The sequence below is a fragment of the Anabas testudineus genome, chromosome 6 (assembly GCF_900324465.2).
Source record: "Anabas testudineus chromosome 6, fAnaTes1.2, whole genome shotgun sequence".
Classification (NCBI taxonomy): Eukaryota; Metazoa; Chordata; class Actinopteri; order Anabantiformes; family Anabantidae; genus Anabas; species Anabas testudineus.
This window is the reverse complement of record NC_046615.1, coordinates 6,025,623-6,261,843: the sequence shown is the minus strand read 5'-3', so window position 1 is coordinate 6,261,843 and position 236,221 is coordinate 6,025,623. Positions and strand designations below refer to the sequence as shown.

Genomic DNA, 236,221 nt, shown 5'->3' with positions numbered 1-236,221 from the left:
GAACCCTCCCACAGGACCATGTGTATTGAAAACTACATTACAGAGCAGTGTGGGACTGCAAAGGGTCCATGCCCCTGACAGTGCTCGTTTCTGTGCTACAGAGTGTTTGTTGTCAGCATGTAGAGCATGTAGAGTCAGATCCAGACAGACATTACAGATACTGGCACTGTAGAGCTCTGCTCCCTGTATCTTGGTCCAGAGCAGATGGCCACAGATCCATTCAGCCAAGGCCTTAATAGAGCCACAGCTGCTGGCAGACAAAGTGAATCTCCCTCCATATGCACTTCCTTGGAAAACACTGCACTGCTCTGTTTGCTCTGCCGTGGGAGTGTAGCACAGTCCACAAGCTGTGACTCAGACCACTGATACATCTCCAATCATACCAGTCCATGCAGGCCAATTTGTTCAGATTTAACAAAGGCTGACAGTGGACAGGTTCAGCTGTGTCTCCTGCTCACATTTGGCCATAAAGCTCACATTTACAGTGAGTTCAATATTTTTACCTACAGCCAGTACATCTATTAAAATTTCCACCTGTGCTAAATGCAGTTGTGCTGTGTGAGTTCCAGCTGCCCTTATTGAACTCCTTATTAAAAAAGCCTGTACAACTCTCATACTGTATATGGAAGTGCAAGCATCCTGTGTAATTTATAGTGCTATTAAAATGTTACTACAGTATAACATTTTAATCTGTCGTTGTTGTTATTCTGGTACACAACTTTGCGCTTTTGTATTTACAAAAGCACTTATTGCAGTGATAATACTAAATTATAATAAGAGCACTTGTCAAATTTCAATTAGAGCAAAGCATTAGTCTCGACAGGAGACGCTTTGATTTAATCCTGCTGCAATTTGAATGATCATCATGGATACATTAGCAAACAAAAAGGCAGTTTTTTCTCTTCCGAAATTCTGTCATTTCCGTTTTCTATTTCTGATGTGCAATCTGTGCTCTTTTGGAACTACCATGTTATCCCTTTATTTGCATAGGTTTCTAGACATATTTCTAAGTCTGTGTCCAAAAAAAAAGTCCCATCTGCTGCACAGCTGAACTGTGAATTGTCTATATAGTTTGGAATATGAAAGAGTGTGTCATAGCCCTAGGATAGACCATGCACTGTGCCTCTCTGCCCTGTGCCCAGTGTGTGCTGGCATAAGCTTCTGGCTCCCTTATGACCCTGACAAGGATTAAGCAAGTGCAGAAAATGAATGAGTGTGCTTGAGCAGTCCAATTCTTGCAATTCTATGTTAGGAATATGAAGTGTGACTGCCATTATCGCCATCCTGACACAGGGGAGTGGTGAATCTACAGGACAGGTGTTAAGAGGGTGAAAGTACTGGCAAGAGCAAAAATCGCAGTCAGAAAAAGGATCTGTCAATTAAAAAGCAGACTATCTTGGGAAATGCAAAGGCAGGTCAACCAAGGAATGATGGTAAACACAAGAGATTTTCACTCAGGTGAAGGACAATAGACATTAAGGAACTGGGACAGGAAAGGGCTTGACATTTCTAATTATTAGTAATTAAATCACTTGAGTGCTCTGTTTACTGAGTGAGAGCGTTCACGGATCAACAATTCGACTTGCTGCGAGGGCGCAATCACAAACATCTCAAACACAAAAAGAAGTTCTTATGTGCACTCAGAAACACTAAAATCTTTGCACACTTGTATTGATGTACTGAGATTTCATTAAAAGTTACTATCTCGTATTTGTGGGAAAGTGTAGAAAGAAACGTATAGCCAAACCTCAGTGTCTATATCAGCGTCCGAACAATCCATAAAATGCTAATCTCTTTTGGCACTCAGCAGCCGCAACCAAGAGAGTGCCTACACTCAGAGACACTCACACACTTCAAAGTTTGGTGTGCTACTGCTATAAATTCTTATCTGGCTTTCTGCAGCAGACTCATCCCAGGTGTCTCGTGGTGCATGATGGTCCACTAATGGCTACAGTCCCTCAAAGTCCCTGCTCTCGTGAGTTTCTGGGAGACTTAGTGCTCAGAAACATCTGTGCAGTTGGAGAGAGGTGAGTGATCTGAGGATGTTGTGTCAGAAAACATTGAAGTAAAATAGAAAATAAAAAAACTGAGAAAATCAAAGTTTGAAAGCAACTGAAGAAATGTGCTGTGGGTGGTACAGAGTACAGAACCAACGGAGGGAAGGGATATGCAGTCTGTGCAGTGTTACAAGTTTGACATTAACAATTTTGTCATGTAACGTTTGATGATTTTCTGTTCTTTTCAAATCAATGTGTTATTGTTGTAAAATATATAATGCAGGGAAGAACGAAGTTAAAGCTATTTTTTAAAATGGAGTCAAAAGGAGCAGAGAGAAGCATGATGTTCTGAGAAAAAGTTGGTAAACTGCAGTGAAATGGCAGGGTAGAGGTGAGAGGAGGTGTGTCTGACTGAGAAACATTCAAGTGAATGGTTTGGCATTTACTGAGCATCACGGTCGGTAGGTGAGGATGATCTTATCTACAATGGATAGCTGCAGTGCAAAAAGATGCACTGGATGAGAAGGCGTGAGGAAAACCAGAGAATGCTTAAAATTAATAAAGTGGATGTGAGGAGTGGGGATGTCAGCAGGAGCAGAATGGGGAGGGGAGCGCATAAAGGACAGATGGTGTTTTAAACACCCTCAATGCTGAGAGACCTGGGTAGTGTGTAAAAAAAAATCAACAGGGAAGCTATTGGTGTCCAACTTCAGCCATGGTACATACTCATGCCAACTGGAGTGTGGCAGTACCCCGTGGCACTGGTCTGGATAGTCTACACTATCTGAACATGAGCAATGTGACTATTAATCTACGCACACTAGAAAAAAAACACAGGAACACACCTTGTGTGCATTTGTTGAAGTAGTGCTTCAATTGTGAAGGGACATTGTCATGTTACTCTACTTTAAGCCACTAAACAAAGCCTGAACAGTCTATTTTGCCCTTTAAAAGAGAACAGACCAAAAAATTACATGACCTATTGTTCAGTCAATTTGCTGAGCACCCAAACACGACAAACAGAGACAGAAGATGCAAAAGCAAAACTAGGACACTCACACTCCCTTGTCAGTCCCTCATTCAGTCACACCTTCAAGTCATTCCCACATCAGCCAACCAGCAGGACCCTCTGCAGTGACAACAATGATTATCGACCTCTTTGACAGAGACATGCATCAACAGTGCACCAGTTCTTGAAGCTCACTGGTACTGAACTGTCTTTCAAACAATACAAATTACAACAGTAGACAGACTCTGTGGTCTGCACATTTTTCTGTTACTGTCTGTTTTTATGTTCAAACTACTTGAATCTTATTTTTGCAGTTTGGAACCATCATTTCTTTAATTATAACACTATTGGCATAAGCTAATTAGAGACGTAGAAAAGGCAGAAATATTATCCAGAAGTTTCAAGTTAGGTCAGTAAATCTGGCTAAACTTTTAATTGGTTAACCACCTGTTTTTTGTCTTGTTGCACTCGCTAGACGACCAACATAAGTGAATAAGTGCAAAATAAGTGAAAATAAAAATGTATTTTCATTAAAGGTAAAGATTTTGAGTAATACAAACTGCCCAGCACAAAATGACACTGATATCTGAACTGTTTATGCAAACTGTTTTGTATGAACCAAGAATCGAGACTGTAAATGCAAGGACTTAGCATTTCATCAAATTATCTATTTTACTTCAGGCAACCAAGCATGGACCATTCCTCTAAACAACCCGTTGGAGGAGGAGGGTTTACCCTCTGATCAAGGTCTCTCACCTGGGAAGCCTCAGAGCACATCAGGCTGACTGAATTGAATATAGATATGGGTAAATGAATTATGAATTATGAATGGGCATCAATCCAAAATCTGAAAATGCAATAGCTTCTCAAATTAAAATGGATTTTCTAACCATCAGAGAAAGTGACAGTCCTTGGAAACTTTACACACAGGGGTGGCTGGTCAAGCAGATGGTCAGACATACAGAGAGGCTGATGGAAAAGCATTATTGCACATGTCATAGGTGCTGCATTTTGTGAGTCTACTTGAGTCTACAAACTGATAACTTAAAAAAATTCTTAATGCTTAAAATGCTTGGTACTGCTTTAAAGCAAATTAGGATTACCTGTATTAAACAGGAACAGACAAACATTCACTAGCCTATTACCCAAACCTCAGACATCCCGACTAAATGCTTATCTCCAACCCTTAGCCTAACGTAAACCTAATTCTAACGTTGATCCTGAAATCAAACCTTCTATGGTTGTGAAAACCAGCCAAAACGTCCCCATGACAAAGGTATTGAACAAAAACCACAGACACAGACACACACAGCCCAACAGTTCCGCTATCTGTCAAAGCTATCCCCGTGCAGGGACGGCTGAAGTTGATCTCATTAACTTGCCCTTCATTCAAACAGCTAATTACACACAGACACACAATCACAGCCTTCACAGCACAATCAACTCCTGATGAGGGAGAGAAAGGAAGACAGAGGGGGGTAAGAGTGGGACAGCAAGACTGCAGCAAGCACAAAGAAATAAGGAGAGCAGAGGACATACTGAGAAAGAAAGGGGAGCACTGGAAACAAAGTTAAAGAGAAAGATGGAAAGAGAGTGGAGGCTTCATTACGTCTAAGCCTTGGACAAGTATTTTACTTGAGTGTAAGCTGACTTTCCCTTTCACGTACAGCAGTGGATTGGCTCCGAGTCAGAATCTGTCTGAAAAGCTATTTGTTTCTGGTATCCCTAATAAAGGAATTAATGTTATGTTAATGACTTTTCAGCCTATTACTGCACTCCTGATGGATCCATCTGTACTTGAAAATGTCTTTTCCTCCAGAACCCTGCCGCATGGTTATTTGTGTCACAGTCTTTGTCAGGTAATTTATGAGAGGACATTAAGCCGTTAATACATTGTGTTACAAAAAAGACGACAGTTTAATGGCATTGCGTAGATGAGCAAACTTGTCATCAATAATGCCGTATAATGAAGCCTGTTGAAGGCCTGTTGGGATTGGAAAACAGAGGCTGCCAAAACTTAAAAGAGAATAGTAAGAATTTGTTATCAGTGAATGTGTGTGTACTCATGCATGAAAATACTGCTTTCTGTGTACAATATGTGTGTGCAAAAACAACTGAATGAAGCTGGAGCAGGAAGAAGTTGGTGAAAGTACAGTGAGGGGCTTAAGAGAGCAGGGTCAGCATCTGGACAGCCCACAGGAATCTGCGGTCAATCCCCAGATGTTAATGTAACCCCCTCGTTCTGCACACCCGGCGTGGGTTGTACCCTGTCCACTCACCCCTGAATGTCTGCATTGTGTTGGCTGTTGTGAAGTTGATGTAGTGGGGAAATCATTTGGAGCAAACACACCAGACGCTGGGGTTCCAGATTGCGGTAGGGACCTTGGCAGCACTTTAATGAATCCCAGAATCCCAGTGGTCTGTCACAACACTTCCACTTCTACAGCTTTCAAAACCCCCAAAAAACAAAAGCACAGGAATAATCCTGCATTTAAAACAAGACTTCCTGTAAAGCTAAACTGAATTTACTGTGCAACTAAACTACTAAACTAATCCTTACCCCTGATACGGATGCCGCAATTTAGTTTAACATCTTAAGCAACAAGAGAAATAACACATGCGTCATATGGATGGAAAAACCTAAATACTTTAGGATAATATTGGATGCTCTCACAACAGCTTACCTCCCATAAGAAGCAAATAAAAACAAAAAAACATGGCACCCAGAATGCAATGGGCTCTGGAACTACGGTGTCTGTTAAGGGACAATCATCAACATTTTTAGCACTACTACTGTATGCTTAGCACCACGGCAACAAAATTACTGCCCTACATTAACATAATGGTTCGGGATCCAGTGGTTTACCTCAGAGGTAATAAAACTGATTGAGTTTCAGCTGATGCAGCCAGTTCGTGTAGCTCTGTAAATAATCCACATCTTTTTCTCTCTGTAAGCAAGTACTCACAGGTAAAATAAAACTTTATTATTGTCCTGTTAACATGCTTCCTGCCTACTGAAGTTACTTTAAGAAGCTAAACTAAATGGCATTGATAAAAAATGAAATGATTCTGATTCTGGGGAGACATTACAAGCCAAGTATTATTCAAGAGCTGATTCCAGTAACCGACTGTACACTGCTTCCATCATTCAGACAGCCCTGCAGCTTGTTGTTGTCGTATCTTCCTACTGCTCACCGTCTTCTCCCTTCCCTCTCTCCTTTTGTCCTGTTTTGAAACACTTTATGCTGTAGACTTCAAATTTGAGAATCTGCAGTGAATAAAGTTTCAGCTTTCTTCTTCATTATTTTCTGTGCTTGTCTTTCAGTTTTTTCATTTCAGCCACACGTTACTATTTCAGGCATGGTTTCAACACATGCGCTATCCATTCAAGGGCCCACACATAAATCAAGACTTATATATGACTTATATATTCTATATCATATATACTTCCAGCTGCAGAGCACAACATAGCTTAAACAGCATGAAGCTTTATCACAAGATGATTTTATTTTGATCATCTTATTTGACATTTCAATAGACCAGAGGAAGGAGGATTTAATCCCTATACAGGACTGTTATACTACAGAGCAGAGCTCCTCGACAGCAGCCTCAGCTGCCCTGCAGTCATTCAGACAACTGGGAATAAAATGAGCTAAGTAGCAGAAGATTAAGACGGATTATAGCTGGTGTAGTAAACCATCCGAATGCTGTCACATCATTATGGAGAAGAAGGCTTAAGACGGTATGTATGCTACTGTATGCCAAGTGAATATGCATTCATCATGGAAACTACATATATTGTACATTTGATACATCATGTGTATCAATATATATAAATAACACCCAGTTACCACATGCAATCGAAGTATACTACAATGGTTTCTTTCTTTTAGATGCACGTGTAGGTTGTCTGGACATGTTTTTGGCTTGTGAGTGCCTCAACAGCTGCTACTCATGGCTGACCGCTGTGAACTTTATGAAAATGTATAAAGGCATATTACAGTATATAAATGTTGCTAGAGGAATTTAAAACAACATGTAACAATTTGTTACTGAATTAAGTGCACTGGGACCAAGCCTTTGTGTTATATGCGAAACATCAGTGTTCCTTCACGCTACTTGAAAGCCGTTGGTGTAAATTAGCTTGCCAGCTGTTTATTCAAATGTAACTTGAAACCTATCTTTTTATTCTTTTTAAAGTTTTTCTCTTCCTGTGTGTCTTGTTTTCTCGCGTTCTCTCTGTCTTCAGTTCTCTGCTTCTCATTCATCATGTTCTGTGGGTGACAAGGATCCTGTACGAAGGTATTGGAATAAATGGCCTACTGCCCTGCTATCGACAGGCTCTACTCAATTGAATTTAATGCTTGGCTGCCCTTGTGTTTTCTTTCGCAGATTCACAAACAAACTCATTTATTCTAATTTTTTGATGTCTCCCTTTGCATCTGCAAGCTCTAACATAAACTCCACCTTCTTGTGGGGCTGTGCTCAACTAAGGTGGCATCCATTAATTAACCACTTAATCAGACCCAATTAACGTAATAATGTATGGCTTGATTAACAAAATTGCTATAGGCGTTCTACAACAAGCTACCCAATATCTAACACAAACAGGTTGGGAAATGGCAGGTAATTATTCTCTGCCATGTTAACTGAATATCGATGGATAACAATGTGGCAATGTGGCTATACTGAGCTTGAGTAGGAGACAATTATTTTGTCAGCACAACTGCGAGTGATGACAAGTGCTGACTGTAGGGTGTTAACAGAAAATGAGTCAAAGCTAGAACAACTGCATGACCATCTGAAGAGATGTGATTCGCATTTAGGCAAAACTGACAGCTTTTTCACTCTCAGAATTAAGAGCAGATAATAAAATAAGAGCAGATATCAAAAGCCTTGAGCATTCATACAGCGCTCTCCTCTTTGACACACATAAGAACAAAAGAAGAAATGTAGGGCAGGGTGACATCTCTGTTTCTGTCCTCTTTAATGGCCCAGCAACAAGAGGTACTATTTTTCACACAAAACAATCATAGAAAGTAAAAGGCTTTCTCAGCTAATAGTTAAAGTAACGGTTAGGATAAGGCATCCTTACAGCCTGAGCGCATCTGTGGCTGATCACTTTTTGTCTCCTTCCTTCCTGTGGAGTTCTGCAGTCTGCCCCACGGGAACAATAGAGGATCTACCAAACATCCATCTCTGTGTGGGTCACCAGCAAGATGGTTCGGACTAATTTGGAGTAACACACACGAGTACATGCTAGCACTCCTTCTACAGTGGAAGTTAAGACTTTCCATCCCAATCTCCCCCACAACACTGCACCCAATAACGGCAAAACCAGATCTCCAGAACAGAGCACAAACAAGCAAAAGAAAATCCCCAAATCTGAGAACTCGTGTGCTGTCACACATTTTCTGCTTTCCTGGATCAACACGTCTAGGCGTTCAGTCGGACGGCTTCAAAACATACACACAGAAGCATTGCTTGCACACACAAATACAGGAGAGGACGCACAGAGCACACACCCACAAAACAGCCGCCAGTCATTGAGCTGAGCTCAGATACTTGGAGCGAGCAGCCGTTCAACCAAAGTTAAAAAACTTGTTAGTATCACCTACCCTCAAAGGAGGTTGAGGCGCTGAGTTTGAAACTACCTTGGAACATATGAGTTATTGATCTGATCAATCCAAGCAGTGATGTAGACACACAAACACATTTTATTTGTCCCACGGAGGACGGTGATGGAACAGGGACAATACCTGAGTTATCCTGGCATTTGTCTGCAGCAGCAAACTATTATTAAGACAGTAATACGCAAAAACGTTTACTGACAATCTTTTGAACCTGGGGAAGCTTTATTCAGAATAGACTATGCTAGAGTTGATCAGCGTATATATTAATTAGATTTTTCTTCAATATCCAGTTAACATATTAAATGTTTCATCGTTTATGAGTTTTATGAATATAAAACAAATATTATTTTTTCAACAAGTCTCAAGTTTACATCAACAAAATCATGATCTGTTTATTTGACCTCTGCTTATTTTGTTTTACTTTATTAATTCAAAGCCATTCTACTGTGTAATTGTGTAGTCTGAACGACTTGCTAATGTAATCATAAAACAGGGCTTTTTGATTAGCTCGTGAAAACAAGACGGTCACAAGACATGGTAATTTAAATCACAAGACCAAAAAAAAATAATAATGATGCCACTCTTCTGCAGTTCAGGTGGGAAATACTGCAGATTGCTTTTTTACAGGATTAAACATACTTGCAGTTTGGGTGTTTCTCTTATGTTTAATTTCTGCTGGAACAACACAGAGGACTCTCTACTTGTGCTTCCTGATTAATAATTATTCCACATACAGTATAAACAAAAACAAACTGTGGGGCATTAAAGTAAAATATATATTCCAAGACAATAAAACTGCCAGAGAAGTACAGTGCATCTCAGCTAATGATAAACACTCTGCATCTACATCCTGTATGCAATGGTTGACTGTCAGAGCCAATCAGAACACTAACTGTAAACCTAAACAAATCACAGACCAACAACACACCTGATGCTGTTGCCATGATTTCTGGTGTTGTTATAGTTGCACATCCTCCTCAACCTTTGTTATGACTCATGGAGTAGCTCATTTCACCTTATGAGCAAGAAACCTCCAGGCCTTGCAAGCACATCCTGCAATGCATGAAACAATACGACACTGGGGAGGACTTGTTAAAAATATATAATCTCAGGAGGCGCAGGACTTACTGAAGAATACATAAGCAGGAGTGTTTGCCATTGGCGCCTGTTTTCACGAATGCATGTGTGTATGGATATTTTCTTGCCGTATTTTGGAGGCATTGCTGTTCTAGCTTTACTCCTCTGCAGGTGCACGCTACAAATACAGTCCATGCCAGATACAGTAAATCATAACAGTGAAGGGGCCAGATAACGATGCAGGTCCCGTCATGTTTCATGCATTCTGATAAGGCAGTCAACACAGTGAGAAAAGCTACGAACAAGGTGAGCAGCCTACAGGGATGACAGGCTGCAACTACCAGTGAAACATGTTGGTACACAGCTTTCCTCTTAACATATTCACCGTACCCTGGTGCAACTCACAGCTCATGATGTAGGAACAGCGATAAGACAGGTGAACATTCTGAGTGCGGAGGACACACATTCAGTGTCCCAGCTGCTATATACTGAAGCAGGGATTTGTGGAAATATACTGTATTGGCTAGATGGGAGCACATCCTGAAACAAGTGGAGGCCAAAAAGTAAAATTTCCTGGTAAAAAGCTTCTCATAAGTAGCTGCGTATGTCACTGTTGAATAAAATGCATTTGTATTATGCCATTGTATTATTCCAATTCTAAACACACACACACACACACACACACACACACACATATATTATATATAGTATTAGAAGTTGTTATTAGGAATAAAGCCAAACTTTGGGTCAGCACCTCTGCTCTGACAGATAGCACTACTCAGTGATGCAGCCCACTGAACCATCAATTTGTCCATCTGTTTCTTGCACTGGAGTTTTGCCTCGAGACCCATGCACTCTTTCAGATAATCCCAGTTTTCAATTGCATTTCTCTTCTGATGTGGCTCTTATCTTGTCTCTCAGATCCCTGAATGATATTTCTATTTCTCAATCATAAAGAGTAAGAAATCATGCATAAATATCCACTAATAAAAATGAGGGCTTGTGTAGGAACAGTGGGCCTCAATGAAAAAGTGTCCTCAAAAATCAAGGATTGAAATTGCAATCTTTTTTAAAATATTAATCACATTTTTAAATCATTTATTTCATTATTTGGCTTTTACTATTAATTTATGTCTATTAAAGTAAATTGTAAATAATGCAACACTGTGTTCCTCTAAATTAAGCAGCGATATTTCATTTTATGCATTTTGTAATGATTTTATTTTTAAAACAATTTTCTCGAGAATAAGCTGATTTTGGCCCATTGTGTTGTTGAAGAAGCCATGACCTAAACTGAGACTGAGCCCTCTGATGCTTATCAGTGTGCACTTTATTAAACTAATCAGAATATTATCTCTGCCTTATTTCCTCATAAAACCCTTCTATTCTTTCTGTAGTCCATGTTCAGTGTGGTGCACACAGTGATACCAAACAATTGAAAAAAGACTGACAGATTATAGGATTGAGGATACCTAAAGAACATAATAGTCTGCTTGAAATATCACTACAATGTAATTTATCAGCACTTTGAAGTGGTACAAACATTTTTTTTAGAATAAGTGCAAATTCCGCTCTTTTCACACCTCTTGTTTTATTCTATGTCATGTAAGTCATCAATATAAACTTTTTCAGGAGGAGGCTTAGTTTCAAATAGGTTTGTCACCAAATATTCTAAATGTAATTATATAATCAAATAGTAAAAAAAGAAACATTTGAATGTGAAAATCATTATTCGAGTTTGAAATAAGCAGCACTGCCACTGCTGTCTCGCGTGGGCTCATATGAACATGGACCTCCTCACTGTGTGAATGACAGAAATCACACAAAATCATCATCACTGATTAAAAATGAAATGCAGGTCCAACTGCAAGGAGCAAAAAAAAAAATGTGGTAATAACAGCAGGCAGTTCCAAACTCTGCTTGGCTGCACAGTAATTTGCACTATGAGCAACCCAAAGATACCCGTTTGGACTTTGGTGAGTAGACGGCAAAACTGTGGAACCTTGAGATAAAGCAGTAAATAAGCTAATAAACTGTAAGATACTGTTTGCTACCATCCCAGCACTAAAACCCTGAAGGCACATGCTGAAAACAACAATATTTCATGGTCATGTTGTGATGTTCGCATCAAAAGTATTTCCTTGTATCTTTTTGCCCTTTTATGGACATAATATGCAGAAATACACGTGTGCTGATGATATTTGAATAGTTGGATTCAGTGTGTTTTTTAGGTGCTAATACTCTGCAAATACTGACAGTCCTATTTTCAGTAAGGTGTAATTTTTGCTAAGCGTAATGCTCTTAGCAAAAGTACTATATATGGTAGTGTAAACGTGAATGTCTGCAATATTACTGCTGTCTGTCTCCTGTACAGTACTGTGTTCCCCTTTCATCTCCTTACCCCCTACCTCTAAGCCATGCAGCGGCCCAGCTTGGCAAAGCCAGACCTCTCGTTAATCACGTAGTGTCAGGCCTTTAATAAGTCCTTGACGGGGGTTTTGCCATGAACGACACTCTTTATCAAAGGTTTACACTGCCAATGTGTCATGGAGAATGATTGATCCCACAACGCTCAGGTCTGCCCTTCATGCTGACTGACGGAGAGACACCCACAGAGCCAGTGGTGGACCACGAGGCAGAGGTGCACACGTTCAAAAAGTGTGAGGACGAAAGTAAGCTAGGGTGGCAGCAGCACTGTGCTGGCACCAAGCGGTTAGGCACGGGTGATGGATACTTCTGCTTGTTCCATTTCTCTATACCAACCCTACATGATCCTGCATCTCCAAATGCAAACCGCTCCCATATGTGCTGCTTTAAAGTGATGTTTTAACCTTGCCTGACTCTGCCTGGAAAGGAAGCAGTCTATTCTCTTTACAAATGAAGTACTATCAGCAATCCTCTGGCCTTGTCGCTTCACTTATGGACATTACAATGTACGCATGTGAAGCATTATCAGAGCTCTGCCGGCCTTGTTATAAGGGAGGTGGAAATCTGAACGTCTTTAATAAGGAATACATCAAATCCAAACTAAGCCTGACCCCAGATAAGACATACAACAGATACTATAGACTAGAAAATCTGTATGCTGTACTTCCCTTGCTGCCTTTCCTGGGCATTACATTAAACCTAACCGAGTTTTGATTTTCATGTCACTGCAGAATCAAATCAGATTAGCATAACATTAAGGATAACAAATTAGAGTAATGCAATTCTGACAAGAATAAGAATGTTAAAGACAACAATATGTATTATAAGTCACAACTTCAATCTTACTGTACATTTCATTTAGATAAACCAGGAAAACAGGAAGATGTTTTATTACTTTTACAAATGACAAACACAACACAGCACAAATGTTCCTGTCAAAATATTTGTAAATAACCTGACGAATGTGCTTGTAGATCACCCGAACTAATCACAGGTATTGTTGAGTAACATGCAGATTTTAAAGGTTCAGTAATCCAGGAAGATGCACACACACCATACACAGGAAACCATCATAACAGACACAAGCTGACCTACAAGATCAAGGTTGGTTTGCTGTGTCTGGCACAGGGGGCCTATAATGTGTTCAAGACACAATAAAATGAGGCATTTATTAAGGCATTCTGGAGCAAGTCATGGTTCAGGATAATAGATGACACCAAAGACACACCTAAAGACCTGAGCCCTGACATAAACACCTGTGGCAGGAGTTAAAACCCAAACAAGATACCCATGAAAACTGGGGCAAGGTTCTCAGGAAGAATGGGCCACTGAAAATTAAGGGCATGACACAGAATATTAAGATAAGGGCTCCTATATTTTTGTACTTGCCGTTTTCATATGTTGCATTACTTAAAAGGATATTTTTAAAACAACATGTCAGGTTTATTCAAATATGGAACAGAGAACTGTGAACTATTAAATGGTTACAGAAAAACTCACAAAAACAAAAAGAGCACAAAAACCTTTGAGTATGAAGACGCCAGCATTAGTCTGAGGCTGTGAAAAGAGAAATCATTTAATGACTGAGGATATCGGTGCCAATTGTACAAGCAGACCTGTTTGTAAATGGCAATGCAGGGACATGAATTGCACTGGGAAGTTCTTTGAATGAAGTCTAAAGAGAACAATTTGGTCTTCTCTGGGAAGACGCCACAGGCAACACAGCGATTAGGAGACCGACTGTGAGGGGCTACAATCTGACTCTTCTTTTCAAACCTGCAGTCGTTCTCTCTGCTACACACAGACAGTACCCACACACAGACCTCTGCCATGGGGTGGTAGATTCACCATCTGGTAGAACAGGCAGGGAGGCAAACAGAGCGATTGAGAAGGATGGACATTAAACAAGTGTGTAATGGTCCAATATTTGCCTGCTCTGTCCATGTGTGGCTGTTTTTTTTTTTTTTGTCAACCTCTCTCTTGGCTGTGAAGTCTGTCCACGTTCCCAGCAGTGTGACCTCCCTCAGGCTCTACAGGTCACTGCCACCTAGTCTCCAAAGAGACTCTACCGAGATAGCTGTGCTTTTTGTTACAAGGAACAAAAAACAGCACCTGTTCACAGAGGCCTTTCATATTGTAACAACAGACCTTTTAGCAAAGATGCACCCCTGTAATCATCTCAGTAACAATAGAGGGCTATAGTATATTTTGTTCCCTCGACCAATGCTGCAGGCATTGGCTCTAGGAGAAATATGGGCGCAAGAAAATAACTAATACTAAATTAATGTTAGGTGTGCCTCTGCCCACCACAGCAGCAAAAGCAACACAAGTAGAGATGCAGCGCTAGGAAACGTTTCATTCTCCTAGAAATTGAACAACGTCTGATCAGACAACTGCCATCATAACTTTTCAACCAAATGAACACAAATGCTGAGTTCAGTCTATTCTGAGCAGGAGGTAGAAGATAGACTGAGAAATGCACTCAGTGGAAAAGGAAAGAACAGTGATGATTTTGTGAGGATGTGTGGGATGGACACTTTTGAAGAGCAGAGCTACTATATCTACGATATTAGATTAGTTTGACTTTGTTTTCTTTCACCTTTTTTTGTAAAATAGAAGTACAGATGCTGAATAAATTGGAATAAAAGAGTGCAAATATGTTATTTGCAGTTTTAATGCTCCCAGGTTATATGGCACACGTCTTCCATTTCTGCTATCCTCATGGTTTTGGTTGATTTGTGTCCAGATTTTGATACTGGAAGTACAACACATGGGAAGAAGGGATTCAGCTTTTCTATATATAAAGACTGGGCTTTTCTACAACACATCCTTCAACTTGAGAAGAAACACTAAGAAACACGCTTTGATTATATGGAAGAATCTGCCCTGGGGGATGCAGGCTACACAGTGAACATTCATGTGTGAGGTCACACACAACTATCCATTCAACGAACAGCCAAAAATCCCTAACTTCCCGTTTCAAGGAACAGTGCTTCTGTTTTCTGGGGTAACTGTACTTGAATAACCCCATGTTTGTGCCTAAAGGCAAATTCCAGCTTGAATTCCAACTCATTTGTCTCTGTCACACACACATGGACACACACACACACTGATCTTTCTGTGCTGTTTTTCCTCCAGTATGCTGTCATATCCTCTCCTTGCAGTCACTTGTCAGGCATTCTCTCATTCGCAGGGACACCTTGCTTAAAATGGAGCAGTCCTGCTGCCCTGTCGTCTCCTGTTGTTTCTCTTAATCTCATTTTTCTAAAGCACATTCAAAGCAGTCACTTGTACATGAACTGACACCTGTGACTCATGCACACCGGCCTTCCTGCTGAGATTTACCAAGCCCTTGCTTTATGAGTAAATCTAGTTTTCAGAATACAGCACAAGCTACAGTAAGTGTGTTTTATCAAGTTAGGGGCAGCACAATGCAGATGAATGACATAGTTTTCCTAAATATTGAACAGGAATAGTTACTTAAGAATACACTTTTTACTTTTACACAGCCTTACAATAAGATCTAATTTACTTCATATTGACTTTTTTTTATGTGTTTTTTTTTTTTTTTTTGCTTGTGCATTAGAATCAAGCATTGTAACCTCAACTCGAACCTCCCCTGCACTGACTCAATTTCACAGACAAATTCCTCCCACTGATTGTGCTCCTCCATCGGCTGAACAAACATCTTCCACGTACTATATTCAAGGCCAATATGCAACTAGAACCTGGTGTGAAGGGTATCTCTCTCTCCATGATTTACACTATGACCTGTAAAGCCATCACCCCAACAATCTGTCACCCACATCAACCTGAAGCCCCTTTTCTGACAGCACCTTTTTTTTTACAGGAGATAGTAACAACTAATCATAGGCCTCGGGTACTTGTCAAGCAATAAAGATCAATGGCCACCCTTCACACAGGTTCACTGAAATAATGGACAAGAATGATGGTTGCTCGTTAGCATAAAACAAGCCGTTAGCCACAGTGACATTTCCTTTCACACCGTTAATCTAAGGCTTGACCTAGTCATCAGTTAGCTCATGTATGTAGAGACTGTTAATTGATGTTCCTGAGATCCTAGCATGTCAAACGCCAATCGTTCGCAGAGCCGTGGGTTGTCACACTGCCACTTGTCAAAACCCTTGATGTACGAGCCAATTTCTCTCTGCTTTAATGCATTTAAATGGAGCTGTGAGTCCAGCAGGACCAGCCCAATTTCAGAACCAGCGGTAAGGGCTCAATCTCATCTACTGCCCTGGTGGAAGGAGAGTGTACATAGGAAATGAAATTGAAAATCCATCAGGCGCACCCACACGTACACACAGACACACACAGGCACACACACACACACGGCTCTTCCTTTCACAAACTCTCTGTTACACACACAGAATCACACACAGAGGGTCATATCTCACATTTCAAAGCATTGTAATAATAACGGATGTGTGATGAGCTGGTGCCTGATGTAGAAAGCTAATCCAAGTAAAAAATAGATTTGCTAGAGTAATTGAACTACAGTCAAAGAATTATGAGAATGAAAGATCTAAAGACTGCACTCAGAATAAAGGTATTCTAACCTTGAATTTAATTAAAATTATTTTTTTTACCCTCTTGTAGGCTCCTCTAATCACGTGTCCCTTAAATCACAAAATCAGCCTTACTGACTTAACTTACAAAGTTTGTTGTTGTTGTTGTTGATTATGAGGTCCTTATCTGAAAATCACCAATTCTATGCATTACAACAGAAATGGTACAGCCATCCAGTAACAGATGTTCTACTAATAGAGTGACTACATTTATTGTGCACTTTATTGTGTTGTCAGTTTCATTCTAAATGGATAATGTTGCTTTTTTTGGCCCTGTAACCTATAATGACAATGCAATTCTTTTTTAGAAATTAATTTAAAAAGGAAAGAAAACTCGCTTATAATATATGCTTTAAATATGCTTTATAATATTCTTCACAAAAGTACTTGCTTTCCCCTCCAAATGGTGGTTTATATTTTTTTTTTATACTGTGAACTATTTTAATTATCCCTGAGATATGTGAATATAATGGGAGACTGTGGCAAACTGAATAGGACATTTTACAAAGGCACAACTCTGTGTACACAAGGTAACAACTCACACTGCATTTGTGGACAAAAACCAAACCATGAAGTTTAAAGGAATCTCAGTGGACTCCACAATAAAATTGTAACAAAGAATGGATGAAAGCTAGGGAAAAAATGTTTATACAGCCTTGCATGTTTTTAGGAGAACAGTAGAACCACCAGGACTCTTCCTAGAGTTGGCTGTCCAGCCAAACTGAACAACCAGGCCGGAAGAGCCAGTCACCACAGACTTTCAGAGTTCCTCTGCAGAGATGGGAAAAGTTGCTGAAAAGGCAACCAACTCACAGCAGCACTCTGTCAATCAGGCGTTTCTGGCAGACTGGTCAGACAGAAGCCACTTTGAGTAAAATGCATATTTTCATAATAGAATTTTGTCTAATTAAATCTACAATACAAAGCTGGCATCAAGTTAATGGGTACAGCTGTACCTGAAACCTGTACAGCAGTATCTGAAACCTGTACAGCAAAGGCAGATCACTATAGTATGTTAATGGGACACTGATACTATAACTACTTACTATAACTAAAACACAAGGTTTTCAGAATTTTGACTTAAACAAAACAGAGCAAAAAGCAAGATGATTTACATTTCCTTTATGATTCAAAGAATCCCTCTGGGCCCATGTGCAGATCCGGTACCATTCTTAAGCAAAAAAGATTGAACTAGAAGACAGCTTACCAACACCAGCTATCAACTTCACCCATAAGGGTTGGAACAAGACCCAGGAACAAAACCTCTGATTTTAAATGCGTAAAGACACTTCAAACTAATTATTTCACCCTTGCTGTTTTCAGCTGATAGCAAACAACAGCCAACCGAACAGTGGGCAAACTCCCCAGGCGCTGCATTGCCATAATACACTTACAGTATGCACGCACGAGTGTGTGCGCATGTGAATGCACAGTGTGAACATCTGCTTTCACTGAAAGAGCACAAAGATTTGAGAACCTGTCCCCTTCCTGCCAACACCTGCCTTCCTGAGTGAAGCTATAGACACATCCACAATAGATGGGAAAGGAGAGAGGGCAATATCAAGAGCCAATGACATATTCGTTTGGCTCACTGTCACTGAGAAAATGTCACCACTGGTTCCCAGTTAGACAAATGTCTTTTTGGCAAGGAGAATCTTAAAAATGTTTGGCTGGTTGGATGACCCTGCCTCTGTAAGCTGTGCCCAAGAATGTCATTTCTGGTGTAGTGCACGGACTAGAGGCCGAGGTTAGGGCCGATTCTACTGACTTAATCCAGATGTTCAAATGGAAGGTCTATTTCTATACAGTTAACATGTTTGTGCTGCAGAAGGATGTGTTTGCTTTCTCCTTAGGTACACCTAGGGCAATGCTCCAGTACAGAAAAACTCTGTAAACATACAATACAAATCCACCTCATAAAAAGTTCCTTTTCTTTTTAATATGAAAACAACAAAACACAAAGATATTGTTATCATGTAGCAGGTGTGCTGCTAAATATAAGCTGACACGTCATATTTTCCTGTCAAATCAGATCAGATCCAATAGACAACATCCACCGCACTACACCCAGTCAGAGTCAGAGCTTCAGGATCTCCACTTTACAGCATGTGTTTAAATAATGTTAGTGTGTGGAGTCTGGTCGGGATTTGATTTACGTAGATGGTAGAAGGTATGCAGGTAACAAGTTGGTCTGGTACTGAGCTTTGCAAAGCTGGACTCATTCAACCTTTCTACCCAGTTGATTTTGTGAGCTACAAATGTCACAAAGCATCCAAGAAGTCAGTAAAGGCTGTAGGATTTCCATTTTAGAAAACAATGCATTAAAACCCAGAATGTAAAATGGTAGTTTAAGTTTTTACTGTTTTAATTATACTGTCTGACTTTTTAACAATAAAATACAGATTTGTCTAAAAAGAAAACAAAGTCAAAGTTCATTTTAAGAGATTTGTTTTGTTTTCTCATTTGTATATTTACTGTTGCTCTTTAACAAAGCAAATGTATTTGTTAATAAATCATAGAATACTTAGTGACTAAATAAATTAGTTACTAAACTAAAACTAAAGGGGGGCTGCAGCACTAGTCTTTACATTATCTACCATATTATGCACCATGAACTTCCAGTAACATGAGTTTCAAAACAAACCATAAACATCCAAAAACAAACCTTTGGTGAGTCGAGAAGGTTTCAGACGCCTTTTTTTTTTTTTTAAAGGTCGAGACCAAAACCTCCAGCAATGATGAAAACAAACAACTCACGCTTAAAGATGAGGCTATTTCTTTGATGCAGAAGATCAGACACCTGACCTCTGGATGAGGATCAACATTAAAATTCTTAACTGCAATCTTAGAAACCAGTTCTCATAAAGGAAGCCATAAATTGGATGTTTACAAAGAATTTTTCAATCAAGTGATGAAGGTCTACATAAAAAAAAAAAAAGTGCCTGCTTGAGACAAGAGGATTTTCTACAGAAAATGTTTGACATGTTCAAGTCCACACGTACTTATTAACTTTTCAGGGTTTCTGGGTTCTGGTACTGTGAATGCCAGCGTGGCTTACTGCACACACAGATCCATCTAAAATGTTATTCGACACACCTGTGCTTCTCCAGCTAAACTAAGTCAAAATATCTGGAAGGATAAAAGCCTGTTTAAGATGTCTTAATCCTAACCCTGACAAACCCATAGTTTAAGGTTCACGCAGACACCTGTTCCCATTTTACATCCTGTTCCAAGGTGCTAAGTACTCAAATTCGACATGCTCAGAGTCAACAAGCTGTCAAATCTTCTCCTTTGTGGTTTCTTATTCAAAGAGAAACATACAAAAAAAAAAAAAACAAGCTCAGGTGGCAGGATTCCCATTTTTAGCTGGAAACTGGCGTTTTCACGGGAGACATTCTCACATTTCACAGGTGTAGAATAGTAAAATGTACTGTATGTTGTCTGAATTCAATTGAACTGCTCTGGGTTCACATCCAACTACGCTGTGAGCACTACCACACCACTGTGACACTTCACTGGGATAAAGAGTATTTAATGTTATTAGCAACACCTGTTCTTCTTGCACAAGATTAACTGTCTTGTAGATGATCCAACCAACTACTAAGCTGTAAGTTAGCTAGTTAAATCCCACTGCAGCAACAACAACTAAATGAACATTAAGAACATTTTTAAACCATGTACTCACCCGCCACTCAAACACACTAACTAGCCATCTTCATCATTATACTCCAAGTTGTAAGTTAAAGACGAATAAGTTTTAAAACACATAGAATGAGCAAGACGAAAATTAAACTAGCTAACTAACTAAAATAAAACAGGCTTGACTGGTGTTAACTGATTAGCTTAGCAACAGTCACCCTACATGCAGCATTCTCTTAAAGTGACGGCGTCCTCTTTGTAAAATGAACCAGCGACCGTTTATCAACGAACATGTTTGTTTGGTTGTTTACACAAACATACTAAAACTGGACTTAATTGTCTGTAGTTGAATCCTCTATGTGAAAAGTTAAGATGAGGTTTATAACCCAGTAGTTTTTACCCATGCAATCATTTGAGTTGCCCAAGTTTCTGATATCTGTTAGATTTTTACAACCGCTCTAATACAATAAATGTAAGTGTTTGATGTGACACATAAAAGAACTAAGAAATATACTTTACTTACTTTTAGAATCAAACCAGCAAGTACCTGACTGAGCAAATATGAACTCTATTGTCAAAAGTAATAAGTCAATGCTGCACACACACAACTGTGCACTACATGTTACTACGCTATGGTACAATGAAAGGGGATCAGCTCCAGCAGCTGTTGTTTGATTTGATCTGCTCCGGGAATAATACTGTGTATCGATCATAGTATGACTGCTGTGAATGCAATCGTGGTTCCACATTGGCCATTCAAGTGCACTGCCTCAACCTTAAAGGGACAGATCTCTCGATGCAGTTGTTGACCACTGACCAAAGCTGACGAGACCACATCTTGTGCTCTCTAAACTTTTCTAAGCAAGCCTTCACTTCCTTAAACAGGGAGGATTGAATTGGTATATTCTAGCAGCTGGCATGTGTGAAATTGAGTTGAAGTGCACCCCGAGGTTAGGCATGTGAGATGCAGGATTTAAACACTCTGATAGGACGGGACAGGATCAAGCTTTGTCTGCGAGCTGAATTCTAAACAAGCAACAAGAAGAAAGATAACGGACAGCTGGAGCGCACTCACAGTTAGGGCAGTAAGGAGGTTTATGGTCGCATGTGGGTGGGTGCGCACGCGGGAGTGCAAGTGTGCGCTCAAGTGTGCACATGTTTGTCGATGTGCACTGGGATTATATCACCACAGGGACAATAAACTCAGTCGAGTGATATGCAAGCTATCTGGAGAGAATTTCCCAGCAGAAGCCTTAATCACATTCCTGTTGCAGCTTAAAGTGCCTAAAAACACAAAATCTCAGTCTCAGCTGTGGAGAAAAGCGCAAACATGGAGCGAAACGATAACATACTCTGTTGGCCTGTGTTGTTTTTTTTTTTATTTTATCACAAACAGACAGGGTATTCATCTGTCAGTCAAAGCTAATGCACCCTGTTTGTTCAATTCAGCTTGTCTGTTTCACTCAAACCAAACTAGATGTATGCACAAATCTAGAGGCTTCAAGGTGAAAAAAAAAAAAAAACCCAAAGAAGCTGCAGGAAATCTAAAACAATGCTACCGATAATACCAAACTCGGTGAATTAGGTAGAGAACTGTGCTTGTGCCTGCTGAGCTGGTGCTTGGCTGCAGAAAACCATAAAAATGTTTGGCTGTTTCCCAGTGTACATTCTACTAAATATTTCTTTCTGCTGTCATTCACATGTATGAGGCATAGAAATCTATCCATCTAAATGAACAGGAGAATTTTGCATCCATCCATCCACTGTGTGGTCTAAATCATCTGCGTGAATGTGCCCTGACCTCGCACAATGCTGCTATCCGTCACAGCACTGCTGTGGCCTTCCTCTGCAAATCATAACACTGCATGCAAACGTCCTCTAAAGCCTGCAGCAACTTCCATCTCCAGCTCGCCGCCTTCCTTTTCCATTTAACTTTCACCACTCTTCCTTTTTGCCTTTCCTCTCTCCTCCTCTCCCTATACTCATTTTTTTTCTTTTCATTCTCAAACTTTTCTTTGCCCATCACTTTGTTTGTCTTTTCCTTGTTTTTCCAACCATCAAACCGTTTTGTTTCGCTCTTTCCCTTTGACCCTGCAGCAGGCATTCGTTCTTGCCATCTCTCACTATTATGTGCAGCCTTGATGCCAAGTGTTTCCCTTATCAATCACATATTCTCATCCATTCTTTCCCCTCTGGCAACGGACCGTTCCATCAGTCACTGCTCAACACCCACATTCAACCCTCTCACCCTGTCGTTGTGATGGTTAATTCCATCAGTCACACACCTCTCACACACCCTCACCCAGCCCAGCCACTTGCACTGAGGTGTTGCAAATCAATTTAGCAGAAAGAGTGACTTCCTTCTCTGCTGTTTGACTGCACGGCGAGACCACAGGGAGTGAGGGGAGGAGAGAACAAGAGAGACTTCATCATATACAGAGATAAATGCTGTGCCACAAAGCAAGGACAACAATTAATATTGTCAGGTTGGATGGAGCACGGACTGAAACTGACCTGAAAGTCAGTCTGGAACCAGAGTTTGGGACTGGACCATCAGTTGTGCAGGCAGGCAGGGATGGCGCTCGAGGCGCAGTGTTTATGAACAGCTGAAGGCCTTGGGCAAAGTAAGCAATGTTTGGGCCAAGTCGTGATTAAAGCTAGAAGTGCACTGCTAGTTTAAAATGTCAAAAATGATGTTATTGTAACTTCTTGAGTTATTCTTAGCACCCCCCACCCACCCCCCCCCACCCCCCCACCTAAAAACAAAAAAAAATACTCAACTAAAAAGCTTTTATAGCTTTTATATGTTAAAATCATCTAACAGGCTTACGATGACAACACTACCGTGCAGATGTTGGCAAGCATTGCATTCACCATGTTCACTATTCACTGTTTTCTTCGTCTAAATTTAGTTTGGCAGCATGCTGACATTTTCGACGCAGTCCTGAACTTCAGATATTTCAGGACCGAAGTCATCAACAGACTGACACCAACTGACATAGCGACTACAGTACGGTGGCACATTAAAAAAGGCATGCTCTGCTGTTGCCACTTTGTTGATGAACTCTGACGCTGCCCTTTTAATGTGACAGATTCATTGATTTAACCAAGCTTGTACAGGTCTTTTAATTTCTCTGAATAATTAAGGCATTGACGTTTCACACTGATTCAACACACGCACACGCACACTGCCAAATGCACCTAAAAGATATTGGAAATCTGCTTGATGTATATCGATTTAACCCCTTTATGGGTCATTGTACATTGTAAATGCTGCACTACATAACTGCTAACTATGATAAAAGTGGTAACACTCCAAAAAAATGCTGAAAGAAAGCAAAAACAAGCAACAGTCTATCTTTAAATGGTCCATGCAAAATATCTTGCAGTCATCTCCTCTATGCTAGTTGGTATAAGGCCAGTTTTACATAGCAATGTATTTGAAGAAGAAACACTGGCTCTGCCAATAAATCATAGTATCTGGGATATTAAAGTGTAATTGCTATCTTTTGCATCTCAGCATCAGCACTCTGCTTACTACATCGCTTATTCTAATGACATATCCATGCAAAATATCTTCAAATTGCATCTCACTCTCTAAAACAAAGTATTATTACACTTTGTGGTATTAAATATACATGATGTTGGAATACTGAGGTGCAAATACTGACATTAACAACTGCAAAATAGTGTGGAGATAGGGCACAGCTGAAACCATAGTTTGTCCCGCTGGACAGATGAATGCGTAAAGAGAAGATATGGAGCTGAGGTGGAATGATGAGGTTTCCAAAATCTATAGCTTTATTTCAGCCCTGCTTTATTTTTCAGCGTAGCCTCATGTAGTCTCATCATCTCTGGAGGCCCCTGTGGAGGAAGGAAAGGCTCACCGGTCTCCACTGTTGGGGACCTACAGGACATGGGGAAAATAATAATTACGATGGAGAGATGGCGATGAAAGGGGATGGAGAGAGAGATGAAACGAAGACCAGAGATAATGAACAGGAAGTGGGAGTGAAAGACATTTTTTTCATTAGCTAAAAAACGAGTAAGAGTTATTTGCCATCATTTCGTTCTCAGCCTTCATCATCTCTGATGCAGTGTAGTCATTTTGCTTTAATTCTCCTTTAATCTGATCAGCAGCTGTTCTGCTGTTGTTCTCCCTCTACTTCATTATAGGCTTTCCATCATTACCGTGCTCTCATTATCTTCCCTACATGAGTGTTGATTCTGCCATTGCTATTGCAAGTTTCCAAATACTGCTGGAAGGTGACGTTGTGTGCCAGATCTAGTGAGTTGTGTACCTTAAAACAATCTAAAATATTCTCTTTTATATATTTGCTATTCACTCTGCCTTGTTTTTTTCTGCTTTTCATCTCTCTGGTTCTCCTGTGATTTTCTGACAGCATCCATCTTGTTTCATTTTGCTTTCCGTCGCTCACAGTCTTGCCCCCGCCAGTCAAACTCTGCAGCAGCCTTAGGTTTCACACATTATTTAACGTCCTATTAGCCTGTCTCTTTCTTTTTTTGCCAACCCTTTCTATGTGGTATTTAATCATCCCCCCCTATCATCCACTGCTCTCTATTTCTCCTCTCTGCTTTTCATATCAACTTCCTGTCTCTGCCATACACACTGGGCAGTTTCTCCTCACCTCACTTGACTTTTTCAGAGAAAGACGGGGGAAAAAAAAAGACAGAAAAAGCAACACCATTGGCCATTATGAAGTTCCTTTCTGCCACCTGTTATTCCTCAGTATTCTACTCATGTGTCTGAAATCGCATCACCCCTCTGAGAGTCCAAGTGTGTGTGTGTGTGTGTGTGTGTGTGTGTGTGTGTGTGTGTAATTTCCACAAGCTGAGAGTCACTCTCAAGCGGCTGGCCTAGGGGCTGATGATCAGTAGCACTTCCATCCTCCCTCTGTTGGCAGCCTCAGGGGGACCACACAAACACACATGCATATAAAGACATAAAGACCACACACACACACACACACATGCACACAAGTCACAGTGAGATGCCTGTAGACGCCTGCGCATCACTGCTCCTGGGACCTTAAGTGCCTCAGGCTTGTCTCTGTCTTGCTTCCTGTTAGTCAGTCTGAGGCTTCATAAGCTAGATTTCTCTCTCTGTCAGCAAGCGCTTCATTCTGACAGCATGCAGCCTGAGAAAAGCCACGAGACAAAGTTGAGCCGCTCGATGAAAACAAATATACAGCAACGCAACACAAATCAAAACATGTTTCTTTTTTTTTCTTTTTTCTTTCCAAAGGCTGACAAAAATGTGGATACTGAGACGAAACACTGATTCTTCTGTCATTTAGAGCTCTCTGCTGCACCAGATAGACATCCCAACAGTAGAATGAAGACACATGCACACCAAACCAAAGCTTTGTTCCGGTATTCTGCCTTATTCCCAACTGCGACCTATTACACCCAACCTTGTGAATGCTCCATCAACCTCCCTCCTCCTTTCCTTCGCCTTTTTCTTCCTCTATCTGCTCCGGTCTTGTGGATGCTGCTGTAAAACAAGTGTGATTTGTTATTCCCTGTGGCGTGGCCTGCTATCAGGCAGCCTCTGTTGTTGTGATAAAACTCAGAGCAGGGAGAACAATATCAAAAGACGGGACGGGGGAAACTTTAATCTCTTGCTCTCCAAAAAGACCGACAATAAACAAAAGGACTTGTCCGTCCTCCTCTTGCTCCACCTTTTTTTATTTCGCCATTATATTATAAAATACCATGATTTCAGAATTTCACTGGATTTAGCATGTTATATGTCAGACGGCTGTATCGTTTTAAGCTTATCGAGGTATGTGGAGGCTGGACTAAGAGTTAAATCCCTCTGAGAAGGAAAAAATACAACAAGTGGCTCTGCAGTCAGTGATACTGCCTCCCATTTCAACTGTGCTGGATTCTTCTTTTGCTTTGTGCTCTCCACCTCGAGCCTTAGAAGTAGGGCTGTGGCTATCACATGCTGCACTTCACATTCACATTTACATTTAGCTATTTGGCAGACTTTAACAACTGATTAAATCCGTTTTCGAAACAGACCAAAAAAAAACTTTATTCAAGTAAAATGACAACCATGTGATATGATCAGAAGCTGCAAATACCTCTTATTGAACAGAATGTAATAATATCTGAAATATTTCAAGGAGAACTGTGGGAACTGCAGTCTTTTCAGTGCACTTAGTTATCAGTGGGCCAAGGTGAAAGAAAAAGGGCAGCCTGGAGGAGATGCTGAATGATGTGCCATGATGTGAGTTAATCTCTCCCTGTCTTTCTCTTACTGCACTCAGACACACACACACACCAGTTACAGGCTCAACCTGTTTCCCAGTTGTCTGCTATTGCCAGTTACCAAAGGCAGGTCTTAATTCCCTCCAATCACAACTACAAAGCCCAATCTCTCCACCCAGAGAGAGATCCAGCAGGATAAAAAAAAAAAAAAAAAAGACTGCCTCAAACCATTCTCCTTCCGCACTCACCACAATAGCACACATACAGCCACGTGTAAAGCCGACCAGAAAAATAAAAAAGAGAAATAGGAATCCACCCACACGAGCTAACAAATACACATACGCCTGTTTATTGTTTGTCAGTTTTCATAACCTTCCTTATTTACTCTCCCTGTAATACAAGAGAGTGAAAATTAAATAATGGAAAACAAGACTGTGCTTTATTTGTTATTTCTCTCCCTTCTACTATAAAGTTATTGAAAACTTGTTCTTGTCATCATTGTTTACAACTCGGCTTAAGGGAAAAATTGCATCCATTCCTCCGTCTTCTAAATCCATTTTCCATTTCTCTGGGAGTAATAGAGCAAGAAGTGTGTTTCATTGCAGGAAATGCAACAGAAGCCAGAAAGCTGCATGAGAAATACGCACTCCCTAGCCACTTTGTTGGGTACACTGGTACAATCTGATGCGATCCGGTACAGCAGCACTGCCATGAATTCTACTTCCCATTCAATTCTATTGTCTTTAAGCTTACTGATAACAACCTTTTAGTAACACTCATTTAGATGTCTTCCTTTATAAGTGATCCATGAGGAATGATGGCAATGGTGATTAGCTGTGACAGCGTTCAGCAAAAATATCAGTTCTGTCTTTCCTTTTTTTTTCCTTATTAGCTGCAGGCTTAATTACTTTTATGGGTCTACATATACCAAATATATTGTGGTTATAAAAAAAATAGAACTGGAGAAGTTCCAAAGATGAATGCAAAGAAATGATGCTATAAAAAGCAGAGCCGGTTAAAGCAGCAAATAATGAGCAGGGAGGACTTTTTTTCTCAATTTTGTTGCTGGAAGCTGTATTCCACACTTTAGCTCTGGTGCTGTGTTCAGCCAGCCTGCAGCGCCCTGGCTAATGCCTGTATACAGACAGATGATCCAACCTGAATCCAAATCTCTGTCCAAATCTCTGCAGCCATGGCTGGTAATATGATAATAAAAGGGGGTATTTAGAGAACACGATGGCTCTTAGTAGAGTGCAACTGAGACTGGGATAATGATGGAGGAACATGTTTGAGAGTCAGGAGCTGAGCCACATTTGTACATCGAACTCATGTAAAAGAGATTGTGAGTCCAGCATTTAGATTATGTTTGGCTAAACAGTACTGGGACATGGAGGATGAGTCAAACTAGGCAAACAAGGCAATATCATTATGGGATATAGCATTGCTTATTCCCTGTAATGGTTAATGGAGAGTTTACACATTGGGAGGTCCAGGATATTGTACAGTCGGTTGCCTGTGTGAGCAGATATCACGAGAAGAGTATTTATAAAGAACACCTGCCAGGACAAGCTTGGATTAATTTCAATCACACAGTCTATTTTGCATTTCATGTAACTCATATACATAAAGTGTATTCAGATGGAATTTAAACCTGTGCTTCTGCATGTTTTAGTTTTATGTTTAACCTTTCGCTTCAGCCTCACAGGACACATAGGGATCTTTTAAAGCTGGAACCGGCAGCTATTTTCAGCTAAGCACTTCCCAACCACCACATGGCAGACAGGCTATCAGGTCAGAGGGTGATAATCCACTCAGGAGTTGGTGGAGACAAAGCAGAGATAAAGATTGATCAAAAACCGAAAAAATTAATTAAAGTAATTTACCAAATGCTGTATTTTGAAAATCATAACTTAACACAGTCCAAATTGCATTCAATGTATGTTGTAACATCTCTGTCTCAGATACAGTTGTTGCCAGAATCAAAATGTCCTGCAAATAACAAATTCCTCTCTCATTTATTTGCTACAGTGGTTAAATTACAGTACAGTAGGATTGGATGACAGATTTTGTCATAAAAATGTCAGGTTACATTTATAACTCCAACTGTAAAACGGCTCTGCCTTCAACAGCCTTAAGTGGCATTGTCAGCCAGAAAGTAGAAAGCCATAACTCAAAGTTGCACTTAATCCAGCAGGATGCAACATTAAGCCCTACTCCCGTTCTATGTAGTGATTGTGAATCACCTTTTAAAGCGCTGTGGGATAGCACGTGACACAGGATTCAACAGGGATGCAAAAAAAAGGGATAGGCCAGGAGCTGAATAATATCACTTTAATGCAAATGAGGACAGAAATTGCAGAGAGTCTCTGTAGTGATCTCCAGACAGGCAAAGAAAAAGACATGGAGTGCTAAGCAAGGACTTTCATTCTCCAGCAGGTTTCAAATGTGACATTATTTCTATTTTGTTCACTAAGATCAGCCCTGTTTTTCTGTCTCTTGTCATTTACCCTCCAGCCACCAGATGTCCCCATCTCCTTCTATTATAATAATAATAATAGTAATAAATTTATTTATAGAGCACTTTTCTAAACATTTGTTACAAAGTGCTTCACAAGACAAAGAACAAGAAACACATGTAGCCCAACAAGATCAACTTCAGCAAGCACTAGGCAAACAGTGGAGAGGAAAAACTCCCCCTAGGGGAAGAAACCTCCAGCAGAACCAGTCTCAAGTTAAACGGCCATCTGCCTCGACCAGTTGGGGAGCAGGAAACAGTTATACAAACAAAACAATAATACAAACAACTACCACATCGGTCCTTGGGGAGACCAGTTCCAACGTAAAGACATTGTAATCTAATGGAGAGTCTTCCCAAGGACAGATTTGTTTTAGCTTACAGAAGATCGCAAAAGGCTCGCCGGTAGAGGTATGTTTTAAGGAGAGTTTTAAAATGTTACTGAGTCAGCTGATCTTATATCCTCAGGTAAGCTGTTCCAGAGTTTGGGGGCTCTAACTGAAAAGGCTCTGTCACCTCTAGTAGTCATTCTGACATCAGGGGACATACAGAAGATTTCTACCAGAGGATCTCAGGCTACGTGCAGGCTCAGAAGGCTTTAAAAGCTGGGATAAATAGCTGGGGGAAAGGCCATGCAGAGCTTTAAAAGTTATTAATAAAATCTTAAAATCAATCCTAAAACATACTGGCAGCCAGTGTAAGGAAGCTAATACAGGAGTGATGTGATCGTATTTTCTTTTTCTAGTTAAGAGTCTTGCAGCTGAATTCTGAACAATCTGGAGCCGATTAATAGATTTCTGGCTGAGACAGGTGAACAGACTGTTGCAATAGTCAAGGCGTGAGGAAATAAATGCGTGTAAGATTACTTCAGTGTCATGAAAAGAAAGAATTGAACGTATTTTGGAGATATTTCTAAGATGATAAAAACATGCCTGGACAAGCTTTGTGACATGATGCTCGAAGTTAAGTTTACTATCAAACCAAACACCAAGACTTTTTGCAGTGGGCTTAGAATTATCTAAGAGAGAATCAGTGCAGGGCAGAATGTGTTTGGCTACACGTTGTGGACTGATGACAACTATTTCTGTTTTGTCAGAATTCAGCTGCAGGAAATTTTGAGCCATCCAGTTTTTTATCTCATTTATACACTCATGTAAGGAACTCAGTCCCCCGTGGTCTGATATCTTAAAGGGACAGTACAGCTGAGTGTCATCAGCATAGCAATGAAAAGAAACACCATGTTTGCGAATAATATGTCCCAAAGGGAGCATATACAAAGAGAACAAGATTGGCCCCAGCACTGAACCTTGTGGGACTCCGTACTTTATCTAGTTTACCAGCACAACTGCCATATTGTATTGTACACTTAATGCACTCAATCAGTCAGTGTCACTTAATCTACCCAAACTACCTACATTACATCGCTACCTCGTCAGTATGCTCTTATTGCTCGTGACAGTAAACAAAACTGAAAATTTGGGTAGCGTTTCTGTTTAATTTTTATTTTAGCAGCATCGTCATTGTGCTATTTAGTATAATGGGGAAAGAAAAGCAAAAACAACAATTAAAAAGTGTAAATGCCTTTACGTCTGCCTTTTCCAAGTGCAATACTTATCTGAATGCTCCAAATGCTCCAGAGGCATAAAACAACCAAGTGCAAACAGGACCATATGTTAGGTAAGAGATAGGCGCAGGTGGAAAGGAGAGAAGACACCGAGTTGAATAGAATATAGGTAGTTGCTTTAGAGACCACCATTTGTCATTCTCCGCAGCAACCTGTGAACACTCTCACCAAATAAATATTCATGACGGGTGGAAAGGGTTGTTCACTCTTGTCCTCCTACCACTGGAAAAAGCCTGGTAAATCTCTATGTGAGAAATGACTCTGTCAGGACCCATTTCAAAGCCACAACTCAGCGACCCTGTCCACCCACCGTCCACACATCAGCGCTGCCACAGAGGCTCCATCTTCCATAATTCCTCTATCTATTTCCTTTCTCATAACATGCCTTCACTTTCCGTCCACCCTCCGACTGCTTCGCCTTTTCTACAATTCTACCATCATTACCTCCAGTTTCCTGTCTCTTTCTCCTAACTTCATTCTTTATATATATATATATATATATATATATATATATATATATATATATATATATATATATATATATATATACATCTTTCTACTTTGCTAATTTAAACACACCAGGGTGCCGCACAAACTGATCACTGAAGCTTGGTAAAGCTGCATGGTATGCAGTACTCCTTAAACATTGCTGATCTTTTGGATGGGATGGAATTTCAGTGTTTGCATTGTAATGGAAAAACTTTATTGTTATTATCCTTAATATTAATTTTATACAAAGTAAAAACAAGTCCCTGGGTCATTAGCTATACTTATCGGCAGCAGAAATGTGGGTTAGGAGACCCATATATCATCTTAGTTGCCTTGGTGGACCATTATCAAGCGCTGAACCATCATTGTTAACATAATAATTAAGGCAAAAAAACAAGGAGGAAAAAATGAACAGCTGTCTCCTGTTTTAAGTCCTGTGTTTCAATGAAAAAGCGTCCACAGATTTTTTTTTCTCCATCATAATTACAGAAAGACAGAATTATTTATGCCTTTCTGTCCATTGTAGCTGCAGTTTTCCCCTTCTGAAGCATAATTATGAGCGCGGTGACAAGAGATAACATTTAACGTGGAGATAACATTTGAAGCAAGAGAAGAACAAGAACACAAATGAGACAGAGAAGAAATGACATAACATGACGACATGGCACGACAAAAGGGTAATAAACATTTGAATGAGACAGAGGGAACAATGGAGACCGATATGCCTTGAAGACATCTGATTCCTGTAAGGAAGAGTTGGGATATCAATGATAACATCCAAGGTGAGACATTTAGTCTTAGACCTGAGTTTAACTACTATTGTTGTCAGAGTGTGTTAGGACATGCACATCTGTGTCTTGAATCTGTGCAGCTGAACAGCACAAACGTCTGGTTTTAGTTCAAATACACTCATTAGCACTTCCTGCAGGAGCGCTTGTGTGGACGCATTTAAATAGGCCCTGCATGAATAATTTCATGTGTAAAAAATATGTGTGTGCCTCAGCCTCTTAAGGCCTGCATTCATTTTAATTTGATTTCAGACCCACATTGAAAAAAATGAAACCTGGACTTGGTTAGATTGGTCTTCACAGCAGCGTTGACATGGTTGAATTGTGTCAGCTGAAAGCAAATATTTTAAGTTAGTCCGGCTAGGGGTGTTTGCTTTCAACTGATGTGATTCAGTTGTGTCAGATCTGTTGACAGGATGAAGTCAACTGGGGCTCATGAGGACACAGAGACTCAGGAGGAAGTGAACAAATGAGGATAAATGTGCAGATCTGAGCGTCTGAGCGTCTAAATCCACTCTGATGGGCAACTGCTAAAGAAAATTATGTAGATTATTTGTACTACAGAATCCTGTGGTTCCTACTGGGGCTCTGCGGGGGCAATTAAACTAGAGGTGGATCCAGATAAACACATTCAGGCAAACACACACACAATGGCACAAGATGCAGTCGTTCCATGTGTTGGAGACATGGGTGAGTCAGTCAAGTCGCAAATCAAAGTCAAGGTATCAATGTCAAGTGCCAGGTCGCTGGAGAACATGTCTTGACATGGAGTCAGATTTTGAGTCAAACAATAATGCATATTGCTATTTATAGCAGATTCATTATAGATTAAAGAAAATTTGAATGTGTTCCATTTTGCATTTACAGATTTTAGTACAGTATCTTTAGGACTATCTTCCATGTCAACTTTGCAGCCTTTGGCCGATGGCCTTTAAGTAGCCTGCCATACTAAAGCACAGCATAGAACATAGCATGCATCTTGTTTAATATTAGGTACTGCCAAGGTGAGAGGTTTCAATAGGTGGCTCAAGCTACCATAAACCCCCTGGCACCATGCATCACAACAACTACTGTATGCAATTTGGTGAAAACCCAGATAGCAGGCTCAGAATAATATTTGTCAGAGGTTAGTAAACAGGCTACAACACTGAGAGCTGCAATTGACATCTAAAGTTAATATGTTTGAGACTGAAATGTGCCTGGAGTCTGAGTCACAGCTCAACTCGGAGTTTAAAAACACCATATTGTAATTCACAGTCCCCAGTGTGAAGCAGTTCAAGCATGTTTTGTACACAAATAACACCACAGTGCAGTTGTTCTTCACTCTGATTTAAAGATAACATTCAGATGATGTTACAAATTCAAAAACCGGATAAAAACTAATAGACTGCGTAATCCACTGCCTCATCTTGGCAACATTATTTTAATGTCTGCTCTCCCACACAGCCATTGTCGCTTCTTGGCTAAGTCAAGTTCCTTTCCAACTTGAGCGTTTAGAGAACAGCAGAAGCAGCTTCCACCCACCCACAGCAAAAAACAAAGTGAAGTGCTAGAGCCTCTTCACTTTCAGACTAGGAGAGAAAATAATTTGTCTGTGCTTTTGATGTTGAGAGTTATCAAGAAGCACCTGTGGTGGAGTCAAACACTTGACATGTGCATTAGATTTCTAAAGTGCTCTGGTTCAGGAATGTTTAGAATAAAAGAGTGATGAATGCCGTACGCCTAACATTAATGATGCATTGTCTGAGGATTCCAGCGACTGACTCCTTTAAAGAAAATGAATAGAAGCTGTCACGTGTGTTTGAGACCTGTTTCCATCCTGACTTTGCTAATTCACTGTACTAATGCGATACTAATACAGCAAGGCATTTATTAGTACATCACTGTGGGAATGGTTCACATTTGAATCTTTCACTACTGTCTACATTTTACAAAATCTATGAACGCATGGAGAGATGCTGTTGCTGTCTAAGTCTGGACCATACAGCGAGAGGCTGCCTGAGAGCCAGAGTAGGCCAAGGTAGACTCTCATAAATCATAGGATAGAGCCATGTTAATTTAAGCCCATGTCCTCTGTTGGAGGAAGCACACTGTACCTGTAATGAATGAGCACGCGCTTGGCCTGAATATCCAAGCGTAAGATGCCGTGAAGCTCTGGAGATAAAGATGAAAGAACAGAACAGTGGCCAAGGCACAGCTTTACCAAAAGTGTATATAACTCATGTTGATTAATGTTTTATTTTAAAAAAAATAAATCTATTCAAGACATGTAGAGTTACATTGTCTCTGACATAACAAATTAGACTGGAATCATTTCATCACTAGTTGAAAATAGTGGGGAACAATTTGATTATAAAAGCACAATTTGCAGCCACCACCAAGTTGAACTGAAATATGTGCCTGGAGGGGAGGCTTAAACAAGGAGGAAATTAGGATCTAACAATTTGTTGACACATAATGGTAAATGTTTTCAGGGTTTCAAGGTTGTGATTTCACTTGAAAGTTTGCAGTTGAGGCTATGATAAAAATATCTGTGCTTAATGATCACAGCATTTAAATACCAAAGAAAAAATAATCTTAGATACTCCAAGTGCATTGTGTACACACATTCGAGCTAGGGCTGAAAAGGACACACTCCCCTCTCCTCTGGCTCCATTAGAAATAATTATCTTCCATCGATCTTCTGAGTCCTCTGCGGGGCAGTAACATGAGCTTGTACTGTCTCAAATGTCTGTCAACAGTGTGTGTCCGTGTGGGGATGCATGTGACTTGCACATCCCACATCTGTGGAGTACACTCTTCGACTAGTAACAGCCTGCCAGAGTTCCTGTAATTCTGTAGGTGGCCTGTCCCGACACCACAGCAGAGCGTGTCTCCTAGTGGGACTCTGAGAAAGGCAGAAAAGCCCTCCTTGAACAGGACAGTCACAGGGGGGGGGGCTGTAATGGTGAATGCACAGATAACCAGCCACCCGGTGTGACTCTACTGCGGCATGAAAAACCAAGCCGTCAGTATGGGGGCCACCACAGCAGAAAATTGAGTCCAGTAAAGCGTGCAAGGTGGGGAGAGGATGTGACAGTGAAGACATGCAATCCTAATGAAAATCAAATCCATTCAGCTTGCTCTTCTGAGACTCTGTGGCAGGTAGCCTATAGCACGGCTGCAGCTCCCCTATAGCTGATGAGACAGATGAAGTTCAGATAATGAGAAGGGAGGAGGCCAGCACCATAATACGGATGATTTTCACAGGTGGAAACTTCACGAAAATGTAATCCTTTCATAAGGTAGAAAAAGAGCCTCGCTGTAATGGCCAACCATGCATTATATTTAGATGTTGGACTTAGTCACAGCATATGTTTGAGGGGGTGGAGGCTGTATCTCTATGGAAATCACTGCACTCACCTTAGCAGGTCGGAGCCAAATCCACAGTCGCATCTTTACCTTCATTACTGCTGCATCAGCCTCCTCTTGAGGTTCACAGCACAACCAACTTCACCAAAAGCCCTTAAGTGTACTTGCAAACAGCTATCCAAGCACTTATCCAAATGGACTGTGAGCACCGTGCCCTAAAGTCTGTGTTTTAATTACTTCAGGTCTACGGGACAAATTCCTGCATGGATCACCAAAAACGGGGGAACTCACCAACGCAGTGTGAGACCTCTTGGAAGTAGTAAGGGAGCAAATACACCACATGTATGTGATTGGGAGATGAGTTGTAGCAGTGACGGTGACAGCTTGGACACTAGTGAGCACAGTTCTGTCAGCGTTGATTGGATGTTTGGAAGACAACACAACACACGGCGAACAAAGATTTCTGTCTCAACTTAAAACTGCCTTTCATCCCATGACAACTTTTCATTTGCCCCAGATATACTGTAGCCCATGGCCTCTTAATGAGTAACACTCTGCTCAGGCAGGACTTTTGTCTACGGCACCCAAACACAACAGGAAGAAGCAGCTTTAAAGATGAGGATCCTTTCATTTTGAAGGACAAAGGCTCTTCATTGTGTATACATATGAAACTGGATTTCACTCACAAGCGTCAAATATAGCAGTTCTTTAAAATTCCTTTGAATAAATATTGCATTTAAGGGAATCAGAACATCACTCAAAAAAAAGTTCAAGCTCCTCCAAAATATATTAAAGCCAATATATAAAACCGTCATGGACAAAATGTCATTGCAAATTCAGTGGGCTACTCATTGCCTTTACCCCCACTTAATTCTTTTCGCCCTGTCATTTAATTCATTTGTAAGCTCAAAGCCATGGACCTGCCCAAATTAATATGAGATAAACCGCTGAATGGAGGACGGCATTAATTGTATCTAAAGGAATTCGACTGCGGTGGAAGCCCTCTCTGTCAGTGGCAGGCAAAAGTTGTCTCTCTCATTCCCCCACATGCTGACATCAAAAGCAATAAGTGGGAAGAGCTATTCTAATTGCCTTGAAGCGACCTGCCTGCGTAGGCACCAATACAGTGCTTTGTGTGCCTGCTTCAAATGAGTCCTACAATTCCTGTCTATTTCTTGACAGCCAAGTTCAGGGGTTTAAATGGCCACTCTGCCTCTACAAAGCACCTTTGAAATAAACACACTTACTAGGGTCCATGCGCAAGCAAACATACTCACACAAACACACCTACAGACGCTTGCACACACAGTTTAAACACTAAGTGGATCTGACTGGCAATTATCCTTGACAACCTTTGGAAAAAATATCTGGCATTTTGTCGCCATCTAGGCAGCAGGGGTGGTACTGCGCGCCACCACGGTAGACAAAGATTGATTTCTTCCCATGGGTCAAATATTTTTCCTGCCTGCATGTTTCATACAACAGTGAAGCAGAGATAATACAGGATGGGGAAGAACATACAGGGGGAGAAGGGGGTGCGAATGAAATGTAAGAAAGCTTCCGCTGTCTTGTGCGAATTACCCTGCCAAATTAAAAGAAGAGAAAAACACATTCAGGAGAGGAACAAAAAATAGGGCAGAACACATAGTGAGAGGGAAAATGGGTAAAGAAATGCTGTGGAACAGCAAAGACAAAAGACTAAGCTGCAGTGATTTCTTGTAAAGTCAAGAAGACCTTCTCAGCTATCAGTTCCGTTTAACAGCAGAGGGGGATTCTTCAAAGACGCCTGAACACGGAGTGAAGTGAAAAACCCCAGAGTCATGTTGGGTGAGAATGAAAAAGTACGGTTGACGCCTTTCAAACAATCACATCGCATGCTCTGAGAGCAAAGTGGTACATCAGAGAATCCGTTTCCACCGGAGCTTTAAAAACAATGTTAAAGTCAAGGTGATAATACGTCTGGTACGATTATCAAGCTCCAGAACCATATGCAGCTTCCTTGATATTAGCTAGAAACGAAGTTGACGTGGTTTTTTGAATGCTGACCTTGAGATCAGCTCTGATTGAACTTAATAACGACACGCTGCAAACAAGTGCCAACAGAGAATTAATACTGGGAGAAATGTAACGAGCACAGCACATTAGGAAGTGAGAAATGAAAACCTTTGTTACATTGCACCGGTCAGCAGAAGCAACGGGCGCGCATGCAAACCAAACGCAGGCCAAACGCTGGTGATTAATCATCACAATAATAGTTGTTGCCAACTAATTTCCTATTCTTTCAGCCAGCTTTGCTAACTGAATTGCTCTGTTATGGCGTATGACACGCAGGCATACACATACTGACACTTGGAGTGCACTGCAGAGACAACACCTGAATCAACACCTTTTCTATCACTGTCTCAACAGACCCTGAATATGACAAGCTTGATAAAGGCAGCATTTATTTCAGGGCTTATACACTGGATTGCATTAGACTGTACAGATGTTCTTGTTTTTCTTCTATTTCAGTGTACACGTTCTGTCATAACAATCTGCTCTGGGGGGCATTTGTATAACAGATGAGGTGGTCTGTAAAACTTCCTAATTGTTTAGTTTATTCTTTCACTACCTAAGCAGATGTTGCACAGGTTTAAGATTTAGTGAGTTGATTTCCCCACTTTTGCCTCATTCTGAGCAAGGAAAGGTTCCATATTAGTATGCCAAAGGTAGACTAATCCATGAGGGATAGTGCAAGGTAAGCATACAGCAGGCCATGCATCAAATACTCTTGGTTGGGTATTCAGATATTCACTCTGAGATTCCAGACCTCATTAAACTCTAAAGTTGCCACCCTGAAATAAAATCCATGTTGAGGACCTCAGGAAAAGCTCAAAATAAGTGTTCTTTCAGGTGTTTGTCTAAATTTGCGTGTAAAGCCTAATTGGGGCTAGGTCAGGCTGGAACCTAGTGGTGTGTTGCCACCCTGAGGTACTTATTACGGCACAGTGGATAACTGTTTTGAATTTTCCTCCCCAGTGCTCCATTTAGTCTGATAAGTGCAAGTAAATATGAGGGCAGTGCAAACTTGCATATGCAGACGGAACACTAAGTCGGGGTGACACTGATTTATATCGACTTTACCATACAGTAACTTCTCACTGACCAATTTAGCTGCCTTAGTGGCCAGCGGTGCACGGCTCGGGCAGGACACACCGATGTGCAGAAGAGCCGCAGGGCATCGACTCACCTGGCAATACACTCATGAAAAATATATCGAGTGCAGCTGGCAAAAATCTCCATCACTAACTTTTGACCCTGCAGCTACAATTAAGAAAGTAGTCAGAGATGAAAATTGTATTCAGTGACCTGTGCTGAGAGGCTCTTAATCATGACTCAAGAAGGGTCCACGTCACGTCTATTACCTTAACTGAATCACAGTGAATCACATCCAAACCTGGAGCGCAAGTCACTCAAAAGCTAATGCAACATCTCCTGCTACTATCATCAGCAAAGCCACTCTCGTGGAAGAAGCGGGACCCAGCAGTACCAGTCCTTTTACATGAATGCTCCCACTGTGCCGCCGGCGGATTCACACACCTCTTGGCAATAGAGTGGAGACATCGCAACGGCACTGAAAAAAAGAAACTTGTGCCTCTCGCCAAACATAGATTTCGAGCCCATGAGTGTGTGCGCGAGACAGACAGAAAGGGGGAGAGGAGGACATATCTGGATGTTTGCGAGTGTGGAAGTGATACAGACAAACAGAGTGGGTGAATAGCTCATGAATATCTGTAATGAGTTACAGAGAGTGTTTGTGAGAGTGGATGATGGAGGAGCAGGAAGAGGCGATGGGAGTGAGACGTGGAGGAAGCGAGCAACAGAGAGAGAGAGAGAGAGAGAGAGAGAAGGGGTGTGAACCTCGTCTCTCTTCCTCACGCACACACACACACGCACACACACTTGAAATTCCCTCCATGGCCTTCAGGTCATTGTTTTTTTTTTTGTTGTTGCTTTTGTTTTTTTCAGTCGTTATCTCTGTCTGGGGATCTACATGGCTATTGTCTGTCTGTCACCCGTTTTATCTGTGCGCTTGTTCATCGGCTTGTCCGACCACAAAACTGACAAGAGGAGAACAAGCTGAGATGGGAGCTTGATCGGCCGGAAGGACAGCATCGCATTGTACTGCTGTGTCCTTCACACATGGTCACTGAGGTCTCTTCTATGTCTGTCTGTGTGTGTGTGTGTGTGTGGATATGTGCACTTTCTCAACTCACTGAAACTCATCACTACTTACAAATAAAGCCATTAATCCCCTCTCCTAGGATGCAGGGTTTACTATCCTTTTTTCCACCACACAGTGTCCATTGGCGTTTTGTATAATTAGGCCACTTATATCAAATGCAGGCACATTCTAACGGACTGCTAAGGGCACATGTTTACTTTAATTACTAATCTCACCATCTCGATGCCTCATCCTCCCTTGCGCCATCCTCCTCTCTTCCACTCCTTCGCCTCTCGAGAGTGCTGTGGCAACGTCAGGGGAAAGGAGATTGAAGAAAACTGTTTCCCTCAAAGGTCACACCTCCCACAGCAGAGTTAAGATAACGTTTGACCTTATAGTCTACTGCAGTGCAATACTGCTGTAGTGCCGTCACAGGGGAACACACACATAAATACATAAAAAAAAAACTTGTGCACAGGTGTGTGTGTGTGTGTTGGTGCACGCTCGTCTGTGTCCGCTTGTGCAGGTCAGGTGTGCAGTTGTGCATGGATGGATGTGTGTTTCGTTTACGGGAAGCTTTTAGAGTTAGGCGTTTTCTATCAATAACAACTGACTCCGAAAAAAAAGAAAACCTCCAAAGAGCACTCCAGCACCACAGACTGTGCTTGACCATGAGCTTTCACACAGGAAACGGCACAGATAAGTAGAATGTGAAGGAGATTGAAACCTCAAAGCCCCCATACTAGAAAGCCTATTCGCCAGCTGATTGTTAGAGCGACAGTAACACTGGGGTACATTTAGACAGCAAAGTCTAGATTGAGCTGCTTTCACTTGAGCCATTTCACGCTCTTTTCATTCCGAGTGTTTGCGCGCGTGTGTTCCTGTGTAGCTGTTGTAAATTGCGAACTTCTTTGCAATTTCTCTAAACTCTAGCCCTTTATTCCGCCAGCTCAACTATGGGAGATGAAACGCCAGGCAGCACCGCGAGAGGAGAAGAGGGCGGAATGAGAAAGAGAGCAAGGAAGTGTGAGAAAGGGTGAGGAGGAGGGACAGGAAGACAGAAAGAAAGAAATCATCCTGCCTTAATGACTGGCATTCCTCATTAGTGTCATCATTAGCCTTTGCAACTTGTCATACTGTTGCTCCTCTCACCAGACTCCATTATAAAAAGCCTATCACTGAAACAGCACCCAGTAACAGAAGGACTGAAAGGTCTGAAAAGGGCAAGACAAGAGGTTAGCTGGGGGTCTGCTTTGAAGGGATGATTCATCATGACCAATGACGGGCAGGACACGATTCCATCTGTATGGTTCTTAAAGAGGAAACGCACAAGCTCCACACAGCAGTGTTCTCCAACCCTGTCGGTATATATTAGAAGAAATGACTCAAGCTCCTATTGTAGAAATGGAAAACGGCAGAGATTAGTGTATAGGAGTCGGGTGTTAGAGTTAGTCACACCTGTTGCAGCACTCCTGAATAATAAATGACGCTCACACAGCAGCGCTGGCCTGTCCTCTCTTTTTGATAATGCTGGATCAAAGTGAGAGACACAATCAGGAGGCGAAGTCAGAGAGAAGCCTCAACTCTTGGACGCATTTTAGCTTCCACTTTGTGCTGAGATCACGTCCCAATGCCAGCGCATCCAACTCTGAGAAGACTCATGAAGACTGTATGTTTAAATAACATCTGCATCACTGCCTCTATTTGCACTGGCTGTGGTTTAGTTGATAGGGCAGTTATCCAAGAACCCAGGATTGGTGGTTTGATTCCTCCTTCCAAAACATCAAAAGCCCACAGTAGTGCCATCACCTGTATCAATACAAATGAAATAAGGAGAATGTGTCTGTCAGATGTCTCTGGGTGTGTATGTGTCACTGTGAAGGTCAGCCCTTTCTATGAGTGACAGGACGCCATGGCAACTCTCTTCTCTTCGTCTTCAGCGCACATTTTTCTTGGCGACCACGACCTCACTCCACTGCCTGTTTGTTTTCTCTCTGTAGCAGCAGAGTCTTAAACAGGAACTTTAACAGCCTGCTGGTCACTGCGCCCATAAACATCCACGACAGCCCCAGCCAGCCCAGAATTTAAACTGTTGGGTACAACCGTCATCGTGCACAAGCGAAAGACACAGGGCTGTGCGGTGAAAACAGAGCCGAGCAATATTTTGGAGAAATAAAAGTGGGATTAAAGACGGAGAATCATATTAATTAAGGTAAAAGACGAGTTTCACCAGGTGGGGAGGACAGAATGAAAGCTGGGGGAGGATAAAAAAAACAATTTTACACCAAAGACAAAGCGAGAAGACAGGGAATCAAATTGGAGAAGGGAGAAAAAAGAAGGGGAGAAAAATCCTTGCACCTGCAGCTCCCAGCTGTGCTGTGCTTATTCTGAATCATTGCTCCACCCAGAGAGACTGCTTAGCGTTTCATTTAGAAAACTGGGATTTATTGCCAAGGAGGGCGCTGCTACTGATGTGTGTATGTGTGCCCACATGTGGGTGTGTGTGTGTGTGTGTGTGTGTGTGTGTGTGAGGAAGTTGGCAGGTGGCGGGTGGTGGGAGGAAGGTAGGTGTGTATGGCAGCATATTGTGAAAGAGGAACTTGGCTCCCTACCTGAGCATCTATAAATAAGAGCACCTTGTTCGATCCTACACGCTACGCTGTAACGTGGGGACGTCGCAAAAGCTGATCACTGAGAAGGAAATCACCGACAGATACCGTAGTATGGCGGCTTCGCTTTACTCACTCTGTGGACTCATTTACATGTTTACAGCTGCCACATCTGGAGGATGGAGGATTCCCCTAAAGGAGCCGGGTGTGCCGCTAAATCAGCAAGCCAGAAGGACAGGCCGGAGGACAGCCAGCAAGCAGCTCCGGCTAAGCTGCTGGAGATGAATTTCGGTGCCTGACTGAGTTCGTGCTGTGTGGAACTCTAGATTGTAGAAACGGTTTGAGGACATTTTACAAGTCTCTTGCTGGCGTTTGTGAATGAATCTAGTCAACAGGGCGCTCTATAGTGTGTGTGTGTGTGTGTGTGTGTGTGTGGGCAAGAGAGGGCAGGTCCCAATAACACAGGGAGTTAAATCAATTCTTTGTAGGCGCCATTAGCCTGTGTGATGATTGCTTCAGATCAGAAGATCCAACTACAATGTGGAAATGAACCGATGGCTTATCCAATTAAAAATGAATAATACACTGCAGAAAATATGCACTAAGCCTACACGGGTCAAAACAAGAAATACCGGATGAGCCGTGCTGTCTGCTGCCTCTCGACAAATCCGAAAGGAGACAGAGGATGAGAGAAGAGAGAGAAGCAGCACACAACAACACAGAGTTTCCCAAATGAGCTGTTTGCCTGCCACGCTTCAGGGCTCTCCCATGGTTGCTGTGTTTAGAAATAGTCTCGGCTAGGTTATTTTAAAATTAGCTGCCGCTTAAACTTCTGCAGTGTGCCACCAGGAGTGCGGCTGCCGTCACAGTAACAGCGAACACCTCGTCAGTCTGGATGAAGGAAGAGGTCAGAGGTCAAAGCAGCTGGGGTCTCAAGAGGAACTCGTGCATGGCTTCGGTGGACTGGTGGATGCAGTGAACTTGTTCGAAAAGAAAAGCACCAAAAGTGGTGAGGTATGTCTGAAAAGCCATCACTGAGCAGCCTCTCCTCTCTCCATTCAAACAGCTTCTAACGACTTGACTGACAGAAACAGCTGTTCAGAGCTACCCCTCTCTCTCTCCCCACATTAAAGTCAGATCAAACGGGCGAGTGGCTCTATCACAGTGGGAATTAAGGCTTTATTAAATATCCCCAGAGAGGAGTCCACCGCGTCTGAGGGGAGAGCAGCAGAGAGACGACACAAATAACACAGCAGAGCGGCCAAGTTTGTCCTGAGCCTCTCTGGCTGTCTGTCTTTTCTTCTCTATCCCTCCTCTACTCATTTCGCCTGTGCTTCCCACACACACACACACACACACACACACACACACACACAAGCCCAAAGAAACGCTCAAGTTGGTGGCTGAGCGGAATATAGATGCGAATGGAGACAAGAGCCGGAGCCGTGATTTGCACATAGACATCAGATCCACCCTGCGCGCGCTCTCTCTCTCTCTCTCTCTCTCTCTCTCTCTCTCTCTCTCCCTCAGTCCCCTCGTCTCCATCCTCTGTTTTTTTTTCCATCCATCTTTCTGTTTCTCCTCTTCTCGACAAAATGTGCAAAAAAAAAAAAGTAAGAGAGAGAGAGAGAGAGAGAGAGAGAGAGAGCACAGCAGGTTTGCCAGACCCCGACACCCTCTGCCCTAAAAACTCACTCAGTGCCACGAATGGCAGCCGTGCGCGCAAAGGGGAGAAACTTGCAGTGGCGCGGTGCGGGCGGATCGGGCGGTGCAGGTGAACGCGCGGTGCGTTACGTGCAGACTCGGGACAAACTTGACAAGACCTCCGTTTGTGCCACAAACACAGGAAGAAAAGTAGCCAGAGCGAGACCAGACGGATCAGTCGGATCGCTTTTCCATCTCAGTGACACTGCCCCCAAATCCCACATTCTCTCTCTCTCTCTCACACACACACACACACACACACACAGATATTACTCCTGTCTTACCTGGCGCAAGAGAAAAGCCAAGAGGATGCGGACTCCAGTCTCCATGGTCGGTTCAATTTCTGTCGGTGTGAAACGGAAGGAGATTCAAGACAGGGTGATAGAGGCTGGGTCAGCTCTGCTCATAATTCCACTGTCCAAGCGCCGGAGAGAAAGGAAAGCCTTTCACCGTGAGCCGCCAGCTGCCAACTTCCTCCAAATACAACTGCAGTCTGATCAGCAAAGCATTGGATAATGAAGCCGAGACCACGACCAATAGATTTATGAGGAGGACAGTGAGGGGAGGGGGCGGAGGAGGTGAGCTGAGAGAGAGAGAGAGAGAGAGAGAGAGAGAGAGAAGGGGGGGGGGGTGTTGGAGAGGTGGAGACTCTCGCTATCTCTCCAAGTGGAGGGTCAGCATCCAGAATCTTTGTTGAGGTCACATTGAAGCACCCGGTTCGTTTCTGACGATCGGCGGGTGCCGCGGCAGGTTTCGAGGGTTCGTCAGCATCCACACGTGTCTTGTGCCGTTTCTCTCCCACCAGGCAGCCGTGCATCCACAATCAGCCCCGTGTTAAAAGGTGATTAATGGTTTATTTCGATCCCGCATTCAACGCGAGAGCGAGGGCGCACGGGAAGCGTCTGTTAAATGGATCCTGTGCGTGAACGCAGCCTGCGGGGCATCCTGAGAGAAAGAAACTGCACTAATGACGTGTTTAAGTGGGGTTTAACATGACAATAACAGTACTGCACGAGTGAGGGTTTAATATTCTAAATATGAACTCTCTTCCCTCTTTACGTTTCTGAAATACTTCGAGTTAGATCCAACTTTCTCAAGTATTCTTTTCCATATGGTGTCGCCTTAAATGAAGGTGCTGGAAGGCATCATCAAGACCCAAATGACACTGCATCCCAAACATAAGGACGCATAGCTGCTCTTAAAGTGGCACTCAGATGATTTATTAATACACATCCCTGATGTTTGCTGGCTCACAGTGGTAAAATAATGAGGTAAAGTTAACAGGTGCTCCGGTATTGTGATTTTTAGTGTGTAGAGTGGTCCAAAAGTCCAAAACAAATCAATCCTACAATTCCCATGATTCAAAAAAATGATTTTATTCACATTCAACACCCTCTTAACACCCTCACAACACACCATACTCTATATTCACGTCAGCACCCACAAATTCCACGAAAAAGACTAAAACCAACAATGCGCTGACACAAACAAGTGGCGTTTGTGGAGCCGAAGACTGATGCGCGGCGGCTCATTCTGCTGCGGCAGAGAGCTCCACTGTGGCTCTACAACTATTAAAAGATAGATGAATGAGCCACACTGTTGCACTGTGTGACATGTCCCTTCATTACCGTGAAAACGGCCACTGTAGTTTGGTTTTCAACCCATCCAGCAATCTGCAGCTAAAAATAATCATCAGCAAACGCAGTCTTCACTTGTGTGTACTTAACGTAAAGGGGTTTGCATCATTCATTTTGTCTTTTTATGAAAGGAAACTACGTATCGTATATGTTAATGACCAGTTTTAAAGATGTGGAGTAGTTATATTGAGGAGATGGTCACTAATATTAATAGATTACTGGTTGTCGTGTCCCTAAATGAAAGACTCACTTGTGACAGTCTTGCTGTTGTGTAACTGACTGTGACCTCTGAGTTTCCTGTTGGAAACAAGCAATTAACTACCACATAATTATTAAAGTGGAGAACGGCTCCTTTTAATTCAACCCTGTGGCTGATTAAAGTCCTGATGGCATATAGCATAATGCTGTGGAGATTGCTGTTAGTCCCTTTTTATAATTTCATCAAGTCAGACAGACCCACCGTGGCTGGAATATTTGGACTGTTTAGCAGTTATATAAATAATTTAAGGGATTATGTGGAGCGAAGCGTGTAAATGCGTTTGCTCACTAAAACAAAGTTGCTACAAAACATTCAAGGCTGGAAAATGACAAGAGTTCGAATGTGTTTTGATTCAGTTTCTTTTTTTCCTCTTTGAGTTTAAATGCAGTAAAAAAACAAACAAACAAAAAAACCAACCTGAGATCTGTTGTGACTGAGGCTCAAGGTTCAGACATCAGCCTAATCCAGACACCACCGAGCATCATTCGGTAGGCACCAAACTTTTCCTCATTCTGGGCCCAAAGGTCAGATGTCTATAAATGTAGCGCATCCGTCTTTCTTAGGGGGCAGAGCTGACAAAGAGCACACTTAATCTCCATGCAAAGTACCCTTAACCTCCAACACACTGACAGATCATAGAGAGGGAAACAGACGGATGAGTTTGGTAGAAGAGCAAAGGAACTGTGGAGATAATGGAAACACTCGGAGCTGCCGTCTGTCTGTCTCCCTTCTGTCTGTTTCTCGTGCAAACACTCTCATAGGAGTGTTTATAATGCGGGAGCAGATTTCTGCATGTATCCATCTTGTAAAAAAAGTGTGTGTGTGTGTGTTGAGGGGGGGAGGGTTGTGAAATTGGCTTCATGCAAAAGTCAGATGGTGGTCTCGGTATCTCTCGGTACAGGAGAAGCAGTCAAATTCTCCCCTTCCCTTTCTTCAATGGATGTGAAAAATGAGGGCGAGAATTGTTGTGACGCCTGAGGAATTGCTTTTCCTAGACAATTTTTCTGCCATATCCATTTATCAGTAAAGTAAAGGCAATGGGAACATATCGCCAGTGGCCGCCCGGTTCAAAGCGCGAGCACGAGTTCAGCCTGTGAGGGAGCCGACCGCGCTCATTCAGCCTGGAAAGACAGACGAGTGCAATAACCAATGAAGATAACATGGATGAAGAGTAAAATGTCAAACAGTAGCTAACGCTCCCTGCCAGTACTGCCAAATCGTCCCGAGATATTTTCCAACTTTGGAAATCGCAGGGAGAAAGTCATGTTGGGCTCGTAAGCCGTGGCTGAGTGGAATCAACAAATCATGACAGGAACGTCTGTTCGGTGGCACAGGAAGAGAGGAGCTGGCTCGGCCGCTCTGACAGCTTCTAGGCTCGGCTTCATCCGTCCAAAATGCTCATGACTACATTTGTGTAAACACAAAAAGCATCTTGAATCTTGATTGCTATGTTTTGAAAAAGGTTGTTGGTTTTCTTGAATCCAGCTAATTGGGAGTCCCCTTGTGTGTATTCCAACTGAGCTGTTTTAGATGTGTGTGTGTGTGTGTGTGTGTGTGTGTGTGTGTGTGTGTGTGTGTGTGTGTGTGTGTGTGTGTGTGTGTGTGTTCAGTTTGTGCCACTAACCGTGGTTAGCACGCCTCATCTGCGTGCGTTCCCACAAAATGGACTGACTGTGTGTAGAGATAACAAGATTGAAAAGATCGGGGCGCCATTAAAGAAAAAAACACTTCAGCTATACTTTATGACATAAAAAGCCATCAGTCTCTCTCCTTGAGAGTTTGTGTGAGGCTCAGAAAATAAATCACACAGAATGCGAAATTAAGTGTTTTATATGTTCAAGGATGTTGGAGGGGAATAAAATCCTTCAGCGTTACTCTCATCGAAACAACGTTCCACTGAGTTTAACATTTCTCTCTCGACAGCTGAGTAGTCTCTGGTTTGTCTGCGTTTTGTTGTTCTGGGACGTGGCAGGATGGTCACAAAGCAAACAAACTAGTTTACTCTGCTGTGAACTAATGTCACAGCAGTTTTTTTTTAATTCTACATTTAATTTAAATGATATTCTTCTTCCAGCACTGTTGTTATGGGCACGTCATGGTTTCCCTCTGATTCCTCCTGGTGCCTGATGTAGTTTCATATTCACCTCACGTACACGAGAGTTGTCTCAATCTTCTCAAAGCTGTCGGATGAAACGCAGAACGAGCATATTGTATGATGCATGCAACAGATGAAGTGTGAACTGGCCTCTGTCCAACAGAAAGAAATAACACTTAAGTGGATTTAACCAACTCTAAAGTACTACCCTGAAGCCTGCAAGAGACAAACTGAAAAAAGCTGGATCCCGGCGATAGGCTGTCTTTGTCAGGAGTACTCCCCCACTACACTGCACTTCAAGTCGGCATTATCTTATTAACCCGACCTCTCTACTACCAAAAGCTCGGGCTTTTTTAAACTCCATGTCCTACATTGTAAAGAAGACTTTTTGTTAAAAAATAGTAGCATCTCAGCTCAAACTAGGACATCGCTATCTGATCATCCGAGTTCTTTTTTTAAAACTTTGCAAAGCTTCCTCCACAGTCACAGGAGAACGTTATAAAACCCCTAGTACTCCGAGTGATGAGTAAACTGAATGCTGTGTGTGGTGAAGCCACATTACCTTTAAAGCCCTCACACGTCACAGTGCACGGCTGCTTACTGTTCCTGGGCCTGTGCAGCTGCAGACCAGCCGCAGCATTCAACTGCAACCGGCTGAACTTGAAGTTGTTGCAGATCAGTATATATAGAAGACAGCATTTGACTAGAATGACTATAAATGTTTATTAGAACAGCTAATGTGTATTGTATATTTCATAATGAACTGTATAATAATATATTATCTGTATTCGCACTACGATCTTCACACAATGCAAATCCTCTATGGCCCCGAAACCTTGAACTGCACCACAATATAACCATGTATACATGTTTCCATTTATTCAGATTCATTAAGCTAATCATCCGGAACAACAACATGAACACACAGGGGACACGGGGAAGCAATTAGCTCTCTTTATCTGATTTAAGCGACCAAACCTGCTCTCTCCCTCCCTCTCGCTGTAGCTCTCTGGCTCAGGCTTTTAATGTTCACAGAGCTATGGATATGAAATTATTTTCCAAGAAGAGCAGTTTCCAGAGAAGCAGCAATCACATTTACGTGTGCGCCGAAGCCACTTTTCAGCACGCTGTACGTATGAAAATGAACTCACCCACCCTGAGACATGTTGCCACTAGGTGGGGTAAAAGTGTTTCCACCTGAGCAGCTGATCTTTCAACTGGAACATATGACCCAACAAACTTTCCCTGGAAGGCAGGAACGTTGAAAGAGGGTTGAAGAGTCCGAGACTTGAAATGCAGTTGCTAAAGGAACATTTTCATGTTTGCTGTGTATGTGCAAAAAACAAGGTATTTTAAGGTGTGGGAAACCTCTGCAGTGCCCACTGCTCTCTCCCCTCATCCTTCCTCCTCTTTCAGTGGGTGAAGTGTCCTCTATGAAAAAAAGTTCTACCAGTGGAAACCACAGTAAAGAGCCCCAGGCTTGAGCTGTGGTTCTCTCTCCAGAGACCTACCCCAGGAACCCACTGTGACTTCCCCCCCTGCAGATCAAACTCCAGATTTAACTCTCCGTATAAGCGTCGTCTCTTTTCTCCCTCTCCATCTCCCTTCACGCGCAACAGACGTGACCAACTGAGGGAAGCGAGGCAGATGCCAAATTTTTCCTGAGAAAGCGCAGTTGGATCACTGAACCTGACATCCTGATTCCACACAACAATTCTTTTTTTTTTTTTTTTTTGCCTGGGGAAAACAAGAGTGGAAATGACAAGCTTTGAACCGTGAGCATCAAAACAAACCGAATATTCCATGTAAGGCTGCAACATCTGGGAATCTTAAAAAAAAAAAAAAACACACAAATGAAAGTGACAGACACGTGTGTAGTGAAGTGAATGTAAAACACTCATTTACTTGCTGTGTTGTAACAGGCTGCTGGGAACCTGTCAGACTGTAGAGCTCTGTCCATTGCTCACATCAAATAAACACACAAGCCTCAGTGCTCATAGAAGCTGCAGATTCAGGTTAATAATTGTTGGCTCGTCACTACGAATGACCTATTTTACATGTTGCCATGTGGTACATGCAGAGTGTCTTTAGAGTAGCCGCACCACATTGTTCATGCATTAGCTTCACCAATACTCCAGTGAGTTTTTTATCCTAAAGAGGCTGTTTTATCAGCAGATTAATACCCATAGATTCAGGATGAGTTACTCATTAATTATGTATGAGTGTAATATTCAAGTATTCACATACATCCAGCCGTAATTGCAGCTGGATGTGTGCCGAATGTGCACATGAAATATATTAGGATTAAAAATTCACTAACTCAGATTCAGATGTTACTCGACGTCTAAAATTGATATTTATTTAACTGATGAGACTGATCGAAGTAATAATTAGCTTCCCGGGTAGGCTTTTGAAGAAACACAGACTCCGCATAATTGCTAACACTGTGTGTTAGAAACTGTTGCTCACATTACATCATTCATGAAAGCTGCTATTCTCTAAACTGTCTGAGGAGGAATATGTGTCAAGTTGCTTCTTGTTTGCGAACAAAAAAACGGAACATCTCCTCCATGGGATAAAGGTTATCTGGCTTGACCAGACCAGAACACAACATCATAAATGGGAAAAGACCAAGCTATTGTTAATTGTCTCCTGAGTATTACAGCAGAACCAATACTGTGTACATGACACTAAACGAGCAGCTATGGCGTGTAAACAAATCTCCTTTTGCTGGAGAACATTGTGTTCACCTAAATAAATTTCGCCTGCTATGTTTCTCACGCCACATCCCAGAACAAGACTACCCCAAGCACTTTACTGAAGATGTTTACAATCATTGATCCGGAGCTGGCCGGGGGGGGGAGCTGGAGCAGATGGTAAGTAGCCAGCGAGTGACTGAGCACGGCCTCGTTGCAATAAAATACTGTTATGAATTAGGTTTACAACCATAAAGCAATCTGAATGGGGGAAGATAAATCACGGGGGTCTTGGGATCATTAGACGTCCATTCATAAAGTCTTGCTGTTGTGCAGTTTTGCATGCATGGCTGCAGCTCTCGTTGCTCGTCTCACATTATCACACCACTCACGGTCACAAACATCGCAGGCACTCCACAATCACAACAGTCCAATCTGATTTAAAACATTTTTAATCAATTCAAGTGTCTAAATAATCAGATGTAAATAATAAGTTTAGTTATCCAGTCACTCGCACACAATCACACCAGAACTCCAAAAATGCTGTTGCTGATTAGTGAGCTCATCCCTTTGAGCAGCTGAGAGATGAGTACTTTGCTCAAAGGCACTGCCCTGTTTCTCACTTTTACACCACAGCTTAGTCCTGTGGTCTAAAAGCTAAGTACTCTCACATAACTCACTGTGCTCCATGTGGTCCTTAATAACATCCCAATTACGTGTACTTACATTGGCGAAGAGATGGTGTGCAGTGTCTGCAGTCTGCATGCTTTCTATTTTTCCATCTCTACATGGGCAGAACAAACCGGAAACCATCATGCATGAAAGCGGGCTGAGCTGAACACATCATAGACATAGTACTGTCGAGCACGGCCAACTCACCGGTGTCGACAGTGTCTGTGCCGCATACTTTAATGCTTCTTTGAATGGCAGTTGCTTGTTCTTATTATGATACTAATCACTAATCAGAGATGGCTGAATATGTAAAAAACAATTCACTGCAGGTCAAAGAACATACAGTGTGGTGAGGAAATCCAATGTTGGAGCTAAATGACAATAAACACTCCTATTGTAATGTCAGTGAAAGAAAAGTCCTAATATTGCACACTAATTCTGTGTCTGACCAGAATTATATATATATATATATATATATATATATATATATATATATATATAGTATGTTGAAACATTATAAATCTGAATTGTTATCCTCATGTCTGACACCTGCCTATGGCGCAGGGAACATCAGCCTGTTCTAAGTGTGACCATCAGAACAGCTATAAACACTGTATGGACTAGTTCTTTAGGCATAACCAGACCTTAAGCACATTCAACAATATTTAAAAAGCAAATATCCAGATACACTGGTGAACCTGCCCAGAGTGTACTCCGCCTTTCACCCAGTGACAACTGGGATCTGCTCCATGACCCTTAACAGGTTAAATGGATGCCAGGTAAACAACAATAATTTGCCATTAAAAGCATAACAGTGTCATGCTATTCCAAACACAGTCCCACAAACGTATAAATTATGCATTTTGCTGTGTTTTTGTCCTCAGGTTATATTGGGACTGGACACTGCTGTTGATTATGAGCTTTATGCACCAAAGGTTTGTTTTTGTTTGTATGTGCCGTGGCGTTTTTTCACGTCAGCATCAGGCTTGTCCGGCCCATTTATCTGTGTCATCAGCCATGTTGTGATGTGTGATGTTTTGAGTAAATACCAGCATCTTCAGCCAACACATTCACTATGAGATCATTGTTTTGACAGAGCTTGTCCCTATTTGATGCAACACATTTTGTAAACTGCTGCCCAGATTCCCATTACATCTGCTATGTATATTCATGATAGCCAGAGGATTGTTTCTGATGATTTTAGTGACCCCCTGACCTTCCATCTCATGCCACTGCATGCACAAAATGTACCATTTACTATTGCTCTTTTAAATTTTGAGTAGAAATACATGGATCTGAGCAGATGTTTCCCAATATTTCAGATTTGTTTTACAGATGTAACCCTGCCACTGAAAAGATAAAATGGCCAAATAATAATCATTTCTGTCTGTATTCTATTAATCTATGTAATCCAGATCATAATTTATCTCCTGTTTATTTGCTCAAACACAGCTGCAAAGTGAGACAGTGTGGGGAGGGGGACATTACTTGAATCACTTCAGAATTATATTCAGTCATAATGATTTCACTGTGGCGGGTACATCTGCATAGTCTGAGGTGAACCGATGTGAAATGTTTGATTGTAATTGTATAATTGCCCTTCAGTCATATGGATCCAAACACATTTTGTGTTTACAAGCGGATGTACTATAATATACTAGTCAGGAAGGGTGGCGTTCCAAAATGAATTCACAAATCAAACGTGACCCAGCCACGGTGGTGCCATGGAGAAGACCACTCGCAGGAGCACACAGAGTGACTTGTTACTGATTTATACAAAACATTTGCAGTGACCTTATGTGTGATTGGCATAAGAGAGAAACGACATACTTACATCACCTCCATGACAACATCTGTGAGATGAGGGCTGCTCATTTTCTCACTGGGCTGTCATTCGGAGGAGCCGTGTAGAAGGACCATTTGTCCCAAACAGGGAATTGATGCGGTTCTCGCAGTCTGATTACCAGGCAGGGTTGTCACAACAGATGCTAGATGAAGATGCTAGATACAGAATATATATATATATATATATATATATATATATATATATATGCACACATAGAGACACATGCGTGAAGGTGAACTCAGAATGATAGCTACTTTACACCATGTGTACATTTTTTAATCTTCGAGCAGCTTGGGCTTTCTACTAATGAGCCAGAGCTGTGATCAGTAGAATTGATTATGTTTATTTATATTCAAGCATAACAAACACATTACGGATGACCATGTAAACATCATTTATCAGTACTTTTGCTGCGCTCCTAATTTCTGATATTTGCTTGCTGTCTGTGCGAGTTTGGTCAGAGTGTGATAATGTGGGCGGACACATCCACAGATCTCCACAAACTGCTAATGTACTCAAACATGGTCAGGAATGCTAATGTCTCGCAGGCTGTTTTAACTGTAAATAGTTTTTAATTATATACCCATTTATCTATTCTGAATAACGTTTCAGATATCTAGAATTGCATTGTCCAGCCATCCATTCATCCGTTATCCTAACCACTTTTCCAGTTAGCAGTCACAGGGGTGCTGGAGCCTATCCCAGCTGTCACTGGGCGAGATGCAGGGTGCATCCTGGAAAGGCATTTTGACTAGTTGAAATTTTAATGTGGTAAAATAACTTGGTAGAATTCTAATTCAAGACATTTGTAATTGCATTCTGACTAGTACGAATGTTGTATTTCCATTTTAGATATCTGAAATGCAATCATGAATGCAAACCTTCTTATGTTAAAACAGTATCTATAACACAGTAACTGGTAATATCTGTTTGATAGCATAGATATCTGGAATCCATCCAGTTTTATCAGTTTAGTCAAGTCAGTATTGGAATTTCTACCAGTAAAAATGTAAATTGCAGTGTTGACTGTATCAGTATCATTTATTTTTTGTTTAAACAGCCTGCTTCTCTAATGTCAACTAAGTCAGCTTGAAATGTCTCAATAACCGTCACATGAAAACAACAGTTATCACCTATAAACCCACAAACTTTATCTTCGTCACCTTGCTGCATTACGACCACCCTATTTAAATTCTCTTTCACCTGACATGATTTATTTAAAACTATAGACCCAGTGGCTTTGCTTCATTTGTTGCCAATCACTTTGTTAGGCAATGATGAGGTCACTGCTGATCAGATTCTCTATGCACTCAGATTCAATTTGTAGACATGTGAAATTTCCCGCAACGCTTGGATGCCCAAATCCATTTGGCGCATCTGAAGAGGAAACATTTCTCCTATTAAACATTTAAATCAAGTGGGCATTAAGAGGCGGTGGATGGACGTGAGAGTTATATCTGTTTCACAATGTCACAATGTGTGTAGATTTGCATGCTTGTCTGTTGAATTACACCCAACATCACTCCAATTAAAATGAATAAATTCTGTCTATCGTGGGCAGAAGTGAACTTAACGTCATGTTTTTTTTATGGTTTATGAAGGAAATATGTGTTCAACTTCTTCTCAACGTGTGTTGGGACAAAAGAAAATGTGTGTGTGTCTACTGTAAGTCATTGTCCCTCGCTAAGACACACAACGTGCCTTGACCTTGTCACCGCACTGTTCACCACACATGTTTGACACATTCAAATGAATCTACAAAGTTGTTTCTGCTCAATATTAGAATGAACATTAGTGTTTTACTAACTATGGGTTAGTATTTACTCTTTTGTCAAACCATGTTCCATTTGCATTTGTGACGTGATGTGAAATGTTGTGTGTTTTTCACAAACCGCAGGGTGCAAAAGTAGCACCCTGGCGTAAATGTGAGATTTCATCTGGCACAATGACTTTGTGGCCTGGAAATGATGTGTGAACAAAGACAAAGTGTCACAACACAACCCAAAATATATAAATCAGAGAGAATTTGAAAATCTACCTGCTAGGACCAGTTTGATAAGTGAACAGGTGTGTCAGGTCATGTCACTCGTTGTCATGAGAGTGTTAAACTTGTTTTAATGCACCAAAGCGCATTCAAGTCAGACCAAACAGCTGCTGATAGCATTATTTGGGCCATGATACGAGAACTGACTCAAAGAAACAACAAACTCGCCCATAATTAAACACAGTAGGCGTTTCCTTATATGTTTATCAATGATAAGAACTTTGACAAACAAGCAAACACTATTTTCATTTTGATGCATACACACACAAACACACACACACATCTAATAGCACACAGGGATGAATAGAAACCACTGGCTGCCTGGAACTTACTACAGTGGAAGCTGTGTGGCCCACAGTCGCCCTTTTATTCTTACAGTAGGTGACCTCTAACAGCCGTGGTAATTATGATGGGGGACAAGCAGAAGCTTAATGTGGGTGATGTCGTACAGTGGGAGTGACAGAGTTTGCCCACTTTGTTGCCATGACAACAAAGGTCCAGTACACCTGCCTCCTGTACATTTCTATGGCCTCAGTCAAGTAGCAACAACCTGTGTGGTCATTCAGGTTGGAGAACTTGTTGCTTCTCTTATGAAATCACTTCCCGTCCTATTTTTTTTTGGAGCTGCAGGCCATGAGGACAACTGCCTTGTTGGAGATCCTAAACACTCTTTTTTGTTCTATTTTGGATTAACATATAATCTTTCCAAATGTGCCCAGTGAATTTAAATCTACTTTATTCCTCTAGTTACTGAGTAAATGTTGATGTGAGCCGGCATGTTTGAACTCAATGTATTCTGTGTGATGAGAACAAACAGTTTGCTAAGACTGCAGGCTATGAAGCAAATTGTCTTGTGGCAGAAATATTTACTGTCTCCTCTCCCTTTTGTATGTTTTCTCCATATACTATTTCTGCTGTTGCAATCAAACCTAACTACATGCTCTTACCTAACTACACGCTTGCTATTTGGGAGTCTGACAAGGCTGCAGTTAATAGTTGCAATAATCTTGTCTAGGGTCCCTGGGTTTTTTCCCTTAGTTGAAGTACAGAGCTGTATGTTTTCAGCTGTGCTAACATAATTGCAAGAAGGGTTTTTTAATGATCAATTAGCCTTTTAAAGTTGTACACTTGCATTAGCAAACACAACATGCTACTAGAACACAGGGCTAATGTTTGCTGATTATGGGCCTCTGTATGTCTGCTAAATGTACACAAGATACTTCAACGTGTTTTTGATCCATCTGATGTCATAAAATTGGCTTTTCTTTTAAAATCAATGAAATTTCTAAGCGATTCCAAACTTTTGAACAGTAATCTACAGTAAGTCATTTTCTCCTACTTCCTTATTCTCCTGAGTCGGACTGAACAGTTTCTATTTTACTCATACAGTACACACTACCAATTACTTGTGTCCACTCGTATACCTTCTGAAAAGAGCCTATAGTGGGTAGAAAGAAAGAAATGCCAATGCCTAAAATTTCAAGGCATGATGTTGAGCAATGGACAGTGAATATTCTATGAAGAGTTATGGTTTACGAACACCTGCACTTAAATTAAATGAGCTGAAAGCCAAGCTATGCCAGTCACAGTCAACAAGGTTCAGGTTGGCATTCATTGTTTCCCTATACTCAACAGCCACTGGCATTCAGTAGATCCTTCGTTTAGCCTGTGTAGCCACAGGGCTTAGTGTTAATAAATCAATCATTCCCATGCTGTGACACCACCCACACACAGGTGCCATTAGTATATCTAGAAACTTTTGAGTTCCCCAAGTGAAAACTTCACAACGTGGAAGTACCACAAAGATGATTCAATGAAGAAATCAGAATATACAAGGAATTCACAGATAATATGGTAAGAAAATTATATGGTATCCATACAGCTCCTTCTTACTGATGCTGTACTTTTAAACACAGAATAACATCCAACACTGACATCTTCATGCTTACGGTCACAGTAAATCTTCCCAATATCACAAATTTGTCACAATCATGTGGTTGAAAGCACCTAGTCCAATTTGTTCACAGCAGCGACTAACACATTAGTTTAAGTTCTGTCAATGCGTGGTGACATTTAGCAGAACACGTACTGACAAATGTGAGATTTTCAAATATGGGCGGGCTGTAAAATTTCTTCAGACTATTTGTTTTAAATGGTTGCATATTCGTGGAGAAAAAAAATAACTTACATGATAAAAGGTATGGGAGACTTTTGCTAAAAGTAATAATTTTCTAAAGTTTCGTGCAACTATGAGCGGAAGTGTCAATTTGTGTCAGTTTATCATAAGCCTTTTAATGTGTGCGTGTGAATGAACTGTTGTTCCCTGTGCCGGTACGTTCACATTTCTTGTTGTAAGAATATGTAATCAGGTCTGCATCTGTCAGAACACTGTACACATGTGCCTACAGTACGTGCACTGTATGTGTGTGAGCACCACCATCCTCGCTAAGGGTCCGCTGTGTTCTTTGACATTTCTGATCACGCTACATAAAGGCAACCTGATGAATGCACACAGAGACAGACAGATCACAGGAGAGCACAGGTGGGGGACTGTTGCACCCAGCTGTCAGTCTGCTTCAACCATTGTGACGAGACTAACAGAGAACAGAGAGAGAACAGAGAGTACCAAAAGATCACATAACTGTCTGACAAGAAGCACTTCACTTTCTTCTTTTTTGTTCCCTTACTTTGTCATTCCAGTTTCCTCTTCCTACGCTACTGCATCTTTCTTCAGTGTAAATTGTTTTGCTCTTTCTGCTAAAGAACACACTGACCAGATGTTTTTTTAAAGACCATAATGTGGCACAGAGGGAACAGAGAGGACTGTAGGCAGGACAGGAAAGAGGCACAGAAATCCTTGTAAAGTATCAAAGTCTACCAGCTGCACCCAGCTCCGACATAATGGCTTCCAAAACCAACATTACTGCCGTGTTCCATTTCATCTGGATCAGGGACTGGGTGCCAGTGCAGGATTTTCTCGATCAGGAGGAAAAACCCAACCCAAAAATGAATCATAATTCACAGTGTGACATAACAGCCCATTCTGGTCTCTCTTTGCATACAGTTTCGTGGCAATATGGCTGCACAGCTCCATCACATAGCCAGTTTATTAGGCTTTGGAATGGCATAACAACTATATAATGATGAAATTAATAAAGTAATGGTGTCTTATCACCATCGCAGATGAAAGGGGAGTTGTTAGCTCATTTGCACTGAGGAGATTTAAACTTTATTATGCACACTGATACGACATCTCTGACAATACAGGATTAGAGAGCTAATATGTTATCCATGTAAACAGAAGCCTGTGAGGAGGAAATTATATTCTTGTGAGTGTTCAGCAGCCATCATGGAGACATATGATCCCTATGATTTATGTATATGGGATTTTTTAAGTCAATCACAAAATGGAGTGATTAACTCTGAGCTAATTGCTATCTATTTATAGTGCTATATTCAATTGTGATGGTGTCTGCAGAGGAAAGAACTGGTTAACCAGGCAAGCCTTGAAGCGGGTCAGTCGCTCTGTTATTGCGCACAACCCTGAAAACAATGTGGCACCATACTCCAAGTCCTTAGGATAATTGCGATACAATGAAGTTATACATAAGATGACAGAAATGATGATGAATGGGTGGCTGCGCTAATAAAAATGACTTCTTGGAGGGATATAGAAATGATTGACAATGAGAAAATAAAAGCTGGGACAATCAATGGCCATTGATTTATTTCACAACAGCAGGGTTCAGAGAGAGAAGCAGTCAGCCTGTGAGGGAAAAAGGGAGAGGAAGATTATCAAAAATGTGCCGTAATGCCATACTTAGACGTTTTAAATGGGGTTATGAATCATAGCCTGTGATTCATTATTATTCTAGTATATAATAATGGATAAGAGAGGACATTTGAAGCAAAAAGTGGTACCTTGGTTGAGAGTGTGTTTGGGCATGTACTGTGAGCACTGGCATGCATTGTAGTCTACCGTCATGCACGCTGGTGTTGGATGGTGGTGCACGTTGGTATAAGTGAGATTGTCAGCTTATTTGTACACACGCTGCTGAAACGAGAACACAGCACCAGTCCATTTGTTCTTGAAACAACTTTTGTTTCTTTGTTCTAAATTCAGGATATTAGTCAGGTGAGCAGTATAGCACTCCGCCTGCTGAGCTCGTCAGATCCCTTACAGCATGATCTAGGTGGAGACGCAGTGCAAATAAATCGAGTAGGGCTCATGTTGGCTCATCATGGTGATGAATGCATGCATCCCACCATGGAGTCTGCCACTTGTAGTATCCATGTATAAAAACAGTGTGTTGCTTTGTAACAGTCAAATCCACGTGGACTCTTCCTTGTCAAGCTGCAGAGCTCTCCTACAGTGTAACCTGCCTTCTTCATACATACATTCCTCACATTCACACGTCTCCAGCTGCTTTTCTAGCCAGTGAAACTACACCACCAACTGATGTATCTGCTGTAAGGTTGCAATTAACTTACTTAAGGCTGGTAATACAGTATGTTCGCCATTACAACCTCCTCTAAATTGCACAATTAACCTGATAATGGTATGCTGCGAATGAAAAGTTCAGGGCCAAACAGCCCGAGCAAAAGAAATGATAAGAAGTGTATCCTTATCTTAAAGACTTTGCCTGACTGGATAAACACAAAGCACCCACAAGCAGAGTTCAATAATTAGATCAATTAAGCTAGTGGGTAATCAGATGCTGAAAGAGCCAACTCACAAAAGCGTCCTTTCAGAATGGGAAATAAAGGGACTGAGTGAACCTGGTGCTCACATTGTGCTGATTGAAGGGCAGCTTAATATGGAGTAATTTGTGGGTAAAACACACGCGCGCATACACGCACTGTTTGAGAAACTAGGAAGTGCTTAGTAGGAGATGAGTACAATCTCGTTTGTCTGGTGAGAAAATTGCAACTAAAAGCCTTGACAAGACGTTAGACTCCTCTGCACCAATTATCACACTCTGAGAAAGTCAATCAACCCTTTCATTTATACCCACTTCCTGCTCTTATTAGGCAGCAAACCCAATCTCCTCTCTTGTCTTTGTATCTTACTATGCAGGCGTCTACGTCTCTCTATTCCTTCACTTCGGTCACATTGTGTAGAAGCATGGTGTAACGTCGGGGGGAAAGGAATACACATACTGTACTCAGTGCACAAGGACCTCACTAAGAAAATACTGCCTCTCTTTAACCAAATTCAGGCTGAGATGGATCTGTTTGCTAACAAGAGGACCCAATGAAAGCTCATTACATCTCAAGACCCCAACCTTACCAAGCCTAATTTTTCATCTCCCTCTCCACTTCACAACACACACACTATCCACCACACACCACAAAGTGTGACTGAATTGCACTTTCAAACCGCATATTCTTGGTCTGTGTGCTACAGCTGGATGTTATTCCTTGGCATCTTCCACTTACAGGCATTCTGTTGCCTTTGATCTCTCTCAAGATGGAAAGAATGAGCTGAGCAGGATCTCTCCATGGTGCTGAACTATTTCCAGCTGAACGGCTGCCCTCAGGCCACAGCAACCAGAAATATGCACCAACAATACGAGACAGTGCTATCCGTGCTGCAGCAACATTGCTCTGACACAGAGAACTGGCGCTGGCCAAACTCCCTGTAGAGTATAACTATAGATATTAGTGCACCAGCTCAGTTTGTCCATTCTTTGCATGTGAAGGACGCCTAATAAATACTGTAAATACCAGACGAATTGTTGAATGCAACACAAAGCCTCTATGTTTTTTCCATAACTGCGTTGACATTTTACTTCAGGCTAGAAATGTGTGCTTCCTCCTGTTGTGCACAAAGCTAAAATGGTCACAGAGCCCATACAGAGGAGCAGCTCACCCAACAATTTAACGTTTTCCAAGCGTGTCCACTCCAAACACTTTGCGAGGCAAAGGGAAGTTATGGGTGCTTGTGCACGTCTGCGTTCATCATGTGGTCCTGACCAAGGTTGTTCTGTACTCAGGGCTGGAGCACATGTGAGCCAAAGCTAGAAGGTCATACCCCATTCATCATCTTCAAATCGAAATTTCTTATTCAAACACTCAGCGAAAGAGCCCTGCATGTGAACTTTATTTTGCAGTCATTGGTGCTCTTATTCATGTTTTGTAACGTGGAGGCAAAACTAAAACACTCGCAAGACCTTTAAATTCATATTCTCTTTAGTTCCTTGCAGCATTTGTCTTTTTGAGTGGACATGAGAGCCCAAGCTTGTGTCAATTTGGTTTGTTAGCATGTAACTGTGCATGCAGGCAAATATGAAAAAGAGAAAGGGAGCATATACACATCGCCTCATTAGTTTTAGCATGGGGTTAATGAGGGTTAAGAAGAAACTGTATCAACACAAGCACATTTAGAGGTCATTGGGAGTCAAGACATAGTGATGCAAACAGTATTGTTCCCACTGACAGCACTGAACACAGAAAGCAAACTCATTTGCTCATGCACAGCCGTACAGGATGTCCATATAGTTGTTTTGCAGCCGTGTTGAGCCACATTCTCAGCAGGAGGCAAGTTACATTTCACACCAAATTAAGAGGACTTGTGCTCTGGAGTTCTTGCCAGGGTCCCTTTGTGTGTGTGTGTGTGTGTGTGTGTGTGTGTGTGTGTGTGTGTGTGTGTGTTCAAGCCTGCGCAGTCAAGTGTCTGTGAATGTGTGTAAGACAGGAAAGACAACTCCACAGTGGACTGCTGCCAGGAATTTTTAAGCGCAGTGTTTAATTACAAAGCCATTAGGAAGTCTACATGATCCACCCTGTTAGCCATTCTTCCGCCCTCTTTCATTTTAATTGAAGACACATTATTGCAATGTATGCCTCATTTCATAATTGGACCTTTTCACATAATGACCCATCTCTATCATTTGATTTGAAAATGTCCCCAAAATAGACATAGACATCAATGTGCCTTGCTTTCATTCCTTTAATAACAATTACACTGCTCAGAACCACATTAACAGCTGAGCTAACAGCTGAAATTAGCAGTGAAATAAATCCCTCTTGAAAGCACGCTAAATGAATAGAGACGTAATTATAATGTACGTGCAACAGAAAAATACACAACATCATACGAGTTGTTTTAAAGTGATTATATACATTAAATGACAGCTCTCTATACCACGCACCAAAAACTGAAACCTGAAACTATATCATATTTACTACTAGGCGCACATGGTTATTTAGACTAACAAAAGGAAAAATGATGTTTATATTTCTCTATCTCTGCTTAATGCGTCAGTAAGCAACTGCTTACTAAACTTAATTACCTTAAAAGGTATTGATGTGTCTGTGTTATTGTAAGCACTGTTTCTTTTTTAGTGAATCTCATGAATCTAATTATCTTTATAATTTACAATTTACATGAAAAAACAAGCTTGCAAACCTAATGAAATAGCTGTTACAGTGACATCAGAACATTAATGTGACAAAGTTTTTTTTTTAACTGGAAGTTATCTTTTAATTTATTTGTACCAGAGTTATAGGCATACATCTCTTCCCATGATCTCAATACTGTTCTTCAAAAACATAAATAAATAAATTGAATCTATATGAGCTCAGGCGCTGAGTTGTTCACTTCTATTAGAAAGATTCAACATCCATGGTTATCATATTAGCTTCAACATTAACTGCAATGTATTTAGGTAAATTACAGTAATAGGGTGAAATATTTTGTACACGAGGTTCTTGAAAATATACATACATTTAGATACTAGATCGATAGAAGCTCCACTTTTACTTTTCCACAGGCCTTTTGTTCAATCGAGCTTCCAAAAAAAACTTCATCCACTCATTTGTCTGCTGCTTTTTTAACATGAAACGATCATTCTTCGATTTCTTTAGAGCGACGAAAAATCTTTTTTAACCCCGTGCCTTGGATTTTTAGTCTTGTCCTAATCACGATTTCTGATGCAAGACAGTAGACTTGGATTAGAACTAAGTTGAAAAACATGAGACTGAAGAACATCATTTGTTGCCATCTTTGTCAATGTCTTGTCACTCTCCTCCGTCTCACTCGGATGGTAGTGACACTTCAGGACTCTCACTGACAACAACTGAGATCTGCTGACTGCAGAGAATGATTCATCGACGTTGGGAAATGCATACGCTTCTCTGATGACTTGCTGATTGCTGTTTGCATGTTCAGGTTCCTGTAATTCACGAACAATCAAAAATGAGTACTAGGTGATGAGAACAGTGGCTCTGACTTGTGGATGACTCTAGCATCTGAAAAAGTTTGGAGATGACATCTTAAGGCATCAGAAAGACAAGATAAACCGTGTCTCTGTACACTGCTTCTGTCTGATGGGGCTTTCAATCTCAACAACTCCAGAAAACAGTGGGATTTGGCTTGAGATGGATTTGGCAATGCTCAAGCTTGAATCCATTTTTCGTTGCTGTTGGTCGGGTTAAAAGAAACCGATGCAGATTTAAGCTGGATCTCTTACTAGCTAACGTGTTTTCTGTATTGCTTAAGAGCTAATATGCCAGTGGTATGGTTACAGCTAGTTTCTGCTGCCCCCAAGAGGTCAAAAAGTCAGTTATTGCTATTTTAAAGTTTTCATTGTGGATTAAAGGGCAACTAATTGTCTTTTTATGCTGGGATAAAATATGCAAGATGCTAATGCAAAGAGAGTGAAGAAGACAGAGTATAAATAAAAGTGCGGGGGAGCTCATTTACAAAAATCAGTAGTAATTTAGAAGAAGAAGAGAGGGGTTAAGTAATGCACACAAGAAAAATGTTCATCTGCAGGAATTAAATATTTATATATTTGCAGCATTTAAAGTCATATGCTGTCAGCTAATCTGTTGTTGTTAACCTGATGTTTAGTACATCCGACTGAAATTACATTTTTAAAGAATTTCTTTGTACTTTATTCAGAAAGGATCCACATCATTTCTTAAGCACATACAAATGATAGCATTGTTGCACCGTTCTCCAGTAAATCTACTGTTGCAGAACATTTTATTTTTGCCTAATGATCGACTCACACCTGTATGACTGCTTATACAAACTTCTAAACGAAGCTCCTGCTCTGTGTTTCCACTTCAATCAACATGGTTTAGCATTTGTCTTGCATAAAATGTTGTCTGTTTAGCAGCTGGTAAGATCAAACGCCACCACAGCAAGATGAGACTTTAAATGATCGGAATTCAGCAAAAACAACACTGGGAAAGACGAGTGTCTCTCCCATGATTGGACGTATAATCGTTCAGTGTTTGACTTCACAAAAACATGACTTAACAATGACTTGAACTCAGCCTTTAGTCTTCATTAGCATTACACAACTGCTACATTATGGCTGTTGTCTTGTTTTCATTGTGGACATAAAGCAACAACAACAAAAAAAATAAAAAATGGCTGCCCCAAGGCCAAGATGTTATGACTGTCATCTTGAATTAAATTGCTGTCCCAGCTTATCACACCCTCCTTTAGGGCTTCTGTTGTAAGGGCAGAATTTTATAGAAATCATGTTACTTGTCTGTCCCTCTTTTCATAACGCCAAGAACCATAGAGCATGTCATACACACCCCATATGAGCATCTGTATTCAAAATAATGATCGACCCTTCAACTCTGTTTGCGGCTCTCCATGTTTGTTTTCTTCTCTAGCAGGGCTTATTAAGAAAGCTTCTCTGTGGTTTCTTCCTTTTAGAAGGCAGGGGAATATTGAAAGCGGCTCAGCACTCTGCCTGCTTTGAAATCCAGGAGGCAGGATGATTGGATAAGCATTCACTGCACATCGCCGTCCCTGAATGGCCTCGTCTACCTTCACTCTCAGCACTCTGCTCTCGCTCACTGATATCCATGCACATTCACTGCGTCTCTAATGGATGCAACGGAGTCAGTGAAGAGAGAGGGAGGAAGGCTGAGAGGCTGGTAGCTCACAAGTGAGGGTACATGTGTTGAACTTGGACCTAAATGAAACGTTCAGTACGACCATATGTTGCATCCCACTGTCACAATGGCATTAGAATTCCTGGGATAAATTCCAGCCTGCATTTTCCTCTATCTCCTCTGTTCTCTTGGCTTCTTTCATTCCCATTGCACCACCTTTCACATTGTCCAAATGGGCAACAATTTAACCGCTGCACAATGCACTGAGGAATTAAATTCTAGGACCCACTGTGTTCAGTAATCACTATAATAAATTCACAGAATCCAATTAAATCTACTGTACGCCTCCCATCATTGTTTGAATGGCTGTGGAGGAACAGGCCGGTTTCAGCTTCAGGTACACAGAATTGATGAAAGACTTTTTCACAGCTGACAAACAAAATGCAGGAGAATTATGGGAGGCAGGGAAGGAGAAAAGCACACAAAGAATAAAAGACGAGACTATGTGAGGAAGAGAAGATGTAGGGGGCCATATGGACTGTGACTTCCATGCAGCCCAGCAGGAGGCGTCCATGGAGCTGTCTAGCAGTGCATTAATCTGGCAGGTTTTAATGGCAAAGGCAGGAAACAGCCAACATCTCCTCAATCCCACAGCAATTCCACAAGTGTAGGCCTCTCCAGCAGCCAAATGGACCGTGGCTACAAGCTGGAGGAGCCTCCGTGTTTGTGTGTATATGTATTTTCTATACTTAGACGCACCACATGCCTCCAACAAATAAAGATGCAAGGATAATCTTTTTTCCCTCGGAGGCCATTTTGTGAATCCCTGCGAAAGCTCCTCTCTTTCACGAGGATACTTTGTTATTTTTGACATGGTTGGAATTTACGGTCATAGTTAAAATAACCTTTAGATCAGCCACGGCTTCTCCTCGGTGTCAAGTGGCAATGCAACAAACGACACGGCAACCAGATAGCGATGCGTAGTCAGTGCTGAATGGTTAAAAGATTAAAGGGAAGAATAAATGTAAGTCACAGATAAATTGTTTGATGTTATTATTAAAATAATAACACGTTCCAAATAAGGGTATCTTAAGAGCTACTCCGAAAGACGTTTTATCTGCATGCTGCGTTTCTTGCTGGAATAGATTAATATCCTTGCTCAGTAAGCCTAAGAAATCTAAAAGCCCATTATGCAAGGTCATTCATTATACCATAATAGAGAACCAGGCCTAGTGCCAGTGAAGTTACTTCTCCTCTTGTTTATTTGCCTTTACATAAAAATGTTGGAATCAACTTTTATGTTAAACCATGAATTTTCTGGGCTCCATTAATCTGCATCCCTTTGCTATTTGTGTTTAGGGTGTTATATAAAATGAGAGATACGTGTAGTGCTGGGGTTCAATAAATAAACGAAGGTCCTAATGTGCAGTAATGTGAAGTGTTTAGGTGACTGTGGTTGTGTACTTCCTTCCTCATCTGTACATTGCCAAGTTCAACTGTGTGCACCTGCTGGTACTTTGTGTGAGAGAGAGAATGAGAAAAGCCACTTAGACGAATAGGCAACACGCAGGGGTACTTACATTTTCAACACCATGACATTTGCACACACGCACACACACACACACACACACACACACACACACACAACCAGTACGAACAATCACACAGAAAGACCAATGCACACTAAACTTTAAGTGCTCCTGGTGTTTCTAAACATTTCCATTTCAAGCTAACCTACTGAAGTATTCTGAACTGCAATAAATATCATTAGGGATGCACAAGAATGGTACAAAGCAAAAACATTTTTTCAATTAGCTATCTTATCAATGCTCTGTGGTGTGGGACCAATGCAGAGCAGAGACAATGGACACACAACGCATTCCAATTCACAGCAGTCTGCCTCTACGGGGCGTACCTTCTCGAAACACCAGGCTGACTCTGTGGATGTAAAACATTCTCTAATTAGTGTTTTTCCATGCTTCCCTGTGTTCACTGATTAATTAATTCAGATTGCACTTAATAACATTTGTATTTCCTTGATAGTTTACTCAAGTTCAATTCCACATTCTTTCTCACTTCATTCACTGAAATATCTCAACAACTTTGGATTGATTTGTAGAAGTATTCGTGGTCCGTCAAGGCTGAATTCTACCCACGAATCCCTTTACTTTTCTTCTAGTGCCATCATTAGTTCAATCATTACATGCCTTAACAAATATTGGATGCATTGCCAAAATAGCCATACTATAGTAGCTCACACTGCTCTCCAACTCAGCTGGTGAACATGGTAAAATATCGGTTATATTCCTCCTGCTAACATCGTCATTTCTGCATGTATTGACCTCAGAGGACACCAAACAGAAAGGCATGTTCTAATATCTCTTTGGGTCAAGGATTACCGAAGCTCACATCAAAAAATAATTGCTATAAAACAATGACTACGCAAATAAAATCTGGCAAATTACTACAGAACATGAGCTCATGTATAAATACTGTGCTCTGAGAGCATGGTGAGATAATGAACTGCCCATTGTGGGCAAGTTGGAGTGGCAGGGTCAATAAGAGATGTTGATGAAAAGCAAAAATAAAAAGAGGCAGGTGAACCAATAGAAAACTCAACCCAAGCGGAAGTGGCGGATATGACACTACCAATTAACATGAACACGTTTTGAAAAGAAAATTGGCTGGAGATAGGTCAGAGATACAGTTCCTGCCATGAAAAACGACCCCATAGGTCATTCATGCAAGCAGCTCATAACAACCCTAATTGTAGCCTAACTCTCTGTGACAAAGCAACTGGGGAAGCAGGTGATAAAGTCCATCTAAACCTGACCAAGCATTAACTTTGGGACATGTTTTAAAAAAGCTAGTTACTTGTGATTTAGTTCAGAAGATTTTGTAGTCATTAATATATTTGTTTGGGGAATCCTACAGTATAAAAAGTTTGACTTAAATGCCAGCGGGGACGCCAACAAGGGAAGAGGTTTGCATATGAACTGTAGAGTCGCATCCCTTCCAATGTCGGACCAAAGTGAGCATTATCTTCGGAGTGATATACTACATCATTCCACTGTAGCCTCCCAGAGGCGCCATCTACGAATAGCTTTGACATGCAAGTATTTTATTGGCTGAAAGGATCACGTTACGTTCAAATATTGTAATTACTCCAACACCGAGGAGGTGATAGCTGGCAGTCAGTGTTGACAACTGTAAATTATCCAAGCTGTTGGTCGGCACCAACAGAGCAAAACTTTGTCACTTTAAAGAACGTGTCCACTGTGAGCAGTGTTGAGACCCTGTGGCCAATGAAGTAATGAATTTGAAATGTTGACGCAAATCTGTCAGTATCACTTTTGCAGGTTGATTCCCATTAGCACTCAAACTCCACCAGTTCATCAGCAGATTAGCCTTTGACAAAACAATTCACACAGAAGATCACAAGCTGACAGCAGATACAGTTTCAGTGCACCAGCGTTACTTTGATCAGATGTTCAGTGGGGCTGCACATGTAGTGTAGAGAAATATGCATCTTCTGTCACTCTCTGCAAGTATTTCAATGATGCTGTGATCACAAATGACAGAATCCAATCAAAGGACCGAAATGAATGCTGAGAGTTAGTTCCCTGCTCAAATCCTGGAATGTAACATTCACATTTGCAGACAACACACCGGCGATAACCTCGCTCCTGTAGCTGCATCAGTTGAGGTAAAGGTCTCCTTTAGAATCGACACAGAGCAAATCTTCATTAAAGGACATGCAGCCCATTCTTCATTCCTCCTACGCAGCACAGACTGCGGTCCAATTTTTTTTTCTGACCAGTGAAAAACTGGACATGTGGGCGGCACCTTAGAGGTCTGGAACCAGGCAAAACCAAGCTTGAAACATTGGATTTGGCGTTGAGGAGTTTTTAAAATATCATCTTTATGGACATAAGCAGCTAGCAGTGAAATTCTGAAACATTTCTAAAAGCACTACTTATATGTTCAGTAATAATTCAGGGACTAACTATGAGCTGAGAGCAGAGAAAGCACTTGAATACATTTCTGACTTCCTGGCAGAATTACCACAATTGTCACCACAAATGACAGTATTTAATATTTAATGTAATGATATAACCATTAGAGAAATGTTACATCATTAGTATCTCTCCTACCCTTTTATCTTCCCAAATATTTTGCCGGATTATCTAAATGATAACAGTAATTAAGTAGCTCTCGATTCTGAAATCATAAATGGACTTTGATCTCGGATGAAGGTTTCAGCTAAGCATCGCACTAATGTACTGAAAGTATTATTTATTCTCAACAACTTTAATGGATGTGATGTTGTTTCCAAGGAAAAGGAATGTTTTTGTCTTTGTCTTACAAACTACCTAGTGAGCCCCCCCACATCCAGTAAAACCTCATCTAAGTTCCTCTCCTCCTGCTTAACTGGGTAATGGGTTTATTGGGAATGCATCAGTGATTCAAGATGAAAAATACGGGGAAGCAAAATGACAGAAAGAACAAAGAACAGATGGAGAGTGGTGCAGAAAGGAAAAAAAAAAAAGATGTGGGGAGAAAGTTGGAGAGTGTGCACTGGAGCATTGGAATAGAACAAAACCTCGGAAAAAGACATTTCTCAATGTTTATATTCCTCCTGTATGAAAATCATACGTATAGCAAAGTGGTTTAACTTGGCTTAGCAAATATACCATCAGGTGCCAGGACTCCACAGAAGTGATAAAAACATCCTTCCAGCAGATTTTCCTTCATCGGCTGTTTTGATTGTGGGTTTGAGATTTGCACAACACACATTATCATTTTCACACTCATCACACCATGTACAGTCCCTCATGTCCTGTAAATGATGTGACATTAAAGCTAGACTATGCTTTGTATGGCTTAAATAGTAACTGTATAAACATGCTATATGGTGGCAGAAGCTAAATACACAAACATGTAAATGCAAGTTTGGGTAAAATGAGCTTATGAATGCATTAATGATGTGAATGTGACCTGTTTGCATAGCATACACTTGAGCATAATGGTTGTTAGTACTATTGTCCTAAAAGTACAGTGGTGTGGTACAGTGGTAGCGTAGCTCAGTAGTTCAACAGAAAAGATGTTAGACTTGAACCTCGCAGGTTCTAAATGAACTGGATTCTGTTGTTCCAAACTGCACCCAGACATCGCTGTGTTTCAATACTTTAATATTTTAATATCATGCTAAACGTCGTGCTGCAAACCTTCTTACAACCACTGCATCCATCAACAATCTGTGTATTTGTTCCCTCAAACAAACATCTGTCCTTTTCCTCTCTTCTCGCTTCCGTTTAGGCTCTCTCTGTGTCGGACCATCACTATCCGGGGACCTCTCTATTTCCCCAGCTGTCAGTGTCTCATTCCAGACGTTTTGCATCAACACCTTTTTTCCTCCGGTGGGCTCAGGGTCTTCCTTCGACTGTTAAACTGTATATGTGTCTGTGCTGGAAGAGGGATCTCTTCTCTGTTATTCATCCTGAGTTTTCATCCGTATTTTTCTTCAGAGGTACAGTCAAGTGTTTTGTCGAGGAGTTGTCCCTTGACTGATTTGAGGATTTAAAAGGACAGAAAGAGTCATTTACTAAACACTGTATGGCCAATTGATTTCTGATTTATACTGTGTAAATACAATTTGGCTTATCAAGACTCTCCTTGTTTTATTGAATAAAAAGTGTTTCATTAGGCTAAGAATGTAGCCTACACTGTGTTGCCTCTGGGCTTGTTAGCATGTACTGTAGACACAGATTTATATAACCACCCATGGCAGATAATGTTAATTGGGTATTAATAAAAATAGACTGATTAGGGAAGTTTAGGTCAAAAGTTACTTTTAAAATCCGTTTCACACTAGTAAAGTCAAGCTCTGCAATGAGCACGCATTTGATTTTTCATTAAGGGGGATACAGGCAATTAATGTGTTTGTTTCATGATACTGCCATGAGTTTTATTTGTTTCAGCACACATTACATACCAGCCTAATTTCAAAAACAAGCTGTAATGTTTATTACATTTGCCTTTAAAAAAGAAAACAGTCTGCGTGGGTGCATGTGTTGTAAAGCTTATGTGTACAGCTCAAGGTCGTTTCGCCTTTCATCAGCATGCTGTGTGTGGAACAGCAGGTAATGTGTTTCTGCATTTGCACGTAGATTTCCACTTTGCGGAATATCAAATGTCATTAAACCGATCATTATGTGGAACATACCATTGTATTTCCTGCGGTTCGCCTGGGTTTAATGTACAGTACGGAACAACATCTTGCAGAGCGACAAAGTCTTCATAAACAGAAGGTCGGGTTTGGATAGATGGGCCAAAACTTTAAGGCAGCGGGAGACGGCAACGTTTTGTTTTAATGGATGACCACAATTATTTGTTTGTGTGGTTCACATTGCAACCATCAGTGTGAAGTCCTCTCATCTTAACATATGACCGAACCTAACATGTTTTCCTAACTTTCAGACATACTTTCTGACCCAAACTATGATTTTTTTTTGTGCCTAAACTCACTCAAACCTTAACCATAGTGTTGGCTTTTTATTCAACACCAATTTGTAATAGTGTTGAAAGGCACAGACAAATTATGTTGTCTTTCTGATAACGTTTGCTATTTTAGGCTTTGAACAAACAATTAACGCTTCTTCTGAGGAACGTCTGCATAATGATGTTCATTCTGTCTGCTTTTGTGGTATTCTCATTTCTCATTCCTTTGTTTCTGTATTTCTTTATTTATTTTTAGACTTTTGTTTTTTTCCATTTTCACTCTGCTCAGTAATCTCCGTACCAGATAGAAGCCAGCAGAGACCTTGAGTTAGTTTCTCTGCTCTGGATTCAAGTAATATAAAATGCTCAAAAAAGTTAAGGGGGCACTTCAAATCCCACACCGGAGCTTGATGAACAAATTATTCAAGCTGAAAATCTTTACTAATGTACACGATATAATTTGTTCAGAGGTCAGTCATCCACTCGTGGAGTGCTGTTTTCAAAATCTCACTGATGATTGTGAAATCACAGGTTCATCCGAGTTGCATGAATTTCTTAAAAGTGTGTGTGGCTCATGTCTATGTGTCTGCACTCATGACAACATCAGTTCAAGCTCCTGATGAGTCAGAGGACGGTGTCCTGGGGGCCTCCTCCCAGTCCTAGACAAGGGCAGCAGTTTGTGGAGATGACGGCCAGTCAGTCAGTGGCATCAGTGCCTTCATCATCCAAGAAATGCCTCCACACTTTAGCCACATGAGGATGGGCATTGTCCTGCACCATGAGGAACCCAGAACCCAGAGTGCACCTGGCAGTGGGTTCACGGCAGTCACAGCAGGACGCTGTTGGCTTTGCTGTTTTCACTTTCACTGGCACCAAAGCAGGTGAAAAAGATTCACAATCATTTGTGCTTCTTAAATGGACAGATTGTTATCCCTGAGGTTTAACTGACCTGGTATTAGACTGCCATGATTAGGTGTTCTATTCATTTTGTGGACAGTGGTTTTAGGAGCTAACATGATATTTTACTGATTATTTTACTGTTTAATTTGATCTCATTCTAAACTAAATCTCAACATACATACAATCTCAGCTGCCATGCTGTCGGATCTGTGGGTGCCCATAGCATGTGTACACCCAAGAAGGGACGATGTGATGATTATGCAGCCCACTTGAAATGACTTCAGTCGTACGCAAATGCCTATTAACACGTTGAAGCGCTGACAGGTTGGCTGCATTTTGTAGAGATATTGTGCCCAGCATGCAGAGATCCAGCGAGTGTGTCCCTCCACAGAGGGAAACAAAAGAATGAGAAAAATAATCACATCACACTGTGTATGCATCTTCATTAATAACAATAAACTGACTTCAATATAATATTACTATCTTAAACGTTTTATACCAGTAGAATCTTAAAGTGTACTGTACTTTCAAGCAGGGTGTAGTTTGTCAACTTATTTCCAAATCTTGTTTTCATCAGGCTGGTGCTATATGGTTAAAGTAAAGGCATCCATGAAATACAACAAGTGAGGTCCCAGAGACCATGTGGTCAAACCAGAAACATCGCTACTCCAGCCAAAGACGCTACCAGCGCAGAGCTATAACGAACGGTAAAGACTGTCACAGATATTTTCCACTTATAACACTGAGTTCTTTTTCAGGCGGTTCACTTTTTCCTTGTTTTTCTCAGGCAGTAAAATCTGTCATCACAGCTAATTAAACCAGTGTCACAGTATTATATTAATGAGATAAAATGTGTTCAAAACCTTTTTTTTTTTTTTTTTTTCTGAAAGTGGCATGAATATCAGACATACGGAGATGTGGTGAAAGCATGTTTATTCTACTAAATTTCTCTGTCTGTTTCCAATTTAGAGTGTTCTGGGAAAAGTCGTATCCATTATTCACAGATTATGATCAATAATTGACTAACCATGACTAATTCATGGACAGTAGTCAGAATGGTAATGCAACTGGGATGCCCTAAAATTGTCATTGATGCTTTTTGCTTCAGACAAACTGCGGAGCAAATACACACATTCACACACATGCATACACACGCACACATCGTTTTTTGAAAATGTAAATGATATATGACAGTACAGGAATATATCATTCTACTGTAAGTGCGTGCTTTATTCTAATTTTCTAATAAGAGGACAAAACTGCTTTTCAAACCTCATGGTGACAACTCAGAGTTGCTAGGAGATGTCAAACCACTGTACTGACTAAAGAAGTCATAACGGTGTAGCCTTGATGTAATTTGCAATTTCTTCTTCACATTAGCACCAAGTATCACTGCACCAAACTTTAACTGCTGCGGAGTGTTGTTAATCTCCCTGAATGTACAGACCCACCTCTGTTGCCTGCTGTTCTTTTCTCTCTCCTCTTTCCACTCACCCCAACCGGTCGAGGCAGATGGTCGCCCACCCTGAGCCTGGTTCTGCTGGAGGTTTCTTCCTCTAAAGAGGGTTTCCTTTCCACAAGTGGGATTGTTGGGTTTTAAGACAAATCAGCATCACCTGATCATGAACTTCAGAAAAAAGCATCTCACAGTAGAAAATTTGCAGGTGCTTGGTTTTGTTCACGTCCATAAAACTTTAATTGCTCTCTTCCAAATATTTGTATTGATTTTTCTAGCTGTAATATCTGTTTGAAAACTGTTGCTAATACATTTCTGAGCAAGCTTCAATTCCTAAAAGTGCCAGCAGATTCATTTCTTACAGATTTGCAAGTAATGAACCATAAAGCAAAATAATATGCCATATAAGCATATTTTATTAGCTTGCGTTATGCCTCAGCACTATTGTGCCTCCCACAAATAAATATAATTGTTTTAATAACAGCTTTGGGTTGTGGTAAAGAGAAAAAATATGCAAGAAATTACTTTTGTTTATATCCTACCACTGACTACTTAAATAATATTTGACATAACATAGAAATTTGTCAGAAAACGTGCGCACACACACGAGCAAACATACTTGTTCACAGTCCCCTTTTAAAACTTTTTCCTAAAGAAATTACAGATTCCAGGTAAGTTGAAGCCTCTTTTTTCAGACTCCACAGCAGCTGTAAGAATTCCAATGAGGCTATTACAGTCTTCAGCCCTCCTGCTTTTATACCCTCATATGCATGTCATTTCTTTCTTTTCCTCTTTTCTCCCCCTCATTGTCCTGTGCTGTACTTTTCATTTCCTCAATAATGTCTCCACACCTTTATTTCTCATATTTTCCCACAGCTCTCCATTTTTTTTCCTTTAGTTTCACATCCTTTCCTCACCTCACCTCTCTTCTCCTCTCCCTCCTCTCATTTCCCCCTGTGTCCTTACCACCCTTTGATGTCTATCAAAGTCAGGATAATGAGAGGTAATATTTCCAGTGCATATACTCGCTCAGGACACCCTGCAATTCACCCTGCCAGTCAGCATCTGGATTTCACAAACTCCCATGTTGCTTTTAAAGTAAATGACAGTTAATTTAAAAATATCTTAAATAATCCTGCTGGAAAAACACCTTTAACATTCAAACAGGTTGGTTAATATACTGATGTTTGAGTGTTGTGTGTTGTTACACATCATTGTCTTGGTGAAACTGCAGATTGATTCTAATGCTGCTGTAAGAACACTCTCATTGATTGATATTGTTATTCTTAATAGTTATAATTGCAAGACTATGAAATGGCAAAATCGTTCTGGTAGCTGAAAGCTGTCTCGTCGTCTTTCTTTTTTGCTATTCTGTCCCCAACCCTCGCTGCCTTATCCAGCCCGCTCTCCTCCCCTGCCTCTCAACTTCACCCTTTGTGTCCTCTCTTCCCTCCTGTCTCCCTCTCGCTCACTTATCCTCTACCTCCTTTCCCTCTCTGCTGTGCCTTTTCCTTCTGCCCTTCTTGCTGCACACCTCGTTGAAATATGAGTTCATAGATGAATTTCATGACGAGTTGTGGCACCTTGGTGCTGAGACGAGGCTAATGAGAGGCAATTACCAATATGCAGAACTTGCTAATGGACTTTCACCATCATTTGTCTCCAGCTGATCTTGCTGCACTCCTCTCTCAGCATACAGAGAAGTAAGAATGGGAGCACAGTGAGGGTTAAGACAAGTTAACTTTTGAGTTTGTACTTTAAGCTACAATGTCAAGTGTTTCCTCCAGAAGTTGCCATTAGAAACAAAAGGGAAAGGAAAAAGAAATGTATCAACTTAAAATTTAACAAAATGTCAGATGGCTATACCAGTGCCTATAATTTAAAAACTTATAAGTACACAAAGTAACTGAAGATAACAAAATACACCAAATGGAAAGAGTGGCAAATTCTTATTAATCAAGAAAAACTGCCAGGCATCCTGTGCCGTGCATTGCAGAACAGGTGGCAACAGTTTTTTTTAATCTCTAACTTAAACTACCCTGATGCCATCTTTCACTGTCTGCAGCAATAGAGTCAGTTAATAGCTAAATATGCTCAAGGTGACTTATTCATGCTGTGGTAGAAGAAAGAGGTATGGATCAAAATGCAAGCCAGGACAGGTAAGGTAGTGGCAAAAAGGCTATTCTATTGGAAACAAGGTGAAACAAAAGGGGGGGGCAACAGAACTATACTATACAAAAATATATAGTAGAATTAACAAGAGAAACACAGAACTAAGATTTGTGACCCAAAGGGGCAAAACTATACAAAAAACATTAACAAAACCAACAAAACCCAGACAGGAAGTGAGATAACTGATGAAACAACTAAATTATATGAAGGTGGTTTGATATATTATATATATATATATATATATATATTTGATAACTACAGAGGGCGCAACTCTAGGAATGGGACTTTGAGGAAACACTGAGAAAACAAGAACATGGGACCATAGTAGGAGAGAAAATAAGCTTGGAGACCACCCAAAAAGCACAATACAAGAATACCAGAAAACATAGAACATACAACAAGTCAGTCAGGAAAGCAAGGTGAGGGAAAACTACTACTACTGCTACTACAACATCACTGCTTGTCAGTTTGCCAAAAAGCACATTGACACCCGACAATGCTACTGGGAAGAATATATTTATTTGTATCCCCTCTGTATAGCAGCTCTAGCCAGTCAAGGCAGTTGCAGTGTGTTACACGTCGCAGTGAGAGGCTGGTTATCGAGTAGTGCCACTGCACACCCTCCACTGCTGCGTTTCAATTATAAAGCCACGTGGATCCATATGGATGGAGGAACAGGACATTCTTATTTCCACTCGCTCTCACACACAAAGCATGGGGCCGGCCTCGAAAGAGCCACAATAACTTCCATCACTCTCTGTCGGGTATATTGACTGGCAAACTTCTCAAAGGGCTCGCCATGAAAAATGGATGGCTGTGTTGTTCTTCTCAGCCTGTCTTGGCATTGTTATACTAGGTGCATTAAGTGAGCCAACAGGCAGTGGAGAATCACTCATGCACAAACTGTTTCTAACTGCAACCTTGCTCCTCAAAGGAAAATATATCAGGAGAAGAATGATGTTGAACATTGATCCTGTGCTGTGCCTCCAGTCTGGCCTTTCTTTGTGACAGGATATGACAACATAATGTAGGACCAAAGCCTGTGACAGAGCAGGGAGCTTATATCATAAATCAAATCCAAGTAGAGGTTGAGGGGTTTAGTGAAAGTCAGAGGATTAAAAAGAGAAGGCTGGGAAGAGACTTAGATTAGACCAGTGGTGGACATTTTTATTAAATGATAAAGAAACAGTGGCCTTTGACATTCAGCAGTGTTTTACTCACATGAGTGAAAAAGAAAATCATACAATGAATTACAATGAAAACATCTGTGCGGCGATGTAGTTCAGAATCTGGTCTTAAGACGTACTTTATCATCTCTGACTTGCCTCAGTCTTGTAGGATTTGTGACTCAGTCCTCTAGTTTCTCAGTAATAAATTGGCAGAAAAAGCAGATGTTTCAGAGTCGGTGCATGTTCATCGTGATCTCACCCAAAGCTGTTTGCTCTGAGTGGAAATTCTGCCGTGAATATATGAAGAACATGTTTCAGAAGAAATACAAATATGAACTATGTTTAGTTTGATGTAAAGTCACTATACCGCCTATGTTACAGTACCCTGTAGGGTTATTACTGGAGTATTATAGAGCCCATGAACTAGTGTTCAGATATTTTCCTCAACAGTAAACCAGCTTTTTCCACACTATTCTCTTAAATCATTAACTACATCTCCTGCAATTCTCATGACACAGGGGTGCAAAAAGCACAATCACTTTGTTCATCTTGACAATAAATGTAATCACAACATATAATGTAAAAGGATGATGAGCCAACCCATCACCTAACTCTGCAATTCACTTATTAGAATACTTAAAATAGAAAAAGGCATGGAGTGATGAAGACATATCAACACACCAGCAGGAACCAGCAGTAGTGAAATAGGTGATATGTGCTGTAAGGAGGAAGAGTTCTTTGTCCACCACTACGATGGTTCACACACTATAAATATAAAGAGCCTGGAGCCAATGTACCTAAAATGACTCCATCGAACATTTCTTCCAAGATAAACCGCACCTGAAATAAACAGTAAAGGAGTCCATCTGTGTATGGACACAAACGTGTGTGTGTGTGTGTGTGAGAAGTTGATGACGTACTTTACACTGTCGATAGATCCTAAAACTGTGAAGAGGGCTTGATCTTTGGACGTCTTCTCCTTCTCCTGCCCAGCTGGACTTCACCTTTATCGGCCTTGGACTTTGCTAACTAAAGTGCTGACTCATCAAGTTGCATAAATGATTCTTCTTGCTGTTTATTAAGAAAGACGCAGCCAAAAGAGCTCGTCTTTGTCCGTTTCCTCTGAAGACCATCAAAGAACCGCTGATGTCCAGCAGAGATTCCCGCCAGGTTTCTGCCACTAATTAACCAACTTCTAACACTTATCAGCGGTTTAATGGCAGGAGAACACAGTTGTGGTGCATCATTATTTTACATCATAGCTGTAATTATTTAAGATCATATGAAATGGGATATATGGTTGTGAAGCAGTAGAATTTGTGATAGTTAGCTGCTGATCAGAAGAATCACGCCTCCTTGTTTTTGCAGTGTGGCCTGGCATCGAGCTCACGCACAACTTTATGCTGGAGAGCCACTGAAAATACTGCACCCGACTTCTGTATTCACTCTTAGATCTGTGTCAATGTAATTACAGTAAGCAGCATCTATTGTGATGGCTCATGGGAGGCACAGAGGTGAAAATAAAGCAGCTCTGCCTCTACATCAAGCATCTAAAGACACAGTGGCCTTTTTAATCCTCCTACGATATTTACTACATCACTGCCTCCTTTGCTGGTATGTAATTACCACATCAGTAGGAAACAATCAATTATATCATCATGTTTATTTTTTTTTTATTTGCTGGCTTCTCGCCACCTTGAAAAGAACATTTTCTGTCTTGACAGCTATGTTCAGCCGGCAGAAGCTAATCTTTGAGAGGTGACCTTTAGTGCTGAGCAGCAGTGATGACAGCCATAAGGAAGATTTTATTTTTACCACAGTCTTGCTTTTTATGCAGTAAACGTGTACATGTAAAAAAAAAAAAAAAAAACCCACTGTAGAAGACCACAAAGAAAATCATGCAGGAGTTACAGCTCTGGCAGTTCTTGCTAACTTCCGTTCAAAGTGTGTCTTCCAGCCTGTGAGTTTTAGGGAGGGCAGGGGGGCTCTGCAGGCCACGTATTAGGTTTGAGCTAAGGCTGTCTTTCTCCCTGCGTCTCGTTCTGTCATCCACACTGTATCTCATAACACCACTGATGTTCTCTCATGCCACTCAATGCTTAACCATTTACATAATTACAGGCTCTCCCAGTGTGCGGCTGGCATCTAATGGGCAGATGAGTTCATGTGTTTGACGTTAAATGATCGTCTTTTCTTGTCTGCTTTTTTTTTTTTTTTTTGGTAGGATACATATTGAAGTGAATTCTGCCACACACCAATGTGTGCATTCAAGAGTTTTAGCACATTGGCAAGTAAGCATGTGCCCACCACAAGCAATTTACACAAGCTCAAATTCATACCTCTTCCTCCGTCCACAGTGAGTCATGATGTAGTGAGAAGTGGTCTAGCTCCACTGTGAGTCATCTTTGCTATGATGAGAACTTTTAAAATGTATATTTGAAACTTTCTCTACTCACAACACAAAACCACCATAACACTTACAGCAACAGCTCATCACAGTAACACTGAGATAAGCTCCACGGACTGTTCATTTGTTTCAGGTTTAATTACATAGTGATTAGAAATATTAAACCGATAGACTAATGATGCAGACGTGTGTGTGCACGCGCGCGGGTGTGTCTGTGTGTGTGTGTGTGTTTGTGAGGATAATCCCAATTTATTACACTGTATTTCAGACTTGGCATTATTTTTATTTCTGGGAACACAGAGACATCCCTCCAATGAAGTCGGGGCCAACTTGAGATCAAGCGGTGACACGGGCTGTAAACAAGCTGTCTCTTCAACCAGATTACTGGAGTTAAAATTTGCAATTAAATGCACCTGAAACGTTGGAGCACATCTCACAGTACAGACAGGAACAAGATGAACAGCTACAAATGTCACAACGTCACCAAAGTCACCAAAGAGACTCTCTGTACAAAAGCACAGACTAATCAGTCAACTAGCTGCTGCCATATTGTAGCTGGGACCAAGGTGGTTAATAAACTGACTCACAGACGGTCATTGCCACATCGTACTGTTGATCCATATACAGACGTCTTGTGTTGCGTTGCTCAGTGTGCCATTTCATATTGGCATTTAGATCGGCTGGTTAGTACATGTAGGTACGTGATAGTAGCCATCACATTGTGAGATGGTCATCATTAATTTCAGAGAGGTTTTGTCCCAAGGCTATTTTAGTGTCCAAGACTGTACCAGCCACTGTCTTTGAACCTCTTTCACAGTGCAACCACCATTTTTGGAGCCACGTCCAATGATATCACCACGTTTAATATCCTTTCATCTGGGACATGTCCAAAGTCACACAGTGTACAGTACTGGCTCCTAGTTACTTACAGTGTGCTGCAATTACTGTTTAAGTTTAAAGATCTGCTATGCAAATATAATCCCAGCAGATCTCTTAGATCTTCAGGAAGCAGCCAACCAACAGTGCCCAGCAGGAGGAAAACGCCTCTTTCCTCTGTCTCCTGAGAAGTAAATCACACTCTTATTTTGACTGTAATGATGTCTGGACTTTTTTTCTATAACTCCAGCCTAGCAGAAATATGGAATAAATTTTAGTGAGTGAAGTAATAATGAAACATTTGAAATTATGCATGGAGATGTTTAAAAGAAGGATAAAAGGAACCAACTTGAAAAAGTAAAAGAAAAAGTTTTTTTTTTTCAATTAACAGAAAATAGATCAGTGTAATATGATGAAATACTGCAGTATGTGATTTCACATGGGGACAAAGTATGTCTGCCTGAATGTCTGAATTCTTTTTTATTTTCAGTTTTATGTCTGGATTTCTCTCTTTTCGCCGTCTACACACAAGCGTGCTTTGTCCAGCTGGACAGTGTTATTGAGTTCTTCTCTGATTGGTCCAGTCTGTGGGTAGATTGACTTTGAGCCATGCAGATCACAACCACCTGAGCAATCAATGTCCTTATGTGTTTATACTTTCTATTTTGCTTTATGGTGTTTAGTAGCCAGTGTCGGATGAAGAATCGGAAGTGAAAGCTTTGCTGCATTAACGCCGTCCACTCAGTGGAGTGTGCAGGTTACACTGCACAGTCGAACCTGGTAAAAGTCGGTTTGCTCCACTGATTGACTTCTTCCGCAATCAGATTTCATTTAAGCAATATTGTGGTGTTTCTCAATTTCTGCAGTTAACTTAATGAATACAATGTTTTCATTGCTGCAAAGTAATTACTACCAACACTAGTCAACACTAGAATTAGCGCCTTGGATAATTATATTATGTGTACATACACACAATGTTACAGACTATTTGAAATATTTGAAATAAGAAAGCTGAATTCCTCTACACAAAAACAGACCAACAAAAAAAAAAAACATTTTTACACTCTAGCAATATTCAGGTCTCAGTCATGTGAATACTTTACAAACAAGTGAGACGCCAGAGACAAGTCTCATTCTTATTTGTGATGATTTATTAGGGAAAAAAATGATTCTCTTCTTGTGACTGAAGGTTCGCTGTCCTTGATAAACTGTAGCCTGTCTTTTTCTGACCAGTTCACCAGCTGCTCTCTCCTGTTTTGCCGTCTCCAAATACTTTCAGACATATGGTATCTAAAAATATGTTCCTTTTCAAAATCTCTTTTTAATCTGTCATCCCTTGCCTACACTGAAATAACTGTGTGGCTGGATTCACAGTAGAAAACCACCAGTAATGCTTTATAGTAGAATGGCAGCTGCACGTAAGAAAGATACAGATCATCTGCTTATTGCAACAACATGGTAAACTTCTATTATTATAAGTAAATATAATTATGGGCACATCATTTTATATGAATTTCTTGATATAAAAAACACACAGCTCTGAAGCTGTTGTTTCCTCCACGTCTTAAAGAGAGCATGCTGCGATTTGACTGGTTTTTAACCGGCCTCATTCAGATTCAAGTCAGAGGAATCATTAACTGCGCAAACTTAGAAAACAATTCACTTTAAATGAACACGCTCCAAATCTGTGCAGAAGAAAATGGTTGCTGTTCTGTTTGATAATGGACCCCCTCAGTTATTTACTCAGTGTGACCAAATTATGCAGTTTTGTTATGTAGGTGAGCAAAGTGCACTTACCCAACATGCTGAGCTGACTCACTATTTTGGCATTGTGGCACTATTGCTTCTTTTTGTTCTGTGACCCAATAAAATGTAGCAGAAAAATGACACCCACCGGTAAATTAATAACGTCTGGTTAACAGATGGATTTCTGATTTTTTTTTAAATTTGTTCTTTGAAATGTATTGTGCGAGCAAATTAAAGGAGTTTCACAAATGAGGTTTCACATTACATTTGTAAACCTATCAAAAACACACAGTCAGTGGCCGAATCCTCACAAAACCGCAAGTAAACATATTAATATGGACATAACACCGCAATCAGAATAGCAACCAGTCACCGCCACTGCTACGCTTTAAGCAGAAAAACAGAAGCAGGGATTGTTTGTGTCGTGTCACCTGTCGCTGTTGCCCTAGACACTAACCTGAGCCGTGCCTAATGTTCACACCTGGGTTTCTTATGCTGCTTTCACTGCTCAGGACGCCGTCAAGCTGCGACCTGATCAGTGATTCTATGTAGTCAGTTTGTTCTGCTCTGTTCTCTCCCATCTTCTGATCAACTGCAGTCCACTGTCATATTGTATCTTTCATTTTTCTGCTTTGTCGTATTACCAACTGTGCATCTTCGGTACTGGAAGTGGGTTCCCTGTTTGTGGTCCCACTCAAGGTTTAAAATTGAAACAGTGACCTTCTGCCTGTGCTCATCTCCAGTTCACATTTGAAAATCGTCCAAGCTGTGGTGGAAGAGTGTTAGGTGTCAGTGCTTACATTTCCACACCAGTGCTGGGTAACTATTTTGACTCTTTTGTGACCAAACTAAAGTATTCTCTCGATCAGTCATTACAACACAACAAAATACTACAGTAAATACAGCTTTCAATATAAACTGCATCAGTCTTAACAAGTGCCTAAAGCCTGTGCCATTTGCTGATTCTTTTCTCAAGATGAGGAAACAAGCAAGCAAGGATATCACAGCAGGAATTGTTTTCTTTCCCTGCTGCAATCAATTCAGTTCACATTATTTATAAAGTGCCAAATCCCAACAACAGAATTGTGTGCAAAACATACAGAAAACAGATATATAGAATTTAAAAACTCCCTATAACAGAAAAAACTGAGAGCAGAACTAGGCTCAGGGTGGGCGGCCGTCTGCCTCGACTGTCTGGGGTGAGAGGAACGTAGAGAAAGAACAATGAGAAACAAATTAACAACAACAAGCAGAAGCAGACATAACATGCAGATCACAACCACCTGAGCGATCATTGTTCTTATGTGTTTATACTTTGGCGGCTGTGGCTCAGGAGGTACAGGTAGAGTCGTCCACCAATCATGGAATCGGTGGTCGATTCCCGGCTCCTCCTGTCACATGCTGAAGTGTCCTTGGGCAAGATACTGAACCCCAATTTGCCCGCGGTGAGTCAGGTCGGCTGTATAGCATCTCTGCCATCGGTGTGTGTGAGAGTGTGTGTGTGTGTACTTGTGTGTGTGTGTGAGTGTGCCAATGGGTGAATGAGACGCAGTGTAAAAGCACTTTGAGTACCAGTTTGGTAGAAAAGCACTATATAAGTGCAGACCATTTACCATTTAACAGTGGGTTGATTGGTCGGGCTAGTGACTGCACACTGGAAATCTACAGCTTTGGGGATAACTGCTGAAAGGTAAAGATGGAGGGAAACAGACCTGTAGAAGCACGACTGAGGGAATAGGAAGACACAAAGTTTACTCTGCTCCTCTTGTTGGCCTGTTGATAAAAAAAAAGAGATTTTCCTTTTTTTAATGTGTTTCCTCTTTGTTCTTTTTACTGTATTTTTGTGTAAAGGTCTTTTTTGTGTGTTGATGAACTGTCATTGACATGCAAGATATCTAGACAGTTGTTACTGTACTGTACTGCCACATATTTCAGTATTACTGTAATACTACAAATACTAGTGTAAAAATATACACTAAGAAATATAAAACAAACCAATAAATGAACTGAAACACATACATTCAGCCCATTTTAAAAGACTGATTGCTGACTGAAAAACTGTGTGCAATTGTTTGCAAAAAGGCGCATTAGACAGAGACAAATATGCATAATTATATACGCACTTTTTATCATCTGTGAATATTTTGCTGTTTTCCCTTCCTGTTATTGCAAGTTTAGGGTCTTTGGATGACATGTGTGTTTACTGTTTTGAAAGGGGATAATAAAAAAAAAGTGTGAAACCAATGGAGAAGTGTTAACAGTCTTGCAAGAGAAGACTTTTACTCTGCTGAGAAGGTGACGATGAAGATCAAGTTAATTCCAGTGTCATCAAGCATGTCGTAGCAATTGAGAAAACTGTAATTAAGCCAGGTTGTCTGATGAAATGGATGCTGTTTCATTTTAAGTGAATCTCAAATTTCTTATTATGGGAAGATTAAAAACATGCCAGTGTTTGAGTCAGGGGGTCAGATGCATCCATCACATTAAACACTGTCAATTAAGGCGTCAATTGTGGTCTCCGACCTTCTCAGTCTAATATAGAGCCAGATTAGCTGTGTTTGTCTGTATGTGTAAAATCTTTGAATTATTCCTTTAAGACTTGAGTAAATTAATACTAATTACTTGACGATGTATAACTTGGTTTTACCTTTTTTTTTACTCAGTGTATCATGTGAGTCTCCGTTCTGAAACAACTTTCAGAATCTCCTCAGATACCCTCTTTCACTATTCCAAAGTCAGATAACAAAAGAGGCCAGCTTCTAGTCACCCAGACAAGAAAATAAAATAAATCATACAATATTTAAATGAACAGAGAGAAACAAGTAGAAACACCAAAGAAAAGAACCCACAGAATAAAAAAAACATATGATGCTCTCAATGGGTTCAAATTGTCCCAGCTCTGTTCATGCAAACAAAATCAGCTAGCACGAGAACAGAGAGCAAGAGAGAATTCGTAAGGCTCATTTGTCATCTTTCTCAGGACTACTGATGACTCCAGCCATGATTTATCACTCTCACAGTGGCTGAGTTAATTTGAACTTCTGGTAGCGATTTCTAAACTCTAACGATGTCAAACTCTTGATCTCTCCCTCTGCGAATAAAGTTGACATCATGTTCGACCAGGCAGTCCGTCAGGGACGTGGCGGGCCAGAGAGACGGGAGTAGAACAGAGGCAAAGACGGGAAGGTGATTAAAAGGCTGCCGTTTCAAAGAGCGTGTCTCTTTTCAGTTTTTTTTTATGCAGAGATGCCATTCTGGTTATCTGGCAAAGCAGAGAGTGTACAACAGGATTATGGCCAATAGCTAATGAGCTATTTAGTGCTGGCACCACTGCCAAGAGAGATGGTCTGCTCAATTTGTCAGATTCATATTGTACAAATACACAAGTATATCATACAACAGGACTCAGACACATTCAGTGCAATCTGAAAACGACTCGAGGATTTGACATGTAATGTGATGGAGATGGTGAGGGCTGTTTACCCACTGGTTTGGCATTTTACACTACTGCATGTGTGACAGATGGATTTTTGCACTAAAATACAGAAAGTCTCATGACATTCCTGGTCTGATATGAAATACCTTTTTGTTTTCCAAATTCTGTGTCAACTGCAGTGTCCTCATAACGGCCCCATAATGGTAAACAGAGGGCTCCAGCGAAGTGAGTGCACAGCGTATGAGCTGCATTTGCTCCGTTCCCTCGTCACTGCAGACATGATCTGAACAAAGTGTGTTTCCCTAAATTCCTTAAATCCATACATTCTCCATGTTCATTTGTGTGCTGAAGGAATATACTGTATATACTTGTAAAAGACAAAATTGTATTTTAGATTATTGCAAAGTCATGCACTGCCTTATTATTATCCCTCCGTGCAGCTTGCAACGCTTCTGTCTGTGGGGCATTGATAGTGTGAGTGTGAATTTAGTTGCTGTTGAATAAGGGTAATTTTACAAGAAAGCTAATTACAGCTTTTTGTTGTTTTTTTTTTTTTTTCAATTGCTTACATATTTTTTGAAGAACTTGGCCCATTGTGTCAAAATTCCACACAAACCAAGTACAATACAACACTTGGTGGTAAACATTTCATGTCTATGTCAAAATGAAACTCTGCAATTGAAACCCAGCAATTATTTTTCAAAATGGTATTTTCAGTGCAACACGCTGATATGCTTTATACAAAACACCGTAGTCTTTAGTCTTTTATATATTGTCCTTTTTTAATTTTCTCATGCACGCTTGAGTAAAAGACTGTTACAGTACAGTGTGCAGCTGCAGACCTGCAAACATGATTCAAGATTCAGAAACCGTTATTAATCCCAGAAAGAAATTGTTTTGCCTTGTTACAGTACAAAGCACAAAATGTGTTTGTATTTTTGGTGCCTTTGTTTAAAGCACGGTTCCAAAAGTGGAGGAGTTGATACAGGATTTCCACACAGTAATTCTGCCCTGTACGTCTTTAAAATTTTGTCTTTTCAATCAATTTTTCTGCTCACTCAGCAAAACTACAGAACTATTCCAGCGTCTGTCCCTGAGCGACTCAGTAAGTGAGACTTCTGCATGGTCACTCTGTGACCTTTCCAACCAAAGGGTCGACGCAATCTCTCTGCCAGATCATCTGATTTCATTATCTAGCGGCGAGAGATCATAACTGTCTCAGGAGACGCACACCAGCATATTACCACCATCTCAGAACTAGCCTACTTTATCCTTTGCTTTCTTGCTGTTTCCACCTGTTCCTGTCGTGATGCTTTCTGATCTTCTCCCTGAACAATGCAGGAGAGAGGCAGCCTGAGAAATACAGACAGACAGGCAGAAGGCTGAGAGAAGAAGAGAGGTGGGACGAGGCTGCAGGAAAGGAAAGAGCTTGTCGTAACAAATCTTTTTGTGTGTTACTAGGGAAGCAGTCCCCTAGATGAAAAGAGTACATTTTGCACTCTGTGCCTCCGTCTCTAGCATTCTCTTTACTTCACGCTCTTTACCACAGCGCGCCTTATGAACAGCACACATGAATTTAGCTCCATGCCTGTCTCCTTTTATATTCATAACACTTTTCTTGCTCCTACTCTGTGACTGACGATGGCAGAAGCACAGATGCCCAAACAGTCTTCTGCAGACCCCAGATGGGATCATCTGGGAATCGCAGTTGTTAATGCCGACCAAAGCGGTGGACCAACTGACAGACCAACCACATAGCTAATAAAAAGGTTTCATCTAATCTATATAAGACTATTATGCAGCATATTTGCAGCTCTTTTGATATTGTCTAATGATCAAACAAATAATCTTGTTAAATTTCCAGGCTATCTAAAGGGGAAGATCATAACCAATTACCAATGTACCATGAGGTTTTCAGCACTCATGTAAACACTGGCACAGAAATAATAAATGAACAACAAGGCCAAACAATGTTGGAACTGTAGTAGTAAAAGTGCTGTACTAGTCCTATTACTGTGCTATTAAATTAAAAGTCTTTCTTGCCTCCACAGTACTTCCATGAGAAGCTGTTAAATAATAGAGTACGGCAGAAACAGTGAGCCCGGAGCTGTTTCGGAAAATTGTACTTCGATGGAATGGCATTAACTGTTGAATTGTCAATCTTCACCACTGCTGCGAAATGGAATGAGCTTCAAAATACATTTCTGTCTGAATGGCATTAGCCATGTGACGCTGAAGTTCAGTAATGTTCAGACAAGCCGACAGAGTGTGAGTCTGATTGGAAAAAAAAAAAGAGTGAATTGTTTTCATGTTTCCTAATAACTGCATCATAATGTTACACTCACTAACCCCCCCATACGTCACAGCTGCACAACCGTGTCTCCTGGAAATTACATTTATAAACAACTATAAAGCAAACACGTTTTGTAGTTGCTCACCAGATTACGTGCAGTGGGGGATGTTTTTATTGACACAGTGAAACTCTGCATTTTAAACAGCAGCATGTTCAGTTGGGTGTGACTGGGGTGGATGGAGAATCTGCAAAGCACTTGCCCAGAGTTTGGGTCCAGACCTCCAGACGTGCTTAGGTTTATAGAAACTTAAAGCATTTTGGTTACGTTTCGTCACTGACAATGTTATAATACATTCAGTAGCTGGGTACCTTGGAAAATTACATGCTTTATTAACTGTAGAGTTGTCTCTCTACAATATGACATAACACATATAGGATATAACATAAAACATCACTTTCTCATTAATGCACGGTTACTTTTCATGTTAGTTTGTTTCTTTTTGGCCTGCCTGCTTATTTTTGCTTGTTTAATAGTGGTATCAAAAATCCCATAGGAAGCAGTTTCTGGCTATTTCTGAAGGCTGAGCATTTGCAGCAGCAGGACACCAGTGAAAAAAACAATCACCAACCATGAAGCACATTCTGGCTCCTCTCTCACCTGCATTGTTTGGTTCAGGGGGCTGTAATAGACCAGGACGTAGGAAGTTGTTGCTTAAATCTATTCATCTAAGTGAAAGCTTGGAGAGCTGAGACTTGACCTATACACACACACACACACTCCCTCAGCCCACCCAAAATAATGCAGCGGCGCTCCTGATTAACAGAACAGCCTGTTATACACCACCTCTTCCTCTGTGTGGTTCTTCCTTTGATGCTCTACTACATTTCACTTCATTTTTGTTGTCTAGTTTGATGCCACCCCCACACATACATATGCACACCGCCCCACACACACACACTCTCTTCAATCTCTCCGCCATATCAATGAAGTGCTGCCGTATGACTGATCTGCACGCCAGCTATAATCGTCTCTCTTTTTATTCTCAACTGAGGGATTGCTCATTCCTTCCTTGTTCAAACTGTTTTTCTTCCACTTGGAAAAAGATAATAGGATAACTCTAGCAAAAGGGCACCTAGCTTGTCAAAGGATTCTTCCAAATTATTCCACATTGGGTTAAGTTACAGCATGTTTAACCAGGCTTGAAATGGACACCATTATATTGTGGGATGTCTTGGATCAGTGTTTACGCTTCACAATGAGTTATTGTCCCATCTGCCAACATCTTTCAAGGCTTCGAGAGCAATGATGCATTTAAGATGTTCGTTTGTCAGATGCAACTGCAAAAAAACTGAGACTGTCCTAAACATAATAGAGAACTGGGCAGTTTTTGAAATGCCTCAAATGACTAGCATTTACCTGACCACAGCATCTCTTTGCTCTGTGAATAATTACTTTTTTGTTAATGACTAGCAACAGAAAATGTGGGACTAAGACTAACCTAGTTGCACTAAGACAGTCTCTACCAGGGCTTGCAGGAAAAAGAAAATAGGGAAACAAGAAATCAAGGTCCCTGGGGGACTCCCTGTCACACTAATGTAGCAACAACATGACTATGTGGCAGGCAAAAGGCAACAGTCCTGATATGATTAAAGAGTGCGAGCCATTTCTTAAAATGAAAATTGTAATATTCAGTCTTAAGCAATGACCCAGCACACAATGGTATGTCCTCGTTTGGCAACATTTTATCCTGGGAAGCAAATTAGGAGCTAAAAGAAGGGTGGCATAAGACACAAGGCGAAACCATGCAGGTTATTTTGGAAGGGAACTCTCTAACTTTAGGTAAGACATGCTTAACATGACCTTGCAATAAAGTTAGATGAAGAGAACCTCTCCCAGCAAACGAGGACACTTCACAGGTATTTTCAAAGTGCACTTAAACAGCCCAAATGTACCAAGAAAAAGGTTTTATTTGTTGGCTTTACCTACCAGTTAACTGATTTCATTTTGACTGTGGCCAAAGAAAATGTTTGAGAACGCAGAGTGTCCGAAAAAAAAGTGTTAAACCTTCTAAAGAGATGGAGAATCTGGCATCACATCATGGGGAAAATCAAGGATCTTCTTTGTCAGTCCGTCAGTATGTCTCAGGGACAAGCATGTATGCTTCCTGCTGTAAACACAGATACATGAGCCATTTGCACCATGCATGCCAAATTGTTTCATCACAGTAACACTTACACTGTAAAAAGAAAGTCATTGAATCATTTTTAAACTGTGACAAAATCGAAAAATTGCCCCAAATGTCTTTTTAATTGATCAAACTTTTGGGGAATTTTACAGTTGACCAACAACTGTTTTTGACAAACTCCGTTTCTTAGGTTTACTTAACAGATCATTGGAAATGTTGTCAACTGAACTCATGATTTCAAGATCTGAAATTGATAAACAGAAGTTAACAGAGCTTTCTACGCTTGTAATGAATCACAGTGCAGATTTCACAATTTCATATTTTTACTTTAATTGTATAGAACTTAGGTTTCTAAGGCATAACAACTTGTACACATAGAACTTGTTTTTATAGTGCAGTGATTGTCTCAATCCAACACCAGAGTGCAGCCTACAAAACCTGCGTTCCCTGTATCTCTACTTGTCACACACATCCACACACACTGAAGGTTTTTTACTAGCAGGGTCATGGGAGAAGTGACCGACTTACAAAGCCCTGGCTTTGTGGTTTATTATTTTTACAGCTCTCATAACCCTTGCACCACAGAGCCATCATTCCAGGTACGGTCCCCCTTTAAGTCCTGACTTTACAACAAAATGTCCTCCCTTGTAATATCATAACCCTTCCACCATAAACGTTTACGACCAGGTCACGTTTAATGATGACGTTGTAGAGGAATGGGGTGGACATAGATTTAAACAAATGGAGGAAAAATCTGTCTTGGAGCATGTATGTGTTTTGCGAGCAATCTGCTAGAACCAGCGATGCAGTTTGAAAGTATCTAGTGGAAGCTGAGTTTTTGATTTCCACTATGAGGGTGATACGGCACTGTTTCCAAATTGGTTCCCTTGCATGGCTGCATCTTGCCAACTGTAGTCAATGGCTGACAGCAGTCCTCTAAACACCTGCTCAGAGAGCATTTCCTGGTCATGTAGTGGCTCCTCATGTTTCAATATAGATTACCATGTACCAACTCACAGCTCATCTTTCTTCACAAACACGCACACTGTGTATCAAAGGGCATGCATACTACTGAGTTGGTGCAGCTGGTTGAAAGAGATTTTCCAAACAGCGAAAAACGACTAAATCTATGTATATTTTGTGTCTGGGTAACAGTTACAACCCTAAATGATGTTTAAATATTTTAAAATACATAGGTAATTAGAATCTTCCACTTGGAAATTCAGTTCAGTATTTGTTGAACCTGATGTAAATAGCTGAAATTGTAATTATAATGAGGGGTAAAACAAGCTAATTGGTGGCCAGGTATGAATGAACCCCCTCACACACATAAAGACAAACACACATACGCGAGCATGCATTAATCTGACAGAAGAGAAGCATTCAGGCCTGACCTCCAGCGGCCAGCCCTCTAACCCACAGGCTAATTATAAACCTCATTATGTTCTCTCAGTCCTGTAACCTCATCACATTAATTCTTCTATGTGGTCGGACAGACTTAGGACTGATGTCAAGTGGCAAGTGGCACAGAAGAACAGAGACAAGCCCTTCAAATGTACACGGCTCATACTTTTAACAGACCTTGAACTCAACCATCTCCATTTTTACAGTTTAATGTTTGGATTTTAGGGCATCAGTCAGATTTTGCACTCTCAGTACCAATAAAACAAAGAATAAAGGTGTATTCTTTGCTTAAATTAGCTGCTTAAAATGTAGATGGTCTTGCAGACATTCAAACGATGTGGCATTAACAAGTTAAAACAGAGCAGATTCTGCATTAGTGTAGCATATTTTATAGCCGGAAATTAATTGTGGGATGCAGTTATAATAAGGTCACATAGCAGGAAGCGGCTCGGAAGTGCAATTGACAGAGTCAGTTGAGGCGCACAGATATAGATTTAGAAAGGCACAAGAAAGAAAATAGCACAATTTCTCACTCTTTGTATGCAGCATCCTCCCACAGCCATCAACAGCATAAGGAAGAGACGAAGGAATATTAATTGTGCTTCTTGACCCTTACAAGAGTACATTATTGATCATTCTCAAATTAAACACTCAAGGTTGAATATTTGGTCAAGATAAATAATGATTATTTGTATAAAGTTCTGTAAAGGTTTGAATGCATACAGCATGTGGGTTGATTGGAGTGGACTGTTCTCGATGGCTCCTGAATAGAGGCACTTACTTATGCTGCTTTAAACAGTCTGGTGGAAGTTGAATCCTGTCTCAGGCAGCTAGCTGATCTGCTTGGTGACATTTCCAAAAATAAATCTCAATTTGGCCCTGTCCTGGCTTATCCCACGCTACAACGAAAACTGTAATTTGTTACCATGCATTCACACTGTTGGAGTATCTGGTCCATTTGGCACGAGGGTCACTTGTAACGGCTTAAAAATGAAGGTTTTGAAGCTACACACGTCATCAAAGATTATCTACAGTACAGCACCTCTGCTGTAGAAATGTAAAGGGTCAGCTGTTTAACAAATGTTCTGTCCAGTACTATATGATTATGTTTCACCAGCACCAGGAGTACACACTCTTTTATGTGGAGAACATATAATATAAGCCTCGACTACTATAACACAGATTCCATTAATTGTGCATATTTATTGAGCATTTTTACTGACTGAAAAAGTGTCACAAAGACAGCTGTGTAAAAAAAAAAGGCTAATAAACTGCATAACCTTGCCCAGATTGATAACCCAATAAAGGATTTCTTACTGTTGCTAATTATACCTGTCGATGTCTGTGATACAAAACTATTTATGTGCTGTAATCATTAGTCATTTGTACTTGTAATTACTGTCACTGGTAAATTGTGTTGTAATTTAACATAATAAGAGTGTCGATCTGTCTCAGCCTGTCAGTGAAGTGTCACAACAAAATTAAAACTGTCCTCAGGACTTCTACTTATGAGTTTGAAGATGTTTTGACGTGTAGTTCACTTGTCTTCCCCACTTCTACCCTCAGCTTCATCTGTTTAAAGAGTCTATGTCTCCTTTTAGAAGTCAGATAATTACATGTCCTACTGCATCTGACTTCCCGGCCTCCGTTGCTTCCAGCAAACTCCAGTAACCTTGATGAAATTAGACTGATCTGCTTAATTTCTCAACCTAGAGGCTCCTGTAAATTCAGATTGTTGCTTCCCACAAGCTTTATCTGTTGTATCTCACCACTCTAACTTTATATGATCATTTTTAAGTTATAGATCTACTCTACTACTACTATTTTTGTGCTATATCTTGGACTTATTCTAGATTAGTTCTGTGTGTTTGACTCTGTTGCTGTGACATGTGAATTTCCCCTTCGGGGGATCAATAAAGTGTTATCTTATCTTATCTTAAATCAGTTACAGTGGTGGAAACATCACAGTTTGACTCACGCTGAACTCTAACCCCTGTATCCTGTAGGAAAGTCCTGTCCTTTCGCCTTAATACACTACATCCTTGCTCTAGGTGTCAAATATTGACATGGCTAGTTTAGTATAGTAGTCAGCTGGCATCGCTTTGCATCTTACTGGCACTACGGGGTACATTTAGCATCACTACAAGATGCCAAAGAGTGCTAAGATGCCCTGTCTGTGTCGATGGGTTTTTACAACTTAATATCTTGTAAACAGCCACTTCATAGTAGTTTTATCTGTTTAAATGTGTAATGCCGAAAAGAATTGCTTGGTAACACAAATGTCAAATTTGCAAGCTACAGTATCTGCACCATGTTGCCAGATATTAAAAAACAACAACACTGTGGTCTGCACGAGTTCTTTGTATTTCGCAGAAACATATATGGGATGACAGTGGGGGGACAGTGGGGCTCTGTTTTGTGCTTTAATCCGATTTTTCATTGTGTGTTTGTTTTTTCAGTCAGCCTTTGTTTGTGTCTTAAGTGCAACTAATCAGGTTAACCACAGGCTCTGGGAGCCTGTTTGCTGTGCCTCTGTTTCTTGACTTTAGTCTTTGTGTTTGATCATGTTTTCATGGTGTCAATCAAACGCAAGATCAGATCTCAGTGTGACATCAGAACTGAAGAGGCCGTTTGGATAAATGGTGAAGTACTGTTTTAACTGTGATGTTGGTTGTACAAGGTAAAGGGTAGGTGCCAGACTATCTCTCAGTGGGATGTGGACACTGCTGGTAAACCTCAAAGTGACAACAAAATGCCAAGAAATCTTAGTCTACAACGTACTTATTGGATGAATGAAGTACTACACCGAGTGAGTTGGTGATGGTAGCAAGAAAAGCCCTTAAAGCAAATAGAGAAAGTTTCGTTTATAGTTCAATAAACACAGTGTGTTGAAATTGTCTTTCTGTAAGTTATTTACCACATTTCTTTGTGTAAATTACGATCCTACCAGAACGATATGTATTTAACTGCCAGCCATGTTTATTTCTGTCGGCACTGACCTGTGAATGTAGTTCTGTCTGATTTGGGGGTTTTTTTCGTTCGAGTGTGACGTGGCGACGAGCTGAATTCTCGTGTGTTCCAAGGATCTTTGGAGCTGTGACTCACGAGCGAGAGTGTAGTAATACATAGAAAGCACAGCAGTAAATAGAAAGAGATAAAAAGAAAACAACACAATTATATGTATTTTCCTTGCTGAGAGGATCTTTCATTTGCATAAGTAGGCATGTCCTTGACTAACACATCCATCCAATCCTTCTTTGATATAAATACTTGTACTGTATTTTGTTCTGGCTGTGAGTTTAAGTGGAATGAAGTTTGCTGTTACCACGTCTCTCTTTCCAGATTAATACTGTGCAAAACAACTACAACACAGAGAATAGATGATTTTCCTGTGCAGTTGTGGGTATTTTTTATATTTGTTCCCATTCTGACACAGGAACATTTGCCTCTATATGACGTCTTTCTGCCTCTGGTGATTTGCTTTCATTGAAAATAGTTTCAATATAAAATATAAAATCATTTACTTTTGTCTTTCCATCTGTACTTTAGCCAAAGAAAGTAAAACAGACTCTAACCAAAGCACAATACGTGCTCTTGTCTCATGCTCTAGTGTTTTTTCTTTTCTTTTTCTGACACTACAAGAAAAATAAATCTTACCATTTCAAAAACAAACTCTAAAGACCAAAGATTATCCAGCTAATTATATATTATCTGAGACAACAGGCAGCCACGGGAGGGCCAAGAAAAGGCACACACTCACCCACTAAGCAGGCAATTACAATTACTATCAGTTCCACAGTTTCACTGATGAGAAAGGTGATAATGGTGACAATCACGTTGACTAACAAAGCATGGAGTAATCAGAACCGACAATTGGACCATGCAGCCACAAGTACAGCGCTAACAAGGCACCACGCTGAAAGTCAGACACAATCCAGGTAAATAGGACAGGAAGTGTAATCAGTCATATAATCCTCAGTTGCGGACATTTTGGAACATCAGATGATGTCGTTTTTGGGCCCAAACTGGAGAAAAGACAGGCTTGACCATTTGTTCTTGTCGGCTTCAGCTAACGTTTGACGTACATGTACAACATGTAGTGTCACAGATAAGTGGGGTGTTCTGCATCCCCCACGGAGTAAAGAAGAAGAAAAATGTCTTCACCTCCATAGTAACAGACTTTTTGGAGCACTTTGGGCGACATCGCTTTTAATTGCACCTAATAAATTCTGATTTGTTGAATAGAATAAACATCATGTGGTCTCATTATGTTGGTCAAGCTTAATTAATGAGCCACTTATTACTCCGTACTGCTGAATTAAAATGGAAAGTAATTAAGTTTAGCATCTAAAAACTGGTGGAAAACTGAGATAACTCCAGTAGTCAAGCACTACTCTACAGTGGACCAGTCAGAAACAGTATTCAAGGAAAATGTGACTCACAGTTTTGTGTAAGATGTCGTCATACAGTTTTTAGCATAATGTGTTCTCTGCACACGTTTATCCACAGTAAATATCCAGCTGTCCACGATGTAATGCAGCATGACGTCAGTCTCTTGTGGCTTTTAGCTGCATTGCTCTTTCAAAATAAAATACCTTGTAGCTAGATAATGAATGGTAATCATCATTAAGAGTTTTTCACAAGAATACATTTGGAAAGTGTAATTAACTATTTCACTAGATTTTGCTGTATTTGCTGGGGTTCAGGATGGTAGACTTTGTTCAAAATAATCCCTAAACATGTAGCCAAAGCTGTATAAATGTTTCCAGGTCTGTGAATGTTTTGTTTTTGTGGGGTTTAACATGTAACCTATTACGTAAGCTTACATAGAGGTTCATCTGCACTGTAATGACAGAGTTACTTCAGTATACTGTGAGTCTAACTGTAAAACCAGGGTTTTGCTGCCCTCCCCAGTTGAATAGTTCAACCAGCATCACTGTGGCGGCGTGTGGTCAGAAGTGTGTTTGGCTGTACCTGTAGCTACATGTCTACAGCTGTGATGTCACATGGTCGTGGTAACACCTGTCAGTCAAGCATCGGGTCAGCAGACTAGATTTATAAGGTTCCTTTCAACGACTTCAGCTTGAAATCAGCCTGAGAGACGTTACAGTATGTGTGGTAACTGGGTCACAGGTCATCCTAACAAATGTACTTGTTATTTCCAGAAGAATATTCTTGATCTGGTTTCTAATGGTTTTAAATTAAACAAATTATATTTGGGCCAGTTCTGCTGTAATTATGTGGAATCTGGATCCAGGAATCCCTCAGGCTTCTTGGCAACAGCAAAAAGTGTGAAAATTCAGTTTGCCTGCTGAACGTCACTCCACTGGCGGAGAATGTGATTTCCTGTCTAATTTCAGATGCCGACTTAGTGCATTGGTTGTGTACCTGACAGAGTTTCAGTAGCAGAGCTCTATTTAATCAAGTGACTCACTTCACTCAGATCACAGCATCTTGCCTCACTAATCCGGACCTCCTAATTTAATCATTTTATCCACTCCACTGATACAGTGGGCATCAGATATGACTGTGACCTTCAGCTGGTGATCAGGAAAACAACAATCACATCTTTTAATCAGTTATTTATGAGTTTTATTTATGAGTTTTCCACAGATTTCCAGATGGCCTAATTTTATGACTATTTATGAAAGCTTGAATTTTTCCATTTTAAATTCAATGACATCATAGTACTAAACAAAGAACACAATTGTACCGTATACCACCGTGCATGTTGCACCTCAGAAACTTTAAAAACAGCTGTTTTCAGCTAAACTAGTCATTTATAATATTAACAGGATTGCTCAACTAGATGTTATAAAATCTGCTATTGAAAAAAAACATGGCAATTTCTATCTGTGCCCAAATATTACGACTGGTAGCACACAGCTAAGCTACATCCTTATATACCCTTGAAAATACCCTGTAAATTCACTGGAATACGACGAGTATATCCATTTGCAACCAAGGGCTGTGATCTGGGCTTTATAGAGATCCAGTGTATGGTACAAAATACCAGCCACTATCAGTTTTGAATTCAGTTAATCTGTTTTGCACTATTGTGTCAACGGATGAAACAGCAGCATAAAGCGAAAATTACACAAACTCAACCTCCCTTCTGCTCCCTCCTTCTGTGTTTGAGAAAAGTCAAGGATGTAACATGTGAATCCTTGCAGCCCAGATGGATCAGTGGGTGGTCTGAACACACCTGAGGTTTTGCTGTTGCACTGGAACCCCTGGTGAGATGAAGGACTCTGTTTACTGGGGGAAAAAAAGACCTTTGAAAGGTGGCTGACATGATGTGCAGTCGCTGTAAAAAAACAGATTTACATCAGAGATGTCTTTGGTGCAAAGCCTCCAGCTATACAGGGAATATAGCTGAATATGTATGTGTACATGCAACATGTCTTTACACGACTTTTCCTGTGCATCTTATTTTCACTTTAACGAATTCAAATATCTTCATGATTGCCTCTTTAACATATCCATACATGCCTGCAGCTATCAGTGTGTAATGAAAAGAGCAAGCGTATGCAGGTAATATATCCATGTTCCCCTCTGTGTCGCTTGTAAACAGATTTCTTCATCCGTCCTGAGCTTTCTGGGACTGAAGCCTTGTGCCACACAGCTCTTTTTCTCCAACACTTTGCGTTCTCTTCCTCCCCCTGCTGGTAGTGACACATACCTGCAAGACCCTGGTGGTTTTGTCCATCACAGATCCCAAACAAAAGCCATTTATTTTTATAGCATTGTTATAAAAAAAAGGACAGGACTCAAGAAGCCGATTGCCGCCAACCTTGTAAATACAAATACATGTGTGTGAACAAGTACACAGTCTGTTATAACAAATTAACCATGAGCAAGCCTGTCACTCTGAAACTAGGTACTCTCATTCGTTACTTGTTAGCTTTATAGATTCATTCACTTATTATTAATGCAGAAGTTAGGGAAACACTGACACAGTCACATTTGGCCCATATAGGCTACTTAAAATGTCAAGATGCAGCCCGTCTGCTCGTATTGGAGGTTGAAGACGAAAAAGCACGTGAGGATAACATGCAAACACCACTATACCACCAAAATAAAACAATCAAGAAAATGTGCCAGTGGAAAACCACTGGACAGAGGTTTCCCTTGTATCTAGTCTTTGTACTGAGCTCGGCTAACTGTCAACTGGCTTTAGCATCTTCTGTAGCTTATGCACATGAAAGGGGCATCAGCCTTCTCATCTAACTTTCAGCAAGTATTGTTGAAACTGTTCATTTAATGTGCCCAAATCTGAACGCTCATAGTAGTCGTTCTGATCTTCATTCTTCAGTTCTGAAGTACAGTTGATTACTGATCATCAGAGTCATCAAACGAATCGCAGTGGTTGCAGTGTAGTACAGTCCTGTAGTGTACAGGAGCTGGTAATTATGCCAGTGGAAAACTGTGGATTAATCTCTGACATAACGAAACAAACAACGTGTTAATCATCCACAAACTACAAACTCACGACTCTTAACCAAAGTGTCATCGACTCAAGCCCCACTTCTCGAGCACTGTGCTCGCAGCAAATTAATGTTGCATCCAATGTGATATTACAGGGAAGCAGTGACTGCAGTTGTTCTTTACATCAGTGCCACAAAGATTAGAAGTGATGGATTTTCTGTTCTCTCCCATTTAGCTTGCTTGTGTCCTTGGTGGGCATACCATTAACAGCTGACACAGATAAATGTATGTCCATACACAGAAGCAATGAAATACTCTGCTCCATGAAAAATACACATACAGTAGCTGCTGTGATCAGTAAAACATTGAATAAAATCATACATTTGTGTAGCGTATGATCTCCATCTGCTGCTATGGATGAACCTCCATGCTTGGCAGCTTTTCTTTATTGTGCATATTATTCTTTTATTCCAAAGCCAGTAATTGTTATGATACCCTGCTCTGTCCGTGGAGCAGAGTTGTTTCAACGCTGCAATCAAGGTACTGAGGTGAGACTGATAGAAATTAGTCAGTAATGACAACAGAAATTAAATAAGGGGACTCAAGCAGAGCCATGTTTAGTGTTTTTCACTGGCTTTAACTGTGAATCGTAAATTTCACACAGGAACTCTAAAGACATGTGTTCACAGAGAACACAGATACGCCCGGTCGAGGCTGGCTCTAATATCTGGACAGTTAAATTTAATGATGTCAAATGTCAGGCATGACTAGAAGAAGGGATGAGAAAACTGAGAGAGAAAAAAAAATTCAAGGAAAAAATGCTTTGTGACTGAAGAGGACAGAAAAGAGCCATAATTAAAATGGAATTACATTTCTGCGGAGGATGCAGCGTTTTTACCACTCTAAGTCTGTCCTCTGTGAACACACGCACGTGAATATGTATATGTGCACATTTTGAGCTGCTAAATGCAAACCAAAGAGTTGTTTTGACAGTGAAGCTGAGCTTAGAGAAATGCGCTCAGCCTGCATGTCAGAGATCGCTCTTAATTACCTTCAATCTGAGAACCTCTGTTTGTTTCACAGACTAATGACTTAGATGGGGATTAAGCACTTGGCACTGTGCTAATTAGCCAAATAGCACTCCCTGGGCGTCCCAATGTGAGTGTCAGACAAAGAGCCATCAACCGGGGAAGGGCACTATCTGTCTTTCTTCAGTCCCATCCGGCCTCTGACTTCTTTGCCTACACACTCGGCCACACTTTCTCCATCCATTTAGCCGTGTTGGCATGAGTGGTTCGATGGATCCTGCTGAGGAACATTTAGAGGTCAAAAAATGGCATGTGTTTGTCCATCTGCCTCCACGATTAAACAGATGTACTGATGTATTTCTATGTATACACAACAATAAGCTATGTTGTGACCTCTCTCTGTATTTTTTTAGCTGTACCGTTTTATTGTCTATGTGCTGAACAATGATTCAATGCAATGAAACTCACCAAACCTATGACTGTGATTATTTTTGAAATTCTGTCTGAGTAAAAACTACTAAAGCAACTAACTTAAATAATTCACTGCCATCCAGTTAGCAAGTAGCATGATTGATTTGGTACAGGCTCGTCCATGTGCATTTGATTTTTTATGCGCCTGTGTGTGTGTATGTGTATGTGTGTACATGTGTGTGTGTGTGTGTGTGTGTGTGTGTGTGTGTATCTCTTCACCTGCTTAAAGTCAAAGTCAGTTTATATCAGAACTTATATGATCAGAGTTCTCTAATAATGCATTGATGAGAAGTTTGTCAGGATTCATTTATATCATGAAAATAAATTAGAAAGTGGTTCAGGATAAAGCCGGCTGTCCTCTGTAGTTCTCATTTCAACAAGGTTATATATAATTTAAATGCTCCTAAGATACAAGTAACTATCTGATATTCTTTTTAAGTTTCTTGGATTGTCTTTGACTTGCGCTCCTTTTCGTAGCATTGTATTTAGAGTTCTCTCATCCGAGGCCAGCTGCTATCTCGAATCTGCAAATAATTAACATTCCCTGAATGGTATCTTCCAATAAAGGGTACATCTACATTGTTCTACTTAAGAAAGGAAGAATAACATCTCCTCATTCCTTTTCGGGTTCTTTTATTTAATTACTGCTGTGTTGTTGTACAACCCTCAGGAGGGCCTGTGGCTTAAGCATCCGAATGAGACACACCCACCGAAAAGTGTTGCATCCACTTTGAATAGTTGGAGCCAAAGATCAAAACTTTCTTGTTCTTTTCTATCAATTTACATACTGCTTCCCTTCTATTTTTCATCTATTCTAATTAAATGAAAGCAGTTACCTGTGCTCTGACTTCTTGGAGATGGGTAGTTAGTGTTAGTGTTTCTTGCAGAGATGAACATGCAGAATTCCATTATTCACATTAGTGTGAAGCACTTTGGGGGCAGTGAAGAAAGAGGTTTAAGGTTTATAGTACATTCAAAATGTAAATGAAAGCACAAAATAATTGAGACTTGTAGCTTCACTTTTGTTGCAAAAATGAGTACGTATACTGTACATTATCCATTAGCTGAATTGGTGCAATAGGATTCCTGGCAGCTTATACATATGTACCAACCATTCAACTGCAAGTTTCTAATCCAAAGGCTTATTTTACTGACTAAATTACTGCTTTGGTGAAACAAAACACTTGTTTTGTACTTTAGTACTACTTTAGTACTTGAGCAGCTGCATCATTTCCTTTAGGAAATGATTTGCCACCCCATGTAACAAAACAAGTCCACAACTAGCTCCAATATTCAGGTGCTGATCCCTTCCACTAGTAATGCATCACACAACAAAAGAGCCATCATGAAACACGCTGGAGACAATATGAGCTTGAGCTGAATGTGGAGCCTGTTGTGTGGAGGGTGAATATGAAAGTTGACAGTATGAATCCCAGAGAGGCCCTTTTCTGTTCTGCAGCATTTCCACCACATTGCTCTGGAGGCAGCCAAACTGGACTATCTGTCAATTAAATAGTCTGTAATCCGGGACATCATGCTGCTGTCCACCTGCTTCACTTTGAGCTTCACCCCGAGGGACTGGATGGCCGTGAAAGCAGTGCAATCAAAGAACACGATTGCCATCATGCACCCACCTCTCTGGGTGGAAATAAGCCCCGTAGAGCTGGCACATGATGAAATTGTTCACATTGGTACTCTGCCACAACAGAATTACACATTTGAATGTGTCTTTATTATTATTCTCAAAAGGACCAATTGGTCTGCTGTAGAGTGACCTGAAAATTACAAAAAACACACATTGTTGTCATTTCTAATGTTAAATACGTCAGTGATTGTGGGGTTATACATAGTTTTTTACATTTTTCTTTACATTTTTCCCTGTTGTCCCGTTTCTGTCTTATTATGAATAAGTCCACTCCATTCAGAGACATGACTGCCGGATAACAGCAATCAATCACACAATATCCACAGTGTTTTCTATTCAGTCGCACAATAAGGCTATACACTGGCAGGAAAAAGGCTTGGAAACACCTACGCACGTATGTATTCTTATTATCTGTTGATGGTTTGATTCAATAAAATGGGTGTAAATGGATCACAAAGCTAAAGAATATATCTACAATACATTGTTAGGACTCTAACTGAACTCTTCAGCCTAGCTTCTCCCACACCAATTCAATGGGTTTGGGTCTGGTGATTGACCTAGCCGGGCCACCACAGATGGTATTCCACTTTCTGCTGCTTGCTACTACTACTTGTATGCTACTTTCTTCTCCTGATCATTCTTACACAACAACAAGGGATGCCCTGAAGGAATAGTATGCCTTTTCGACTTTCATGGAGTAGTATCCATGCTGACCAAGGATGCCTCGCACACATTGCAAATCATCACACATGTTTCAACCTTCACTGATGGCATTAGACAGGCATGACTGGATTCTCCATTGTTTGATTCAACAGCTAATTTAGGAGCAGAGAGGCATCTGTTTCTGAAGGAGGACAGTACTTGTCTTCTTGCACAGATGTGAATTTGGGCCCTCCACTGTGTCTTCTGTCCTGATTGGATCCAGTTGCAGCATGTCTATAAAGACTATAGTGGACACATCTTAAAGAATAACCTTCCTTCTGCACGACAAGTTATGGATAAAGAAAGCTGTTTTTATTCAGCCATTTTTAGTTTTAATTTACACTGAAAGTCACTCTCCTTCTGGAGGATGTCAAATAGAAACTCATATTTTTACTTTGCTTGACATGAACGTATTTTAAGTGTTTTAACACCTGGGAGGGCGTGCAGAGCTTACTTAGTTTCACAACATACCAAAACCGCTTTTCTCCACTTTTGAGATTGGTTTTGGTTGCCTGTGTGTTGTGTGCAGTGGTGGCTACCCTCCGGCAGCAGTTTACCCTGGGCAGCTGCCCTCGTCTCTCATACCTAAATCCTCTTCTTGTTGTGTGCATGCAAATGTGCGTGTGTAAGTAGAAGTGGATAATACTCTTGTGGGAAGAAAAAACCTCCAACAGATTTGACTATTCCTCCATCTATGCTCCTTTTTACACAGACTCCATCTTTTTTTTAACTTGGTTATAACGTAATACTATGGTTATTTTGTGTTAGCAAAATTAGCCCCTCAATAAAATCCACCACTGTATTATATTTATTGTGCAGCTGTTCCTGGTTCTTCTTGTGAAATTCACGTAAATTAGATAGATAGATAGATAGATAGATAGATAGATAGATAGATAGATAGATAGATAGATAGATAGATAGATAGATAGATAGATAGATAGATAGATAGATACTTTATTGATCCCCAAGGGGAAATTAGTCAGAACCTCCTCTAAAGTTTTAGAAGTACAGATTATAGACTATAATTGAAGCAGCAGTCATGCAGGATAACACCTCAAGCTGGACAAACTGTTTGTATACATTGATAGATGTATGCTCAATATACAAACATTGATTTTCGTTATACACACAAAATATCATATTTGCTTAATGTACACTCACAAAGCGAAAAACTTCAATGTTGCTGACTCAACGCACATTTATATTCTACACACACTGCTTGACTGTACTGGTAGATAAGAGGTCATTAAAATGCTTGGAGAGAGGCTTCAATCAATTTAAGCTATAATTACTAATTGCTACTAATTAACAAATGGGATTTTACAAGTTAATGTATAAATTGGCAGGAGGGTGAAGGCTTACTGATTGGTAGTGGTGACTTCGTGCCTTCATTTGTTCCTTGCTTCTTTTCACAGTTGCTGACCAAGGTCACTTCTAGTCTTTGATACACTACTTTTCTGGCAGCATGTCTAGTAAAATCCATCCCATTAATCAATGCACAATAATTTCAGGGAGGAAAAAAAATCAAACATCCACTAGATGACAGTTGCAGAGTTGAAGACATTTTTCCAGTCATCCGTTAAGGCTTCATCAGTTCTGTTTTGAAGTGTCTGGGTAAGTTGTCTACACTATGGTGTCACATGTTCAGAGTTGATAGGTAGTTAAGGCTGTAAAGTTGAGGCTAGTTCATGCTACCCACTTATTTTTCTTCAATTTTATCACCTCCCCACTCTGTCAGGGTCCTGATGGCCTTACTACCAGATCCACACTGGCTACCCAGTTTCTCCCACACATGTGAATAAAAGAAATATACAGTATTTCAGTTTCTTATCAGCTCACCAGGTCATCTTGCCCTAATATTAACTAAGGAAGTAGCAGCATTTCTTGCATCCATAGAACAAATCTGTTTTATAGTAGAGATTGTAGGACTACATGTATGTCTGTGTTTATCCCAAACTTTCTGTCAGCACTGCTGCAATGCCAGTGCCAACCGACTGCGCACATTTAATTAGTTTTTTTGCCTTTTCATTTAATTCAGAGGTCTTCTTCTTCAACTGAAAACAACTGAAAACACATGAAAACCCCTGTCACATTTCATGACTCAGTATTACATTAGTTAAAAACCCGTTGTTGAAAATCCCATTTCTAATTTAACTAACCAGCTGCACATTAGTAGTAGTAGGTGCTCTAAAACTTTGATAACTCCACACGGACATTTTTGGCTCAGCTCATCAGTCAGGAGAACAGACAGTTAACAGCTGTATAACACTGAGACAGGTTTTTGGCAGACAGGGTTAAGATACAGTACAGTTCAGTGTTGCAACATACTGTATACATTAAATGTGTATGTGTCTATGAATGTTGCCCGAAGAAGAGTAGTGAGTCTATCTTTAATGTCCCATACGTTTAGAAATCTAAAAAAACCCTTCCATTTATTGGGATCTGCTCGTCTTTCAAGCGCAGCAGCCTAAAGGAGATGAGCGCTGCAGAACTCACTGTGCAGCACAATTTGTGGCTGCTCACCTGGCAGCTCAGAGATCCTCATACTGCAGGGCAGAAGGCTGCATTAAGTCCCATCTTCATAAATTACACAGTGACACGCCAAAAAAAAAAAAAAAAGGGGACAAAACAGGAATAATTTAGCCCTCTTTGAGTTACACAGCAGCAGTGATGATGAGCCCCAAGCATGTGCAGCAAGTTCTTGCATGTCTGTTCTTTGGAGCCAAATGCACTTATGGAGAACTCTTACTTCTGTTTTCTTCTTGTGCCTGTGTCTAACTGAGAGGCTTTAAAAAAAAAAACCGAGAAAAACAAATCACGAGTTCCCCCAATTTTCACTATTACAGTGCACCAGCTCGCCTCCTTCCCCGTGTTGTGAGTGTGCAGGAAGGCGGCGAGTCCAGGAAGCAACGCTTGAGACGCGGCCCTGTGACCGAGGTTTGGGGCGTCGACTAAGCTTCATCAGACCAATCGGAGCTCGCGGTGAAACTTTGTAAACAACTCTCACACGTTGTTTTAAAGCTCGTCTCCTGCGTTTACTACGCGAAGACGCGACGGCGCTGCGGCCGAACGAGTGGACGCTGTCGAAACAGGTAGGACGCGCCTGTTGTGCGCAGGAACGTCTTCGTGTTTGCTGCGTGGTTTTTCTTTCTGTGCAGTGCGTGCGTCCGGCGATGGAGTGTGTGTGTGTGTGTGTGTGTGTGTGTGTGCGTGTGTGTGTGCGTGCGTTTTCTCCCGTGACTCGTAGTAGTAGAACAGCTGACATGTAGTGCAGCGAGCGAGGGACTTAAATGTGACATCGGGTGTTTTATGTTATTAGAAAACAACAGAAACGCGAAACAGACAAGTCACAGCCTCCGCGTAACTTCACGTTATAGGGATGAGTCACTGTTGCCTAATGTCGACGCCGTGAAACGTTACTTTCGCGTCTCGGGTACGCGCGAACACGCGCGCATTGTATGAGCGTCTGCCAGATTATTGTTGTCTGGCTGGGCCAGAAGTTCGGCTGTGACCCCACTGCAGCGGGAACCATTCAAAGTGGTCAAAGAAATAGCAGCTGATCAGTAGAGTGAAGTTAAATGTAGTTGGAGAGTCTTTTTCTTTCAGGGTGTGGTGATGCTTCACCTCTGTGTGCGACAGTGCCAAAGCTCTCCGAGCTGTCCTGATGCTTCTATCCCCCCCCCCCCCCCCCTCTTCTTTAGCAGGAAGCCACTGTGTGTTTTAGGTCGAATAAGGTATCGAGAGACTTCACTTAACAAGTTTTTGGTTGATGTTCTGAGTCATTTTCGACCTAATGATGGAGCAAGAGTTCACTGAAAACCACTTAGCGTTTTACGCAGCGGCTGAATGAGGCAGACCCGGTTGATGGGCAGGTTCTGGATGTGTCAGAGCGGTATTAAGTGTAGGTATCAGGAATTGATTGGGCTGTTTTAAGCGTGTGACAAGAAAATGTGAAAATCCATAGACTCGGCAAGGACACGCTGACAGGACAAAGTGGTCGTGCGCGAGCGCTCAATTGTGTTTTAAACGCTCCTTGTGAAGAATGAAACGGGGTTAAAAGCTTGTTAATGACAGCCACTTTTCTTATTGGAGATTAGTATTCCACGAAACTCGCAGACTAAAGCTTTTTTTCCTCGTGCTCAGAGACGCGAGTGTCCTGCGGATGCCTCTTGAGGTCCAGCGGGGCTCGAGTGCGCTCTGGGCGCGGCGCGTCCCCGCCGTCAGGAGCCTCGTCAGTCGGCCTGAGCAGCCTGCTGTAGGCTGCAAAGGGCTGCGTCTGTGAACGGATGTGGGCACAACTTACACTGTGGAACGTCAACATCTGCATGCTCTGTGTTCCCTCAGCACGCCCACCTCAGCTGGAGGAGGGGTTGAGGAAGCAAATGGGGTGGTGGGGGGGGAGGGAAAAGCTTCCTGTCACAGTGACTGAGAAACTCAATCGGCTCAGGTTTTGGCTGAGACTCAAGTCTGTGTGTGTGCGTGTGTGTGCGTGTGCGTGCGTGCGTGGGTGGGTGGAGAGGGTATCTTTTTACATGCAGTCATGATTTGCTTTACTGTAACTGCTCTGGAAGTGTGACACATTTCTGTTGTGTACATTTTGCGGTTTGAGTTTTCATCTTGATTGCCCCGTATTGTTTTTTATCATTTTTATTTATTTTGTTGTTCCTCTCACTCTTAGACAAATAACTTGCTGTATAAACTACACTCACCTCCAAAAGCTCTCAGACTGTTGGAGGGTTTCTGGTGTTATTGGTGCTGTTGCTGGCTGCTTTCCTTTTCTTGATAATGTTCTGGATGTAAAACAACACTGTGGCGAGGAGGTTGAAATGTAAACTGTGAGCTTTAACTGCCATTCGATTTGAGCCCAAATGGCTCAGCTACTCCGAAGAGAAAATGTGGTGGTTAGGAAGTATCACTAAATATTTTTCTTAAAGTCATTTGGGTGTTTACTCTAAACTGATAATGTTACATGTACAAGATAAAATGGAAGAAGGTGGAAACAAAGAGAAAAAGACCTCTGGAAGGGATTTAGCTGTTTTATCAGGAAGATTCAGGACTGATCACATTAAACAGTTCTGAAGATTGATATGTGAAGGAAATCTGAGTTTCACAATGGTTGTTTTTTTTTTTTTATTCCTCCTCTGTTCACAATAATGAAAATATGCTGTTTTTAAAAAGCTTCTAGTGGTTAGTGGGCTTTTACGGTTACCATGCTAAAATCCAGCCCACACTTAACACCCCAGACTGGATGAACACACCACTGACGGTCCGTTGTTTCTATTTACATCTGTGATTTTACATCCGAGGAAGAGCGCGGTGGCGGTATTGGAAACACCAAAATGACTCCTAAACTAGTGAAATCTGTGTTTGAACTACTTTCAAATGCGAAATGAGTCCCTCAGTTTGCTGTGTTTGGAGTTTTGACTCATATTACGTCATCATTTGAAAAACTCCCCGTACGACGTCGATCAGTCCAGCACACACTGCTCCTCGGTAGTTGTTGTTTACTCTCGTAACAACAGCTGAGCTCCCAAAATGTGGTTTTGCTTCATTTGCATACTACTTACACAGAAATGCTTCTCACATAACATCGTGTGTATCGTGCACAATGATTTGCTGTGGGATTTGGGCAGCTGCTGGAGTTGAGCTGAAAGATTAAAAAAAGGAACCTGCTCGTCAGTAATGTCAAATAGGGGCATGTGAATTGTTTGTTTCCTGTTGAGTTGCTGTCTTACATGAAATGACGTCACCACTTCCCGTCATACGTACACAGACACGAACAAGCCTTATGTGACCAGGGAGGCAACCTGTGGTGTTTTGGTGGTTAGTTCTTTTAAATGCACAATGCAGTTGTGCTTCGAAGTATATCTGATGAGAGCGAGGATCATCTTTAGAGATCTACTGCCATTTATGTGGCAACCGTGCAAAATCACATCAGAAAAAAGTGAAAAAAAAAATAGCTGAGTAAAACAACATGACCTCACAAATAGAGGAACAAAGCAGAACGGGGTTTAATCGTTCAGTCGACCTCGTTGTGCATTCAGCAGCAGCACAGTGTGTGTGTGTGTGAGCGCCCAGTGTTTGTTGTTGCTTAGCAATTGTGTTATTTATATTATTATTTTGTTGTTTGGCATCCAGTGATGAGTCATGTGAGAGTCAAACTTCTGGAAAGAAATGACTCGCAGTTTCAAGTAGTTGTATGCAGCGCACAGCTTTTCAGTGTTAGACGTCAATATCGTAGGAAAAGATGAACTCTGCTCATCATCCAAAGTGTGCAACAGATGATGCAAGTAACGAGGACTTTTTATTATTCCAAACTCATCCTCCAAAAAATCGAAACTTGGCAACTAAACCAAACTAAAAGTGTAGTTTTTTTTTTTTGTTGTTGTTGTTTTCTTGTTTTAATTGTTCATGCTCAGACTCACTAAGTGTGGGACGTGGGGTTGTGCGCTGAGCCTGAGAGATACCAAAAAAATCACTGACAACAGTGAATAAACACGTCAGTCTGTGAGGAGAAGTTAGAGACATGGTTGAAAATTAAACAGCTCTTTAATGGCATGAGTGCAGACGTGTTTCCAGCGTAGCAGAAGGAGGAGGCAGAGCAACGCCAGATTGTATGTGTCTAGTATAGAATTGGACCAGGATCAACTATGAGTCTCTGCAGCTGCTCTGCAGGAAGAACATCCTGGCTTGGCAACTCTGCTTATGCCAGGTTACATGCTGTGCTGTAAGAATGCACATTAACATGGGTTACGCATCAAAAACGTGCATGTCAGACGAACTGCCTGCACGTTAGATTACTGTCATAAAACAATGAATATGCATTGTTGGTTTGAGTGCATCCTAACAAACAGTGAAGAGTTTGTTTTTACATTCTATGCACCAGCGCACCAGTATCATCAAAGTTCAATTTGAACTATTTATGCACATTAAGTTTGCATATATATTAACTCAAATCCTAACTAAAGCATAGCTTTCCTTTGCTGCACACACTATGTGTTTACTAATTCACAGTTTTGCATGATCAAAAGAAGCGTTAAAATAAGCTCAGTGTGGGCTTCTGCCTGAGCAGTGAGGCTTGTCATGTGTCATGTGATCAGTGAAGTAGACATGTTTATACACATATAGTGTGTGACTTTTTTTTTTTTTTTTTTGATAGTCAGTATACGTAGTTAAGCATTTCAGCTGTTTTGAGGTGTGTCTTGTTGTTTGAGAGGTCTAACAGCTGCTGGCATGGCAATGTTGTGGTGCTGAAAAATCCCCTGAGTGCCTACGTCAAGGCATGTCAGCGCATTTCCCAAAGGTACGCTCACAGTTTTTATGTCATGAAGTCTGCTGAGTTAACTTTTTTTTTTTAAGCAGAAGACGGCGCCTTGAACAGTTTTTTTTTTTTTTTACTTAAATTTATCTTGCAAATGATCTCTACATCCGTTAGGTAGACCATGTGTAGATACACTCAAATGCACTGATGCAGAGGCACACGACAAAAAAAAAAAAAAAAGGTTGCTTTGCAGAATTGTACGTTTTTTAAAAAGTTAACCTTGAAAAAAATTTTCACATTTTTTATTTTTATTTTTTTCAGGAAAAAGAATGTATTTGCTATAAAACACACACATAAATACATGTGGGTAAATTTCTTCGTACTTTCTAAACATGTGTGCTCCCCTGCTTTTAATTTTCACATATTAGTGACTGATTCAGTTTTGGTGAGAGAAGTGAATGTGTGTGAGTTTTTTCAGGGTTTAGTTCATATGTGGTGTAACTCTGACCTCTAGTGATCAGGAAAGGTTCTGCAAAAGTTCAGCATCCACACAGCGTAGCCATCAACGTAATGGTTATACGAACCTCAGGGTTGGTGGTTCGATTCCCAGTCTCTCCTAGCTACTTGTTGAGGTGTCCTTGGATGCGACACTGAACCCCGAACCCTTGGCGCCTCAAAGGGGCAGCCGGTCGACAATGCAATTTCCCTACGGTGGGACTAATAAAAGTTTCTTAAGAAATCTAAAGCAAGACGTCAACGTACTAATGTAAACATCCTCAATGCTCACTGCTTTGATTCAGTAGTTATTCATTATGAATTAAATTAACTGTTTAAAAAATAATATTGTATCATAAAACCTAAAATCTATTAAAAGATTTTAGGTTTTATGATACAATATTATTTTGTTTGGGGACAATAAACCTGTTTTTAGGCTTAAATATACGTTTTCACAGAAGAATAAATACAGTGTGTGATTGCTATTAATCTGTGGTTCAGATATCTAAATATGACCACAGAAACACATTCACAAATGTTTAGATAAGATAAGATATTCTTTATTGATCCCACATTGGGGAAATTCGATTGTTACAGCAGGTCAGGTTTATGCTGTAGCTTATACATTAAAGGTTGTTGATACGGCTCAGGAACATTTTCTGACACTCAATAACAAAAGAACAATGCACCATATATTTTACCAATGGTAAAATGAAATGGAAAACATATTATGAATGTAGGGAATAGTGGCATTGCCTCTTAATGCTGGGAATAGTCACAGCTGCTGTTCTCATATATCACCACTAGAGTGCAGAAAAGTCATTTTGATGAAATAAAAAAACCTCTGGTTTAAAGGTATAGTCTGTAGAAAACATTCCCTTACCGTGAGGTGGTTCTGTGTAATGTAGGACTGAGAAGATCAGTCATTCACAAAATAATGTCCTGTAGCATTTTGAGGTTATTTTGTTATGTTCTTTTGAGAAATATAGCCGTACCAGAAGTTTACCTCTGTACAAATTGCATGAAATTTTGATTTGATTTAGTTCCGTTGTTTAGAACACACTCAACTTGTTCTTGAACCAACATCAGTCTAGAGTCTGAACCACACAGCGGATGGTCGTGGATTAGATGGGAATGTGTGCGGGGATGTATATTTCAGTGTGTGTGTTTAGAAGAGGGAGAGAGAGAGAAGGAGGGAGAAGAACACTGATAAGAAGGTAGACGAAGCCAATTAGAGACAGAGAGCCCTATTCAGAGTACACATATACTGTAGGAAGGATGTAGTACTATGAAACTCAGAAACCCCACTGTGAATAAAACTGAGCCATAGTGTTGCCTGGTGTTATTCCTTCATTTCAAGCGGTGGGTGGCTCAGGATGCTTGGGAGTCACATGAAGGTTATGTGGCTTGTGCACATTTTCTGGTGTATTTTTAATAGAAAGTAAACTTCACTTGATGATCCAGTGAAAGGTGCACTTTGTAGAGTTTTTGCAACACGAATGATAAACTCTGGGATCTGAATATCACATGTATGTTGGCGTGTGGCTCCTTGTATCCTCGATTATGATTACATACACGCTCACACGCAAACTTCCATACAGCATGAAATACACAACGCTGACAACACATGCTCCTTTTCATCACAGATGCAAGTGCAGTGTGTGGAACTACAGGAGGAGAAACAATCTGAGTTTCCCAGCTAACTGTGTTTATCCAGGCTTGCGGAGGAGGCCTTTCACTGGGCCGCCTCAGTCCACCTCCGAGCCCCCACTGGCTCCAGCCTCTGTTGATCTAGACATTGTGGACTATTTTCAACCCCAGGGCCATGGTGTAAGCTGTGTTTAGCTGGCCAGCTATGTGTTTCTCAAAACTCAAAACTGTGCGTTATGTATGTGTATGTGTAGGTGGGAACATGCCAGTGTCCATGAAAGTCAAAATCAGAATAGAATTGATGTTTTCTTTTGTTTCGTACAGTGCACGCTTGAATTTGACCCGGTTAATTGGTGTCGACACACTCCAAGACAATTGCATAACGTCATAGGCACATGATAATGTGTAGCAGGACCTCGCATGCTGCATAGTTCAGACAGTCCAAACTGTCCACCAGAGTGGTTGTAGACTTACCACAAATGCACTTAAAGTACACACACAAGTCTGAGGAAATGTCAGCACTGGCGACTCTTGAATTTAAGAAACGGCTTTCATGCAAAGTCATCCTCATGTGCATTCTTTTAATATGTGTGGGTGTAATATTAACCCCACTCGACAGAATCTTCACTTCCTGGTTTTGAAGAAATTGCTCTTTTTTCCTGGGGGTAATTGGCCTTTCCTCCCCCAACCTGTCACATCAAGATGAATGACTTAATTTGTGAAGGCATGTGGCCCTAACCTGCCTAATTAGAATAAATAAATCCACCAGAGCGGGTAAAGGTCACCATGGAAGTGTTGCTACATGAACTGGCATATTGAGTCAATCCGACTTATTGACTATAAAGCTTTAGTGCGCTGTCCATTTGATTGCTGTGTCTGGCACGTGTGATCCAGTGAGTGTTTGTGTGTTCATTAGCATCCAACAAGGAAAATTAGTATAATAGAGTAACAGTATTTACCTGGGTCCTTACTGTATCTGCAGCAGTCCAATATATTCCATAAACCACCAATGAGACAACCACAGATGTAGCAGTGTTTTGTGATTAAACAAGGATTCTTCACTTAAATACTCCCCATTTGACTTAAACAATGAATTTCTATCATTTTTATAATTAAATGTACCGAATAAAATTATGTTGACCATAAAATAAAGGGAATATTGTTTTATGTAGTTTTACTGTGTAGCTATTTAGTGAGTAATATTTCATTTTGCTGCATTATAGTCCATTGCCAAAACATTCTGCTTTTTACTTACTTAGTTACTCAAAAATATATATTTAAAATATATATATGTATTTATATGTATAGGATTTCAGAAATTGAATGATTCACACTGAGAATACAGTGAAAATACAGACAGGAATGATATATATATAATATACAGTACGTAATGTAGAATGTCAACTGTTTCTATAGTCCCACAGAGAGTATGCAAAGAAATAATATACTATGTGAAGAATGCAATGGCATGTTGATACCTACAATGAACAATGTTGTTAACCCAGCAGAAAAAGAGTCTAGGTGAGCTGTGCAAGTGTCTGGTGAGGATGGAGAGGTAGTGGGTATTGTACCAGGTCCAGAAAAGTCCAAGCTCCAAGGTGTTCTCTTGGTTGAGGACCTGTATGACCTGCAGAGAAGCTTCACCTCATTCTCACTGTGTTTGCTTGTGAGTGAGCACAGCAGAGAGAAGTGTCCATCGTTGGGTTGGCTGAGGTTCTTACCTGTCTTCCTGTCCTTTGCTACAGCACTGCTTGCTGTAGATGGACTCCAGGTCAGGGAGCTCAGTGTAGACGCTACATTTAGCTGATTGTACCACCTTTTCCCAAACCAGGCTGTGATGCTTCCTGTCAGGATGCTCTCAATGTGATGTCACCACCTGGGTACCGGAAACTGTCCTCTCTACTGAGCACACTACAACTGGATCAGTACTTGTCTCTTGTCTCAGCTGGACCTAAATTACCGAGGTTGGTGCAAGATCAGCTATTACTTTGATGAATGTAACAGATCTTAATTGATGGAATTAGCTAGGGCTTCTAGATATATCCCCATATTTGCCTCAATACCATAGTCCTTTGCTCCGGCTTTGTGTTAGACACATTCTAAACATTGGTCGACTTTTTGCATCACAAAGTCCTGAGCGTTACGGCTGATTTGCTGACAGTTCTACTCGTTCGCTCTTAAATGACCCAACTCTTCAACCTGAGCAACAGAATATGGTCAAATCCATCCGCCAGCATCGTATCCTCTGCATTAGGTGCCACCAGCCTGCTTCTTTTTATATCTGAATCTGCTGGAAACAAACGAGCCAACCTTCACGTTGATCTGTGAGAGGAGACATCAACCACCGTCCCTCATGCCAGTCTCCAGTCTAGACACACACACAGTCCCCTTCGTGTCACCACCGTGCTCCACATACAAACCCATAACTTGGCTCAGTCGTGCACAGTGTGTAATGATGTCAGAAGAGCGCCCCACCAACACACACATATGCACTTTGTTCTCCACTGTGGCTGGCTCTAGCTTTACAGTATACTCCGCTCATTTACAGTAACTCGCGATCCCAGCCCCCCCCTTCCCAATCCTGTAAAGTGGGACAAAGGTCAGCAAAGCTTTACGTGACTCTTGTCTCCATCCTTGTGGTTTATTTGGTTCTGTATGTATGTGCTGTATGCGAGCGCTGAGAGAGATGATGAAGAAGAAGCAAGAGCATGTGCGAGACACAAATGGGGCGGTCGAGGGGTACCCCGATAGGCCCCAGAATTCCCCCGAGCAGCACCCAGCATGGAGGAACAACTATGGCCTTTGTTGGTCACCCCGTGGATCTCACACACAGTTAATATAGACTTTTCCCACTGACTCTGCCAAGAGTCTGAAGTCATTTAATGAAGTGGCGGCTGAGTTTAGAAGGAGCCAGTGTGCTCGCTGCTTGCACTGACAGAATGGAAAATGTCTGTGTTATGCAGCGTACAGCGAGTGACAAGAGGAGTGTGTTCTGATACTCACCTCTATGCACACACACACACACACACACACACACACACACACACACACACATTCAGATACAACAAAGCTTTACGAGGAGAGACATGCATTTGATCTGGATGGTTATGGCTTATTCATTCAGGGATAGAGCGTTGACTCAGACAGGTTTGTAATCAGCTATGATGAAGCATAATGACAGCGATGTTCCCTGTACTGAATTCAGAACTCAAATGGTGAATTGGCATTTGGTCTTTGCTGTGCCTGTGTACTTCTCGTGCTTTTGGGTAAATTAAGTGAAAAAATTCTCAAGGCCTTCGCATGTGACACTTGCGTACTTAAAATGAGAACGCACAATTGTTTCACAAGTCCTTTGTAGTTACCTCTTTGTTGGGTTCATTTATCAGCGCAGAATCTCACCTTTCATGTCCATTTTCACGGCTGTCTATTTATCCACTCCTGCTATGAATGGACAGTATGTCTGTATGTATTTGGTCACACTTCTATTGAAGTCCCTGTCTTTTCATCTATCTATGGGCAGATTGCAGTCTGTTTTGGTGTCCTATTGTGCAGCTGTCAGTTATTTTCCAAACACTCGAGTGTCATTTGCTTCAGATTCCATCCCTTTCAATTCTCGTTTCTTTTCTATGGCTCCGCTAGCGTACATCTCATTGAGCGTGCATCAGCGGGCAGATTCATTCTTCTCTTCTTCTAAGAGCACATTTCTTTTTTCATAGCAGCTATAAGCCTTCTTTTTAAATCCATTGACAATATGTTTTTGTCCATCCTCCTTCATCCTTTTCAGTGGAGAGTGTAAGGATTCTCTCTCTTTCACCCTTCTCTCTCTCTCTCTCTCTCTCTCTCTCTCTCTCTGTCTGCCTGTAATGAGCCATGATGAAAGATAACAGAATGAAATGTAATAATTCATGCCGGTCCTGGTGAAGAGCACGTGGCTAGCGGTTGGCCTGGGCTGTGATAGCCTCCTGCGCGACTCCCAGAACAATATGCTGGCCCTGCCAGCACCACTTGCCCTGCTCTGGTCCAGCAATCTTGTTGTTGTGTCCTCTCACTGCTATTCAGAGTCACTTAACGGTGGAAAGCCGTCTGTGATCACTGAAATACCAGAGCATCTCTTCGTGAATTAAGGCAAACTGTGTCCTTGGACCAACTGTCTTCTTAAATTTGCTCATTCTTTGCCCCTCTCCTCTTGTTTTGTACATTTCATCTGTCTTATCAGGCTTTGGACCCATACTTGAGTTTGTCAGATGAAGCCTAACTATTGCAATGTCTTGTCTTTACATAATGTTTCTCCTTCTTTGCCCGCTGTTCTAATCGTCTTTATTTGCCTAGCACTTTAAATTATGGTTCCAAGAACACAGAGATATTTTATGCCCTCCCTGTATCTCTGGAAAGTTGAAAGAACACACTACTAAAAAAACATGAAGCTTCTGTTTGATATTCAGGCAATGCCACACACTTTAGAGCGACAGTCTTCAAACTTTGAGCAGTCAACTGATTAGACAGAATAATTGGGGATTAAGTGTTTTGCTCAACGGTTCATTGACAGACATTTTCCAGAGCTTTTATCATTCCCTTTCCCCAACTAGATTTTGCCAGTTGCGCCAGGGATTTTAACTAGTGTTGCCCCTTTGGTCACAAGACCACTTCTCTGTCTTCTGTCTTGGGTTTCATGGCACTGCGACTCCTATCAAGCTCTCCACACATTTGAGAACTACTATTTGCTTGCAACAATTCGCTGTATTATTGAAGCAGAGCATATACCTGATTTGAATTCAAGTCTTTGAACTGTGAAGGCTGGAGTCTGCTTTTAGGTTGTGCTGTCCTATGACAAATTATGTGGTGTGGATGATGGTGGTGGAAGATGGCAGTGGAGACAAGGAGAACGAACAGAGACTCAATTGATGCTCCAGACAGGCAGCTCGAGGTTTTGATGCAGAGTGCTTGTGTGTGTGTGCGTGCGTGAGTGTGTGTGTACATTCCAGCGTATAAGCTCCTGCGTGCGTGTTAGTCTTCTTGAATATTCCCTTGCTGGTTTTCAAAGAGAAAAAGACAATAGTGTGATTGAGAACATATCTTTCTTATAGTTACTCCTCAATCAGCAAAACAGCAAAGTCAACACACACTTCAGCTCCGCTCTCATTTGTACAAAGCTTGGTGCCCAGTGCAAAGTCTAAATGTGCATCCTAATTATTCAAACATGTCCTGAAATGTTTTGCTATGGGAGCACACGTGTACGTCAGATACAGAGCAGCTCCATGTTAGTGTCTTTGTCTCGGAGCGCTGCAGTAGTTGGATAGTTGCTCTAAAGGGGATCTTGTTGGACATTGTGAATAAATGTATCTGTGTATGCAATTTATCTCTAAAGTACAGTTGTACAGAAAAGAAAATTGGTTTAGAACATGTAAATCAATGTATATTAGAGCTTATGGGTACTGCTAATTGTTTTCTGTATACCACAGAGGGAAAGTTGTCAACTTGGCTCATGTGGATGTTTATTCAAATACTCTGATAACATACGCTTGGTTGATATGTAGTGGATTCCACTGCAAGGCCAGCCACCATGCCAGAGTTAGTCAAAGGGTCGACAGAGCACCCTCACTGTGAGTGCCTGAGAGATGCACGTTTGTCGTCTGCGGCAGGTGGGCTCAGATTTTATAGAACTCTACATAGCTGAAAAGCTGTGTAGATAAAACGCAAAGTAACCTTGAACACAACGCATTGAGAGAGATGTTCGGTGAATGAAGAAAGATAAGAACATAATGAAAGAGAGTCCTGGTGTAAGCGTGCTTCGAGTGTGCCAGTTCACCAGTTTGGTGGTCTTCCTCTGAAGGTTGTTAATTAGTGCAGAATGTGGCCTACAATTCCACTGCCAGCGCGGATGAAAAGAGGAAAGGGAGAGAGAGGGGGAAAGCTGTATAGCTGCCAAGAAAGAGGAATTTGTGATAGGTTGAGAGTGGTTCCAAATGCTGGAGCAAAGCATCGAGACTCCCAGAGTTCCTGCCTCCTGACCCTTGTGTTTGCTGCAGGACCCATGAGCCGCAGAGTCAGACACAGGGGTACAGTGAGCATCTGTGGACAACAAAAGTAAATGCAATGAGAATTTGCAGTGGTCGGATGAGGAGAGGGGGAGTTGTTGATGTCGAGATCCAGAGCCGTGTGTAAACCCCATGAGCTACACACTCCATTGTAGAGCGAGCTTAATGTATATTATACAACAAAGAAAGGAGCGTAATATGTCACAGGAGTTTAGGAAGTTAGAGAGGACTAAAGCTTCTTAGGGAAAACAGGGAAGCCAACACAAACTGCTGTGTTGGCCACGCATCCATCTCACTTTCACACAAAAGAGGCATCAACCCTCCCTCCTTTCCAGGGTTTACCCAAGGAAATAAATGTTTACTCCTGTTATTCGATGGTTCCTTTTGTGCTGTTGAGGTATAAATCCATGTAGGAGGATGTTGAAAAGGTCTCAAATCCTTTTAAAGATATTTCTCAATAGCGTGTCAGGCGTCACTTTGCAGTTATGCTATATGCTACGTGAATGGCTATAGATTAAGTCAGGTAAAGCTGAATGTGGCTTTACTCAAGCCATTCACATACGACACTCAGCATTCACGCAAGCCGTTCTTAAGGTAAACCGCACACAGCAACACAAAAGAGAAACCAACATCCCCTTCTCTGCAATCTGTACCAGTCCATCTGAATGTATGTCACACCCTGTGAAGTACTAAGACCTTGTCAAATAAAATAGAAAGAAAGCAGGATTACGGGCTACGTAAGCATCGCAGGGCTTCACAAAGGTGCTCTTTAGGATCACAGCCTGCACATGTGAGGGCTGGCTGAATACTGTACAAGTAAAAGAAAAGGTTACTATCCAAATGTACCAGTGTGTCATAACAATTATTCACCTAACCACACTACACACACACACACACATACACCATCTTTAGTGCAGTGCATGTCCTGGGAGTGGAGCGGTTGGATGGAAAACACCATTATGTCATCCCCAGTTGCACCCTCCCTGACTGGCCACACTGTGGTGCTTTGTGTGCAGCAGACTGAGCAGCAGGACATGTCGATGAACTGGTGGCTGCTGTACTGTATGTCACATGAAGATACAGAGATGCAAAGCTGCAGCTAACTTTCATTATCAACAACGGTGTTAACGATGGTTTACTTAACCAATTAAAAATGAACGTCACAGCTTCCCTCTGTATCTTCAAATTGTCCAACGAACACTATCAAACCCAAACGTTTAGTAAAACAGTGAAGTAGCAAATCATTTTATTGTGTATTGTGTCATTATTACATTAACAGAGTGACGGTTTTATATCAGTACAGAGATGCATTTAAATTAAATGTCTGTAAAATTGCAGTAAATATGTGTAGACCAGAAATCTGTAGCAATTCTCCATCTCTCTCTCTCAGTGTGTCTCTTTCTGCCTCCTAACATCTGCTCCCAGCCAACCATCTGTCTGCTGTCAAGTGCAATATTAATGCACGCCAAACACTTGTTAATTATCTCCCCTGAATATAGTTACGTCACGCCAAATATGCATAACAGGATTGTAAAGAAGCATTTTATTAGTGGTCACTCTCTTTATCGCTTCTTTCTCCGCGTCCAGATGCCGTTTCTCAGGTCTTTCTATCGACTGAAGTGGTGTGTGTGTGTGTGTGTGTGTGTGTGTGTGTGTGTGTGTGTGTGTGTGTGTGTGTGTGTGTGTGTGTGTGTGTGTCTAAGCTCAGCATGCCTCTATACACCAACTAGAGCTTGTTTCCCAGGAGACACACAACTGCGTGTGCTAGGAGGGTGGCAGAGGGATGGTCGAGGGGGCGGATGGATGGGATGGGGTGATGGAGGGGTGGCATATCGAGCCGGCAATGGGAAGGGTGGGGGAACTGTCGAGGGCTGAAGTAATGAGAGGTGTTGTGGGAGGGGAGCTGCAGAGGGGGTGGCAGCAGAGCGAGGCGAGGCCAGGCGGGTGGCATGGCAGTGGGGCCTCCTTGTGTCCTGGTCCCTCTTGTCCCTCCTGGTCCCTTTTGCGGACAGCATCTGCAGCCTGCTTTACATGCAAAACACACCCTGCAGAGAGGGTGTCTACACATGGGGCTAAGGGGGCCAGAAGAAAAGCATTCCTGAGGCAGTGCTGGGAGAAGAGGGAGGGGGGTCTCTTCAACAGCCTCTCTCTACCAGTGTCTCTCCCAGATGAAGCCATGGGGGGATGCTGTAATAAGGGATGAGAGGATAAATTCACTGCAGATTATTTTGCTTTGCTAGAGCTCATTTCCATACACAGTTAATGCTTTTGTTTTGTTCCTGACAAGAGCTCAGTTTCATTTACACTAGACCTGACACTATCAACCCAACTTCACAGTGATGTCTGTTTTCCTGTTTTGCCCAAGGAGAAAGTCTGTCTGTTGGATCTGGGCAGACAGGAGAGTCAATTTGGAATATTTGAAGAGAAGGACATCATTTTGTGTCTCTCTGAAGGATTCTTACTTATCTAAAACACTAAAAAATCAGGTAGCAACTAGTGGCTGGCCGATTGATGAGCCTGTGACTCATGCATTTTATCAGCACTTGAAGAGAGCTATGAGATTAGAAAATACAGTCACGGTGTTTATGCAGCAGGCGCTCCTTCCCATGTCTTCTCTCTGTGACCATGGGTGGAGCTCAGCTCCTCCACACAGAGCGGACAGCAGGAGAACAGAGGGAGCCCAGGTGAGACTGTTAAACAAGCACAAACTTTCAGATTAACAAACATCCCACCTCTCCCAGTTCTGTGACTCTCACACATCTTAATGGGAGCTTCCTGATCCCCCAACACACTTGCAAATTATATATAATCTCCTGGATGTGATATTCCCTCTCTTCTTGGAGTGGGCCTACCACATCCAGGAGGGAGACATGTTGGGAGTCTGAGTCATCTGTTTTTATAAATGTATTTGTATTTTGAAATACCTACTAAAAATAATTCATTAAATGCTCATTTGAATTGAGCATTATTGTGTCTCATTTGTTTTTAAGTTGTTTTATTTGATGCAAAAAGAAGTTTCTCCCCTACTGGATGGTGAAAATGTCTTTAAACTAGCTAGTTCTCAGTTGCCCCCTGTGCTGGCAGTATGGTGTCCCATTGTTAACAGAGGAAAAAACATTAATGGAGAACTAACGGCTAATATTATAATAATGTATTTTATTCCATGGCTTTCTCTTTTTCCCTTTTCCTTCTATTATGCGTAGTGCTAAGTCGCTGTGTTGCCCAAAACAATGTATCCAACATGAACCAGATGTCACGGCATGTGAGTCATCTCATGCAGAGGACACTGTATGTGCACATGTCCTCGGGGGGAATGCCACCTGCCAAGAAAAGCAGGCACATGCATGCACTCAACAGACACATCTATTTTCTGATAATATTTTTGCCATATTAACACTATACCTGTAACAACACAGCATTTGTCTTCACACCGGTCACATGTTATTACTTTCAGGTCAGGTCACAGTATGCCAGACAGTGTCTTTTAACGGCGTTAGTGAAAATAGCACGGAGACCATTTAAGGCTAATGTCTCACGGGCATTGTAGTCAGAGCTGGACAGTGGTTTTGTGCCTGCTTTCTGTGGAGTCTCAGGTCACCAAATGTCTCGGCTTTATGCACTCTGCCAGGGACTGAGGAGAGGTATAATTGACTCATTGTGGGGATTTGGGATACTCAAGTGACACTTGGTAGTGTTTCATCTGACGCAGGATAGCTTGTCTTTCTTTGTCGGTCTTGACAGGAAAATGAGAAGAAATTTGAAATGTGGCTCTGGTGCCACTTGTCTTTGTCAGTCCATCCGTCTGCTGCGGGACGCCCTTTCATCTTAGCTTTATAACGTCCTAATTAGCATGTTATCCTCTAGAAAGATCCTTGTTTGATCTGTCAAACTACTTAAGAGTCATATGTTCACTCTGTCCCTACATCTGTCTTCCCATGTGTCTGGCCTTACATCCATTCATATTAAGGTGGAAAATGATTATGGCGATGTGATTCTCAGGCTAACTTCAGGCATTTCCCAATGTCTGATTGTATTAAAAATGAACTTCTACTCCATAACCTTTGTCCTCCTTTTTTTTATTTGTTGCTTTGTTCCATTCATTTCTCCTTCACTTCAGCTCTCTCTGTCGATACTCCACTACAAAGAGTGCTGTGTGGCATCTGAATCAGAGCTTAATGAACGGCAAAAAGCTGCCACTGTAGTGTTCCCTTCCATTACCAAATGACCCACTGTCTCTCCTGTGACTTACAGAGTTTGTCTTTTCCATTCCCACAGAGGGACCCTTCCTCTTTCTTTTTCAATCCTGCGGCAGAAGTGAGTTGTGTAACATTGTGCTCTCTTTGTGTAACTAGTGTGTGCAATAATAAACTGAGGAAATGAGTGTTATTGCCTCACTTAATGTTAACATTATCCATATCAGGAGGTAGATTGCTGCTGGGTCACGTTTCAAAGCACAGACTGTAGTTTATAGGAGAGATGAATGAGCTGTTTCAATGCCTTTATGTCAGTCAAACCAGAGTTTGACCCCAGTCTAAATGTTTTTCATTCACTAGATTGGAAATTGTCCCTGTGGTTCCCTTGACTTAATACACACAGAAACACCACCCTGTATCATCAGCAGCCCCTCACAAAATCCTAAATGCTTATAATACGATGCTCGTCCACATTGTTTGTGAGAAAGGCCCCACCTTCAGTTGAATCCCCTTTCCGAGCGTTTGCCTCCATCCAAAGCTTCCACCATCCAAAAAAACACCTTTGAAGCCAAAGTTATAACTAACCATCTTCCGCTGGAGATTTTGAATGCAGTGTGGCAGTCTGTGTCTTATTGCTCATGCGTGCATGCGGCTTTTTGCACATGCTCCGTGCAGCATCCAAGAAGCTGCTTTGGAGACCTCAGGAGCGATAGTTGCTGCAGCTGGGACTGACTGGCTGACTGAATAGCTGGCGGGTCCACTGTTGTGTTCTGGGCCAAAAGAGGAACTCCAGGAATCATCTTTTGTGTCCTCCTCCAGCACATACCTCACATGCTTGCACACTAGAAAGGAAAGCCTGCATTTGCTAGTATTAGCTGCTGGATTTTCACCCCTTTCTTTTCTTTCTCTGTATTTGTATTTTTCTCTTGGTTCTTTCCACCTCACTTTCATTACTGCTTTCTTCACCACAGTTTCTCCTTTTGCAGCGGTAAAGAAAGCTTCTGCCATGCCCTGTTCCAGATGTTTAAGTTACTCTGGAGGGAAGAGGTGAACCATTGTATAATTACAAACGTACACAATTAAGTTCCGGTTTTAAAGCTGGCTCTAATCTTAGTTAGATGGCTCGTTTGGCCTCCCAAAGACTAAGCTTTATGGTGTAATGTGGAGCGAGTTGATGGTCGACTCTGTGGCGTCCTCAAACGGAAACTCCTGTAAAATAATCCACTCTTTAAAACTGTGATGTTTTGGAATTTGTGCACTCCACAATCTCCAGCACTCACACCCCCATCAGGAATGCTGTGTGTGTGTGTGTGTGTGTGTGTGTGTGTGTGTGTGTGTGTGTGTGTGTGTGTGTGTGTGTGTGTGTGTGTGTGTGTGTGTGTGTGTGTGTGTGTGTGTGCGCGCGTATTGGTGTGAATGTACAGTATGTGTGCAGCATGCAAATATGTTTATCTGTTATACATGTTTGTTTCTATGTGTATGTTTCACCTCCAAAATAAAACACCAACAAAAAACAGCAATACCATTGCAGTGGGATCATGAATGGTGCCATGTCTTCAATGAACAACACAACCCGTTCACGAGAGCCCCCCCGCCGCGTCATTCGGTTATGTTTACTGTATGGTGGTTTACATTAAAAGTTTGCCTCAAGTTTGTTCTCTGAAAGTCGTTTTTCCATTGCAGCTAGTAATTGATGTAGTTGCTTAAAGTCCCTTTCCATTGCCTTCATTGTGTCTGTTCTGTGCAGTAGCTGAGCCAGTTTTTCCAGCATCATGTGTGGTGGATCAACACAAGCTAACATGAAAACCAGTGTTGATGTTCTGTACTTCAAAATGAAGCTTCACTTGTTGTTGAACATGTTACCGTCCCTGAATTCTGATAGAATCGTGCATATCATATATTCTTCTTTGTCTTTCTATGTGCTTAGCTTCAACAGCTCCGAGCTTTCTACTGTTTACAGTTGTCGAAAATAGTTTGTCTCCTTTTATCCTACTCTTTTTTAAGTCACACTTCTCTGACACCAAAGAGGAGATGGAAGCCACAAGTGTTCTCTCCCTGTAATTTTCCATGTCTCCCTGAGCACAGAGCATGAGCAGATGGAGATGCAGCTCTCTGTCCACATGTGTGCACATATTTGTCTGTGTGTTATGAAATAAGTCTATGAAATCATGTTGTGAATCTCTAGTTTGCACTTTGATTTCCTACTTCTTGCTCAGTTCCTTTTTGGTGTTGTATCCTACATGTCATTGTGCAATGTTTCAACCACTGTTTACTGAAATATAATAGCCTGAAATGAACTTGAACATCAGTGACAGCGATTGTTCAACCTGTCCCCACCCAGCCCACAGTCCCCAGCTTTGGTTAGAGGGACCCGTTTGGTGATCCCTGCGTCATCCCTGCTTCACTGAGAAGACAGAAACATTCCCTGACCCTGTTCTATCCAGCGTCCTTGTACACATACATAAAGGAGGGAACAGGAGGCCCCACCACTGGCCCAGCTGTTCCAGACTCCCTTGCCGCCCTGGGCCCCACATTCCCTCATTCAAGGGAGCTTTGTAGTTCTGACATCTTGGAACAGTTGAGCAGCTCAGCTTCTAATGCTGCTGTAATGGTGAGAGAGCGAGAGCGAGAGGGAGAGACAGAGAGGGAGGGAGGGTAGGGGAAAAAAAGAATGAGACAGGCTTTATGTGTGCTTGCTTTTTATGCTCAATCTCTCCACTCCTCCCTCCATCTATCCCTTCAGCCCCCTCATCTTGAAACCCTTTACTGTACTTTACCAGGGTCTGTGCCATGGTGTTTTGGTTGCATCACATCTAGACTGCACCATAATTTGTTTTACAATACTTTGTTATAACATACTGCATGTGACCCGGTGCGCTGAATCAAATCGTATTGCGCTATACTGTACTAAACTGTATAATACTCTACAGTTTTCTATCCTGTAAATCGTAATCTTCCATACTCTTTTGTATGTGTTTACTGAAGTGTGTTCCCAACCCAGACAGTCTGAGCCACACTGTAGTGTACTGTGTTTGTAGGAGTCTGCTAGACTTAAGGTTAGATCATACTTCACTGCACTGAGCTGTACTGTACTTTTCTGTGTAGCTGGTGCTTTCGCCTCTGCAGCGGCATCCTGGCCATGTGCAGGAGATGGCATTTGTGAGCTGTGAAGCTATCAGCTGTTGGACTGTTGCTGCTGGGAACGTACTCCACCGTACTGTAACAGTGACTTCCCCGCTGTTTCTTCTTTGCCACACTGTTGACATATTTGACAAGCACAAGATTTCATTCTGAATCCAGCTGCCACTTTGAATGTGAATCATTCACCAAGCCAGATTACAGAAATGAACTGGAAAAAAGATGGATTGAATCAGTATTAGGAGCTTAAATAACCCTTAAAGGTGGCCTAATAATGACTTTTTCCTCTTATTTTCTTCTATATAAAGCTCAATATCATCATATGCTCATCTTTGTGTTGGCAGACATTGCTTTTTACCTGCCAACCGCATGCTGCCGTTGTTTGCACTTAAATGCTTACTGCGTGTTTGTTTGGTATGCCTTTATTCCCAGAGCTATCTGTGTCACAACTTCTAATGTCTGACTGGCATAATTCCCAAGGCGCAAAGTTTTACCTCGCTGAACTCCAGGACTTTTGCCTGCCTTGCACTTTACACAGCCCTGTTTCTCCTCAATGATATACTATTCTGGAAAGGGCAGTTTTATAGGATAATCAAGACGGTTTATCTGAGGTTATGGAATTGTAGATCTCAAGACTCGACTAATTGCTCTCTCCACTCCCTTGTCACACTGGAAGGGCTATTTGCTTAGGCCACTTATCCATTGCAATCAGTTAAATTCACATTTGTTCCAGAGAAAACTTCATGGGAAACTTGGTCTGATCAGGTGCCAAGAAAGGTTTAAATATCCCACCCTTAAACAAGGCAGTGTATGTGTGTGCGCATACGCACTTAACGTTTGTGCACACGTCTGTGTTTGTGCATCTATGCATGAGTACACATGTTTTCCGGTATTTCACGCAGGAAAGACGTGTGCCTGAAAATAATGGGGCTGCTCATGATTTAAAAAAAAAAAAAAAAAAAAACTCAATTTGCAACAAACAAAGTGGGCTCATAGTGCAAAGGAACCGTCTGGTCAATGAAATGCAGACCTTTTAAATTCCTCCAAATGCAGCTCCCTCAATAGTCTCAGTGACGGAGCTTTCCTACGCAGATCATGCATATTTTCCTCTCTCATTCCACTGTCCTGCAGATGACAAGCATAGAATGAATATCTTCTTGTCTGAATTTTGTAAGCAGCAGAAAAGGAATGCTTGTGTGTGAGAGAAACCGACGTATAAATTGAGAGAGAGGGATATTTACAGTGGATTCTGTTGTAGTACCTACTTTTGACCTTAAGATGGAACTGCTGCATTCATTTTAATACTTTCCTTAGTTAAAGATTCCCCCTGATTCAGTTGTGGTGTTCACGTGCCATAATGAGTTTACTGGAATATACTGTTAGTCAAGCAGTGTGATGATAAAAACCCCATACGTGGATTACATAACTTACAAGGCAGAAAAGATGAATGGGAAGACCCCAAGGCTTGAACAATGTCATAAATATCTGTAACTATGGTATTATGGCACCATGCGCTTAGAACTATTCAACAGTGACGTGCGTAGTTGTTCATAGAGATTCAGTGAACAGAAGGCACAATTAATATCTATTGACAGCCAATGATAGATTTCCATACCCTGTACAGAGACTCACTGAAAATGGAGAAAATCTTAATTTCATCAAAATTGTTCTGTTTGTTTTGTTTTGTTTGTTTGTTTGTTTGTTTGTTTAGAAAAAGATGCAGCTACTGAATCACTGGTCCAAATGATGCAAACAAATTATCTGAGTGTACATTAAATATCTGCAGTGAATAGTATGTATTTTTCTTAATGTTACAATATCTCTGTTCTATTTAGTGTTTATAGCAGGCTACAATTTATTAATATGTATGTGCTTATTTATGCGCTAGAACCTTTATTAAATAAAAAACAATCATCTTTAGTGTTGTTAAAAATGCATTCTTATCATTTATCAAATGAAGTTCATCACATTATCTCAAACAAATCAACCATTTCTCTACGGTGACGCTTTCCCCTCAGTGTCTTCATTGTGTCACTAAATGAATACTGCGAAGCTACTGACTCAGTCCACTGAGAATAATCATCTGATGCACACAGAGTGAGGTCACAAACACCGGGACAATTTAACTGTCCAAACATTATTGATTTAAATTTCATATTTACCAAGATCTGCTGAAGCTAAACATAATACACACAGACATATCTGCAAAGGCACCATATGGCACATCAGTTTAACAGCCTGTGCTCCTTTGAGTCTGTTTTTGATTGATTTAGCCCTAACCATTTATCGAACACAGCGCAGAGAAGAGTTTATAGAAGAGTTGATTGTTTGAGCATTTGGGAGTTTTGAATGAGACCTGGTATAATGAGCTGATGGACACATTAGGAAATTAGGTTTTTCAGTCTTTCAGTTTTTTGCACACATTTGCCCATTTTCAGTAAAAGCATCTAACCTGATGTGCTTAATGAATTAGCATCCTGGAGCTATGGAGGTTTTTAGGGGCTGTGTGTTTTCTTTGAGTACCACAGGTGTGCACCCATCTGGGGCCTAACCGTTGAACCGGTCTCCCCTGAAAGATAGTTTCCATTCTGCCAGCCAAACCGACAATTCACTTTGATCCAGTCACAATTCCTATCTTGACTGTCCCAATTAGCCACCATTAGTTAATTGCATGGTTGTGTGTGTGTGTGTGTCTGTGTGTGACACCATGGCAACAGATATAAAGATAAGTGACGTTATGTGTGAATGTGCACGTGCATTTGCATGTGATGACGGACCTGTTGAATGTGTGGCTTTATGTCCATGTTTACAAGTTTGTTTGTTCTGCCGTTGGTAGGCAGATGTGGAGAAATGTGCGGGTAGTTTCCCTCAATGAAACCACACAATTTCACTAGAACACCTCATGGTCAGTTGCAAACCTCATTTTGCGTATCAAAGTTTTTTTAGGTTATAGTGCTATTTACACTCCTGCATTCAAACCACAGTCGTGGCAGTTATCAATATCACAATATGCTTAAGTTATGTACAAAGGTATGTTTGTTGCTTTTCATGTTTGGTATACAGTTCAATGCTTGTGACACTTTGCAATGCATGTGTACATACAGTACTTTGCAGTTATGCACAATGATATAATCTATCACATGTTACCAGCAATTGTCAACCTCATTGTCCTCGCAGTTCATATAACATGTAAATATTTGAGCATGTCATGCGTAAAGCAGCAAACAAGTAGCCGTTGTCAAGCTACCAAACAGCACAATGGAAACGCAGTGACGCACTGAAGACTGCATGCACGTCCTGTTCTTGGTATTAATTTTTTGGAGGATTTCTAGGAATGTGAGGCAACTGGTGTATTTGGTTTGTTGATTTTTTTCTATTTCCTGTTTAGGTTTTGTATAGATAGACACATCTCATAACCATACACAGCTGATTTTGGCATTCTTTTAATAGCTGTCATGTTGTGATCAGTTTTGATATAGAGATGGAGAATTGCTAGTACAAATTACTCAGGTTCAATCTTCACTTGGCCCTATGAAAGTGACAATTGCAAAGCATGTACATATTATAAAGTCTCTATATGTCTGTCTAAAATTGAAAACATGTTGAAATGTGAGGATCAAATCTCAGTATGTATTTATAATAAATTAAATACTCAAAACAACAGAGTGGCTTTAAATGTATTTTTACATTTTGGACACTGTTTATAGTAGCAGGCAAAAGAACTGAAGTGGATAGAGGCCCTTTAATTGATATCTGTTCAGATCAGGCCTACTACTTTTCACATGATCACTTCCATGGACCAGTTAACAAGTCAGTCATCAGCAAATGAAACATTTATTGATAATAACATCCAAATGATCTCACTCTTGGCAGTTAGAGTTAGTGCCGGGAAGACTATCAGTGAGATTATTTCATAAGAGGCTGTTTCATTAGATATATTGCTACATATTGAAAACACATACAAAACAAGCAGAACAGAGGAAATGATTTGGAAATAGTGCGTTTAAGTTTCCTGTTGGACACAAAATGAAGGATGTCTTTGTCCACAGCCCAATCTCGTGGTCACTTTACTGATGGTGGGAATCCCAATTACTGCTGACTAAACAAGAACAGTACCTAAAAATATTATACTCCAATTTTAGGGTGCTTGGACTCACATGTTTCACATGTGTCTTTCTATGATTAGGTTCAGTTTCTGAAAGCTTGTTGTCTTTTGCACGTTTTAAAATTCAAATCAACCTCGACACCGCCCATTGTCTGTTTATTTCCACATGATTTGATTTCAGGGTTGTGTTCATCCAAGAATGTGGCTCAGAAACAAGACACCTTGATGGGCCATTGTGCATGTGTAATGGGGGTGTGCAGGAGGCCTCAGGTTGAACTAGTGTCTGAAGGTTTGACGTGTGTAGACAGTAGAGCTGGTAGAATAAGCCAGGGATTAGAAAGGGGGAAAAGGGGGTTTTCTGCCTGTGACAACATCACTACTATATTTCTAAGGCTAGACTCTGTAATTTTAATGAAACTGCTGTCAAACACGCAGAGTGCCAGCCATGAAAGTATTTGTGACTCATTCAGTGTTCAAGGGATGAGGACATACTGTTGCAACCTATTAACCATTGGTACATACTCATTGTGACTTTTAGCCTAGTTGGTCTGCAACTAGTTGGATGTTCGGTGAGATCAGACACTGCGAGTTTCCTTAATCCTACCTTGCCAGTCAATGGAGCCTGACCAAAAACAGTCATTAGCAGTATTTCACTCTCCATTGCAAATGGGGCTTAAAGGGAAAAATGCCAAGAAATTATCTTGTCATTTACCATAAGCCTGCTTAATTCTTCACACACATTCATTTAGTAGTTGCTGACAGTTACATGTTACAGTTTGGGCAGAAATGTCGGCGAGATCATTGGAAGTCAATGCGAGCGGTAAAAGAGAGATGTGCTACTTCAGATATTTGTTACTTTTGTTACCATGGTGATACTGGAGCAAAGTAGTGATGTGTCATTATGGCCTACTTGTGTCGTTGGCAGTGTGGTTAATGACATAACAGTATTTGCACTATGTTGCTCGGTGGCTTGAGACAGTATTCAGATCTCTTCCCTTTTACACACTTAATGTTGTTTCTTAAATCCTTAAATCGATCAAAATGGTCTCTACTTGTATCATACAACCGCTACAGCCAGGGTTTAGAATATTGATAAAACACAGCTTTGGTAAAAGGTACAGCAGCTGTCCACCAATCACAGGGCCAGTGGTTTGATTCCCAGCTCCTCCTGTCCTATGTTATAGTGTCCCTGGGTACCGAACTGTAAGTTGCCCCTAATGAGTCAGCCCAGCTGGATGGAAGCCGCACAAGTAGTGTGTGAGTGTGAGTATAAACAAATGAATGGAAAGCGGTGTAACGCACTTTAAGGACAGTACAGTAAAAAGTGCAATGTAATGACAAATCATTTTTAAAAACATTTGAAAACAAAGTCATAACAAAATGGTTTGTTCTTGTTTGTGTTATGGTTACATGTGTGTTAATGATCCAAGACAGTTGTGTTAAATGTGAATACAAAAAAGTCTGGGAAAGTAAAATGTTCTTGTTTGTCATCGTTCTTTTAACAGTGATGAGGTATATTTGTTGTTTATAATAATTGATGTGTATTTGATAAGCAGATTGATCCATTCATTTATATATGTTGTCTAGGTTGTTTAGTCATGGCAGCTTGACTTCTTTATTGTTAGGTCGAAAGGTTCTTCTTAGCTTCTTCAGTCTGAGGAAACTTATCCTCCTGAATGAATGTTTCAGTTTTTTATTAGAATACATTTTAAAAAGAATCAAAACTAATGTTCACTTTGTGATTATGATTTCTTAAGTTCCACTGAAAAAAAGCTATTTTTATCCATTCAATATTCATTTAAGTGTGCATGAAGTGAAGGCGTGATCGCGCCCTGTCAGTGAGATGCACCTGTACTATTTTAACATAGCAGAAACAAAACGTATGACTTTACATCTTAGTTAACTAATGTGTCTCCTTTTTCCTTTTTTAACATTTTCCCAGTTTCTGGATTTAGATGAAAGATGAAAAAAGATTTCTGCATAATGAAAGCTGAGGGAAAGATTGTCTGAAGTGGCGTGTGGTCACCCTGCAACAGTTGCCCTGTTACTTGTGTATCAGTCTCCCGCTCTTGTGGAGGGGGCTGTGACAGGACGCAGGTCTTCAGAGATTTCCATCAGCCATCGACTCAGATTTTAGAGCCATCTGGCATGCCGAAGTTGGGGCTTTGCAGCTTACCTTGTCACTCTCTGTGTGCTGTGCCCAGCAACATTTGACTTTTGCTTTCAAGGTCATGACCCTCAACTCATTTCCTTCCAGGCGGGCATTCTAACAGCAGGGTTAAGTTTATATGATACCCCTGGATAAGTGCTACTTGAAAGTGCCAAGTTTCTGGAATCAGCCCTCTCAGCTTTGATACTCTGGTTTCTGTTATGACCCCACTCCGTCCATATTGGCCCATGGTCCATCTGGACAGGCCCCACACACACTCACACAGCGCACACACACAAACCATCCTCTATTAGTATTCAGCTTACCACACCAGTAGGAAGTTTTTAGGGTTTTTTTTTTTTTTTGCATTTAGTTTTTTCCCTGTCATCTAATTCTGCCTATGGGCCAGCGATCACTTTAAAGCAGTTGTTTAGTCTGTCCCCTTGCAGTTACACACAGTTGTTACAAGAATGTAATAAATGAATCAGTGAATTCACAGTTATTACTCTTGTGGAAGTTTAGTGATGGTAAGCTAAGCTGTGAGTATTGGAATTACTGAGATAATGTCTATTGAAATGATAATTTATAAATGTAAATAACAATCCATACAATAGTTTACCCAAACATATTCATTAAATGTAGAATCGGTATTGTCCCTGGTGGGTTTAGTGAGTCTATAATTAACATTCTCAAATATTTGGAGGATTTTTGGTTCTGTGTGGTCATTCACAAAGTAACTCTCCCCTGAGAGCTGCCCTGGAATTTGTTGAATCTTTGAACCTTATACACAGCCGGCTGGTTTCACAGGCCTGAGGAATCTTTCAGTGGCCCTTGGTGCCAGGAGGAGGGCATCAGGTGTCGGGCCAGAGCCCCAGTCATCCCTGATCTGGCTGCCCTAGGGTTTTCGAGGAATGAAAAAGCCAGTGAGATTTCCCAAGCTAAGACTAATGACAGCAAACACACATAATGTGAGTTGTTGTATGTGAACATGCAGTATGTGTGCATTAACCCAGGAGAAGATGTCTTTGTTTCAGCCTCTGAACTCTTGTGGATTGGTAGAGGAGTTCAGTTCTTTCTCTTAGTGGTATGTCTGAGTGGTGTTGTCCTTGATAGATTTTGGTCCTCTAAAATAAATCTCCAGAAATGAGAGCGCAAAGCTAACCACAGCATCCCCCATGAGTGACAATCAGCATGTTTACATGTCTTTAACCAGGTTACAGTCAGCTTTCTCGACAAAGCTGATTTGTCATGTAAATGAGAAATCTGGTTTAAGTAATTGGGGTAGGGGAGGAAAGGGAGATCATTACAATCATTACAAGTCCACCCAAAATCCAAAACTGAGCCCATAGATGTCTAAATAAGTCACTTTACAATGTGTTTTTTTTTTTTATTCTGACACTTTTTGTCTTCCTGCATGACTCTCTCACATCCACCATTCAGCTCTAAAACATATATTTTAAAAATAAATAAAGGAATAAATCAACTCAGGAAGCAATTTCTTCTGTCTGTATACAGTTAAGTTCTGTTATTCTCTCTTCCAAAAAAAGATCCAGGTTTCTTGAATGTAAATTCGATCCCTGATTAAAAAACCTGGTTTCTCTGAGTAACCTGGTTACTTGAGTCCATCTGAAGCAGTGTGAAGGACAGTGGCATTAGGACCTACTGACATAACTACCATCCATGCACCTCAGCCAACAGCAGAAACAGTATGAAATGCCTTTTTAAATGATTGATGAACTTAGTAGTGCACTGTTTGATTTTAATTTTTATAATAAACCTATTTAGGAGAAGTTCCTGTTTATTCTTTTTCGACTCTAGAGGAAGACACATTTACCTTGCCAAAACCAAGACACACCTTGTTTTGTAAAAACCTTCACTCTTTCTTATTCTGTACGTTTGTCTTATGTGGTATCACTTGAACAAGCAGCAACTAAAAATCAAAAAGCCCCGTTTGGTTTTGATTTAAGATAAATACAAGATTCGGTTTTTGTGTTTGATCATAGTTTGAGCTGTGGCCTAGCTACAGTTTCTTAGAATTTTTAGTTTACGCTTTAAACTAAAGCTAACCCCCACCCTTACCTCAGATGACACGGTTTCTCAATATATTTTACAGTGTACGTATGAGAATAAGATTTTTGATTACCTAATTAACAAAATTTACGACTTAAAGTTACTGTCAGTTGTGATTTATGTTTCATTTATGACTTATGTGGTTGGGTCGGTTTGGATCACAGTGGGCATAAAGAACCTAAATGGTAGTTTGATGATGCACCTTGAGGCAATGAGCCATCAACTAAAATCACACTTACCATACAGGAGTCTTTAGATTTTTTGTGTCCTCATTGAGGTTGTCCACATTTAACATATTGTAGGTTTACAATATATAAAAAGATGGAAAAGAGTCGCCTGGTCTTAACACATGCAGCGGCACACTGCCCTGGCATGTATTCTACACCTTTACCAGGTCACAAGAGTGGCTTATGGTGCCAGTTTGGACATTTAGGGAAGAGGCTTAAAATCCATGAGGTTTTCTTTTAATGTTCAGGAAGTTGCTGCTTTAGCTGTATGTGCAGCATCTCTGACTAATGGTTTATACTTGATGTGTTGGAAACTGTCTTTGTAATGCATATAGCTGCTAACTTATCTAATTTACACTCATGTTTTTGCTCCGTCTTGTTTTGATGGAGCTAGAAAAGACATGCACATGGATGGTATTCATGAATGAACTTGAGTGTGAGAGACTTGCTGCTGGGTTGCTGGGAGTGGTAGTCACCTTGAGCAGTGTCATGACTTAGGAATGCTATCAATGATAGCTAATTTTATGTGATAGCCTGGAGGCCAAGGAGAGGAGTGCGACAAGTGGGTGAGCACATGGTTGTACCTGTTCTAACCCAGCATTTTGGACAGGGATGGATAGTGTTCAAACATGCATGTTGGAATTATAATTAAATGAAGGATATGGCTGTTAGAAACGGCATTTACGAGGGTGTAAACCTATTTTGTAAATGTTTGATCCTCAGGATTCACGAAAGCTTTTGTGTCAATGTTATTATCATCTATGCCTTACATCGCTGTTCATTAGATATGGTAGGTAACTGTTCAAGCAGTTTATTAGGTGCTATTGATATCAGACTGTCCTGATGGAATTTTAAGTTGAGAGGACAACAGAGGTTAGAGGCATCACCCTGGAAGACAGGCTTTGAATGTCAAGCCTGTCTGACTTGGTCAGAAGTTCAGCCATTCCGCATTCTTGACTAAAGGATAAAGCAGCTTTAATCCCCTTTACCAGGTAGCTAGAGTTGGCAGTGGAGCCAGGAATTCCTGCAGCATACCGATTTGGGGAAGTTGCTAGGGTTTGGATGGACAATTCGAACAACAATAGAGTACTCTCATTCAAAGAAAAATTGGGTTTAAGTTCTGTGAGAAAGTCCTACCACCGCAGAGATAGGTACCATGTGGAATGTGACATATTCAGCGTGCTTCTGATTCAGAGGCATTGGCCACTAATAAAAAAAAAAAGTGGGCTGGGTAATTTAGGGCATCCAAAAGTAGGATGGAGAGCTGGGAAAAGGGAGAGAAAGACAGAAACAAATAGGGAGGGGACGAGGTTATGGAAGGTAGCAATGTGTGTTCCTGATCTCATGACAGCCAGGCCATAGTGTGAGCGTCCAGCAAGTACGGACTATAGTAACAGCAGGCTCTACAGCAGCTTACCTGGCCATCAAACTGAGCCAATGACCTGCCAGCCTTGCTTCCAATAGTCCAATGTCAGGGATCAGGATCACCCTGACAAGAGTGACTTCAGAGACACAGAAGGCAGCGTCTAGCTCCTTTATCTGTCTCCATAATGCTGCCAAAGACCCAGGCCTCCACAGAGGTGGAGCAGCATTACTGACCTGTCCTGCTGCTCCTCTCAGGCCCAGTGGATTAGCTGTGAAAAGGCCCCCAGAGAAAAACTGTGGGTGAAATACACTGGCTCGTCTTTGTCCTGTCTGTCTGCTGTGCTGGGGAAAACTGACTTTAGCCCTCTGTCAACTGGGCCTGGTGAAACCCCTCAACAAAAGCCATTCATCTGTTGTACTGTACATGCCAAATGGCTGGCATTCCTCTTCATGAGTTGTTTTGTAAGCCGCATCTGTCTGTCTGTCTCTGCAATTACAAGTCTGTTAAGAGAAGAATGGTTTCTGTGCAGCTGGGGTTTTCTGCGTTTGCTGAGTAGATCTGATTAACCTTCTGTCTGCTCATTACTGACCATTGGCCAGACATGTTTTTTTTAGCAATTCACTCAATGAGACACAAGATTAGGTTTTTGCTTGTACAAGAGCTGCACTATGTAAGGTCACATATTCTGTGTAAGGTTCTTTGTCAGAGCACTCTAATAGCAATTACGTGCATCCGGTTTGTCAACTATTGCATTAGACTTCTCACATTATTTCTGAATAACTTTATTACACAGTTTATGCATAATTATATGATAATCTTCAATTAGTGATAAGAATATACTTAGTTTTATCTTAAAGAGGGCTTATACTATTATTTCACTTTATTCCCAGATGAATTCTATCATGATCTAGTGCTGTATCAGTTTTACACGTATCTTTGCGTGGTTCTTAATTAATTATAATTCCCTTGATAAGAACAATTTTTTAATTTAAGAAATAATCACACTTCACACTCAAATTAACATTTCAGGCTTCTAAAATGTGTACCAGTCTGAGAGGCAAACACAGAAATCACTTTTCAACTACAATGTGTATATTGGCAGAAGACATTTTCTAAGGTAGGTTCATTAGTTTCTCTGTTGCCAGCGGCAGTTTAGCTTCCTTTATGCCATGTATACATTTCTACATGTAAACTATAAATGTCCAATCTGGACCTCTACTTCTAATAATTTTGATTTCATCATGCGAGAGATGAAAGCTACAGGTATGCAGTGCAGTTGGTAGGAGTTGCATTTTCTGTTTACTACTACGCCATCACACTAGACCTGGGGGTGTACTGGAATCGAGGAAATATAAACAATAATAAATTGGAAAGTGAGGAATGTTTCATAAATGGGGACTGTAAACATGAATAAAAGTGTTATTCCTGTTCACAGTGTGTAAATGTTTACACCCTTAAACGTTATTAAATCAGAAGCATTTTCTTCCGTTTCTAAGAGCTGAGAATTGAACTCAGGAATATTCATCGGACCATTCAGTAATAATTTGTAAATGCAGAGGTGGACGAGCAGCAACCGTTTAAGACTTGATTCTCGTTTCACACCTCCAGCCATGGTCTATCTCTGTTTATTAAAGTGTCTGAGTGACCTAGAGTAACCATAACAGTCATATCAACAGTGGTGTGCCTGAACGCACAAATAGAATAACGTGTTTCAGAGGTTTTGTGTGACGTGACATTTCCCATGATAAATCATGGTTATCTTTACATTTTGAAACTCTGACATTGTTCAATATGATAAACAAAACAACTTGAACTTAACCAGTCCATAGATTTGCAGGCACCTGTCTTGTCGCCTGCTTTTGTATATATAAATATGCATCTCCAGAATTTGTGTTTCTTGTCAGATTATACGCAGCAGACATAGATTTGAGCTAATTTCTGTAGGCCAATAAAATAGTGTTTCTTTTGATGTACTGGCTGTAGGACATATAAGCATTCCATCTTTTTTCCCACTCATGAGAGAACTTAAGGAATCTCAAAACACTTGGAGATGCCATAGCCTCCAGTAATGAAGTTACTTGTGTTTAATTTATTGGCGTTGCATATTTGTACCTGACACGTTAAGGAGCTCTATGAGAATGTATGCCTGTGTGTGTGTGTGTGTGTGTGTGTGTGTGTGTGTGTGTGTGTGTGTGTGTGTGTGTGTGTGTGTGTGTGTGTGTGTAAGGTGGGATGGCTGGTGCTGGGTGGTAACGCTCTGCAGTGATAAGTAGTGGAGTGATTAAATGAAAAAGCTCTGCACATTTTCATTCTTACTCTCTCCCAATGCATGTGATGTTTCGTGGGTGTCTCTTCTATGGGGTGTTTATGGATGCTGAGATATGCAAACGTCTAATTTAGTTTAGTTTCAAGCCAACATTGTAATATTAATGTGTGTAAGATGCTCGTTGTTCAGAAAGACACACAGGCAGATGAAGCAACGAGAAGCACATGATATACACATCAGCACACACAAGAAGACACAAGGCAGTGTTAACTCGAACTCGTATGATTCTGTTTTATTGACAGATGGGTTGTTTTCATTCTCTTCTTCAAAGTCCTACAATCTAGATACATGAAGGACACCTGCGTTGTATCCTTGCTAATTGGCTTTTACGAGGGGATGTGGAGCGGTGGAGTGCAGCGTTCGTCACTCACTTGGTATCCAAGTAAAGAAATGCACACAGAAACACACTACAGGCCTGTCCCTTTGTAAAGGTCAGGTAAGACTGACCTACCTGCCTGCTTCTTGGCCTGATTGCCTTGTTCCTTTCACACAGTCCCAGCAGCTGTGTCACCGTGTTTCTGTGCCCGCATGTGTGAGTTTGTCACCGTGTCATCCTGTCCCACACAGAGAGCTCCGTTCCCACACGGTTAAAGAAACGCTGCTCAGAGGTCGGTTGCCCATTCCCAACCGGCTCACCGTTTCAGCGGCTGGAAATCCCCCTTTGCACAAAGAGGCCAGATATGATACCACAGCACTGCAGGCGAGGGAGGGAGCTAGGGACAGTATTGATACGGCGAGCACTTTTGTCTGGGAAAATCCTTAAGGGAATGCAACCAATTGTTGTTAACTGTATGGGGCCGCATTCTATCCCAAGTGCTGCTGGTATGTGTTACTTGTTTTGAATTGAAGAGACAAGTATACTTGCTGATGATCAGTGCTTGTGTTTTGTTCTTGTGAGTCATTTTGGTTTTGTGGATTGCGCGCTTTTTTTCAATTGAGGTTGTATCAATCTTCCGAAGCTCACATGAACGTCACATGTTCACATTGCACATTATGATTTTAGCTGCAGGCTTTTGTGCATTCACACACCTAAATGTGCTTTTAAAGGCAAAATATTGATATCCTTTAACACTAACTTTGAAAATTCCCCTTGGTATTGTCCTGTGTAGCAGCTGTTTTAGAAGTGCACAGTGTCCTTTAGGATTACTTCCACTTATATAGGAGAAGTGTTTTTATTGAAAGTAATATGACGCAGAGGACAAAAATTCTTTTCAAATCATTCAGAGGAACAAACTGTATAAATCTACAGAGTTCCTGTAGTAAACTAAAGGGATAGCAGCAGAATGATTTGGGGATATTTGCTGATGAGAGGACACATGCTGTGCAGTCCTGGTGGTCTTCTAGGGATAGACAAGGTGCATTCCCGATTATTTAACTATGTAACATAACGAGAGACGAAACCAGAGAGGCAGAGTCTACAGAGAGATCCGTGATGCAGCCACAGAGACGATGTGTTCCCCTGGGCAGCATAATGAAGCTCTCAGTAGGACGTGGTTTGAATGCACTTCAGATGGAAAGGGGGAGATGTACAGCCCCATATGCATCTACTCACCACATCATATTTCCACAGCCATGAATGAGGCCCTCGCTCAGACAGCCCCCACTGCTGCCAGACAGTCAGAGCCAAAACCTTTCACAACATGTCCTCTACACAATGCAAAGAAAAACTCTTTCTTGGGTTTGCACCGAGCAGACCCCTTGGGGAGGACAGGGTCTGTCTTCAGGCTGCAAGACTATAGAGTGCTACAGAGAGAGCTTTACAGAAAGAAAGATGGGTTGCTTTTCTCAGAATTCTGGAGAGCAAAGTTATATTACCCTCAGTCCTTCATGTGGTCTTTTTATACCATGCAAAATTGTCTACTGCAAAACTGGTTTTACTTTTGTTTTTATCTGTCATTTTGTTTTAATGAACAGTGACAAATTGTTCAGGGCCTAACAGTGATGGCAATTGGAGTCCTCGTAATTGTTATTGAGTTAAACTGAAATGAACAACGCCCATCATTAATTAAATTGATATTCAAATATACTGTAGATTTAATAAAATAAAGCAGCAATAAAATAACACCCTGTGAACAGGAGGCCAAACAGGCCAGCTACCAGATGAAATGTTCACTATTTCTGTGATTGCAATTAAGTCTATGGCGAAAAGCCAAAGAACTCAAATGTGAATAAACAGTAACATACCCAGACTTTGTAATTATTATAGTCGCAACCCACCGTTTTGTTTTTATTGTTTGTTTTTTTTGAGTTTTTTTTTTCATTACAAATGAAAGGATGACAAAGATTAAAGGCTTGTTATGATGCACTGTTTTTCTGTACTAATGATCATAGTAAAACAAACATCCAAACTGCTTTAAAATTGGTCTATTTGTAATTCTATATATATCTAATATGTGAAAATACAATGAACAAAGAATAAAGCTCTCCAAACTATTGTCACTGTTGATGTGACTATTGTGAGTTTCTCCTATTGCACAAGACTTTTTATAGGAGTAAAAACACATAAGGCATTTTTTTTATTTCACTCAACACTAAATATATATTCAAAGGATAATGCAAATGTTTTTCAAGTTGTGTATGTTGATGACTATTACAGTACTTCCTTTTACTTTGTTTACCCTACCCAGGCCAAGATTTTAGGGGAATTTTCAGTCACTACGCCTATTTAAAGTTGTCATTTGTGTTTTCTGTGGGCATGCACTGCCTGTTTTTCACAGCATGTGTGTCCATTGTTGTTTCTGCAATGTGAGGGACTGTTGTCTGTGGTCTAATTTGGTCAAAGTCTAATCTCAAAAGGATTACATGGCAGCTGCAAGAGGTACTGTAAGAGGGGGTCTATCCACCTGTGCATGTTATATGTACATCTTCACCAACATTAAGCTATGTAAGAAGCTGGTGTTAGTGTTTTCTACTTTATACCTGTTCCCTGCCTCTTGACTAGTGTGATATGCTGTATTTGTTTTAGTCTTTCTTTTTCTCTGAGTCAGTTGGTCTTCAAAGCTGCACTGGGCCCTTCTCGTTTCTCTCAAGCGGCAACTGTAACAGCTGGACGCTGATGCAAATGTAGAAGTATCTTAAAGTACAATCGCACTGACAGCTGCTAGATAATATTGGATGTTATTGCTCTGTAAACAAGCTGGTAGGTTGGAAAACAAAACAATAGCTTTAGAGTGGATTAATGTGATGGCAGCAGCCGCCTCCGTGTGGTGTCAGACTCCCGTAATCTATCTCCACTATGTTTTTAAGTTATTTCATTCTGTAGAGCGAGGTTGATGCTGCTTCCGATGGGATGTCAAGCTGGCAGGCGAAGTGGGACACACAAGGATAAGCCCACCTCTGCCTAGATAATACACTGGTACAAATAAAACAGCTTCTGTAGGCCGGCAAGGCAAGATGTTAGTGTGCTTTAAACACTAATTACCTGACTAACTTTATAAACAAGAATGTCTCTGTCACTGTTCACAGATCACTACTGTGTTACGTTATGTCCACCAGCTGCAGTGGAAAAGAATGTATATTATTCATTGTGTCATGTCCACTTCCAGCCAATCCAAGTATGGACATATGAATTATACATATTTTATCTAATAACTTCCAAACCAGCTTGCTTGGGATCAGAGATGTTCGTTAATATGGATTTAAATAAATCTGACAAATGTAATTATAGATATGTTTAAGAGACACTTGAAATTAGAACAACTCAAAAAGGGGCGTAATACCACCAATAGGATTTTAAGGCATATACAAGGCTTTGATATTTGGGGTACGGCCATTGATTAACAAACGTTATTGTCACTTCAATCCTTACTGCTACTCTCTCCAGCTCGCGTGGAGTTGGACTAATCATAGCTTCTCTTTATAACAAACTATAGATATTTCCAGACACAGTTGTGTGGCTGCTGTTTCAATAACCTAACATTCAGGCAAGTCAAGGTAGAAGGGAAAAGGCAACGCCTCAGACTCCTTATTTGGAAGGCCTTGGCTCCAAGGTGAAAAGATGGTGCAGACTGTAGCTGTGGGCTTCAAACTGTCTCTAATGCAAAATTGCCAACCAATGTGGGATGTGATGCTTCGCTATGTCCATTTGTTTATGGACAGTCCCCCATCTGCAGTTGTTTGCAGAACAACAACTGCTAACCACCACCCCCCGCCACCTTACCGCCACCCCCCTTATCATGGTCATCATTTTGAGTTAGGAATCCATCGCAATCTTCTTTTGATAAGACACAAGAAAGATTGCAAGACAGAGGCAGGAAGCAAGGTACTATTTTTGTTGAACACTCCCATTGTCCGTGGACTGGGGATGGCTGAGTGCCTGGGGGAGAGGGTGGAGGGTGACAGAGAGAGGAGGAATGATGTACTGTGAGGACACTGCATAGTATGCACACTCCCTCTCTCTATCCTCCCTCCTACAGCTCTGATCATTCAGTGGGTCCTCTGTCCCCCTTTTCACTGTTGAACTCAGTCACACTTTGAAACATGTGCAAAGGAAGGAGCAAGGGGTGGGGGTGGGGGGGGTTTCTGTTATGTAACACTGCCTTCCCTAACAGGAGCTCCAGTCTCTTAAAGATGTAGTGTGGCAGAGGTGCACTGAATTTGGACATCAAAGGGCTATTAAAAGAGACAAGGAAGAGATGATGTCAGGTTTTAATTCCCTTTTTTGTTGTAGTGGACAATTCCTTTTGTTGTTTGGCTGCAATGATGCCACGTGCTAACAATAACTGCCTTTAGGAAAGGGTGGGATGACACGATGAGAGAAAGGGAATGTTGGCCTTGGACTTTTTATAAATCGAGATGTAAATATGGAAAGATTTATGTGGAAAGAGAAGAGCCTGCTTGGAAAGGGAGCGCTTGGAAAATGATGTGTTGTCATATCTTTACAGGCTTGTAGCAGAGTCCCAACTACCCCTAAACTGTAAACAGACTTTTAAATATTTGCAATGATAAGTTTCAAAGCAGCTTTCTGTTTCATCTTTAGAAGTTTATACAGTATGTTACAGAAATTTCCCAGGCAGACTTGTGAGTGTGTGAACTCAGTAACACCACAAGGCCACACAAAGACACTTACCGCACGAAAAAACACACACACTCAGACTTAAAATGGGAGGGGAATCAATGTATGTTACGGGAAACCTATTCTTGTTTTAGTTTTACTGGTGCGCAAGGTCTCATGGCTGCATCCTCCCAACTGTCAGAGGCCCGTGCTCCTTTAGTTCTGAATCCCTCCGAGACCACGACAGGCGTTAATGTAAAGTATCCAAACACTCAAACTCCAGGGGTTCCAGTCCTGTATTTCCGGTTGTTGATAAGACTGTCTGCCCATCACGTGTAATGAATACAAATAATAAAAAAATCTAATAACTGATCTAAATAAGAACAAACTGTCCGTTCACCTTAAAACCACAAAGTAAAAGGAGTTTTTTTAAATGGTTTTTCATACTTCTTTGCGGCATTAAATAGATGTTTACACATTGCTGTAACATTCAGGGCAATCAAGACTAAAAAGAACACAACTACAAGTATAGGCTTCTTAGCATCCGCTCAGAAGGCTGCACAAACAAACAAGATGAAGGTCGTAGTAAATGCTCTGGGCTACAAGTACGTCATGTGTGGGCCACCGCTTTGAGGAGCATTAAAGGCCACACACACACACACACACACACACACACATGCAGATGTGGGTATATGTACTGTACCTACAAACAGCATACATGTACACACATGCGCAACCCTCCTAACACTTGCCCTCTCAGACATCAGGGGCCTCCGTACAACCTACATGCACACCCACGCGTTCCTGTTGCTGCGCTCGTCTTACCGACTGCTCTGGCTGAGCCACTGAGCCAGCTGGTGATAACAACACTTCCTCCTCGCTCCCCTCTTGTGCTTAGCTGTTGTGCTCTTACCATCTGCGGCAACTGGCTGGGGCAGAAGCGTCATGTTACCCACACAACTGGAGACCAAAGATCCTCAGGACACACAAGCGAGGCCAAGATCTCTAGGACACACACACATACACACATGCACATCTCATGGCCGTTACAGTTGTGACTGCCATCAGATGTGTAAGTAAAGAGAGCAGAAAGAGGTCCAGGTTATTTATTGTGTATTTGGACGCAGGCAGAAAAGGTGGGACCAAACGGCATAATGTTCCTGGAAAGAAATACACAGAAAGACATGTAACATTTAGAAACAAGCGCTGAGAGTGTTTTAGTGAGCGAGTATCAGCCAAGAGAAGTTCATGCAAGGAATAGATCCTGAGAGAGGAGGGAGAGGAAAAAGGGAATGAATTAAGTGCAGAGTCAAGTAATTTTCCACATTTAAAATTTTGTTAACTTGTTAACAACGCTTTGTTCAGAAACTACACCTGAAGCTAGGATTTTATTTCAGACAGAAGTATTGCTTTCCTTTAGAAGCCAGGAAAACACTGGTTGCTGCCACCTTCTTACTAGGTTCTTAGATATAGTGAGTTATAAAACATGAATGCAACATCAAATGTCTTTATTCTGTATGTTGGAACAGAGAGAACTGGAAAGTCCAAATTGAAGCACATTAGTATACTAGCTGTCACAACATCCACTTTTACCCAGTTTAAGCAGCAGTAACCACCACGCAACACCCATGCAGCCGCTATATCACCAAGCTTCTTGCAATAGCTGGAAGTTGCAGTTCGACCTGAACAGACTTCCTTCAGCAACCCTACTATATTGGTGAGAAGGTGGCCCAGTATTAAAGACACCTTCTCCTATTTACACTGAATTAAAAAATAAACACACCCTAAAGATGCTACAGTGTTCTTTTGTTACATATAACAGCATTTCAGTATTAGCAGCATGGCGTTTAACATGAAATCTGATACTGTTTCACACATCAACGTCACTTTCAAACATTACAGGTGGATGAATCTTGAAATGTTTTGCTGGTTAGAGTCTAGTTAAGCATAATCATACATGACTGACTGAATTGTGTCACCAAAAATACTGTCCCCTCTATTGCTGCCTCTCCTTCAACCTCTTGCATATTGAAGTGGTCCTCTGAGAGTCTCCCCAAGTCTTCAGTGTGGTGCTATGTCTGATTGCTGAAAAACGTTGCTCAAACAAAACTAAATTAAACTGCAATGATTACCAGACTGAGCAATGAATTAAAGTCATGTCATAAATGTTGTTTGTCCTTCAGTGTATGTGCGAGACTCTCCTGGGAGAAACAACCGTAGTAGCTGGTCTCACGATAAAACATCACCAAAGTTATGATGCAGCATATTGCCATGGTAAACCCTCTTTTAGTGTAAAAGAGGGTTTATATATGTCAAAAACTCAATGTATCACCAAATACCTATTACCAGAGTGTTGGACTGATGGACAGACACAAATTGCCGTTCCTAAAGTCATGTCACTAGAACAACAAGTGTTTATTATGAAGCTTTATACATGACCATCAGTCAGCATTATTAGAATAGAAAGATTCTTCAGTCAGGTATATTGTTTAGATAACATGTCCTGGTAAGGCATGGAGGGTGGTAGGGAGAGGGCGAGCGTAGGAAGAGAGTGGAAAGAGGGAAAAGCAGGGCTGAGAGGGAGGGCAAGGGTGGCATGTGGCTGGATGGTATCCTTGGGAAAGTTTGCAGCTCACTCTCCCACTCTCTGCCTCTTAGCTGGGGACAAATACCACATGGAGCTGAGAGGAAGCCCGCTGGAGTGTGCAGGGCCACGAGCACACAGGAATGTTTCACTTCAAATGGAAAATGTTCACAGCTGTTAGCTAGGCTATCTCTTTCACTCTATTCCTCCATCTCTATCTGTCCATCTTTATCTCTCAGTGTGTCAGGACCTTGCTGCTATGCCGAGCTCAATTTGTGACAACCATTGATTTTAGTTATGCTGTTGCTCAAATTTCTTTTTTTTTCCAAACTTTTATTTAATATTTATATAAATATTACTCAATCGGTGATTTTTTATTGTCCTTTAACTCAGTCTCTATAAAACATATTAGGTTTCCTGTCAGCAGCAAAAGGCCTGTAGTCTATTTTGTATCCATAAACATCGTTTTTGGAAACCACACACTGATGATGATGTGTGGCATCAGAATACCGGAAGCCCTCGCCTGACCCACAAACAAAAATGACAACAACAACAATAACAACAACTCAGAGTTTCGGGTCCCCACATCAAGCTGTCTGGAGTCTGATGAGTCTGGTTTGGCAGCACATGAATTGGATCTCCGCAGTTTCTGGGCTGTAGTGGCTGCAAATGAGCCCAAGCTTAAAAATTCTGCTGGGTGGCGGTTCGGCCTGCCTGCCTGCTACACACACACACATACACACACACTCACTACCATGCAAACTATTTGTATACACACATCTATCATGGCCATATTGGCTCACACAAAACCCAACCATTTGCACTCAGGTGTAAAGCACTCGAGTACACTGATGCACACACTTCCCAGCAGCAGATACTTTCCATGATTGATGAAGCCAACCAGCAGGTGCACTCCAACTGAAAATGAGTTATATTTTTGCCACTCTTGATTCATTTCGGACAAACGGTACTGAATAGCTCTATAGCTCTGAATAAACTTGCAAGATACATCTTCAATCCGAGATGGAAATGAGTTTTAGAAAGCATAGATAAAGCTTCTGGGACATTTTCAGTGCTGATGTTCAATGCGTTTTTGAAGGGGTTTTGGGCCTGGGGGGTCCACAGTCTCTGTTGCTGTCACAAGAGGCATGCAACGTGCCTCAGGATGTGTATCTAACATTTTGTCCATGGCCACTGTGGGCCCACATTTAGCCCACATCTGCAGACAGGTTTGGTTCCTAAATACATGTAGGTGCCTGTATGTATATCAGAATTCAACCCTCAAGAGCCTGCAGTACTTACCTGTCCACTGTGTGCTTATCTATGCACACACACACACACCTATAAAATACAGTATATAAAGTATAGAGTACATACACAACACCACCCAGAAAACCACCCACAAACTTACCCAGAGGTTTAAACCGGGGTTTTCTTTTTTCTTCTAAAACCACTTTCCTGCCTTTCCCTTGCTCCTGGTGACGACACTCTCTTGGAATTCACTCCTTGTGCTGGTGGTGCTCTCAGGGAGCGAGGCTGACTGTGTTGTTCAGATCACTTTGTGCTCTGCAGCCGCTAACCAGGACCATTTGGTGTCTCCTTTCTCCACACTCTTTTCTTTACCCCTCTTGTTCCCTCCTTTGCATTTATTCTCTTCATTTTTTCCTTCACTCGTTCTCCTTCCTGTCTAGGTTACGGCAATTTTACATAGTTGCTTTGAAATCGGGCTCCCTGTGAGCATTGGGGGTCCTCAGACTTGAGGCTGCTGCTGGGGCTCTATGGGGGTTGCTAAATTGTGCTGTGGTGGAGTGATGGGGTGTATGTTCTGAGGTCTGAGGTTTGAAAGCTTATCAGTCATTGCATGCCTATACTGTACGTATGTCCTGTGCATGTGCATCACCATGCATTTGCTCTTGTCTGATGTGTGTACATGTGTGTATCCAGTGGGTGTGTGTGAGAGAGACATGGGGGGTATGCTGCTGGGTACTCTGGAGACTTGTGAAGGAACAGCCTCCCCCTCCTTCCTAAACCCGGCTGACTCTAGATTGATGGGGGAGGTGTTGCCTCTGCTCACTCATCCATCACACACTTTATTTGGGTTTTAGAGGAAAGGAAAAGGGGGAAAAAGACTGAATAAAGGAAAAAAGACTTCCAAAAATATCAGACCCTGGGGGGTGGGGGGTGGAGGGTTGAGAAGTTGAGCAAGGGGAGGCCCCTTGTCCTGCCTAGCTCTTCTCTCCTGATCCCACCAACCACCCACCTCCCCACTCCCTCGTTAAGCAGATGCTGGAAAAGAGGTCTTACCCTTGTGACCCCCTCTCATTCTCCAGTCCTAGCACTGATAACAAAAGACAGATAAAGGCAAATGGGGGGCAGATTTACTGAAGATTAGCGAGCAGGTTTGTGATTCGCACTAAAGTTTCTGTCATGAGTGGGTGTGCTTGCATATGTTTATATGTGCCTGGCAAATAAGGGGTGACGGTAGCAGATTACCGGAATAGGATGGTCTGAAAGTGGTTGGTGGTCTTTGTCTTCAGTGTCCAGGCTGGTCACTGTTTAATACACAACACTGAGAACAGATGAGGTTGCTGGCAGCCGTTATTCAGCAATCACAGAGGTAAATTTAGCCTGTAAACCTCAATCTCACCTTTACTAACGGTATAAGTTACCTGTGTCCACGATCTGCTTTTGAATAATGTATAAAATCTTGCATATTTATAAATTATATATACCAGAGCTCATCTTGTAAGCTCAGTGTCACTAACAAACCATGTAAGTTGTCAGAAATTATCACTGTACTTTAATACCATAAACACCTGTATTGAAAAAGAGAACACTCTAAAACTTTAGCCTGGTCTGTGTAACAGAGTCTAGAAGGTAATTTTAATGGAAAAGAGTCTTGTTGACATGTTGTCTGTTGGACGTTTTTACTCTTAAATCAGAAATATATCATCAGGGGATAGAAATGTTTTCCACTCTGTATAGTTCTGCACTCTGGCATTTATCTGAAGTGCCTATAGGAAAGTTGGACTACTTCAAGGGGACTATCAAATAGAGAACTCCCTGTTTCCTATTATCCTCAATGTTGAGTTTGGAGGTGGATTGTGTAGCTTATTCCAAACTACTACACACAGAATAATAAATAAATAAACAAAGAAATTATTACCTTCCCAAAATTACACATTGGACTTTAGAGTTACAGAGAAAATAATGTAGCTAAAAAAACGTTTACTTTTTTAGTTTTACTGATGGGGGTCCTCTGCAGGAAATGCACCAAATCCTTTTACTGTGCTTCATTTCTCACCATAATTTGAACACTGGAACATTCACTTTACCATATGGCCGAATTCATTCAGTCATTTATTTTGGAAGCTGCTTTGGTTCCCAAGTCAAAGTAAATCAAGCTAAAATCCTACAGTTTTGTGATGTAAAAATATGAAAATGTGGCAAAAAAGGGAACCAGGTTGGCTTATTCTTGTGGATATAAGAGAGTGTTTGTTTCCTCTGAGAATCTTTTCCAACTTCAGACCTCATGGTAGAGCCCCCAGAGGCCCTATTTGAATCACAAATGTCTTTCATTTCTCAATCGTTCACAGGTTTTGGTCAGTTGAGGAATTTTGGGACCCATTAAAGCTTGGTGACAATGACTTTCACCCCCAGGGCCACCACAGGGGTCCACCCTCCTACTGACCTCTCCATTGCTGCCCAGTCCTTGCTCCAGCAGTCTTGCTCCCAGGTTCTGATTGGTTCAACAAAGCACCCAACAAACCCACTGGGGTCAATGTCTCTTTTCACTCTTTTTCTCCTTGTTGCCTTGTTCTGGCTCAAGTCGGGGCTTATCAAAGACAATCCACTTCTGTCATGTGGCCAAATCATGTTGACACCCATTTAGCATGCTCATCAGAGGACAGTTATGAATATTCAAGATGGTGTCAGGGGCCAGTGAGAGGCAGAAGGAATGAGATGAAAGTGGCAGATAATGGAGGGTATGTGTCCATGGAAATGGACATGTTGGTAAACAAGTAATATTCACAATTTTAAATGTATATAGGCAATGTGTGTGTGTGTGTGTGTGTGTGTGTGTGTGTGTAAAACCAGGATATTTAGTATCAATCAATGGTAAGAATTCAAAAACATGTCAAAGAAGATGCGAATGAAAAGAATAAATAGGAACAAAAATGTTATAATAAATTCTTACAGACAACCAGTCAAAGAAACAAATTGTGTTACGCATTATGATACAGTGGTTTAGATAAGCTGATTTATCTGGTCTTAGTTGGAGAATTTGGTATCTGTAGAATGCAGATTATGGTCACTAAATAAGTGACCTGGGGTGAGATGTAGAAAGGAAACAAGAGAGGACCTAAATATGACCTCTGGAGAAGACGGAGGAGGAGGCTCCTCTAACTACAACTCTAGTGTCTAGACCTCCGTATTAAGAAGTATTCTAACTACGAAGTTCACATGAAGAAGCAAATGAGTTTGGTTTTTTTATATTGAATCAGCCTATCTGGATATAAGAGAAATCTGAAACCTACTTCTTTAGTTGTGTAAGATAATCTTTCTCACTGACAAAAAGAACGTTCTTTGTTATTTCAACAGAGCAGGAAACACAGTTTTAATTAATAACAATGAGGGTGATTGTGTACGAGTCAGATCCAAAGCCCTCATTGTTGTGGCTTAGTTAGATTTTGCTTATTTTATTAAAGCTATAAGGTTTTGGTTATTCTATGATGATAACTGTACAGTTTGGCCTTTATGACCTGTATCGATGGAACTTACTAAAGACACCTTTGTCAAATCTTATAATATGCTGTTTTACATACCTGTTTTTATATAATGTTCTTTTGGCAAGCTGGAGAGCTAAATTGGAGCCTCTAATCTCAGACAAATTGTGATTTGATGACATTTGGCATTACATGTTGATATTTTGTTGATTTAAACCATTAAATATTTTTAAACCATTTTGAAACTAATCAGCAGTGGCCACCAGTAGTACATTTGCTATGATAGTACTATGTTCATTGTAAATAACACAGTTCAGTGTCTTGGATAGGATTGCTTTCACCAGTGGATCCACAAGGGATTTTAGCATAATAGAATAAAACTAAACAGAATAGAACAGAATAGCATTCATCTGTACACAGGATATTGACTTCATAAGGGTGTGCATCAGAAACAATGGTTGCCTAAAAATGTGAAATATATTTCCCGGCTGCACGGTACTGATTTGTTGTAATTTAGTATTGAGTATTATGGAAAACCCTTTTGGTACTGCTTATGAATCACAGGCTTTTTATGTCCTTGATCCTTTTGTGCTGTTGACCACTGTTTGGTTATGAATCTTTTGGGTCTTGTGAGAACCCAGCCAGGAAGGAGCGAGTTTGTGTGAATGAGCATGCCTGTCTCATTGACACCGATGTCAAAAACTTCTAGGATCACATCCAAGCTGGGACAAGTGATCATTTGGACTTTGAGAAGGCGGCACTGTTCCAAGCTTTGATGTTTCAGCTCTTAAAGATTGTAGATGGAAACAGGAAGGCATATCAAGAGTGCAGCATCGTTATGAATTGTAGATATTTGTGGACCCAAATTATGTTTATGTAGTTGTATTTTGAGCACATTTCCTAGCTGACATATTGTGGTTATAGTCAATAAACTCTTTGAGGCAAGAGTTTGTGACGTTCCAGTTGTTAATTTTCTGATTTTGTTCATGTTATAGGGTTTTCTGCCCTCAAGCTGAGCTACAGAACAGACAGAAGGAGTTTCAGTTGTCCGTTCAGTACTTCTTTATTGCAGCAGTTCATCAACAGATCATCAATTGACCTTGAGAGACAGAGAATCTGTAGAGAAGATTTGATCTTTTTAAGCAAGTCAGCTGTAATGCACAGCTTTAGAGAGGGCGGTCTGGTATGTGAGGGGCATGTGAGGGGCATATGAAGCAGACAGGTGAGAATATGGAGTAATTTTTCCTACAGTTTTAAACCAAAATATTATATATGTGTTTTTTGCACAGCTGGGTGCAACCACATTGAAGTGCCTTCTTGAATTGGTTGCTTTACACCATAATTATTGTAAAGGTGGGTGGCCCACAGGTGGTTAGTTAGAAAACAAGTATGCTACTGGGCTAGTCTATTTCTTGACTGTATCTGTATGTTACTCTGTGTTCTGTGTATTTCATATTTGCATGATACTGTGCCTTTGAATGTCCCTCCACAGCTCAGCCTGCTGTATGTCACTGAGATGAATAGGGGTCAGGGCTGGGCCACCCGCTCGTCACCACAGTTCAAAACCTCAAAAAAAGACTACTTGTAACATGCAAGTAGAAGAACAGTCGGATTCATTTAGATGTTTATGTGTAGCTAATATGTTTAGTTTTAGCTCTGAAATGTTTGATCATTCCCAGTTCAAGAGTCAAGAGTGGTCCATTCTTTAGTTATTAATAGCCAAACTGTCAAGTGCCAGTTGATAGAGCCAGCAACCCAGCACAACAAGCAATTTCCACATATGACCAAGAGTATGAATTATTATACACAGGCGTCTGCATCACCACACCAAAACACCAGTTTGCGCCATCTGTGGGCTATAATGTAAATCCATACATCTTCTCTCTTTGATCCCAGTTCCAGTCATGTCATTGAGTCACTGAGCGCTCTTCAACTCTGCAATTTCAGACTGACGATGAGGGTGTCTATCTAAAACAGTCCTGGCCCATCTGTGTCACAGGCCATATCTGTCATTATCTTTATTTTATTGTTTTCTCTATAGTATTGCCTATGCCGCCTGCTTTTGCCCTGTCCTCGGCACTGCATTCTCCCCGATGACTCACAGAGGTCTTCAAAAAGCTGCTGGCTAGTCTTTGGTGACAAGCGGCAGAGATGACGGTTCTTATTTAAAGTCAGAGTTGAGTCATTTTAAAGGGAGAACTTTTGGATCTGGCTGCTTAGACCAGATGAGGTTGTTTCTTGTGGTGGAGTCATAAAGGTGAAATGACACTGCCAGAACTTGTCAAAATGAAAGCAGCAGTAGTTAATGAAAGGAAATAACAACTTAATTTCTTGCTGGTTCATCATTACTAACTGGTGAGTTGCACAGACCCTCTGCTTACTGCCCAGAACAATAAAAATAATGGCAGTGACTGTGAGGGATTCTGGTAGGTGAACACCAGTCGGTAATGAAAGGAGATTTGGAGGAGACCACATAATCAGAAGATCCCAGGATGAGTCAGACCACATCCCTTGTCAGTTAGAGTGGGGTTTCCTGCAAACACACATCTGCCACATTTTGTGCTGATCTCAGTCTCTGTCTATGATAAGAGGCTGTTTATTGACAGTTTGCCTTTTTTTTCCAATTTCTACCAAAAACTATTGAAATACTATTGAAAGCAGTAGTGTGTTACACAAGCTTACATTAAACTTGTCACCAAAACCATCACACCTTCAAATCAAACTTATTATACTTACGTCTGATGGTGGGGGGGGGGGGGGGGTCAAGATGCACTTACTGACCCCACACAGGCCGACAGATACTGTATATTCCAGCCAGACAAATGCTGCCCATCCCGTCAGCTTGCTAGCAAGAGCAGTGAGCTAGATAATAATTGTCAGCTTGGCTCTGTCATTGCCAATGCCAGGGCCTGGTGGGTCTGGCTAAGAGGGACAGAGGCCCTCACGCTCCCTGAAGCATGCTCGTAAATAAAACGATGCACATACATCATTTAAAAAGAAAAAAAAAATTAGTGAACACATGATAATAAAGACATTTTTTCTTCACTGTCTCCACACGATGTCTGTGTCCTGAATCTGTTTTCTGTATTCTTTTATCGCCGTCATCAAGATGTTAAAGTCAAACACCCCATATTTATGAAGATTAGAGGAATGATATGATGCAAAGCAGAACAAAGCAGCACCGAAAAGTCTGCCTGTTGTGGCCTTATGAAATTCTTTATAGCTGGACCAGCCTCTTTCTTGACACATCTGGATTCACATGGCTAAAATGACTAGTACCCACTTGTGAGTAAGTCATATGACTTTATTCTTTAACTTGTACGACAGCATTAAAAGCAAGTATTTCTTCCAGCATTGTAATGTGTGGTTGTTACATAGGATGTTTTCAAAATTCATCTTCTCACGGTAATGGAACAATATGTCCAACAATATCATCCCTAACATCTAGCAAGCATAGCGGTAATAAGGTGTTAGAGACAACAGCATGTCAGCAGTGGTGATGAAATACATCCAAATAGCCCCCTCTGGACATGATAAAATCCAGGTGTCCAAAGGAAATGGTTCATCTATGGAAAACGCGGGCAGTGTACGTCAGGATTTTGACACAGGAAGCAAACCTGGGGACCTTGTTAGTTGGAGGTGTGCTGTGAAATTAGAGCGGGAAGCTAGAGGTATTATGACAGTAGAGACCAATAGTACCTAAACATTCAATATATTACTTTCTTTATTTGACTTTTTTAAATGTACCACTAAGTACACAGTCTGTTGACTCTGTACTTAGTGGTACATGCAGTCCCATTCCTGAACTTTCAACCCCTCAATATTGAGCTTCTCGTCATTCTAATATAGCGTTAGTGAGTCAGCCTGTACATGTAAATGGGTTTCTCCCTTGTCATAGTAGAGCTCACTTCCTGTCACTGGCCCCAGGATGGGAGCACACAATGACGAACACCGCCCACATTAGGTCCATAGCATGCAGCCAGGGTGACAAGCATAGTGACACTGGGGTCATTTGTTTCTGTCAGAAGCACAGAAATAGTCACCCAACTCCTCCTGGAGCAGACAAAGCAGGCATGCATTCATTGGCCTGCCGTCGGGGCGGGATGTGCTCTTGTTGTGATTACCTACCTTTGCAGAGGAAGGGCTTTCTCTGAGGACCTATGGAAACATGCAGCTGTCTGCCAAGTGCCATGATTAGCGCCCCGGTCGGTTCAGCACAGAGGGCAAAAGTGTCTAGACCAGCCGGGGGATTTCCACAAGTTCTAGTCTGAGTTGTAGTTATTACTTTTATAATAGAGCCCCAACACTCCACTTTGGACGGTTGTATGGCATACCTCCCATCAGTGTGTGGTGGGAGTCGGTCAGACATTGGCTATACATCTGGTTTAAATGCTGTACAGTTAATGGCCTCAATTTGTCATTGAGTCATGTTATTTGATGTAAGTGGATCAAGAGAGAGGATAGTGGGAACTGTTGGTAAGTAATGCTAAAATGTAGGAACTGGTAAGTGTAATACTGAAAAGCTGCGGGCTCTTATTCAAAGTCTGCACTGACTGATTGATTGATTGACTTATTGATTGTTATTATGCAGTGGAAGCACCCATCCCTCTAAAGCCACGATTTTCTAACTTGCTGCCAGGTCTCTTACTGGGCATTTTGCATTACAAACTCAGAGCTGGCATTTGCCAGAAAAAGCACAACCAGTTAATGGTTCGGAACTCTGGCTTATCTTGGCCATCAACACAACAAAAGCTATAATTATCTGCAAAATAAACTTGCTTCCTTGATTGTTAGACAAATAATGCATTAAGCAGTTCCAGATAAACTTTGTTTTTCACAGTATTGCCAGCCCCTGTAGGGAAAGTGAGGCATCCAGGCCACCAATACTGGAAGAACACTTCATTGAACTACTCTTTTCTATATTCCAATGCTCCATAAAATTTAAACACCTTATATAACCAATTAATATTTGAAAACTCTGTTTTGTTCTATGAAAACAAATTGCCACAACCTGCCAACAGATTGGGTCTCAGACATTATTTTTGGCAATTTTTTTTTTTACATTTACCTCCCACTCCTCCCACTCTCTCTGGCTTACCTCCATGAGGGCCAAGGAAGCCTGGCACTCGCCTGAATCTCTCAGCCAGTGCTGGGCATCTGGGATCTGGGGGAGCTCCCTGCAGTTCTGCAGTGTGCTGGCAGCCCCCTTTCTCTTGCCCCCGCCACTCTTAGTTCTGCCTTTTACTTCCAGCCAGCTTCAGAATACAATACAGAGGAGCCCTGTGCTGTGCCGTGAACACAGACACACACCCTTGGGCGCACACACACATCCACACTTTTATAAGCCATTGAAAGAGACAAGACCAAAGGCGGAAAGAGGAGCAGACGCCTCTCAGATGCTGAGCTTGGCTTCATGTGCCACTTGACACAGGCGGCCGCACACAAGATAACTGTTGTTTATTGTTTATGGAAGGACCCTCTGCCACACTCCATGCTCTCTTCATGTGGAGACTCCTAAAGTGCCATAGCCAAGGGCCACAGGCAAAAAAGAAAAATGAAACTCACTGTATCTGAGTACACATACATAACTACTGTATGAGTGCTAGTGTGCCCCTGTGTTCTGTATATGTGTAAATGTGAATGCTTGTCTTTTGACTGTACATGTACAGTGGTAGTGTGCCCTCACTGTACAGTCTTCATCTCTATTATTCATCTGTTATTTCCACATTGAGTGTGTTTAGTTTGCTTAGCTGGAGTTGGTTCAGTGAAGCTAGGATAAGCCATCTTGCTCCACTAGGGTCTTAGTCAATACAGTAGTTGAGATGTTCTCCCTCTCATATCTGATGCATGTGATGATGCTATACTCTAATGACTATACTCTCCTGTGTTATGTTATGTTATTAGGTACTTTTTTGTTGATTTTAAGAAGCATTGTCTTTAGGGAGCGTTAAATTAAAGGGGAACATTCAGAAACAACACAAATACAGACCTACTGTATTTGACATCTTAAAAGACACAGTGAGTGTTTTTAAATTCTTTACTCTCACCATTATGGTCCATTAAATATCTACAAATACATTACAGAACAACAGATAACTTCAGAGCTGAGGTGCAGACCCAAGAGCCACTACGTTTCTGAGCAAGGAAGACTGCTGTTTTCATAAATTCCATACAACTCCACCGAGGCTCATTGTTTTTTGTGTTTACTGCTTCTGACCAAAAAAAAAGCAATGAGATATGAGAAACGTTACATTTGCCTTTTTCCTCCAGTAGCAGAAGTTTTTATTGTTTCATTGTAAATGTGGAGACTGTGAAAGTTGAATGCAAATGCATAGTGTGCAGCACAATAGCTTGGTTTAAATAATAATTCTTATAGAATGATATTATTTACAAAAAGTTTAATGTTGTGTTCTCACGTTTACATTTTTGTGCTCCTATCCTAGTGACAGTGAAAAGTAACAAATGGCATGGACAGTGATTTTCTTTATTTTATTTTTTTTTACACCGAATACTTACAATGCACTTGCAGTTGCAATGTGATTGCAGAGTGTGCTTTCAATTGCAGAGCCTATTAGGTGATTTTAGGAGATTTTCAAAAAACAGTGGGAGTCTGCAGTTGTTGGGAAAACACACAGTTGCACCTAGAGCAGCACCGTCTGCTTATGGAAAATTTACTGCTGGGTTTAACCTTTGATGGGTGTTAATAGTGAGTAATTCTGTGTTTTCTGTTAGCAAAGGAATCACACTCAGTGCCACCACTCATTGGTTGTACGCTGTGAGAGGTGTATTAAAAAATATGACATGAAATTATATTTTATGATTCCACTTTATAAGGTGAAATATTGAGTATTTGTGCTTTGAACAACTTTTGTACCCAATTAGGTCTCAGTTCCACCAAACTCCTCTCAGCCATGTGCTGACAGAAACAGGTTGGTCTGTACCAGGTTCTCAGCAGTTAAAACCAATAGAAAAGAAATTCCTTCCTAATGGTGCATGAAAGTAATGATTCACCACTCTATTATTGTTTGAACCCCTGGTGGATCTTTTCCACATTACCTCAGCTCTGTACCTAAAGAGAACCCCTATTCATTTTTATAAATTTAGCTTTTTTGTCTTCCTTAAAAAGATCTGCTAAACTCAGTTTGATGCGTATCCCTTGACCTTTCATCAAAATGTCCAGTTGGTAGGGCCGAAGCTGCAGCTGGACGCCGATCAGGGCTGATGGCAATAGAGCATGAATAGCAGGGTAGCCCTGGGCACTATGAAAAAGTCCTGCTGACGACTGTACCGACAGGGTCACAGCCCCTCCATGCCGCCCCGCGAAAGAAGAGTGAGAGTAAACAGGCGTAATAGGGAGAGACCAAAAGAGACTTGGACTGTGTTCTTGTAAATAATTGCATTCATTGTTCTCTGCCACTGTTGGTTATGGTCACAAGCTGTTTGGTAGGCCCCTGTCTGTCTGGTGCTCCCCATGAGCCCGGTGTCAGCCCCTACGCCCCCAAGGGGAGCAACTTGTGCCAGGGGTGAGGATGCCAGCTCCCTGACCCGGTGGCCCTGAGTCTGATGTGCCCACGCCAGGAGCAAACGGTCTCGTCGCCAGCTCGGAGATTCAGGGCGTGCTGTGCGCATGCTGCTCCACTGTTAAATAAAGCTGGTTCAAAGAGCACATTCCTGCCCCAGCCAAGTGAAATAGCAAGCTCTCTTGCTTGTAGTGTCAAAGCACCAGATTGTTTCATTTTATTGCTTCGCCTTTATCTCGGCTGACTCTGCTACAATCTGATTGGATCCAGCATGTTATTAGCCTCTGTTGTTGGCTGTGGGAACAGCAGATGGCCTATTTGGACCAGATTACCTGTACTCCTTATCTTAAGTGAAGAATTCATTCCAAGTGCTAAGATGTTTCAAGAAAGCTGCTTGTCTACATTATGAATGTGTTGCAGTACAGTGGAGCTTATCTGGAAGTTAACACCCACTTGTACTGTAAACCTATAAGCCAGCTGGAAAAAAGACAATCCTGTCACTGTAAATATTTTATGCACTATACTGTAATCAGGCAGATGATGATAGCTGTTTTGGATGAGTCGTTTGAGTGAAAATGTAGAAAAGAAACGAGCAGCACTATGATTACAGCAGCAACTTTTAAAGTGAAAGTAAATTTTAAATCAGTCACCAACAATGTCCCTTGTTCAGCAGGAGATCCAGGACCTAGTTCATTGCTTTCTGTTATACTTTTAAACTCAACTTGAATGATGATACTCTCAAGCAGATGCTGCAAAATGGATTGTAACACAAGGAGAATAAAAAAAAAAAAAAAGTGAAATCAGGAAGTTGTCTTGAGCTTCACATTTTGTCTGAATCGCTCCCTCTGGATTTCTCTTGTCTCTTTCCTTACGCAACCTAAGTGTGAGCCGGAAACCTTTCTGCGTTATTGCTTCCAAAGTAAAGTTTGCAAAAACAAGCGTGGGAAAAAACCCAGCCCAACACAGCATCATCTGCAGCCTGTAATGATAGAACCTCAATGACATCATGTGTGTTTGAGTGTGGGGTTCTGGTAACTGTGCCGTGCATCTCCTCAAAATACCAGTGGCTAAGTGGAACACACAAGCTGAGCTTGGCAATGGAAGTCAGATGCTGTCGAGCCGTCTAAAGTCGCTCCTTTCCTTTTTTCATCTGCTGATAGTTTTCAGAGACTCCAAATGAGGGGCCTCCTCCGCAAGGGCTACAGTATGTCTGCCTTTACTGTACGGTAACTGTCCAAAAATAAATGCAGACCTCTTTAAGTGGAATTGCATCTAATCTGCCCCAGGCCACCGTGTTTGATCTGCACCCCCTTTTAGTAGAGTTGCCCACTAGTTGAGTGCACAGCACATTCAGGATGTTGTGGTATTTTGTTGTATAATATTCTGACGTTACAGTGGAGATAAACTGTTTTCATATGTTGCGTACCATTATGAGAACCTTAGGTCTGAGATAATTTTACATTCATTCTCATCTTATCTTTGTTTCTCTTTGTAGTTTCTTTCTTTTTAATTAACTTCCTGTTAAACTGCTAACTAAGTTCGTATAATACGCCTGTTTCTTTTACTTTCATATTGTATACATTATCCAGCTGAGTACTTGCATCTGTGGTGCATTCCTGCAGTGCAAAGAGAACTGCAATTTCTAGCCCAGCAGCTGAAATCTGATACAATGCCTGGATTAAATTGAGCCTTTATATGACTCTCAAGATCATCCTGTTGTGAATAACATGTTCTTCATGTGAATTGCAAGAATAATTGTAGGTGGGGAAGGTTTTATCAAGTCTGACTGAGGCCAGTCATTCTGCCACAATGGAGCAGAGATCAAAGAGAGGAGGGAACAAAAACTGCTAGGCCTACAGGTAGTATAGCAGTTAAACTGGAAGTATGAAACACCCACCCACGCACATTGAGTTTCCCAGCCAGTGTGGGATGATCCCTAAAGATGTGAAACTCAAACCATGTTGTATGTTGGTTTTGATCATGTGTTTGACATCAGATGGTGGTGAGTGCTAAGAACGCAGAGGGAGAATGGCTTTATTGTGTCAGAGTAATTGCAAGTGTGGCAACATTAAAATACAACACGCTAATATTGCTGTCAGCGCAACTAATTATTTGGAAATGTGTCTTGTTAAAAAAGAGCTGACATCTGATCAGATATATCAACAGCACTGAGTTGATAAATGTTAAGGACATCATTTCATTGTTGCATGCTATTAATTTTGTGCTTACATCACACATTCCAGAAACTCACTGGAAAGCGTGAGCTGTTAAGTATTCCACTTCCTTTAAAAACCCAACATTGCTCTGCTGTGGCAATGGCATCAGAAAAAACAAACCAAAATAAAAACAGATGCAACTAGAAATGACTGTGAGAGTGAGTGCACAAACTGTAATTTCGCAAAGACTGAACAATCTCCTAAATTTATGACAATAATAGATAATTTTAATGTATTTGGAGTCAGGTCGGCGTAAAAATCCACATTGTTTTCATCGAAGTACACTAGTTCACGAGAAAAAAAAAAGGCTTGGAAAACGGCTTGCAATGTGTCTGTGTTTGCCAAAAGGAATATTCTTTGTATGGTTTATGAAAGACAGCTAACATCAACTAATCCCCAAGTGCTGGAATAACATGGACAAAAGCTGCCTAGCTTTCTAGCTTTTGTTGCCATTTTTCATGTGGAACACAAAGTTTGCAGCACAACGGGTCCTCCCAAGTGTTTAAGGTGGTAAAGGAGACCTGTGTGATTCAGACTTATGCATGTTGTTGTTTAGGCAATTCCCCAAATAATCGTGTTATTTATTAAGCAGGGCTTCTGAATAATCCGCTCTTAAAACATCCTTTCTTACACTATCGTTTGGCCCACTGTAACAGCATCTTACACCAGCACATTAAAAGCTTTTCCGTAACTATCTGCTAATGCAGCTCAGACTTGTGCAGTGTTGAAAGTGACACATAAGGTTTTCTATGTCCTGCCAGCAAAGACTGTCATCTTTTATGGACATCTGACCAGGGCGCTCATTTGGACGTAAAGCCAACACATTCACATGCCATCATATTTATAAAAGGTAGAAAATGCATTTGAATTGATTGTAAATCTGTCTCTCCATTCATTTATCCACTTAGTGAAAACATGGGTACTCCTTGAATCAATAGGGAACAGCTTGCTGCAGTATTGCATATTTCAGCATTTAATGTTGATCATAGCTGTTTTTATGTTTATGTCTCATGCTATGTAGGAGGCTGTCCTTTAAAACTCAGCCAACGAAACACTAATTAAAATAGAATGGTGTTTTTTTTATATATATATATAAATAAAGCCAGAAAGCCAAAGAAGGTAATAATGTCATTTCACATGTGTGACTTAATAAATAAGGAAGACAAAGAAAATGGGCAGATGCTTTTGGTTAACACTAAATAATCATAAAAAAGTTATAAGTTATTAGCAGTTTTACTGTGCCAAGTGTGATTAGCTGATTTTTTTCAATATGAAATGAAGCCATTCAGTAGACTGAATTCCCAGTTTTACCAGACCACCATTGATTACTTTCTCTTTGTGGTTCTCCCATACACCCCCTAGCACATTTACTGGTGCGGTTTCCACAACGATTTATGAAATTCATGATCTCTTTTCTCAGTTTTCTGTACCAACTACAAGACAACAACATAACTATCACAATAGTCATCCAGACAAGACGCTGTGATTTGAAGAGAAAAAAAAAGTAGAGCTAGGATAGTTGTTTATGAATTCCTGACATGGAGTTAATCTAAATGTACATAGACGTATACTAAGTGTATTTGGCAAGTCCAAATATGTCGTCCTTAAAAGCAGAAGAGAAATGCAGAGCACAGCACATGGTCCAAATTCTACGCTTTTCTCTACTTCCTTCCTCGTCGTGTACAATCATGTACCTCCCTTTCACATCCATTTGCCCCCTTCCATTGGAACCAGAAAATCAATCTGGAGCATACACAATGTCAAACAATGATGTAGACCCCGGTCTACCCTATCCATGGGGCCAGACGTGATTGAGTCAAGATCTGGTCTGGGCTGTATGAAAATACGGTCTCAATTACCCAGTGCAGGGCTCCCACATACCCCTGTCTTTATACTCGCATATGAGCACACATGCATATCCCAATTTAACCAGCTAAATTAAAGTCAGATTATTATCTGTACATCCCAAATGTGCTTTTCAGTAAATATAGCTCTCCTCCCTCGACCGTTCTGTTCACATTCCCCACTGGGAGGCCCCTTCAAAAGCCGACGTTGCACTGTTCACTCTGCGTACTGATTGTCCAGGCCTGTTGGAGGCGAGCTGGATGGAGATGGAGATGATAGTAGCGATGCATGGCAGTCATATGTGCCTGCGAGGCCGCTGCGAGAGTCTGATGTGGGAACCATGCACAGCGTCACTAGAAGCCATGGAGGCACACACAGGGTGTGTGGCTTGAACAAATAAGGCCCTCTGTGTTTCGGAGTGAATGCCCCTGCTGCCTTATTACCAGTTTGAAGTGTGGTTTGCTGGCGATGACATCAATGACAAACAGTGCAGTCTGGTTTCCTCTTCAGTGATGGAAACTACTGCTTTGAACTTCAACAACTTCTCCATTCATTCCCTATGGATGTAGACACTAGGAACTCAGCCCTCCATAATCTGCATGACAGCCAAGAGGCTTCCAGTAAACGTGTGGATTTTAAAAATGCTTCAAAATAATACAAGATACGTTGGCGTTTTAGGACTCACAGAATTCTCTCATTTACAGAATTTTCTCAGGTTTTTTTCTCATACCTACTTTATTTGTTTTACAACTTCAGAGTAACATGACATGTAGAAGTCAGTTTTTGTCAGATTAACACTTGAGATTAACACTGACTACTACATAGTACTAGTACATACATCAATAATCAAATACACACACAATGTGCTACAAGTGCTATAATTATTTATCTAACATATCTCGTTAAAACATAATTATTCTCAATATAACACAGTATAGTTGAAGTGTTTCAACACAATAATCTCAACAAACACGGTCATCTCATAATAGCAGGAAAAAATGTACATCCATCTCAGATCTGATATCTAGATGCTGTTGCACTTCACTCTTACTATTTACCTTCTCCTCGTTAAGGGCACGCGGCCTGCTGTTTCTGGTTTAGACATTTACGTGTTCAACAATTATCTATTATTATTCAGCGGAAATGGTACCACATGATGCTGATACATTTGTTTCTCTTTTGTATCATATGCTGCAGTGGAATGACAGAAATTTTTGCCAGTCTAATCCAAATCATGTTTCACCACTGAGTTCACTGAGCGTTTCAGGACTCGTGTCACCTTTTAGATTCAAACACCTTTTAAATGGGAATTGATCCTCTTGGTTACTTCTTTGATTATTATAAAATATTTACATGTATAGTACTGTTTGTATTCCTGGAACACTAGTTCTATCATCCATATTGTTTTTGTTTTCTACACTATTAGCTCTAAAACATTAGAAACAGAATTACAAAGAAGTTTGAAGAACAAACAACTTCATTAAAGGATACCACTCTTGCGTGTCTGCCTCTGTCTGGAGTATGATTATTACCATTAAGCCTGAATGCAGGGGTGTGGATCTGTCCAAAGTTTAAAAATACACCCATAAACACCTCACTAATCAACACACCATGTCTGAATTGTTTAACAAAAGGAAATGTGAAAATAATAAGTTGTTATTTTAAGGAAGTTTCTATAAATATTTCTTGGCATCCAGCAGCTAAAACAGTCACAGTCACTCCACTATGAGGTAACCAGGAGGAAGGATGGACATATTAATTTATGAGCCTTTTTAATGAGCAGAGACATTGGTAAGGATATTTACATTATTTATATATTATATTATATTATATTATATACATATTTATATATACATTCTCTGCATTTATAGAAGTGAAAAAACACCCCGATATAGATATTATTTCTTGAAAGTTGTCACAGTTATATAATATTCTACATTTCATGTATGAAAACACTCTGTCTGGTACACTGAGCTGCCTTATGCAACCTGCTCCAGTGCTCAAAGGCTGCTGAGTGCCCTCTCTTGCTTTGTGAGGCTCGCACAAGGTTTGTCAAGTGTAGGGTGGGAACGCATGACACTGGAGGACTTTGGAAGTGTGTGCTTGTGTGTGTATGTAGCAGTCTTGCCTCCTCGTGTGTGTATTCATCTGTGTATTTGTGTGTGCGTGTGTGTGTGTGCGTGTATAACATGTTTCTGCATCCCAGCACGCATGCTTGTGTTTGCATATGATTGCGTGTTTTCTTCTGTTTTCTCACCCAGGGACTTTGTCCTCTGAAAGGTGTGCCAGTCAGTCAGCTGAGAGAGAGGAAAACAAGATCTGAAGCAGGCCGTGGTGTTAGAACTGGGACAAAGACAAGAGAGAAAACAAGGGAGAGTGTAAGGGAATGAGGGGCAAATGCAGAAAAGTGGCGCCGGACGGCGTGTGTTGCTTTGAACTAGATTCCAGATGTTTATGCATTGCAAATATTGCAAACATTATGGGTACACGCAGGATAGCTCAGCATTTACTTAATGACAGGTATATTACCTCTGGGTAATGTTTGGTCAGCATCTCTTTGATCTTGAGTGCTCTAGTTGCTCATGAATTGATTATTGAACTGAGTCACGAAATGAAAATATTGGGGAAGATAATATTTTGTATTATGCAGACATAGTGTATGACTACTGTCCCGAAGAATCAAGGTAAATCCACATGATGCTAACAGTACTGCTTTTTCTGTAGACCAATGTGTACACTAAACACCTAATATCTAAGCTTGAAAGATCTGCGGCTTTGCTGCATTGATTAGGAGACTGTGATAGCAGATATAAGTGACTGACAGACCGACTAACTACCCTGCCACCCACGCTGTTGACAAGGCAGGGTGCCTGATGACGTTGTCATTCAGCGAAGTACAAACAGTAACAGCACTGACCGACCCAAGCACTCTTTGAACTCCAGATGAATTGCAGGTCTATCAGCAGCTGTTCAGAATGACCTTACCCCGCAAAAATCAATCAGTACAAACATACTGGGAATGCTGGGCTTGTGGAGCAGTAAAAAGGGGAAATGTAATTGGCCTGTTTGTGCATAGGTTTGTGTGCGGGCTGGTCCAATGTCTTATGTGCTGTGGTGATGAGAAACAATTGAGATCTTTCCAGAAAGTCTTTTGATGTTCTTTTTGTCATATTGTCATAGCTCACTATAATCCTCCTGTCATTTCAAAGCTGCACTGACTCAAGTTCATCAGGTTGGATTACTGGATTCAACCCAATGGAAAGCTCTCCCGTAAACCAGCCTGAGATATACACACCGAGTGCAGTGTGTTATTTGCCGTCTTTGAAAGGTGACAGTGGCGCTTGTTAATCTCTCACTTTCATCCCCATACTGTACACAATGGGCCTCAATGCAGGACAGTTGCAGACGCATCAGAGACATAATGTAGCTCTTCACTTGTCTGCCAGGTTTCCACACCCATCTGGGAACTGGGCAGGACACACTGACCGACTGGCTGTCTGGTTAGCTGGCATTGACACCTCAGTTGGCTAAGCTGGCCTTCTCCAGCCTCACCAGCTTCGTGGCATTTACTGTATTTCATGCTCGTCTCTGTCATATTGTGTGCCTCAGCCGGCCTGTTGCCCCGGTGCATGCAAATGTGGGCCGAGGTATGCGTTGGTTATCTCCTCCTGGAAAAGCAATGTCCTTGTTGCTTCATATAGAGCAGCTCTAGTGACCGGCCATTGATAAGGCGAATGTCTCCCGATAGCTACCAAGCTTTCAAGTCCTGTCACAAAACAGCCGGCTCCCTTTTATGTTGTTTTCCCAAGCCAAGGACAGACAGGCCTCCCTACAGGACAGAGCTGGCTAATCAGTAATCGCTAACTTGCTGAGCCCAGCAGTCCCATTCAGATGGATTGCTTTTTCAGCCCTTCTTCTTCATCCCTTCGGCATCTTCTTCTCCTCCTTTCCCCACTTCTTATTCTACACTCAATTCTTTTTCTTCTTTTACCTGCCCTTCTTCTCACACTCAGACTTTTTCTGTTGTTTCTCTACCCATTTTTAACTTGCTCCATGGCCACCACTTATTCAGAGTTGTTCCTTCACTCATCTTCGGTCGCTTCTTTCTCGCCCAGACCCAGAACAAATGCCACCCCTAACCCTGCTAATGAATCAAGATACAGAAGGGGGGGATCAGGGGGTCTGGGGCCATAACTGTGCCACAGACACATGGCGTTATATTAAAACATTAGTACCACTATATGACTTTATTTAGAACTTGCCAAAGAAAATTGATTAGGTGACAGAGATAGAACAAAAGAGGAATCATCCTTGGCCACCCTGACTGGGCTTCTGCTTTCAGAGCCAACAACAGCAGTTCCTCTCCACACTTTTTCTGAATAGTGATCTGGCCATGCTTGGCCTCTTGTTCAAAGGCTCACCCTCCCCCTGCCCCTTCACAGAGTCTTACGCTCTGTATAGTCAATTAGCTCTACATACTTTGTAGTCTCCACTTTCAAACACATACTGAGGATATATATTTATGTGTTAGCATGGTATTCTATTTCTATATCAGATCTATAAACTGTTGTAGTCATCAAGCAATTAGAATAATGAGTTATCTGTCTGGAAAGGAATTAATGAATGTATATAATGCACTCTTTTACCAATCTTTCTCTCTCCCTGACTTCTGCATTACCTGTTACCTATCAGTTATAAGTATAAGTCGTCCTTAGAGCCATGGAGACAGTTCAGAGTTTTGCAAACTTTGAGGCAGCAGCCGGGCAAAGGATAGGACGTCTATGCTGCTTTCTAACAATCAACAACATCACTTTTCTTTTAAAGTAAACTAAAATCGATCTCCTGAAAATAAGTTTAATAATAACTTGTATCTAATATGTTTTTCCCAGAGAAAAATCTGCCTCAATGAGATACATAGAATATATTATTTGAACATCCAATCATATAAAGTTTAGTGTTTAATGCGTGTTGTCTCCTACCGAACTCCCATCCTTAGTGTTAGTCTTCTGAATTTCACATCAAAGTTCGCACCTGTGTATTGCACCGTGTCTCCTAAGCTAGTAGTAATATCATAAAAACATGCTTGTATGTAACACAAACTCAGATTCGTTCTGCAGATGAGTGTGAAAACAGGCTTCTAGCATCAATCTCTGGATGTACTGTACATCATTGTGCACAGTGAAGCTCCAACGTCAAGTGAAGTTACAATAAGCCAAACTCTGTTTTGTCGAGTCGGCCTTTAATTTGAAAAGACAGATTTTTTTCTCTGACACAGTATAATTAAAGAGTCAGGACACAACTTTATTGAGCAATTAGTTCATTATTAATAAGATTGTTCATGCCACTCTGCTGGTTGCGTTCAGTCTATATGCTGTTCTGTAATAAATATGTGCTGCGTGAGCCTGTGATCCATGATTTATAGTCATATAAGTGATAATTGTCAGTTAAAATGCATTTTATTAGATGCTTTGTTCATTGTAATATTATCAAACAGAAACAGAAGCATGTGTATTTTCACATGTGTCTCTCTTCAGCAATAAGGATTTGCAGGTTGACTCCACTGCTAACCCACAAACTAGTTCAGCAGCTGGCCCAAATGCATTGTGGGTAAAGGAAATGACCTCAGTGATGAGGAACGTGTTATCAGTTCTGTCCAGGACATCCTTCATACAGTAATGTCACCCAGCAGCATGACTGGAAGATAAAGTAGCTGCAGCAGGCACGCAGACAAGACAGTATACAGTATACAGGACACAGGAAAGGACGAGCACTACACTAATTCAGTGTAACTCACATTTCTGCTTTTTTTTCATTTAAACATATTGATACACTACTTAAAATGCTTAAATAACACTTGTACAGGCCCTTGCTATTGTATGAACATGTTCTTTGTGCAAGATCCTGTGGGGCTCTATGTTCATCACTACCTTATACAGGAAGAATGAAACTGACAGTATATACGGCCTGTCTTCCTCTTGTGTTTGTCTATGTAAGCTTTCTGATTGACTGATAAATGCAGCAATTGATTGATAAATGCTGTGGTTCAGTCATTTAATAGATTTATGGTTTAGCGTTTTCAAGTTGTTCATTCGAAAAATACATACCCCTGCTTTACGGTTTGGTTCATCAAATTTCAAATTAACTCAGGACATGCAAATAAAACAACTGGTTATCCAACTGCTTTTGAACAGTTGACAACCCAAGCATAAAATAACATGGAAGCAAACAAAGAGTAAGTTGTTGTCTGCAATTCAAATACAATATCTGTGCCTATGCATAATTGTGGGTGTGTTTCACGTTCAAAGTCACAGTACGTACATGCTGTACAGGGCGTCCATGTTCTTTGGTGGGCTCTTGTGGCCCCCTCAGTTTGTTTTAGAGGAGAACACATTCTGCTCTGCCATCATCCTCTTCTATTGCCTACACTGCTTCATAACCAGACCCAGATGGTACCTGGTACAGACACCAGCAGCTTGTGTTTTGACTTTTGTGAGTCAGACGGCGCAATCAGTAGCCAGGAAGCCCAGAAGTAAGGTGTGGGCTTCCATGAGGCCGTACTGGGGTGAACAGAGGCAAAGGGGAAGGGGAAGGATGCACGGTTGGTTCAACAGTAGTTTAGCTTGACTCAATTTACAGTAAACTTCACTAAGGAGTCCACTTTATTGATCTGAATATGAATTTTGTGTCACTTTTGTATTGTGAGATACATTTTCCCACATCATTTGTGTGTTGGAGGAGACTGTAGGTGTGGGCTTGTGGCTATTATGTATTAGTATTCAGCGATTTAATATCCGGGCTGGATAGTGATAATGATGAAGGACTAAACTCTGGCGATTAGTATTATTTTACAGGGTTGATCTCTATCCCACATTGTCCTGGGAACGTGAAGGTTTGAACTGTGTACTAGTGACTGTCTGTGCACGCGCGGGTTTGTGTGTATGGATAAAATAAGATAAGACAAAGGAGAAAAAGAACGTGGTATTGTGCATGTTGTACGTAGGTGGCAGCCAGTACGTGCGTGAAAAAGGAGGGGAACAGTGGACCTTGGGAAGCAGGAATGTCAGACAGACAGACATTAAAGACATACGATATGAAACCCCACTGTGCTTCACCCTTCTCCCCACCTGCCCTTGTGATATTAACTGCGGCCCTTTCAGGACCCCACATTCCCGAGGACTCTCAAGTAAAGAAACACCAGGAACAGGCGTGTTATCCATAAAATACATGTTAGCTGATAACTAGCTGCTCTTGCTTTGAAAAAAAAAATTTTTCACACAGCTCTGTGTATATATAGGCTTCCTTGCCTGGAAGGTTTCACTGATTCTTGACTCAGACGTTTATTACTCACAGGTAATGTCATCTCAGATAGACGTACAATTGATGACTTATTTCTCAACTGGTGTATTTTGAATTATAGAAACCGTTGCCTACCACTGCTTGTTTGTAGATTCAGGTATACTGAGGTTTGAAACGTAGCAAAGGGGATTTTTTTTTTTGTGCTGTTTTCCAGCACCAAAAAAAAAGTTGCCACATTCCTGGTTTAAAGCACCTTATTAGCACTGATAAGTGTCCACCTTTACTTGGCATGTGTGATGTGGAGTGGTCATGCCACTGCAAACACTGATGTGAGAGCGAGCCAACGGAAATAACACCAGTCATCCTCTCTTCTCCACCCCCAGCTGATAAGATTAGGCCACCGTGGCTCGCATCAACTCTGGTCAGAATTGTTAAGCATTGGTCTTGTGCAGGACTTTAATATGTTTTTTTCTTTATAACGGGTGAATCATTTTTTAAAAGACATGGCACATGTATCGTTAACAGATCTCAACATGTGATATGTCTAAAACAAGTGTGAGCAACCACACCCTGAAGTTTCAAAGGGGTGAAATGTTAACTTTTTCATTCTTGGTTTCTTTTTCTTTATATGCTTTTCTATTATCTCCTGAAGAACCATAATCTCATAAGTTCCCTTTACACATCCATCATGCATAAACAATTTCAAATAAATGAAAATTAGGGTTTCTAGTTGAGTAATCTCAAAGAGAACCAATCATGTAGTAAATTTCCCCACCTACTTTGCTATGCTTTAACTCCCAACATTTCATTGGTAGCAGGAGCCTTTGGTAGTCTATATAAAATGTAATTGACAGTTGGCACAGTTGAAGATGAATTGTATTCAAGGCATGCCTTTGTATTTTCACTATAAAGTTTAAGGAGAATGGGGTGTTGCTCTTAAATGTCCAGAAAGTGAAAACACAAGGTGCAAACTGACAGTAAGCAGCACATGAAAGTATGTACGGTAATATAAAGACAAGGAACAGGTGAATGAAACCAAAGCTGTTGACATGCTATAGTTCTTCAAATATAAAGCAGTGGGAATGGTTTGTGTGTGGAAAGGACAGTGGTATTTTCCTGTGGTTAAACTGATAGCAGTAGTCCACGTTCATATAGGTTCATGTGTAAAGTTTCCATGTCTTAGAAATCTCTCTTTCTCTCTGCCTCTGTGTAAGAAGAGCGATTATATATATAAAATGATATAAGCCCAGTTTCTCTGAGTTTCTCTGTTTTGAACTTGACAATTTTCACACTTTAACACCTCAGCTTGGTCTAAACCTCATCTACCACTGGTCCTAAATGGAAACATCCTGGCCTCTGCTTTGAGCTATTGTTTTGTTGGCTTGTTGGTCTGTGGCACATACAAAAACACAAAGAGCTACTAAAAATATTAATGGCATGGGCTGTGTGACTTCAGTACAGTATGTGTCATAAATTTCAATTTCATTCAGATGACAAGCAGGCATGAATGGTGGGGAATTTGGTGCTATGAAAAAAACAATAAAAACAAATGTATTTACATTTGTACTTCAACAAACCTATTATTATTTAATAATGTAAAACACATTCTTACATTATATGAAGAACTGTATGACTCCAGAAACTCAACTTACTCCATCCCATGGCTGTGGTGTAAGTGTGACTGATAGCGAAGCAGCTGTTTCCTGGGGGCTGCACCACTGTCAGCTATTAGTGCTGCCACTGGCCGCGTTGCACTTGTCCCTGTCCAGCTGTCTGCCCTGCTCTGCTGCTTTCTGCTCTGCTTGCATTAAATACCCTGGCTCTCATAGAGGGCGCTAGTCGTGCTGGTCGGCTGCAGCTGCTGAGACGCACAGAAGGAAGCTCTAGTGAGAGCCTGCTGCTGCTGTGATCACACAGTGAATGTACACTTATATTTGCACGGGAAGTTAGACGAATGTTTATTGATTCACATATGTGACAGCAGTCCAGACACTGTTAATATCTTTTATATGATTTTGGAGTTTGCTTTATCGCAATTCAGTCTTCATTTGTTAATTCATTTATTGGTTATTTCCTTTTGCTTCCGAGCTTATTTTGTAGGTAATTGTATAGAAAGTGTCAGTGTTTTGAGACCATGCAGCAGAATAAGTGGATCTTTTTTATCCATATCAAGACGAGTGCAAGAAACCTTTTAAGAATCTGAAAACAAGACCACTGCCCAGCACATCACGCTTTAGGGAAAATCTTATAGCCATCACTTACTCTGCTGATGATGCAGCACAAAAGCAGTGGCACAGATATGCTGAGTCAAAATGAGAGCTGTCAGCTGTTCCGAACCTGCAGCCCGCTGCTCGCCACACCTCACACTTCACCTTTTGTTTCACATCCTCCCTGGCAAGCTTAAAGAAACATCCTGTTTGCTGCTGATCAGAGGATACCATTGTATCATTTTATGAACTTACCTTCATTTGACACATTTTAGGAGGCAGTTAGTTGCACAGAGCGTTTACAGTATCTTAACTGGCCCACCCTTTTGATTATGAGTCACCGCAATAGCAGTTAAACGGTGACTAAATTGAAAGCAATGAAACAGAAATATTTTGCCACCTTATCAGTTTTAAGGGTGTTAACTTGTGCATACTTTTACTTTGCGTGCACAATTATTGTCTTAAGAAAGTTAAATCTGCCAGGAAGGTGTGTGTGTGTGTGTGTGTGTGTGTGTGTGTGTGTGTGTGTGTGTGTGTGTGTGTGTGTGTGTGTGTTTGAAAAGAGCGAGTGACCTACCTCCAAATAGTTAATGTATTGTTTCAGGCTCAGGGTTCACCAAAGGTACAGTTAGTGTTCTAACATATTGGCTTCTGTTAATCAGTGATGCCGCCTTTTCCCCTTTCATGTACAGTAAATCGCCCATGAACGGTGGCGACACAGATTTCAAAGAATCATTCCGTCATTCCAAACATGGCAATTATCAACCAATCACATGGGAGTCAGTCCCCCTCTTGTCATGTGGGCTTGTTTTGCCCGACAACAGTTAAAGTTTAGTCAGATCCCTCTGGGAGTGAAGGAGAGTTCTTCTCAAGGAGTTCAATCACAGGACCTTTTTCAAGTGGCTAAATGAAAAGAAAAACAGGCAAATGCTTGAATCCAAAATAGAAAACGGCGGTGGAATGATTTCAGGCACGGGGAGGTGACGTAGGAATTGGCTGTAATCAGTGAAACACTTGGAGAATGCTGCTACTTTGTGCCAGTGAGTTGATCACTGTTGAAATAACTCAAATGGAAAACTTCTACTCATTTAATGGCATACTTTGTTATAAACATAGTGTTCTTAAAAGTCAGTCAGCAAGTTATCATTAAAAAAATCCCCCTAAAATATTAAAAAACAGTAAATAAAATAATCATACCTCACCAGTTGGCGCCTGTGACCTTGTGTTGACTTGCTCTGACTCTGCTGTCACTCTTTTTTAGTGTATACACACTACCGTGGGTGGGGTGGGTGGAAGGACGTCACAGCAACAATTAGTTGCGTGTTACATATTGGCGGCATCTTCTTCTAATCAAACTTCAATTCAAGACTCAAATTCAAACTACATACATGTAGAATTACAAAGTCGGAGTATGGCGCGTAGGAACTTACTTAGTTTGTTTCATTTACATGCAAACGCGTTTCCACGTTTTCTGTTGCTGCAGATTTAGAAAATGGATGACTCCTGTTCTTTTTCACTTTCTAATTTGGCACAGAAAAGCTTCATATTCTTTGCTTATGACTTTTATGATTTCCTTCTTGGAAATCTCCCATCAGCAGGTTGACTTTCTAGTATTAAATCTATTTCGCTGGTTAACATAATACTGCAGTTGCACACCTACTATCAGAAAATGGTTGCTCTGTTTTACTCTCGCACAGCAGAAAGCTTCCTTTTCAGTTGGTGTTGTTTCTTTCATCTCATTCAATTTCAGTAAACGCCTTTTGCACTATTTCAAAGAGTGACACAAAATAAGAACTATAGGCCCTGATATTTTGAATCCCGTGTAGACAGAATCAAGGAGTTAGTGCAGGCTGATTGTTCTGTTCTGTGGCTATTCTGAATATTTATGCTGCTGTAGTCGGAAGTAAAATTTTACATGAACTAATCTGGTGATTGTGGCAATTTTGGTTTGTCTCTCTGAACTTCCCTTTTCTAAGTTAGCTCTGTCCAAACTTCCCTTCATGGTCATGAGTGGAATTTAAAAGTAGAGCAAAAGTATGAGCAAACCTCTGGTCCATTCATCATTGTGATGTTCTCAGTCTCACTCAGTACAATAGATTTTTTTTTTCTTGATGTGATAACAACCATAAATGGGAGGATGTTCCATGGCTGAATCATTCAGGATCCAAACTTTTGTCACAGCTTATAACCTCTTCAAACTTTTGACCTTGCATGAACGAAAGCTTAAGTGAGATGTTTGACAAGAAGACATTGTGAGATACGAGCCTCAGATTGTATTTAAAGAACTAAACTGTCATTTTTGATGTGGGTATGCATGACTGTGTGTGCATACATGTGTGACCATCCATATCTCCCTGTCTTTTTTGTTAGTGAGCTCCTTGACGATAGGCCAATTCAGTGGATTAAAGCCTGAACACTTAAAAGTTCGCAAAAGAGACCAGGTCCCAGGTGTTTCAGACACCATGTCGCCCTCTCGCTCTTATTTGCGTACACAGATGGTTACGCTTCCACCTTCTGTATACTTACTGCAGTTCTGCAAAATCCCCCAAGCCTCATTTTAAACCAGACAAGTTACCATTTCACTCTATGGTATGTTTGAGTGTGATGGGGTTTTTGTTTGTTTGTTTTTTTTTAACATATGTACACATTTTACTTTTCTCTTTTGCATGGTGTAGATACAGCTAAGTTTGCCTAGCAACTATATCTGTACAGTATGTGTATTTGTATATGTAGGTGTGTGTGTGTGGGTGTGTGTGTGTGTGTCTTTGCTCGTGGAGGTTATGAATGAGCTTCAGCTGCATGGCCCTGGTCAGTATAGACAGCTGATGAATGAAATGGAAATCATTAAAATAAACTGTCGAGTGATGTAGCAACATTCATGAGGCAGCCCTTCATATCTTCCTCACACATCTGCCTTTACAAAGATGCACACCCTGTTGATGCAACGGACACAAATATTTAAAACACAAGGTCATCAAGTTTGTACATGCTCTTAGCAGGAACTCCTGAGAGATTCTGAACTGATAGACTTTTTTTTTTTTTTTTTTTTTGCAAATTTCATATGAAACAAGAATGCTTTGCATGAAACAGAGAAAGGAGATCAGTGACACAGTCCACAGATAGATATGTGAGCAATAGAGGGGAGTGGTAATAGCGACAGATGGACAGAGTTGGGGAGGCAACAGAGAGAGAGAGAGAGACAGGCCCGGTGATGGATAGGCCGGCGGAGAGAAAGAGGAAGAAGAAGGGCAGCGATAAGGACAAAGACATCAGTCACGTTTAGGGGTTTTCCCTCCTCCCCTTCTGCAAGTGGACCTTGATCCAAGCCACACAGACTCTACTGTGTCATGGTGTGTGTGGCCCTGTGTCTGTGTGGGCCTGCAAGTGGTGACTAGGCAAATCATGACTCAGCAGAAATAAAAGAATCGCACAGAATAGTATAGAGCAGAGTTTTATTAATGAAGCAGGTTTGTTTGGCGTCACATTTGCTGCTATTCAGGACACAGCAGAGCTCAGCGCAGGAGTTTAGATAGAGAAGTATCACCTCCACTAGCTCCACTAGAATCTCTTTGCATATGTGATGATCATTGCGTTTTACAGAACATTTAAAGTAACACAGCAGATACCAGTAGCATTTAATATAATATAAATTACCATTTCATTTTTTTAGGGGACATACACGATGTATGTGCACGTAATTAATTTTGTTTCAATGCAACATATTTTCCGATTGGATGAAACCATGCATTTATTAAAGAAAGTGAGTCGTGGAGGAGGTGTTTGGGGTGGATGGAGTCCCTTTGTGTGGTTAGGGTTAGGGTTAGCAGCAACGTTTTTCCACCTCACTGCTCAGGACTATCAGCACTTTGTATGTTTAGAGAGCAGTTGGTATATTGCACCAAGAGAGCTTTTTTTTTATGATTGTAAAGGAAAATTATCTTTGCTTTCTTTGCCTTATTCCAACACTTCACAGACTGTTTCCACAACCTGCTCAGTATTGCTAAGTTTTCCATCCAAGACATTACTACGTCTGCTTCGGTAGCAATATAGATGTAATGGTTTGCACGCTGTGTTGAGATGTACTGCAAACAAGTCGGTGACAGGGGAGGGGACAGAGGATTTCATTAGAGTCCCAAAATAACAATTTTAGCCCACAATTTTCTTTAATATGGCCTCTTTAATAAATCTGAAACAAACAGAGTGGATGTTTTGCTCCAAGATCAGATATTCCAACAGACAAAATACTTTATTGGGGAATATTTTATTGATATATTCAGGATAAGTGCATTTGCAACCATTAACCTAAAGTGTCAACATACAGCATACTCATTATGGTAACAGGAAACATCAACCTGTTGCAATTTGTGTTTTCTATATAAGTCAGTGTTAAAAAAAATGGAGCCTGAAGGTTTGATTCAGTAAAATTTTGAGTAATGTCAGGAATGCAAAACTCATATTATTCAAAGTTTGGCAACATTAGCAGTCACTTTTGTAAGAGGAAGAAGGTATTATTGTAAATTGCACCAAATAGCAGTGCCCCAAAAATTGAAACTCACTTGTAGGTGAACTGACTTTAAAGGTGACTTTAAGTATTGTAAAGCGTTACATTTACTTAGCAATATTGTAAATTAAAAATGTTTTTGAAAATAGTTCAATATTGTTATTGTTGAGTGCTTCAACACCCAAAAATAGTCTTTATACTGTATGTTTATTTGATTCCTGCATCCCTATGTGTGTGCATGTGGCAAACACTTGCACTTGCAGTTCCTGTTTGGGGCGGTCCACTGGTCCTGGCAAACAGTGTCTAGTCTTATCTCTTGTGTTTTATGTTCCTTGCAAGCCGGGGGCACAAGCAGTCCTTTGTGGCCAAGAGGTGGCTGGTCTCGCTCCAGACTGACCCATGCAGCTGTTCACCACTGCTGGACATATCCACTTGTGTGCGTGCCTGTGTGTGTGTGTGTGTGTGTGTGTGTGTGTGTGTGTGTATGTGGAGGCGGACGGAGGGGCTAAATGTGTATATATATGTCTATATGCATGTATGTCGACACATTATGTGTGTGTCTGCATGTATTATGCTTGATCTGAATGCACAGTATGTACTGTATATTTGTATGAGTGTGTCTCTGTGTACTCCATCACTTTCATTGACTGGTCTGGCTCCAGGTTGGGGACATGCAAAACACATTCCAGCTCTATATGTTGTAAACCAATGAGTCTCTTCCTGGTCTTTACCTGGCCCATGGTGACACTACCAGTCCCCTCTTTGGAGGTTCACTGCTCTGTAACACAAAGTGTATTGTGCGTGTGACCCATAAAAAATGCCTTAAAGGAGCCATCATTGAAGCAAGCACAAAGCCACGTGCTGTGTTGGCAGTTGAGTGTGGAGAGGGCAAGAATGTGGCCCCCAGACTCAGCTCCTGGTTACTCAGTGTGTAAGAGACAGAAAGACACAGAGAGAGAGGAATATTATGCATGCTTTTGGGCATAAATGATATGTTGAAACTGGAAAATAACCTCTGATCCGATAAAGAGTTGGCCATGAAACATTCCACAAATTACATTAAGTTCACAGCTTTGGCCTATGCAATAGGCAAACACTAGTTACTGCCAATGCAGGAGTAGTGTAGAGTGCAGAGTGTCTAAACCAGGAAGATTCCCAAACATACAGTCAATTATATTTCCATTTGATATAATACATAAACCACTAACATTAATACATGTTTCTTACCCTGTACAGATTTTGCAAGTGTCTCTTTTAATATTTGTGTTTGACAGCAACGAAAAGCATAGTCCAGCGATGTGTTACTGGTAGAAGATAGTCAGGAAATATTCGCCTATTTGTTGTGAGTCAAATAAACACATTGTCTAGTTCTGCCATAGTTCTATTTTATGGATCTGTAGAACGTTGTAACTAAATGTTTGGTCTGATTGAAATTAGGTAAAAACTAGGTAAATTTGCATGCATTAAATGTCCATATGTACGTAGAGTCCTGCCTGGAAGCCTTAATAAACCGAAATGATAAAACAATGGAAGAAAATGTTGTGTTTTCTCTGGGTAACCTTCTTTGACTTGGCATCTTCTACTGTTTTGTTTACTCTCGTGCCTGTTGCCAAAATGATGATATCCGGGGGGTGACATAAAGGAAGTAGGTCCAAAAACATGTTGTTATAGTTGTAACTACACAAGGTTAGACCAGTAGATAAACCTAAGACATCCATAAGATCGAGACAGCATGGAAAACGTCCCAAGACCAGGTATAGAGCTCACAGTGCAATCACTGATGGCCGCTCACCTCCAGCATAAGAGCAGGACTGGCAGCGTAACCTTCATCTGTCTACGTGTATATTCTTGTTTCCATTGTTTATCAGGTATTGTTCAAATGCTGTGGCTGTCAGGCGCTTTGTCAGTTTCTGCCTCTGATTCAACAAGACACGATTGTTGTACTGGTCAAAAAATGTATTTGAGATTCTTTGACTTGTAAAAACACGCTTCCTCCATTGCAGTTGCCGCCATCCATCTTGCTTCTGAATCGACCTTTCACTCCTGTGGACGTCTTGCTTCCTTTCTTCAGCGGTGTCCCACTCCATAGATGTGTCACGAGGGTTACCAGGTTGAACTGTCAGCACATGTTTCACTTCATAAGTGGGGGCTTGTGGGGAAACTGGGGAGGGACACAGAGAGTCTGAAGACTGGAGAACACAGCGTGGGGTCACAGCTCATCAGACTTATCACTGTTATCACTTTTTCACTACTTCTTCTCTCTGTTTTTTTGCCTATCATACATACATTTGTGTTAATAAGGCAGCATAATAAAGACATTTTCCCAGTGCGTCGTGCATGTCATCATTCACACTTGATACATAAAGTCTAGTTGATTTTTTTATGTTAGACAAAACACTTTTCTATAGTAAGTAACCTTTCAGATTGTTCTTTATTGTTACCTTTGTACCACCAAGTACACCACGTATGTGTACCTACACTATGCATCCATTTTTTATTGGTTTTGGGTGGAGTCTGGTCAAATGATAGTTTCGACTAAACGCAATTTGAATGTTTTTTGGATCAGCTTATTATTACCCACGCAACTTGACACTATGTCAGATCCAAAACTAAAGTCAAAATACAAAAGAGACACTGTGCCTTTTATTCCACAGAATAAATATTTTTCCTGTTTAGTGCCTGCAGCTCTTGCTCTCTGTTTCCTTTCTCTTATTCTCTCACCTTTCTGTTTTTTTTTCTTTGTAGCCCATTATGTCTTTCTTTTCGCTGTATCTTTGATGATCTGAAACATCTCTGTCAGCACTGTATGATTTTGTTTTTTTGTGAATTTATTAGTCGTGTGTCTGTGTGTGTGTGTGTGTGTGTGTGTGTATACTGACCTCTGTGTAGGAACATCTGCCTGGTCATGCTAGTGAGGGACAAACAGAGAGGGTGAATTCTTAACAGGCCTCAAATAAACCACTTCACAAAGGGGGAGTGGGGAGAACACTGTGGTCTGCCAGTCAACTGATTTTTCCAGTTAACCTGAGGGTGAAAAGATAGCTGAACCCCCTTGAACAAACGCTGAGGAGACCAAAGAGCTGACTGAAAGTTGCTCGCTTCTTTACTTGGGTGGCGACGGACGGGCTGTTTACTCAGGCTTTGGACTGACTCACAAATCAAAGTGTGTCAGAATGGAGAGATTAGGAAGTCAGAATGGGTCTCGCATTTTACCTGCACCCTTGTCTCTTTGTTGTCACCCACCTGGATGAACTGTTAACATTGCATAATACACAAACAGATGTGCACACAACAGAGAAACTTTCTAATACCCTGGGACAAAAAAAAATGCAGCTGTTTTTGTCTCCTCCTTGAAAAATTAGGGCCGTCATAGGCTGTTTGAAATACAATTAAGTGGGAGATTCCCCTTCCACTGCAGCATTCAGCTGCTCTCAGTGTATACCGTCCCAGCAGCTGCTGTCATTTCAGGACACAGCACAGGCCTTAATACTGGTAGTACACTGGCACAACACTCATGCATGTTGCTAAAGCGAGTGAGAGGAAAATACGCAAAAATGATGACAAAGTTTCAAAGAAAAGGGGGAAGTTGCAGCGTTGCATGATTTGTCATTCATCAACTGTAATAAATATTATCAGATGCCATCTGACTGGTTTGGATAAAGTTGCAGCGCAAAGTACATAGTCAAGTCAGTTTCTACAGAATTAGGTTTCAAGGTGTAGTTGTCTTACATTTGTTTATCAGGAAGCGGGTAAGCGATGCGCACTGCCAAGAGCTCAGGTTTCAAACACAGGACAGGATAATAGACGACATTTAAAAAGCAATCTCAGACAATGTTAAGTCCGGGATGTCTTGCACATCATTCATCTGATCCCATTTCCTGACTTCTGAAGACTGAGGGATCTAATTCAAACCTTGTTGCTTTTCACCTGCTTTGAATTCCCACTGTATTTACTCAGGTTAAAAAAAAAAAAAAAAAAAGGACGTATGTGTTTTGACAACTTCACATTTCATTGGCTTTCATGCTACAGCTTCCCCACCTCCCCTGCTCCATCCACTCTCTTTCACTCATCTGCTACTCCCTGCACTCCCTCTAGGTGAATTCAGCCTTGTCTTACTGGTAAATGCAGCTCCGCAGGAACTCATTAGAGAGGGGTGGGACTTTGCCTTTCGGAAATGAAGCTAGCTCCCTGACCCGCCGTGGTCACGGGCCCTCAGGCTTCGCTGCATCTCTCACATAAGCTGATCTGTATGGGGAAAGCAGGAGATTACACCTGATAGGAAGGAGACTTAGCGTAATGTCAATTGACTCCTTTGTGGAATAATCCGCTCTTCTCATCCAAGTCATTGTGATGAGTGACAAGGCGTCAACTAAGTATGAGTAGAGAGACAAAATAGCAGAGTGCTTCTGTTCTCACGTTGTATAAAAGCAGTGTTATGAAATCTAGATTTATTAGCCGAGACACACCATTGCCATATTATGATTTTGCTGAGAATTTAAAAAAATGCACAGGTTCGAACCTGAAAAGGTCACATTCAAAGATACACCATTTGACAGGACACTGGAAAGTCTAACACAATCGATTTCTTTTTACACCAGTCAGAATGTCACAGCTTATTTTATCTGACTGTTGGTTATAGAAATTTCCAATTTGTTATCAAACCTATCTCAACTTACACTTTAAATACCACACCTTTGTTATCAGCGAAGCTTTATTGTGTGATCTCTCAAATGTCAATATTATTCATCACCATCACTCTGCTTGTCACTTTATTATGTCTTATAGGAACGGGGCCCTACCTGTGGGATACGCTCAGGTGATCTTAGGTAAGATTATCTCTTTTTCTTTTCCAGTGCACCTATGTGAGCTACTGATTCACGTGATCTGTTGGACTTTTATGTGTCAACTTGCTAGTTCGAGAGCCGATCTAGTCCCAACGATCATATTTTTAAGGACTTAAGGGCTGTGTAAGAACAGACACAAGATATGTCAAAGCGCCCTTGGATGTGTATTTTGAAGAAGTAGTGCAGTTCATACCCTGTCATACGAAACGGGGCTGTAACAGAGATACACATGATACATTACAGAGGAAAGAATCAATTAGACGTTTGGCAAATGCCTCCAGATGAAGGCCTTTTTTTTTTTTTTTTTGACTGTGTAGATTATGTCAGTGAATGCCCCTGCTGTCCCCAGATGCCACCATCTTTGTTAACAATAGATCATAGCAGTCCTGGGCTTGTAGTTTTGTTTTGATTGAAACCAGTCTTGCTGGCTTGTCTGTCTCATGCAGGAGCCTGAGAGGCTTTCTTCTGCCTGCTTATAGTCTTCTTCTGTCATAGTTGTTTCTGAAAAAAAAAAAAAAAAAAACTTTATGAGGGAGTAGTGGAAATTTTTACTCATTACACTCTAAGAGATTTTACTTTAGAAATGAAACTTAATGTAGCAGGGATTACACTGCCTACAGTTGTGCTGATGCTGACATATGCCTCACAATCACATGTTTGAGTTACTTGACTAATGTCATAATGGTGAGGTTTACCCGGTTCATGGCTGGTGTGGAGCTCCATTTTCAGACTTACTGCAGGTGTATAAATCCCTGATAATGGGAAATAGAAGTAGGTCTGAGTGATGTAAAGGTCAGCAGAGAAGCTATTATTGACCTTGTTACAGTCATTTTCAGTATCACAGTGATATGATACCACTACTGATTCTTTCTCTGACATCGAAACCCCACAAGCATAGATTCCTGTAAATGTTAGCTTTAGGTGGTTTCTCTGCTTCTATCACTTTGCACACAATGACTGCTTTACTTTTTAAATTGCTGATGAAAATTTTCTTTCACATTGAAGACATACAGCAGAGGGTTCTTACATGATGCATTTTAAAATAGGTTCACGTAAGTGTACATGTACTGAATTGGCTGTAACACGAGAAGAACCTGGTTTATGACGTGCTGAACGAAAGAACGGAACAAGGTATACATCTCCATTTATAATACAGTAAACCTATAAGCCCTTTAAAAGAAATCCAATGTTATTACTAATTACGAGAGACAAATACTACTGTATTGCAATATTCCAACTGAAGACACAGTAATAGAGGGTGTGAGAGGCGTTTAAAGGGACAGAATTAGTGATGAATTAATGTCCAAAATAGCCGACGTCACATTGCAACTACACAAATGCGGAAGGGAAACACAACAATCAGACAGAGAAAATATTTAGAGTCAGAAAGAGAAAAGGAGATTTGTTTGTTGTGTTGTTGAAACTGTCAGAGAGCTGAAATTGATATTTTTATTTACTGCATAAGGTTGAAGTGGGAGGCAAAGTCATACTGGAGTATATTATGAGAAGAGGTGCTTCTAATTTGAACACCTGCGGATATAGGGCCAGGTCATATACAGTATTTTAATAACATGATTTATTGTTACTAAATTGTGCAATTATTTGAACTCAGATCATAATTATGATACTTAATATTTATCTAAAAGGAATTAAACCTGGGGATGATTACTTCAGTATGAGTTTCCTTATTTACTGACCCGTGTTTAGCCTCAGTTACTGTATGTATCATCAGCGAGATCCTGTTTTCTGGGTTAGGCCTTGTTGTTCTTCATGTTCATGTTCTAGGGCCAAACAGAGGAAACATCTGCTTTACTGCTGTTCTAACTGCTCCAGATCTACAGACACACACACAGAGAGAGAGAGAGAGAGAGAGAGAGGGAGAAGCAGGACTAGAGGTTGCTACTACAAAACACACACATGCACTACACAGAGAGAGAGAGAAACACACATATACACACACAAACACACACACAGATGCTGCCTTTCTTCCTCTCATCCTCATCCTGTCACAACCACTGCTCAGTGTGTCATCCAGCCCACCTTCCCTGACATCAGGACCTGCTCTAGCAGCTGCTGTGGCATCTAAATCCACCAGTCCCACTTTCTGTCAGTCTTCAGATTGGTCTGACTGTTTTCTTTGTTTCACTCTCTCTTCCTCTCGTCTTGTCCTTGTCTGACTGTTCAGGGGGATGTGAACAGTGATCACCTGTCTCAAAGTAACATCCATCCGCTCTTCTCTCTAAGAGGTTTTGCAGTCTCACAGTGATATAACAGCATCGTCCTACATCCACGTTTTCTTTCAAGAGATATAACCTAGATAGCCCAAGCAGCCAGTAGGGATGCTTCATTTTTGCATAAGTTAATGTTAGAGCTTAGAAGAATTAACCACTTTAGTTATTTTTCTTGCGTGGACAGTCTCAAGAGTTTGTGTTTATACAGATCAACAGAGCTTACGTTGAATAAAATGATCCCCAGAGATAAGGCCGCAGTCCTGGGAAGGGGAGTCTGTAACAACGACTGTTTGTTGGTGGTACTGTGGATCAGATGCTAACTCTCTAATGCCTCGCGTTCACTGAGACACAGAAATAGCCCTTGTGTGGGCCCTTTCAAAATTTTAGAATAATAACCCTCTTCACCCGAAAAAGGGAAAAGGCAAGGTCTGTCCTTCCCAGAGATTATTGTGGGAAGAATCGATGATTTCCTCCATAGTTCTCCCTCTGGGGACAGAGGGACAAAGTCTCACTGGTATTAATAGAAGTCTTCTGATAAGCCGGCCAGTACGCTGCCTTGTGGTATCACAGCCTTTTGTCTCATAGGGAGAATCTATCTCAATCAGAGATCTCTAGAATATTTTTTCCTTCATTTCCTTTTTGTCCGCTCCCTTTGCTTCACCGACAGCTTAAACGTCTTGCAGTACAATGGGGGACACTCGAGTGTCCTAATCAAGAGACACTTGACAGTTTTCTCTTCAGCCCTCTCTCTGGCCTGTGATGCTGCCCACTGCCCCAAAGCTGTCATAAAATACTGGGAGCAGAGGTAATATACCTCTCATTGACACGGCCGTTATCCTTAATGACACGTTGTATGTTTGCCTCAGGGCCAGAGGAGCCATTCACCCCAACACACTGGTCACAAAAGGAGTTGTAAATACAGGCCCTCCGCTTTTTGATTAGCTCATTGTTTCTTAAAACACAGGAAACATCATGTAACACTTCAGTATATGGTCACAGAATAAAGAATTGTGCTCGGAGAAAGTTGTTAAAAAAGACTTTTAAAGAATTGAGTGCAATTACAAACAATAGCAGTGTTAAACTGAGCTACGTCCATTGAATTGAATTTTTTGTTTCTTGACTTCTAAGAGTTGTTTTTTTCATCCTTAGCTGGTTTGATAGCCCCAATGCCCCAAATAGGTTTTCTGAAAGGAGAGCATGGGAAAAATAGCTGTCATTGTGGAAACTGCTGGGAAAAGGCTGAGTTCTCATTGGTAGCAATGCGGGGCATTGTGGGATGTGAGCAAGCTGAGAAAGACTGTTTTGCTCCCTCTGAGAAGGAGGAAACATGGAAACATGGACACAAAAAGCACCAAGATTAGACCAGACCAAGCAGAACTAACTCACTGCAGTTTATGCTCTGTTGGCTTCACTTCAGTCAGAGTGAGGAAGATGAGAAGTGGATGGTCAGTGATAGTGGCAGTGAGTGTTGCGACTCGGGCAGGTTGGCCACTCTTGTGTCTGCTCCAGCCGATGTAAAATCCCCTGACATTGGCACGAGCAGTGGCGGCCTGCATACCGACATACCAGGCTGATGGTTGGCGGCCCATTAGCGAGGCCTAACTGGTGGAGCCCACCCAGGGCTGCTGACCCTCTCCTGCCCGGCTTCTGCCTTCCTGCCCAGCCCTGGCTCTGGATCAGAGGCAGGCCGCACGTCGGGGGACAGGCCTAATGATGGCCACTGCCATGCCATCCCTTTCAAGCCCCAACCCAAGAGTACAATTTTGGCTAATGCTATTTCCTGCAGATAAGATGCAAACAAGCTCCCTATACTGATTTTTCCTCATCAGAGGTCTGGGAGGCGAGGGCAGGGTGACCAGTGGCAAAATACGTGGTTAAGTCTGTTCTATGTTTCATCATCAGCTGGTTGGTTGTTGCTGTGCTTCACTAACAGCTACCATCAGCAAAATTCAAAGTGGAACATGAACTGGAATCAGTGGAATTAAACAAAGATCAGCTACTTTATGTGTGTAGAACCCCAAGTAGTTATCCCTATCAAACCATTTTGCCCTCCATCAGTCCCTAAGTGGCTTAATCAAGGCTCTGTTAGGTGATTATTTTACTCGCCCAAGACCTTCTAAATTGTTTCCAGCCTAAAAAAGAGATTGTAGGAGATATTCATGCTACATTGAAATGGTTTTGCCACTCTGTAGTCACACATTGTCTTTCTCTGAGACACCTGATTAGAAGCTTTGTAGTCAAAAGCTACTTCTAAAAATCTTGCTTTTCACAGTTTCACTTTTGGTTTAAAGAGATACCTAGATCTCACATCCCTTACAAAGTTACTGAGTACAGTTTTTTTCTTTCCTCTGCTAAGTAATATCATATGATCTCAGGTTCTTACAATTTGTAGATTGTCAAGTACGATGATCTGTTTGACTCACTTGGAGTGAGTCACAAAGACACTTATAGTGGCAGACAACCAAGCTAAATGGTCCCTGTGTCATGCCGCTGTCAAACCACTTCTCATGACAGTAAGTGTTGGATTACAGATACGATTCTCAATAATGAATAATAATCAGTCGTGTACAGTAAAGATATTACCAGAGCGAGTGCACAATTTGATTCATTTTGACTTCTGAGAGCAGTAAAGAAATCTGAGCCAAATGTGAGCTCAGAGCAGTGACGTCCACCACGTGGTTTCTTGGCATTTAATAAGTTGCATCTCTGTACTCTGTGGTTACCCACCCACCATCACAATCCCATTGCTATGTTTGTCAGTCAAAATATCCACTTGTGTTTGTACAGGGGGAAAAAAACAGCCAGTATCTACAGTATGTCTAACAAATAATACAACTAATGTACACAATAATGCAACTTGCAAGCTGAGTATAGTGAGTGTGTGCATTGTGACTTTACTGTATAGCCTTTAGGTATTTGGCGTCATCTCTCCGCCTGCCTTACACTCTCTGTCAGAGGGGATGCATGATGGCAGTCAGAGGCTGGCCAGAACGCACAAATCCGTCCACATGCCCCTCCGATTCCAATCATTCATAAATTCAGCCAGAGAGATGTGTATCCATCATCCGCCCTGCGCTGTCTGTTATCTCTGTCCCTGACGTCCCTTTGGCTATTAGGAAGGAATGAGAGTAAAAACGCACACAAACACACTCACGTCCGAGGGTGATGACAGCTGTCGGTCTCCTCTGATCATCTTGCTCTGGCATCTCTGGCATATCTCCCCAATTCTTCTTTTTAGCCTTTTAAGTGTCTGTCCTTTGTTTCTACTTTCATCTTTTAAATACAATATTCTCTCAAGAGGCACCTTTAATCAACTCTTGGCTGTGTCCTCATTCACTTCATCTTTCTCTCTGTCTTCACTTTCTTACCATTTCTCCCTGTCCCTTAGCCAGAAAAAAAGCAGTAAAATTTCCCCTCAGTCATTTAGCCCAGATTCAGCACTGCAGGCAGGCGGTGTAGAGGCTGTAACTTACCAGAATGTAAATAGAGCAGTGTTTTTCACATTACTTCACCGCTTATTTTTAGTAGCTGAACAAGAGCAGGCAAGGGTGTGCCTTTTCAAGCCCCGACTGTAAGTCTTATCAGCTGAATACACAGAAAAAAATGGAAAGAAATTATAAATTGAACAAAACAATAAATGACCCAATACAGGAAGTGATGTGTTGATTTATTAACTGTAACTGGCAGACAGTGCCGGGGCAGCTCTTTTAAACGTAGAGAAGCAAAGTTGTCTCACATGCTCTGTTTTTGACTTTAGTTCTGATACACTGCATACACACTCAAGGTGTCATAAACAGATAGGCATGTTTTATTATAATCGTTGGTGCTGTAATTATGCAGTCTTAAGTGATCAGCTGCAGACGCCAGGCTTCTGTAACCTGGAGTTTCCCTCCCAGGGATAGCTTTAAAAGGCAGATTACTCACGTTTTTTGTTTACATAGTAGTAGGTGTTTGATATAATGTACTTCCCATAACACATACATTTGACTGGGACAACACGCATCCAAGTTCACACATATACACACATACAAGTTCAGTACTTTGCCTGAAGGCTCTTCAGCAGCGTCCTGCAGGGATAGCTGCCAGCCATTCCTCGATTACTGGTCCACATCCAGCTAATATCTTCACTTTACTTCCAGGGATAAAACCAGTAACACCAGTCTGTTTTTGCAGACGCAGGACCTGCAGCAGTGGGAAAGCTGCAGTAAGAGGTGGACAGTGGTTATGTCTCCTTGCCTCTGTTCCTGGCAGTTTTCCTCTCAGCCTCCCCTCAGCTTGCACCAGGAAATGTCTTTTTCCAACTCAGTCTCCAATGCACTTAATTTCTCCTTTCTCTCCAACTATAAAATCACAACAAAAGAGATCAGTTGCTAGCAGTGGCTAGCACTTCTCGAGCATTTGCTGTTTTCCTCCACCCATTTTGTCCACACTTTTACACATATTGCAAAGACGACATCACCACTGCGGCTTTGAAAATGAGACCACGAAGCAAAATCTGCAAGGTGATGCTCCGGGCTATGCTGTGCTCGCCTTGCATAGACGGGGTACTGAGCTACCATAGGCGGTCTGTAGGTTGAAAAGTGAATGAAATTAAATGTCATTGCACGAGTGTCGCTTGCGAAGAACGAGGTGCTAAACTCACCATGTTCAGTGCAATCACTGAACATGATGACTCAGTTGAATTTCCACTGAGGTAAGCTGTCACTCTCTGATGAGCAGTGAACTCACAGAAGCACTGAGTCACACACCACACACCACACACACACACACACACACACACACAGACACACACACACACCATCTTATGTCCCCGACTAACTTACCGCCAGCCTATAGACTGTCTGCTGGAGCCACTGATAAATATAACAGAACACAATTCTCTTTCTCGCTCTGTGATGGTCTTGGTGCACAGCCATAGATGCACACAGACACACAGGCACACACACTTGAGCTTGGCCTTGTCCTTGTCCAAACAGCCCTTCTATAGTGAGAGGCTCCAATGGAGTGGATCAGCTCCAGCTAAGACACCCTTTCACACTTCCTCCCTCCCTTTCTCCAAACCCTCCCTCCTGTGTGACCGCAGGGCCTTCCTTCCTTCCTTCCTCTTGACACAGAGGCCTGGGGGAGTCGCAGGGGAGTCAGGATGGCCGGATGTGCCCCGATCGAACAGACAGACAGACTGACAAGGAACAGACATGCAGACAGGAGGATGCTGCTGCTACTGTGGACTTTGGACTCTGTTTTCTTCCCATCCGGAGCTATAAGAAGAGTGACATCATTCCTGTTTTGATAGGACAACAGGAAGGTGGAGGGAGACGGAGAACAGAAGGGTGTGTGGGTGAGAGTATGAAGGAGTATGAGGAAACAAAAGGAAACTCAAGTGTTGATCATAGGAGAGGCAGAGCTATGACCATGCCAGTGGTGCTGTATTTGACCTGCTTTGATTAACCATAAGGAGTGTTTTTATTTTCAGCGGCATGGTGTACAGTGTTTTTCCCCTTTCTTCCTCCTTCTCTTTCTGAATCTAATCAAGCAATAAAATCAATAAAGTGAATTAAGAAAAGAGCCTCTAGACTAGAAACTACAGATTTGCCTCACAAGAGTTCCTTTATATGTCAGCCTCAAATACAGAGCGTAGGGTTAGCAAACGCAGGGCCTGCGCCTCACACAGGAAGAGCCCCAGCTATACAAAGCAACCTCATGTCATAGTGAACAGCTCTGTACCTGCAAGCTATTCGTACAGCAAGATTTAGAGAAGCTTTGTAGTTTCAGAGCACTGCTCGATGCACTTTATCTCCTCTGCAAGACAGCTATTTCCTCCGCCATTCTCCAGGGGAAGAGAAGAAGAGAAATGATAGCAAGTGGCTGGAGGAGCACAAGAAAGCGAGGAAAGAAAGAATAAAAGAATAAAAAAAATAAAAAAAAAAAAAAAGGAGGAAGGAGAGAGGGAGGATCACAGTAATAGCAATCTCTCTTCTCTCCCCTTTCTTTTTTATTTTTTCTTGGAAGAGGATACAGTGAGTGCCAGCTGCTGCTGCTGCTGCTGTACAGTACACACTACTTCAGAGAAGTCAACCTCATTGCACTTCATCCACCCCATTGAACTGCCAGCTCTGGTAATCAATTCTGAGCCTTGTGCTGTCACTGCGGGCCTCTGGACACAGCAGCTGGCTGCAGGAAGACAAGCGCTCTTCCACAGTCTGTCCTCCGATCAGCTGCACCCAGCTGTCTAGCAGCAGCCCTACTATTCACAACGCTGCCTGCTGCCGCTGTTGAGGGAGGCCTCTTTCACTGCTGTCACCCTTCTCTGCTGACTGGAGTCCCTTTCTTTTTTCACTTCTCTTCTTCCTTCCTAAATTTTCAACCATACAGACACATCCGCCCTTGAGTTGCGCAGCACGCCTCATATGTCTGTCTGGGCTTGCTTTCTGTCTTCCTTTCTCTTTCTTCCCAGATTCCCAGATTGTCCATCTGTCTCTGCTTTTACCAACTTTTACTCCATCTTGCTTTCTATAGCCACTGTTACACTGCCCATTCAAGACGGTTCACCTCACAAATACCCTGCTTTGCTGTTCTGTATAAAAGATACCATACTGGTGTGGGTGTTGTGCTGACCCTCTTTTAAGCTGCCGCGTGAGGTACTGTCAAAGGCAGGGTGGTTTCACCCTGGCATCTGTGTGAAAGACCTGAGACAGTGTCTGGTGCGGGGTAAGGAGTGTTAAGCTTTAGTGATGTTTTATTGTGAGAGCAGCAACAACAGTTGTTTCTCCTGGGAGACTCTTGCTCGTCCACTGGATGTGAAACAACATTTACGAGGGGATTCGATCTCAAGTACAGTTGTTAAACACTGTGTTCAGTATGTTGGAGTAGCATCCTTGGAGCAACGTGTTTTAACGATCACTGTTAACTTCGAACTGGAGAATTATTAGAGAGACTTGCAAAACACCACCACAGTGTGCCAGAGGCTGGGAGAAGGCAGCACAAGTATGTGGTCAGTTTGGCCAGTCATGTATTATTATGCTAACCAGACCAGCTCCCTGTCTTAAACTATTTTACTATAATTTTGTCCAGTAACTTCATCCAATCACAGAGCTGCATACTGTAGCAGTCCTAGCGTCTCCATTTGTCCTCCAGCAACTCATCACTCAACTGTTGCTGCAGCAAATTGAATCTGTGACCATAATCCTTTATGCTCATGTTGTACTCAACATTCATCAACTATGCTCAAATCCAAGTCATGTCCTAAATGTGCAAATCTTGTAAAAGAGCATTATGGTTCATCCGCCGCTAATGTTTTGAAAGTTTTCATCACATTAAACGCCACATCACTAATACCAGGGGGCTGGTGTCTGTGTGAAACAAACACTGGAGCACCTTTTTTAACTTCAGTGTAAATAGACAAAGGCGTCTTAAAGAATAATCAATCAGCAATGCGGCGGGGTTTCTGCATAAAAAGTGCTTATCTCCCCGCCCATTCTACTCCTGTCTTCCATGCTGGGTGCTTAGATGGACTGTCCTATCTTTTTTGCTGTTGTAGCCTTTCTTTCTTTTTGCCTCCATCCATGTCCCTTCTGTCTCTGTTTTGTGGTACCCATTCCTCTTTTCCTTCTTTGTTGGTTGCCATGTCTCAGTTTCTCCACTCCTTTCTCTGCAGTTCTGTCCCCTTTTTTTGCCACTTGCTCTTATTTCCGCACAATTTCCATCTCATTCTTTGTTGCTCTGCTGCAATCTAAACTATGCCTCCTTTTTCCAAATGTCACAATACTGTATCTTTTCCCTTCCCCTTTTCTTTAGAGTAACTTCTTTTTCTGTCCCCCTTTCTGCTGCATTTTTTTCACAGGTGTCTGTAAGGCAGGGATTTACATTTTCTCAGGACAGGCAGCCCATGGAGAGAGGCCTGCTGGCAGATCAAAGGCTCCGGCTGTAAAACGATCTGAAAGAGTCCGGCATTAGCATCCATCAGGGTACCTTGAAAGCTCCCCGGTCAGCCGAGAGGGAAGCTAAGGGCCCCCCAAAGTGAAAGCCCAGTCTGGAGAGGGGTGATAGAGGAGCGGGGGGAGAGTAGAACGGGGGTGGAGTAAGAGAGAGAGAGAGAGAGAGAGAGAGAGGTGGAGGGATGAATAACTCAGCTAAAGTCATAAGGAAATATTTCCATGAGGGAGGAAAATTCCCATTATAAGCTGCAAATGTTTTTATTTCTCTTTTGGATTGAGCCTCCCATCTCTTCCTTTAACTCTTCCTCTCTCTTCCTCGCTCTGTCTTTTTAATTTCTTCTTTACGCCACCGAAGCTGTAAGTGGAGAACATCTCCATCTGTGCACCATCTACGCTCAGCTCACCAGACTTTTACTACTCCACCCTGCAGTCTACACGTATAGGGTCATGTCTGGTCGAGGATGGGAAGTGGGGTGAAGGAGGGAGGGAGGGATCGAGTGTGGGAGGAAGGGAAATGTGGATTGGCTTCATACAGTATATTGTATCATTTTACGTCAGATTTGAACATGGGAGAGAAACAGGAATCTCAGCAGTACGGGGGCGGTGTGTGTTTGTGTGTGTGTGCGCGTATGTGTTCCTTCTTTTATGCAATAAGTATGATTCACAGTCTTGAAATCTATAAGTACCCAACATGTGAGAGACCTGTATTTCTGGTGTGTTCTAGTGCCTCTTCATTTGTGTTTAGTAACAAAACTAAGGCCACGTTCATCACATAAATCCTGAAGAATAAGCCTGTGTCCTTCAAGCTGATCTTGTCATTTCATTTCCTCCAAGAAACAAGATTTATAGACACTAAGACCTTTCAACACTGAACCCATCCTTTCCTACAAGCAAAGACCTTCAGCTGCAGTATTTTACATGCTGATATTTTAAATAACTACTGCTGACTATAAACTCTTTAACTTGACTTTCTTTCAGTATCCATGAATGATTGCTTTATGAATGTATGCAAATCTTTGGGAGGTCTGGGAGGTTTTTTTCACAGTCCTGCAAACTGTGACTATCATTTATTGCTTCTGGTTCCGTGTGAGTTATGATTGAGCAGATCTCCTGAAGGACAATGCCCGAGGAATTTGTAGTTTATTTAGCAAAAAATAAATAAAAACACATGTATTACAGGTATGTACAGGATGGGCCGACTATAGGTCTCACACTATGCATTGTGCAATTTTAAAAGTTTTAAAAACAAATAGTCTTACCAATGACGTGATTTAAGTGCAGTGTCCATGTGCAGTTGTCAATGTGCAAGTGTAACCCCAATGCTTCAGTGCACATAGTGACACATTGTCCATACACAGCCTGCATGGTGAACACAGCATCAGTCTTCTGTCAGTGCCAACCAGGGTGCATAGAGGCATAGTACTACTTCATATGGTGGCTTTGCACAAAGTAATGCTTCAGCATAAGTAAATAGACGTGCCATCCAAAGTTACACTTTGGTTTATGGTTGCGTACATAAAGCAGGAGTATAATGCAAGATGTTTTACAGTCTGTGTGAACAGCTCTATTGATTAATACAGAATGTGTCTGGTCAGACCCAAGTGTGATATGAACGTGTAGAGATCAGAAGAAGTTGGGTATATATGACTTTCATGCAGAAGATAACAAAATATTTTGTGTTTAACTGAATCTGCAATTGAAGTTCATCATAATATGTCTTTAAAGTTAATTTAAATGTTTCAGTTGCCTAACGTTACCACATTCACCAGCCTGTAACAATTTGCCTTTGACTTAAATTTCAAGGAGTTATGCCATAATTACCATGTATAGAAAGACAGTCAATCTTGATTTAAAATAAGACTGAATAGTTGGTCTTGCACTGTGCAGCGTGCAATTTTTAAAGTTAGGATTTTATGATACAGGTTTGAAATGCGGTCAGTACTTTTTGAAGCTGTTTTTCCTATGATCAATTAACTTATAATGGTATCTTGTGTGCTATGTCACAGTTTGATCAATGAACTATATTTACTGTACAATATAAAATATATATACACACAATGTAAGATGAAGTGGGATTTCAGCTAATAATATAATTGATGGCTCTAAATGTTCTGGCTGTTGTGGCCTGCAGATTTTTGTTTTGTGAAAAAATGTAATTTATAAGTTCACAATTTCCTTTATAGTTATTTTACATTTGTATGTGGTCTGTAATAGTAGATTTGTAGTATGTAGTATACAATTGCTGTAGTAGTAGTAAGTCTCATGCTTATTAACATTTGCAAAAAAATCCGCACACAATCTACTCATGCAAAGTGTTTCCCACAAAGGATCACCCAAACACACACACACACACACACTGAGGTTGTGTGTCCCTCACTGTGCAGCTTGCTGACATGTGTGGAGTGTCCTGTGTGCGGGGCCAGGGCTGCATGCCGCTGTCTCGGCTCAATAATGGATGTCCCGTTTGTTGCACACACACAGACAGACAGACAGTGGCGGGGCTCAGCTCGGCTGTCCTGTCCACCCGAGGATGAGTTCCTCTTATGTTTAGGAAAAAGGATGTGATCTCACGCGTAAAAAATCCAACCTATGTCGCTTGCCACTCATGACTTAATCCAAGCTTCTTCTTCTCCGTGCAGAGTGCCCTCCCCTTCCCCTCTTCTCCTTTTACTTTCTTTTGCTGTATCTGCCTCTTTGTGTCTGTCTCCCAGTTTATCTAGATATTTATCAAGTTGTGTGTGTCACTGTAAAATGTAACATTTACTTTCTTTACTGCCAATGGTGAAATCATATGTAAGAAATTTAAACATGAACATTTGAACATGAATTCCAATTTGGTCTCAATACAAATACAAATACGCCTTTGATGTACATACTGAGTTTGCATCCTATTTGAGAGTAGCAAATTAGCAAAAAGGGAAACTAATCAAACCTATGTGTATCTCCATCATCAAAAAAAAAACCGAAGCAACAATCTATACTGCAAAAAATGCACATTGGAAATACATGCCAGACAAAAACAGGTGTTTGGTTATAGTTAAATAACCAAACACATAATATAAACACATGATCGCCAACAGAACATTTGTAATGGCTTAACTCAGTTTTTTTGATGAAAGTAGTGAAAGTGTTTTTTATATTATGAAAATAATACAATAATTTATCAGCACCTTAGTCCTTAGTATTGACGCTGCATCCAACCCTTTAGAGAGCACAGGTGAAAGACTATGAATAAAAGATTAATTGGTATCAAGCCAGTTTTCTTCATCTTAACATCATAGAAACTATAGAAGTATTTTTTGATTTCAGAGCAAATAACATCGGTGGCGACTGTACTGAAGTTGTAAATTAAAATAAATATTTTTAATTGATGTCAAACAGTCATGGGACTCAAATAAAGGAGCCATTTACCAGAAAGACTTTGTTGTAGTTAGAAAGTTACGGTTCATTCATGGAAAGTATTCTGACTCTCGGTTTTATTTGATGGTATTTCTCACTGTCGGTACAAAGTTAGTAAGGTTGTTAATATGTGTAGTAACATAACAAGTAAACAGCGTCACAGTATGACAATGCCTCGTGAGTTCCTAGTGGCGAGGAAAACCCAGACAATTGTTTCACATACTCTTTTTGACAGTACGGTATAGCATACCCACCATTGTGGACTTTATACCAGAGGTGGCCCACCCTGGTCCTATGGAAGATACTATCCTGCTTGTTTTCAAACTATTCCTGCACTTAAACCTTCTGAATGCCTGAACGCACCTGATGCTGGTATTTAGCAGTGGGCATTCATGCTGCATCATGAGAGTGTTGTGTTACCTGACGTCTATGATTGTAGCCTCCCTTACCGCTGATATGTGAAAGTTGCCACGAATGCAAAAAGAATGTTCAAAAGTACAGTAAAGGAGAACTAACCGACTAAAAGCCACGGGCCTTCTCTGCCTAATGCGTGGCGTGTGTGCACGCTGCATAGGTATTTGCATGATCAAAAGCCCAATCTCAAACTTTGAAACATCATGGTCTGACACACACTTTCTTACTGATTGGCTCGTTGGTCTGTGGTACACCCGAGCTGGCGATTTTCTCCTCCACCTCCTTGAAAGACAAAGTACTGTTAAAAAACAAGAACTACAACAAAAGAGAAAAAACACCCGTGCTGCCATTGTAAATGTTGTTTGCTTTTTTCCACTTCTCCTTTCTTTTTGCAGTATGTGCGACTACTAGTTGTAGAGATTACTTGTTGTGGACAGTGCTCGCACAGCTGCATAGGTCATGGCGTAGTGTCTATGTGTTCAAACAAAATAAACAACTCCTGCCTCCCGCCCACTTTAACAACAGATTGTTCCGATATGCATCTGTTACTATTTTGAAGCTCCTTCTTTGTATGTGGGACTGTTGTTTCCAGTGCATCATGTTGGCCCGGCTTTCCTGTCCATAAACACACTTAAGACTCCACATATGGACACCCACTGAAACTCTAAGCTTTGTCAGGATGCTTCTCATTAATCTAGCAGTCGACAGTACAGGAGTAGATATTAATAACGCAAACTGAACATATGGGCTTCTTCTCTAAAACAAATATAATAGGCTGTTGACAGGGCACAGCTACAATCTGTGTTTTTCATGGTCAAGCCGTACAGAAGTTCAGAGCTAGCTAACAGCTTGTTGAGGTTTTAGTTTTATTTTAATTTTAATGTCCACGCCAGCTGTGTGTGTCATACGTTTGTGTGCATTTTGTGTGTATGCATGAGCCTATACGGTGTTTGTATACACAGCCTATGCAGTTTGTGCATATTCTTACGCTTCATTAACACTGCACCTCTGTTGTCTTCCTGGCCAGTGATCCCCATCTCCTTCCCACAGGTTCTGCAGGCCTCACTTCATACACTATCTCACTTGTCACAGTTTGCCAGGGCAGCTGTCCGCAAGCAGCAAGTGATTGTGGCACCTCATAATTCAGCGACAGCTACAGCGAGAGAATAAGAGCGGGGAACTTGATATTCACCATGCCAACAAAGCCCACTGGACTGAACTACAGTTCTTAAACCGCTCTCGGAGATATGCGGAAAGGCATTTAAACATCTTTCTTGTCTTTTTTTTCTTTCTCTCCAACAAGCACACACCATCCAACCAAACTCTTTTCCCTTTATCTACTCACCTCATTCCTCTCACTTAACACATTTATTAGCCCCTGCATTTGCATTACCCGGGGATATACTGGTATTTCCAGTATGTATGTGAAAAGCCCAAAGGCACAAACTGCCGGGAAGTTTGTTTGAGAGTTGAGGACTGCTGTTGAGGTGTCAGCTCCGCCACAATGACCCAAGAATCTGGAGTAATGGGATGTCTGCTGTTGAAAACGGGAGTAGTTCAGATGTCTGGTAACATCACATGTTAACATTTGCATATGTACAAAGTAAATATCATGTAGCTGACACCTGCTGACCTGTCAAAATGACAACAAATGCTAAATAAAAAACAAACGCAGTTCTACACTTAACATCTTACAAATCTCATGTGAACACTTCCCTGCTAGAGCTTTTTTCACTAACATATACACTTTAAGATTTGTGAGACCAGTGACTCCATAAACATTTTAAGCAAACATCACATAGATCACCTGTGTGACGGAGAAGAGGGTCTGTTGATATTTATAACACCCTGTCTCTCTATGTCTCTCTATGTCCCAGCTCCCTCAGGTGTGCCTTTAAACAACTTCGTTTCTCCCACACCCAAAGCATGACATTTTGGATTAACAAGCAGCTAATCTACAGTTATACATCAGCCATGATGACGTTACGCTCAGTGAATGCACACAGCACTTAGAAAGTTGCATCCTCACTGGGTTTTACACGTTCTCCATGTCTGAACAAAACCCATAAGATTCCTGAATGCAAGCGGTGGCTAATGTCAACAAACCAACTAACTGACGATGCAAAGCATAAATAAGACTCCCCAGAGGTACACTACATGTGTCTGTTGGTAGAGGCTCACGTCCTCACACATCGCAGGTCAACTTCTCCCAAGTATCGCCATGACAGCAAACAACTAAAAGAAAAAGTTTTACTATTAACTGGAAAGTATTTACAGAATTTCATATTGGAATTCCTTCAGCTGGCCTTTACTTCAACACAGTAATCACATTACTGTAACCAGTGTTACAGTGTGTGTTTGTGCTTAAATTTCTGACAGAATATTATGCATATATAATGTGTACATTAGTTAGCCACAGAATATTATTATAGTACAACCTGTAGTAATTATGCAGGAGGACTGGAAGTTTCTGTATCGATAATAAGATTTGTTATTACTTACCTGTGCGACATTTTGCTGAAATATCTCGGAGGACTCGTGCTCCGAGTTGTGTGAGCTCCAGTTGACCACACAACGTGCCCTCATCGGTGCGCACACATTCAGCTGAGGAATGTCTCTCACAATCAACCTTATCAGGTGTTTTGTCTGTTTTGTCTGAGGGGCATCCGAAGACGGCTTGGCATTACTACTGATAGGCTTTTTGGAATACACACCTCTCTCCTTTTTCGTCACCCCTCCCCATCCTGTATCACGTCCTTCTTCCCTGCAGCTCTGTCTCTTCCTTTTTTTTCCCCACATCTCTCATTTGTTCACATTTTTTTAACTTCAGCCAACATTAAAGGCTCTTGCTCCCCCCTTTCTTGAGGTTAATTGGAATAGTACTACCTCCTTAGTCCTTTTTTGCAGTGCCATTCAAGGGTTGAGGTAAGCATTAAGGCATTATTGATTGGCTGATTGTCATGAGGCCTTTTTTCTTTCAGAAACACTCCATAGGCAAGTCCTCCACCATGCAGGAAGGACATTGTTACCTTGTTCCCAGGCTTACCTCCTGCAGCACCCTTAGCCCTGACCCATAACATCCAATTGATTTATCCCTGATTGTTAGGAGGCCTCTGGAGCTACGTCTCGATTGGCTCCATATGAGAACAGTGCAGAGAGGTCATCTATAACAATCATTTTCAGTGGCTCATTATTCCCAGGCCAAACAACCCAAAGACCCAATTTCCTACCACACCGTTCATAAAAGTGACAGATGGCCAAAACCTGGAAAAGCTTTGCTATAATCGTTAGCCTGCCGAAGCGCTACATATAATGCTCTTTAGTGTAGTGGCATTTGGACTCTATGCCTCGCTCTCTCTCGCTCTCGTCTCACCCACTCCTTCCACCTTCTCTATCCTGTTCACTTTTTCCAAGGTTAAAAAATGTGAAGGAGAACGCAGTGTGTTTAATAGCTTTAGGCCATATTCCATTCAGTTCAGCTTTCCTCCTCTTCATATGGCCCACAATGTGGATCCAGCACACAGATATTTGCCAGGTACAGTAGTTTGTCCCTCTCTCTCTAAAAGCTTGCCCTACCTTAGCGTGGGACAGCAGTTAAAGTCTCATGCACAGATATAGGCCAAGGCAAGGTCTTCTTTTATCCCACAGACTTGCCACTCTCTGGTATTCAGGGTCATCTAGTCACTTGAATAAGTCTGCACCTCTCTATGGCTGCCTGTGATGGTCTTTTCTTGCTGGGGAAGTGCCTGTGTGATAAATGTGTGACTTGGAATAACAGCTGAGACTAACTCTTGGCTCAGCCTTCCCACTGCCTGTTTCAGACACAAGTGTGGTTTCCTCATATCTTGGCTCTTTGTCATGAATGACCTCTTTCATTTTTCCCCACCTCCAATAATAACCAAACTTCTCTACTCAGCATTTAAGAAAAGAAATCCTTCCATTTTTCTCTGAGTACTTTTTTTTTTTTTTGTCTTGCATTTGTTTCCACTCTTGACTTTTTGGCAGAGTGAAATGCTAGGTCATTGCAGTAACTGTATCCACTGCATGGTGGCTTGCAGCATTATGGGAGGTGGTGGGTGGGCAGATGGATGGTTTTAAAGGTGTTCAGAACATTTTTCTTTTTACATGTGGGTTTGTTTCCTCTCATATTTAGCTGCTTTGCATCAAAATGTTACCAAATTGCAATATGATACATGTTGCAAAACTATCACCTCCTACATAAACTTGGTCTGCCGCTGGCTTGTGCAATTTCCTGATTTTTCATTTTAAAAAAAATCTTCCTCCCAAGTCCGGTCTGTTCACATGATCCACTTGAAGATTTTACCTTCACTCCGCATATTCATCCTGGTGTCGCTTCAACCACTGATTCATCTTTTAAAAATAGGGGGCCTAACCCCTATCTCCCTCAACTATCTTTCATCCTGGTTTTGTGGCCCTCCCATGTGTGTTCTAATCTCTCCCTTGTGTCTCAGAAATGTCAGTGTGGAGGAGCGAGCATGTACTTGCTCGCTATGGATTTCCCATGGAATGCGCCATTTTCGGTTCACCCTGCGTACGTTGCCTGTTTTGATAGGTGGTGATTATGGAGTATTTATTTTCCTACTGGGTGTGGGAACTCAACCTGTTGGTACACTACCATTGTGAGACAGGCTGCTGTTCTTCTGAAGCCGTGACTCACACAAGTTGACGCACACAAACACCAACACACACAGTCAATTAGATTAGATAAGATTAGATCAGATCTGTAATTAACATTCAGGTCCACAGCGAAAGCCACCTTAAGATGTTTTGTTGACAAAAGGAAGGATTTAAAAAAATGAAGCAGACCATCAGAAAATAGAAAACCTGCCTCTTTGAAACTGGAGAAGGATGAGCGTCAAACAGGATACAGGGCAGGAAACTTAGAATATTAGTTCATTTGCCAGAAACTCACAGATGGAATTTAAGTTTCGGTCTTGATGTGTTTTTTTTTTCTTTCATACAGTTTACCTGAAGTGTCAAGATGCTAACGTCTCTTGCTTGTATGTGTGGCTTCTATTTGCATTGCATGACATGCACAAATGCAGAACTGTATGTTCATGCATGTATGTATGTGAGGGAGTGCATGCCTTCTCCTCTTTGTTTGGGTTCAAGAGAAGAGAGCCCTAGCAAGTCACAGAGGTTAAACCTCAACTATCTCACTCGTTGGTGAATGGTGGAGGTCTAGGATTGGGGCTTCAGTGGGGGAGGGGTGGAGGGGAAGGCCCTTGCAAGACAATTCCCCTGACATTGGGTCATTCACAGACACAGGAAATGCTTGACCTCACACCCTGAGAATGTCCACAGCAGCCCACTTGTGTTAAAGGTATAATTGGGCATAATTAGGATGCTGGCAGAGAGAGAAATGGAGATGGACTTGCGTGCCCCACATGCCTTCCTTCCCCATGCCTGCCTCCGTCTGGCAGCTTGCGACACACCGGAGCCAAGTTCTCGCTGCACAGATTTACAGCAAATACCATCTCACAACAATAAGGATGCTTTCGGCACAGCTACTTATTTTCAGGTTATAGCAGGAACAGTCTTATTTAATGACTGCAATCATCGCTGTGCTATCAAAAGCAAACGTCTTGATATGTTTGCCACATTCAATGAGGGAAACTAAATTGTCCATGAAATGGCTTTGAGGCAGATATGTTAAACACATTTGAGATAAAGAAGTCTAAACCATTGCAGCAGATATTAGCTCTGCTTCCTGACCATTAACTTTGGTATTAGCTTGAATTCATCCTTTTTTCCCGGCCTGCAGTTCAATAGAGGAACAACCTCAGGTGGTGTGGCAGCATTTCCACTGCAGGTCCCCGCTCTTCATCCTCATGGGCCTCATTTCTTGTTGTTGATGTTTTTCTTCATTCTCCTCTTCCCTTTACCTTCAATCATATGTTTAATTTTATTCTCCTGTGTGGAACATGGATGTAAAACACAGACGTCTGACATGAACTCACCTAACAGCCAGCTGCTTCCTCTCAGAGCTGGGACAGGAATGCACTTTCATTGGAGCCCTTCATTCATAAGAAATAAACCATCAACCCGCATGCAGGAGTTTTAGTGAGAGTAAGGGCTGTCAGCCATTGAAGTGATGGGGGTGGGGGTTAAAGCTTGGGAACTGCAGTGTAATGTATGGAGCATGGTGCAGATCTCTCTGCAGAAACATTCAACTAATGAGACAAGTCCCAGCTGATCATACTTAATTTGGCATTAAAATGATATTCTGTGAAAGGACAAAACGTGATGTAGAAGGAAGAAAGAAGACTGTAGCAGAATTGGGAATGGAAATGGGCCAATGGGAGGAGGAGAACAGGTGACTGAAGGAGGGCAAAAGAAATCCCAGGAGGAACTGAGTGATTAAAGGGACTGGGAAAAATAAGAGGGGAGGTGGAGCTGGGACCAGGAATGGATGGTGTGGGGTGGGAGAGCAGAGAAGGAGTTAGCAGAGAAGTCAGAGCAGTCAGTGATCACTCAGGAGGTCTGGAACTCTGACCTCCGACCCCATAGCGCAGCGGATGCCACCATGGTGAAAATGTGAGAGGTGAGGTATGTGAGCCCCCCGAGCCCTAGCGGAAACCATTCCCCCCATGATGAATGGGATGTTAGCATTGACACAAATTGGCCCATAATAATGACACAAGGCCACTAAGCACACAGACACAGAGTGACAGAGTGGGAAAGAGAGCAGGCAGACAGAAAGGAAAGACGGAGAAGAAAAGGAGCGAGCGAAGAGATGAAAAAGTACTGCAGGAAAGAATTACCTTACCCAAGTGGGGCAGACAGAGAGGGGGAGAGGTAGATTTATGGCTGAGGGTATCTTTGCTGTTTTCTCTCCACTCTCCTGAACAGTGGGATTGCAGAAAGGTTTGGAGTTCAGAGGGCCCCCGAGACACATGCACACACACACCAGCAGATTGAGAGGCTGACAGCAACACACACACACACACACACTCTCTCATTTTCTGAGATTGTTAGCTTTGCATTCTTTCTGCAAGCATCCTCTGTGGTATCCTCTTTCTTTTCTCCCCTTCACTTTTTTTCTTCACCTCTTCTCTCCAATCCAAGTCCGGCAAAGTGTTTACATCACTTCCAGGCGCCACATACAGTATACATCCTGCTAAAAATAGCTTCAGACATCCCAGACTGAATCAAAAGAAAACTGCGGCTTCCCTTTTTATAGCTTTGGCATGACACTGCGTGTTGATGCATGCCTCTTTTTTCTGTCCTCCTACCAAAACAAGGCATCCCCTGTCTTTAAGGAAACACATGTATTAGATTAGGCATGTTGGGAGGCAAGGGTCACACTCCTGTCACTAATTGAAATGCGATTATGTATGAGCTAACATGATTACAGGGGTGGGGATTGATGGGGGTGGGTGATTGAAAGGTGAATGCCAGTCTGTGATGAGCGGCTGCTCCGTCAATCCACAGTAGACATTCCAGAGCTAATGGAACATCAATGAGTCCACCGCTTTCATGCCGATGAGGACGAACCAGAAGCTGTGTCTATGTGCATAGTTCTTCCTGGTTCCCAAGATAGAAAATGTAGTTAGCTTTACCCTTCACTGGTCCACTCAGTTTTCAATGACCCCACCTTGGACTTGAGTCTCGTAGTGGGGCTTGGTAAGGTACTGTTGTATTGCTTTGAATCTTGTCTGTGTGTCATGCTGTGAGGGGAGAAAAATGTGAGCACCAAACATTTATGTATTGATACTATTTTGACTGCAGCTGCCACTGTTGGTGTGCTCTCTCTCTTTTCATCCAGCAAGTTCAATGAAATGTTTTATTTGTACTTTTCCCCCAGAATTGCTGCACAATCAAACATTGAATCTTATCAAATTTTTCAGTCATGTGCTCTCTTTAGTTGCCGGCAAAGAGAAAAAAGACTGATGACGAATTTAAACGTGCGATAACCAGGCAACAACGAACAAGATGGACTGGTTTAAATGTCAAAAGTCATCGGAACAACTGCAATGAGCGCCAGGCTACACGACACGCCGTTTGTTTAAGTACCTGTCTTAATATGTTATTTTGGAGGAACTTGTGTTATTTGAAATAATTTGAAAAGGACAAGTGCTCTGCTCTCCAGAGTTACAACATGACTAGTTAAGTAGGATTCATTTATTTTTACTTTAGCTTTTATGAAATCTACAAGTTCAACACAGCTCCCAGTGAGAAGCAAATGCAGCATAAATAGAAAAATGAGTGTCTACGGGGTCTACGAATGTCACAGAGTAGTGTATGTTTTTGAAGCTCTACGCAGGAGACTGTCCATAGTTTAGGATTAGTAGTTAATTCATTAGTTAAATTAACCAGTCATGAAGTTTAAAACATCCCTGACATAAAATCAATGAGCTTGTTGAAGCGCTGAGGGCTGTGTTTCTCTATGTTGACTAACTAAAGATGAAAGCACTTCTCCATTTTCGGCACAGCGTTGCCAAAGGTACAACTGAACTGTTTGGAGTTCTGCTGAACAGGCAGCTTTCCTAGGAAGCCTCAACTCACCCAACCAGTACCGTATATTATTGTCCTCTCCACAATACTGATTGATTCTCATTGATGAACCAGTTGATAAACCTGTTGCGTAGAAATGTCTATGTGCAGAGAACTGAAGAGGCTATGTTCAGACGTTTAAGTTGAAATAGTGCATCTGTGTTGTTGTAAGACTTGACAGCGAGTGTGTGCAGGTTGCATATAGACATGCTAATGCACATACAGCAGCTGTCAGAAGGCAATTCGATTATGCCGTACAGTTGTGCAGCATAAGAGTTGCACCTGATTAGCCTGATGTCACACTCCCCATCAGCACTCAGGTTACATTGCTCTAGATGTGGCTCAAAGTGCACCTTTGCTCATATCCGGTGCTGTCGGGATCGGTACGTGCCGCAGGTTTCTCTAATTGGGTATGAACAAATGAGAGGGAGAGAGAGAGAGAGAGAGAGCATGTCTACAGAGGCTCTGCAGATATTCTGATAAGAATAAGCTCATCACACGCTGGCACTCAACAAACAGGTGCAACCAACAAACACAGGAACTGGTCGTTTCTGAATTACCCTGAAACGGGTTCACCTCCTCCAGCTGTCTTTGGTGTTTTGATTAGTCAATGCTAAAGTAATTATCTCGCCTAATTCGTGGTGTTATTTGCAGGGAATCCCCTACATAACAAAGCCATGCCAATGATTTTCCAGTCGTTTAAGAGTATATTTAAACTGTTTTTACATCACTGAAAAAAATATAGATTTTGCCAAAGAGCCAACACCAATGAAAGCATTAAAAGGTGTTTTTATTTTTCTGTTTAGCTGATATTTTCTCTGAGATCAACCAATGAATTCAGTCATCTCAGGAGTCTTTCTTGTTATAAATTAGAATAAAGATATGTGCTGAAAATTAGCTGTAATCAGTCAGCAAGTGTTTCTCATTTCGAAGTGGAAATTCTAAAACGATTTTTTTACCCCTGAAATAAAAGCTTTTTTGTTCCTTTTTTACTGTGCACGAACTATCAATTACAGTGTTAATAGGCTGTTCTGGTGTTTGACTACCGCAGCAGGGAGCGCATGATTGGTTTTATGTGGACGCCATCGATTTAAATATAGAAAAACAGTATCAGAGACGAGAGGAAGTAAGCAAGCAGGGGTGTTTGGGTCTTCAGCCGGCGCAAACTTTATCATGACATTGTTGTGTCTGAGAGAGAAGCAACAATCACAACAAACTGTCTGTGCCACCATTCATGAGGACGCAGTGTAGTCCGATCTGTGACTGTCTTTATTCTTTTTATACCAGAAATGCGTTTGTATGTTTGTTTGTTTTTATTTAATTCAGTATATTGTTTTAACGAAAGAAAGAAATCATGAACATGACAAATTAATCTACCAAATCCCTAAATTAAATGTTTCATCTAATGCAGATGCATATGCCAATAAAAGAACCTAAAAGAAACACAATTTACTAATAAGAATACTGAAACTAATTATGATCAAAAGTGAAAAACTAAATTAACTAAAATTTATTTTCATGAATTTCCTTATTTGTTTAGTTCTATATGTTAATCTTAATTAATTTCTAGAATAATTTCTGATGTATGCAGTTCCTTACTTTATCCTTATTATAAATGTATTATTAGCGTATGCAGTGTTAATAACATTAACCTGTAACAGAGCATGAACAAAATAAAATTAAGAACTACTAATTGATTGTATTGTTTTAGTCATCTATAATAAACCTTCTGTAATTAAATAGGTTGCTGCTAACCATAAATTAAATTGATATGACAAGTGTACTAAAAGGAAATTCTGCTCAGAATGACATGAGTGCATTGCCTGAAATTATTTTAAATTAAACTATTTTTGGAAAATCACAAAAACAATGTTCTTTGTAGATTAAATGAAAAAAGTAAAAAACAAAGTGAAGTCATAGCCTCTTTTTACTGTAGATGATTTACCCGACAGAGCAAGTAGCTGAAAAGAATTTAATTCTATCTAAAGAATCTTCTTTCCCATAACGCAGACACAACTTGTTTGTTCACAGATTGTTTTTTACATCTTTAGTCTTTTGTTGTTTGAAATAAAAGTTACTGCAAGATGCTCCTCTAAACCTGCCTTGTGCCAGGGAGACTACAAAATGGTGTAAATGCTTCAGGAAAATGACACGTTTAAAATCCACATTTAACGTGACACAAGCGCTGTCATCTCATTTTTCCACAATATTTTGCCAACATCATTCAGCCCCCACAGTTGCTCCTCCTAGAATTCCCCATTCAGGCCCCTCGGTGTGAAATGTGACTTAACCAAGTCATTGGTTCCCCACCTACCAGTTGTCCAGCATTATCATAGGATGTACATTAGTTACAGATACTCTGACCCCCTACCACTGACAGTAGACTGGAGATTGCTGGAGGTGGGCCTCTTTCCTGCTCCCATTTATCTTTCTTTCACCTCCCTACAGCCCCCTACCCTCCCTCCTTCTCTCCCTCTCTCTCGCTCTCTGTAATGTCTCAGCTGTTCCCTGCAGGCAGGGCTCTCTGACTGAGTGCTTGCTCTGTTATGGGTTCATTGGGCTGGTATGCAGCAGGAATCTTTGGATCAAGGTAATTTCACACTGTTCAACTTTTTCCCAGGCTGTTAAGCTTCCCTTTACCTTTGTGCCACTCGGAGAGCAAGATAGGGAGCGACACATGTAGCCGTTAAACACACACAGTGGCTCAGGGGCTGACGCCACTGGCAGAGCCGGGGGGGGGTGAAAGACACTGCCTATAAATTACAGTCCAACACCTCAGTTTCCCAAAAGGATCAGATTATTGCAGCCTGATCTAGAGTGGTGGGGAGGATGATGCACATTCATGTGTGGTGCTGTAATGAAGCTGCACGCCTGCCAGGGGAGCCACGGTGATGCCCCCCACCCCCCCACCCCCCCGTCATTTGTCTCTATCACTAATCACTAAGGCTTTTTTTGTGTCTGTGTGTTTTTGTCTATTTCAACCCTGATTATTTTTGTGCATTCTTGCTCAGGTGTTTCCATCTCTACATCTGCATCTTCTGTTCCCCTGCGACACGTGTGTGTGTGTGTGTGTATGTGTTTGTGTGTGTGTGTGTGTAACTTCTCTCTCCATCCCGCAGCACAGCACCCGTGCGTTATTTTTGGCCACAGCAGATAGGTGAGCACCTGATGCAGTTGCAGCAGCAGCAGGGAAACCCTCTATAATTGTTGAAGTAATCTTATTCTCATCTCGGCTCTGTATGCTTTAACATCCTATGTACCATCTGTTACCATCTGCGGGAAAGATAGGGAAACAAGGGCAAGAGTACAGTAGCACCACTTGGTGCATGCATGCGTGCATGTGAGAGCATATACGTGCTCAGGTGCTCGGCGTGTTTGGTTTTTAGGTTTCTCTTCGGTGACTTGTGTTATTTTGGGAACTATATGGTTAACTATTTTATGTTTGCGTACCTCTCTGTCTGTTTGACAGACTTAAATAAATAGGCAGATTTTCTTTTGTTCATTATTGGGAGCGGTACATGAATCATAGATTAAATAAGATTTGTGCGAATTGAATGACTTATTGGGATATTCAGGGAAAATTGCCAGTGGCAATTTTACTGAATATGGAAGTTGTGCGTGATGCAGCTGTGTTACTCATATCAGCCACTATCATCTAATGTCAGTGTTTAAAGACTCAGATAGGATGAGATCAGTTAATTCCTCTGATTGGTGCCAGCCAGTTGTATTGATAAGCCGTGAAATGTCTCTGACTCTCTTGACCTCAAGTCCCACCTGTTTTCGTTTGAGCCTGTTGTGATCCAAGGTGGAAGTCTTCAGGATGTTGATCCTCCCAAACCACCGACAGACACAATTTTTAAACAATCCGAGGAGTTTTTTTGTTCAAAAATGTAGTTACGCTCTTGACGTACACAACCTCTCCCTAGAAGTCCTTGCATTCTGCACCAAGGACTCAGCTGGATTAACGCTGTCTTTGTTCTTGGTCTGCGTAGTGAAAGAAGGGAGTGCAATAGGCTGGAACTGTGGTGTGGTATCAGCAAGCAGCTGTTGCATGAGTGACAAAGTCAAGGGCTAGTGATATGAACATGGGAAAATCCTGGAGGAGCTGGAGGGGAAGAGAGTGCAGCAACAGCAGCTGAGCCACCCTGCACTGCTGTGTGTAGAGCGAGGCGCTGCTGCTTTTATGTGGGGAAAAGAAAAAGTGTGAGAAACATGGGAAACAGTTTATCCTTTATATTGGTATTATTTAGCAGGCAGTGCTCCAAACCTACCTTTCTATCTGGCTCATCTGACCCCAGATTTGATGACCGCATGAGTTGTTGGTGCCTTTCAAAAGACTGGGTCAAGCAGAGTGTGGAGATGGAAGCACGGAGGAGGCAGGGATGAAAGAATGGGGCGGGAGGTTAGAAGAAAGGTAAATGAATACCAGACAGTTTGTTGCTTGTGTTCACTGAGGGTTTGTCCAGAGCTACCAGACCTCATTGTTCCTGTGAACGCGCCCTCCACGACACACACACACTGTGTGGAGGAGCTCATCTGTCTCTCAACAAGCTGTTCCAAATGCCTGTGATGGATTGAGCTGCTTTTACTTATTAATGACGGCTTCACGCCGCATTTCAGCTCTCCTGAAGGGCTGACTGTGTGTGGAAAGATGGATACCGTCTTTGTCTAGAGCAAAAAAAAAAACAAAAAAAAAATGTTGCTCTGGATGTGTTGTGACGACCAAGAGGAAAGTGCAACAAAAGCTTTAAGCCTGTTTTCCCATACGCAGTCGCAGCTGCATGAGTTGGACACAAAAGACAGAGTAACACAGTAACATCGGTGATGTTATTACATTGAAATTGCTGTTACTTTGTGTCAGTGCTTTAGAAGAGGAGACAAAGATGTCTGCAGCCTCGTGCGATGAGAGTTTCACTGGTCAAATTCTCAGATGAGTTTAAAGTTTAAAGAGTAGCAGCCAACACAAAACTGTACCTTACTTACCTGCACAAGGCGGGACACTGTCCCAGAACAGCAAAGACTGGTTCTATCAAGAAAGGCTTGTTCCCGTGGAGCGACAGGAACACACTAAACCATTAGGTGACACGGGGTGTTGTCACCTTCATGTAAAGACACAGCCGATGTGTCAAAATTGATTTGACATATCGATTTCCACTCTCGTGTCCCTGTCTCGCTTGGACCTTGATTAAAAAACACAGCAAATTCAATGTGTTGCCTCTGATGATGAAAATGAACAAGGCTTTAAAGGCTGCTGTGTCCGTTTAACGCTGTAAATAACACTAATTATTATTATAAGTATATCATTTAAACTAGTGAGGATTAAAGGGGGTTCACATCTCGTATATTTACAATATTGCTGACAGTTTAATGCCTGTTAACAGCGCTGCACCACCAGTAGCGTTTTGACCAGAGGCTGTGCAGCGTGTCTTACCTAGGGGCGATGTCTCCTTCTCAACACAGAGGGCTTTCACCTGCACCAATCATTGTGTAGTCAACATCTTTGGCAGACAACAATTAAGACTTTGTTCTTCACCTTTTTTGATTTCATTTTCTTTTCTTTTCTTTTCTCCGCTTGTTTCTTTTCCAGTTAATAAGATAAGGGCATGTCTCAAAGAATTCGGGAGGACGTGTTTGTATAAAGAATTTCTGAGGGAGTCTGAGGGAAACCTGCAGGGCGAGCGCTCAATGCCAAAGCTGCATTGTTGCTACATCAGTCATGGAGGGAAATCAGAGAGAGCTCGCAGGTGGTTAGTGGAGATGTCAGGGACGAGCTTCTCAACACCGCTGGAAACATTCACTTTGTGCACACTGGACGGGTCCCAGTGGTCCAGGAGGAAGGATTCCTCTGTGGTGATTTGGATGAAGTAGCACTGAGTTTATCCAAAGTTAATTGCTGGTTGTTTGACAGATAGTTCGGATCAGGTGGTAACTCTGCTGATGTACACAAGACGTTCCCATCTTTATCACCAAGCATACACATTCAAAAGGTGCATGATAACACTTTGGCTCTCCCACTGGTTTCTGGAAATGGTTTTTCTGTGGGTTAATGTGGGACTGATCACTAAACGGCAGCTCTTGATTGATCGCTGCATCCACAATTCAAGTGTAACTACTGCTGTGGTGTTCCCTAAACCTGTTCTGTGTGCTGTAAAGTCATCCAGGATGTTTGGTGTTTTGGTGACATTGTTGTTTTCTCTGTCTACATGTCGCCATTTTACCATCAAACAGTTCAGTTGGAGTTTTTTGGCATGAAGTCTGGTGTTTTTCTTATCATGGATGAGTAAGTCTTCTGCTGTATTGTTGTTGTCTTGCCACACACATCTGCAGTTATTCAAGCAGAGAAAAATACAGCAGAAATGGGGAAATGTGATCATGATAAACAAATATTACACACGAATGAGCAGAGTTTTTCGATGCCAATGGAATCATCCTTCATCAGCAGCAGCTATCGCGCAGCGGTTTCGCAAGATCAAACTGGAAGAATGTACAGCATCTGAAAACCATCTTGTTGTTTTAGATGTCGTACAGTCGCAGGGTTGAGTGTGGGCATGGCTGGAGCACGTTGCTGTTGTTGGATGTCGTGTGCGTGCGTGGGTGCGCGCGCTGAGCTTTGTTCACTTGGTGTGAAGTGACCGGACAGGTTCAGTCAGCAGGTGAATCCCCGACACCTCAGTTGAAGCAGGGGAGGGAGGAGGCTGCTGGATGTTCGTGTCAGGGCTCTTGCTGGCGTCTCACCTGCTGCTTGACTGTTGCAATAAACTGCCTCTGTGTTAAACAGCTTTTGTAAACGCCTCTATCGTGACCGGTGTTTACGAAGATATTATATTTTTGAAGCAACAATTTCAATTATGAGCACATTGAATTTGTTTTTCCTCCTTGTGATTTGCGCCGCCCTAAACATTATCCCATACGTGGTCTATATGTAATTGAACAGTAATACATTTTATATGTTCACAGAAACAAAAACAGAAAAGAAATCCTAATGATTAGTTATCCAGAAAATTAGGAAATGAGCACATTTGAATTTTCAGAATGAAATATTTCATTTTATTTATGTTGTTTTCTGACTAATAATTAAGTCTCTGAATTAATTCCAGTAAATCTGTCTTTAACCTTTTTTCAGCAACAGTCTGACACACTTGGAGTGTAAATACCTTTATCAACAATCTTGTAAAAATTATTCTGTTGTTTTTAGGATAAATATTAGCATAAAATATACAAACACTGGTAGTTAAACTGTTAAAGCATAATTCAAACACAACAGACACTGATGGAATTTCACATAAATCCACCAAAGTTTCTTTCCTACATCAAATCTATTTAATATTTCTATTTCTTTGGAGGCTTAAAACAAGCGTTAAGAAGGGCTAGACCACGCCACATTATAATAACCTACTCATAATCTTTTGATTGATTTTCTTTAATTTTATTTCATAGAGAGGTGTATTTCCAGCATGGCATTTGTTGACCTGCTGTTGCAGCTGGGTTTGTTTTTAGAGGGTGTTTGATGTATTTCTTTTTACATATCTGAACACATCTCATCTGTTTAGACTAGTTTAGTTCCATATATACATAAATATATACATACACAGATATATTTACTGTCTGTTGGTTTCACTTTTAGGCTGATGGACATGTAGCCCTACAGATAAACTTATAAAATCAGCTTTACATGATTGCACTTTTTAAAAAGCAGATATTTGAATTTATTCTATAAAAATTGATTATAAGTGAATTCATTTAACACTAAAAATAATTCATGTTTGCTCAGTTTCACATAGCTTGGAAATTACAATCTGCCACATGCCTGAGAGATGATTAGAAAAGAGACTTTACAGGCTTGATGTGAAAGGCAGAGCTGTTTAATTTGCCACCCCTTGTCTGTTTTACATCCAAACTAACACGCTGCTGTCATTTCACCACACTCCCTGTCTTGATGTGAGCCTGTCAAATTCCCCTCCGACTCTTTCTTGTCTCTTGTGGGACATTTTTCTCAGCGTCACGCGGAGGAGAAGAAGAAGAAGAAGACCAAACCAAACCAAAAAAAAAAAAAAAAAAAGCGCATGGGCTGTGTCCCCCGTCGGGGTGTCATCTGCCTGCGTCTGCTCGGTGTAACGGTGATTTGAAAGGTGCGGTGATGATGAGTCACTGCAAAAAGTGACCACCCTCCCTCTTTGATTCATGTCTGTGAAATGTGCTCACGTTGAAAGCACCGCGGAGGAAGAAAAAAAAAAAAAAAAAACTCATCTACAAGTAGGACTTAATAATGACTCGGTCATTTCTATAATTAATAGTCATTAAAACAAAGCTGAACAGCTCCACATGGTTTCCAGATGTTAGCGCCACTTGATAAGCTGCACACCAGTGTTCCCATGCGCGTTGGCTGATTTTTAACAATCTTTATTTAAAAAAAAAAAAAAAAAAAAAAACATTTGAAAAGTTTAAACTAACTAATTGGATGGGTGTGTGTGGTGGTGTTTCTTTCAGTGTGCGGCGGCGGGTCTTTTTTTTATTTATTTATTTATTTGTTTTAACCAAACTTTTCGGTATTGTTGGACTGCGCTCCTCTGTAGAAAACCTCTGATTGGTTTGGATCACCACTTCTTAATGTCTCTAACCCACGGGCTATGTTCCGATTTTATTCTGATATGGTAATTGAATGCTTCCGGGGGACAAAATGCGCCGCTGCTACTTGTGATCTCACTCCGCTGTCGTCATTGTTCCGCTGCAGGAGCTGCAGAAAAAAAAAAAAAAAAAAAAGGCTGCTGAGGAGCGGGTTAACACAGCAGTGTGTCCTGACATGCTGCTTCATCCAAATGTTTGTTTAAGGGTGAAAAATCATCATCATTCAACCTTAGTTTAATGTTGTTAATTGATTTAAAACACAAACTAGTCATATCATGCTCTCACTCACTGGGTATGTTTTTGTTTTCTTTTAATTGAGTGACATTTAAGTTTCTCTATATATGATGGCGATGTTCAATAGATCTGCAACTTTTCTTAACTTTAAAATGACGTATTTGCTTACAGAGAAGCAGAAGTGGCTTCATCGGAGCTTGGTGGTGCTGGATGGTTGACGTGCGTGGCTCTGTGATGCGTCATTGCGCATCCTGGTGAGCTGGGACCACCTGACGCGGTTGGATGTGTGGGTGATTTGGAGCACCTGTCTCTCCATCGCTGCACCCTGTTTGGCCACATTTGAGTCCCTTTGGCTTCTTTTAAACTTTGTGAACTGCTGAATTTGATCAGAAACCGCGCAGCTCCTAATTCTGATGACTTTAAAATACAGTTTTATCACATAAGTCAACTGTGTATCCAAATAGAAATATGCTCATTTAAAGTCAACACCTTTTCCGACAAACTATAATTAATTACATTTGTCATAAAGTGTAGAAATCATTTTTCATCTGGAAAGAGCTACAATTGCGGTGGGAATCGTTTTTTCCCTCCTAAATGTAAAAATGTGATAAATTTCCTCGTCATCGGGCTGATCTCCTGTTTTAATACACTGACACTTGTTTCTAAAAAGACATTTAGTGCGCAGTGGATGCGGAAATATGGCTCTCCAGGCGCAAACCGGCTCTTCTCTGTGTAAGTTTTAATCAGTGAATCTGAGACTGAGTTGAGCCGCAGTTTCTTTTCTGACAGGACAGGAATTCACCAAACTTTGGTCCCGCATGATGCCACTCAGGCTTTCTGATGTGCGTGTGTTAGATGTGCTGTTTAACCAGCCGCGACATCCTTTAAGGGGTGAGACTGATTAATGACCACAGCACTGGAAGGAGAGAGAGAGAGAGAGAGAGGAAGGTATAGAAGAAGTCTGCCCAGTAACAATCGCTGTGGAACTATTGGCTATGCAAATAGACACACAGGGAGGAGGAAACAACTTAGACTGGAAAAAAAAAACTTTAAAGAGACATTTCCCCCACTTTTCTCACAACCATGGCTATATAACCAACAAGCTTCGGATGGAAATTAACAGCTCTAAAGCTCTGAGGACTTTACAGTCCCCAGTCTTCCCCTGATGCACCGAGGTCTCGTTTTATTCAGCACTCAGTCTTTGAAGTTGACTAAGAATAGGAGGGGGATTAACATATTTACCCATGCAGATTCTCTTTGTGACTGTATGTGAGGCTAAATCATTTGGCAGTCATTTTTTAATTATCTGCTCAATGACTTAACTCTCTCAGCTCCGTTTCCACCTGCTTATTTTTCTCTCTCTCCGCGTAAATTATTACAGACTTCTAATTAAAACAGTGCTTTATTGCAGGAATTGGCGGATTAGTTTGGTGTTATTCGGGCTGAGCGAAAGCCAAACACTGTCATCTCTGTGTTATCTTTAGGAGAAGATAATGCAAAGAAGAAAAAAAAAAAAAATTCAACGCTGCTTCAAATTTCCTAGAAAGCTATCTCTTAAACCACAAGCAGTTTGAGGCTGCTATGAAAAAAATAGTTCATAAGACCGTGTGTGTGTGTGTGTGTGTGTGTGTGTGTGTGCGTGTGTGTGTGTTAAAAGCGGGTGGGTGGGTCGGTCTGCGCTGTGCACGTGTCTGTGCGCGCGCACATGCATGCCTCTTAACATGCAGTGTTTATGGCCACATAAAGTGCAGCATCTACATGCGACGTAATCAACCTGGAGGTTCACAGAGTCCATTCGTCGACGCTGGCAGACATGTTGCTTTAAGTTCCAAATCAATACGAATTAGTCGCCTGCTGAAGATTTGACTTCTACTCCTCCAAACCCATTCAAGGTGGTTTCACAAGGGGGCACTTGTTGCACATCAGCAAGTGAAGCTGGGTTTTCTTGTGAGCCTTTTAATGCTGTTAATATGTTTTATTATATTAGATGTGAGAATAAGAATGAGCCGCTCATTCATTTATTGATAACGTGTTAGGTGACTGTATCACTGTGTGATCATCACCATAAAGGAAAGAAACAAACAAAAGGTGCATCTATAACAACAGAGACACAAAAAGCACCCAGTCTTCATTAAACATTAGTCAGTGATGTGTTTTCACATCATGTGTGTGAAGCTTTTAGATGATGAATTGGCGCATCCCCGCCTCACTCAGACACGAATGTGTCCAAACAATAGTGGAAAGTGCGCTGCACATGTGTCTTATTGGGCATCTGGCTTTTGGAAATGAATCAGCTTCGCCGAAAAGTTGCCTCGCGTGTCACAATAGAAGAAACGGGGATAGGAGTGCAGCATGTTGCGTCTGGTCTATACAGAGGTAATGAAGTGAATTGCGTCAGTGGCGCATGCTGAGTTGAAATGCGCCTGAGCTGGCCAGGCGGATGAAAGTAGAGGCGCACTGTAGGGAGAGGAAAAAGTTCTCAACAAGGAGAGGCAGGACTACTCTTACGGAGCCCCTGCAGTCTCACTTTTTATGCCTCTAAAAGACTTTCCCTGCAATCTTTTTTACATTTCTTTTGCTCTGTAACGCTGCTTTTGCGTTTCCGAAGGAGAAATCCTACTTTTTTTTTTTTTTTTTTTTTTTTTTTTTTTAACTTAAGTGAAAGCACCAGCACCATGGAGCTGCTCTGCCTCGAAATGGACACCATCATACGAGCTCGTCCCGATCCGAACCTCCTGTGCGATGACAGAGTCCTGCAGAGCTTGTTGACCATAGAGGAGAGGTTTCTACCCCAGTATTCCTATTTCAAAGGCGTCCAGAAAGATATTCAGCCGTTTATGAGGAGGATGGTCGCCACTTGGATGTTGGAGGTATATCGAAACACCGAGTGCTGACAAGTCTCATTATTTCCGTGCTCGACTTTAAAGCCTCCCGGTTTGTTTCATTACTACTTTACTGAGTTCTGCTTGCAATGTATGAACAGCAGATAAGCCCCTTGGCTCTCATTTCCGGCCGATTATTGCTCGTATTGCCCAAATCTGACGTTTTCTGTCATTTCTTCCCCATGTTTAAAGTCCGATCGCGATCACTGCGTTTCGTGTAACTGCGAACGATCACATCTGTGACACCGCAGCGTTTCTTTCCTGGAGCCTCACACGGTGTCCGTGCAAGCTGCCCTGTTGATTCTTTAACGTTATTACTGCAGATAGGCTGAATATTTCATGCACACGTATGCATTCCCCAGTGCAATTCTGCCCTTCGCTGTTCTCTTCGCCATGTTGGTTTTTTCCTTTACAGGAGCGCTTGTGCGTTTAAAGAGGACTTTACAGTGTCATAAACGCAATAACAGCGGCGAAAAGCCGTCGGCAATGACAGAGGAGGGTCCGGTGTGTCCGGGGAATATAGAAATGATCACAAAAAGCGTTGTCACCGTTTGAGTATCTATTTTAAATGTCGGAAGGGGCGAGGGCCTTATCTGTGCTGTTGGTCTTCCCCCAGTCTCCGTGCCTCACTCTGGAATTATGTTCGCTTCTTGTCATTCCGATCAATATTTCTCGACAACAACCATCTGTAAACGATCTAGAGGCTTTGGGCTTTATTTTCATGTAAATATTGTCCGGGTCCGACCCACTGGGGATTTTTAATAAATTTTTGAAATAAATACATCGGGTCGGCGGTGACGCACGCCACACCAACCTCTCACTACTCGCCTTTTATTTTGACATTTTCTTCCTATATATCGAGCCACAATGTGGATAGGAATTGTCGGGTATGATGTAGAATGCCCCCGTGAACATTATGATGCGAAAAAAATCGCTCTAGATAATTTATTTATATTTTTAATTATTTTATGAAAATATGACGAATGAAAAAGTGAGTTTCCGTGTGCTGTGCTGTCGGGGTGTTTTTTGGCTCGGCTGATTGTGACTTGAATTCATTTCTTAGTCAATGAACTGCAGGAATGTGACTCTATTGACAGTATGTGTCGGAGACGTAACCCTTTTTTTGTCAAATAATGTATTTTGGAATTAATGCATGATAGGGCTGGGCGCAAATTCTTGGCCGGGCCCCAACTATGTGTGTCATTGAATTTATATGTGCTTTTTTATGCGATTTAGACTTTTGTTTCGTTATCTCATAAAAGTTTAATATGCATTTGAAGTGCTGGAAAAATGAGTCAGGTCACTGCACGGTGGGATATTGATTCCAAATGCTGAACATTGCTGCATTGTCTGCTGTCTCTCTATTCAGGTTTGTGAGGAGCAGAAGTGCGAGGAAGAAGTTTTTCCCTTGGCCATGAACTACTTAGACAGATTTTTAGCCGTGGTACCCACCAAAAAGTGTAACCTGCAGCTGCTGGGAGCAGTCTGCATGTTTCTTGCATCCAAATTAAAAGAGACTCGTCCATTAACCGCAGAGAAGCTTTGCATCTACACAGATAACTCCATCAGACCACAAGAGCTGCTGGTAAGCAACATTTGGTTGAAGACATTTTACAAAATTCACACTGACAACCTGTGAGGATTCATGCTGTCATCATCAGCTGACAAATGTAGCTGCATGACATATTTCTGGCACTATTTCTACATCATGTTTACATTTGGAAACCAGGGTTTTAATGCATCTTTGTTCAAATGTGTTTATTTTTGGCATTTGGCACAAAACATCACACGCTGGACTCCAGGGCTGCTCCCACTTTACTGAATATGTTGTCCAGACTCCTCTGCCGTCATCAAAGGTCCATGAACAGCAAAAGCCCCAAAGTGTAATTGTTCCACAAGGGCTCTCTTTACTGTACCAGACTCTCTGGGCTTTACAGTATCATCCTGTGTGATGGTCTCCATCGCCATCTAGTGGCAGATATTTGCACAGAGCAACGAGGTCAGCTTGAACTCCAGCCAAAGTTCTGACTCTGTTCCTGTCAGCTAGAGAGGGAGAGACACAGAGAAATTCAAGTTTGCCTTTTACAGTTTAGCTTTCATCCAAATATAACCATGGATGCACACATTTCTGATATTATGTCATGCTGCACCGCTGCTGGTTTCCCACAGGCTGCTTGAACGCACTAACGTGGCTCACAGTCAGAGCTGCGTACGTAACTGATGATGCAGGGGGAGACTCTGTGTCACACGGAGCAGCAAAAATGTCACTGCTCTGTGTCCCATTTATTTGATAAAGCCTTTGGCCTGATAATACCAGCTGCTTTCACCAGTGCAAACCAATTAATTAACTCCGTTTCACATCAGATAAGCATTTCCCCACTGCTCTGTGGTGCTACATAAACATTCCTCGGTAAACAACAGCCAATCCCACCCATGTTGTGAAAGAAGCCACATATTATGATTCAAACATGGCTGATGGTTGGAGGCCTGCCCCGCTGGCTGACTGACGGCCCTACCCGTTGAGCCGATTGCTGCAGCATGTTCCGGTTGCTGATGAGCTGCTGTTGGTTTTGTTGGTTTCTGATAATCTACTGGAATGTATTTCTGCCTGAGAATATTGCGTCAGATTTCATTTCCCCTCTCTCCAGTGAGGGTTTCAATGGTCAGCATGTTACAGTTGTAGGTTTGTCAAATGTCAAACAGAGCGTGCATTATAAAGGAATAGAAATGCTGGACTCGTCGCTCTGCAAGGAAAACCGAGTCCGTCCTACCTTTATGTTAAGTTTGAAGACAAAAACCTCAGTTCTTGAACTGGTTTGCTGAGGCCTCCTCTCAGTGTTTCTGTATAAGGCAGTATTTTGGCTGACATGCAGATACAGGAAACAGAGATCAGCTGCTCAGGGCATGTGATCGTTTTTTTGTCCTCGTCTTTGGTAACAATTTCTTGTAAAGAGAACCGCAATGTTACAAAGAAGGTGTGACCAGAGGAAGGCAGTAGCAGAAGGAAGTGGGTGCCTGCCTGCCTGCTTGCCTGCCTGCCACTCTGTCAGCATAGAGCCTGTGTTGCAAGGTTTGTCACAGGCTTCGCTGTAAACTTGAATCTTGCTGGTACTGATGAAAATAGCTTTTGAGAGCAGGAGGCAGCCATATTGCATAAGAGCAGCCACTTGATGGCATTATGATTTGCATATGATTGCATAATTGAGTGTTTGAGATGTTGGTCAAACTCCTTCAAACAAGGTGGTACCTCGGATGAGTACGTCCTTCACCTTGGAATTAGAAGGCTTTAATTTTCTTATTTCCTCCTATATTGGTAATTACGAGTACAAACAAAACCCTTGTTCCTCCCTTGCATCCATTTCCTCCTGACATCAAGGAGATCAGAAAATGCCACAAGGCTGAAAAAGGTCACTTTGATTAGAAAATTGCAGGCTGGTTGCAGGAAGGTCAGTGACAGCCATGTTGAATTGCCTCATGACTTCAGTCCATGTGGTCTGTGACTGTGAACGGCAAAATGAAGAGCATCCGTCGTCCCAGTCACAAGGCTGCAGTCCGGAACCAAACCACAGAATTTTTTCCCAAATTAGTCACCATCTCTTTCGTTAATCACCTCCTCCCCTAGGAAGTGAAAGTAACAATACGCCCTAAGAGAAGCGAGTGCCACACCTATAACTCCTTTCTGATATTACAGAAAGGTGTTGAGTAATGTTGGATCTAGAGCTTTTCATCACAAACGCTGCCCGAGGTTTGTGTTTCCTGTGAACCAGAAACATGTTGTAAATCATTACAGAAAAGAGGCTTTAGCCTATATTTGACACTTGACATTATTTATGTAAAGCAGAACATCGGCTTAGAGGCTGCACTTAGAGCATTAACTAGCAGCAGCAAGCTAGGAGCAAAACCCAGCATGTGATAAAGAAAATAATTTCAGTCCTGATCTGTTGTAACATACCATAAAGAGTTTTGATAGTGGAGATGATTGATAGAGTGAGATAAGAGATGAAATACTGTTTGAGTTTTTACCATAACGGAGATTTATTGCTGATCCTGCTCACAGCCTTCCTATCCATTTTCACTCTATACACACACACACACACACACACATGCTCACACAGTAGAACCTCGGGTGGGCCTCTTTAGGAAAGTCCCCAGATGCTAGACAGACAGACGGGGAGGGAGACAGTGTTGTGAGGTCACCTGGGTTGGTGGCGCTGCTGCTGCTCTGTGTCTTTCCCATTCCCAGCCAAGCAGAGGCAAACATGATGACAATAATGCTTACCCTCCACACGATCACCTCTGTAGGGGCCAGGGCCCCACAGAGCCACAGTCACACACTTTATAACTTGCACATATCCAGCTGCAGTAAAGCAGCAGTTTTGGGGCATAGTATGTAAATCTGTGGTGCTCAAACCTTTTCAGTCTCGTTTTCGGGCCGTCTCTCTCTACTCTCTCTCTCTCTCTTTCTCTCCAGGAATGGGAACTGGTGGTGTTGGGGAAGTTGAAGTGGAACTTGGCAGCAGTGACGCCGAACGACTTCATCGAGCACATTGTGAGGAGGCTGCCGCTGCCCGAGGATAAGCTGGCACTTATTCGCAAACATGTACAGACTTTCATTGCCCTGTGTGCCACAGGTAGGACACAATGGTTGTTGATGTATTATTAGCAGATGTTTGTCTTGATGAATTGTGATGTTTAAATGGAAAACCCGAGCCAAACCATGGGCATACAGAGTGCAATATCATGTTGATATCGCATTGTTTTCTTCTTTTCTTTTTTTTTAAACCTCTCGTTGGTGTTGCAAGTGACACTGATCAGTAATATGCTGCCAAGTAAAAACAAGTGATAATAGGTTGCATCAGCATACTTTCTCATGTTGCAAAACATTTTTTATCTGCGCATTCTTCTTCCAGCACCTTATCAAAGCTTTCTTCACTAAATAACCACGCAGCAACGACTCTGGTCAGAGGCGTGCTGTTGACAGGTTATAGCCCGCCGTAACTTAAGCGAGACGCATTACCTCCAGTGGGAAAGTATTCTGCCTGAGAAAAGCGCATGTCATGGAAGACATATAGATCTGACAACCATCATCTGTCTTCTCCCAGGCTAGTATGTAGTCATGTTTGGGAGGCATATCAATGGCTTCCACAGCATCCAGTAACACTTCAAAGCAGATTTTGCCTGATTGAGGGGCATTCCCATGTCACACGGGGTCGCAAGGAGGAATCGACAGGGGCGGAGGCGGGCAGACCATTGTCTTTCTGCTCTTGAGGTGAATTGTTGTCTCGAGATCAAACATCCAGTGAGCCGTGGGAGGCGCGGGGAGCCCTAAACATGATCTGCAGAGACTGCTAGGTCGAGGTGGAGAAGATACAGGAGGGAAGAGGGGATTTAAAAAAAAAAAAAAGAAGCCAGAGGAGTGTATTGTTTTTTCACTGCCAATTCGAAGGCATGTCATGTTTTCATATCTCTTTCCTCTGCCTCCTTCCTTCCCTCCTTCTCCCTCCTCTAGCTTCTCACGCCTCCCCGCCCAACAGCTGGAGGACATGATAGCTTTCCCATGTTGCGATTCTCTATAGGACAAGTTTCTCCTGTTTGCATCACCTCTAACCACATTCAAAGCTACAAAGGGGGAGTGCAGGGGCAGAGAACTAACACCTTGACCCGCTCCTAACATCCACAGGAATTCATCTTAGCATTCAGGAGTAATCAATGAGGCTTTTTGACGCTCCTTTCTTTATCACTTCCTGAGGAGCCATTTCTGCAGGCCTCAAACAGGAATGCTAACTACACCCCCCCATGGGAAACAGCTCCTTGTGCTGAGGTGTGTGTTTAGTTAGATGAATAGATACAAGGGAGGTGGCGGCTGTTTACAACATGAAGTGAATTCCCTTGCACTGATTGTGCAATGGATATGATAGGGTGAGAAAGGTTTGCAACAAAAGTTACTGAAGAAGAAACGCTTCGTTGCTCTTTTCCTCTTTCTCCCCTTCCTCGCTATCTCTTGCTCTCTTCCTGTCCCTGTCTCACCCAACGTCTCTCACCCCTTATTTTGTGCCAGCAGATTCATGTTTGGAATGACAGCATGTCAGTGATCAGACCTATTCCCAAAGCAACATTGTGTAAGACTCAGCATGCACTTTGTCCTTAATTGCTTCAATGAGGCAGTGGAAATAAATTTACGAGCCTCCCGGAGTCATCCCCCTGACACTGTGTTTTAGGAGAGAGACTTTTTGGAGATATCGCTGGATTAGCAACAGGCCATTTATCTGTGTATGCTTTCCTCAGACTTGTATCCAGGCATACAGAGAGTGAGGGCAAGACAAGAGAAATCAGAGAGCGAGTCCACAATTTGGTGCATCTGAAGATCTCTGGGAATTCGAAACCCCATTTGTGGAACGTTCCCAGCCGTAAATCTTTGGGGTTATCTGGTGAGAATCCTCCTTGAGACGTCCTCTGAGCGGCAGTGAGAAGGTGAAGGCGCAGGACAAGACGGCGATCCCTCAGGAGGATTTACATTTGCAAGACAGCTGACAGCAGTTCACCTGTGGCCTTCCTATTTCATAAAGTCTCATTCAACCCACCACTACTCCCACCACTGCAGCTCCCACACTGAAAAAGAAAACACGCACACAACCACGACCCTCTGTTTTCAAGGGAACAAGAGAGAGAACAGGAGAAGTGGAGAATAAGGCCTCTCATTCCTAATGGCTCCTCTCTTTTGATGAAACAGTTCCGTTCGAGCCACTCGGTGGGATTTTGTCAGGTGGCGCAGGCTGGCTCTGTATTAATTAATAACATTGGCTGGTCCATTCACGACTATGCAAATGGATCCGGGGCTCAGCTAGAGGCTGGGAGAAAGGAGACAAAAGGCTCGGCCCTTACATTTCATATGCAGAGCCATGCGAGGGTCAACGCTGCAGGGCCACTTGATAGGAAACACCAGCGTTTCCCTCAGGCAGGCCGCCGGATAATACTCCAGAAACAAGCTCATTAAGGAAGATTATGGACCTCCATTCCTACACACAGACACCAAGTACTCCGAGCTTCCTCTTCTATTCTTATTCAATTGAGGTAAGTGGGAGAATGGATGGGGTGCAGGGGGCAGACAGATGCACCTCAACCTGTCGGCTGCGGTTATTGAGCTCCGTCTTCTTGCCATATTGGCAGGGATTATGGTCTGCTTTTTTTTTTTTTTTTTCTGGAGACTAGCTCCAGTAGCTCACTCTGTAATGGTATGCATGGAATGGTGACAATAGTCACAGAAGCTGATCAAAAGAAAAATCTGGATCACAGCCAACAGTGCTGTCGAAGAGAGAGTCAATTGTCCCGGAGGACACAGGGAAGATTTTGCTACAAGTTGGGATGTAAATACCAAGCGATTTAAGTTAGTGGGTACTCATTCTTTTGTCTCTGAGCAGTATTTGATTACTTTTCCCTGGTATGTCAAAGCATCTTTGGGCTGTGTGAAGTAACTTGATGATTAACTGTTTAGTTTCTATGAGACAAACTAATGATTCACTAGCTAACAAACATGAGGGAGTTAAGTTTCGCTGCCATTCTCGGTTCACTTTCCCTTCAGTCTTATTATAACAAATTTGTCTTGAAATAAACTACTTGGACTTTTTCTGCAGCATATTGCTAATGAAGGTTTTACTAATAGATTGAAATCTGAACACAGTTGTTTTTCAGGATTCCTATGCTCAGCTTGTCCCATGTTAGTTTGTTACCGCAGTATTTTACTTGGATCTCAAAATGAGCTAAATATTCTTAGTTTCTTACTGAGAAACATGCCCATTTTTATGAAACAGTGACCACTCAAATATTTTAAAATGACTCAGCCCTGTTTCATTCAGCCTGTTAGTAAGTTTCACCAGTATAGAGGTAGGAACGGTCCTTGTCGCTTCCTCTCCAAGTGGCTGCTGCACAGAGATTCCCCTCCAGGCCCCGGCTCCGCATTCTAAAGATGAATGATTCATCTCAGATGTGGTCAGCGAAAAAAGGTCTTTACTGGTGTTTGTTTACATAAAACTCCCTTCATGTTTGATGAGTCAGAACCCCAACAAATTAGCCACCTCGTCCAACAAATTATCATCGCTCCACACGCTCCGCTCATGTGAGGAATCACGTCCGGTCTGGTTGCGCCGTCAAACGGATGGAGCAGGAAGTAGCTTCCTGACACTATGCGCCCAAAAATGTGGCACTCAGAATGAATCATCGAGTGGCATGTCCTGAATTCCCCCCGTTCTCCTCACTGGTGTAATCAGCACCACACTATAAATACTGCGGCCAGCTGAGTCACACCAGACACACAAAGAGAGAGTTTTTTCTTTGAATACTGCAGTTATTCCACCTAAAAGGTTTAGAAATCAAAGGGTTTTTAAGCTTATATGTTTGCCTTGGACGTCACATTAACCACGACTAATAACTGTGATTTGAATTGAATGTTAGTGGCAGCTGGTTTGACTGATTCTTTTTTTTTTTCTTCCTCAATGAACTGAGCTCTTTTTCTGATTAGAGAGTTTTTATTGTTACGGCGAATCTTATAAATATCCAAATCATGTCATCTCCAAGAAGGTGACAGATGCAGAGGGAGTTTTGGAATATTGAAACCAGGCAAAAATACGGTTCATAATTTGTGTCCTCCGACGAGAAGAAAAGTCTCCTGCTGATCTGAGCCAAATCTGCATGCTCCTCATCGCTGACGTTACCGACGCCTACAGCTGTGACAGGATGATGGTGTAAGACTAAAGAGAGCTGTCACAGGATGCAACAATTAAGGAGGAATTCTCTTCTATTTTTTTTTTTCTGGCAAATGAGTTGAAATCATAGTTTCACAGCAGGATTCGTGACTCGAGACTCTCCCAAATTTTGTTTTCTGTTTGTCTCCACAGTGACTGGAACGAGAGCTAATGGAATATGACTTGCTCTACAACAATATCAAGTTATTGTTGAAGAGCAATCATCGCTAATTTTTCAGGCTCTTACTGGAACCGCTTGCAAAGCTGTTTTTGTTTGTGCGTCTCAAGGAGCTACACTAGGTGGACCGTCTGAGCAGCTCGCCAGAGACCTTGCCCTGACTACTAGGCTGCGTTGCATTAGTGGTCAAACATACTGTGAAGTTTGAGAAAATGAAAATGAAGAAAATAAAGTTTGTGGTCCCCGTAATGCATCTTTAATAACTTCTTCGTAACTTCTTTAATAAACAGAGTCATACAGGACTACATGTATATAATACAGACCCTGATTTATAGCGCTGGAAAGAGAGGAGAGGCTGAAAAGAAGAGTTTTTTCTTTCTTCTTTTGGCTGATGTTCAAGTTTCCAACTTTAATTAATTTACAAGTTTAATGTGCATACTGTGCATTGCAGCCACCCAGGAGGAGTGGGCCATGTAGGGCAGCAGACTGTGTGACCATAGACCTGAGGATGAAGTTTCAGGGGGTAGGAACAGGGAGGAATGGAGACGAGGGGGCACCGGGAGGAGAAAGGGCCATTGAAGGGGGTGAGAGGCGTGCAGGCCAGGCCAGCCAGCCGCTGCTCACAGGGAGCTTTCCATCGCAGGCGTCCCCACTCAGCTACATACAGTGTTTATCCTCAACATGAATATCAATGAGGGCCTCCTAAAATACGGCCATTCTTCCCCCCACATGCAGCAGCCACCAGGCCAGAGTATCAGCCTGCATCGGCTGCACGCGCGTGTCCTTGTTCTGCTACAGACCTGTCTTGTCTTGAGCGTGAAAAATCAGCTTGTTGCCCACTGCCCGCCACTCAGCTCTCCCACAAAACTGCATCTGTCCCGTGGGTGTGTGTGTTTGTGTCTGCGTTTTAAAGCACGCAGGCATTGGCGCATTGTTTCTTCCCCGTGTCTCTGAGGTGTCTGCCTCCCTGCCTGTCAGTCTGCACTCGCTGCACACGTACAGTAAATCCATGTATGCTTTTGTCCTTTTACCCCTCTATAGAAAGCTGTGCTCTTACAGCAGTGATGTAATGCTGAAGGGCTTTGTGTGCTCTTTCCTCTTGGCTCGAGGTAGCCTTTAATAAATCGCCCCTTGGCAGAGGCCCAGCGGCTAACACAGGGGTGTATAATAAGTTCATTTATTTGTCAACACTGAGCCCACAAGATGAGAAAGCGCCTGGCTGTGCATCTTAAAAAGGCAGCTATCAAAGGACCTACCTCTTTGATTCCAAATGAAAAAAAAAAAAAAGAAGGAAGAAAAATCTCCTTCAGAGCCATCGCACGCAGTTTGCTTTGCAATTGAATATGGCAATATGTTAATGTGCAGGCTGTTCCTCTGCCCCCACTGCCCACTCCTCTAGCCCATAGGTGGCTCAGGAACAGAGGCATATTTGTGGGGTGGAGGGGGGTGGGGGTGAGGGTCCCTTCTTTTCTCCTTGTTGCCATACCATCCATCCCTGCTTCTTCATCTTCCTCCCCCCGTCGACCCCGTTGTCCCCTTGTCCAGCCAAAGTCTTTGTCCGGCCTGTCTTGCTGAATTGGTATCAGCAGAGAGGGGATGGATGCTGTGTCTCTCAATTGGGTGAAATGAGGTGATGACTCTGGACAATGGAGTCACACTCTTCTGCCTTTCCTCCAGCAGGCCCGCCACTCTATTAATATGCTAAAAGATAGGAGGGCTGCCAATGCAAACCACTGCCTGTTGTAGCAACAAAGACTGGGGCATGTGTGCCATTCACTGGCTCCATCTAAGCAGGCCATGTGTTGTCCAAAAAGAAAGGTAGAAGTTGAGCAAGACATAAAGAGAGAATAGAAAAAGCTGTGCGTGTGTGTGTGTGTGTGTGTGTGTGTGTGTGTGTGTGTGTGTGTGTGTGTGTGTGTGTGTGTGTGTGTGTGTGTGTGTGTGCGTGCGCGCACATGTGTGAGTGTGTGTTTGTGAAGAAAAAAAAGTCCTCTCTCCCTGTCTTTCTGTCTCCCTTGCTCTTTCTCCCCCTGTATGCCAGTTGCCTTGCCTTTTCGGGCTTCTGGCCCGTTCACAAGCTGTCTCATTTGCATTATGAATGACAGTGAGGGGAGCTAACAAGGTTATTGGTCTTTGAGACGCACGCCTGTGACCACACGTGGAAAAAGGACCTACAGCAGTGAGCATTGGCAGAGGCACTGAGCCTCTTTATTCCTCCCTTTCCAAACGCTATGGGGCTTTTTTCAGCGAGCACACGATTTACTCAGGAGATGGAAGAAAAGGGGCCGGGCTGGGGAAAGGGGGACTAGGGTGGGGAGTGGGTGAGGGTGGTTGCTTTTCAGCTCCTTTACAAGCCAAGTGAACCCTCATTATCCAGGCCCCTGGTCATTAGTGAGCGCTGCGTTCAGACCCAGTGCAATAGAAGGATTATTTATTAGCTGACTGCTAGATTACCAAATTATATTGTCTCTGGGAGGGATGTATGTGAACACGTTCTGTGCAGCATATGAAGCAAAAGTGTAATTTAGAAACTGCACCAGGTGAACAAAAGAACCCATTGTCCCTGCTGCAACAATGATAACAAAATGTTTGTGTCTTTTTCAAACTTATTTCAATGAAATCACATTTAACTCAGGTTATTTCTTCTGTTTCTTCTATTTATTCTTCCAACAGATTTCAGATTTGCCATGTACCCTCCCTCCATGATTGCCACAGGAAGTGTGGGAGCAGCAATCTGTGGCCTACAGCTGGATTCAGCTGACCAGTCACAATGGGGTGACAGTCTGACAGACTTGCTGGCCAAAATTACGAACACAGAAGTGGTGAGTTTGTTTATAACACTTACTCTACTGCAGCTTGACGGAGCTAGACAAATGATTTTCTACGACACTAAGTGATCACAGAATTCCAGTGTGGTCTTGTTAGTCAGGTTTTAGTCACGGCTAGTTCATAACTTGATGCTTACTTGCTTGGGGAAGTCCAGGGGAGGACAGGATGTGCATTAGTTGGAGTGAAGTTACTATCTCTGCAGGCATCTCAGTAACTATGTGATTCAAAGCTGTCGTTTCATCTCTCACACAGCTAATTACAGTTAACTTATCTGATTACCACTCTTAACAAACCAAATTCAGCTTTTTTTCCTGTCGGGCCTGCTACTTCTCAGAGGGAAAATATCCCTGTTATTTATGTCAAAAGTTAAGAAACCCTGCATGTTTGTTGAGGTTGTGTGTTTGCAACAGACAGTAGTTGAGATGTTGAAATGTCACACTCAGATTTGGCTTCTCAACTGGGATTGGGTTTGCCACAAACCCATTTTGGCTGAGGGGTGTACGGGCATTATTTGTCATGAGAAGAAAAACTGAAAATGAGGAGCAAGATAAGAACCAAACTAGCCTCATTTGAAGAAGTCGACAGCGTGCCACAGCTTACCAAATGCGCTTCTAGGCAGTCCCTTGTGACATCAGTGTGTGGCACATTTCTTTTCTATCAGTCTAGTCCGGGGCCCCATCACATAAAGAATCCTCCAAAATGAACCATGTTGAGAGCATATACAGTGTGCTCTGTCGCTGACAGGAATGCTGGCCAGGCTGTGTGGCTGTCTGGGTATAGTGAATGTTGCGGTGGTGGGTGAGTTGAGTCCAAACACAGCCCGGGCCTCTACTGACTCTGGGATGCCTGGCTTTCATCACACACATGGGAGTGGACTGCAGTTTGCTATAGCTCACTGCAAGGGTCAGTAGGTGGGTAGAACTGCACAGATTAGGGAGAGTGACACTAGAGGCTGATAAGTAAAGTGACTAATAAGTTCTTTATTAGTCTCTTTGGGGAAATCTGTTTGCTGCATTTGACCTATGCTAAACGTTCAGGAGCAGTGGGCAGCCACAAACAGTACCCAGGGACCAGTTCCAGTTCTGAAGCCACTGTTTTGGCAGGAGTTCTGCTAATACCAAGCATGATGCAAAAAGGCTTTTGGATAGTAGCAGCAGACTTAATATAAACATGAACATTTGAGTTTGTGTGTGTACACTGCACTGAGCAGATCAAAGGGCACGCCACTGATCCCAAACCTCAGCCCTCGTGTGTTAAATTCTGTCCCAAAAGGAGGCCCAGTAGGAGGAGGAGGTGGAAGAAAGCTGTTGAAGTGTGAAAAGGACACTGAGGGGGTGTCATACCTCCCTCACGACAATAAGGCCTCTCTCGTCTCCTTCTATGGCCCATAATGCATCGCTGCTGGAAAGCGTGGCTCCCTCTGGTGCGAGGTGTGTGAAGTCTCGCTCAGCAGCTGAGGAAAAACAAATAGCTGCCCTCAGCAGTACAGGGCCTCAGTGTGTTTAGGCTGCGAGGTCTTGTGGGAATTAAGTTGCTCTGTGTCTGTATGATCAACTCTTCACATTCCATGGATTCAGACAAGCCATGGCTCGCAGTAAACAGAGGAGGCAAGGCAGAGGACACCCTTCCTAATTCAACATATATGAAGGGCTTTAGTATAAGCTGCTAGGAAACCAGCCAAAACGAAACCCGTTTGGTCTATAAAGTTACTTAATAAGTTGCATCAGACTTGGGACCACTTGTGCTGTAACATTAAAAATCCCAGTATCATGCGAAATGCTCAGAATTGGTTGTCAAGATGAATTAGTGGCTTCAGTGGTATTTGAGTACAAGAAAGAGAAAAAGTTGTTCAGTGACCATGTCGTTTCAACAGTTAGCCTGCCTTCTATTCCCAAACGCTGCACAGTGTACACATCATTTCAGCACCAGTCATCCCAACCATGATTCTGACACCAGTCATCGCGGTGGCGGCGTGAAGCGGAGTCTAAATGTGTTCACATAACATACTGTAGTTGGCTTTGGCCGGCAGTGCAGAGGCTCGGCACCATGGTAGAGAGTGTCACAGCGAGCCGGCCAAAGAGCCAGGCAAAATATGTAGCCAAAGCGAGTTTCGCCAACCTCTGCAGCTGCTGCTGCCAACAGCATCATGGCCAACGCCACCCCCCTGGCACCCTGCTGGCATCTGTGGTATCCAGAAGCTGTGGTTTTCCAGTGGAAATGTGATAGGGCCAAGTCACCATCTTGGGCCACTGGAAGAATGTGTGCACCCTCGCATACACCTGGTGTGGCCAAGAAGGGGCTGCTAGCGTTCTGCTGTCCAGGTCAACTGTAGCAGCTGTAGTAGAAACTAGACTAGACCCTAAAACACAAAATAATTAGAATATTCAATTATTAGTTTGTGAACATCAAGCGCATCAACCCTGACTTTATTAAAACAGGAAATAGACGGTAGAGAAGTGCTCTCTTTCTTTCATTCATCTTTTTTTACAGTCACGGTCTGAGATACCGGAAACACATTTTCCCATTTTCCCCCTTTTTTTTCCTGTTTTCATTCCTCTTTTTAATCACTGCGGTTTCCACTGTGACCTAACTGTTGCTGAGATAGTTGCATGATGGCTAGATGTGAAATAGAAATGTGATTTTCTTTTTTCTTTTTTTTTTTTAAGCCAACATGCTTGCAACAAAGATGCATTTCTTAGGAAATATTTTTTCTATTAACACACCCTGTGGCGTCACTGCTTATGGTGTTTCGGCATGTAGGCGAAAGAAAAAGAAAGGTCACATTTTCTATTGTAACTCGTGGAAATTCAAGTCATGTGGTGACTCCTTATTTCCAGTGTCAGCCTCCGGATATTTTGTTTTAAGATGTGTGTCATCTGTGTGAGCCTGCCTGTGTGTTTGTCTCAACTGTCTGACCACCAAGTCCTCCCAGAGTAGCTAACACTGTCTTGTGTGGTGCAGTCAGCAGTTAAAACGCATTCCACGGCTTCACACATTTCTTCCTTTTGGTTTTGTCTGTCTGCACGACTTCCCCCTGCGGCCATTGTCACAAAGGCCGCCCAGGGATAACGTGCATGCCCTGAATTGTCAGAAAGACTGAATGTTGCAGTATAATGTATGTTTGAGGTAGGGTAGATGGAGGACTTTAACTACAAGGCAGGACCTGTGGTGGTAAAGCGTTTCTCCGGATTGAGGTTGCAAAATAAGATGCTTCAGTATAGCACTACCTCCCATGGCCAACTTATTCTGTGCTGTTGGGCCTATGAAACCAAGTACCTAGGGCTTCTCTGAAAACAGTATTGGTGTTTCCAGTAGTCACACATTGAAGTCATTAAAGTTGCTTGACTAAAGCCTATGGGGCTTGGCATGGGACCTGAACTGCCGCTCTTAAGAGCAGCAGAGACAGGGAGAGAATGTCTTTTAAGAAGGGAAGGCTTGCATTCTTGCGGTAAGACACAGGCAGTTCCTTTACATGTTCTGTACTTGACTTAATTTTCTCCCAGGAATTGAAAGTTTATGACCAATAGGGCATATGTTGGCGGGTAGACTCTGGGTGTGTGTGTATGCATGAGATACACACACCCATGTTAGCGACTGACCCCTGGAGGAGAGAGGGACGGATGCTGGTCGTGTTTCCTCCGTGTCAGTCCCGTCAACATTCCCTCAGGAGGCATCCAGCCCAGATCTAAACAGAATAAGGACGTTCTTTCTAGACTTAAAAACTATAAAAACATTTATTCATTTTTTTAGTAGCCATGTAATATAGTGGGTTATTAGAATGATTTACTTATTTATTTATTTGTGCAGAATGTCTACAGAGTAACAGTTTGGGAAGTTGAATTAAACTTTCCTTTTAAAAACACAGTATATGCCTCACCATAGAATGCGTCGTGCTATTTGACCTTTGACACCGTGACCTTTTGTCACTCAGCCGTGTGCCGCTCCCGAAGAGCCAAACTCACATCTGAGTGAGGTCTCAGTTCTCGTTTCACGAGGCCCCGACAGCACCAGAAGCGGTAACGCCGGCTCAAACTGTGGCTCATCAGGTTTAAATTAGCTGTAAATTTCTAAAGAATGTTTCGGCGCTCCACAAGTGGTACACTTTCACCCTGCCCTCCAGCCATGGGGCGCTCTCAGTCATGTTTCCCACAGACGCCTGGTGCTTTAAGGCAGCCGGTTATGCATGTATGTGCATGTGCAGTGCTGAGAGAAAAGCAACTGGGCTTTGGTGTGTTGCAGCATTTCACCACCAGAGAGCAGTGTCAGCTCTCGCTACTGACGTCCTCTCCAGGAACTGTCAGGTTATTTTGTAGTGTTGCACCAGTCTGCTCAGATTTGAATGACCCTAAAACAGTTTGACTATTCTCTTACGTTCTTGCTAACAACCCATTCAGCACTCTTCCAACCTACCCCTCTTCCCCAGTGAGTTGCCCCCCTCTTCCTGCTCTGTGCTAGGCTGCACTGTCCCCTCTGTCAACCCTCCATCAGGGAAGGATATGAGGGCTCAGCGCTGTTGAGAGGCTTCTCTCCCAGGTGGATTCTCAAATTGCTGCGGCGGGCTTTGATGGTGAAAAGCGAGCCGGCCAGGTCTCAGATGGATCCCCCGCAGGCAGGCAGGCACACAGACTGGCTCTCGTAAAAAAAGCACCACCTTTGTGTTCCCACAGGAGGTGGATGTAATTAACATAGCTTTAGTACTACCTGTGTTTTCAGCTGCCGTTGTCAAGGCTACTTCTGTTTGGGCTTTGTGTGTGAGTTTAGCCGAGGCAGAGTTGATGGGTTGATAGGTGGGTGGTTGGATAGCGGAGGCGGTTGTCTGCATGCACGTGTGTGTGTGTGACTGCATATGTGTCTACATGCACAAGAGCACTGTTGGGGTGGTGTACAGCAAACAACCCTGGTGGGCTGATGTAATGTTTGGATCTGGTCAGTGTTTGTGCTCAGCCTTGGCAGTAGCAGGGGCTGGTCATTTAACCCCCCCCCCCCCCCCCCCCCAGCCTATGTAGCCTAAGGGCCCTTGTTTATTTTTTGCATTGACTAGAGTTTTCTTGTTCATATTGTCATTGATTTATATTCTTGTTTACTTTGTTTACAAAAGAAGCTTAGCTTGGTTGATTTGTAAATCGAGAACCCTCATGCCTATGACAGCAGATTATAATGCACATGTACCTACAGCTTATTCCTCTTCATCTCCTGTGGCATTGTAGGACGTTCTCAAAGAGTGTCAGGAGCAGATCGAGCGCGTGTTGGTGAGCAGCCTGCGCGAGGGGCGGCAGCAGCAGCAGCAGCAGCAGCAGACACAGAGAGGGACCAGTGGGAAAGGTCTGGACGAGCAGGATCAGTCCTCCACCCCAACAGACGTCCGCGATGTCAACTTGTGAACCACCAGACGGCATCATTGCACAGGATTTACAAAAACAAAAAAACAACAACAACAAAAAAAACAAAAAAGCATCATGAAAAAAACCTCAATTTTGTTAAAAGCTGAAAAAAAGAACAAAAGAACAAAAACATTTAAAAAAAACAAACACACAAGCTCTTTAAAAGAAAAAGAACAGTGCTTGCTAGTTTTTTTTTTTTTTGTTTGTTTGTTTTTTTGTAGATTTTCTGTTCTTAAAATCAAAAACACCTGCCCTTGAAATAGCTTAAAATCAACAAATTTAATACAGGATGAATCTCCGTGGTGCCTTGGATACACAGAAGGGAAGCCAATCATATTTGCATTCTGCCTTTGATTGTATAGTGTGATCGTTAAGTTATACTTTAATCATAACTTGATAATAAGCATGTTGTGGAAACCATTCAGAAAAACAAAAAAGCATACATGGGATCACAACGGGGCCTAATTTCTTTTCCTCTGTTATGTTTTACACAAATGCTATCACTATTACATCTGTGTAAGAGGCGGCGTGTGGCCGAGCTCCTCGACAGACAGAGGAAGCTGTGAGAACATTATGCTAAATGTTGGTGGGTTTCAATTCCAGGGAAGAGACGGAATTATAATAATTATTAGTAGTTTTGGTAATTATTATTATTAATATTATTATTATTAGACATATTTTGGAACTGAGTAGCAGAGATCAATAAGCTCCTTTTGTCAGGCTGCTTGTATGTGTATGTGTCCGTTTGTGGGTACAGTGTGTAAACGTGCGTTTGTGTGCAAGCATGCTGGTTCGCGTGCATGCTCGCATTTGTGTTTGTGTCTACGTGTTGGTGTGGATGTGGTGTGAGTGCTACATGTGATCCTGTATCTATATTAGCAGTGTGCAACCTACGGCGAGAGGCACTTAAACAAAGTCGTAGACTTGCAGTTCTGTGTTAAAGGACTACAGAGCAAGCTGAGGCTACACATAACTTTGTCCATCAATATAACAGGGCATCTATGCTATATCACTGCCGACATGCATTAACAGTGTATCATGGTTCATTATTTGCCAACAATAATCTCATGTGCATGAACTATGAGTGAGACAGAAAAAGATGTATGGGTGAAGGGACTTGGACGTAGAGCCCATTATCTTTCTACGAGCATTTATTCCTGGGGTGTCTGACCTCAGACTCAGAGGCCACAGGAGCTGTTTGTTTATTACTGCCATTATTTTTCACATTGTTACGTGATGGTGTTTCCTAAGTTGTGAAAGGCTGCTTTGAGTCTTGACAGAGGAGCAAAGACCTCTTGCGTGTGCGCCACATTGACGCGAGGAAAAACAGGAGAGGACGCCGTCTGGAAGAAAGTAATGCTTTTAAAGGTCTCGACTGGGTTACTTAGCAGGTAGCAGGGACCTGTGTGTGGCAAGGGAAGGGTTAGATGGAGAGAAACAGTTTGCAACTAAGAAGTCACTGTGGATCTGTGGAGGGCACAAGGTGGTAGGACAAGGAGGATTTTACTGGTGCAGGAGCATGCTGCTGTGTAGGAGATGTGGATGATATACAGCCAGTGACTGGAAGATGATAATGAACAAGATGCCCAAAGGCCTCGGAATAACTCTGACATCTGCATGTTTAGATAGCGTCAACATTAACGTCTTGTAATGGATGTCTACAATGATACGGCTAAGTGAACAAAAATGTTCTAGGTTTCCACTTACATGGAAATGAAATGAGGAACTAAGACTGTATGCTGCCAGATCATGTGATGATGAACATTGTTGGGGGTTTTAGAGGAGTACAGAATGATAATATACTGTCAATGCATCTGGAGTCCCACATAGGGTGGTTTTCAGCTCCCCTATATGATTTCAATGGCAAAGCACTTTGAGAACATACTCCCCAGGAGATTGCTAAGATGAATTGCATTGGGTGGTGATTAGAGGTGAATGGATGTTTTCTTTTTTTTTTCCTTGTTAGCCTTTTCTTTGGTTTACTTTGTAGGGCTGGTTTCCCAATTGTAAGACATGCAAGAGTCAAAATTTAAAAAACAGAGTCAAAGTTGTGCTGAGAGGACATTCCAATCATTGAAAAAAGACAAAAAAAAACATTCCTTTTGAAGCAAAGTGTGGGGAGTCTGACCATTTCCGAGAATTTGAACGCCATAATGAATTGCAGAATGCCTCCACAATGACCCATTTTCCTTTACATTGTCAAGAAATGAAATATTTGTTTTTACTTGAATTTTTCTTTTTATTTATCTGCATCACAGCCACAAATAGTCACACGGGGGCGGCGATGAGCTGCAAGAAGGGGCGACCATAACATCCAGTATTTGCACATGTTCTTCAGATGGCAATGAGGCTTGCTTTTTTTTTTTTTTTTTTTTTTTTTTTTTTTTTTTAAGACTTTGTTAAAACCACCTGAAAACAACTGATTTGTGTTGCAGTGGTTGGTCAGTTTTTCGTGGTGCTGGCCTGTGTCGTTCAGGCCGACTGTCAGTGAACACATCTGTCCCCTGTTGAGCTTCATCAGACATCAGCACAAAACAAGAGACAAGATTATTCTTTTTTTGTTTATTTTATTTTGTTTTAATGAGTCACATGATTTTGCCACAGCAAGGTGTCTATGACTTAATGCTTGATGGGTTTTTATGTTTTTACTCCTTCATGACGGTGCGTGACTTTGCTGAGTTGTTTTATGTTTGTTTGTCAGGCTGAAGACAAATGTGGGGGTTTAAAGTCTGAATGATGTTTTTTCAGTCAAACTGGGTGACTTATTGACATATTTGCCAAAACATCCCTATATGAATATTTGATACGACCCCTTCATTTCGCCTCCGTTTGCCTGATGTAAGCTCTCGCCCAAACTTAATGGTTGTGATTTTCTTTCCTGCAATTAATTGTGGCGTGTGTAATGTACTGAGGCCACCTTTTCAATTTGTGTTGGCTATATTTTATGGGGTGACCAGACCCACAAAAGGGTTTTTCTAAGATTTAGAGATACTGTATTCCAAAGTGAAGAGAGGACAGAGGAGGAGGTGTGAAGACATCGAGAAAAAAAAAGTGTCAATATTTTTATTGAGTTATTGTTGTCTTTTTGCGCTGCTAAAAGCTATGAATTTGTTTCATTTATACAAAAAAAAATAACATTACCTAGTTGTGATGTGTCACTTGAGTGTGCTGCTATTTTATAAACATTTGTATTATAATATAATTATTTTACTGCTTAAGAGATACATTCAGAAAAACGAAGTAGATGGTGATAGAAGAACATGAAATGAGTACTCGACTGGAAATGTTCTTTGTACAGTTTGACAGTTTGCTTAGATAGCATGTCTCCTTTCCCTCTTTTTTTTTTAATCTATTTTGCTCTTCTTCTTCAGTCAAATTCTGCATCAGTGGTATTTCCTATACCTCAGGATTACTGGACAAAATAAAACACACAAATCCATCACCTATACCTCTGCAGTTAGGGGGCCTGCAAGCCTGGAGAAAAGAATACAGTGGAAAAAAAAAACCACAACGACAAATTACCGTTTTTGCTGATACTTCCCAGTCAGCGATGGGAAGAACTTGCTCAGTGCGATGGGAAACAGGACATTTGCATGGCTTCCACTTGGAATTTACCGACATCGGAGGGGTCGGACGGGTGGGGTCGGGGGGGGGGGGGACATGACAAGATTGCAACATTTCTTTCGGGGGGGGGGGGGGGGGGTGTTTATACAATAGATAGTTCAAGCATGTTCGTTTCTGTTCATGTTGGTGCTACATCTGATTTGTTGTGTGTGAGAGAGAGAGAGAGAGAGAGAGAGGGGGAAAAAGACAGCATTCCCGTGATGGCCAAAGTACAGTTCTTGCTTTATACAACCACAATCACTCTGAATGTCAGTAAATATGGATTCTGTATGTAAGACACGATTTGGTCTGAAACGTCGTGTGTGCACCATTGTAACTGCCACGAAATAATGGAATGAACTGTACCTGTCATGTCCAGCCATAAATATTCTGGTATCTGGAAGTTTCAATGGTGCAGATTTCCCTTTGAGTTGCACCCCGCCCCCCTCCCCCCCTCCCCATTATAACTCATATCATGTACCTCAAATGTCTGTTGCACAACCTCTCTTCAATAAACTTCTGCTTTAAAGGGTGTGACACCACATCAGCTCACTATTTCCCACGCCTGTGTTCCTTTCAGCTGTGTGTTTTCAATTGTTTCGTGATCAATAGATTAGTTTGTGTGACAATATGCGCCGCTCGTGCCAGAGTGTAGGGAAAGCCAGCTAAAAACACCCCCGCAA

General features: G+C 41.6%; 1 protein-coding gene and 1 long non-coding RNA gene across 3 annotated transcripts; one reads left to right on the top strand and one right to left on the bottom strand.

The window, feature by feature from the left end:
- Positions 1–105,817: 105,817 nt before the first annotated feature.
- Positions 105,818–233,246, top strand: ccnd2a (cyclin D2, a). Of its 2 annotated transcripts, none has more exons than XM_026366145.1 (5): positions 105,818–105,917; positions 216,179–216,394; positions 219,281–219,440; positions 226,399–226,547; positions 231,762–233,246. In XM_026366145.1, the coding sequence occupies exons 2-5, from the start codon at positions 216,224–216,226 to the stop codon at positions 231,933–231,935; spliced, it is 654 nt and encodes a 217-aa protein (XP_026221930.1). In that variant the 5' UTR covers positions 105,818–105,917; positions 216,179–216,223; the 3' UTR covers positions 231,936–233,246. The 2 variants fall into 2 exon arrangements, with proteins under 2 accessions (XP_026221930.1, XP_026221929.1); XM_026366144.1 differs by lacking the exon at positions 105,818–105,917 and adding an exon at positions 213,933–214,797.
- Positions 216,553–219,272, bottom strand: LOC113166170. The gene is made up of 2 exons (XR_003299158.1): positions 217,581–219,272; positions 216,553–216,852 (listed from the first exon to the last, which is right to left on the bottom strand). It is a non-coding gene; the product is annotated as an uncharacterized LOC113166170 (long non-coding RNA).
- Positions 233,247–236,221: the final 2,975 nt, after the last annotated feature.

Coding starts and splice junctions, on each gene's coding strand:
- ccnd2a (XM_026366144.1), top strand. CDS start 214,603: ATGGAGCTGCTCTGCCTCGAAATGGACACCATCATACGAGCTCGTCCC. Junction 216,395..219,280: donor TCAGACCACAAGAGCTGCTG/GTAAGCAACATT, acceptor CTTTCTCTCCAG/GAATGGGAACTGGTGGTGTT. Junction 226,548..231,761: donor AAATTACGAACACAGAAGTG/GTGAGTTTGTTT, acceptor GTGGCATTGTAG/GACGTTCTCAAAGAGTGTCA.